The following is a 288,358-nucleotide window of genomic DNA, read 5'->3' on the forward strand; positions in this document are numbered from 1 at the left end:
ACATGAAAAACAAATCCCAGTTCCGGCTTTTAAGGGGTTCTTAGTGAGAGCATCTGTGGTCTTACTTAGCTGCAGATGAAAGAGACTTAAAATAACAATGAGTTATTTTCATAACAATGAACTTACAGGATGCTGTCTTCTCTCTATTGTTAACTCATCCCAGAACTCTCACTTCACAAACTGAAGTAACTGCTTCAGATTTATCCACTCACAAATACCTTCTGGGCTGCTTATATCACAAAGACTTTTCTTCCATTTTAAGTGGGTGATACATTAAATAAATACAATAAGGCTCTACAGGGAAACATCTTCAAGAATTATGAATGGTGACATGTGCTGTGCTGCTTTTGTCCCCTGTAGGTGTGGAAGAGCACTCACTTGACAACTCTCCTATACTGGATGACAGATCGGCACTTTACTCTGGAGTTCACAAGAAGCAATTCTACTTCGACAGCTCCTGTGAAAAGCAGCCAGAGGACGACTTGGAGTCACTTACTACTTCCCCCTCATCCAGCAGTCTTGATACGTGGGGAGCCAACCGGAAGCTGGTGAAGACCTTCAGCAAGACTGATAGCCGTGGCCTTATCAAGCCTCCCAAGAAACTCGGGACATTTTTCTCTTACCCAGAAGAGGAGAAGACTCAGAAAGTTTGCCGCTCCTTGACAGATGGGGAAATGAAGAAGAGCCTCGGCTCGCTGAGCCATGGGGTAAGTACAGAAAGCATTTGCTTTTATGACAGCAACAGGCACAAGCACCATCTTCTGGTGTCCCTGGAGGAGATTCAAAGTGTAAGGAAGCAGATCCGATTGAAGAAAATGGATACTAACTATTCCTGTTCCAGAGCTTTTCTTTACCAGCGCCCTGCTAGGAAAGGAGCATCTCCTGCAACTTGCGACCTACAATTACTGCGACACAAAATGAAAGGGGGTGGAGGTTGTGGCTTCCCAAACAGAAGGCTACGAGGGCGCACTTCTGTCAGCGAGTTCAATATTACCTATGTGGTGGAGAGAAGCCTGTACAGTCACCTCAACTTCTCACAGCTGGTGCGTCCCGTTACTGACAGGACCCTGAGCAAGGCCGACAAGCAGGACCTGAGGAGATGCCTGCTGGAGGAGGATGAGGAGGCCAAGAGGAAGTGGGCTGCCACAGTGGATCGCTGTACTAAAAGGGTTCTCTTGAGAATCCACCAAAAGTCTGTGAGTCAAAGAGTTGCCGTGAAGGTGGTCTTCCAGTTTCTGTGAGGTTGCAGTCAACACTTGCTGCTTTATACTTTTAACTAAAATTCTGGGCTTCTGCTTTCCTTGCCATTAGAAAGTCTTAAGCATTGTAATTCAACTATGAGGGATGAGTCTGATATAATCCCGTCAGAGAAGAGTTTTGTTGAGTCCGCTGTTTCCATGTGTACAGAATAACTTGATGAGAGAGAGCAAATATGACAAAATGCTGCTTTTTAAATTCACCTAGTGCAGAAATTGACATCACTGGTGAACAGAAGAGCTTTGAGATGCTATAAACTTGTTCTTTGTGATGCTCTGGGAGTTGGTAATCTCTTAAAGGGACCTGAGAGAAGAACAACATTCTCAGAGGACTAGAGCGTCCTTAGTCAACTGTGCTCTTTCCTGCTGTCATTGCCACATATTGGCCCTCTCCTTCTCAGTTTGCATCTCATCAATTCACCCACCAGCTCTCTATTCTCCATTACACACACAGCTGCAGAAAGACAGGGAGTCTTACATTATCCAGACACTGCCCAGCTGCTTGCTGCACACCACCAGCAGAACTGCCCCTTCTGTTCTCTCCCTGGCCACTGCTCCTTCTTTCTAGCATGGAGTGAAGGTGGCATCTTCCCTCAGAGCATTGTGGAAAGGGAACAAGGGGTGGCCAGTAAAGGAAATTATGCTGTGCAATGGGAAATTAAGTGATTTGAGCACTCCAGAGAGATCCAAAGCTGCTTCCTGACTATACACAACCCAGTTTAGACAGTTCCTTTAACCATGATGCTGAGTTTCCTAGGAATTTGCTTTTGGGGCCAGCCTGATCTCCAAAGCTGAGCCAGTTAAGTCTGTTGTCCAGTTGACAATGTAGATACGTTCCCTACTTCAGTGGGTGGAAACAGCAGTGCACCCATAATGTTAAGCAGGATATTCCAGTGAACAATACAGAAGAAACAGCTTTTCCTCTTGAACTACAGATTTGATTTTGAGAGGTCTGCTTCATTTTGTCAGGTGTGAGGTATTCTCGATATAAGAGTCACAGCCTTGGTCTCATTGAATAACCTGTGGGAGGTGACAAAGCCTTCATTGTTCACTTTTTGCTCTTCAGCCACAAAATATATGGGTGTTTTTCTACCCAATATCATGAACATTCTCTCTTGGCAGCTTCAGTATTTCTTCTGCATTGACTGCCCTGGCACTCACAGGGTTCTGTTTATTTTCACAATGTACTCAGGAGTCATTGTTTTCCCATAAGGATATTACAATGATAAGGCAAACCTTACTCATCCTTCTGTGGGCTGAACAATAGGGGGGTATCTCAAGCAAAAGAGATGCTTGCATGTGCTAGAGAAGGCCCATAATTAAAAATACCCTCTACTGTCTTTGTAAATACAGATGACAGAAACAAGACTCTCAGTTCTTATAATCGGCAGTCTCACTATAGTAATTTCATTACGAAAACCATCTGGACTGACTTTTATTTATTAACAGAGATACAATCAGAGAAGAAATGGATAGTGTTTTGTTGTTGAGGAACTCCTCAGTCAACTGCTCCTCCAGCCTCATTTGAATGGGATAAATGGTGGAGGCATGCTGCTCTTACTTGCTTTTTCAACATACTTCTTCCTGAAACTGCAAAAAGCTGGCAAGCTTCAACTAATGCTATTCCTTCTTAGAAGCACTTAATGTTTGTTTGCTGCAACCTCAGGGAAATTGCAATGCCTATGTATTCAGTGGAATTGGTCACTCTGTCTTGCCTTGCCATTCATTTTTGTCATTTATATTTGTTTCAGTGACCTGGACATGCATGAAATTTTCGAATCGCATCAGTTTTTCTTTTCTCCCAAAAAAACCAGTACTTTTGATTGCATGACCATTCCATTGAATATCCCTCTCCTCATCCACAGACCTTCTGTTTGGTACAGTATTGCCAGGGTCGCTACTGGAATCCGAAGGTGGAAATTAAATGTTAAATGTAAGGGGAGGTCCATACTGAAACAATAAGCATCCTTAATATGGTGCATTTATTCAGAAGCTTTTAACCAACAGACATTTTGCACTCTGAGAAGACTGCTTTAGGAGGAGCTCTGTCTGGTTTGACAGACAAGTTTGCTCAGAGCAGTTCCAGATGTCCTCTCTTAGTTGCTGGGCTTACCATACACTGTAGGATTAATTAAATGGACTCTTTAGAGAAGGATGATATTACTCATAGCTAAACGTGCTGTGCTTTAAAAACTGCTCTGATTACTTGTGGTTGATCTCCAATGCTTTCCAAAAACAATTTTTAAAAGCTGTGCCATAGTCACATTGCCTTCTGGAAAAAAACACTTTAAAATATTCTACGTCACAGCACTCTTCTTAATGTGTGGGGCCTAGACAAAGCTGGCTTTGAGTTCTACTAGAGTTGTGGTGGGTACAAAAACTGGCGTCCAAGCACTGTAGGTACACAGCACCCAACAACTAGAAAAGATAACTTTTAAAAGGCTATTAATATGTATGCTGATTGGTGGTGAACAGGGCAGGAAGAATGTTTACTCTGATAGAACTAACTGATATATATATCAGTTTATATCAGAATGGTTTATAAAGTGGCACAGTTTGTAGAGCTTGCTTCTTCCTAATGGTGTTGAATCAGACTGGTAGTTCTCAGGTGGTTGGTCTTCACCTCCTCCCAAGCACACACTCAGGGTACTAATTGGGCAATCCTTCGTAGGGCTGATCTGATGCTTACCTGAGTCCGAAGGTGTCTTGGGGTAGTTCAGGCCCTAAGAATTTATGGTTTGCAAGTGGCTGATCTTCTGCCTCCTGTTTATCTCAACTCTAACGCTGAAGAGAATACTTAAAATAGACATCTGCCTGTCTCACAACCCACACTCAGAGCTCAGAGTTGAGGTTGTGCAAGTAAATCGCAACTGCCATACCTCGGTTTCCCTGGATTGCCCTGTGAGACTTCTGGCAGGGCCAGGTACTTGAGTACTGTGCAGCTGGTTGGTCAGCGGCCAAATAAAACGTCAAAGGTTTTACCTTTTGGATTGCAAAGCAAAAACTGTATTCTCTCTGAGCCCCCTAAGTGTCTGGTCTTTTTTCAGGTGATACTGAAGCTTTAGTAGAAATTCATCTGCCAGAGTTAAACAGTGCTTGGCTGTGGGAATGCAACTGTACTGCGTTTGCTTGCCCTCTGCTCTTGGGAGGGAAGCAGTGTCATAGTGCCGATTTCCTTTTTTTATTCAGGCTGATTATGATAAACTGCATCTGTGCATTCAGACAAAACTGAGTCACTTCACTAGGTGATTGTGGCACTTCAAACATAGCGTACTTTCTCCCAAAAGTAGCAGAGCTGCCACGTATCACCAGAGGTGTGATGGTAAATACCTGATCTGGAATCAGGGCTTGCTGAATGTCTGTGGACACAGTGTGTATGGATAGTTGGGCTGGGTTTTCCCTCCCCTTACCAAGGGCTTGCCCTACAAGGCCTGTAGCATTTCCCTGTGTGTCGGTGGAAATGGAGCCTATGCAGCTATTCCCAGAAGGTAGGTTATTCAATGCTTTAGAAGATCGGTGGTTCTCTGTTTCAGTGCTACTGTGGACTTATTTATGAAGGCAGATGGGAGTGCTGAGGTGGAGTTGCCAGCACCCTGGAAACCTTGATGCATAAGATCAACAGTTTCCTTAGACCAAAAAGTCTTTTTTTATTATAAAGAGTAGGCAATAGATGACTCAACAGCAGCAGATCTTAGGCCAAGGAGTTGTCTCTGGAAAAGACAAATTACTCAAATTGCTTTATAACAATATCTTGATTTATAATCTCCCATCCTTTTCTTTGTTTGTTTCCATTTTTGCAGACATTTATGTTTTTACTGGCGTTCTCCAAATCACAGATGCTTTGAGTGAACTACTCACTGTGATAGAACTGTATCCATTTTTTTTTTTTTTTTTTTTTTTGCAGAGAACCTGTAGCTTTGGAGGATTTGACTTGACAAATCGTTCCCTTCATATTGGAAACAGTTCTGACCAAATGGTGAGTTTAAGACAAAAAGGCACAGACTTTAAATAGCATAAAATGAAATGCGCAATGGAGTTAAATAGACTGAAGTGTAATTTAGGTCTGTAATAACAGTCTGGAAATCCAAGAAAGCAGAGTATCTTTGTTAACCACAAACTTCCTTAGCTTTGAGAATAACATACCCACCCATATCCATGTGTGTATAAGTATTTATATACCGTATGTGTAATGACGCAGGTACAAGTGATCAAAGCACAGATCTGGGGGCACATCTATGGGCTTTTCTTATGTCTGACTTCCTCAGAGCATCACCCCAGGCAAAACTTGTGGTTACTATACTTTCTTGGTAAAAATATTTACTATTTGAAATGATGAGGCAAAATTTCATTTGCTGAAGATCTCCAAGTTGTTTGGGTGGAAGCCATTATGTAAGAGATTTATTATTTGTTTTCCCACTGTATCTAAGAGCTCTGGAGTTGACCAGAATCCCATTGTCCTGGGTGCTGTGCAATTGATCTCAGAGCGCTTTGTGTTAAAAAACAAACAAACAAACAAACAAAAAACATCTCCCCTGAGAATTTATTCCATTTTATATTATTCCTGTTGATCCCAGTGTTACTGAGCCAAAAATAACAGAAGAAAAATGAGCCAGAACATTATATCAAATGAAATTACTAACATATTTTTTCCTTTTGCCCATATATGTTTTTCTTTTCTGTTTCAACATTGGATCTGATAACTTCTCTGTTCACTTAAATGAAGTATGAATTGTGAAACTTTTTATATGCCAGTATTATATTTATTTTTTTTTTCTGTTGGCTGGGTATTTGGGAGTTATTTTTGGTTTTCCAATTACTTTTTTAACGTCATAAATTATAAATTGGCCCAAACTGTGGGCTGTTCTTTTATTCATCAATTTTTAACTTAGCAAAAAAGTTAACTTCCAAACTTAGTGTTTATCTTTAAACATAGATACTTTGACATCTTTTGTTCAGATTGGTTCTGCTATAAGAAAGTCTGAAATCTCAATACTACATTTTTTCCGTACTAGCATTAGTAGTGGGAGAGATGCAGTATACCAGAATAATGTATGCAGATCAAATTTTTTTTCTTGAAGCCATTTACGTCCATTGACTGGAAGGTTTTTTTCCAAAAAGATAAGTAAAGAGCTATCCTTAATTTCTGCTGAAAGACCAAAAGTTACCAAAGAAGTAATCACAAACAACTTGTAAAGGAAAAAATATAGATTTATCAGAAATGATGTATCAGCTGAATTTCAGATAAACTTTTTGGGAGAACATTAGTAAAGTAGCAAACATACATAAATTTAGGGGGAAAAAATCATGCAGAATATAGTCTACACTTATTTTAGTGTTTGTTATCTTGTGTGCCTACATTGTCTTGAGAAGGATTATTGACCCAAGTCAGAGATCAAATTCAGTATTCAGTCTGTTTGGCCAAACAGATTTTGGTCTTTTTTACGTTGTGATTTGCCAGTGCTGGTAGTAGCTCTAATAGAGCTGCCTTGCTGTGGTGCCTGACAGAGTGTGGAACAAAAGACCGTGTTTAACACGTTTAACATGCTGCCTGGAAGGTCGAATAAGGGCTGAGTCATAGAAGTAACTTTGGCAAAATGTCAGTTGATCCATGTTTGTTCTTTGTATGTGCTTGTGGCATAAGTGCTAGGTATCTTAAGCTGATTTAGAAAAGGTTAAATGTGTTCAAAGCAGCTGGCCTTTGTCATCTACTATATATGAACCAGCTAATTTAGTTCAGCAGTGCCCTGTTATGTGTCTTAAGAATAGCTGTGCAAGTGTAAGCTTCTACCATGGTTGATGGATTTAGTAGCTTTTTGTGTTTTTTTTATAAACAATCCACAGTAAAACCACAGAAACGGTCATCAAGAAAGGTTAACTGCCTGTCTGAAAATAAAAAGTAAATTTGGGTAGCCAAATGTAGGTATCCATATATATATACACAGAGAGAGAGTTATATATTTGGCTAGAATCTCAGAGGTAGCTTTACTTCTGTTAGCATGAGCCACAATTACTGTTGCATGGATGTCAGGAGGGCTTATCCTGAAACCATGAAGTTTTCAATCAGGTCAAATACTTACCTGAAACTCAAAGGGATAAAGGCATCCTAACAGACCCCAACACAACTACACACGGTACCTGCAGAAAAGATTACAAATCAGGCCTTGGGAGTAAAGCTACAGTGGACGCTACAGTGATTTGCACAAGGTCTCAACAGTGAATTTAAAGCTGTAAATAGGACACCATGCTGCCATCCTGTGTCTGCCTGGATAGCTCTGCAATGACTGCTGACTTGAGGAAAAAAAATGGCTCTTGTATTCTATAGGCTTAAACGGTGTTTTATTTTGCAGGGCAAAGAAGGAGACTTTGTTTATAAAGAAGTGATCAAATCACCCTCTGCCTCCCGTATCTCTCTGGGCAAAAAGGTGAAGTCTGTAAAAGAAACCATGAAGAAAAGGATGTCTAAAAAATACAGCAGCTCTCTGTCTGAGCAGGTATGTAAAGTCTGCAATGGAATCCACTTAATAGTGTAGAAGTGTAATACAGATTCCCATGCTTCAAGGCACATCTGAAGACATTTCTGACAAGACTGTGGCATGATGTGACTTATTCCTATGTTCTTATAAAGTTCCTCACTGTGAAATGGCTTCCCATAGATACCAGACCATGAAAATGCATTTTCAGGTTTTCATTCAAGTAGCTCATCAGCAGAAGCCTATGGCTGATGGCATTACACATCTCGCTCTATATTTCCATTTCTTTATCTATCATCATTATTTATTAAGGGAACTGGTCTGTGACACAGGGTCGCAGTAATATATTTAATCTGCAGTTTACACCTTAGTTTAAATTCCCAGTATAACTTCATGTACCACGGTTCCTCTCAGCTATTACAGATCTTTTCTCTATCATAGCGTGCCCTCTGCAGCAGCCCATTAAAACAGATGCACAATGTAGTCAGAAAAGGGCATCCCACAGAAGATTTTCCTATTATTCTTTCATTACAGATTTTTTATAGCTTGTTCTTAAAGGCGAACCTGAAGTAGGCTGGTTGTAAATTAGGCTTTGAATTTCAGTGGCCTAGGAACAATTGCTGTCTTTTTCCCTTTTGGTGTACTTTGGGCTCGGGCTTCTTGCTGTGGTGGAGTGTCAAAAATTCTTTGGCGTTTGTTTAAAACCAATCTTGCCACTTGGAATGTGTAAGAGCAGAGCGAGCTGGCGGGAGAGCCGAGCTCTCCCTGGCTCACATCGCCCTCGGGTGGCCTCGGGCCGGCCGCCGGCTGGCTGGGGTGCGCCCAGCCAGGGAAACGGGCATGGGAAGCCTTTTGGTATTAATGCAGAGTGTACTGCCTGTGAAAGGAGCAGTTCGTAACATCCAGTATAACAATCCCAAACTACAGAATGTGGAGACGGCAGAGAGGAAGAGATGTGACTAGTTTTATGCAGTGCTTTACAACATTAGAAACCCTTTCCAGTAACGCTGTTAGCCATATTTATTCATAACCAGGGGCAGTGCTACAGTTATAATTTTAATTTAAAATTAAAACATTTTAAGCTCTAACATGATTTAATATTGGTAAGATTCTTTGCTGTGCGACTGGCCTTAAAGTGCCGCTCTGCAAAGTCTGCCTAAGAAAGGGACACTTTGAGAAACTGGTTTACTGTGCGTTAGCAATACTCCTGCTCTCTAGCTCTCTCCAAGATTGACTTGACCTCTGAAGTCATATGCTGGGATTACTTTTTTTTCTGATGATTCTGCAGCATGCAAAATAATAGCTTTCATCTGAAAGTTTTATGACCACACATCTCCACAAAAACTCTTCTTGTATGCAAGCTACAGTTCTTCGGTTTTCAAACTTTTTGGCACAGTCATTTTAGAATATTTGTACCTTCCTGCCATCATGACTCAAACTACATGCCAGTATCTCTTTCTTCATTGAAAAAAAACCCAAGCAAAAGCTATTCTGGCCACAAGTATCTGCTGCTTTGCTTTAACTGATTCACAGAGGCTGACAGAATTTCAATTTAGGAAAGACCCTTTTTGATTTCCTGTAATGCTAGTCTGAAGGAAAAGAGAAATTGCCTTACCTATTGCATGTGGAGCAAAATCTTTTTATATTTATGCATTTATGTTTATGAGTATTTATACTATGCACAGGCTGCATTTTCTGGTTAATTCTTTTTTGTTGTTGTGCAAGGTAAATAAGCAAAAATATCAACAATTCACTGGGAAAAAAAGAACATTGCTGTGTGTCTTACTTGAATTGTCTGATTTGTTTGTGTTCATCTTTGTACAAAATAGTGACTCAGAAAGCTGAATTTGGCATTTGCTGTTTTTCAAGTATTGCTGGCAAAAATATCACGTGTCATTAAAACCTTGAATTGGGAGTTTTGTGTAATGTTTCTTTTTACTTACAATGTTAGCTTTTTCAGACTGGACTGTTTGCTCCTGTCCCCACTACCATGCCTAACAAAGTGGGGCTTCTGCCACAGCTGAGTACCACTAAATAAGTAAATAAACATAGAAGGTTTCATCCTTCTGGTAAAGAGCAGGAAAAGAGAATCTCTTTCCTTGGAGATGAACGAGCAGGTCCTGTCAGTGCCTGTGTTTGTTTACTAAACTCATATGGTTCAATCCCTTTCAGGAGTCCAGCCCTGGGATCATGCCGGGTTCTCCGCAGTCGCCGCCACCAGACACTGACTCCCTGGACAAACCCAAGCTGAAAGCTGGTGGCTCAGTAGAGAGCCTGAGGAGTTCCTTAAGTGGTCAGAGCTCAATGAGTAAGTTCAGTTGTAATTGTGATGCTCCATTTCTGTGGCTTCAGGGAGCAGAGACCTCCACAGTAAGCAGAATTAGAGAAAGTCAAAGCAGAAGCAGTGGTTAAAAAGTAGAAGGGCTGATGGGTTAGTCATTAAGGGTTTACAAAGAACTGTAAGGTCTTTGGTGCAGAGGCAGATCTTTTTTGCTTTTTGTTTATAGAGTGCCCTGAAAAAGTGAAATCCTGCTTTCTGACTGGGTTTGCTGGGTCTTGCTACTATAATATAAATGATTGGAGTGAGAATTGCAATCCTTGGCCAGTAGTACACAGGCTCATCTTTACACTAGATTTCTCCTGGGGACTCCTGATAGGCTTCCCACCCTCCCCCCAGAGACACCATAAGGTTCTCTTATGAACTAGTTAGAGTAGTATTATTTAAAACCTCTCTGGTTAAGATTGTCTCTACACAGAGCAGAGCTTAAGTGAGACACAGATGGTGTGAACTTGCTTCACTATTAATTACTGACCAACAGAAACCAAGAACTTACTGGGGAAATAAACTGAAGAAAAAGCTCCATTTCTAAGTAACTGAAAGTGTGTTCTGAAAATCACTTGCTTTTTTGCTTTATTCCCCCCTCCGCCCCCCCCCCCCCAATACAAAGTGTTGCCATAAAACTGAATTTCTGGGCATAAGGGAGATTCTACAACCCTCATGCAGGGTTCAGAGCTTATTTTCCTCACAGGACTATGCTTTTCAGGGGCAAAACTCCCAGAAAGATGACATCTGCTGTGATGTACCATAGATGAGACAATAGTTAAACAGTTTCGCCGATAAATATTGAGGAGCTGAATTGGGGAAAACAGGAGTGCAAAGTAGATAATTATCCTGTCACATGTGTATGTAAGAAATAGCAGCATTTAAGGACTTGTAACTTTGATTACCATGGTTTGTAGAAAGAAGACACATTTTCTGTCTTGCCTCTGTTTCTGAACTTTCTTCACAAAGAGATTCTTTTTTGTCAACTGATACTATGTCTCTCACACAGGTGGTCAGACCGTAAGCACAACAGATTCCTCAACCAGCAACAGGGAGAGCGTTAAATCAGAAGACGGTGATGATGAAGAGCCTCCTTACAGAGGACCTTTTTGTGGAAGAGCCAGGGTTCACACTGATTTTACTCCAAGTCCTTATGATACGGACTCTCTGAAGCTCAAGGTACCAGTTTTATCTGTTTTTAAGGGATTAAACATTTATTTTGGCAAAATTCTTAATTGAGAGCTCTTTGCAAGAGCTTTAAAATTCTTAGCCTTTTAATGAGTTTACATTTGTTTTTTGAAGCCCTTTAACCTATCTTATTCTGGCACATTTAAGATTTGCTTGAATTATAGCAAAATATTGTAGAACATAAGTAAGTATTAGTATTTCTCCACATCCAAGGAAAGATGCTTGCGTCTTTTGTTTCTGGAAAAATAAAAATGTGCCACAAATTCCTTTCCATTTTGCAAGGATTTTGTTTTAAAGATTGGAAAAATACTTTGTCTGCCACAGTGAATTAGTCCATCAATGGAAAAATTTTCAAAATCCTTGGAAGAAATGTGGATGTGCCTGCACATAGTGTCTCTTAAAGCCATTTCAGTTAATACAACTTGTTTTGAGCTAATACTGAATTGCTTTGCTAACTGTGCGTTGTCACCCCCCTTTAATCTTTCTGGGTATCAGCGTTTATTATTTTTAGTTGTGCTGTATTTGATTCGAACTATCCGACTCCTTAGATTCATTACTTGAAATTCTGACAGCAGCTAATTCCTATTAAAGCAAATGTACATGAGGTAATCTCTTTGAGGATACAGAAACAGGTGTGAATCCATTTCTTAGTTGTAGTTGGGAGCACATTAGGAAGAGCACTAGTGCTGCGCAGTTTCTTCTGCGTATGACTCCTTTCCTCAGGAGTTGTGATGTGAGATTGTGCCCATATATAGTGGGTATGTTCTTACTTGCCCCAGTTTCAGATAGCTGCATAGCTTAGAGACGTCTGTACAAAACGGCAGTGCTGCACTGCTGGGGTGTAAGCAGGTTTGTGAATCTGGGCAGTTGGGGTCCATTTCAGGTTCTTTTGTTGACTTGCTCTGTGGTCTTAGGCATGTCACTTAATTTCCTTTTCTTCCATTTGTAAAACAAGTATCATCAGATGTTTTTGCAAGAGCTGTAGTTAACCTTTTGAAAACTAAAGAGTGTTGTCCATTCTGTGTATATGAAAATCAAAGGGACTGCTTGAGTATCCATCAGAAATCATGCCTAAATAGCTTTATTGTTTCTTTGGTCTGCAGAAAGGTGACATCATTGATATAATCAGCAAACCCCCCATGGGCACTTGGATGGGCCTGCTGAACAACAAAGTTGGCACTTTCAAATTTATCTATGTGGATGTGTTAAATGAAGAGGAAGAGAAGCCGAAGCGGCCTACCAGGAGACGCCGGAAAAGCAGACCACCCCAGCCCAAGTCAGTTGAGGATCTCTTGGATCGCATCAACTTAAAGGTCCAGATTCTCTCTTTCTCTTTACACTTCAGTTTTGCTTGTGAGAAGGGGGCCGCACCTTTGGAGTTGTTTGTTTTTAAAGCTGCACACCAGATCCGTAATCCTAAGGATCATGACATCACTTAGCAGAATCATGTCTTAGCTGCAGAGGGAAAATAGCTGAGGCCAGGGAGAAGTGCCTGTCAGGTTTGATGAAGAGCTGTGGGCTGCAAGTTTGTATGCACTCTGAGACTGTAAATCGTTGTATAGTATGGCTGCTAGCTAGCACACTGCAAAAGCAAGGAAAAAGTGTAAAATAACAACAGTTACCTTGTCTTAAAAGATGAAGGCTTTTTCCATATTTCTGTTCAGAAGAGCTAGAGGTAAACTGGTGAGGCTGTCATTCACCCTTTGTACTTCTGGCTTCATACAGAGCCATGCCATATTGTGTATCCGGGTAGCATGCTACCCAGATCATTTTATACAGTGCATTCCAAACACAGCAATGTGTGCAGCATTCTAGCTACACACATTCTAGCACAGCTACCTCCCTGAACTCTGAGCAGTCTTTATGCAAGCCATAATCCTATAATTTTGCTGGTTTACACTGGTTTGTATTTGTGAAACTACTGCTTTTTTTTGAAGATTGTGAAAATCTCTTCTAGTATCTTTATTGACGAAAGAAGTTGAATAAATATTTTGTCTTATAGTGGTTTTTTTTTCTTCTTCTTCCTTTTTTCTCCCCTTTTATGCAGGAGCACATGCCCACTTTTCTGTTCAATGGTTATGAAGATCTGGATACCTTTAAGCTTCTAGAAGAAGAAGATTTAGATGAACTGAACATCCGAGATCCTGAACACAGAGCTGTTCTCCTCACAGCAGTGGAACTTCTACAGGAGTATGACAGTATGTGGGATTTTTGAAGTTTTCAGTTTTAACTAGAGCTCTGCCAAGAACGTTGTGAACCCCTTAAATCAGAAAAATGGTTCCAGGATTTTGATCTTTTTTTTTTCCTAATCTAGTTATTTCCAGGGTAATCCTGTGTAACAAAATGTAGATTTTTGAGGAGTGACTTAAGACTTGCATTTGTTCTGCCAGAATTCTTTTGTTCATGTAAGCCCTGCTACCCAATTTACTCAAGCAATGTCAAATGTACAACACACACTCTTTAGAATAGTGATATCTGGGAATAAATCCTAAGATAACCTACTCAAAATAAGAAGTTGAGTCATGGAGAATAGGATAGAAGAAACTTCTGGACTACAGGGAAGAGACTGAGGTTATCAAGGATAAGAAAAAGATCAAAGCCCAGAGGGCTGTGGAGAAGGGTAATGTGAATTAATTTTTTCTGTTATTGTACCTGCACATGTATATGATTCTTGGACTGTGAATTGCAGGATTGTACTAGTAGCTTCAGGTTGTACAAATGACAACACAGTGATTTGTAAAGGGAGAAGATATGTCAGTCAAGCGCAAAGAGTGAAAGGCAGTGACTGAATAAGGTGCAGCAGTGCAATTCTGCCCATCGTACAGATGGTCCTAGGCAAGGGGTTGCAAAGATGAGGGAAAGCAGAGCAAGCCATGGCAGTCAAATTCGATGGTGTCTTTGCCACACAGGAGGAAGCGGGACTGCACCATCTGCACGGTAGTCATGGTAGAGCCATGGCAGAGTAGAATCATTTGAATAGCAAATGTCACTTGAGACAGGAATTTAGATGTGCTCAATACCTAGTTGCAGCAACCTAAGACAGTACTGAATTTCCCCCTCATCCCTAAGTGTCAGCAGAAGTTTAGTGTCCCACTGAGCAGAATCAGCGGAATGGATTGTGTGAGGGCTTTCTCAGCTGCTTCTCTGCAAAATGTTTTAGCTTACACTGCCATAGCAGCAATTTGAACAGCTGCTTATTAAGTGGGCAATGCTTAGTTCTGTTACGGGGAGATGTGTGGTTAGTATCTGTAGACAGTACTGTGTGGCCTGAGTTTTCACTGACACATAGCTTTCTTGTTCGTTGCATTTCCCAAAAGGGCATCCACACTTTCTCCACCCTCCTCTACCCCCCAGTAAAACTGCAGTTGCACTTACATCAGAGTAGCTTTTCATCACCTAATGTGAGCTTCTCTTCATTAGTTGCAGACCTATTTAGAATGCTCGTTTCCCTGAAGTAACAATTGTTTTTTTAGGGCCCTTCAATTTTAGTTTGAAGACTTGAAGAACTCTGTGATGTGGTGGTTGGAAAGTATAAATTCCAGCTCCAAGTCAGGGTGATGAGGAGAAAGAGAAGTGGGGATCAGACAGCTGGAACCTGGGAGGGGCAACAGCAGTTAGTTCCACCCCATAATTACCTTTCATGTGCTGAGAATAGGAATAGCTGTTTCTGACATTTTATTGCAGGGGGGGAAAAAAACCCTCAACATAAACTGTATCCTTACATCATGAAGTTAGTTTTCTGTATCTTCAGCTCTAGATTTAGTTTCTTTACAAAATAAGATTTCTGACCAAACATTCTGGCTAAATTCCTGGAATCCAGCCTATATTGCCTGGGTGGACCACACTTGAGCATTGGCTCTTTGCAAAGACCAAGGAAGGAAGGAATTTTTACCACTGGTCTCTCCCTTGTTGCTTCCCCTTTCTTAGGGGACAGTATCTAACTTTGCCAGACCCACTCCTGATCCTTCCTCTTGGTCCCTTCTGGAAAGTAGGTCAGGGTTAGGATTTTATTCTGCTTCACTTGATTTGGTTCTTTTCAGTGCTTTTTGTTTTGGGTGTTGGGGTTTTTTTCAGTCTTAGAAAGAACTTTGACACCATCCTTTTAAATACATTTCCATGGCTGTAAGTTGCAGGACTTGGCCCCAAGGCAGCTAAGGCGCACATGCAGTCCATTCTGCTTTCATTATGTACCACACTGCTCCCTCACACTCGTGCTGAAGCTGTTGCTTAATCCTTTACCAAACAGGATGAATGTTTCCAAAATTTGTGATAGCTGTTCCTAATGCTCACTCTTTTCTAAAACAGTGATCTGTACAATTAATGCAACAGAAAAGATCACAGAATCATAAAATTGTTTAGGTCAGAAAAGACCTTTAAGATTATCAAGTCCAACCGTCAACCTAGCACTGCCAAGTCCACCACTAAACCATGTCCCTAAGTGCCACATCTGCAGGTCTTTTAAATGCCTCCGGGGATGGTGACTCAACCACTTCCCTGGGCAGCCTGTTCCAATGCTTGACCAGCCTTTCAGTGAAGACATTTTTCCTAGCATCCAATCTAAACCTCCCCTGGTGCAATTGGAGGCCATTTCCTCTTGTCCTGTCACTTGTTACTAGGGAGAAGAGACTGTTGTCCTGCTGTGCTACAACCTACTTTCACGTGGTTGTAGAGACTGATAAGGTCCCTCCCTGAGCCTCCTTTTCTTCAGGCTAAACACCCCGAGTTCCCTCAGCCACTCCCCATCAGACTTGTGCTCCAGACCCTTCCCCAGCTCCGTTGCCCGTCTCTGGACACACAAGATAGTGGTGTTGGAAATGCAAGGTTGAGAAGTTGAGCCAGATTTTCTGTTTGCCTGTTTTTCACTGTATTCTCACATCCTCTAGGTAACAGCGACCAGTCAGGATCTCAGGAGAAACTTCTCATTGAAGGCCAAGGCCTAACCGGATGCTCTCCTCGGGATTCTGGCTGCTATGAAAGCAGTGAAAACCTGGAGAATGGTAATGGTGACAGCAATGACCCCTATAATCCCTGCAGCCTTTTTTCAGTAGATGGCTTCATTTACTTCCTGCTCCTATTCCTAGCTAACACAAGCTACTTCACACTTGATTTTCTCCTTTGCTCTGAATGCCTCTTTCCCTCTTGGCTTGAGCCATTGGTTTTCATTGCTACTGTTACTATTTATTTATTTGCATTGCTAGGAAACTGATCACATTTCACAAATCATCTTTCTTTTGTTATCCTAAGGCAGCAGCCCCCCTCACTGCCGTTGCCTGCCTTCTCCGCTCCCTATCATATTCTCATGCAACTGTGCCTCATGAGGTTTGCACGACTTACATTCTGACAGCCAGTGTCTAAGGGACCATTGGCAATAGAGAAGTTGCTGAACTCCTTTGAGATTAGGAGGATTTCTTCTAAACCCATTAAAAAAATTGTTTAGAAAAAATGTTCTCTGTTTTAGGCCATATTTTAGTGTTTGTTTAGGTTGCATGTTGCATTCTGCTCTGATCAGACACCAGCTGCAGAGAATTAGGACATTTTAGTGTATGAACACTAGCAAGTTAAATTAATGGAGAAGTTGGCAAGGAAATAAACTATGAAAAAAAAGTTTAAGATACCAATTCACAATTTACCTTGTGTTGGTACAATTACCAATACAAGTTACCTTGTCTTGAATCAGTGAAAGGTGATACACGGAAAAATTACCAAGGCAGATGAGTAGAGATTGCTCACTCTGTTCTGAAGAAATCAAGTGGTTGTGCTGAGCATGCTTTACTTGAGGAGTGGTGTAAACTTGTCATTAGGGATGAAATAATAAAACAGATGAAATTGGTTTGAGTTTGGTATTATCACTCCAAGCATTTGATCCGTGGCCTAGCCTCAGACTACCCAGTTTCATCACATCCAGCATAAACAGGGAGCCAAGAACAGAATAAATAGAGATACCGTATGCCCCTTTGTAGTGGCTGTTTTTCCAATTTAAAATATAAGCTAAAGATTATTCTCTTAGTATATGCATTTTCTGTCAGTCTGCCACTCAGAAGTAACCATTTATTGAAGAAAATTGCAATTTGCTTTGAAGCCGAATGCCTGAAATCAGCAATAGACTAGTTTCCTGAAAGTGGAGAGAATCTTTTTCTTGAATATGATGAATCCCTATACAGTAGGCATACTGGAATATAATCATAGCCAAATATATGGCATATGTGACGATATAGTAACTTTCTTTCCTTTTTATCTCTATGTGCCATCATAATGATAGCTGTAACACTGAGGTTAAATTGCTGCCTGTACATTTTCCTTATTTTAACAATATAATGAAATCTTTAGAAAGCAATTGTCATTGCCTATCTGCTTAGATACTTACTATTACATTTAAACCAATATTTCTGAGTTTTGCAGAATGTGAAGTACCAGTGATGATTTTTATATTGCTTTTTATGTATGCGTTGCTGCATTTTGCATCATTTTTGCTCACAAAGGCATTTAGTGCTTGGTTTGAAAACCATTATAAAAAGAACATTTGGCATGGGATTCATTCAGAGATTTTTTCAAGGCTGATTAATCTGAAATGTGCTCCACCTTCTTTGCAAAGTTCATGGACCATAGTTGTTTATATGCATATTGTTTTAAAAATACATTGGTTTCTTATCTGTTAAAATAAGGAAAATAATCTGTGTAGTATAAACATCTTAATGTGCAGATCAGCAATAATAAACTGCATTTCATAAAGGGGAAATGCATTCTGAGAAGATCTTGGTCTTCAGATTTTATGGGGAATGGTTATACATAATATTTTGATGACTAGTGTAGTGTCCTGTTTTGGGCTATTGTTGGACCTTTTGGCATCAGTTCAAGATTTCAGAGCCACTCTTACATTTTGGCTAGAACATGGTTTGCTATGTACTATGGCAGTGGTACAGACGTGTCTTTTATAGGTACTTCTTAAGGTGCGACCGCAGAAATATTTGGGTGTTCTCATAGGTATCCACAATGTACTTACAGCAGCATTGTGATTTTATTCTAATTTACAGAGAGCAAGGATCATACAAGTTTGTGACCTATTCAGTGTTAGACAGGAAGAATGTTAAGAGCAGAAAGCAACTATCCATGGTCAGACCATTAGGCCATATAGTCCAGTCCTCTCAGTCTGAAACAAGGCAGAGGAGGGCAAGCTCTCCTTCAGACTTCTGACAATGGTACAGTTATTGGCCTTGTTTTGTGTGCAAGCATTGCCTGTCTGAGACACATATGGAAACCATATTGGAAATCTAGTTCTCACAGGACTGGCAAAAGCACGTAGCTAGAGAACAGTATAGGAACTGAGCAAGCATGTTTGGTGCTTCCCAGGGTGCTATGGGGAATGAGTCATTGAAGGACTTAAAAAACTGAGTACTGTTTCCTGTCATTCATCCATTTGCCTGAAAGTGTTTCTCTTTATGAACATCCCTGGTCTTCCTTAGAACCTCCATACCTAATGGTGTGTATAGATCTCTGTCATACTCCTTCCCAAGTCATCTCTTTTCTAGTCTGAGAAGGCCCATTAATTATTTCTTATAGGTCATTTGTGCCCCTAATCATGCCTGGCTTCTTTGAACCTTTTCTTGTTGTGCTGTGTAGCTTTTTTGAGGAGAAGGGGGTGCGCATTGCACATGCAAGGCACAGAGCTGAAGAAGCAGACAAACCATGGCTTTATCAGGTGGGATAAGGATGTGATCTGATCTGTTCAGAAACTGAAGCCCGGATTTCCTTAGTGCCAAATACGCATCCTAAGCACATAAAAGGAAGCAACAGAACAGGTGGCCACATTGCCAAATGTATTATGCGTTTCTACTAGTTTGTGATCAGTAAAAAGAGCAATAACGCTACAATTGTCTACCACGCCATCATCTTTGTTGTGTCAGCAGAGCTGTTTGAAATGCACACAAAATATAGCCACAGAAAGCAGTGCCAAAATGGAGTTAATACAACCTGGGATCTGGACAGGCCACCGAATGTGTTCTGCGTCTGATTTTGAGTAATTAAATTTCTGAAGATGATCTTCCATACAGAGAAAAGTACCAAGAGAAACACTGAAAATTTGTTGTTGTAGCACAGGTGCCTCTGGAAATATTCCCCCAGATAATTCCTTTCTTCTGAGCCAAATGATGACAGGGAAGTGAGAAGTTCCTTCTCTGTATTCTAATAACAAGAAATATCATGAGAGGTGAGCAGCGCTTTGTTTAACAAAAACTGCACCATAACATTAAACAAAGCAGTTGAAGTATGCCTGTAGCTTGACCCGAACCTGGAAACAATAAAAACTTTTCATTTTTTTTGTGTAAGGACCACCTTTGTTATCTTAGTTTTCACACAGACACCTGTGTCCTTCTGTACACATTTAAAGCAGATGCCACTGCAGTTGACGGCACTATGAAAGGCATTAGACTGCTTAACTGTACCAGAGATTCATAAGAATGAATTATTATCAAAAATGTTAACATTAAAAATGTGTTTTAAACTTTACTAACTCTACACTTTTACCCTTCCTCTTTTTTTTTTTTTTTTTTTCTGAGATAGGGAGGGAATGTTACAGTTGTGGACATTGTTTATATAGCTCTCCACTTCATCAAAACAACATAAAATGTATTTAAAAGTCTGTTTTCAGGAAATACTACCTTCCTTTCTTAATGTCTCAGAAGCATAATCAAGTTACATGTGGCAGTCAAGAGGAGGGAGGGAATAGCTAGAAAAAGAGAAATCACAGCTGCCCTCCTGGTATTGATCTTGAATTAAATCTGTGTAAGAGAAATGACATTCTGAACCCATCCTTTACACAAAACAATGGCATTGAACTCAGCACTTTTTAAAAAGCATTTTGAAGCAGACCAAGATTGCGTGTTCAGTTATATATTTTATAAACTAAATGTTTTGAACTTCCATTCTCTCCACATTTGTATTTTGATGCAAAACAGGGCTGGAACGAACTGAAGATTTGATTGTACTTCCCCAAAACTTTTCTCTTCTTCCTTCTCCTAGTCCCCATTTCTTCTTCTTTCCAGTCCCAGACTACTGGCTTTACATAGGCCTATCCCATTTCTGAAGAAGTGAAGTGTTGTTTACTAGATACTGAAGCCATGAGGGTAAGAGCTTATGTTGCACAGTAGTGGCATTTCTCACAGCTTCTCTTTCAGTGCTGAGGTTCCTGAATGTGCTTCCTAAAACCAGTACATCCCCTGATCAATATTTCAGATGGAAAAGAAGGTACATGGATTTTGTTATGTGAGCTGTGACAGCAAGCCCCAGACAATGTGGGTGAATTATTGCACAAGTCAGAGATGTACTAGCAAAAAATATGAATAATGAAAAGAGAACGCTCCTTTCCATACTTATTGCATATTAACATTAGTGCCTGAAGGCACTAAAGAAATGAATGTAACATTTCTTACACGTGTCTTTTTAATGTGGTTTTAAGTTATTTTCAGAAGGCAGTGGCCTAGCTCCATGGAAAGGTGCAGACAGAGAAGTCTTTCTGCTACTTCTCTGAGCTACCTGCACTCAGGGTTGTAGCAAGGGAGCCAACTTAATGCGTGATGTGTCTTTATTAGTGTTTTGGGGAAACGGTAATATTTAGCTTGAGTTGAACTGTGAACCATACAGCTTCTGAGAAAGGAGTTCCTGTGTGCTTGTGTTCATCCTTGTAGGCACACCTTGATTTTAGATAGAATAACCTTGGCTGGCATATCAGTAAATGCAACCAGCTTTGTTGAGGTGCATGTTTTCCTTATTTCTCTTTAAATGTAACCTTCATTTTCTTTGCTAGATTTCTGAATACTTAGGTTTTTAAACTCCTTATGCAGACAAAGAGGCAAGAGAAAGAGAGAAAGCAAGCTATTTCTTTTTTAGGTCAAACAGATTCTTTCATTCATTCTCAAAGCAAGCAATGTATATTATTTAAAAGCCGAGTATTGAGCGTCTTTCAGGATAAAGCTTTGAAGGCAAGCTGTATGAGACGAAAGCACCTGTAGCTTAAAAGTACACCAGATTAATTTAGTTGCAAGGAAGTTAGCAAAACTTCTCAGATCTCTGAAAGGTACTGGTCCTTTAATTGGCAGCTATTGATAGCTGGTTATTACAGACTTTGATACCATTTAGCCAGATCTGTTGGTTTGGGATTTTTGTTTTTTGGGGTTTTTTCGCCATTGGAAAAATAAAATTTCAGGCTTTATCCATCTATCCTGATTTTAGAAAGCCTACTGTACGTAGGGGAAAGTATCCCTGTCACCCTGAAAAAAATAACTGTTCAGGATGTGCTGTCATTCTGGGAGGTCATCTGCTTGAGACAAATTTACTTCTGTCTTGTTAAAAAGATAATTTACAAAAATCTATCCAGTATTTGAGAAATGACCTTGTATTTCATACTAATGAATAGTCTAATGAGCTCAGTCCCTTTGATAAGGATTTGTTAAGCAAATTTGGTGGACTTCACTGTTTAAAATCAGTGGTGCATATCATAAAAATACAAAGTAAAGCTTGCAAAGACCATGTAGTTCATATTGATTCATATCATCTCGTCTTAAGTGATTATAATAAAATACCACATCTGTAAGACCTTACAGTTTGATAGAACACCATGACATGAGAGTAACACTCCGATTAGTCACACTTGAAAAGGCCTTTTGAAACACTTCTCCATCTCATAGTATAAGACTTTCTCCACAAAACTCTGCTGTCCCCAAGAGTAACTACAAAAGGACTGGTGCAAAACCATCTTACAACACTTCTTTGCACTCTGGTTTGCCATTACAAATAGTTTGCTGTCATTTAAGAGATTAAATAAGACTATCGGCATGCTTTGTAATGAAAATTAATAAACAGGATCTTTTTTTTTTAAAAAAAAAAAAAGCTTTCCTGAGCAATCTTGTAAACTTCATTAGAAGGTGAACATAATTATTGATATACTAAAAAAATTAGAAGAGTAGAAAAAACAGTAGATCTTTTGAGTTATTTCTGTCAAACAAGTTCTTACAATGTGTATAGGTTATCAGTTCTAACTGTAGGGTATTTCTACATTGAAAAGGGTTTACGTGAGCTAAACCCCAAATCTCTGCAAATCACAGAGTAGGAAGGATATTAAGTATGTGAAATGTATTTTCCTTACGTGGTCACATCTACTAGTTCTTCGTGAAGCTCACAAATTCATATGCTTAAAATGGCACTGAGCTGTACATTTAGCATTAACAAGATAGGAGTAAATCATTTTATTTCAAAGGCATTTATAAGTGATCCATTATGTACACTGCACATTGATTGATTGATCGATTTTTTTATGGTGGATTGTGATTTATTTGCTTCTAGGTAAAACTCGAAGGACCTGTCTTCTGCCCTCAAAATCGGCCAGTGAGCATAGCTTTAAGGACTTCAGCAGAAACCAGCTATCAAATTATCCTACACTTCCACTGACCAAGCCAATAGAAACTCTACAGCAAGGGGAAAAAGAAAGCCGGTTCAGCTGCGCGCATCGTGCTCTGAAGAGCTCTGTCCAGCCTCCAGCTGTTACGGGTCTGAAGAAGAACCGTAGAAGTTTACCGGTTGCTGTCTGTCGGAGCTATGAAACTCTGGATGGCCCCCAGGGTGTAGATAGCTGGCCAAGATCTCACTCGCTGGATGATCTCCAGGGAGAATCCAATACTAACCTACAGGATGTTAGCAAGGAAGTGGGTTCTTTTCCTCAGGATTCACTGGATATAGCGAAAAAGGCACCCGGCTCTGCACTGCTGCCCCAGTCTCATGGAAGCAGCTGTACGGTAGATGACTTGATGGCTAAACAGGGTAAAGGAGCTGCTACTTCTCAGAAGGGAAGAGCAAAGGAATTGGACTGCTCTGTAAGGGAGACTGCAGGTGGAAAGCCTGCTCCGTTCCCCCCGAAATACTGTGAAGCTCAGCCTGCCTTAGTGACACATCCTGCAACAAGGACGCCTCTGGAAATACAGAGTAAAGGTTTTCATGACCTTGCACGGGCTGATTATGCTCCAGTCCTCAAGGGAGGTCTAGAAGCTGAGCAAAAAGGCACAAATGAGGCAAGAATGCAACCAAAAAATCCTTCTCAGCCACCACCTGTCCCTGCCAAAAAATGCCGAGAACGCCTTTCTAATGGGTTATATCATCCTCCCACGACCACAAGTGGGAACTACTCAAGTCTAGAAGCACCATGTTTGCCAGTAAAAAAGGCCACTTCATCCACTCCCATTGATTGTCATGCAGTACCTGCCCATAGGACATCTTCTGAACAGGAGCCCAGTACGCCTCCTAGCCCACTGCCGCCCTGGCTGTCAGAGCTCCCAGAGACTGCTAGTGTTCAGCAGCATGTGATAAAGCTAGGTCCTGCTTCGGCAAGAAAAGTCTCTTGTAGCAGAGGAATGGATCTGGAAATGGTAATAGAAAACAAGTTGCAGTCTGAAGACATTGATCTTACTGAAGAACCATACTCTGACAAGGTAAGTGGAGGACATTGTTTAAACGTTTTTATTCTACTAGCATTCCAAGGGATAGTGTTTCATCTACTGTATCTGTTCTATTTTTGTGATTAACCACCTAGATAAACAATAAATCATTGGGACATTAGACATCCTATAACTATGTTTGTCTTTACTATCACACCTTACACCTAATGTAACTCAGGGCGGGGCAGGGGGAACAGATGGACGGACCGAGAAATCTCAGACTTACTCTGAACTTTCATCTTTTCAGGCCGCTGCTACCTTGGTGGCACTGGGCATGGAAATGTCTCTTTCTCTCCTGGTGTGGGGAATTATTGATGAAAAAGGAAGTCAGGATTAGATTTTGTGCTTCCAAGAAAGTCTGAATTGGTAGCATAGTAATTAGGAAATCTTTTTGGGAAGGAAGGAGTCCTAAGGTCCAGTCCTTCCTTTAGGGACTGCTTTTTCAGTTTTCGTGGAATCTTGAGGAAAGCTCCTTATTACTCCCATCCCGCATCTCTCTCTGTTTGCATGGATCGGTCTGTATTGATACGCTTCTTTCATCTGTTCTCTCTCCTTTTTGTCTGGCTGTGAACACAGCATGGTCGCTGTGGCATTCCTGAGGCTTTGGTACAGAGGTACTCTGAAGACTTGGACCAGCCTGAAAAGGATGTTGCCACAAACATGGACCAAATCCGGGTAAAGCAACTGAGGAAGCAGCATCGCATGGCAGTGAGTATTTTCATAAAGCAAATTTTCTTATCTATGAGCAGACTTTTAAAAAGACTGACTACTGGTGAAGGGAGATACCTGCGAAGTCCTGGGACAAATGTGCTCCCTGTGTTCACCCAGCAGGTACAACATATGTGGGGGTACTACAGGAGCAGGAGGTACATTCCCTTGTCCCAAAGGAGGACAGTTATTAGTTGAACAGAGAGCAGATAACCCTCCCTCTTGACTGTATAATAGCCTTAAAAGTCTAAGCAGACTGCAAGCAGTGGTAACAGAGACTTGCTCGCTAAGGGTGGCATGTATTGAAATCTGAAAGGTTTTACAGTCCTTTTTCATTTCTTAAACTATACTGTTGTCCGCTCCTCCTTAGGAAATGCAGGAGGGGGAAACAGTCAAAGCTTTTATGGTTTTTTATAAGACAACTTGGTCTGTCTGAGGAGGTAATAGGCAAAATTAGCGTGTTCTTGCCTTTCTGAGAAATAAAATGGAACACCCTGGACAGTCTTGTCACTGGGTATTTTTTACTGATCTCAGACTAACTCAGAATGGCCCGTGATCGTTGCCCAAGCAGCTGGATATTGCCCACTGCATCTGCATTGCCAAAATTGTTGCTGTTGCTCCTATGCCAAGTGATCTTAGCCTTACAACCCACACTGCTTTCATACTGACAAATGTGACATGAGAGAAGTTGAAACATCTGCTATGAAATTCTGCCAGTTAGGAAGAAAAAATGAAATAAGATTTATAAGACTTGCTGTAAAACAAGCAGTAACATTTAACATTAAGGGTTCTTTTTTTTTTTTTTTTTCTTCTTTACTGTACAGATTCCAAGTGGAGGGCTCACTGAAATTTGCCGAAAACCTGTATCCCCAGGACTTATCACCTCTGTATCTGACTGGCTGATTTCCATTGGTCTACCTATGTATTCCAGCCTGCTCACAGAAGCAGGATTCAACACACTGAGCAAAGTGCCTTCTCTGTCACAAACTTGCCTTCAAGAAGCTGGCATCACAGAGGAAAGGCACATAAGCAAGCTCCTGGCAGCAGCAAGACTCTTCAAACCTCTTGATCCAGAGGCAATTTAATGTGCTCCATAATGTAGCATTGCCTGATCGAGAATCCATTGCTTCTTCCTGCACCAATATTGGTCTAATTACTTCACATAGCTAAAGGGATCAAGGAAGTGGCTCCCAAGGACAGGCAGGTATCTTCTTCAAAGGATATGAAATGTTTCTATTGCTGTCTTTGGCAACTGAAGAAGAGAAGCAACCACCAGGTAACACAGATGTGGTACTTCCCTCCCCCTTCACTCCCATAGAATATTCTTATTTCATAAAGTGCATGGGGTTGGCCTGAGAATCAGACAGCTTCACAGAATTAAGGGACCCTTGCACATTTTCCTCAAGTTTGTGAAAGTAATACTACTAATAAGCCCTGTTTCTATGGAGAACTCTTTAGGTTGGGGGTTTTATGTACATCTAAGTTCCAGGTACCTGGAGACAGTCCTAAAGACCAGGCACAAGCCAAGGTGCAAATTCCAGTAGAAGCTGTTTGGCAAATGCCTTTAGTTTACTTTAGCAGTCTAAACCTAAACACAACCCCCTTCCCAGTCATCTTCGCTGTTGTTTCGTATAGGTTCCAATATGCCACAAAGCCTTTAGCTAGGCCAAAGTTAATGGACTGGAATTAGTTTCCAGTATGGTCCATCTCTGTCACTCCAATGCAACTAACCCACGGAGAGTTAGAGAGCTTCTTTTTATTTGTACAGAGCTGAGGTCATTTTTATAACTGCTTCCTAGCAATCAGCTTTTTATTTGCCTTAAAATAAGCTTTTAAACAGTTACCTAGTGTTCACTTACCTGTATTCATGTTTCCCAAATCTTCTTTCAACTTGTCGCCCTTAAGCTGCACTTAGGGTGATTTCCGGTTGAAGTAGCTTCTATAAAATGCCTCATTATAACACCTTCTGTGTTGTATAGATGCTTTTACAAATGCAGGGTTATGCTAGGTTTTGGTTGTCAGGCTAACTTCTTGTTCACTACAGTCTGCATTTACTGTTGTCACTAAACTGTTCCAAGATATACTGCCTTGTATATATGTAACTGCTTTTCATTTTAATCACATTCTGTGTACTGTGTTATATTGTCAATCATTATGCTGCAGCTTTGACTTGGTATCCTGACCATATCAATTCCAAACAGTGGGTTTCTGCAAATGAAAATTCACTTGTGGGAGATAAAATGCATCAAAAAAGCAAGTTGTGTCCCATAGAAATCATCAGATCCTGTAATTCCATTGCACAGAGGAAAAAAATCCTAGTACTTCATGAATTACACTGTGATTTTACAACAGTTGATATCCCTCATGACTGTCTTAATGTTACCTCTCACGGGGAGAGAGCATCGTTCTGGCATATGTGGTGAACCATTTTTCCATGATGTAATATTTTCCTGCCTAAATCCATGTTAAATGTTCCATTCGCATATGTGGCTAATGACAGATCTTATTTTTCTATATGGGTACACGTTTTATATACCAAATACAGATTATGATGAGTAGCACATAACTAGCTTCTTCTTTGGGGTCAATATATGGTGTGTCCTTCAGCTTCTTGTAGAGCAAACGCTCCGTGGAAGACAAAGCAAGCTTCCTCTGGCAGGTGAAGGGAGAGAGTAAAGAAATCTGGGCACAGGCCAGGATGTGTGGCTGTTTCCAGTATCAGTTCTGACATCAACTAACTGTAAAAAAACAGACAAGGCACTTCACTGTGTGGTGCCTCAGTTATCACAGCCTCATATTGAGATAATGACACTTTTTCCTGATAAAATGGTCTCACATTGATGAATGAAAAATTGTGGTTATTCCAGGATTCCTGACTACATATGGTCCTTTCATGATCATGTTTTAAGTCAGATGAACTATGCATTTTACTGCAGATGATAATTAATTTGGCTCCTGGTAGAACTGATAGGTGTTAGGTTTACTTTCCTCATTTCATATTTCACCACTGTCTACTGCATACCATCATGTGAAGGCAACTAATTCACTGGTGTAACTTGAAATTGTTCTCAAAGCTCTTCTGGATCTGTTTCTGTAACGTTCTCCTGGGTATGTGGATAATCAGCACGTTCTTATGTGGCAGCATCAGGAAATATACAGCATAGGTGTTTTGCACAGCTGGTAAAAATCTAAAAAAAAAAAAAAAGTGTAAAAAAAATCATGTCTTTTTAATAATGATGATTTGTCTGTTCTTTTTTGTAAGCCTCTCTGAGGCTTACATGGTGACTATCAGTAAGCAGGAGACGGAAAGAGTATTGAGACTTCCTGGGATTGCTGGCAGAGGCTAGAACTGAGTAGAAGTAAGTAGACAGCAGCTATATTTGAGCAAGGGAAAAGTCCAAGCTGACTATATGCAACAAAAAAGGAAACAAATTTCCTTATGTGGCAGGGAAGGCAAGTCACATAATAAAGTTCTCCCATATTAATTACTTTCCCCTCTCTTAATAACAGAAGGAGAATTATGGGAATAAACTGTACCTGTGTGCCAAACACTCTTTGTAAGGCCATAATTTTTAAACGATTCTGTAGCCCAGGGAAGCCAAATCACACCCATCAGGACTAGAGTGAGCAGTTTGAGATTGGTGTGTTTTAATCGTTGCTTTGTTGTTCGTTTCAGGACTGTACTCTGTGGTCTTACTTGAGTTACAATTTTAGTTTATATTTTAATCTGAAAAAGCCTTAAGCTTCTCTCAGTGTTTGAGCTTCCCAGCTGCAGTTTCAGTGACCTGTGGCGTTCCCCTAGCAGGTGAGCATTGCAGTGTGGGAGCCATAACCTCTTACATCTTCTTGCAACCATTCAGTGCTCTAAACAGAAGTTTGCTCATTAACTCTTGGGAAGCACAGAAGAAACCTGCTGCTGGAATCCTAACCTGCTCTGCTCAGGCTAACAATGTTAAGTATCTATCCATTGTACCATTGTAATTCAAACAGCTATTTAAGAATAGAAGCAGCAAGCCCAAAATATTACTGAATGCCATCGTAATCATAAGCTTCGATCAATAACCCTCTGTTACCACCCAGATGGCAAGGTTGCTCGTAGTTGCCTGTGCTCTCTTACGAGCCTGGCTTTCAATGCAAACTGGGAGCATGATCAGAAGCATTAAACATTGCGTTATTCAAACAGGTCATCATCTCTAAGAGCAGCAACAGTGGTCGATTCACCAAGTCACAGCTGTGCAGTTGTACTGTATTATTTTTAGAATAAATAATACTTTTGGTCCAAGATACTTTTATCTTTAATTGACACCCTCTGGGGAATCAAAACTGTCAAGCAAGTTATGTAACAACTAACAAAGTTGCACTTTCTGTATATGAAATCAATATTTAAATAACTTATTTTTCTCCATTTGCTGTTCTTAAATGATGTAAGTAGCTGTAATATACCAGTACTCAATTTGTCCTGCAGTTTGCTTCAACCCAAGAAAGCTGTGTATTGTAAAGAAAAAAAAAAGAAAAAACAAAATATGAATGTGTAAAGATTATTGTGCTGTTTCATTTAGCAAAAAAAAAAAAAAAAAGGTTGACAAAAGGGTTTTCCTGTGTATCAAAACCTGTCTATAATTATATGTCATACTGTTCATAGATAAACAGTAAATAAATTTTCTTTGGTCTCTCTTTTTTTGGTTGTTTTAAATTCAGCTAACGTCTTCTCTTTACTGGTAGCAGCATCCAGCTATTTAATCCCAGGCCCTCTCCCTCCAGTTTACCAAACCTGTAGTTCCTCACCTCGTAAGCACTCTCAACACATCTGCAGCAGGAGAAAAAAAAAGATTAAAATAAAATTTAAAAAAATAATTAAAAGCCCTGAAAATCCAGGACTAGGAAGGAGCCTTCAAAATGTGATTGCCTGGGATGTGAATCATCACTGTCTAAACATTTGCCTCTTATATCCCATGAATGTCCAGCTGCTGGGCTCAGGGAGATGTGTATGAGAGGTCTCCCTGTCGGGAGCTTTTCCATTTTGGAATGAAACAATTAAAAAATGGTGGAACCAGAGAAAGTATATAGAACACTCTGGAGTTGTAGTTAAAGCTCCTGCCTGCAAGATGGCATTTCAAACCTGGCTTTCAAGTGCAGCTCCTGCTTCACTGGGTTGGCAAGGTGCCTCGTTCTAGAGAGGGCGGGGTGACTCCTGAGCAGTCACGTAGTCTCTGCAGTCTGTAATGAGATGCCAGTGTCCAGGTTTTAGGGCAAAGGAACCTTAGGACATATCTCTTGGCATTCCTTCTAGCTCGCTTGAGCGACATCTTGCATGTGCGTTCCATTTGTTGGTCTAGTTAAGTTTGCTGCATAATTAATGGTATGCTTAGCTACCTAACAGAGTGCTGGCACATCCACACGGCAACAGTGCACCATAGCTGGAAGTTAATCCTTTGTGGATTTAGCCCTAAGTAACAAGGGTGGACTGTGCCTGCATTAGTTGTCATTAACCAGAAGCTTAACTCTGGAAATGGCATAAAGAGAAAGCAAACAAAAAAAATCTGTCCTTTGGGCTGGATCCAGACAGCTGACTTTTCGGTTCCTCTCAGGCAACAACACTTGCATCAGAACTGTACAACGTGGCAGAAAGTTCGTGGGAATGAGGTAGCGTGTCAGATGTGAACTTCTAATTTTTCTCCTCTATTAGTCTCTCTCGGTTCAGCTGAGGACCAGGCCACCTCTGTGCTCCCGCACCAGAGGGCACTGCTCTGCTGGCGAGGGGGAGGCCAGCCCCTGGGAACTGCCGCCGGCTCAGATGCAGGCTGTTTCCAAGAGTCTCTCAAGTAACAAAACAGAAATAAAAACAAAACAAACACTGTGGAACATGAAAAGCCAGAGCGCTTGCCTTTTCTGCAGCTGGAAGGCGTATTGCTTCCCTTCCAAGACTGCTGTGGTCCAGGATTGCTTTGGGAGCAGCTGAAACACAAAGCCCCTATCCATTGCTCTCAGCATTTTGCTAGTCTGATCCAAATGTGTGCTAACCACCCCGGCCACTGCCAAAAGCAAAAGCACCGCTCCACGACACATCCATACCTATCCTCATTCTAGAAGTTCTCCCTCCCCAGTGAAGTGTTTGCACAGAAAGAGACGTGGAAGAAACATGTTAAAATTCTTACTAATAATACTTACAAAAAAGAAACTTTTATGTCTGAGCAGGAGGTTCACACGTAAGCCCACGGAGACTAAAAAGCTATGAATGTAATGTTACATATACCACCATATACCTCATGAGACTACTTAAAGGTTAATCATTTAACATTCAGGAAGTAATATAAATCAAAAGTCTTATTAGCTCTTAAGCTTGCCCTTTTGCAGGTACTACAGTCTTTCATTACATGAACAGACATCGTTATTTTTTTCCCTTCAATTCTGCAACGCAGTTTGTTTATGCTGAACTTACCCCTGCACGACTGTACTTAGAGATGTAAGTGTACTGGCGATGTTCAAGCTCTGACCCCAGAACTCTGATACTACTGGGATTCTATGATTTCCAGTGGGTTTGGGTCTGGCTCCATGCAGGAAAAGAATCTTTACACACAAATAAAATATTCTACACACACACACAAAAAAAAAACCAACAACAACCGGCCACCCAAAAACTTATTTCTTAAAAACTTTTCAGGACATTTATGGAAATAGTACACTGTCACTGTCAAAAAGAGTGAGACTATAACAAAGCCGTAGGTCTTATTTCCAGTGAACCTTGTTGCTTAGGCTGCTGTGGCTGGAGTTCATAAGAACTCTAGATGCCTGAGGTCAAACATTGGGATTAATTGCTTCCAAGACTAGACAGGTTTGAGTAGGAGGGAAAAGTGAGTTGGGATTACAATTTTGCACTTCAAACAGCTTTTTTGTTTATTGAAACTGGCTTTTTAACTTCACCACCTCAGAGACAAGTACTGCCGCGTAGGCTTGGAGGTTCTAGACTTGACTCTTCCAAGGCAGATCGTATCCCAGGTAGGCAGGGCGCTTTGTGTCCCTGACAATTTCTACATTCATTACATTGGCATGTGCTACTCTGAACGTCCCACAACTTGTATTTCTCCATGTAGCCACAAAGTGCATATACAGCTGTGCAAGTTTATGAAAACAAGACTGTATTTACATCCACAAATCCTACCTTAAGGGACATACTTGAGAATTAAACTATCAATCTGCTACTATTTATTTTGCTTTTTGGCTCCACCGACTCCTGTGATACTGAATATATACTCACCAGGTACTAAAACTCTAAGTTATTTTTTTGTGTTTTACTGAAGCACAGGTAAGCTGTTACCTAATACTAGCATTCACTTTTAAAGTTCTGATTTAAGTGGCTTGCATTCAGTTAGCCAAACAACCCCCCCTCCACGAGTTCTCTGCCTCGAAGGGCGAAACTGAATTGCCTCTCATGAGTTCTATGTTAATTAAAATACACAATGCATTGTCACCTCAACCATACAATGAGCCATTCGTGTACACTACTAGCAGTGTTACAACAACCCGTCTTTCCCTCTGATGGCCATATGCCGGAGTCCCCACTGGAACTAGCTTGGTACCGAGACCTGAGGTGAGTTCAACTTCCAGATCTACTCAGGTCTTAGCAGTTCTACAAAGCCAAAAAAAAGAAAAGAATTGGCAATATTGTGGATCACCTACTACACTCTGAGGTGTGACCAATTTTATACGTTACAGTGGCTATCTGAAATCAAGATCTGTGATGCTGCTGAGTACATTGAAACTATAAGCAAACACTATATATCTTTTTGGGGTTTTTTAGCAGCACTGAATTACCTGCCATGCACAGGACCTGCTGCATGAGAAGGACCATATTTGCTGATGGTGACAAGCAGGGCTGCTCTCCTCCTGCCTGCCACTGCGATGCCTGCTCACCATTTCAGGTCTACTGCTGTTACACAGCGGCACAGGCTGCACTTGCTTATGAGCATCCTAGAAGGTGCTTTGGATTTGCAGCAGTGCAGTTTCTGAAGAGCAGAAGAATGGCTTAGATTAATGCAATTACACAGATAACTCCTTATGTGCTTAATAAAGTCATCTAATGAAAGGAGATGAGAGATGAGAGGCTGTCTCAATTCATTAAGCCTCTTCCCTTTGAGAGAGACTTCTTTTTAGCCCCTGAGGGCTGGATTTAGAATATGCCTTGGGACCAATTGCTGCCTTCTCAGTTTTCTACTCTGCAACCTGATGACAACGAGGGAGAGGGTTTCAGGCTGCTTTCTAATATATGTAAGAGTGTGAGTCAAAAATTTGCCTCTTGGCACATAGCAAAACCTCTGGAAGGTGCTCAAAAACTTACCTTTTTTTTTTTTTTTTTCCTTTTGTGTGTATTCTAGCAATTTGGTCAGTTGTGTCTTGCTTCAGGAATATGGGAGGCTTCTACTTGAGTCTGTGAGGATTCATGCGAGTTAACATTAAAGGCAATGGCCCACACTCCCACGCAATACCTGTCAGTGTGTAGAACTGCCTCCCCGGAACAGACAAGTGTCTACAACACAGGGTGATTAAGCTTGCAGGCAAAGCTTCCCAGCCATAGGTGTTTCATGCCCAGGAACACATAATACAAACACATTTGTCTGTGCTTGTCTGCATGGATAGCAGGGCAAGATTCAGCCTCACTCCTTGCATCTTTGCAAGTTGCACCCTCCTGCATCCTGCCGTCGCGTTAGTTGTTCAGCCTATGGAAATACCAAAGCTATGGTTTTGTCAAGTTCTGGTCCCCAGCTCATTATCTGGTGCTCATCTAGGTGTGCGCACAAACAAAAATGGCTCTGTGGTCCCTCGTGCAAGCAGCAGAGGTGTAAAGTGTCACAAGGAAAATGCAGCTAATGTAACACTCGTCAGGGCCTCACAAAAATCCCACGTTCAAATGGGAAACAGAGGTGGGAACACAAAACAGCCAGCTGGAGGCCCTCCAAGCTGCTGTTTCTGCTCTTTTTTCCAGGTGTGTCTACTTTGCTGAGTACTTGTGTAAAGTTCTGTGAAGTTGAGATGCTATTTGGTGAAGAGAAATGCAGTTCGGTCAGGTAACTGAGAGAAGCATCCAGGCCAGACGCACTTTTTAATTCTGAGTAGTGTTGTTTCTACTGGGAGCATTGGGTCCTGAGGCACAAGCAATGAGAGGTCCAGGAGAGCAAGGTGGTACAGTGGATAACAGCAAGATCCCACAGACACCATCTTCTTGATATAAGTAAATCTAGATAAATCCGATTTAAAGCAAACTGCAAAGATCTGTCAGGTTGCACCCTGAGGCTTGTACAAGGTTTGCACAGTGCCAGAGTAGGAAACATTTGTTTTCTGTTATTTCCAATATCACCCCTAATGGTGTTCCTTACCTCTGCATTGAGTCCCATGTGTGCTGTGGGAATGACATGTAAGGGCTGTGCCTCTCTTCTTCCTTCATGCCCTCTCAAGGTATGCCTGAGCCACCCAAGCACGACAATCCTTCTGAGCAGCCCAAGTGAAAAACTGGCTCCAGAGTATTCCTGGCATATCTTTGCTTGGGCTGCATTAGGGCACAGGAGGGAGGAAAACTGATCAACCAACTCATGGAACAGCTGTGACGGTAAGGAGGATAACTGGGAGAGAGAGGGGGGAAAGAAGGAAGGACTGGATGAAAAAACTAGTGGAAAGCTGATGAATGTCATAAAAACAAGAGCAGCATCTCTACCTTCTGGGAACACAGAGGTCTCACATTCTCAGATGTATATTTGGTGTCTATTAGACAAGGTTGTGCAGTGCATTTAATTAATTAGTTTAAGATGGTGTTTTTCAAATAGGAACTACCTAGAAATGTATTGAGAAATTTCTTCTTCAATTCTCTTTTATTTCTAAACACTTGTGGGAACTACATACTCTTATCCCCTGGAACAGGTGTCTACTGGACAAGGCAAGACGTCAGGCTCTCACTGTGGGCCACCGTTCTCTGTTTCTGTGTTATTCTGAGCAGGCTGTCACTAACTCCGAATCACAACAGTGTCTGATTCATCCTTTCTTACACAGCAGTGGAAACACAAAATAGTTTTCCCAGGCATATAATTTCTGCTCACTGGCTTCACTTAGAAGACAGCAGCTACAAGTTTGTCATCAGTAATGTATTAACTACCTCTAAAACCAAAGGGCTTTTTAAAAACCAAACAAACAAAATCCAAATGATAAAAGTACACAGAATCACAAACCCCACACTTGTTGCTACTGAGCCCATTAGCCAAAAAACAGATGAGCATCTCTGAACCACATTCACATAGAAACTCTGCCACTTGGTGCCATTATCTGCAACCCATGCAAACCTACAATTTGGTCCCAGGTCCCCTTCATTCCAAAGCGGAATCAAACAGTAATTGATGTTGGTACAGGGCTCTGAAAATGTAAACTGTTCTGCAAGTGTTGCTGCTTTCACCTCTGTAATGGAAAGGTCAAATATTTGACAAAAGGCCATTTTTGCCTATACCAATCCATACTTCTAGAAATCGCAGAGCTTCAAAACAAATGTATAAATGAAACTATGAAGAAAACTTATAAGGACTTAGAGATATGAGCAACATACAGTTGAGTTTGTATCGATTCACTGCCTTCACTTTGTCGCTTACTGACTTGTCACCCTTTTTCACAGAAGGACATGTCCTACATCTCTTTAGGTAACCTAGCTGGACTATGGCTGTCCCTGCCTGCAGCCCTGAGGCAGGACACAGCTGTGAGATGAGGAGCACTTCAGCCATCACTGCATCAGGCCACTCACAGCTGGTGCCAACCCCCCTGTTGGCACCATTCTGGTGCCCCTAAATCCATACCTCAGCCAGCTCCCTGCTCTGGAGGGTAATACCCAAACTCTGCTGAAGGTTCTGGTGACCTGTGGAATAGATGAATAGCTAGGCTATCAGCTGAGGCAAGGTCCACACCAAACCTGACATATTCTGCGGGTTTGAATTTACAGTGACAATCCCAGAAATGGCCCTGGAGCAATGTAAACAAGCCAAAGAGGCACAGATGTGTAAGACACACAGCCACGGTCTGGAGAGAAGGTCAAACAGAAGGGAGATAATTTGGGGACTTCTGTGCAATTTTTTCCTTAAACACAAGAAATGGATCTGCACCGCTCCAAGAGCAAGTAAAATTCCAAATGAGTAGACACCAAAATGTACGTTTTTACCTCCCAATTCTTCTAAAAGCATCAGTGTAAGAAACTGTCATCACTAAAACAACCAGCAGCCTTTAAAGACAGGCACTGCCATTTCCACACACTTTTCAAATCTTACTTGTTCTGGCATTGTCTCATGCTGGCCAGCAGTATAATAAAACACCAGTCAAATGGTTCACTTGGATAACATTCACCGTCCGAAGTTGCACTTAGAATATGTGACTAAAGCCCCCATACACGCAACTAAAGACAGAGACATCTCTTCACATTGGCCAAGTACTGCATTGCCATCTACTGGAGAATAAAGAAATAAAACCCAATAAACAGCTGCTGCATAGTAAGGGAACTTCTTCGCCTGCGCAGTTTTTGCTTTAACTTTCCCTGCTTCTACACAATTAATACAAGTCTGTGATGGCCTATAAAATTGTTTCTCTGTTACAGTAAACAACTTCTAGTCTTCACTATCTTCAAAGTTAGACCACATATACATAACTTTGAGAGTGAGGCACTTCAAAAAAAATTTTTAAATGTTTCTTCAAAATGAGTGCATAAGGTCCATTTAAAGCTGGAAGTACTAGATAAGCAGCCAGAAAAAAAATGTTGCCAAGGATAAAAGCTTTCTTAGTCCTGAACTTCTGTATATGTGTGACCCTCGTGGTCTAACAGTTTGTAAGAATGGCTACTGGATAGCTAAATAGTATTATTACTGAGAGATAAAATTACTGCTAGTAGAATTTATACCAAAGGCAAATTAAAATGAAATATCTAAAGCCTTCTCCCTCTATCTCATTTTGCCTGTATAATGAATCTGTGTATTTAGGCCTGCTAATACACAGTAATCTCTTGCTGCCTTCCAATTATTTTTTTTTTTAAGACCATGAAGTCAAATTTTCTTAGAAGATAGAGGGAAGAATTAAAATTCATGGTACAGCCTTAGCTCACCCTACCTAGTGCTCTACAACTGCCTCTGATGAACTGATCATGTTTCCTCCAGGATGCTCCTCCCAATTGCTGCAGAACCTGACTCCGCACTAAGAGACTGTCCAGGTGGCAGATTTAAAAGAGGAAAAAATGAAAAATCTATAGGACTGTAGACTGCATAACTGAGGAATTTTGGGGCAGATATCAAATAAAGTAGATATGTACAGCAACAGAAAGAATGGTTTTGTGGCTGTGTTAGGTGAGGCTGGTTTGAGTCATGCCTGTGATATAGAAAATACGAAAAAAACCATATACCTTGTTTAAAAAGACAGATTAAGATTATTGAAAGGTCGACTGTGTTTCAAGAAGAACACACTCCAGACACCACAGCTCTTCAGAATCCTTCTGCCCACTTGCACCTCTGCCTCTTCCCCATCTTTCTTTACATCTGTCCTGTGCCCGTCCTGTATTTTCATTCCTCCTCCTCCCCTCACCACCTCTCCTTGCTTACCTTGTCATTAGATCACCTGTTAAGGTGCTTGTCCAGCCTGTTCCTCTCTGCTGAACACCACAGCTATGAGCATTTCAATCAAGACAACTTAAGTCATTCGTTGCTGCCAAGGCTCGGCTGGTGCAGCAGGAGAAAGGCATTTTGGGGAACATCCCATTCAGGTCCTGCAGCCTTACGGCAAATCTGCTGAACAGATTTGCGTGGTGCACGGTGGCTGCAGCCAGCATTAAGACTCACTTTAAACTGGACCATTTTCAGCACAAAATAAAAAAATTCTTCACATCATTTAACTTAGTTCAGGTTACATTTTAGCAAGTAAATAAAAATCACAGCAGTGATGAAACCCAGAGTTTGCCAATAGCCATGATCCTAAAGCAATGAGGCAGCAAGTGCTCAATGACAAAAGAGGAATAAGTACAGTTGAGGGCTTATTGTTATTATTACATATTTTTCCTTAAATTTCTTTCTTAAATGGTTGAATTATTTTTCTTAGGGGAGAAAACAGGTCAGTCAGCAGAATAACCAGCGGAGTCCAGCCTCCCAGGGGTGAACACCAATGCTTATTAGAACAGTGGTTTTCACTCTAATGTGAGGGTTTCTTTTTCAGGAGAAAGTACATTTCTGCTAATCTTCTTTCCTTGAAAATAAAGCACGTTCTTGGTTTTATTCTCTGCCTCTCATACAGGGTATGCTGTATCTCTCTAAAGATACACCACACCATCTGACTGATCGTATTCCACTTTGTAGCAACCCTTAAGACAGAGGCAAATCTCAGTGCTAAGCACTGTATGACTGGGAGGGGGGAAAAAAATATATCACTTTGCTATTGGTACAGTTATCCTCCAGGCTCCAAGTCAGGAGATCAGTCTATTGGTTCAATTTTCTGTGCAGCAGTTTGGATATTTTTCCATCTTGATGGGACTGTATTTCTTGAAAACAAAGAGAAAAAGCCAAATAGGGTGGGGAGCTGGGGAATTTTCCAAGCAGAGCTCTGAGAGACAGTGTGCAAGAGAAAGCTCAGAAGTAATAGTGTAAGCCTTTTGTCCAATAAATTTTCTGAGTAGTATCAAAATTAAAAAGCTCTGCAGTTCGCTGTCATTCAATAACATTTCAGGTAGCTCTATGCCATGCCCTTTTATTTGCCTCTTGTAGCTCCTACAAGAACCAATACCACACGTTAGCCAGCCACGCACCCCCCCCAGTCCCACCAACTCTGCCATCCAGGTGCCACCACAACCCCCTCCCAGCCAGGTGTCCAGGCGAGGGGTGTGCCAGAGCCAGCACCTCTTCCCCTGCCCACTGGTGTTGGTGGCTCAGAGCCCTGTCAGCTGCCTGATGCAAAACTGGGGAAAGTCCGGTGTCTGCTTGAACACTTCCCTGTCTAGAAATCTAGACATTGGATCTAGAAATCTGGACTTAACAGCAAATTATCACCATCTTGCTGCCAGTGGCTACTTTGTCTGAAAATGAGCATTCATGTTCCCATTGCCTCATCCTGAGTCAGCTCATACCCCTGCTGTGGTACAGATAGCCAAGCAATTAGCCTGGATAGCCAGCTATGTCTTGTAGAAACCAAAGCCTTTTGCAGAGGGAGTGGGAGAATGAGAAGGCTGTGAACTGTTTTTTGCAAAATCCTTTAACCTTATTCAGACGCTACAGGCAAGCTTACACGTTATTTCTTTTAAGTTTTGTTACTTTCCCTTTACAACAACAAAACATAGTGATACTCTGCAATACACTTCCCTGGGCGGCCCTGAGCTAAGGCACTTCTGCCCATCTTGATTCATCAAAATGATAAACCAACCTATTGCTGGCCCTGGTGCCATAATGAAGTCTAGCATATAGCTTGATATAATCACCCAAGCGTGGCTCTGTGTATATACTTATTTATTCTGTACAACCCTTGGCTTTAGCGGTGTGTCTTGAGGACAAAAAAGGCAGACTTTTCCAAGCCAAACACAGGACTTCCCTGTACGCTGTCCTCTTCTAATTCTTCCAGGAGAGCTCCAATGACCCTAGCGATTTTCTTTCATGCTACTGTTATTACGCTCTCCTTCAGTACTTTCCCTTCACGGGATCAATCCTATTTCAGCCTCCACTCTTCCCACCCCAATGATTGCCCCTCTTCTTCCCCCTTTCGTAGCACTAGTCCTACCAAGCAGTCCAACCACGTGCTGTTGAAGGGGCACCTCTTTAGCGTGGCACGTGTTTTGGGCAAACCTCACTCTGTCCTAGGGCAAGTCTCGGAGTGCCTTGGCACAATTGGAAGTGTCCAAGAGGACACTTCTGGACTTGCTGTAAGGCAGACGTGGGTCCCAGCAAAGCAGGGGGGACTGTTCTTTCAGTGCAGTTATCCGAGACAGTAATATTTAATTGAATAACTTTCCTCCTAACTTCATAGCTCCGGAGTTTATGTGTTTACCTGCATCTTGCCCACCAGATGTCATTAAGGTCACTACTGTCTCAGAAAACCGCATTGGAATTATGCACAGTACAGCATGAGGACAGGCATGTTCGGTGCAGCACAGCTTTCAGATGAAGAGAGACTAAATAACTCTGAGGTCTGAAGGGAGAGACTGAGGCAGGATAGTATGAAAGGCAGTGAAATGGTGATGGTGAGGGAAAATGTGAATGGAGAACAGTTTGCTCAGGGTCTTCACAACGCAGTGAACCACTGATACTAAATCAGCAAAAGGAAATAATTGTTCATGACCACATAGTTATATTGTGGCATTTCTTATAGCAAGCTGCTTCAGAGACCACAAGAATTAAGGAATTGGAGAAATTGTGGAATATAGCTTCATTTATGGCTGCTAAAGGGATTATGGTGTGAATGTCAGCTTTACATCGGGACACACTTAAACCACAGACAGCTGGGAGAGTGTAAAGGGGAAAAGGTCTCATACTCTTCCCACAAACATAATTCAGGATGCTTCTGAAGGAAAGATACCAAGTTGAATAGACCCTTAGTCTGACCTAACACAGCTTTCCTATGTTAACGCATTTGGGAGGCTTACTGGTAGACTGGAAGGTGCAGCTTGTGCTTTCCTCCTTGTATCTCATTTTTCCATAGTCCAGACTAGCGGTAACAACATGGATTTAGCTACAGTTGTCAAATATGAGATTGCTTTTCTTTTGGCTAAGAACAATCTGCAGTACCTCAGACCCCACTTTAATTGTCCAGAAGCCTGTGAGAAGTGAAATGAGAGTAAAGGACATTTCCATTAAAAACAGCGCAGCTCACTACTGTGTTACTCCATAGGACTTCTCAAACTTCAACTGATGCCAACAGCAGCAGCTGAGGAATGATCTCTCCTGGCTGACGCTCCATTTTCATATACAATTTATGAAGCTTAGTGTTAATAAATGACCTTAAACAGATGCTGCTTTTCTCCTTTTCCATGTGATAATGAAGCTTGTGACAAAGCTAGAAGTACCTGATGAGAAGGAAAGGTAGCAGAAGTGTTTTCCTTGCAAGGGTGGCCACGGGAATGCTTTGGTGAATTAAGCAGCTGTGCAGCAGGTGACACAAACGTGACTCAGACTTTTTGCTCTCCTGTCCTTCCCTTCCAGCTTTCTACTAACACCTCGTGAAGCAGCAAGCAGAGAAACTATCCATCCCATTCAGTGCAGACAAATTGCAGACATCTACTTTCTCACTGTTATTCCAATTACTAATTTTTCAGGGCCAAGGTGACTGCACAAATCAGAGAAGCAACTGCGGCAGCCACCACCAGACCTCCAGCGCCTATCTCTGGGAGAGGCTGGGGCTGCCATGGCTGCAGCGGGGGTGCCTGGCAGAGTTTTTTTGTTTACTTAACCTAAGTTGTCACACACTTGCTAAACAGAATGCATAGTTCTATTGCTTACAATGCCCAAAATAAATGTAAATGAGTTTGGCATTAGCACCTGAGCTTTACAAAACCATTTCTATCACTAAATACACCATGATGAAAATTATTTATTTTGGCAACAGATGTTCCAGTATATACTGTGAACTTCAGTGACAAAAAGTGTAAAGACATAACAAGAAGCAGTAAAGCATGCATGGGAGGTGGAGCTTAGATAAGTCGCCTGGGTCATTAATGGAAAATTATCCAAAGTGCCAAGCTACATGTTAGAATGCATACAGTATGTATGTATTCTATATTGGACTAAGCAATGTCCTTTCTAACTAAAAAAGCTGCTAATTACAAAAGTGTGCTAGACCCCTACGCTGGCTTTTTATTTGCATATGTCATTGATTTTTATATGTTTTTTAAGGTCTGTCTCAAGTTTTAAATGGCAATGGGAGAAACATTCAGCCACAATAAACCAGAAAGATTATTTTCAGAAAAGATCTAAACATAAACCAGCCAACAGGCAGCAATCACATCAATTCTATTTCTCATCTTACTCCATAGATTTTCTTGAATTGTTTTCCTTAAAGCTAGCACACTGCTACTTATCCTGAACCCTTATCTGCTTTTCCTCTGGGAGAAAAACAAATTCAACAATTAACATTTGTGTTGATTTTACTGAAAGTTTCCTGAAGCTGGCTTTGAATATGGCTTTACTCCTGTACAAAGTACAAAACTCCACAACCTCAGTGGTATTCACCTTAGTTTGACCCAAATGAAATATATTCTGCAGATGTTTTGCCTTTTTACCAGGGCATGTTTAATCAAAAATATATCTGAGTAGGTTTATTTTCAAATATTAGACATGGTGATCTGGATTTGCATTGCAATATTGCTCCATAATCTCTCTTTATCTAGATACAGCAGTGCTGGGGATGAAGGACTTCTTCCTAGGGGACCAGAATATGTGTCTTTCCCTGAGCTGGGAGTCTGTTTCTGCATCTCTTTCAGAGTGTATAAAGCATTTACTCAGGTAAAGGGAAGAGAGGACTGGCCTTCAGCAAATGCTGGATCATGTGGGAGCCCCAAGTGAGTTTTTGCAGCATTTACAACGTAGAACTGGTGGCCAAGAAAAGTAAAGATGTACACTTGCAAACATCGATCTGAAAATATCATGATTGGTGGTTTAGTCTCTGTATTTAGGCTCAGGTACCCCACATGATAAAGACTGGGGACTAAATCTCTTGTTCGGTTTGCTATACTGTATGGTATCTTGCGTATGTCATTAACTTGTGAATATGGTTCCCAAAACCCTATTATATACAGCACACAAATACAAGCATTACAGAAACGATGCATTAGATGCACAAATTGAGTAACGTGCAGAGATTTCATAGCTGAGTTCTACCCTGTGAAATCTGGGCAACAGGTCATGACAACACCATTTTATATATATATATATATATATATATACACACGTTGATCTATATATTCAAAAAATCATAAATTTCCAGAGGGATTGAGTATGGTATCAAGACGAAAAGTCAGTAGGATCATAACAGACAGTTCCTTACTTCTAGAAGAGTATGTCAACACTCTAAAGACCAAATTCCTGTGGTTTTACATATTTAAGTTACAGATGGCATCATTTCCTGCAACTGTCCCACTAACACTGCACTGCTCAGCTTTGGAGATGCCCTTGGCAAGAGTCCTGGGCAAAAAGGTTACCAGCACAACACAGAGACTTGGGAACCTGACACAAAGGCAACCCAGTAGCTCAGGTCAGGACTCAGCTAGGAGCCGAGTCTACTACACCCAGCAAGGAGCCACACCAGAGCCAAAAAGCTTGCCCAGTGCTCTGGAACAGCACAGCACAGAGCAATGTGAGCAGCTCTGCACCCCAGCCACGGGGCCAGGCTAAGCACCAGCTGCCCACTCGTGGGGCTCATCACCTGCAGTTCAGTGCCAGCCATTCTCCTAACAAAGCCTCCTGGATATCTGCCTGTGCAAAATGCTTTCACTATTATCCATGCTTTTGCATCATGCCAGTCTCTTTTACTCTGGGTGGGGCAGAGGAGGCTGTGTACTATGTAGGCATAGTACATATAATGTAAATATGTACTATGTATGTAATAATATATACATAGTATTTCATATTTGACCACTGTAGCTAAATCCGTGTTGTTACCACTCGTCTGGACTATGGAAAAAATGAGTACAAAATAATGTAAATGTGCACAAACACAGCATCTTGCATTCTTCCATCAGGCCCTAGTGGAAGAAGAGGACCATCAAGCACACCAGAAATCACCTAATTATTCAAATGGCTACGGACTAACTCCTAGATGTTACAGGAGTCTGTCCTCCTTGGTGGTTTTGTTTGTTTAAGTTCAATTTAGTAACAAACAAAAAAAAACAACCCCAAAACACCACCAAGCATGAGTCCTATAGTAAGGTTCAATAAATTCCAAGCAAAATCACGTACATTTCATATTTTAGTACTGGAAGAACATTGTATGTCTTCTGTATTCTTGTGAAAGCATTTTTTCACAATACAGAAAATTAATAAAATATTATTTCATAGAAGTAACTAAATGAAAGCTGTTGTGTTTTGGCATGTTTTCTGTGTATGTGCTTGTCTGAAATCTTCAGTGAGTGATATAGAAAATTCACTAATTCTGTTCCACATTCCATAAAAAGAGGTGCTTGAAATGTCATCAGCTTCATGAAACATGATGATAAGTGACAGATGAATGATCTCGTGGGTTGCCAGTAGAAGATTACACTTTCCTGAAGTGGGAAAGAAACCTTGGATACTTTTGGCTTTTTTGACCAGATTAAATTCTGAACAAATCTCTTAGAGTGGAAAGCAAGGGGAGAAGAGAACATTGTTTTTACAGTTATTTACTCAACATGTCCATATGGGAGAAGAGACTTAAAAAAAAAAAAAACCAAAAAAAAAAAACCAAACTAAAAACCAAACACCCTACACACCACAAAACAAGAAAATCTGCTTTCCTTTCTATTTTTAAAGAACTATCTTCTTAAAACATGTTGAATAGGTTCCCAGCACTAAGGCTGTTGAGCATGTCCTGAAGAGTGCTGGCAGGCAGGATGGGGTGCATGGTACTTACAGTAAGAGAGGGGGAGTATCACTAGAGCAGCAGAAGTGCTGTCTATCCAGGTATTTGGCAGCACTTGTGAGGCTTCACTGTTCGTGGGGGTAGCATCTGTGAGTGCTGGCAGAAGTTGAAGTTGGATGGAGGTTCCTCACCAGGGGACTGTACCCATCTCCAGAGAGCATTCTGGCTCTACCAGCCTGTTCCTTTGATATTCTAGACCAGGTCTCGTCAAACAGCATATTCTGGTTTTAAGCAGACCTTGATAGATGCTTTTGTGAAAAGGTAAACAGATGGCATTGGAGGAGTGTATTTGATGGAGAGCTTTGGAGATCCAGTGTTGCAGAGGGGAACAGAGAGAACATGCAGCACTGATACTTCATCTTCTGCATATCATCACTGATACTTCTGCAGAGGAGAGCACTACACTTCCCCTCCTTATGTCCCAGCCTCTTGTTTCAGCAAAAGTGGTGTTCAAGCACATCACTGAACAGGCAATACAAACGGCATGTTTACTGTACTAGCCCCAAAGCCATCCCACCAAAAATCAAGCTGTTGCAGGGCAGGAAAAGCAGGATGAAGATTAGTCTCTCTAGTCCCTTTGCTCTCACAGAATTCATGCAGCCACCTGCTACCAGGTAGATATTACCCTCCAACACATGTAGGAGCAATAATTCCCACAGGTAACTCATCATCATCTGCTTACAAGTGCTGTCACTTCTAGGCAGTGACTTAGAGAAATGATGCTCTGGTAAATCTTCCTAAGATAAGGGATGGTAGAAATGACAGCCACCAATAGCTCAGGCTAGGCTGAAGTCAATGGTCTCATGCTCCCTGGAGCTACAACAGCCATAAAACAAAACCAAAGAGTAGTATAGCCCTCACCCATGTTGTGACACAAGTCTCCTCCTCCCCTTTGAAAGCATCCTCCCTCCAATTACACAGCACAGAAAGAAATAACTGCTGGCAGTCGATGGGAACTAAACCTCTTCTCCCCTGTGCTGTTGGCAAGGGTAAGCGAGAGGCTAGTCCCCCACATCTCACAGCTGCATGCCTTTTCCTAATTAGAAGGCATTACGTTTTATTCAGTGGTGTGAACTATCCTGGTCTCCTTTGCCTTGTGCCATAGCTGCAAAAATTATTATTTTTATTGTAAGCACAACCCTGTTTACTGGCATTTAAGTGAACCAGAAACAATATATGTATGTTCCTTAGACCTGTGATAAAGCTTCAGTTGCTTCTTAACCTCCAAATAAAAATGAAATAACTTCCTACAGGTTCAGCATGGTGCAAAAAGTGCTCTTGCATCACCACAGATCATCTTGAACTCTTACACCTTGAAGCTGTAGTGATTGATAAATGACACCTTCCTTCCTAAGGGAGGAGGGAATGGTTTGGTTTATAGCTTAAAGATGATAATGTGGTCATTAATCACACAGTAATTCTTCACATTGGCTTTGCCCCTTATAAACAATTTGTGACAACACTCTGATGGCTTGTACTAGGCAGATTTCACCCACTCCAATAAAAGACCTCACCCCTTTAAAAGCATAACTGCACTGACATTGATTTAATAAATGAAACATCTGCCAACTTTTTTCCTCTTTAAAGTTGACTGCTTGAAAATAGATGGGCACTTACTCAGCAGAATAGTTTCTTACTATTCTGCTAAGTGAAAGCACAGATCAAACCGGTTCAAAACAAGAACATTTATGCGTGTTTGTAATGCAGGGAAAATCACCTTGTGTTGCAAAGCACTGAAACCTACTGTTAGTATATGCAGAGTCACACATACACATATGAGAGAGAAAAACTCCCACCAAAGGGAAAAAACAGATCTAGAAGATAGAAACTTAGTAGGAGAGAGCACAGACAAGAGGAGGAGGTCATTTAAGGAATTACACAAGTGAAATAAAACAGGTTGCAAAGGGAGAGAAAAACTTGCTGAGCTCTCCACCACTGCTTGGACAACCAGAAAGAGTTAAATTGCAATGAAGTCTTTTAGCTTTAGCTGAGCGATAATCCACTAGCTTAAGGAGTCAAAGGACAGGGTGGGAAAGAAACATATAAAAATAAAAAAGGGAGAAAAAGGGAACAATCCATCTGGAGACCCAAGCTGAAAACTCCCCCACAGGGAGGAAGGCTAGCAATCTGTTGCCCCTTGCAGCACATTTTGCATCAAGCACATCAAGACAATAACGACCCATGCACTCCCTCAGCTCCTGACAAAACTTTGCTTCCCAACAAAACACAATTTCATTTTTTCAAGGGCAAAATACAGAAGTTTCCCCAAGAAATACAACTGAACACGGAAAACCATCACTCCTGAAGCCACAGCAGTTGATGAACACCCAGGGAACATTTGGTTTGGGAAAGAAGGTTTAGCACGACCCAGTTAGAGTCACACCATGCACTGGCCCCCCTCAGGGTACGCACACTGCCTCGAGCAGAGACCCCATCCTGCACTGGGTGAGGCTGTGGGTTTGAATACTCATGAAAGGTCTTACCTTTGCAAAAGCAGCTCAGAGACCCCTCCCTACTTCAGACAGAGCCTCTGAATTCCCTGCAAGGAAGAGCTAATCAACACTTATCAGACGAGCCACTCTCCTCCCCCCCACCTTTTTTTTTTTTTTTTTTTAATTCTCTTTGTTTTTTTTTTACCCAAACCCAGCCTAGCTACAGGTGTGGCTACACTTGTGCCCCTCTGCTTGGCTCCTGGGGCTTGCTCCAGTCTTCACCCTTTCTGCTCCATGCTCCCACACCCAGCGCGGCCCTGGCATTCCCCAGAGACGTTTCAGCGCCTCCCCAGCCCAGGCGTTTCCTGCAGATAGGCCCCAGCAGCTCTCCCCGGGAGCCCGCCGCCGCGCAGGCCCAGGGGCTCTGGAAAGCTGTGAGGAATTCGTCTTCTGAGATGACCTCCAATTATAAGTTTATGAAACCACATTGAAAAAAAAATAAAAATAGAGTCCCTTAATTTACCCACGCAAGCCATTTCTCCCCTCCTGTAGGACTTTGCAGTTCATGTCACATAACTGCACTGTCCCTCCTGAGAAGCACATTGGCGAGACAGCCAAGAGCGTTGGGAGGAAGCAAGCCTGCCTCGTCACAGGCGGAACAGCAACCTCTTCCATTAACTACTGATAAGCATGCACAGCCTCTCCCCATGGCTTTCAGGGTATTCAGCACAACCTCAGGTGATTTCTGGAATGTTTCAGCTGACCAGCAGGTTGAATAATTTCAGCTCGTAAGTCAAAAAAGATGTTTTGTAAGGCTGCCAGCCCCGCACGCCCTGTCTGGGCTGTGAAAGACAAGCTGTGTTCTTCCTGGCACCGATGGCCTCGTCCATAATCCCGGCCCAGCGCGATGCCTCGCAGGCGCAGTTAAGGTGCAGCTGAAGTCTATGAGGGATGATTTGTGACCCAGGTGCAGTTTAAGCACTGGCAGCTAGAAAAAACATCTTTTTTTTTTTTTTTTCATTTTTAAATGAGCAGATCTGAGGTTTGAGTGACTGAGAACCAATAAACATAGATGTGTGTGGCTTTTTTTACAGAGTATCTTTTCAGAGTAGAGCTGGAGTTGGAGCTCTTAACCTCAAAAGCTGGGATGGAGCCATACCATATATGTTTATGTGGCAGCACAGGAAGAAAGGTTATCATGTTTTAGTTAGCTAAAAGAAGTTTAGTCTGAAACATTAACTTTCTGCTAAAACTAAGCTTCCACTCCCTTCCCTCCCCTTTGGTTGTAAAGCACTTTCACACCATAAAATTGAATTTTGCAAACACAGCTGCTTGCCCTGACTCCGTGGCCAGAGTAAAACTGAGCAAAGATGAATCTGGAGAAATTTAAATTTTGCCTTTCTTCCTATTGAAAATTTTGCTGGATAATCTACCAGCATCCTAACTGACCCACAGAGCCAGGGTCTGCCTGTGGCCATCTGCTTGTTCTGCTCACTCTCTGCGTTACCAGAGGCATCGTTTTCACATTCATCTCCCTTGGCTCATGGGGATCACTGGCAATGCTGCTCTGGGAACTGCATGTCTCTGACAGCAAATCCACGAATGTCTTTTATCTGTACACAAATGTCTTCCTCCCTAGCTATTTACAGAATCCCAAGAAGCATTAATCAGGAAGTTTCAAATAGTAAAGTATTTCCAGCTAAAAGCAGCCTTCCCCTCAGGGGTAACTATTCTGACTTTGAGAGCATCAACCTGCAAGCTCAGTGTTGGAGTGAGCACAAATAACCCGCTAGCACATTTAGATCATCTTTGTCATCCTTAAAACTCAGTGTCACAGGATCTTTTCAGAATACATTGTAAAATTTTACCCAGATCTTGTGAGCTAAAGATTATTAAAAAAGAGATCTGATTCTTGTGGTAGTTCATACTTGTTACAGTTCAACTGTTTTGGGCTATCAAGTTTCTGTTTTTTTCTGGATGTCTTTCAAACTCCATAGGGTATGAATTTCCATAATATCAGGTATCATATAATCAATTTGATGTATTCCATCCTTATTTCTGACTTGTCTGTTACAGTTTTACAGATTATTTGGTGCAAAATTCCTTCTAGCTTTTCCCTTCTTTCTGAATCCGCCATGCAGGAGTAATCCAGCTGATGAGAGGAGTTGAAGGCAAGTTGTGTTATGGTTCCTTATGTGCAAATTCTTGCATCAGCTCAGCTTCAACAAGTGATGTCCTGAAAGCTGAAGAGTGCAGGACTCCAAGACATAAATATGTTGTTCAGACAGCAATGAGCGAGTTATCACTGCTACGGAACAAAGTTTGTCTGGCTTCTGTCCTGACACTGGCAATTTGAGCAATAATTTCCTCCCCAGATGCTGTGCAGTTTGAAAGAGTTTGGCTCAAGAGGTTAAAAAAATAATGGTCTGGCAGTAAACAGCTTTATAGAAGTATTATTTGGAGACTTACTTTAACTTGTGCAATGCTTTGTCTACAGTAATGGGAATTGCAGCAAGTAACGGTATTAGATACACAATATGTACTTTAAAATGATCTACCTGAAAGAGACAGCCCTGGTGGACTTTAAAAACTTTCTCTTAGGACACAACTTCTTCAGCTTCTTTTTTTTTTTTTATCCTGCTTGAATCAGTGGGTAACATGAGTTGAACACCCACAAGACTTTGGGAAAACTTGAATCTGGGTCTAAATGTCAAGTTTTGGTTCTGTTCTACAGATCTGTGAATTTATCTGCCTATAAAGAAATCTCACAGCTAATAAATAAAAGGAAGAAATGTTTAATGATCCTCAAAGCAATAAATAGCAACCAGTTCCACTTCCTTCTTTCCCATCAAATCCAGCCACTATATAAGAACCGGTTTCTTTAAAGTCAATCAGTAAGAGGCAGACTTTTCCCCCGTGAAGATGAACCATTACTCAGCCTGTGCATCATGATATTTAGCCTAACACTTGGCCCTAGCCACTCTGTGTTTCAGAGGCGACAGTGGGGGGATGAAGCATTCTTCAGCTCCTCGAGGGGTCCAGATCACTGAAAAGGTCAAACAAACAAAGTTAAAATAACCACGAGACTTGCTGCCCAGCCAGCACTTTGGGTCCAAGATCAGTGGTACTGCTGCTCGGTGACTAATGCAATTAAATCAGCTCTCGGTCCCGTACCGCAGAAACAAATCTTATAGCGTTGTGTACAGCTGCCAGATGGATTGCTCAAGCTTGGAAAGCTCCCTCATGCGCACATACTTAATCACGACAGGCCCTATTCGTGGAAAAACATGGCACTGAGGGAGGGATTTTTAGCCACTTTCCTGTAGAAAACAATGTCAGGGAGCAGACTCCAGCGCACAGGCTGCGGGTAGTGAACGTGGGCTTTGTGGGTCACAGAGGGCTGTCTGTTTGTTGGGAACAGCAGTAAAGCAGAGCCCAGAGGAGCATGGGCTGGGAGAACTTGCTGGAGAATGGGCCAGCAGGCTCTGTGGGGTGGCCACTGGTGCCGTGGCCTTTTGCATTCTTTTCTATTAAACCTTCTATGTAGGAAGGAGGCAGCCTGCAGAGAAAGTGTTGGAAACTTATTTCAAAGGCAAGTTATAGATTATTGAGGAGAGACCCAGTAAAATCTGGGATGAATGATCTGTCCCAAAGCCAAAAGAATTTGAAGGGAAAAGCTTAACCACTTGGAAGAAAATGACAGATGATTTTGTCAGCTTGAATCAAGCAGAAGAGTGAAACCCAATTTCCTGGGAATTCATGAAAAGAGGTATTTCAAAAAAAGAAATAAAGTAAGGATGCTGTATCCAGATGGTCAAAATCACACAGTGGAAAACTGTCTTCAGCAGGTGGAGATTGCCAGCCTTTTTAAGTGGTGATGTCAAGTCTCATCAGCTAAAGAACTGCAGATGCGAGCAGTAGCTGGGCAGGAGGCACCAGAAAAAGGTGTAATCACTGTGTTTCTCCAGTAACTCACTGGATGCCATTTCGCTCTCAGGATAGAGCACATGCTCTGCCTCAGTGCTGAAAGGTGCTGTTTTGAGTGAAATGGTAAAACCGAGTTGCTGACCTCCACAGCAATTCAAGAGAGATCACTGCTATTTTTGCATAATATATCACTAAGAGTGATGATTTCCAGCCGGCTTCTCTTTTTTTTGGTTGTTTCCTTGCCTTTTTTTTTTTTTAACTTACATTTCCAGGAAGACAGAGCATCTTGGAAGTTTTGAAAACAATAATATAGATGTAAATGTTGGCACTGAAACTCTGAACTGAAGAGGACAACAGAACTCGCTCAGAAAATCCTGGCTAGAGCTCCTTCAGGTTCTGGATGACCTCTGCAGAAAACTGCATGTGATGCTGCAACTCTTCTGGGATGAAGCGTTAGGAGCCTGGCAGTCAAGGAAGAGGGACTAGTGGCCACAAAAGCGTGATTGCTGCTGGTTTAAAATTCCAGGTTGAAACTTTTCACTTCTGCACTCTCTCCTTCATCTCCCATCTGGTCCTCTCTTGTATTAATGTTTTTTCATGTAAATCATAAACATTTACCTAGCATTCTACATTCGTAATTCTGGGTCAACAACAACAACAAAATTTTATGCTTGCTTTTGTCTGCCTAGATTGTTGATGTGAAGACTGAAGTACTCTGGATGCGAGTTTTGGTTTGGTGGCCTTTTCTGCTCTTTTCATGGTCAAAGTCTGCTTCCTCTCTACTGTGCATGCCACCATAATTTGGGAAGGAGAAGCCCAACCGAGCCATGGGGGAGCAATGGGTTAGGAGCTATTTTGACTGATATTGACTGTATTAAAAACCATGGACACGCTGATTCACACAAAGTACTGAATAAATAATAATTCACCTTTAAAAAAAATCTTTCATTTTGGGATAGGTGAATTAATTTTCAGCTCCTGACTCTAGATTTTTTTTTTCTAGGTGGCCTTGAAAAACTGTTGAGCTCATCACAAATATACAGAAAAGAATAATTTATGAACGTATTTTTGTGAGATTTACTTCTGTTCAAAAATACCAAGTACAGTTTGATTGTACAATCAAGCTGATTCAGTGGAACATAAACATATTCTTGTCTTTAAGTATATTTTCTGTATTAGCTAACTTTCTACTAAAATGATCAGCAGTAAAACAGTTAATGTTTCAGTTAACAAGATTTCGGAGTCAGTACTGTATTGGGATGAACAGGTCATACCAATTGAAAATTATTCTTTGGATTATCTTTGGTCTTTTGAAGATAAGTCTGCATCAGTTCTGTTTGATTCATGTCTTCAAGGATTTCTTCACAGCCATGACTCTGAGGAATGTAATTTTATTTTAAATGGGATGTGAGACTTCAGAGTACCAGCTTGATAACAAATTTAATAATGACAAAGTCGTGTGAATACCACACAAGAAATTTCAGAAGCACAGGAATTTCAATGGAACATGCCCTTCTTCCCTCCATCTTCTAGCTGTCTCCCTGTCATACTTAAGTTCAGGTTCGTATTTGTCTACATAGGAGGCAGTAAGCTAATGTCAGCTATCATCTCTCAACTCCTCCTGCCTGTTTATTTCCACCTCTGCAAAATATTTATTGCTGTTTCTTATATTCTTATGTCCTGAGGGATACAGCTTTTGTTTACATTTTAACGGAATTAAATAGCAGGATGGGTTTGCACAAGCCTTACAGGCATGCTCCTGCTTGGTCTGCTCAGGTATTAATTAAAGCTGCTTGTGAGGGACTTGAAAATCAAAGTTTTGTAAGCAAAGGTTTATGTTTCTGGTAGAACAGAAAGTGTTTTACGTCACATAATGAGAGAAAATGTAAAATTTTGGGACCATTCACCCAGCTGAGTTATTTCCCTGCGGTAATAAATGTATTTTGCATCTCTCTACTCTTGATGTGATTCAGAATTCTGTGTGTTTAACTACAACAAGGCATTGATACAACCTAATCATTTGGCAGAAGGTTTGCCAGTTTAAAGTCTGTTCACCTGTCCCTAAATCTACTGCCAAGCAATTAATTTCTCATTTGTAGTTAGATTTATGAAACGATGTAGTGGTCTTAGCACTGCAACACTCGTTTTACAGATGAGCATGTCCCTTCCACGCAAGGTGCAGGAGACAAGTGTTGAGTCCTCCTCTTGTCTCAAACAATTTAAACTTAGATCTGCCACTTTTCTGCAAAGCTCTCTCCTTCAGAGGCTGCTGGTCTCTGTTCCTGGGCCCAGGGTTCTTCAAGTATCTATGTAAAGTGGAGCACCTTTAAAGAGGGCCAGCATGGGACTGCCTGCCCCTGCCCAGTAGGTCCCTGGGTAAGACACTCACCCATGGGTGAGTGGCAGCTAGGCCCTCATGTCCCTTCTTCTCTGTGCGCTGAACAGGCTGATAGAAATTGTCAGTGAAAACAAAACATCTTTGCATGTCTACCTGGCATCTGAGAGCTCCAAGGAATTTATTGTCATTTGACTTCTGCGGTGAGAAATTGGGTACTTATTACAATCCAGTTTAAAGTGCACCCACAAACTGTGCATACTGTGACATACTTTTCCCCTGAGAGGATTACATGTGTGAAATTGTATTTACAATTAAATAACTCTTCTTAGCTGCTTCTGTATGTCAGTACTGCTAAATAAACTGTGGCAGGAAGCAATACATGGCCAAGTGGTGCAAGATGCATCCTGTTGGTCCTCCTGGTGCCTGGCTCCAGGCTCCAGGCTCCATACATCCTGCACGGTCCTCTGCCCTGCACCTCCCTGGGGCCTCATCTGCTGCCCTGAGACCTTAGGAGGTGACAGTTACATTTTTGGGAGTTTTGGATTTGAGCTTTTTTTCCATTTCAGAGCATCTGGAGCAATCTGGGCTGCATTACAGCCCATAGTATTGATGGTTTTACAGCATGAAACTGAGGTTATCATCACATGTCATGGTGTTGTGTCGGAAACACTGTCGTACAAAACCTGCTGGAATAATGTCAGAAAACTGTGCAGGTGGAGGAAGCCAAACATGAGGCAGCTGTGTCCATATTGCCCTTTGGGAACAATCTGCGGAGTGAAAAATTTCCCGAACTGCACCCACACACCTCCTGAAGAAGGTTATCAGGTGTAGCCCACAACAGGGAGCTTGCTAGCAACTGAGCAATATACCTCATCCGAGCTGCGGTGCTAATGCTCGCTGCATGGCCATTTATTTTTTAATTTAGCTGTAGGGGTGTGCTCAATGAATCTCAGTGGGGGCCAGGAGCTACAATTTCTGTCCTTAGAGAGGTAGACTATAATAAGGGAAAACAGACTGCAGGAGGTTTTTCTTCCCAGCTTATGTAAAGGCTGTCTATTTGAACCATAGGATGCTATTGGCTTGGGAAAAGAGAAACAGAGGTGACTTGCAACTTTTTTAAAATATGTACATTTAATATGGCTTTAATGGTCAACAGGAATAAAATACATCTGGGGAACATCTGTCTCTGAAAAAAAATAAAACCAAAGCAAACTGAGACTAGGGCAGGACGTAAAGAAGGATTAGGAGGAAAACATACATTAAAATATGTAAACATACATCAAACATAATGTAACCATACATTAAAAATAAACCTTTTATTTCAGCTCTTACATTGTCATTTAGGTCTGGGCCATATTTTCAAAAGCATTTAAAAAAACTAATCTAATAACCTTTCATAGATAATTAAGCTCCTAAATCACTCAGATATCGCAGAAAGTAACACTCCCCTCCCATTCTCTAATTAACTAAATAACTTCCTTAGAAAAGAACAGCTTAAGTTAAAGGCTTGCATAGTCTGTCATTTGTTGTAGGGAATAAGAAAGATTCCCCAAGAAGACAGAACTATGATTAATAACCCTGTATCTATAAGAGAAAGAATCTATACTTTTTTTTTTTCATTTCAGGGAAAATGCTATTGGAAGATTATTGGTTGGTGTCCTACTTGATTTCAAAGGTAACTCTCATAATTAGGACTCTCACTTCATTGCTTTGCCATTCCCATCATCTGTGAAAATGAGAAGTCTGGGTCCCAGAGAGCAGGCTTCAATGGCGAAAGGTAGAACTGCTTGCCTTGGTAAGAGGTCATCAAACCACAGTGCTGCCCCTGCTTTTCAGCACTGCACATAAGAAAGGTACCTATGAAAAGGGTATTAAACACTGAAAAGTCAGGGGCAGCAACAGCAGGGAGGAAATTTTAGCTTGGGGAAAAGGTGATTTAGAAGTATGGTAATGACAATCCTCAGAAATGCTACAGGCCACCAGAAAAAAAAAAAAAAGCCAAAACCAAGACTGTTTTCCTTGGCCTCTGTGAATAGGACAAAAAGTAATGACTTCAAACACATCAAGTGAGATGTAGCTGAGACATCACTGATCAGAACAGCAAAGGACTGGAATTGTGTGTCCTGTGACATGGTGGGCCCTTTGTTGTCAGAGGTTTTAAGAACCTCTCTTTGGATGTTTAAGTACAAACGTCTGTTGAGGTAGTCTAGGCAAAGCTGGCATAGCCAGTTCTACCTTGGGAAAGCTGAATGTGCTAAATGACCTACCAAGGTCCCTTGTGGACCTACTTCCATCAGTCTACTACTCTTGAAACAAAACCAAACCCATCACTCTTTAGCTACTATATAGTATTACACTTGTAAAAAAAAATAAAATCTTTTTTTCATTTTCTAATGCTGTTTTCGGCATCACAGAAGGTGTAAGGATCCTCCTGCTGTAAGGCTTCTGAGCAATGGTTTAGCCAAATGTTGTCTAGGTGCATAATTTCTACCCCTTCCCACCCTCTACATAGTCCTAGAAAATTGCTTTGCATTTGAGGGGAGGGAAAAAAATGATGCTACATCTTCACCACAGTGGTTTGAAGAGAGAGGTGTTTTACATGAGGAAAAACATGCCTTCCTTTTTGGAAAGTGTTTTTCATGTTTATGATCTTGGCTGCAAAAGCAGAAAGTGAATGATATATAGCTGTACCCATTGCATACAGGGTTTTTTTCACTGAAGGTAATGGCAGAAACCACAACTACACAGCCTTTTTCTGCTATGTCCTTCAGATTCCATAATTGGATGGGATTGTTCCTGGAGTCAGTCCACACCACTTTCAAGCTTATTCAAAGGGGTGAAAACTTTTCCTACTTCTGTAATTAAAGCCTCTTGGCCTTTCATGTTAAAGTCTATAGCAGAGAAGTTTTTAAAGTAATGAGATAGGTATCTGTTCAGTAAAAACATGTGCATGTGTTTTTTGCAATCTATTTAGTTCTTGATACCTGAAGACACTCAGGAATGAGCCTTGCTGAATCACAACTACAATGCTGTTAGACTTTGCTGGTTTATAATTATGGTGCTGAGAAGTGTAATGCTGCCTGGCAAAATTTGAGTACCTCCCAAGTGTAGACAACAATATGAAAATGCACAGTACAGAGAATAGGAGCTTTATTTCCTTCTAATCTACTTATATACCTCCAGTCTGTACTCTTTTCTCTTTCTGGTCCTGCTATGCTTACTGCAGGCTGCCTGGTCCAGCTAACTCAGTCACTGTTAACCACTGGTGACTTTCAACTCATCATTCAGCACATCTCCCCTGCAATACTGTGCCTTCTTAATTTCAGTGTCCTTTATTGTCCTCTTTGATTCTTTCTCATTTCAGATCATTTTATATTAAGATCAAAGCTTTTAAATGTCCTCTCTATCTATCTTAGTCCATACCATATTGTATGTCAACTGCATGAGGTTCAACAAGCTGAGTGCCGGGTCCTGCACCTGGGTCACACCAGCCCCACACAGCGCTACAGGCTGGGGCAGAGCGGCTGGAAAGGGCCTGGTGGGAAAGGGCCTGGGGGTGCTGGGTGACAGCCATGAACATGAGCCAGCAGTGTGCCCAGGTGGCCAAGGCGGCCAACGGCGTCCTGGCTGGTGTCAGAAGCAGTGTGGCCAGCAGGACGAGGGCAGTGATCGCCCCCCTGTACCCGGCACCAGTGAGGCCGCACCTGGAACCCTGTGTTCAGGTTGGGGCCCTCACTGCAAGGCAGACACTGAGGTGCTGGAGCGTGTCCAGAGACGGGCAACAGAGCTGGGGAAGGGTCTGGAGCACAAGTCTGATGGGGAGCGGCTGAGGGAGCTGAGGGTGTTTAAGTCTGGACAAGAGGAGGCTCAGGGCACCTTGTTACTCTCTACATCTACCTGAAAGGAGGCTGTAGCATGGCAGGGGTCAGTCTCTACTCCCGAGTAACAAGTTAACAGGACAAGAGGAAACAGCCTCAACTTGTGCCAGGGTATGTATAGATTGGACATTAGGAAAAACTTCACTGGAAGGGTGGTCAAGCATTGGAACAGGCTGCCCAGGGAGATGGTGGAATCACCATCCCTGGAGGTATTTAAAAAACACAGATGTGGTGCTTAGCAACATGGTTTAGTGATGGATTTGGCAGTCCTGGGTTAATGGTTGGACTTGTTCTCAAAGGTCTTTTCCAACCTAAGTGATTCTATGGTTCTATGATTCTATATCCACAGCTTGCTTCCATCCCTTGTAATGTCTATTCCTTAGTATGTGCACATACAGACACCCTTTTTACTTTTGTTATTGTTGCTGGTTTTCAATTACACCTTTTCTTGCTCAAGTTATTTGTTAATACATATCATATTGAGTCACTTCCTCACAGTTATACTCTCCAGAGGTTTAGATTTCAGGCTTCAGCAGGATCAGAAACTCCACAATGAAGGCAAAAGGACACTTCAAAAAGGACTAACCCAGATTTTGGTCACAGAAAGGCATATATCTCCCAAACAGTATGCTTGGAAGGTGTGACCAGGAAAGATGAACAGCATCATGCACGAGAGCAATGACCAGAGTTAGAACTAGCAATGAAGCTTGTGAGATGACCGAACCGTACTCCACCTGAGCATTTCATTAGGACTGCTGAGCACCCATGGGACCCTGGGTCTTCATGTGGAGCTCTGGCCCACCCAAAGGGAAGTCTCTTGGGGCACAGTCCTGCTTGCCCTATGACTAGAATTAAAAGTTAAAAAAATTAGTATTTTGTTTCAACGATTTCATTTTTTTGCCTCCTTTCAAAAAGTTATTTCTTTCCTTATCTCCCACTAGCTTGTATTTCCAAAGGGACAAAAATGGTCTTAACTCCATAGTTAATGCCTCCTTCTGTGTTCATTTTAAGCTGTGATCAGAGAAGGACAGAGAAATAAATATTAACAAAACTGAGATGCAAAATAAGTGCCAGGAGCAGTTTAAGCTGAATGAATGGGTAGGCAGAGTAGGTTACCGTGAATTAGTAATGTTTACATATAGCCTGGTTTGTAGTACGAGGGAGAGGTTCAACTCAGAGGTAACACCCAGATGTCAGGGCTGAGAGACTGTCAGAATGGCTAAATACACAACGAAGAAAATAGAAAAAGAACACGTAGAGGAAGGTTGAACTAAAGATCCATGAAGTGCAAGGGAGATGGGCTGCAACATTAGTTTGGACAGGAGATGGATCTGAAGTGAATCTGCAAGACAACAAACCGACGATAACTGCATTTCTGCTCTTAGCTCGTATCGCCTAGAAATAAGGTGTGGAGGGAAAAGAGAATGATAGTGCCCACAGAAAGCTGGGGAAGACAGCAAGGCTTCTCTGGAGGAGTGGGCAGGAGGGAGAGGAAGGAATCAAAGTCAGTTGTGAGAGCTGGGGAGGACCTGGCTTCAGGCAGTCAGCAGTGCCCACAGCACCTGCCTGATGGCTGCGGAAGTTCTGCACCCAGCTTTGTATTAGGGAGATGGGCATCTGAAACCTTGACCACAGCAGCCTGCTTGTTGTGTAAGAACCTAGGTTTTCTAAACTTTTAACAGAACATTTATTGTTTCCAAATTACTTCTAAAACCCACAGTAAAAGTGCTATGTCAGCTAAGTATTACATTTTAATCTGCATCCCTGACTAATGTACAAGTTTTGCTTATCATCTATCAATTTATTCATTTTTCCTACGTTCAGAAACCTTTTACATAATAGGCATATCTGTAACATCAAAACAGCAAAGGAATTGTACTCCTGTAAATTGATATATCTTTAATCAGCTAGATTATATTAAACTAAGTATGCATTATCTGAAAGGGAGAATTTATACACTAAAAGGGGATAAACAAGCAACCTTTTTGCACTGGAGATGGAACTAGAATGAAATGCATAATATTTATATGTCCATCATGTATAAAATCGCTCTGCTTCCAAAACACTAACTCTGCAACTTGAGTTAGAAAAATCCATCCATTCAACAACATGAAAATTATTATACGCTGAACAGATGACATAAAAAGCTATTGTCTTTTTCTCTTACTTTTTTTCTTCTACTATTAAGAATAGTAAGTAAGAAAAACTTGTTATGCAAGATAAGTTATTCAACAAGCTAGTTATAATTCATATGGAAAGAGAATATTGATTTCTTTTGGAAAGGCTGAAATGAAAAGATATAAAGCATCCTTTTGTCTGACAGGTTTCAGGGGCTAACTACTTCAACCACATTCTCAAATGGAAACTGCTCTTCTGAAAAGAGAAATATCTTGATAACCAGACTGCAAGACCATGACACATTTATCTAAGTAATAAAATTCCTCTCATGGAAATGACAATGGATAGAATATGGGAACATTTATAATGGGCAGAATGATCCATTGGAAGAAAATAATAGATGCAAGTTTCAGTCTAACTTCTTTTTTTTCCATGGAAAAATCAATGACCTATGGTGTATAGTAAATTAGTTAATTATGTAAGATGTCAAACCCTGCAAATGATGTAAGATTTGATTTTACAAATCAGTTCTGCCTGTGAGAAGTTTTGCAATAGTAAGTACTAGTGATTAAAATGTCAGCATGAGGGACTGCTGCAGATTCTACCACTGCAATAGAATGTAATAACTACATGCCTGGAAAGTCCACAAAATAACAAATACAAAGTTCAAATTATTTTAAAAAGTGGTTTCGACAGAAAATTAAAAAGCAGCACTAAGGCACAGCAAGGTGGTCTCCATATGTGGCCCTTTTTTAATCAGAACATACTTTACAGCTGCCTTTGCAGCACATTTACCACCCTGCCAGCCAGAGGACCCATGTTTGGGGACAGTATCAGATTGTCTGTGTCTGGCTTTTGCAAAAATTACACATATTCTGGACATGATGCATTTGCAATTTCTTAAAATACTCTCCTATGCTCAGTTATTTGCATTCTTCATTTCCCAGCCAGCCAAATCCCAACAGGACTTGACAGTTTCAATGACAGCAGTTTCTTCTCACTTTCTAGCTCATAACATTAAGAAAACACAACAGAGTTCCTATAGGCTTTACCTTACTTCTTAATATACCACTTGCTTTCAATATAAGATCCAGTCCTTCGTTTCTGACAAGTCTAGTGCTACTGTTTTTAAGTGCAAAACGAACGTGTTGCATCTCTCGGTAGGCACAGCTCAAAACTGAACCCTGCAGTGGCGGTTTAGTTTTATTTGCTAAGCAACATCTTCTTTAAAAGATAAAGTGACATTATGTGTGTATTTCACATGTTACCAAAATGTGGATTATTGAAAAATAGTAGCAATGGAAATTTTTTTGGGGGGGGATCTGAATTTGGAATTTTCTCTATCGTGTATTTTTTTTCATTCTCTTCCTATTTAGCATCTCCTTCTTATAGTTTGCTTTCATTCAACTGGAACTGCATCTGCTTGCAAGAATACAGCTTATCCTGTTCTGTTGTTTTTACAGGTGTGTTCTGCACCCTTCAAGACTTCTGGTATTTTTTGCATTTTAACTTTCTCAGAAACTTCTTTGAAGCGTTGCTGTCCCTGAAGCAACTTCTTTAACAATTCCTTCTAGCTGGATGCACTGCCAAAGCAGGTATGTGATTATTTCTTGCAGAGACTATGTTACAAAGCATGCTCAAAGTGCAAAGATCTGGTAGCTTCTCCAAAGCAAAGAACTGAGTTGTACACAGTATTTTCAGGTTCCCATCTCAGCTTCTCACCACAGACATCCCCAAAGCATTAACATGTTTTCATATACGCTTAGTAAAGGACAGCTAGAGTTTAAATCAGGAGACACTGGACAAACTTTGGCAATTCTCACCTTGCTATCATCAGCTAATCCTTGCCTCTCTGTAAGTTAGCATGCAGTGCTGCAGGAGGGAGTAGATTTCTACTCACAGTAGAAATCACACTATGAGTAATATCCCTTGAAAAACATAAGACAATGATGTAAATGTTATAAAATGTTTCACAGTCTCTCTGCCAAACTTCTTTGGGATCTTCCAGCCATGCTTTAATTTACCAAAGTCTCAAGCTATGCAGAAAAACAACACGTGGGGTACTCATGTGCCTTCACCAATCCCCATTTAATAAGTCCCACCATTAAGCAATGTTATATCCAGCCTCTTCTGAAATTGTATTGATTTGTTTGCTTCTCAGAGTTTTCCCAGCTGTAAAACTCCTCTAAAGTGACTACCATCACCCCCGCCTAGTTTTGGTTGCCTAGTTATAGGTTTGCTGTAGCAAACCTATTCCATCTAATGGATGGAAAAGACCTTTAAAGCAGAGCCAGGGGATGAGAAGTAGAGGCATCTTAGGGGTTGCAAGCAGTGTGGGGAATGATTTGGATTTTCATTTTGCCACCTTTCAGTTATCAAACAAAACCTATTGGAAGGAACATCCGTCTGGTTGGGATATAGGAAATATGTGGGACTGTCTTCAGGTGAGTTGTGACTCTGCCCCAACAGCAAACGGGTTCCCTGAGGAAAGGGAAAGACTTGGGAAAGCAGCCTATAAAGCTCATAAGCCAGGTTTCTATAGACTTGTAGGAAGGGCATATCCTTTCAAATATTTGCAAATAAAGCAAAGATCTGGAGGCTTACACTATGCAGGCATTTGGCACCTCATTTCTGCAGAGGCTGGAAAGAAATTTACATAAGAAGATTAATTAATCAATTGTGCCACCCAAGATTTTGGCTTTCTGTATACCATCAGACAGGTATGGCTATTAGGAGAGGAAAGTATGTTGTCTTTTTACAACCTGAGGGCAACAGGAGTCCTGACTTTCAGTATGCCAGGCAATAAAGCACAGTTTCAGAAGGCAAAACGTACAGGAGCAGAGAGGGAGACTGTAAGCTGGAAATATTGCAGAAAGGACTTTTAAAGAGCACGGAGACCACCAGACCAAGTCTCTCATTTAACTGACGCATGCTGTAGATGGCACACTAAACTCATGCACTGATTCCTCAGTATTCCTGCTTTTAGGTATAGAAGAAGCGATACATAAATAATAAAACTTACAGCTTACCGTGTCAACACTATGGGAAATATTTGGGCTTGTAGTTCTTGTGTATCCGAACCACACGGAAAACGGATTTAGACTTTTGTGTCCACAAGCTCAGAGAAGTTGTAATGTCTCAGCTATAATATGAGTTGCAATTACAAGAACCTCAGCTGCCTATGAGTATTAGAAAATTCAATTGGTAATTAATAGGAAATAAAACTCTCTTACTCATCTTATATTCCCTTAAGAATTCAAAGAACACAAGTGAAAAGCCTTTTTCAAAAGAAAAATTAGAGTGAGATGCAAAAGGGATATAGAAGAGAATGTATCCTCTGTAATAAGAGATTAATGTTTGTTATTAGTTTAATGAAGGGGCCCCAGAAACCTGCTGCAGCCCCCCATTAGTCTAACAATTAGTCCATTGTACACACATATATAATACAGTGTCACTTGTCCTTGTGGGGGATCATGTCTGGGATAAGTCTAAAGGCTAAAAATGAAGCAAATTCCTAACTTCTGAAGCTTAGATTTGAAGTATCAGGAATTTACAAAAGAAAAACAACTTTTGATGTCCCTATTTTTCTAAAATAATATCACTACAGCAAACTTTCTCCTTTGGTTTTGGCTGAGGATTTGGTCTAATCATGATTTATTTCCATCTAATATTTATGTTACTGGTTAAAAGGAGAAGAATTTTCAAAACACTGGTGTTCAGTTTTGCACATACCTCCCCTGGCTTCAGCAAACATACTATATTTGTGAAGACAGAGACATTTTAGCCATTTGTGTGAGCAATACATGCAGTAATGAAGAGTGGGAAAATTTTAGCTTTCTATCTTGAGAAGAGTTAGAGGTACAAGTCTGTTATTTGGAAGGGAAGCTTGAATGAAGATAAAAAGTGCAGTTTATCCTGTAGCTGTTATGATCCATAACCATATAGATGTTGGTGGTGCAGCACTCAAGTGAATAACAAATATAGTAATTATTAAAATATCCTTTTGGGGTGAACTTCAGCTCTTGCAGAGACCAACAAGCCAACCAAATTTCTGAATTCAGCAGGAGAATCACACTTTCGACCATGTATCATAATTTCTTCCACAGCACTTGCATTTCATACATTTGCAGCAGAGTGCTGTAGTTTTTTCCTGACCTGGGATCAGACACAGATGATTGCAGGAGGAATAATTCTTCATCATGCTGTGCTTGGCACAAGGAACATAGGCTGAGGTCCAGAAGAGTGTAGATGCAACTGGTGCAGTGTGCAGATTTTGGAGCAATAGCTTTGTCCTGCCACCCTTCTCTTGTTATCTGTCCTAAAGGCAAGAGGGATTTACACACCACAACACCTCTGTATGTATTTGGGGGTTTCCATTATGCAATTCAGGGTGAGATTTCCTACCCAGCTGCACATCTGTCATCTCCCATCCTTCGACCAACATAAGAATCCACAAATGTAAGAGGTCTGTAACTCATCTGGGGGTGTAAGCAGGGACTGTCATACACAGTCCTTGCAACAGTCTTCTGTCCATGGATAAATGTGGTTGTGAAATAAAAAGGCAAGGCTGGGGAGAAAGCAATATGACCTTTCTTTTACGGTAAATTACAAACATTTTTCATAAAGTTGCAAACGTATGCTGTCTGAATATGAAAAGGCAACAACATATTAAGCAGATCTTCAAAAGACACAGTGTACTGTTTTCTTAAATGCAAATGTCATATGGTTAGGCCTGCTTGTGTTACTTTGAGATAAATGAAAGGGGGGAAAAGGGTGACATCTTTTGAAAGAGCCTTCCACAAGGGCAATAGGAGCTGCCTTTACAAGGTGTGATGCTAAAGTCTGGCTTAGCTCAATCAGCAGTGCACACACACAGTCCCACTGAAACAGCTAAGGTTGCTGCAGCAAGGGGCAGGGAAGTAAAATATAACAGAGACAAAATAATATCAGCAGCAACAATAGAGTCAATTTTTATTTCACCAAGCAACAGAAATCAGAGCAGTTGATCATAATTGTTGCTCTAGTTTTTAAATTCCAGTCTCTAAATCAGGAGATTACTCAGTTGAAGGCACAGTATAATGAGAATATATGCTTTCTTTTTCCACAAGAATTGGAAAAAGTATGATCTAAGACTGACAATCCCAGCATCTGGGAGTGCTTAAAGCAATTCATAGTTTTGCTCCAGTCACATGGCTCTGGACAAAGACTGCAGAAAAATCAAATTGGTCCAGAGGATGCCTTGATGTTGAGAAAAACTCAAGAAATTGAGCAAGGAGCCTTTGATTTATTTGCCTTAATTCATTATAAAAGAATGATATTCTTTCTCCTCTTGCAAATGCTTGGCTTGGCTAACGTAGCATTCATGACTACGTTAATTGCATTGCATCTTTTAATGTTCATTTTATAGATTTTATTGCTTTACTTTAGAGGTCCTAAATAATTGATTTATTAGTCTACTTTTTCAATAGGCATTTTTGTAGGCATTATCTTCCAGACGTATTTTGTATAGGTTTAAAAGAAATGCTTACTGCATTCCAAAATACTGTTGCCAAAGAATCTAATTTAAAACTGGGGGAAATAATTTATGATATGCAGATCTACTCACTGCTTTGTATATTTCACATTTTAACAAGAACATGAAACTGCAAGAGTAACAAGAATGAGCTATTTACATGAGAGATATTCTTAACGAATTTAAAAAATTAAAAGTTCCGTATCTCCCAGTTATTCTGCAAGCTGACACTGAATAAAACTCCCCATCTGATTGCACAGAATCAAAATGAATTTTTACATACAACTTAAAAACTTTCAGGTTTGTATGTGCATGTGGCAGGGAAAGTATAGGAAGCCAAGGTTATATATGGAACTGTCTGGGAAATGAGTCAAAGCTAAGTTAGAAAAAGAACTCTCTGAGCTGTTGCAATAAGCTGCCTGAACTAGTGTAAGTCAGCATTTTACACCTATAGCTACTTCATATATGTGTGTGTGAATAATTGTATACAGGACAGTGTCTTCACCTTTGGTGCACCACTCTCTTCCAGTCCTGGCAGAATTATCAGGTATTATTCCAGAAGTCTGCATATTACTCCGTTGGTTTGAGGTTTTTAGATTTTGACCTTCCATTTCAGTTCTCAGTGATATATCACCACTCTACAGTTAAACATTTGCTGATAAAACTCAGTACCTGAAAGGCCAAGTTACCTATTCAGCAAAGGCAAACAGTTCTGAAGGACATTCCCTCCACTGTAGCTCACAAGTAAAGTTTGTATCATCTGAAATACGATGTATTTCTGCTTTGGGGTTGGAAGCAGTAGGGCATTGCTAGCTGAAGGAAGAGCAAAGGCAGTTTCATGCAGCACGCGCTGTGCGGCCACCACTCATGTAGGAGGTTAGAAGATGAGGTGACCTTATTTACAAACATTACAATAAACTTAATCTTACGAGTTGGTCCCTTCTTTGTACATTGCATTTTCCAAAACTTAATCTAACATATGTAATGACATACCTGTGGCAGACTATGCAAAAGCAGCCAACGCATAACTCTGGTTTTGGTGAATACCACTTTACCAAGTGAAGGAACCATGCTAAAGAGCTTGACATTTGCTGGCTTTTTGATATGTGAACAAACAGTTTTTCTGAAATACTTTGATTACATGCAATCTGTCTATGAATAATTCAGTAAAGCAACTTTCAGCTTGGGAATCATTTCATATATAAAGTCTGAGATGAACTGAAAAAACACAGGGCAAAATTTACTAAGGGATTTAGACCACCAGTTGTTCAGAGAGCTGCCTTCGAAAATCTCACCCAGAATCTGAGACTAAGCATTAAATGCATCATATCAGGTGCTGTTTTCCCCACCCCACTAGGGAAGAATTTTCTTCTTCTCCCCTGTAAAAGTACAAGTCACCTCTCCATCTTGCATGTCACACTAGGTGTAGGCTCTTCTCTGTTTCCATTTGGTGCACTGTAGAGGAATGAAGGCAGTGGGTTGATTGGCATGGATAACATGCAGCTGTGGCCTTGCCTCAGAGGCAGTGGGTTGATTGACATGGATGATGTGCAGCTGTAGCTCGTTCCACTAAGTGGTTAAATAGCCCTGAGGATTGTGGGAGAGGAGTAGTGTGGTCTGGCCTCTGGAGGAAGATGATGCAGCACAGACAGTAGAATCTGACCTATGGTAAAAGCCTTATTGCAGCCTTCTGGTTTGTTTGTGCTGCCACAGTGCACCACTCTTTCAGGCCCTTATATGAACCTGCTTCCCATTTCTTTCTTTAACTTCTTTTCACTTTGACCTTTTACCTTCCTTCTCCCTTACCTTCCCCAACCCCTTGCCTCCAAACCCCTAAAACCAAATGCCAAACCAGTCGGAAAGCCTTCTCACACTGGTTGGAGCCCTCACCTGTGGGAAAGAGAGACCTCATTTGTATGTCTGCCTTATTTTGCAAAACAGCAGTGATGGTGTTACTATTAGGAGCTAGAATATTAATTTCAGGAGTAGTTTCAGCAGTGTGGATTGTGGTTTCATATAGACTAGATGGCTGTTTTATCCTCCCACAGTGCTTCCACCTGCGATACCAACGCACCTCAGTGCGTTAGCTTATTTCTCTCCCAGGTTCTCCCCTGTGCTACCAAATGTGGCATACTATGAAGAGCTGTAAAATGTCTCTGAGGCGGGCTGAGGCAAACCAGTGCCAGGATGGCTCCCTGCCCACCCTGGCTAATCCTGCTGACAGCTCTGTGCTAACCTGGCTCTGCTGCTCCCAGGTATTGCAATGGTGTAGTTCTACGTGGGGTCACATGCAGGCACCAGCTACGTTGGAGGTAACTGCGTGTTTCTAACATATTTTTGCATTTCCTGGATTTAGATATAAGTGCCTAACTATCTACTTTAATTAGTGCCTAATTAGCACCAGTATTGTATTTTCCCCATGTGACTGTCTGCATCTTTACATGTCTAAATCTGTTCAGTACATTGTATGGTGTTACTCTGTTAACTGTCTAAACAAATGTAGCTTTTAATGGGTCTGTTGCGTGAAAACTCCTGTTTACAAATTGAAACTTCTGCCCTTCTATTAGTAGTTTCTGCAGGCAAATGCAGGAATTAGACTGTTATTGGAAAATCAATACAAGAAGAACAGAAAGTAAAAGGAAACTCAGTTGGGGAGTTCTGAGTGGATATTTATGAGAGGAAAGGATTGATCATCAAGACTATACATTATACAACATTCTCTTGTACCTCTAGCTTCAACTGCCTCTCCTGAATGATACGCATACTGATTAAAAAGGAAAGCATCCTGGGTGAATTCTCATTTCCCATTTTCTGTGAAAATTAAGCAAACAAAAACGGTGGTATCGGGAGTTTGGATAGGCCTGTAAGTAGCCCTTCGCTGGAGATAGCCAGCAATGCCAAGGTATTAATATAAATTCCTTTAGATAAATCCATCACACTCCAAGTGCAGTCAACAGAACATACTCATGTAATTCCCGTACTATTTCAATTACAAATTATAAATACCTCTTCTGAAGTGAACTTGCTCCATCAGAGTGTCGCTAAGTTGTATCCATCAGGTACACAAGCTCATTTCCTTGTTTTCAGATATTCGCTGTCATATTTTTCTCAGAACCTGCCACAAAGGACAGAAATGAATACAACCAGCCAGCACAGGGCTGCAATTCCAGTTCAGTCAAGGCAGATGAAACTTGCAAGCATTCTATAAGCATGAAATTAAAGGGTATGGTGCGCCCTTATTGCATCCCCATCAAATTATCAACTATTGCTGAATAAAGCAAAATAAAGCCTGCACAGTTGCCATCAATTACTCTGTTATGCTCTGAACCCTTTCTGAATCACAGAGAGTGCTGGTGGAATTTAAAGCTGTAATCTTTCATGGGTGCTTCTCAGATGACATTATATTGTTATTCTTTTATACCAGTGAACCTTTACTCAGTGAAACTTTGCATCTAAATTTCCTCTGTCCTTACTGTCTTATGAAAATTAGGTCCCAGGCTGTATCTTATCCCTTTCTAGTTATTTATACCTTTGCAAACTGCCTATTCTGAAATATCCCAGCTGGGGAATTTTGCTTAATGAGAATTTATTTAGATAATTTATTTAAAAAATTTCAACAAAAAATGTTCAGATGTTTCTAAGAATAAGGGACAGATGTTTTGCCTATGTTTCAAAGAAAATCCTATCACTGCAAAAATGGAAAATCATAGTACATCTGTTCCTTGGAGCATTGGTTTTTGATTTTTAGGCGTATGGTTTTTGCTGTTCCCGTGGAAGACTAGAGACCTCTCTGTAGCCTCAGCTAATGTGCGCTCAGTAACAGAGAGCTGCAGCACCCCAGTAGCCTGGTGCAGCCATTCACAAGATACTAGTGATGTAGGCTCATAATCATGAGGGCACAGTCCATTTGGCAAGACGCTATGTTACGTCCAGGCTGGCTGAGTAGCAGAACTGACTAGCCAGTGGGTAACCCATGCTGATGTGTCCAAATGAGCCTCCCTGTTGAGTACTGCCAGCCACACAGCCTCCACATATGTTCTTTATCTCTCTCATTGAACTTGTTTCTGAATCCATGAATTTGGAGTGACAAATCAGCTCAGGAATCTTTAGCACAGCACCAATGTGGACCCACTTGGAAATTTTTGGCAGCTATCTTCTCCACTCCTTTGATTGTATGGAGCGTCCTCTTCCAGGACTGGGGAAATGCGATATCCTTCTTGCTGGAACCGTTGCAGCTGGGAAGCGGGTTCAGTCTGAGCAAAAGCTGGACCTGGACTGGAAGAGGTCATGGAAGGAAACAAGATTTGGACAAAGATCCTGGAGCTGAGACTAGATCTAGGAGAGGAGGAAAAAGAAGAGTGGGACAAGGTCAAGGCAGGCAGAGGATAAGGACTGCTGCAGTGAATATTGCTTTGAAAATGATTGATTCTGTGTCTGCTAGCACCAGAGCACTCCTATACGATGTCAGGCGGATTACTTGAACTACAGGTGGCCACTCAGTGCTCTTATTATGCTTGGTGTTGAGTTTGAGAGCCTGGGGTCTGATTTGCAGGAGTAGTTAGCATTCACAGCTGTGTCTGAAGTCAAAGGGAGCTATGCTTCGAACATACAAAGTGCTGCATAATGCTAACTATTTCACCAAGGCAAACCCCTGTCATCTCAAGGCTGGCAACCAAAATTAATAGACACATTTAACCTTAATCTCTCTGTGTCTCATTTCCCAATCAGTAAAATGGTGATATGAGCTACATCTTATGAAAGTAATTCATAAGCATTCATCATATGCTCAAAGTACTGTAACAATGAATGCTGTAGAAAAGCCTGCTATAACATTAATAATTCCACATTACAAGTAGGATTTAAATAGCTTTAAACAAAGCCTGAGGACATATGTTGAACAAGGAGATTAAAAATAAATTCACATATTCAGTGAACAGTGTCTGTCCTATACACGGTACAAGGCAATGGTCCTCTGAGCAAACCAGTATCATCACACAACGAAAGGCTAAGTTGTAAGTCATACGTTCCACAGGTCAAAACAAGTTTCTCCGAAAAAATCTTACCTTTGGATTATCCCAAAGTGTCGACACTTGGCTTTTCAACTGTAATATTCCTTTAATGTGAGGTTTGTGTTTTGGATTCTTAGGGTATTTTTGTGTGAGTGGGAATGTACGAAGTTAAGGGTGTAAGTATGTTTAATTGCTTTATGCTATGCATGAAAATCATACTGTTTTCATTATATGAGTAACAGGGGAATTAAAAATAGGGAAACAATTGCACTGTATCAAGCCATAGCACAAAGCAAACAGCGTTTATGTTCCTGCTCGTTACTCTCATTTGATTTAGGCATTCTAAATGATAGTATAACATAGGTGTGATAGTTCATGTAAGTGAAAGTAACTAATTTTACAGCTAACTTATCCATTTAAGTATATATTCCAGCAACAAAGATTTCCATGTCTTCTTCCTCCCAAGATAATTTTTTATCTGTTGGTGCTTAGAAACATGGCAAGAACTCTCTCAACAGCACAGTCTTCCCACTTAAATTTTACTCAATTGATTGGTCTGTTTTCTCATTTTATTTTTTTTTAAATCTCTTCCTAGAGATCAAAGACATTCTTTGCAACCAGAAAAATAAAGATTTATTGATTCATCTTACAGGTGGTGTCTGTCTTCTCATCAAAGGCTCCATTTTTCTCAAACATTCAGTGTAAGTCCTTACTTGCTTCTCATCTGCAGCAGCAACTAGTACTGCTAAACAAATCTGCAGTCTGGTCATTCAAACAAGCCAGTAGATATGGAAGTATTCAAAAGAATATAAAACAATTTAAAATGTCCATGGAAGCAGCACACGTTAAGTAAGCCCCCAATACTCCGTAAGTGTTTCAAAGCAGCATTCATGAGAATTAAGAAGTAGTAGTTTAACTGTGCAACTAGAGTTATGACTTTTATCTGGTGAAAATAGTTGGATATTTATGTTTAAAGTGAGCTGCAGTCCTAAAGATTTACCTTTTTCTCTCTCTTTCTTTTTTCCTTCCCCCCCCCCCTTTTTTTCCCCTGAACACTAGCGCAAAGAGGACTCACTTTTTGCATCATATTACTTTTCTCTTTTTCAAAAATGAAGTGTCATTCCTAACTTTGTCTTTGCTACAGGTTTTGTGTAAATTTGGGAAGGTTCTGTGCAGTGATGTCATAGAACTGTGTAACTAAAACTGGTAGATTCCTCACCAAACTATCTAAGGTGGTCTGCCGTCTTAGCCAGTATGAGGATATTTTTTATCAGGGAATGCAATGGAATTGATTATTTATTGTCAGATTCTGGGTTCATGCTCTTGTCCATACCAGCAAGATTAATTTCCATATTTCAGCAGATGCCCTTTGCTGCTGGATGCAAGCAACAAAACAAAGCCAGTACTGTAGGTAAGATTCAGGCATTTACCCAAGCATAAGTGGCAAAACCATCTGAATGCAGTCTCCTGAGCAAAATTTCCAGCTGCAAGTGCGCAAAGATTATGAGTCAGGCCCCCTACATCAGGATGTATTTTTTAAGCCTAAAAAGGAAAAGGGTGATTGCCTTTTAATTTCTGACCTGGCGAGTTGCACTTGGGTCATGATTTCCTACTTTTCTCCCAAACCACAGTGGACAGAACTTGCTGTTGCTTAGAAATGAAGAGTCTCGTGTGATCCTGTGAGCAGGATCCTGGGGAAGCCGTCCTGCTGCTTCCAGCCAGGTCCATCACACGGAACGATGAAGTGGCAGCAGCACCCCAAGCCCTCCTCCCTCCACTGCTGTGCTGGCAATGCAGCTGCATGAGGGAATGAAATGGATTTCTACATCAGACAATGCCCAAGGACAAGAATAGCTCCAAATAAGCCATCAGGACATATTGGGGACATATGTTTTATAAAGAGGATGAAGCTATTAAGAGCTCAGTGCTGAGCGAGCGCTGCTCACCCTATGCATGGTGGGAAGTGGTTCTCTAGGAAAAATAGCATTATCAAGTAATTAGAGGCTATATCATACACCATATGTACAAGGGGGTCAAACTAAGGTTGCATGAGCAATTTTAATTTTGTAATTTCTGTGCTTGCCTAAAGCCATATCCCCAGCAGACAACTGCCCCGCTTCAACCGTCCCGGCAAAGCTACAATGAGAAGAGCAGTCCCCCTCTGCCCCCACGGACGATGCTGCACGACTATAAAGGTGCCGGACCTTAATGCCGTGTCATTTGCCCAAGCCACCATAGCTACCACCCCTGCAAGGCCAGCTCGGTGGCCCTCGTGGGCGAGTGGCCCGGCGAGACCCCGGGCCCGCCCGAGCGGGAGCGGCGCGGCAGGGGGCCGGGGCGCAGTGCAGGGCCCGCCCGCTGCTCCCCGCCGGCCCGGCTGCGAGGGTAGGGCCCTGCGGCCGGGGATAGCGAGGCGCCCCGCGGCAGGACAGCGGGGCGGCGGGGGCGGGCCGGGGCAGGTGGGTCGGGGCGGCCGGGGCGGGCCGGGCCCCGCCGCAGTCAGGCCGGTGGGGCGGCGGCGGCGCCCGCAGGGGTCGCTCGCGCGGAGGCAACGGGCGCGTCGCGGGGAGCGGAGGCCGAGGCGGGCCGGGCCGGGCCGGGCCCGGGGCGGGCTGGGGTGGGCGGCGCGGCCGGGGGCGGCGGGGCCGGGCGGCACGCACAAGTCGGCCGCGAGTCGCAGGCGGCCGGCGGCGGAGCGCTGGCTGTAACTTGACACCGGAGCGAGAGGCCGAGTGGAGAGAGGGAGCGAGAGCGGCGGCGGAGGAGGAGAGGAGCCCCAGGGAGCGGGATGGTGACCACCTCCTTCCCCTCCCCTTAGCGGCACTCCGCAGCAGCGACCGCCGCCGCCGCAGCGCCGGGGACTCTCGCCTGCCGCGGGCAGCCGGCGATGGGTACGGGACGGGTCCCCTGAGCTCCCGGGAACTTTCCCCGCCGCGGGCAGCCGGAGCCGAACAGGCGGATGGAGGATGCGCTTTCCCCGGCGGGCTGCGTGACCCGGAGGCGGCGAAGGGGAGGATGAAGAAGAAGCAGCAGCACGGTGGCGGGGACTGCCCGGCGCCCCGGCCCCCCGCGGCGGCGGGAGGGGGCCCGGGCCCGGGCCAGGGCGGGGGCTGGAAGAGGCGGCGGCCCCTCTCGCTGCTGCCCTTCCTCTCGCTGCGCGACTACGGCTTCTGCATGGCCGCCCTGCTGCTCTTCTGCCTGGGCTCCCTCTTCTACCAGCTCAACGGGGGGCCCCCGCACTTTCTGCTGGACCTGCGGCACTATCTGGGTAAGGGCGGCTGGCGGCGGCGGGGACTTGTTGCGGCTCCTCCTCGCCCCCCGCGGCTGCTGGGCTGGGGCCTCCCTCCGGCGGCGGGGGAGGGTGGTCGGCCGCGGAGCCCGCCGGCTTCCCGGGCGGCGGGAGCGAGATGGGGGGCGGCGGGAGGGACGGTGAGGGCTGACCCCGGGGTGGGAAGGGCCGGCGGCGCCCTGGGAGCGGGGTGCGCCCTCTCAGAAGTTAAATTAGGGGAGGGGTAGAGCCCCCTTGAGACCCGTCCTCGGAGCCAAGGAACCTGTGGCCGGGGGGGCTCTTTGTCTGCCCGGTGGCTGTCGCGGAGCGCGGCAGCCCGCCGGCTGCCTCTGCCGTCAGGTCGGCGTGAGGCGCGGCGGAGGCAGCGCTCGCTGCCCGCGGGTCGCGCCGGGGCTCGGCCGTTGCAGCCCGGCCAGCGCCTCCCCGCCCCGCTCAGGTGCGGGCCGGGCCCCGGAGGGGAGGAGCGGCGTTACGGGTGGCTCGGCAGAAGATCCTGCTGGAAAAACAACCAACAGCCAACCCCAAAACCCCAGACGCATGTGCTGTGTGAGCCAAGCATCACCCGTGTGCGGCCGACGCGCTCCTGGAGAGACAGGCGTGCTGGCAGCGCCGGGGCAGCAGCGCTCCGGGCGGGCTCCGGTGCTTTGCCGCAGGAGGTGTCCCGGTGCCGCGGTGCGAGCCCTGCGCTGCGGTCTGCAGGCGACATCCTCATGCTGACCGCGAGTTTGCACGTGGGTTTTGCGTTGTGCCCCGTTTCCACGTCGCTTCCCTGCAGAACTGAGAAGTTGAAAAAACCAGAGTGTGTGGTGCGGTGGTGTAAGTACCACAGGCTGGCAGGGCTAGTTCAAATAGGGAACAAAACCTGAGGGTATCTCTGTGCAGGAGGATTACTGCGGAGTAATTCCCAGTGTGAGTTTTTACCACATTAGCTGATCTGTGTTACTTGTCTGTGAAGGTGAGCCTTTGGCGGTACAGGCTGTAGAAGGGCAAGCCGTAAGAGATGGTGTTAGGTTGCAAACAAAAATACAGTACTTGTGTTTCAGAAAAATAAGCTGAAAATCCTTACCTGTGTGTACATATTTTATGCACATCTTGGGAATACAAGTGTGCCTGTGTTGCTTTTCTTTAAGGGAAAACTATCCTGTGTCTTAACTGATGAGGGGGTATGGAGAGGACACAGACAAGCTCTTCTGGGAGGTGGACGGCAGTAGGACAAGGGGCAACAGGCAATAAGTTGCAACGAGGGAAATACCAGTGAGATATTAGGGAAAAGAATTCCAGTGTGAGAGTGGTCAGATGTTGAAACAGGCTACCTAGAGAGGTTGAGATGTCCTTGCAGATATTCAGAACAGAGCTGGACAAGGCCCCAAGCAACCCAAGTCAATTTGTCCCTGTTTTGTTAGAGTAGCACCAGGTGAACAGAAGTCACTTACAGTTCATACTATGCTGTGATTCCACTGTAACTGGAGAAAAAAAAAATCAGTGAAAATTCATGTGAAAGCAGGAGAAGAAACACTTTGAGTATTACTTACCAAACACAACAGAGTGTTGCCTTTTTGGCTTGAGTTTTAATGACTTTTTTTCTTTTCTTCCTTTAATGTGGCAATTAGGAAGAAATTCGTTCACTGGAGAGGAAACAGACAGATTTTCCACCAAGGCAGAAGCAGATTTTGCTTAAAATTGACTTTTTAATGGGATCGAACACAGATCTCTAGTTTTCAGAGGGAAGCTGATAACTAATTTTCTAAATTTTTATCTTCATCAAGGATGACTGTTGTTTGGCTTGTGTGGGAACAGACTGCGAGAGAGACAGGATTACACAGCTTCTCACTTAGTGGCCTCCTGACTGTTTCTGAGGGATCCAGGAAATAAAACTAGGATCTACTACCCTAACCACGCTGGCCAGTAGTTGTGTGGCTGCTGGAAAATCTTCTGAGACTTGAAGATGAAAGGCTTGGAAACCACTGCATTTTGGTGAATGGGTCATGATAATTTTTGTGAGGTGCTCGGCAAGTGCAGAAAAGCCTTTATTGTGAATGTCGGAATGTGAGGAGTCTTTGGGGAAGGAGTGCAGTCTTATTTGAAAATGGTTTGGGGTTTCTTTGAAGTGTCGGATTCTCTCAGGAGAAGGTAGACATCTGTTAATATCTACCTGTTAATGAACTTCTGCACTCATTAGATCAATTAGTATAGGAATATCCTCTCTGTGCCTGGGTGTCCTGGTTTTGTCTGGGATAGTTAAATTTTTTTCTTAGTGGCTGGTGAAGTACTGTGTTCTGGACTTTGCCTGAGAGCAATGTTGATGGCACACTGATATTTTTAGTTGTTGCTGGGTAATGCTTATACTAAGTCAAGGACTTTTTCTGTTTCTTGGGCCTTCCAGTGAGAGGGCTGGAGGGGCACAAGAAGCTGGGAGGGGACACAGCCAGGACCGCTGACCCAAACTAGCCAGAGGGATATTCCATACCATGGGATGTCATGCTCGGTATAGAAACTGGGGGTGGGGGTGGTGGCTGGGACTGGCTGATCCCTGCTCAGGGACTGGCTGGGCATTGCTGAGTGGGTGGTGGGAAATTGTATTTTGCATCGCTTGTTTTCTTTTCTCCCTTCCCTTGGGATTTCATTCCTCTCCCCTTCTCCCTCCTTTTCATTCTAACTTAGTGGTTTTTGATTTTATTTTAATTATTAAATTGTTCTTATCTCAACCCTTGAGTTCTACATTCCTTTCCGATTCTTTTCCCCATCCCTTGGGGGGTGGGGGAGTGAGCGAGCAGCTGTGTGGTACTTAGTTACTGGCTGGGTAAAAGCACAGCACTGGGTCACCTGGGATGCTGGGGAGACAAGGACTTAATCTAACATCCTGCAGCAGGCCAGTGGTTGAGAGGGAAGCAGAGACCTTGTGGTTGGAGTCCTAGTACGCACTAAGCAAACTGCGCTGCTGCCTCCGCAGAGAAGCGGAACATACTTTGGATGCTAAGGTGCCTGTTTGCATGCTACTACTTAAAGTAATTTTACACTTCCTTGGTATACAGTTTTACTTGGGTTTTCAAAGTTGATCCATGTGGATGACATTGCTAAAGATTTTAATTAATTTTCTTTTTGTACTGAGTGTAGATTTTGCAAGAGTGGTGCATACTCCTTGAGCTATCCAGCTGGTAAGGTCTGCAGATTATGAACAGGTTTTTTGTAACCCGTAGTCTCATTGTCTTCCAGGGAACTAACAGAACTGCTTGGAGATGAATAGGTCTTAGACATCCAGTCCTGCTAACTAGCAAAGCCCTACATATGTTTGTTTTATACAATGGTTGGGCTAGTCAAGTCTCATGCCGTTAAAAAAAAATTATCAAACTTTCCCCCTGAAGCCACAGATCCAGTGTACAAGCAACTCTTACCTTCCAGTCCTTCCAACCCACAATTTATGGTGTTAAAATTGAAATCCCCCCCAAAAAAACAACCATGTTTGCAGTAAGTAAATTTTGCAGTCACCCTTATTGCATTTTAATCTACAAGAACCAAGAAGAGCTAGCCTAAAAGGAGAAGTGATTTCTCTGTTTAACCGCTTTGTAGCCTCCGCAGTGTGGAAAGGGGTCATCTCGACTGACTTTGGGTTTTTTATTTACATTGGAGGTTTCGGTGTGTTGCTTGTGGTTAGTTATGTTACTCTGGAGGGCATGCTTGGATTTTTTTTTACCTCAGGACTTGAAAGGATGTTCCTAAGTAACAACAGAAAACTTCAGTAGCGATCAGAATAGAAGTCACACCTGCATCAGGCAGGTGTGTGCATGAAAGATCAAGGCAGCATGAAAACACTGGGGTTGGAGAACTCATTTTATTCTTAAGGCCTGCATCATACCCTGTAGAGGAGGAGGAGGTGGTGGTGTAGGTTTCTTTTCAGAGGAATTAAGTGTAAAGATTTGCTAGTTCTATGAAGTTTTATTTGATGGAGGTGGGGGATGAGTATATTTTCAGAATATTCAGAGTATTAGTAAATTCTTTTTCTTCCAGAGCAGCTTCTCTGATGTCTTGTCTGCATGCATCTCGCTTTTTGTATGATAGCTATACTGATCAGGGAGAATCTCGGAAAAACATTATGGTAGTTTGTATGGGAGAAGGTATACAGTATTTCCACTTTGCATCACCATCTCTTCTCATTTATAGGAGTCATATGGAGCAAATGAGAGCAGAGTAGTAGATAGGAGACTGTGCTTCATTATTTATCCCATTCTGACTTCAAGCTTATAATAGTTCAGAGGACGTAAAGGGCTGCAGAAAGCTCATGGTTTCTGCTGTCTATTCTGGCTCTGGTTTATGATAACACAGCACAAGTTTCACACTGTAGTTATCCCAGCAGGATGGATCTAGAGCCCTGGTTTTCATCATGTAATCGGTGGGGGCATGGACATTAGTGGGTTCTTTCTAAAGGATCTGTGGAAGATACTTAAAAGCACATCTGTTGGCAGTAGGCTTAAATTTGCTGTATGGGGGTGCACACCAGTCCTGAACCATCTACGAGCTCCAAAATACAAGAAAGTATAAAAACTGCCAGGCTTTCCAGTAATAAACTGGAGTATTGGGATTTGCACAAATGAGGTCTTGCTTGTTGATTCTGCCAAGGTAATCCTGGCTCACTAATCAAAAACCAACTCCAGCAGTGGGAGGAAGTGAGAAGAGTCTTCCCTTAGATGAGTAAGACAGAAATCGTAAATCTTGAACAGCTCAGTGGCTTTTGGGGAATGCACTGGGGACTATATTCCCCTGCAACTGTGATGGTTTTGCATTACTTTATTCTTCCCTGCTTTGGCTTGTAACATACACATGCTTCAAAATACAGAAATGAGTATTTCCAAGGGCTGGTATCAACCCTCTAATGGCCAATAAAAAAAACACCACCAAACGCAAAAACTTTTGATCTTCAGTATTTGCAGTGCAAACTTGTTGTTTCTTTAATTGACATGAACATTTTCCCCGTTGAACTCCCCAGGAGCCAGCCAACAAGTGCACTGATTTGATTGCATGTGGAAGTTGCCTCTGCAGTGGCTTCCTATGCAAGACAAAAGACTTAAGTGGCCAGTTGTGCTCCTCAAACAATCTCTAAATTGCTCCCTACTCTTACTCTTTCTGCCACTGGAAGCTCTCGGGTATTTTGTCCAGATGTGCTCTGTAGGCTTAAAGTTGGCACAACAGTTACGTTTATTTTGGACACGTGGGGGAATATAACCATAATTTTGTCAAACAGAAGAAGCAGAAAGAAATCTGAGTGGGGGCGTTTGTAACAAAAAATCTTCAAAATACATAAAACTAAACACAAAGTGAAACTTTTCTTAATTGAGGTAGTATGAATTTGCTTTATTTTGGTAGGATGTTTTGGGATTGTGTGTGTGTGGGTTTATGTTTTGTGTTTGTTTTTTGTGGGTTTTTTTTCTGAAGTGTCTGGCTTTTTCCTGTTAATATGTTAAGAGAGGGACAAAAAAGAAAAACTGACTTTTTTCTTCTTTTGATCCAAAGCAAACAATAAAAGTGACTGAGAGTGTTACGCATATAAATTTTATTCCTAAACTGTAGAAAGAGGGGACAGACAACAGCTGGGTGGTTTTTTTGGGGGGTGTGTGTGATTTGGCATTTTTATTCTGATAATACTGCATTGATATTTAAAATGATGGCAAGCACAGAATTCTTCAGGACAAGCTTTTCTAAACAATAAAAGCACCTAGCATGCTGCTTTTTTATGGCCAAAAAGGATTGTCTCATCCAGTTTTGTTTTGCACATGGATCATGAATTGTTTACAGTTTTGAAGGCCCTTCAGGTGTGTGAGTAGGAGAAACACCTAAGGAAAGACAGTCAGGTCTATGAATGAGGTTTACTGAACGGTGACACAATGCCTGCTTCTGAAATGAATATGCTTTTAACAAGGCCCTTATTATGTACTTATTGATAGTTCTTTTCTTACTGTTTTCACGAATGCATAGTGTTTTTAAAAGAGCTCTTCCATACTTCAAAGCATTTTGATTTTTCTCTGGCTTTTTGGTGGATTGTTTAATTCTGTTGCTCTTGGTTTTAAAGTCATTAACATTGTAAGGAACTGAAAGGTCACCTTAGAAGCTGCTTCCTAAAGCCTTGAAAAGATAGTCTGAACCTAAATGACAAGTCTGTAGCGATATATCTTTTCTGAGCTCTTTGGGCTTCCACATTTTGCTGTTTTGAATGTGTTACATATCTTTTAGATTTAGTATGTTTGGACTTCCACTTATGTTGCTAAGGTTTCAAGTTATAAGTGAGTTTTTTTGGAAGACAAAAGATGTGTCTCATCTCCAAGAAGCTTTTGTTAAAAGGCGGCATGACTTGCTCATCACTCCCAGCTTGTCTGGTGGTAAGTTTAACAAAGCTCTACCTAATGCATGATGCTGTCAAGGAATACTGTGCGGAGAACCAGAATATACCTTGTTTTATTACTGACTCAAGCCTTTTCCTTTCAAAAAGATGAAGTGGTCACTGGGCTGCGTTAACCTGACTGGTCATAAAACACTGTGTACAGTCATAGCAAAAAATGTTTAAGACTGTGTGAATGTGTTGTGATGATATTCTAAGTATATTTGGAAAATTGGACAGTATTTGTTTTTTCTGCTTTCAATATCTGACTCTGGGAATCAGGTATTGCATATATGCAGCGTTTATGTGTACTTTTTCTGTTTCATATTGTCAGCTTTGACAAGGGATTTAAAGGATTAATCCAGTTCCTGATGAGAGGGAATATTACTACAGCTTTTTCAAAAATGTGATTGGTTTTGGTTTACTTTCAAGTTATATGACAGTGCGGTATATAAACCTGTGAGAGAGCAAGTCTGCTGATTAAATGGAGTGCTCCACTTGGGCTTGGGGGAGATGAGGGAGGCTTCAGTTGCTTGCCCTGACAGACTTAATGTGACATTGAACAAGTTGTGTTTTAATTCTGTCTGCATTTAGTCCCCTTTTGTCCAAAGGACATTTTGAAGATAAATGTCTAACAGGATGTGATATTCTCGGATATGATAGTGGTCATAGCCATAGAAATACTTAAACGAAAAAGACACTTGGAATAAATCCTTTTGTCATGGAGGGATTTTGGCCACATCAAAGAGATGAGGCAAATCGTGTTGGAGGGAGAGCTCCTGTGGAGGCTGAGGCAAAGTCCAGCTACTGCCAGCAAAGTGGTCCAGCTACTTTTCTTTCAAGGGTATCGCCACTGTTCATTAACACAGTCTCTGTGTAGTTCTACTTCAGGAGTTACTGCTTGGTTTCCAGTGTCTTTCCAATTATAATTGGTTTCCAGAGTCTCACCAAAGGGTTTATATGTGTCCTGATACGGAAGACTTAATTTCCAGGAGAATGTAACTGCATTACTTATCTCTTGTTTCCAGTGGTTCTGCTCAGACTTGGTTTGCAAAAATGGAAGTAAAAGTACAGTTTCTTGAAGCTTCGTTCACCTGAAATGAATGGCAAGCACTTTGTGCTCTATCAGAGAATACTTGGCCAAAATGAATCATGGCTGTCATGGGAGGAAAAAAGTGGTTGGTGCAGTGGTTCTCATATTTTCAGATGAAATTGGGGAGGAGGAAGATGGCTTTTGCTTAGGGTTTGACAAAGAACAATAAGCATTGAAGGCTGCCAGAAAGGGAGACTTTAGCAAAAGTAACTTGTCCAAACACTTCAACGCTTAATGCTCTGTGGGGAAAATAGAAAATGACTAATTTTTTTTTCCCCTCTTTAAGTCTAGTAAAGGATCTGAGGTTACTATCTGTGCTAGCTCTACTGCACAAATTGCTGGTAAAACTATTTTGAAATCAGTAATTCATGTTGAAATCAGCAATGACGGTAAGTGGAAGTTTTTCACTCGTTATTTAAGTATAGCTCTATATTGTCAAAATCTGTAGAACATGGGATGAAGGTATAACAGAGGGACTTGATTTTGATGTGATTTTTGGTGGGAACACTGTGAAATGGTTGAACAAGTCGAATATGATCCTAGGACTGTTCTGACACAAAAGCTTGAAACAGTAAATATGATGGGATAGGAAGAATCTCATATTTTTCTGGTATCCTTTTCTATTCCCTGTGTCCAGCTGGTAATTGATTCTTCCCCCACCCCCCCCCGCCCCCCATCCTCTTCTTCTGATCCCATCGTTTAAATCAATGTATTAATAACAAGAGAGTATCTGATGTTTCTTGTGTCTAGCAAGAAACTGCAATTACTGAAATTGTTTGATTGTGTTTTGTATTATAATCACCCCTTTTTTTGGAGATAGAAGCTTGGCCAAAATTTTTCTGGGTTGTTTTAGTCTCATGTGAAAGTACTTGCACATCGTTAGCTTCTAGCTTCTGTAACCCACTCAAGAAGAGCACTGCTTGTTATTTTGGTCTTGTAGCTGTGCTTCTGTGCAAATAAAAGTTTGCAGGTGAGATCTAAGACTTTGTGTTCATGTTGGGCTGGACAAAAAGGTCTGTTTATAGGTTGGGTTTTTTTGGAAGTGGTGACTTTGCACCTGCTGCTGACCCCCTGCGAGCAGTGTTTTAAATCGCAGCGCTGTGAAAGGAAGCCTTGTGTGCTTCCGCTGGTGCGAGTGCAGCCAAGGGGGTGAATAGCCAGTCTGTCTGCTCATGTGAGTGTGTATGAACACACTTACCCAAATAAACTACTGCATTGTTACTCAGGGCAGTTTTTTTTTAAGGATGTGTTTACAGCCCTTTCTGACAGGATTGTCTTTCCTGAATAACTGGGTGGGTGGAAGAGGTCTCCCTACTCCCCTTCTGTGCTGTTGTGCTTTTGGAGCAGTAAATTTTGGATCCAGTCTTGCAAGAGTTTAGGGGCTGCTCATTCTTACCATGGGAGCAAGAAAAAGACAAGAATCCTTTTGAAATTGGTGAGAATCAGGTTCCTCTTTGGTTCTCGCTGTAAAGATTTATATCACTCTTAGCTATTTATCTGGATTTCTTGTCTTAGAACTGAGGGGAGAGAGCCCCTTCCAGGTCATTACAGTTCATGACAGACATATGATGCAAGTAGGATCAGCCCTTTATAGAGATGTCAGTTGTCTGTAGCCTGTTGCCATTAAGTTGGAAGGGAACACCAGGCTTGAGTACACTGCTGCTGCCTTTCCCTGAGCAGTAGGGGTGCTTGCCTGTAAGACCTAATCTGACCGGTACAGCAGTGGGTCAAAAACATAAGCTAAAACCTCGTGGTTGGGGTTTTTTTTATTGTTATTATTACTTTTTTAGCTTTCAAGTGAAAGCTGTGGAAAATGATGACACATGACTTTTCACCAAGGAAAGTTTCCCCATAGTTATTGGTGAGCAGGCAAGTAGATTTTCAAACGTAACTTATGTTTATATAATGAAGCATTTGTTTTTCTTTGTTTTAGAATCTGGGTTAGAGGATGTTTGGAGAGTGGAGGGGTGGATAGGAAGTGGAGAGCAAGTATTTGACTGCAATTTATTTTACTCTCTTGCTCTTTAGAGCTGCAGTGAAGAAAGCAGACCCTCTTGTGTGGAAAATAGATGTTTGGCTTTGTTTGTAAGCTTGGAAGCACAATGATTAGGTTTGTATTACAGTTTCTGAGTACTAATGCTTTAGAAGCAGGCATTTGGATGCTTGCCAAAGCTTGCTTCTTATCACACTTAATGATTCAGGGTAGAAATCATCAGGAGACTAGGATGGAGATCATGGAGCCCATGGCAGTATGAATAAAGAAGCAGTGCGTCTTTGCCTTATGTAAATAGTATGTTTTAGCACCCTTGAGAATGTTTATTGTAAAAACCTTTACTGGTCAAGGGGATGGTGGGTTCAGTTTAATACATCTGCCCCAGAGAGAGGATGCCAACATAACATTGTACTCATATAAGGTCACCAAACTGCTGGCAAGTGACAAATCTGTCATGAGATGAGCTACCAGTGGCTGGATTAAAAGCATCTAGTCAAGGGGATTTGACTTAATATTTCCCTCTTTTATTTTTTCAGTTTGGAAAGTCCTGGACATTTACAGAGGAGGAGGTGCTCCTTACAACCATCCTTGTAGTTAAACAATAAGTATTTCTAAATTCCTTACAACAGATTTGTAGAAAATAGGTGAATGTTTCATAGCTTTTGCCTCATTACTACTAGGGGCTATTCTCTGTTGTTGCTTGGCTTTTGATCAGAATGACAGGAGGAAACTGATCATCCCAAAGATTTTTACATCATGTTTCAGCCCAGAATTCAAAACTTGCTCTTGAAATCTAAATTCTGTTGATGTGTCTTTTTACCTTGTAAGGTCTCCTAAACTTTGGGAAGTCTTGTGCAGATTAGAACTTGCATTGTTTTTCTGAATAGATTTTGTGTTTTGTTTTTGTTTTTTTAATTGTCTATTTGGAATATGAAGTTGTACACTTTTGCTCCATGGCAGTGACTTGTGTTGAAATGGACACAAGACCTGAAGGGGTTGGGGCAGATGGGGAGATGAGGGGAAACCAAGCCTTATGGTGTTGTTTCAGAAAGTGTTTGAGAATTATCTCACATTTACCAGTTTTGGCTTCAATTTCAGATCACGCAGTAATTTTGTGAATGCCTACAGTAATTGATTGGTGGTGTTATGACTTTATCTCATAGCAATTGGCAGGAGATGGCATTAAGTATGGCCTTTTCTTTTGTTTGTTTGTACCAGAAAGGAGTTAAATGTGGTGCCAGTGTATTCTATTTCTTTGGTCTCGTTTTCTCTCTTCTGTTTTACTGCCTTCCAAGATGTGAGCACGTCCTTTTCCTTCCACTCCTTGTGTACTTACAGCTAGTTGCCTGGGCCTCTTGTTGATCTGTTCCTGTACAACACCAGGCCATGTTTAGCAGCTGGTGGTTTCCAAACCATGTCTTGCTGGTGATCCTGTTTCCTTCAGCCAGGTTCTATTTTCTCAGTGGCTTGCGTTATAAAGCAAATACTCCTGCCTCTTTTGTCTCACATGCGTCTAGAGAGGAGTAGTCGGAATCTGTGCATTGAAAATGAGAAGTAAAATTGGGGTCTAGAAGAAGTGTTCCACGAGTAGCCCATGTCTTTGCATTCTTAAAAGGTAAGGAAAAATGCTGATGAGGTACTTTGAAATACACAGCAAGAACTTGGAGCTGGGATGTTGATGGAGATGTTGATAGACCTCTCTCTGCTGTACAAGTTTGTAGAAAATGCATTCAGATTGGGAAGTACCGTGCCAAGAAGATACTTTTTAAAGTGGGAGCTAGTGGAGGGAAGAGGGGGAAAAACGGGTGTCTAGATGATTTGAGAAAGTTACACAAGATTTAGACTGTGTATGGCTTGTCTGTAAGGCCCTGACTCCTTCCTTCAGGGGTTCCCTGTGGAGTCGGCAGGGAGAGGCAGAGGTTTCTTGAAAGAGCAACTCAGACTACCTGTGCCTTTATAACAGCAGAGCACCTGACTCATGCACAGAGAAATGCTTGATGTTTGGTGGGAAGAACCTGGGTCATCATGGTATTTATTCTTAGAAACATTGGTTGATGACCAGTGGAAGGCTTCCAAAGAGGAGGAGATGGGAGAGGAGCCTGGAAGTTATGCTAGCAAGATTTTTAAATGAATAGGTCACTTCATGTCGGTGGGTCATGGAAACCTGAGTGCTTAGGATGCCTAAAAATAAAGATTCCATAAAGCACTGGAAAAATAGCACTGCAGGGAATATCTATCCCTGCCTGATGGGTGGATTTGATGCCGTGTTTATTTCTCCCTAAGTCTTACAGTTCCATGAAAAGGGTATGCAATAGCAGCTTTGATATAATCTGAAATGTTGCAGCAGATATTGTAAGGCAAAATCTGTGAAACTGCTGACTTCCCAGTTCCTTTCATGTCTGCAGCTGATTGTTCTTTCCTAGCAGAACCCCCCATACAAATGTACAGATTTCTTCTGTGTTGCCTGTTGGGAGATATCACAGTAAGTAAATTACAATGAATAACAAAATAGTGTGGCCTAAGCACTACCACCTGTCGTTGGTTGAGGGTTTTTTTGTTCCTTTTTTTCTTTTGGTGGTGTGTGTGGGCTGGTGTTTTTGTTTTTTTTTCCAGTTGTGTCATTTTAGTCATCACTGCATCTGTGCAACAGGCAAATAGACGTAGCTGTATATGTAAGTGAACAATAGCAAACATTTGCTACCATTAGGAACAGGCATGGAGGCAGGAGAAACTGACAGTTAGCTGCAATCTGAGGATGTGTGCCGCTTACTGGCTGAGGAAATGTCGAACCTAGGCAATTTGGGAGGGAAGAGAAATCTGATGTTGCATGAAAATCGAGGAGTAGCTGCTATAGATACTCATGCTCTGATTGTTGAGTATTTCCCAACCAATTTAATTTTTTGACAGAACTAACTGATTTTCAGGCACACTCACAGAATGGTTCAGCTTGGCAGGGACCTCTGGAGGTCATCTGGTCCCAACCCCTTGTGCTCAAGCAGGGCCACCTAGGGCTTGTTGCCCAGGACCATGTCCAGGTGGCTTTTGAATATCTCCAAGGGCAGAGACTCCACAAATTCCATGGGCAACCTGTGCCAGCACTCGGTCACCCTCACAGTAAAAAAGTGTTTCCTGATGTTCTCAGGGAACCTCCTGTGTTTCAGTTTGTGCCCATTGTTTCTGGACCTGTCACTAGGCACCACTGAGAAGAGCTTGGCTCTGCTACCTTCTCCCTTCAGGTATTAGTATCCACTGATAGGATTCCTCTGAGCCTTCTCTTCAGGCTGAACAGTCCCAGCTCTCTCAGCCTTTCCTCGTATGTGAGGTGCTCCAGTCCCTGCATCGTCTTTGTTACCCTTCACTGGAGTGTCTTTAGTATGTCCATGTCTCTTGTACCGAGGAGCCCAGAACTGGACACAGAGTACCCCAGGTGTGGCCTCACCTTCTGGACAAGGGAGCACGATTTGAGAATGTATGAGGGAAGCCCTTTGCAAAGTAGGGGCTTCATAGGGGATCTTTTTCAACACATATAAGTGGGAAAGAGGAATCTGGGTAGATGCCACGTACTTGCATATTGTCTTTTTATTGCACATTTGTTTCTTAAATCGCTTTTGAGCTGGTGGAAGTTGGTGTTATGAGCTGTATAATATTACCACTCTCTTGCATGTGAAGTAGCTGTTCTCGGAAGTGTGATTAAATGAAAGCTGAAGTAATAACTGCTTCTTTCTCTAACAGCGAGCTCTCTACATTGCCTCAGTAATAGCGAGCAAAACCAATCACTTAATTTCATCCATTCAATAATATTTTTCTGGGGAGTAGTCAGATTCAGTGAATTATTTAATCTTCTGATAAACAGCCTGACTCTAATAAGCCTGTTGCATTTCCTTACTCTAGTTTTGAATCTGATACTTGTCTCATCTAATCAATGAGGCAAAGTTTGGCAAAGCTCTGGGATTCTTTATAGCTCAGTGGTCATCTGTTTTTTGCACTCTGCTACATGGAAACAGCTGACAGTGTCAAGTTTTGTGGTTTTTTTTTTTTTTTTTTTTTCCCCTGGAACATTTTGGTTATGAATGTTAGGAGCTGAAAGATTTTTAAATAGCATGTAGTGTCTTTTGCCTTCTGACTCCAGCTCAAATACAGCTGAGGTTGACAGTAACTGGATTTTTTTGCTGTGCTGAGGTGTTCCGTGAGCTGTGTGCAGCGAGTTCCTTACCTAAATCCTTGTGATACCATTGCTGGCACTGCCACTCTCTTTCCTCTGCTGGCTCAAGGATATGGCACGTCAGGCCACCATGGGAGTGTATAGCAGCGGTGGAGGATCCAATGGGTTTTATCAGGTGGAGATCCCAGTGGGCTGGTGCGCTTTCCTCCCCCTTTTGTGCTGTGGTTCTGGGCTTGATGCTGTGATAAGTGCTGCCCTTGCTTAGTGCAACAGGGAAGTGAGATCTGGAAAGATGTGACTGAGGGTTGTAAAGCTTGTGGGGAGTACGGACCCAACTGTCCCCAAGGTAAGAGCTGTGCCCGTGTAGTGGATTTCTTTGTACTGTCCTGCTCCATAGTTAGAGATAAATTTATTCCTTACAAAAAAAGAGGCAAGCTTGGAATTTACTGCTTGGGTGTCATAGACCAAGAAATCTTTCCATCTTATGCAAAAGAAGCTGTTAAGCGTCTTACTCGCTTTTCTCTTATCTCTCTGTCACTACTGGCCGGAGAGTACAACTTTGGTTTTTAACCTCATACAGCGGTTTCCATCTAGCATGTCAGAGAGGAAGGTAATTGTTAACACTTTTTATCTATTTATTTATTTATTTATTTGAAGGGCACAGAGAGCCATGTACCTTGCTTGGTGTCATCTGGCTGATCAATAGTGGTGTCAAGAATAGGGCCGTGATTCCCTGTACTCTTAGGAGGTTAGAGGTTTGCACGGAAATTCTGATGGGGCTTCTGGAGCACAGGATGGTTCAGGGAGGTGTGAAACCAGGTCTGTTGAACTGTGGGCCATCTTTTACCCAGCAGAGCCTCCATCCAGCACAGGTATGCAAACTCACATTTTCTTGTCCGCAAGCAGGAACTTTTTAGGTTTTCCTTGCCCTGTTCCCATCGGCAGGGAAGCCTGCTACTGCAGAGCTGTACGTTGGGCTCAGGACTCTCAAAATGACAGGATAGCATGTAGGAGAGAGTGATAGGAGAGGAAAAAAGTGGGGTGAGTGAAGGACAGGTTGCTGGGTAAAACTTTCCCGATTTAAGCTAGAACAGCATACCTTTTAATGTATTCTGCTTAAAATGAACCTGCGAGAGACAGGAATAGTACTAGGGGAGCAGATAAATGATAAAAGGCATGTTAAGGAGCCTGTTCCCACTGAAAAGTATTTCTTGCTGCTTTCTGCAGCTGTCTTCAACACCCCTGTGGAATTTGCTCGCCAAAACCTCTACTGTGGGTGTAAAAAGTTGTGTTTGTGGCACAGGTAGATGTTAGAACAGCTGCTTTATGTAGCCAGCACAGCTTAAAAGCTGCATAATCAGCTTCAGAAATGTTTCCATAACTTATTTATTCTGAAGACAGAAATATTTTTAATACAAAGGCCCTCATAATTTGAGGGAGTGGATGAGAGGCTCATGCAAATTTTATCCATCTATTGGACCCTCTGGCTATTTTTGGCTAAAACTTTACACCCACAGATTACCTTAATTCTGAGATAACAATTGCATTGTATGATGAAAAATGACCACAGAACTTGTTTTCTCATTCTAACAGAATCTATCATGTCACAAACACAAAAAATTATGAAACTTTAAGGTAGATCAGTTGAATGGTTTATGCTCTAGCTCTTGGCTCTTGCAGCATGATTGTGTTTTGGCTCACAAAGTATGAACATTTTCTGTTTTCCAGCAGAGTACTCTGGATCCTCATTCAAGCTTGTAATTTTATTTCTGTAAGAAATAAATGTGGTAGTCTTAGACTATTCCTTTGTGAATATGGTCAACATCAAAGAAAGTAAGAAACCCACAGTGATTCAATATATAGTTAAGTCTGAGTTAAAAATGACAGGTTTAGCTATTCAGTCATAATATGGCCCTGGTTAAAAATATTTCCTTACTCATACTCCATAAATAACATCATAAGTATGGCTTACACTTTTTTTCTCTGAACACCCATGCTTCACTTCTGTTCTAGACTGTTTGTGCTCCTGATCTCTGACTACACTGGGTCCTGCTCACTAGCCAGGCTTCTCTCATATTTTCAGTAAATCTTTTTTATTTGCTTTAGTGGCATACTGGTGCAGGGAATAGTTCATGGATTGCAGAACCAAGGACTTAGTTCCTGATGCCACATGACTAACATTCTTAGTACAAACCCGTATATAGCATTTGGTCGTACTGCATAGAGGCTTCTAATACTGTGCCAGTTACACCTGTGGTTTGGTAAATGCTGCTGCTCAACTGGAAAGAAAGTTGGAGGAAGGAACAAGGAAGAGGAAAATTGTAAGCATTCTTTCTTTCCTTCCTTCACTATGTTTTTGGACACTTAAAACAAAGTGATGTTAGCACTAATGTGAGACTTAATGTGTTCCTGCAGCTGTACCTCTTTGTGAACCACAAAGAACAGTTTATAGAAAGTATAAACTTGTGAAACGTTCTTTTGTGTGCTTTTGAACGCATTGCCATTCCTTTGACCAAAAAAAAAAAAAAAAATTGCTTTGCCAGCCTAAAAAGACTAGAAACAAAAGGAGTTTAGAATTTGGGAAGTTTGTATTAGGCAACTAAAAAGTCAGAGTTTGCATTAATGGTTCTTATGTGAGTCTTACCAGGTTCAGTCTGTCTGTGACACAAAAGTTAGGTTCCTGCTGAGAATTACAGTTCAGTAGGGCCTGATATTTATTTTCTTTAACTAGAAATAACATAGAGTGTGTGACCAAAGTAGGTTTATTATACTGGCATATATTGAAATGTCTTAGAATTTACGTTTCATTATTTAATATTATTTTATTTATGCAACTCTATCTTCAGTTTGTTTTATTTGGAGTTCGGTCTGTAGTGCCATATTTTCTTTTTTGGGAGAAAGGTCTGCTAGATTTGTTTCTTCAGTAGTAATTTTTTTCCTGCATGCTTTTGAGCGTAGAGGTGGTGCAAAGCTTAGATGCTGGATTACATGACTCTTTCCAGAATAGAAATGAGATATAATCTGCTTCTGGAAAAAACCAAGATCAATAATACGTGTGTGTGAGTATATGTATGAAAATAGAAATTGTATTCTTGATTACACACAGTTTAATTGACGCGAAAAGGATGCTGCTGCTCTGCACAACATAAAGCTGAAGCACGTATAATAATATATTGTTTAAACCAGCGCTTTCTGCTTTGCCTTGCTACTTGCCAGTATTTGTGTCCATCCTCTGAGGCAGAAACAAATAAGGAATGAATATAAAGAATTTAAACACTTAACTGTTGGATGTCCTTTATCCATGAGGTCCAGGTGACAAATGTTTGATGTTGTTTCTCCTACGTCTCTGGTAATAGATAGCTGGTATTAAGCAAGAACTGAAGTAGTGAGTTTTGTGTATAAGAAGGGTTAAATAATAGAGTAGATTGATCCCAAATATTCTCTGTATTTGTCTGTTTCATACAAATTCTTCTCAAGATGAAAATGGCCAGGGTGTCTGTGAACGTAGATACCAATGTGCCTGCGAAGAAATTGTTCTGAGGTGAAGTAACTTTGGATGCTCCCCTGCTGGAATTCGGGAGGTTAGCAACGAGTGTGTCTTGCCTCTGTAAAAAGTTGCCTTATACTTCAAACTTCTTAAGTATTTTCAGAAGTTACTGCACATGAACTCACTGATGACCTTCTGATAAGATCTGTATTGAATTCTTCCTAGGGAGGAGTATGAGAAACTGTTTGAGCATGCAGGGATGGAGTTAGGAAAGCCAAGACGCACCTGCAGTTGAACCTAGTGAAGGACATGAAGGGGAACAAGAAGGGCTCCTACGGGCATATCAGCAGCAAAAAGAAGAGCAGGGAAAATGAGGGCCTGCTGCTGAATGGGGACAGAAAAGACTGAAGTACTTGAAGCTGTCTTCACCTTAGCCTTTACTGGTGAGATTTGCCTTCAGGAATCCCAGTCAAGGAAGACTTGCTCTTGGATGTGGAAGACCCGGTTAGGGAGCACTGAACTAAACTGGACATACATGAGTCTGTGGGCCTGTGGGGCATGATGGGATGTACCCACGAGTGAGGAGCGAGCTGGCCAGTGTTGCTGCGAGGCTGCTCCCAGTTGTGTTTTGAAAGGTTGTGGTGACTGGGGGAGGTTCCTGAGGGCTGGGGGAAGCAAAAGTAAATCCTACCTCTAATACAAGTAAGTCAGCCTCACCTTGATCTGTGTGGTGGAGCAAATATTCCTGCAAACCATTTCCAAACATATAAAGGACAAGAAGGTGATTTGGAATAGTCACCTTTTATTTATGAAGGGGAAATCATGCCTGACCAACCTGATGGCTTTCTGGAGAGAGATGGGCCTGTCAGTGGATGAGGGGAGAGCAGTGAACGTTGCTTGTCTCACCGATGGCAAGGCTCTTGACTCTTGTCTCCCCTGGCATCCTGACAGACAAACTGATGAAGTGTGGACAGCGAGACTGACTGGTGGTGTTCACCAGCATGAAGTCCAAATAGAGACATTCACTAGCGGTGTATCCCCAGATCACCAGTGGGGCCAGCAACATATTCATTAATGACCTGGATGGTGGGAAAAGGGTGCACCTTCAGCACGTGCAAGTGAGGTCTGGGCTTAGTGGAGTGAGTCCAGTGTAGGGCTGCTGAGAGATCATGGGACTGGAACATGTGTCACGTGAGGAGGGGCTGAGAGAGCTGGGACTGTTCAGCCTGGAGAAGAACTTAAAACGTGTACAAATACCTTACAGGAGAAGTAGATTGAGCCAGGCTGTTCCCAGTAATACCCAGTGACAAGACAAGAGGCAGTGGCCACAGACTGAAATACAGGAAATTCCATTTAAACATCAGGAAACGCTTTCTTAATGTGAGGGTGATTGAACACTGGCACAGGTTGCCTCGAGATACTTGAAACCCATCCCTGAGCACTCTGCTACAGCTGCCCCGCTCTGAGTAGAGGTCCAGAGTGCGTGAGAGGTTCTGCCGAGGTGCCTCCCTGCCCCACTGTGCCACGGGACTGTGCTCCTGGAGTCTAGTGGTGTCCTGACTGTCCTTCCAGAAACTTGGTCAGGAGTAGGAGTGACGAGTCAGCTTCAGAGGAAGCGGAGAAGATGCTTCCTCTCTGGTGCTAGAAAATGAGAGGATGTAGAAAAAGCATTCATCATACTGCTCTGTATGTCTTGCTGTAGGTGAGATTTTGTAAATTTAAGACTGAACACTGAGAAGAGTTCATGTAGCCGATGTTCACTGTTGGTATCACTGTACTTTTTGTGGAGCTGTTTAGACTGTAACGTATGCGTGCATTAAGGAAGATGGACACATGATAGACATGTTGCTGACTAGTGACAGGTTTAGAAACAGAGCTTGGATCCTAGCATTAGCCTTAGCCTAAAGGAGGCTGGTATGTCAAAATTGCATGTCACGTTCATGAATCACTTTTAAGACTTGAAAATTTTTTTCAGGACTCTGGAAAAATATTTTCTAGGAATTGATTGATTCAACATGGAAGAATGTAATTTTTGTGTTGCAAAGGGGAGGATAGACCACTGCTAAGTACTTTAGACGCTGAATCTTTCTTACTCTTTTGAGCTGGAAGGTGGATATGCTGCTGCAAACTTTTTGATCATGATGTTCCTTGCATAGGTTTCTTCTAGTAGCTGTATGAAATGTGTCATCTTGCATCATGTCATTCTCAAAGAAGGGTATAGCGAGTGATTAAAGAGAGAAGTAGTGACTTGGTAATAAACTTGGGTTTTACACACAGTTAAATATCCAGTTGGACTTCAGCCTAGGAATCGAAATAACATAATTTAGACCAACAATTTACTGTAGCAGGAAACATTTAGATGTACTGTTTGATTAGCTTCTGTATATACTCTACAAAATCAAGTTTTTCAAAAAAAGAGTTAGATAATGTGTGTCTGAGTGAGGGAGAAAGAGAATTGATAAGAAATCCAAGAGAGGATGTATATGATCATGTTGGGAAGGGAATGGTCCCTAGTGATTTCAGTTATCGTTTACTACTTTTAGTGCAATCAATTTTTTCTGCTTCTTACTTTGTATGTTTTTCCCCTTGGGTCAGTAGGAGAGCAATTTCTTAGAACGGGGAAGTAGTACAATAAATCCATTGTGCCTCTAGGATGTATTAACTTCAAAAGATACGATGCTTCAGTTGCCTAGCTCAAGTCAGACAGAATGTAGCCTGCTTGTTTTTGTTTCTCTGACTCCAGTGTGATTCTATCTCTCAAAGGCATGGTCTAATTCTTTCAAGTGAAAAATATTGAAGCAGATTTGTTTCAATGAAATTGATACATCTGGCAAGTTGGATCGAATTCAGATGTCTGTGCCAAGGATGGGAGTCTTGACATTTAAAGGAGACAAAAGAAAACAAAGAATTTTTTCCATTATAGTGTGATTTTAAAGAAGTTATAGCAAGCTTAGGTTAAAATTACATGTGAATTGAGAGCAGAATTGCTATTATGTTAATTTATTTATTGAGATGAGCAGTAATATTCTGAGATTTTCCTTCATACATGTGACATTCATATTTGGCACTGGTAAGCATTCATATCTGAAGGAATTTTTCTTGGGTTTTTGCGTACTTTTTCTGTTTCCTGGAGTGAAGGGAGAGCAATTTGAGTACTGTTGCATCTCTTTTCCTACAGTCCCCCTGTAATTGCTTGTGTTAACTAGATGTAGTAAACTGATGAAGCGATTCTGAGGAAATTTTAGAGGAAACCTTTAAAGTGTCAAGACTTAAAGGAGTGGTGCTGTTTCATCAGGGCAAGCACTGATATCTTTGCAGAGATTCAACAGATGCAGTGATATTGCAAGCTGATGAATTCATTTGAATAATTAAAATGATAGAGTTCAGCTGTATAATTGCATTTAGTTGGCTTGTCTTTTTTTTTTTTGCCCACTTTTTCCCTCATTTGTCTTAATAGATGTAGGTGTCTTTCTTGCGATGTTATCCATTTAAACAGATAACAAGTACTTTCGTCTTTTAAAAGGCTTTGCTTTCTCTTTTTAGTCTCTGCAGCTCTGCCCAGTGGGTTGCCTACTGATTGTCTAAAACACTCAATATCTGCATGAGAGTAGCAGGAAAAGGACAAACCAGCTAACGGTGACTTCTCAACCTTTGAACGTGGAGTCTGCTAGTGAATCACCATTGGGTGAGAGATGAAGGACACTTCTGAAAAAAACTAACACCTCAAAACTAGGAAACAAAGGAAAATAGAAAGGATTAAATACCTAAAAGATGACTTGTGACCTTTGTGGAAGGGTCCCTCTCCGTTAAAATTTTTACTCAAGTACAAGAGAGCAGTGGTTCTCAGATTCTCAGGCCTGTGTAATTGTCCCTTAAAATCTGCAAACGCTTTGTTGCTCTGGAAGTGGGAACGTGTCCTGTTAGTTGCAGGCTGTGCAAAAGATCCCTGTGGTGGTTGGCTTGTTCAAGAAAGAAATGAAGAGCTGTTCTGCTGTGTCGCTATCCCTTCAGCTGACTCTGATGTAGACTGGGCTCAGTGATGTTGTTGGACACTAGCACCCAGGCTGCAAGCACAAGCCAGGCGAGAGGGAGGGGGGACTGTGGTACTGCACCACTGCCCAGTAGTCATTTAAAGCTGATCATTCTCAGCTCTGAGAAATGAACAGTGACAATCAAGAGAGTTGGGAATATGGATAAGCATTGATACTGTCAAATGAATATTAAATCCTTCTGTATTATGGTAGACTCGTATGCCGTTTCTACAAAGCTACACTTTGTTGCTCTGTGGAACTGTACATGGTGTTGCAAGGAATAGGGAATTTCCTTGGAGTAATCTTTGGGTAACAGTGGTTTTGCAGCCCTTTGTGAGATGGCAGCTTTATGATATGCTGGCAGTGAGCATTCTCCCATCCACTGTGTTTGCACTTCCAGCCTACCTTTTCTTAGAAGGGCAGGAGTGTAAGGAATAGTGCAAAGAATCTTCTTAAGTTACGCTGGAAATTAAAATTTGTCACCTTAAAATACATACAGTACCTTACACTGTGACTTAAGTTTTACTGTCTGGAAAAATGATTATATAATTTCTTGTCCTTACATGTAGGAGATTCTTATTTTTTTAATTTTTTTTAAATTTTTTTTTGTAAAGTTGTGTCCCAGTTGGATTGTAATTTCCTTACAGACTGAAGGAAGAAGTTTTGAAGTTAAAAATCTAAATAATCAGGGCAAGGTTGTAGAAACAGTGCCTATCAGAAACAAACACTGGAAAACTCAGCACAGATATCTTAAAAAGAATGTTTGAGAACAGAAAGAGGAAACTGTCTAGGAGGTGAATGTTCATTATTATTAAATACAAAGTAAACATAAAATGCAGATAGACAAGATTTTACAAAGAAGGAACCTTTTATAGCTATAGGTAGGAATTAGAATCACTTGTGTTTTAAGCTTATTTCTGTCAGTGTGCTGTTCTCTGCACCACATGAACAAGTGTCTTGAAACAACCAGGAATCGGGTGGTATTCCAGAAAGTTAACAGTAGCTTAAGCTTCAAGAAAGAATCTTTAAGATTGCAGGGATTTCTGAATATCACTTTTGCTGTTCTCTTGAAGAAAGAATTTGGATCTTCATTTGTATCTGGCTTTCTGAAAGTGAATATGGTATATGGTGTATACATATATGATCTATACATTTTAAAATATATTGTCATCACATAGCTGACATTTACTATTAACAGTTAAGAAACCCCCATGATCTAAAGAGAACAAATAACCACTGCTTACTGTTGGACTTGCATCAAAATCCTCTCTTTTTCAGAAAAACACAGCCGGCTGTATCTGCCAGCTAACGTACAAACAGAACCGAGAGAAGGAACAGCTGCACTCTGAAAAATAGCATAGCTCAAAGGCAGCAGCGCCCGCCTTGGCTCCTCTGGTATTTCAGGCTAGAATTATATATTTTGGGGTAGTTTTACATATGTAAGTAAGCTTTTCTAGGTGATCTGTAGGGTTAAAGATTTCTCAACTGATTAAAAAAAAGTAATGATATGTTGGTTTCAAGAGTAACTTTATCCTGTTTTTTCTTACCTCTGTGCTTCTAGTGTTTCTTACACATTTCTGTGACAGTCAGTGTTTCTGGGATAGGGATCTAGGTCCAGTACTCTGCAATCAGCATCTCTGAAGCTACTTGGTGAGTTTGTGTGGGCCAAAAAAGCCTTATGCTTGGTTCACCTGGATTATGAGAAATATCATCTAGAAATAGATGGCAGTGGCCTAATAAAATACTTCTGCTTGGTGGGCTTCTGCATTGCGGGAAGTGTGACCTCTTTGTTAAGGAGCAAATGGTGTGTGTCATGTTTCGGTTAAGACTGCAGCTGAATCTGCATGTGGCAGACACAAAATAACAGAGGAAGTTGTGACTAAAATTAGGGAAATTATCAGAAAAAAGTTAAGTAGTGAGTATGAAGAGTGAAGTGTGAAGGTGTGCATTCACCCAACTTTTTGTGCATCGTCAAGTGCCAAATATCACTCTATCTCACTGAAGGGTACTTAGAGCTTGTTGTATGGAAGCTTTTTACAAACAAGAAGCTCTTGACTAACCGTCTTCTAGCGAATATAAATTCAATATTGGTGTGAAGTTGTGGCTTCCAATGACTATTTTAAGTGACTCGCAAGTTTTTATATTAGTATTATGTCCATCAGTTATTACTGAGAACGGACAGCTTTTTGTCTCCATTGCTGTTGTGTGTTTTGTTCCAGATGCCACAGGATACAGTATCTTATTTTTGAACTCCACAAAAGTAAGCGTAATGCTTTATTTTCTCCAAGCCAAAAGAGCATTTACTTCCTGTTTATTATGTTTTAGCCAGTGTGCTGTATTTTAGAAAGAGTGTAACACTGGCATTTTCTAGGTAGCATGAACATAATTTGTCATGCAGGGTGTCTTAATTTCCAAAGATGTAACTTGTTTCTGGGTTCATGGTACAAAGTTCTGGCTTAGTGAAGGAGTGGGGTTTACTCCTCCCAGCAGCATATGGTGTTTTTGTTTTGCATAAAACCTGGCAATTTTCAAGGGCAAGACAATTGCAACTTGTTTGCTGTTTTTAGAAATTTGGGAGCTGCTGTTGCCAAGCATACGAAATAATGCTTTACATTGGTTTGCAACAGGGACACTAACATGCAGCCAGGAACTCTGTGCTCCTTCACTGATGCCTTGCTCCTGGAAAGCTTGTCCTCACTGGGAAGATGGCAGGCAGAATCTGTCCCATGCCCTGCTGCCCGTCACTTTACCTGGCCCTGGGGCAACCTCTGGTCAGACTAGTGGCCCTTATCACCAGGTGTAGTTTTGAACACAGTTTGTCTGATGTACTAACATAAATGTTCCCTAATAGGTGGAGAAATGGTGCTAACATGACCCTTGGTAACAAATCTTTTAAAGGACATGGCAAAACAGGCATCAGAGTTTAGTAATGGCTTCTGTGAACATTATGACACATTAATATACTTAATTGAAAGTGTATTTCAATTAATAGTGTCCTATGTGGGTTTTGTGGGGTCACATTAGGTAGTTTGGGACAAAATGAATACTCAGAGTAAACTTAGTTAACACCATCTTTGGTGGTTGCAATAACATTGGTTTTGCAGCATCTTGGTTTAGGAAGACGGGGAAGAAGACAATTATGGAAGGCAAACTATTTGTTTTAGTTTTATAGCTTATGAGATTTATTCCATAAATACAGAAGATACGTTTCTCTGAAGAAGAAAGGTGAGTCACTCCTTGCTTTTTTGTGGTGTTGTTTTTTGTTGGTTGGTTGGTTCTGGTGGTTTTTTTTTTTAATTTTAGTCGCTGGGAGTGGGTGGGTGGAAGAGCCTGACACTTCGTGGCCACTTCAGTTTTCTGTGAAAAGCATTTAAAAATATTGTAATGGAAAATGTGGTGGTGTCAGCAGCACACCAGCAAGGTTGAAGAGAAGAGAAAGAGAACATTGGTAGTAGCAAAATAAAACCTTGAAGGTTTTTCAGGAATTGCAGTATTTTAGCTTTATCCATATTTCAGTTTACAGGTGTGTTTTTTTTCCTGTTGCTTCAGAGTTCTGGACCCATAGTAATTTGTGCATTTTTTCTGTATTTGGGTTTTAGCATGCACTCAGTCGGTTTCTTTTGACATTCTGGAAGTCTGATGGGTCCAGGGATAGGCACATCTTTGACAAATTAGAAAGCTCTTTAGTTTTGTGAAATTATATCAAGAATGCAATACAGATTTTTTGTATTAAAGCTTCTAGTAATACTGAACAGCTGGAAAAAATTACCAATGTTTAAAAACCAAAATAAACAGAGCAGATACAGGGGAATATTTTTCTGGACATGCTGTAGCCATGTCTTCTGTAATTTGCAGGCTATGTCCTGGTCATGTTGGCTGGTGAATGTCTCCTGTAGAGCTGGAAGTGGAGTGACAGGCATGAAGGAAAGCCAGCTTCCCTTGCGGGGTACACCAGGGGGTGCATGTTGGGCTGAGAAGGTTGCCCTGCCAGAGCTGTGACTTTCTGCTAGTGCCAATGACTTGGGAACAGTATAGTCAGTATTAGCTGTTAAAATATTGAATTACGTTAGCTGAGTAATACTAGTTGGATGCTGAATCGTCTGTGCTGGCCATCGCAGAATGACAGGAGATGCCTTTCTAGGCTGTGTGTAGCTCTTAGGCTGTTGAATACTGCCATTCAGCACTGAAACCAGCTTGAAGGTTGCGGGACTCAACACACAAAGGCTTTGTGGCTTACTGACCAGAATGTGTTCACGTAGTCTTACCAACAGGGGATGTAAACTACGCGGAGAATCCTTGCCTTCCTCCCAAAAGCATGAACCCCACCTCTGCAAGGTTCCCAGTCTGCTGTGGGCTCTGACTGCGAGGCTAGATGGCCAGCCGTTACCTCTCACCATGGCGCTGACTGCATTTGGACCAGTACTCCATAGCTCTCAGTTAGCTTTTTTTTTTGGGGGTGTGGGGTGTTAGAATAAGTTGTCGTGTATTGCAGTGAACCTAGAAGCTGTGGACAAAGCTGGGGCGGGGCGAGGTGTGGAGGCTGAAGAGGGTGCCCTTCTTTGCCACACCTGGACGCCTGCACTGGTCCTGAAACACACCCGTAGGTGTGTGTCCTCTCTTCCCATCCAGAGTCATGGAGTTACCAGTGGTGAACTGATAAACCGAACAAATTCAGTGGTTTACTTTGTGAGATAAGGAGATAAACTGTATATTGACTAAATTAAGAATATGTAAACTATATTTACTTACGTTCATCCTTAACTTTGTCTTTTGATTTAGATGTGAATGTTGGGAGGCTGCGTTTGCAAATTTTCTAAACAGTTAATCTCCTGCCTGTCAAAAGGGACACTCTGGCCTTGATTATGATACCAGATCCCATCTGTCCTAGCTGGTTTCATCATGTTGATTCAAATTGTGTTAACACTTGAATGGGAAAGCAAATGTTTGATAGTTTGTTTTGTGTGATGATAATAAAACTGGGAATTTGAAATTCAAGAGATTAGTTACATTAAATGACTGAGGCTATTCTGCAGATCTTGGAGAATGACATTTACAAAATCTGGAGATGATTAACTGAATTAGATTTTGGAGATGCTTTTTAGATCTGTTGAAAACTTCTTGATTTGAACACTGCCAAGTTCCCTGCGAGTGCTGTCTTTGTCTTTTGAACTTCACAGATGTCAGACATTTCTTCAGTGCATTATATGGAAGCATTGAAAATAATTCTCATCAAGTGGTAGTTTTATGGAGGTGTTTGTAGCATTAAAGCTAAGAGTGATAACACTGTTCTGTCGTGTGCATCTTCTCCAGATGCCAAGAACCTTTGCAGTACTGTGGTTAAGATGTTTTGTTTCAATTTTTTCCTGTACGTTAGAGCTGTTGATATTTTGGGAATTTTTGTGGCAACAGTTCAGCAGAGGGAAGCATTATTAGAGGCTTGAGATGGGGGAGGGAACCCACATTCTATATATGCCTCTTCTACTGGATATATTTGGTACGTTGTTTAAAATAGCTTACCTTTATTTTCCCTTTTGATAAGCATATGGGCTAAGCTGTTTGTTTTTGAATAGTAAGCCACACTGGTGGTTCTGGATGTGTAATTACTGGAAAGACTCCGAACATAATCAAACCTACTCTTTTGGCGTTGTCTGAGTTGGACTGAAAAAAGGCAGCTTTTAATAGCACATATCAGCAAACCTGCCTGTTTAGAAGTTGTTGACTTTGTCTCTTAGACTTGAATTTTAAAATTTAACTGAAACTTCAAGATGATGTGGCATAATTTGCTGAAAACATGAGGGTAGTGGGTTTTTTTCTGTCTGTTAGCTCTTGTGTTGTCAAGGGTGGAAAGTTGCAAATAAGTCCAAAAAAAAAATCTGATGCTGAGCCACTTCGAAATTTGATTTGCATGTTCAGCAGCGTAAATGAAGTGCTGTGTTTGAAGAGACATTCCACTCCCCTTGTGAGGGTGCTGACCATCAGCAACAGAGTGCAGAAGCCACCTTTTACCAGAAGTCTGCAGTGAAGAAATTCAGTTCCCTTTTGAGTGTTTGTGGATTAAGCCTAATTGTTAGAAATGGTCTAGTTTGTAATGTGTTCTTATTACAAGTGATTTTTTAAATTTTTTTTTAATGCGGATCACCATACAAAGTTTTCTACAGATCAAAAAGAATAAAGAGGAAGTGCAAGTTAAAAAAGAGAAAAAATTGGTGGTAAATGTTTTGGAAGTATCTGAAGTAGATTTTGTTGAAATGGTTAGTGTCTCTAGCTCTTAGATAGCTGTGGCTCCATAGTGCATATTGTACCAGCTGATGCCCCTGTGTGTTGAATGAGCTGTAAGGTGAAGCACTGGTACTGCGAGGGATGACCTTGTGCTGAATCCATGCTCTGTCTGTTCAGACATATTGCTGGAGCAGTAATCTGTGAACACAAGTGGCAACAGCACTAGTATTGAAACTTTTGGGTGCAGGTCAGACTCCTACAGTCAGCAGAGGTAACAGCTCCCCCCTCCGTAGCAAATATTTTTTTTCAAACATGGATCACTAATTTTTTAGATGTCTGAGCTTGCAGATAGGTTTGAAACTGCAAGGGATGTTTTTAAGATAACGTACTGAGGCATCCTTAAAGATCCAGCTCTAGGAACGTGAGCTGAGGGCTGAGCACCGTTCTTGGGTATCCTGCTTCGGTGCACCTTCTCCTCCATGTTCTCTCTGCCTCCAGGATAGCTTTGAAAGCCTACCTCCTTAAACTTTGGAGAGTTCCTGATCCCAGTTTGCATACTCTAGTGACAGCATGAGATTATGGAGGGTGTTGCAGGGTGTGGGTGTTGCCCAGTAGCTGAAATCCCTGCCCTTGGATTTTCTTCTAAGAATATGCATAAATCCATAAACAAATAAAGATTACAGGTTTGTTCATAAATGCTGCATTCAAGGACGTTTTTATGAATGCCAATTTACTGGGGAAAAAATAACCAATAGTATTAGTTGGGTTGTCAGGCTGCCAGACTTCAAGGAGAAAATTGCAAAATGCTACCTGAAGGAATCTTGTGCTCTTTCCTTCCTCTTGAGCAGAGCTAGAGAGTTGTGAGCTATGTAACACAGAAATCAAAGCTAGGAATATGGGAGGGAAGGACCCTACAATCCAATCCCCTGCTAATGTAACAACTACCTCCTATAATCCATTTAAAAACATTTTAAAACTAGTTAAGTTTGTTTACTTTTCCATTCCTTTTGTGAAAGCTTGTAACCAAACAGCACTGCTCTGATGTTTAGAGTATTCCTCTCGTTTCCAGCTGAAACTTTTCACTCTGGCATCTTAATTAATCTCTGTTCTTGTGCCACAGTCTTTCTGTCGTTTAAATAGCTCTTGTTCTTCTGAGCTTGTAAAAGCTAACGTAGCAATTCCATGTAAAGAAAACCAACACTTTTGAGTGTCTGGCAGGACTCCCTTCTTTCCTTTGATGGTGCTAGTAACACTTCTTGCACCTGTTACAGGATGAGTTACTCTTTCTGGAACAAAATGGACAAGAATGGTACATGGTATTTTATTTACAGTTTCATGCAAGATGTTGTTCAGTGGTGTTACTACTTCCCTTCCTCCACGGGGCATAAATTTCCTGATGTGAACTATGCTCCTGTTTGGCTTTCTTAGCATTCATTATAATCTTTTTATAGATATGAACATGTTAATCAATATGCATTGTTTCCATGTGAAAAGCTCCTGTCCTATTAGGGAAGGTTCCTCAGGGTGTCATCTTGTACTGTTTAGTTTCACATAATTTCTGTTTCCTGATCCTCAGCATCACCACAGTTCTCCATAGACCAAGCTGTAATTCTCTTCTGCTGACAGTTCCTTCCAGTTTTGTGTTGCCAGGAAGCTTCATTATAGCTGTCCTAACCTTTGTCCCCAAGCAATTACCAAAATTATGCCATTCGGATTATAGACTGCAGCATGTCCAAAGTAAGGTTTATGCAACTTTTGGTTCTTATTATACAGTTCAAAAACTTCTTTTCCATCTTTCTCGGGCAGAAATGATTTAAGTTCAGAGCAGAGGGCTGGATTCTGTTGTGTTTTGGTTTGGTGTTGATTTGGAGTCATTATGTGAAACTGTAACAATTCTGCATTTCTTCAAGTATTAGACTGAGATCAAACAAGCCCTTCCCTCTGAATTTGATATTTCAGTTCCTTGTAACTTCAAATGTGTTTGTAAACTGAGAACGCGCAATTGGAAATTACGGAAGTCTGAGAGGGATGGTAGCAGGGAGCACTGAAGAACTGTTACTTTCCCCCTTTATTTCGTGTATGTTCTGCCCTGTACCTGAAGATACTGTGTGGCAGCTTGGGTGTAAGCCCAGTGCATTCCTCCCACAACCAGAGCAGAGCTTGCCAGAGACCAAATTCAAGATAAAAGGGGGAGGTTCCTGCATGGGTGACTGCTCTGACTGGATCTTAAAAAGACTTGTCAACTTATTAGTTACTTACTTCTTGGGTAGTAGCATGAAATACTTGGAAGTTCCCAACATTGTTATTTTGTACTGGAAAAATCTAATAAATCACTGAATTACAGGTATTTTTTTTTCTAATTTGATTTTTAAAAATATTAAAATTATATTTTTGACAAATCTCTGTTGAAGGGACCTTAGTTTTATAGTCCACAATCTTACAGGATCATGATAACGAATAAGATTGCTGGACTAACTTAATATAATTAATACTTTTCTGTCATGGCAGTTTCTATGTATGTAGTTTGGGTTTAGAGATGGGGTTGAAAGGTTTTGTACCATAGTGTGCTGAAAAGTTGTCATGGCAGTGTGGAGTAATTTCAACAGTTGCTATAAGACCTGTGAATGTATTGATTTATTTTATGAATAAATACAGCAAGTGAAATCTTAGCGTGTTAGGTGTAAGCTGCTTACCTTTCCCTTTCCATGTGTCAGATATAATGCATCAGACTCTGGATATTATTGGCTGCCTTCAGAAGACTTTCTTTTCAGAAAAACATACAGAGTCATTTATGAGAGATAGAAAAATATCTTTCTTTCCATGATTTAAAAATGAGGCGTACTTCCAACTGTTGACCTCTGTCTCTTCCTATATTTTTGTATGTCTGCTAAAGCAAATGAACCGTCACGATGAGGATAGATGTTTCTACCTTGTAAAACCTGTAAGAGCTGAGCTATTAAGCAAAAGGACTGCATATCTGCAAGAGAAATTTTGTGTTAGAGCTTTAACTTGTGGGTGGTCTGTTTTCCCTCTTGGAGTTTTCCAAGGTTGCCAAAGTACCCTGAGTGTTCTATTGCAAAGGAAAGCTTTCTGATGTTTTCTTGTGTGGGGAAATAGGCAGTGTTTCCCCCTGAATTTAGAGGTAGGGGGAGAACTAGGGTGAGTTTTGTGCTGGGGCAAGAAAGACTTGCAAACAGGTCCTGTGCGAGATTGGCCTAAATCACCCTAATCGAGGTGTAGCCTGGAGTGGCTGTATCAGCTTTTGTTCCTCCTGTTGAATTAAGCAATTGATAACATTGCAATGGGCTTGGAAATGTTACTTGTAAAGTAACATCTACTGTTTGAAAACCTTCTAAAATACCTGAAGTATATTGGTTTTGCTTTCCTGCAGCAATTGTTTCTCTCTCTTAAAAGACAAAAAGGTGGTCTAGGTGCTGAGGAGTGCGCAAAGTGTTTTGAAATACCTAAGCAATCTGCTCAGTGCTGCTGAAACTGAGCTGTGGGTTTGTCCGGTCAGTGTCATAGTCCTGAACAGGCGGTTAGAGCAGCCGGTGGTGTCTTAGCTGATGCAGGGAGTTTTGTTAGGAAGTCAGGGTTTTTGTCGGGAAGCCATTTTGAAAGTAGTAGTAGCTTACGTGAACGATTGGTATTTCTGATGTGATCATGGATACATAGGAAAACAAATGTCACCCAAATGTGTTTTGGAAGGTACAGAATTCTTTGTGAGAACCTAATTGCAATGGGACCTGTGCATACATCCAGTGTGATGGATAGCACTTGGTGTGTTTACCCTCTGGAAATCCAGTCCTCATTTGCCAGGAGTTCCAGTGAGTGGGTTCCCACTTCAGTTCTGTACTTTCCTCCTCCCTCATGAGGGCTGGAGTGGATTTGGGTTTTGTTTTAGTCTGATGCCTTGGGTTTTGATTATTTTTGCCTTCATGTTCTGCTGCTGCAGTGTAGTGGAACCCCATGCCAGGACTCCCTCTAAAGAGGCTGAGGCAGAGTAAAGCCGGTCGACAAAGCAGAGAGAGCATAGTGTGTATTATTACCATGGGCACCTTACTCTTACTGGTTGTCGTCTTAACTGTTGCTGTGCACGGATGGCCATCGAGCACCTGCTTCGAACAGAATGGGTGGCGGATTGAGATTCAAAGTGGAATAGAAATCAGAGGCACATTCTGCCATGCGGTGAGCTTCCTTAGTGCTGGTGAGTTTTGATGACACTCCTGGGCAAATGTATTTCTGTGAAAAATGGCTTAATATGTATAATATGTCGTTGCCCTTGTTAAGCAATGCAGGAGAGGCCAGCCATCTTCTATCTGAAATTCTTAATTTTATTCTAGCCTGAAACTGATAGAGCTAAACAAGCTGTTAAAAATGACAGTGTCATTTTGAAGTTGCGTTGAAGTAGAATTCCACTAACTTTCACGATACTTCTCTAAGTTCAGAGCTGAGGGGAGTAAAGGCGCTACAGTTCCTCCCTAAGTAACCCCACTGACACTTTTATCACTTGGTACAGCACTGAACGGCAAGGGAGCTTCTTGCCTCTTCCCCTAACCTTATGAACAATATCATTTATTTCCAAATAATGTGTCTTTGCTTTATAATACAGTAGGAAATTTGGTTAATGCTTTAGAGGTTAACAGTTCATCCTTTTTGATAGGCCTGAAATTGGCCTGTTAAGAATTAAGATGCAGTAGGATATCAAGAAATTGAACAGTGGCAGTCCTTTCTCAGGGAGCGTCATGAGGAAGCATTGCTCAAAATGTGTGGTATGGTTCACGGAAAACAGTAACTGGCAAAATACTTAGTCTAGAGACTTCTTCTTCTGCTAAGTCAGTAGAAACAAATGAAGAGCCCTATATTTTTCCCTTGGTTTTGCTTAGAGGGTTTAATGGGGAGTGATATCAACTGATTGTGTTACGTATCAGAACTTCAGGAATACGAGACAGGAGATGGCTCCACAACCTAAACCCTAAGAACCAGGGAGAGTCACTGTTCTACTAATTAACCAATTGGTAGGGCAGACAGAGGAAAACGGTGGGGTTTTTTGATTGCATTTAGTTTCATATCCCAACGCAGAAGTTAGAAGGCCAAACTGAAGAAGGTTGCAGAGCAAACAACTCCATCTATATGCATCTTTTAGGGTGCATCTGAATCAAAACCTGTTGCTATCTTTAATGCTTAAGGTTAACAAAAATGACTGAAATAGTAGGAAATTCAGGATAAGATCTGCTGGTTTTTAGATTTTGTGTTGTCATGTGTATGCCATATAACTCTGATGATTGGATACATCTCAAACCCAACACGTATGGATTTTGAGGAATTGCCAAGATAGACTTCCTTATGGCGTGGTGACTGACACTGCAGTTTTAGCTCACTAGTTCTGTGAGATCAGGATTTCTTATAAGCTCTGCATGTGTACTCAGTATTTGTCTTCTCCAGGATCTCAGATATCTTGTTTTATTTGCTCTGCAGCTTGTCTGTAACCCCATTATTTAGCCCACAGGGTCATTAGGGTGCTATACTGAATGGCATTTCCTGGCTTGCTCTCATGAAGCATGTGCACGCCTCAGTAAGACTTAAGCCATCTACCACTGGTAGCTCTTTATGATGAGGTAAACAAGTACTTTATCTCTCAGGTAGTCATTAATTGCTATTACTTGTGTATTTGTTAAGAGAAGACTTGCTTTTTGCGTATGTCAGGTGTTACTTCCTGAAAGCCTGCAGCACAGCGCAAAGGTTTGATGTGGGAAATGCCGGTCAAAATGCCCAAAGCTCTTTTAGTTTCCAAGCAACTGGAAATGGGACCTTGCGACAGGAGGTGAGTGCTGCCGTTGGTAGCAGGCATAGCCATCACATCCGTCCCCAGCTGCCATTGCTGCAGGGCTGAGAGAGACCAACCAAAGGGCACGTGCCAGCTTCCTCTGCTCAGACAGAAGTGGTGGTAGGAGGCCACCACACCTGTAGGTACGTGGAGATAGATGTCAGTGCCTGGTGACAGCAGGCATTCCCTGCATATCGGACCAGGGCAGCAGGAGCGTGTCGCCGGACAAGGCCATCATGTGGCAGTGGAGCATGCCCCGGTACGCTCTGGCTCTGTAGTGTTTGAGCCCAGGTTTCTGGCCCACCATCAGGCTCTTTCTGTTTCCAGGCAAGGTTTGCTATCTGCACCACCCACTGTGGGTCACAGAAGTATCCACAGTTCCATGCTTTTGTGTTGTCATCGGTGCATATTTTGTCAAAATCTAGAAATTAGTATGTTTAAGTATTTTCTTGCTTTCCGCTAGCTTTATGGCTAGTTCTGATGATGTTCATCGTTTATTACAAGAGGAATTTGTCAACATGAGGGTGGTTCAGCAGATGCATGAAAAAAATGCTGTTTTGAAGAAAGAACTTCTAATGGAAATGGAATGTGAAAAAGAACTACCGGAGACCTCTGGAAAAAATGTTGTTCTTGTTTCTGGTACTAGCAGAGCTTCAGGATTTAAAGGTCTGCCAGCAGATCAGTGAGGAAATGGTGCTTGCAGGGGCATGTACTAACGTTTGGAGAGGTTTAGATGTGAAATTGCTAGTTCAGATTCACTTGATCAGTATTTAAGAATAATATGAAAGATAAAACCTATGATACTTAAATACAAAGGGGGAACTGAAAGACCTAAAAGCCTTCTAAAAACTATCTTTGTTTTTTATGTGTTGAAAGGGCAAATGCTAAGTATTTATATTTCTTGCATCATTTTAAAAGCTAAGCCCAGGCAAGGGCAGGAAGCACCTCTGCACTTCTGTGTACATCTGTGTAAATCACCATGATAGTGTTGGAAACTGCCCCTACTTACAGAGAGAAAAAAAAAGGGTGTGTGTGTGTGTAATTAAATACAAAAAATAAGGTTCATTGGGGTTTAGGATACTAGCCTTTTTGGCTATGTCCAGTCAAATGTTTCCTCCATAAGAAAGACAGACTCTTCAAAACCTGTGAAGATAAATTCTGCAGATAGATATAGATACATATATGAGGGGAAAGCATATCCAGTCCTCCTGTAAGACAGTGTTTTCATACAAAATATGCCCATATGATGACCAAAGATTATAACAGATTTTGTAAGAAATCACACTTTAACTTCTGCTGCTGTAGACTTTTTTTTTTTTTTAAATAGATGTGCTATTTCATCTCAGAAATACTTAATGACTGTGACTGACATGAGGTATAGTTCAATAGCTATTGACAAAATAGCAGTTTTAAACTATAGCTATTATTAACTTGCTACACAGATAACATTGCTGGTGTCTAGTTAGAATCAGTCGGTACCCGTTGTCTTTTTGACTAAAATATTTGATGTTAAGGACTATGTCTGTGACCAAATGGAAATTAGTCCCAACCCATGGGTCAAAGGCAGAATTTTTAAAGACTAGTCCTGAAAACGAGTTGGACAAGTAATGCTTGTAAACTCTATTTAATGAAGTGTTGTCCTGTTTAGCTTTTCTTGGCTATTACTGTTGCCAGTATCAAGTATAGTCATTTAAGGAATAAAACTTGTTTTGGTTGTTAAAATCTGAAAAATCTGCTCAGGCTTGAAGAGGTAGACTGGTGTTTTATATGCGTAAATATCTTAATTTTGGCCTAAACAGCAGTTATTACATTGCTAGTATAATGTTTGTGCCATCCAGATTTAGGATCTTTGCAAATACTTAAATACATAAAATTACTCAATTGCATAGGTCAGTATTCGAATTTAAGCTTATGTTCTATATAATTTCCTTTTTCTATGTGTCAACATGACCTTTAGACTGATGCTGTGGTAAAAAAGGAACGATTTGCTCCTGGTAACATGAGCAGGAGAACAGTGAGATGACATTTATCTCTGTGCATAGTATAGTTTTGAGCAGCCACATTTTTTAGAGGGAAAAAACAAACTGGAGAGTACTGGGGAGAAAAAAACGCAAAAATTGAGGGCTGTAAAAAATACCTTACAATGTAAAAGTTAATATGGGTTTAGCATGAAGAAAACTGGGCCATAATTTGATCACAGTGGTCAAGTACCTTTACAGAGAGAAAATACCAAGGAAATTACAGTACATGAGAAAGTCATAACAGGAAGCAATAGCTGGAAGCTGCAGTCAGATAAATTTGAGTTGGAAACGGCAGTGGTAATGCGATAATGTGGAGAACTGGGGACAACCATAAGACATGTGAAGAGAAAAATCTGTTGTGAAGAATCTGGCTGTAACAAGGTCAGTATCAGTAGCAAGTTCTTCATTGAAATTTGTATTCTGAGAAATATTTTGGCTTTCCTATACTGTTTTTGTAGTCGATATGGAAAAACCCCACATTTTTTAATTAAGGGAGGAGAAAAATGTTCTGGGAGGTAATAAAAAATGTAGGACAAACATTTCTTGTGGCAAGGACTCAGATGTCTTTTCTAAAAAAAAAAAAAAATTCTGCTAATTTCTTTGGCGAATGCTAGAGTTGTAATACTCAGCACTCCAAAAATAAGTCAGTATTTTACAACCTCATCATGGTGCCTTCATTTTGAAATAAGTGGCTGTTACAGTCTTTTTTTGGACTTGAGCTGTTTTGAGCAGTATCAACTGTTTCTGTCTTCAAAAATGGCAGCTCTGAAAGCAAGTGGACACTGTAAATACTTTGTAAATAGTCTCCAGGTGGGAGAACTGGGCAGTAATTAAGGGATAAAATTTTCTAACCTGTTGTACAGGACTGTGGTACAAGAATAACCTCTTCTGGGCTTTGGGAGGGGAGAGAAGGAAGATGCTTTCTGATTTCAGGGAAGAATAGAAACTTTATGCAGCATGTTTGGCCATGTTTGTTCACTCTGTGTGCTTTGCCCAGGGGTTAATCTCTGTGCTTGAGCTGAATACTTGTCCCTTTACAAACTATGGGTGCTGTGAGGCTTGGTGTCATGAACACCTGTGGGTAATAGCTTACTCATGACACAGCTTCGAACAAGTAACTTTTGTGGGAACCAGGGAGAGAATTGCTTCTGGGCTCTAACAGGCTTTGTCTCCAGCAGACCTACAAAGTTGTCATGGAAAGGAGTTCCCTGTGAGCTCCGGGAACGAGCTGTGTGAATTTTCACTGAGCAAGTTTTTCAACAAGAATGGTTTCCTAGCTGGTGTTTGTCCCACACGATCCCCCTTCAAGATCATCATCCCCTTTGACTGCGAAGGAGGAGGAAAGGTTGCGAGTGTAACATGACAGGAGATGCAGAGGCAAGGGAGGATACTTTACTGAGCCCAAACCTGATGGAGCCGGGCTGCGTTTTGCAGATACAGGCAGAGAGAGGAATCGGTCTTGAGGAGGAGGCAGTGAGAGGCAGGGATGCTGGCAGAGGTGCTGTGGAGCACGTCCAGCAAGTGAGGGCTGCTTTTGGCCATGCCAGCCAGCCAGGTCTTGGAGCTGACAGTGGCAGTGAAGTGGGACTGTCCCAGGAGTGGAGCCAAGTGACCAGCGAAATAATCATAGCTATTCCTGGGAAACTTTTGTACATGCCAGGAGAAAGCTTTCCTTGTGCTTTTCTTGGATCTCTGTCTTGAGCTTTTTGTAGAAAACAGCAAGAGGGTTAGCATCAGATTAAATTTGGAGTTTGACCTCCTGAAAAAGTGAAGTTGGAAATCAAAAAGCAAAGCATCTGAGTTCTTGTGGTTTAAGAGCAGATGCCCACTTTAATATTATGTACATCCCCCAAACACTACATATTTCCAAACAATTCTAAACCAGTGCCCCATACCAACATCACTGTTGCTGCCTTGTTTCTGTATTGACCTTGCAATACTTGGGCTCTCTTCAAATGGATGGCAGTATGTTTTGAACAACAGGACTGAAAATGCTGAGTGATGATTTGTTTGTCTTATATTCCTTAGTGTAGTATAGCAGAAAAAGTAAATGTAGGAGACTAGCCCTCTGTCGTAACTGAATAATCCCAGCTGCTGCTCTCCAGTATTACGGTTAATCCTAGGCTTTCACATGTCAGGAGTAACCTGCATTGCTCAGCATTACCAGCGTTAGCTGTGAGCTCGTAATCTGCATGAGGACTAGAAGAGTGCTTTTGCTTGGGTTCACCACCAGAATGTCACTAAACCAGCCAATTTTATATATAGAATGGTTTTAGAAAAACAAACATGCTTGTTCTTATCAATGTGTTAAGTCAGATGTGATAGGTAACAATTTGGAAAGGAATGTTTTGTCATTTGAAACTGTGTGACCTGAGGCAAAGAAATTATTTTTCTGAACTCTAGAGATGACAGTTGCTTCTCACACAAACACCCCAAAAGAAATGATCTAGTGTCTCTTATCTAGTGTCTCTTTGTGGCTTTACATGGGAGCGTTAATGGTGTTCTGTTGTAGTATTTGATCATCTCATTCGAATGCACATGCTTTGGTTACAGAGAACATGGACTAGTTTCTCAAATTTTGCATCTATTTTGAAACTGACATTTGCTGCTTTGGAGAAAAAGTAATTCCTTAAAACTGGAGTTGGGTTTACCATGCCTGATAGGTATTGTGATATTGTTGTGTGGTTTTCATATTTTTATTGTGGAATTTGTGACGTATTTACAATTTCACAGAGGACTCGCAGGTCACAAGATGCACATCCCCACCCTTCTAATAACCCAGCCTTTTATTCCCATAAAGCTAGAGATCTAACAGGATGACCGGTTTATTAATCCATGGAAACTTGCCATGTTAAAGCTGGAGGAAAGATAGGCATAAATGCCTGCTTTTAAATAGTGGGACACTACAAAGGAGGCTGGATTTAGTTATTTTTTATTGGTCGGTATAGAGACAACAAAAGAAGCTAATGGGCTCAAGCTGTGCTAAGAAAAGTATTCACGTGGACAGTGCTGGAAGGCTCCTTGCTCTCACCTCTGCTTGCTGAGATCTGTACTTCTGTCTCAACTCTTAGTTTTGAACAAATACTTCTGGAAAACTAGGTGGATCTGGTATAAACAAACCTTTTGGTATATTTTTGTCAGATATTAGAAAGGAGAATGGTGATACTTTTTTATAAGAAAAGAATAGTCATGGCTCCTGTGCAAGGCACGGCGGCCTGAGACACCTCTGTACATACAGCCTCTGGAAGAGGAAGGATCTCACGATGCAGCATATTATATAGCACGTCAGACAGGGTAGCGCCCCTATAAGAGGCTGGGAGAAGAGTCTGTTGTGATCTGTTAACAAACTAATCAGTGTCTGAAGATGCCTAAAACTGATGTTTTATGTATATTGAATGGCTTGACTATATCAGCAGCTGAAATCCACACCCCCTCCCCAAACTGCTTCTCTCTTTCATTGGTAGTAGCAGCCTGCCTCCATTTGAATATATTTTAGCAAGACTACTTCGTCTTCCTCCCGTGGTCTGTGTCTAATACTGCTGCGTGTGTTTGTTGGTGTGCAGGATTTCATGATTTCCAGTGCATGTTCTTGCAGACCTAATAGACCCCTCTGCTCCTCGGTGTTTGGTAACAGTGGCGCTCTGTCCCGGGCAGGATTTGGATCATGGCAGGTTTTGAGGGGGCAGTTGTATAAGTTTGGGTGGTCATTCACACCCCTTAAAGGAAAGCAAAGGAAGTTTCCTGTAGGTCAGGTCCAGCCTAGAGGTTGCCTATGAGACATACTTCGAATAAAAGTTGGAAGGTTGACACCAGGGCTTTGCTTCCAGAGAAACCTAAATTGTCATGAGTGACAGAAAGAAGTTACTATTTCTGTGTTATTGCATCGGAACTTTCTGTGTATCAATCTCTGCATATCAGGTGCAAAACAGTATCTGGAAATATTATGCAAAAGAAGAACTTTTAATTACATGCATTTTTCAAGTTTACTGATTTGTTTGAGTGGCCTTTATATTACCAGGAACGAAAAGAACCTTAATCTGTCTTCTGAAGTCATTAAAATAAGACAGTTGGGAACAAATTAGCACATCATCTATATGCTCAAAACTTTGAAGATAAACAGCTACTGAATTTCAGAATATATGAATTATTAATGGCATGACTGTTGCACATCTCACTGCAGTATTTCAATGTGATCACATTCCATGTTTATTTTGCAGCTTTTCCTAAGGAGCTATTCAAAACTTGGGTTATGCTTTTATTGTCCCGTGATCCTGACATTGAGCAATAATTAGTTCACATAGTTAAATTTTCGGTACTTAAAAATAACAGAACAAAACCACTAAAAAAAAAATAATGCAACCCCCCAAACAAAACTTCTGTTAATTGAATTCAGATGTCTTGTCTGGAGAACATTCAATTAAACACAAAAATAGGATACTGTTCGGTTCAGCAGAAAGGGTTGGGTTTTTTTTTTTTGCTTTAATTTCTTTGTTTCTAGTTGTATAATTGTGTTTCTTATGTGTACTGAAAACTGCCTGGATAGTGCAGTATCAAGCTTTTGTCTGAATCTATTGTCTTGCTTTCCTTTTTTCTGCTCAGTAAAAAAACAAGTTGTTTTTCCAGCTGTGATTTCTACGTCTACCTTGAGAGTCTGTTTTGAAAAAGATATTCACTGTTTTTACGGTCTTTATAAGTTGTAAGACTTTAGAAGCAAAGTGCTCAAAATAAAAATTCACTTTAACCTTGTTTCTAACGTGACGATGCAGAAATGATCACATGAAAATAATGGCTTGGCTAGGGGAAGAAGGTGGGCGAAAGTGGGTGTGTTTAGTTGTAATAGTGCTGTGTGCAGCTACAGACATCTGATAGTTAAAATATCGGTGGTGTTTCCCTCATTTTCATGAAAATGAGTCACTTTCTTAATTAGTTGTTCTGTTGTCAACCTGGGAGGGTAACGAGAGCAGGAGATCTCCTGTGCCCACCCAGGCAGTCACTGGGCGGGCAGCGTTCTGTGCCATCAGGACCACTGCCAAGGACCAGGGAAGGAAAACCAGGAGACGGCGTATATTGAAAGGGTCAGTGATAGATGCCAACGAGCCAAGCAGAGAAACTGAAGAGTAGGTGCAGTACTCTGTTGCATCAGAGATGCAGAGAGGCAGGCTGCCCTTGTCTTCATCAGGTGTCAGTGTCAGACTGGTCCCAAATGAGGCAGAAGGTGGCAGGGTGGGAGAGGAAGGCCTCCCGCCAGCAGCACCAGTGCCTGCTGTGGACCAGCGTTCATTCTTGCCTGTACAGCAGGCGCTCCGGTGGGCAGCTCAGGTCAATGTGCTTGCAGGTGAGATTTGCAAACTGAGCGTTCCTAGTCTTCTGGACACTGAAAGGAAAATGTTTCGGTCAGCTTTCTGGAAGCTTTATAGTGCACAAACGACACCAGCTGTGGTTTGGGCAGGATGCTTGTCTGCCCTGTGCATGGGGAGACTGTTTTATGGGCTGCTCTGTAACTCCAGCAGCCACATGTGGGTATGTGTGTTGTATGCTTGCTAACGCTCTTCTGTGGCATGTGTACCTTGGCCTGTCCCACTAGCAAGAGGGCTTGTTGCCCTGAAGAGCCTTCCTCAAGACTAATTACTGCTGTGGCTGCCTATGTGGCCACAGCAAACTTACCATGGCCGCAGTTCTGGGATTTGCTGTAGGGCTGCATTGCCTCCGTGTGAGGCAGGGATTGCTGCCGTCTGCCCACAGGCGTGGGGAGCTTTAGGGTTTTCATGGTGGCCTTGCACAAGAGTCCCTCGTGGCCAGGCTTGCAAAATGCTGCTGTGGGGCTGCCAGCCGGGGCCCTGCGGGGTTCAGCTCGTGCAGGAGCCTGCAGGGAAGCTCTAACAGCCCCTTGGGAGAAGAGCGTGGTGGCTCAGCCCAGCTGGGGATTTCAGCCTCTGTGTGGAGCAGAGTAGCAGCTGAAGTGCTGACAGGACCGTAGGGCTGAATCGATGCCCACCTGGCCCAAGTGGTACACTTGCCATGACCTGCGGCAAGAGGCTGTCAGGAGGTTTAGTTTGGTTTGTATTGCAAGCGCTTGAGCGAAAGCTGTCATCATTAAATATTGCGTGGTTGTGATTGTGGTTCAGGGCGCTTTTTTTGTTGTTATTGCATTAAAATGGCATTCCTAACACTTTAAGAAGGTACAGGATTGTCATGGTTAAAGTGTTCGTAGGAAATGTAAACATATGATGGAGTATACTTGAAGAGCAATTTAGCTGGCCTTCTGTTCAATTTGGCAAAATCTCAAATAGCATTGAGTGGTCGGGAGTTATTCATCTGTTGCTTGGAATGTTTCATCTGTCTGTACTCTTTTTTCCCTGTTGTTTCTGATCAGGTGGGTGACCAAACCGGGAGGAGTTTAGGAAGAAGCGGATCAGCAGCAGTAGCATAGTTGTCCTGCTGTTTGGTACTAGATGTTCTCACCATACTAGAAGTAGTATTTTATTTTTTTAAAGTATTTTACAGAATGGGGATTTCTGCTAAAGTAAAAGCAAGAGATGAAATGGAAATGTGAATGTACTTCAGTTTTTCTAAAAGCAGTGGTAGGAAGAGAAAGCAAACAGTTTCAGTTTCCATAGAAACAAAGAAAAAAAATAATTTCTCAAAACGTCTTGTAATTCCTGTTTCTCCTTTCTTGCTTTAATACTTAATCAGAAGTCTCCAAAGTAATCAGCTTATCAGAGGGTCCTAATTCCAAAATGCATGGTTTCGATTCAGAGCTACTAGAAATGAAAATACAGTAAAGAATTGTATCTCTATGAATGATTTCATACATGCCACATTATAGTTTTGGAGCATGCAAAGTTGCACTTGCTGATTTGTCATAAATTAATTCAAGCTGAAAAACACCATCGTGTTTAGTGTCACAAAGTTTGCTATCACCCATAAAAACATTACTGTTCAAGTGCTTTACACAAGGTATGGAGAAGCCAGAGGGCAACTGCTGCACACTGGGAGCAACACTCTTGCTGCAGTGGTTCAGTGCTCAGAGGTTGTGCTGAAAGCCACTTATGGAGTGGGTGGTGCGACACTTCCCAGTCCTGCTCAGAAGCAAAAGTGGCACTGCTGAGGTACAGCTTGGGTCCAGCTGCTGCAGCTGGGTGAGGCAGAGGGAGGCTGCTGCCAGCGCATCAGCCTGGGCACTGCAGGGTGACACCAGCAGCTCGATGATGCAGGTGCCACATTTGTGCCCAGTTAGAGCTCAGGGCAGGTTTGCAGAAGGCAGAGATGACCATGTGTGGGTTGTTGTGATGCTGTCTTGCTGTGGTGAGGATGCTGCTGGTTTGGAATAGGGTCTGGTCGCTGGATGCGATCTTGTGTCATTTAGGGTGTACTAGAGTGCAACACTGCAATTACAATCAGAAACCTGACGATGTTGTATGGAAGCAAATTTTCTTTGCTTCATTTAACCTGCACTTTCCATTAGCACATATTCTTTATTGATAAGAATAGTAGTAATTAGTATAAAATTTTCCCATATAAAATGGTGCTAAGCTGTAATGGCATATGTACACGTTCAGGAAGGTGTCTCAAGGATCAGTACTCTGGTTTCGTGCAATGTCTGCTTTAACGCTTAGAAAGTGGAGAGTGCAGTTTTGATTATATTTGCAGATGATTCTGAAGTAAAGATATTGTAAAAAACAGTAGAGGCAGAGATATATTTAAGAACAATCTAAAAAATTAAGTTGACAGTAAATAATAGATCAGTCATGGGAAAATATGGAACTGACATAATTGCAGAAAAATAGTTAAAATGTCAAAATTGCACAATGTTCTGAAGTACTAAATAGCATACTAACAACGGAAGTCAAGTCAAAAACAGGTTGTGTGCCAGATTGCAAAGAAATGAAAAAGACTATAATTTCAGCTGTGTGAAAATTGTTATGTTAGACGTGAAGATATTCTTCCATTTGTAATGGCAGATATTTTCTAATCACTGAAGACATCATAACTGGGTTTCTGACATTTCTGTGCTGCCTTTTATGAGTTTCCTGAAAAGTTGAGCTGCATTCACTTACTTCTGTACTGAAAACAAATTTTGAAACTAAAGTGCCGGTTTCTCTGTGATAGTTTTAACAGAAACCATAGCTTGGCCAGGATATTGGTCAGCAGCTGGGAGGAGTAAAACTGCTTTCCCTTTTGTGATCTTTGGGTGACTCAATTATTCCTAGATCTTGGTTATACTATGAAATCACATTTCCCAATCTACCCTAACTACTTCTGACATATGTTACTGTCCTATCCTGTCTGGGCAAAGCCATTGCTGACTAGATAGAGTAACATAAACACGTTAAAGTTCTTGAAGCTTCAGAGTCACTTTTTATTGGGGTGTTGTGCACTTATGGGTGGATGCACGCATGCTTTGGAAAGGGTGCCTTGCCTGTCTGGTATTTTTGTATTAATATTGTCGGAATATTGCACAGAAAGTGAAGAATCAGAAACGTCCACTGTATAACAGCTCGGGTCTGTGCAGAAAATCACTCTTTCCTTTAGAGGAGAAACTATTCTGCATAACCAAAACTTAAGTTGCTGGAAGTTTCCACTATTTCAGCACTGGCTTCCAGCAGAAATTATTTTAGAAGTTCATTTGGGTTCTCATGACCCAAGTATCTGTTCTATAATAGAACGGCTGAGAAATTAATGTCAAGAACCCTTAGGTAAATGGTGGTTTTGTTTTGTCTTTTTGTTAGTGGCTTTTTTTCTGGTTTTCTTCTGGTTTGTGGCTAGAACACCATTATCTAATGTGATGATATAACCTATTTGCTTCTTGTGCATCATCTGCCTTAGCTCCAGCAATGGTGCTAATCTCATTCAATGTATTAGATTGGCTCTGTTGAATCCACAAGTTGGAGAAACAACTACAGAAGTCCACAAATGCTTTCACAACTGTTCAGCTTACTACTATTTGTTTTCCTTTTCGCTTTTGGTAAAAGAGGAGAGGTATCCACCTGATGCTGTAATGTTTTGCTCCACATTCCTTGGGACTCACCTGCACTGCCCTTTTTCTGTGTTAGCTCCCACAGTAACTTTGAAAGTGTTTACATTCAAACCTGTCCAAATTACATGTCCAGAGAAGAACAACAAAACTGGTGAAGGCTCTAGAGCACAAGTCTTACGAGGAGCAGCTGAGGGAACTGGAATGTTTAGCCTGGAGAAAAAGAGGCTCAGGGGTGACCTTGTCACTCTCTACAACTACCTGGAAGGAGGTTGTAGTGAGGTGGTTATCAGTCTTTTCTCCCAACAAGTGATAGGATGAGAGGAAACAGCCTCAAGTTGTGCCAGGGGAGGTTTAGGTTGGATATTAGGAAAAATTTCTTCACCAAGAGTGTTGTCAATCATTGCAGCAGGCTGCCCAAGGAAGCAGTTGAGTCAGCGTCCCTGGAGATATTTAAAAGATGTGTAGACATGACATTTAGGGACATGGTTTAGTGGTGGACTTGGCAGCGTTAGGTTAACGGTTGGACTTGATGATCTTAAAGGTCTTTTCCAGTGTAAATGATTCTATGATTCTGTAGTCTAAGCCAAGGCTTGCAATTCCCAGGAGCAGTGGATGTTGGCAATTGTGAACAGTGTCTGTCAGACTCCGTAGATGTTTAACTTAAAAGAAGTGGTTCCACTGTTGCTGGTAGCACTCCCAGATTCAGCAGTGATGGTGGAAGAGGCTGGGGATGTGGCCCAACCCCCTGAAGCAAGGCTGGCATTTTGAAAGGGATCTGGGCTTTTCCCTGGGTCCGTGTACCTACAGCAGCCCAGCTGCCAGAGTGGCCCAGGAGGCTGCAGCGTAGGGCTGAGACTTTGCAATGTCAGTGATGAGGTGCTGATATTTGTGTTTCTGTTTGTTTGGTTTTTCTTCTCCTGGGGAATTCATAAGGAATGACTTCTGTTAGTTAATAGCTTTCAGTCGTGGTACTTAAAATTTGACTAAACATTCAGCAAGTGCCATGAGAATACATGGTGAAAATGTATCCTGTCATTCAGCTGTTATAAAAAGGGAGAATATGATCAAAGCTATGGGTTGTTGAGTGCTAGAAAGAAGGCGGCCCTGAAATTTTGCCCTCTTCGCCACCTTCAGTCAAGGATATGCTGAGCCTGCTGGCATCCTTCCCAGTCCAACCAGAAATATAGTGGCTTAATAGGACATGATAAATCAAGTGCAGAGTGGCTTTTCTTGCCATGGAGATTGTATGTAGAATAATCTATGATTCCATTAGAATATAGACACACTTCTAAAATAGCGGATGAGGGGGAAGGAGAGAAGCAACGAATACATCAAAACAAAAAAGGATGTATGAGGGCAAAGCTGTCCTTCCCAGTTCTGATGCCGAGTTTTAGGTTTTTTGGTTTTATTCTGGGATGTGTGTGTGTGTGTGTGCGCGCGCACTGTTTTCCTGCTGCGATTCATGTGCCAGGCCATTTGCTTTAAAAAGAAAACAAAAGCAACCTAACTACCCTAGTTTCCACTCAGGGTGGTATGTGGGAGTTTCTGTCTTGCTGTGAAGTTGTGTAGTTCTATATAAGCCTTGTATGCTGCCTGGGCAAAATCCTGTTCGTGCTCAGTCACTGCATGTTCCAGCTGATGGTACCATAATTATGCCTCTTCCTTTACGTCTCCATGAACTAAAATGGCAGCATATTTCAGGGTTTCTTAGGAGCTAAATGCAATGCTTGTTTGCGTCCCAAAGAAAGAATAAAAATTGTAAGAGGATGTTAAGTCCTGGACTTAATGAATAATAAACTCTTTGGGGTAATGGAAACTTGATGTGGTTTATTTGTCAGGTTAGTGAGTGCTGGGCCCTACATGAGCATGTCAGGAGGCTGTGTCTTATTTCCAAAGAGGTGCTAATCTGACAGCTCAATCCTGCAAGCGTTACTGGCATAAAATTTACTCCATCAGCTGCTCTCATGGCTTTCCAATAACTAGCATGCTAAAGGAACCTTTTGCAGGGCTTTTAGATCCGTTTACTTCTGTCAATGATTTGGATTTTATGATGACTCTGAAGAAGAATTGCTGTTAAGAGATGCTTGAGGTGACAGTTTTGCCTTACTTTAGGGAAGGATTGCGAAGAAGGGAGGAAAAATGCCTGGCATGGGAGTAGGAGCTCTGGGCCCAGTTGAGTCATTTGAAGCACTTTATTGCTTGTTCCTTGGCTGTGAACTCACATTTCAGCCTAAGTAAATACACTGGTGTCTTCTGAAATACGAATGTTGGCAATCCCAGTGCCACAGCATTTTGTCAAGGTTTCTATCCCAGTTTTACCTCCTTAGGGTCCCAGTTTTAGCTTCCTAATTTTCAGCAGTTTGGGCTGGTATATTTTCAGTGCCAGAAGTCTGTCTCAAGCCGATGTTTTGGGGTTTTTTTTCCCTTAACTATTTATTTTAAATTGAGTAAAAAATAATGTACTATTTTTAAGACAGCAGCTAGGGGAATTACATTGTTTCTTAGTGTTTGACAAAAATAAATTCTGGAGGGTTCTTGGTTGGTAAATAATGTAATACGGTGGAAGCTGCTGTGGGAAACGAGAAGAAAACAGTGAAGACCTCTTAAACAGCTTGTGTAAAGTTGCAGTGGCAGCAGAGAGGAGGTATTTTCACAGCTGTATTTTGTTTGGAGTTTGGGGAGCTGAGTAGCTTATGCTCTGGCTGACCATAGCATGAGAGCTGCTGATAGTGGATCCATAAGGATGTCAAGACCTGGAACAAAACGACTTGTGGTAGGAAGTCTGAGATGGATTTTTGAGGGCTAGAGAGGAAAGTAATGCCATGTCCTGACACATGTCCCAAAGTCCAGAGTGTTGTCAGGCCAATGATGCTGAAGCCCCGAGCAATGTGCTACAACCGTTGCCGGTTACATTCGTAGCAGGGTAGCAAATAGAGCGTGTCTGCTGCTGTGGCAGTGTGGTTCAGTCGCATGCACTTCTTTAAAGTGTGAAGGCTGCATTCAGATTGGGACAAATTTGGTGTTGGCGTTATACTGATTTTTGGGGGTGTTTGAAATAGAATCCCTTTCCTTCAGGAGCTCATTGGAGGAAGAATTCAATATTCATCAGACAGTACCCTTTATCTTTGGATCAGAGGTCAAGACAATTCACAGAAGTGTTAAATTCTCTGTAACTGTCGTCAGTGATGCAGGCACCATCCACGTAGTTGTCTGTCTGTCCTGATGATTTTTACACTGCAGACCATTGTTTCTGTGTTTGGAGACACTAGGCTTCTTAATTTTTAGGTACCTGGCTTCAGAAAAATCTGAGCTTACCTCTGAAAATGGCCTCTTTCAAGATGCAAGTTATCCAGTCTGTTAGGCGGCTTCAAAATATAAACTTTTTTAAAAAAAATAAATAAACCAACGCAAAACCAAAACCCATGAGCAGCAAATGCTTCAATATGGGGAATGGGATTTGGTTTTGTTTCCGTGGTGGTTGTGTGAACACATGTCCATTATACATCTCCTGGGTAAAGACTGCCAGTCATGCTTAATGGGGCTCACTTAGGAGAAGTGAGTTTTGCAGTATGTTGCTGGTTGGGGAACTCAATAATTTAACTTCAGAATTACTGTACTTAGAGAACCTCTGTTGTAAAGGGACAGAAATCCCATGGGAAGAAAGACAAAGCCATAAGAAAATGAATGAGTGAGATCCGGATGATCTTGTTAAGAATGTTTTTACTTAAGGAGACATACAGTGCGTAAGAGTAAACTGAGCAATAATTGTAAGTTAGTTAGTATTTAAGCTTCTAATACCAAAAAACCCCAGAACTCTATAAACTTCATAATAGGGAAGAAGATGGTACTTACGTCTTACATTTGTATAAGATGGTGGGGTTTTTTGTTCTTGCTTTCTTGGGTAGAAGAAAATGAGAAGAACCCATGTTTAGCAGTTAATGATGAACTTCTCGTAAAATCTTGTTAACAAGTGCTGTTGTTGGCAGTTAGATAACATTAAACAGTAGGCTGATTTAGCTCTAGAGGGTCCTCAGGCTTTCTTTTATGTAAAACAATAGATAGTTCTCTTGATTAGATTTCTCTAGGTAAATCTCCCTATCGTTATTGGTGACCAATTGTCATCTTTCTGAGAAACATAGAATCTAATACAGAATAAAGAATGAAGAATTGCATTTTTTCATGTATCTGATTGTTAATTTTCAGTATGCTGTAATTTCTTTACTCTGTATCTCAGCCAAGCTCAATGGAAACTTGTAGAAATGAAATACTGTCGCTGAAATGACCCTGTGAAATGTTTAGAATTGCACCACTCTGCCTGCTGTATGAGTAGAACAAAAAGCCTATTCTCACCTTTCAGCAAAAGTTTAGAAGTATTGCCATAAAGCTCTGGCATTAAAAAAAAGCATTATTACTCCTACAAAAAAAGACTGACAGGCATGTCTGAAAACAAACCTAGTAATGTAATGCAATGACACATTTAAGTTATACTGTCCCATAGTATACGCTGATACAAATACCTTTGTTTTAACTTTTTTGAACAATTTTTATTGGCTATAACTGTGTATTTATGTGTAGATAGAATTCTCTTAATGCATGTGTACACTGAGAAGCTGAATTTAGATAATGGCTACTATATTGCAATAGTCTACGTGGCACGGATGTTTTTGATATATTTTAAGATGTCTCTTGTAAGAAGCATGGTCTACAGGAGGGCTGGTGAGTGGCAATTAGAGATCTATTGAACTACCACATCTTAGTGGTGACATCCTGATGTGGTTCGCCAAGCTAAATAAAACACAGGAAAATGATATAAAAAGAAAGAGCATGCCTAGGTAATTGTTACCAGTAGTGAATGTTTGCATCTCAGAGTTCATAAGCACGGTCAAAGCACCCAAGAGCAGTCCTAAATAAGTGAGTCAAAATGCATTTCAGACCTTCTTAGTACTTTCATTGAGTTGAACTCCTCACCAGTTAAGTTAGTAGTATATATAGAATGTGTAAATCTTTCTGGGGCAGGTGGAGAGCATGAGAGAAATAATGCCAATTTGAAGACTTCTGCTGAGGTTGATGAAATTTTGGATGGCTTGTGTGCTTGTATGGCACTGCATACAGTGTCGTTACCTTTTTGACATAAGAGTATTAATGCAGAACTCGTTATTGCTGACATCTTTTGCGATGCTGTCTTAGTCATTGGAAAGCTTAAGGCTGGCAGAATTAATAAATAAGTCTGAAAACTCTTCAAATGTCTGCTGTCTTTCAAATGTTTTCACTCGGACTTCTGAAAATTGAAAGCATACTGAATGCTTGACAATTGTTGACCAGATCTTTTCTGTTTACAATCTGGGAAAACCCCTCAGTACATATTTGTATTTACTGCTGGATGTGTGCCTCTCAAACCTGTAAGCCTTGTGTATTCGTTGTGGGTCTTGAGCTTCATTAAAAAAGACAGCATTAGATTTCGAAGAACAAAAGTTTTTATAAAAATACATTCAATTATTTTTTCATAGGGCTTCCTACAGAATGTTTATGAATCAATCAAGAAATCAAGCACTTGTACAAAAATGGGTACGAATCTTGTTTAAGGTCATGAGAAAAGAGGCAGAAGGCAGGGAAAGTAGTCTTTCTAGAAATCACGATGCTTGTGCTGGCCACTTGCAGTGCATTGCAGAAGAAGAAAATTCTTTCAGAAGTATTGAGTTCTGTTATCCATTCAGTGTACTAAAATTACTTATTTTTCAGTAAAAGCTGAAATCTGAGGTAGAGGATATGTATTGCAAGTGGGTAGAAGGACAGGAATGGGGTTAATCCCATCCTTTTACAGTTGCAGGAGACAAGAGGGTGCTGAAACGGAAAGGCAGGTTTAAGCCCAGACCAATGCTCTATGGTTGCTAAACCTTGCCTCCTGTCTTTAAATATGCAATTTCTATATAGGAGTTCCTAAAATACAAAACCTTTGCACTGAGAAATATTTCCATCACTCAGATGCATCTGTGAGACGGGGATAGAAGTTAAATTGTCTTCATGAACAGGAGCCAGTAGCTGGATAGTGTGAAAATTGAGCAGTTTGGCCAAATTATTTATAGTAAGGGAAAATATTTCTATTAAATCATATTGAAGTCTAGAAAGCCATCTGAAACTTTAGTATTTTTTGTAATAGAGATTAATAAAACTTTATGCTAATGTGTCATAAAGAAGAAATAGCTCATTTAGGTACAGTATGTTCCTTATCTGACCTACTTACATATTCTGTTCTGCAGTTACAGGCTTCTAACAGACCTTGGCAAGAAATGCTGCTTCCAGTTTTCTGCCTGTTAAGCCTTTTGAGGATTAGAAGCTAGTAATGGTTAAACAATTTGTAATTATTTTTTTTAACTTTATCTTCAGAGAAGAAAGCAATAGAAGGATAGCCACTTCTTAGATGGCATGCTCTTGCTTTTCAAGATGTATGTAAGTATAGAGAAGATTTTTACATGATTTTGTCATGGCACACCAAAAAGAAAAGGTAGGAGGAAAAGGAGACAGACTTGTAAAAAGGCTCTTTTATTATTATCAGACGTATTTTTTGAAATCAGATGGGAAGATAATGTGAACTGTGAAGAAAGTGGAAAACCATACAGACATACAGCTCAGTCCTGCAGGCTACCTCATATGGGAGTCCATTATCCTAAATGCAGCAGCCTCTGTAAAGAAGTGTGACAAAATCATAGCAACTGTATGACTTGACAGATGCTGTGAAAAACATGTGCAAGCAAAACTCATTTGGCTTTATCATGATAAAAATATGACTAATTCTTTAGCACTGTATGTGACCAATTGTCTGTGAAGCGTGTGCGTTTCTTCTCCACTCAAAAGGTTGCCTCTGAGGTCAGACCACAGACCTAGGCAGCTTCTGGGAAATGTGCCTCCAGGGACAGGAACTTCAAACCAAACGCCCAACAAACAACACATTCTGGATAGCATTTGCAGCGTAGTACTTAATAATACTAATAGTAGTAATAAAAGTCTTCCTTGAATAACTGGTGACTTGCCAGCTGGATGTTTTCCAAAATGTGCTCGCTGACTTGCTGTTTTCCAAGATTTCCTGTGCAGGAGGAAAAAAGAGAGGTGTATCTGAAAATATCTACATGAAAGCAGTGGACAAGAATAAAGCTTGCAAGTTGGGTTAAGTTTAAATAATAAAATCCTTGTCTCTGGAAAACTGTCATGCAAAAGACAGAGCTGATGTCTGGTATTGATGTAATGGGAAACTCATGAGACTGGTATCATCTGAGAAGGTGTCTGGTCAGACACAGATTCCCTGCAGTTTGCAGCCTGAATGGTAGAGCAAAGTGAGCCTAAGGGACCTCACACGCGGCAGGGTCTTCATGGAAGCTTCAGCACTATGTCCTCTGTCCAGCCCTCAGCCTCACCTTTAAATGACCATCACTTTGGTGGGGAGAGCTTTGTGGAGAGAAGGTTTGTCTATGGAATTACACATGCGAAGCACAGGACTGCAGAGGGAGGTGCAGTGGAAAGCATGTGCGTTGAAAGGGGAAGTGTCATGGCCCTGCTGCCATCTTTTGTCCCACAGCGTTTCTTCCTATGTGCCTTGTGTTCTGTAGGATAGAGGTAAAAAAGTTTTCTCTGATGAAGGTAAATGGCCTGCAAATATTCTCGCACCTATCTATCACTCAGGAGGAAAAGGGGGAAACAGTAACCCTAAGCCTTCTGAAGTGTCTTCATGTGACAGTCATTTAAAACAGACTTCTTGCCAAGCTAGTGAAACTCTCGCTGAACGTTCAGCTGGAGTAGAAAGATCTTCCCGAAAAGTTTTCACAGAGCGCTCAAAGAGGTCCAAAGGCAAGAAGTGGTATTCACCTCCCATCATCTCTCCCTATGCTCTTTTCCTGCAATTTCCCCTTTGTTTCAGTTCTGCTCTTCTGATGATGTCGCCTGTATCGGAGTTAAAAATTTTATGCCTTTTTTTACTGAATTGCATCTTGTGTTTTCAGACTATTTCTTTAACTTGTAAGTATCTTTCTCTGTTTGCCCTGGAGTTTCAGCAGATGTCAAATCCCTTTGTTTGGTATTGTTACCAATTTTAATACTAGTGCTCTTTAATGCATTTTTTCAAGTCATGAATGAGACTATTGAGTGACAGGACTCAGAACACCCAGGGGAAGTTTACTTGACTAAAAAAAAAAAAAAAATCATTAAAAAGAAATAGGTCTGGAATAGGAGCTAGTTTAATTTGCCTGTTGGTTCTAAAGCAGCATGGCAACACCTGGGTTGTTCTTGGCAGATGCCTGCCTAATCTGCCCTTGAGATCTGCAGTAGTGGCCAGTCCTCATACCCCTGACGTACTGCAACATTTTTCTGTTTCCAGTTTAAGAGTGTTGGGTTTTGTTATCTACTTTCTGAGTACTCTCTGATCCTTTTTGTGTTCAGCCATAGTAATTTGACAGTTTCCACTATTCTTTTTATGTTAACCAGTTAGGAAATCAAGTAGGAGACCAGTCTTTATGGTTTCAGTGAGTGGCAGTTTATCTGTCAAACTGTGAGCTCTTCCCAAATTGCCCCTTAAATTTTGAACAGCTTAGTTTGTAGTTGCCTAGGTTTAAGTATTGCTTGATCACACATTTTGGGAGAATATTTCCCAGGAATACCCCAGAAGGCACCAAGAAACATAGTAGTGTGTATTTATAGAACTGACTGCATTTTTGTTAAGGTAAATCTTGCTAAGGAAATTAAAAAAAGAATACAAGTCATTACAAAATATCTGGCACCTTTGTGACAAAAATTAGTAACAAAAATCTTTGGTGAGGGAAGAAGACCCCGTATTTAATCAGTGTCCACTTGCTATGTGATACCAGAAAGCAGAATTTGAGAACCAGCTGAAAAGTTGAGTGAAGGTGAATAACAGCTTAATGGGGCTTTGAAGTGCATTTAGTAAAGAGTTACCTGGCTGCAGAGGTAGATTGCAGTCTGTGTGCTCATAGTGAAAAAACAAAATAGTTTGGCTTAATAGCACTTTTTGTAGGGAGGAAGGGGGAGGGTCATCGGGTATTTTCTGTGCTGTCTTGTTAGAGAACTGCATATCTGCTTTTCCTTTGAGTGCAGGAAAATACCTGTTGGGGCTGGTTTTATTACTTGATTCACTTCCTGACCCTCCCCCCACCCCCAGTAGTAATAAAGCAGTTTATTGACCAAAAAAAAACAAAAAACAAACGATAAAATGAAACACCTGTCTGTACATTTGAAATGCTTGTTACTTTTCTGTGTAAGGTGTGTTGAAATAAGGCTTAACCACACAATTTGCAGAGGATCTCTGATTTTGGAGTAGCTTTGCCTTCTGGAATCTCCTGTCTTTGCAGAAGGATAGCCATGCCTAACCCGCACCTTCCCTGTCCTGCCCGCACCGCTCTGCCGCACGTGCTGAAACCAGGAGGGCAGCAAGCAGCGTCTCGCCGGGGTAACTGGGCAGGCGATGTGCCGCTGTCAGGAGCAGCAAGGATGGCTGAACCTGCAAAGAGCTGACAAGGGCAAGGAGGAAGGATCTCAGAGGAGTGGAAGGGGGCTGAGAACTAGCGATGCAGAGGATAAGGCTGCTGTTTGTAGGTAGGTTGGACTGGGGCCAGTATATACTAGGCAGTGAAGACTTCTGGGTGCTAAAGGCCAGTACAAGAAAAAAATTGGTGTCAGCTGGTCTTGGAAGACTTCCGAAGCAAGGATAAGATGCAGGTGTCTGGTAATCAGGGGTTAGGAAAAGTCTCCCAGCATGGAGCAAGAGTCACAGAGCAAAATATTCAACTGCTTGATATGTATGTGTATAGGACAAACACACAATGTGGGTGCTTGTAGTAGGAAGATTATGAACTTTCTGATGTCAGACCATCTAGGTATCTCTTTGTGAGTTTGTAAAAAGGAAGATTTTTCTCCTTATTTGGGAGTGGTTTTAGCCAAGTTTTCATTATCAAATGTTCAGATTCTATTTCATCTAACCAAAGTTTCTGAACATTCACTAAAATGGATCTTTCATCTCTTACTTGTAGAGTTATAGGCTGGAAACTCTGTCATTAGAGGGTAGAAGCAAAAGCAGAAAGCACCAGGAGTGTCGCCAATAAACCCAATGTCTGCAATATTTTCATTTTATTGCTTGCTGTAGATCACATAATTTGGAGAGGTGGGTCATATCAGAACCTTGATTTTTTTTTTTTTTTTTTTTATTTGGACTAAACCACTGAAAGTTTTTAACTTTTTGTTTATGAATTACAATGATAAATTTCAGTATGCTTGAGTGTAACCAATAATGTGGACGTTTCTCCTAAGAAAGTGGTTTATGGAACAAGTTAACACTCTAGTCTTCAGTGTATTAAAATGCAAGTGTATAAATATATGAACACTAATAGATTTGGACAAACTGATAAGTATACAGAAAGTCAGTATTCTTAAATATTTGTTTTCATAGAAGTATTTTTCTTCATTTAGAATCTTTCTGTAACGTGTATTCTGTACTGGTTTAGAACCTACTGTTATACAAATCCTCCGTATCTGTATTTCAGTACTACTTTTATATGTATTACATATGCAGGATTGCCAGTAAGTTTTCAAAAACTGTACTTGTGTGCCAGTTTTTCTCCTAATTGTGTTAGAAGTATGAAACTGGTAGATAAACAAATCTGAGTTGTATCTTCCTGAAGTTTCCAGGGTTCAGTTCAGTGGGTAATAAAGCCAAATAGGTATTTTTGTCATGTTCCAGTTTCTTTGCTTCATTGCGTGCAGTGATGTAGAGTGAATTTAATGTACAGGTTTGGTGTTGGGGTTTTTGGTATTTATGATTTAAACAATGAGGAATAACCAAAATGTTTTGAAAGGCAAGAAAGGAAGCAGAAAAATCCATTTTGGAATATTTTTTTAAAAAACAATGCTTGCTTCATGTTTTTTTCATGGTCAAATTAAAATTTTGACAGGATGTTAGTTTTGCACAGAGGAAACCAGTTGTAGGTACAGAGCCTTTTACATATGAGGGAAGAAATTGCAGTAAATCACTTTTTATTCCAGTACAGACTGGTTAGTGGGGTTTTGCTGTGTTTTGCTATGTTTAATCTTCTCTGCACACGTCTGAAAAAGTTCCCTCTGTTAAAGCTGGTGTGGCCATGCTGACCTGAGCAGTAGCAGGGGTTTTCTTTTAGGTTGGGTTTGAGCTGGGCAACATCATTCTGCTAAGCTGCTGGTTTTCACATTGTAGTTCCTAGCCCCCTTCCTGTCTTTGGACCACAAAGGGCTCCATGACATGATGACTAAGAACATATTATTTCAGATGTGCAAAAATCTGTGAAATGTCTAAGGATGTCCACTCCTCCGCTGGGAGGAAAAAACCATAAAGGTGAAAAAAAAAATAGGAAGAGAGACACCTATAAAATGCAGGAGGCTGAGAATAAACTGCAGAAACCACCCCCAATCTATTGGTTCTGACAGTCCTGTCCGGCCTTGGTATGTGCTACCAGCTGTGGGCATCTTATTTGAGTTAAAGGTTCTAGTGGTGGAGCCTCCACGGTGTTTTCTGTAGTGGGAAATTTTTCATGGTGGAAAGAAGAGAGCGAGGAGATTGCATAGAACAAAATAACTGGCACTGGGAAGCTATGAACTGATTTTTATTGTAGATGGCTTTCTGGTTTCTTGCTTAAATAATTTCTTGTCTGGAAGCTGAGCAAAACTGATCCTCTTCTGGTGACTCACTGGCACTTTTGTTCATTTGAAAGCACAGTTCTTAATGATTAGGGGTGCTTGGTGCGGGAGTCATTCTTCAAAGCCCTGACTTCCAGACCAGAAGACTCATCAGACAACTATTAAAACTGTTGATTTCCTTTAGATGTCAGATGATCTACGGGATGGTGTGCCAGTAGAGGTTGTATCGGCGCCTGGAAGTTTGAGACTGTGACCAAATGAAGAGAACAAAGCAGGATTTTCACAAGACACATTAAATTTGGCAGTAGCTAGATCTCAGCTCCCTTAAACTGCTGCTTGTGATTCCCACCAAGGGAAAACCCTGCTCCAGGAAAATAGTCAAAACTCCACATTTTCCATGTTGACTTCCTCCCTTCATGTCTACTCAGTTCTTTCCACGTGATACCTGAATTGTTTAAATGGAGTGATCCTGTTTTTGTTGCTATCAAAGGATCTTCAGTTTATACGCAAGCCCATTTACCACCTCTTCCCGTACTCACTGGTCATTTTTTTGGAAAGGCATTTTCCAGGATGGCAGTTATTCTTGTTTTCTGTGGTTCTGAAACCGGACACAGTAATATTTGTCGTTAATCCTGGTGACTGACCATCTTTCTCTGTGTAAGCTTGGCTGGCTTCAAGCAAAACCCCCACACTTCAGTGATTCCAAGAAAAAAGGAACATATCCACAAGGTTTCCCCAAAGATTTTGCATACAGCTGATTCATTTAACCTCAAAGACAATAAATTATGGACAAATTTGGACTGCTTCCACATATTCACCATTTTCTGTAATAAAGCTGAATTATTTTCTTTTTCTTTTTTTTCCAACAGAGGCTGGAGGAAACTGTTCGGTCAGCTCAAGTGCGCTGTTGAGGGTGTTTGTGGAATGCATAATACTGTTGTTTTGAGACTTGATTATTCTGTTTGACTTGTTTCTAATGCCTTACACTTTCATGGCCTTACTGTAAGGCAGAATATACTACAAGGGAGAAAATTTCATGCTTAAAGAATAAATACTTCTCTCTAGGAAGAAAATAATATCTGGAAGCGTCTTGTCAGGCGACAACAATGTCTTTAGTAAAGTTTTTAAAAATTACTTCAGAGAATTTATTTAATAATATTTTAAGAATAATAATTTTTAAAAATTAAAAATAATTTAATGACATAGGTTGCTCTGGGGCAGTGGGCTAGATTTTTAATGAGGGGAGAAGACCTAATCTATAGCTTTATCATATCCACCAAAGAAAGACTCTTCCTTGTGGCACTTAATGATGTCAAACACATGTTGTCTGTGCTAGAGCATATAAAAGCTGTTTAGTAATGTTCTCCATCTTAGATAAGCTTGTTGTGTTGATGCAGTTACAGTAAACACTTGAGCTTATAAACAGTGGTTTCAGTGTTTGTGGTATTTGCTCCTAAGCCCCTGATTTTTACTGTGCAACTCTTCTTTTTGTACTACTTTGTCGCCTGTTAGGGGACAATAGTTCATAGATTGGCTTTACCTTGGTATTTCTCTGTTGTTGCAATATTTATAATGCTGGATTTTTCTTTTGTTTTTAAACCAGCCTAGTTGGATATGTGTTCTCTGGAAAGTGGCCTTATGTGTGAAAGAGGCACCCTGTCTTAAGTTCATAAAATTTGTAAATACCCAATTTGGGAGTCATGCTTAATAAGTTTCTCATGGCTCTTATTGTGTTAGAAAGTCATCATCTTCCCTGCATGTTTTCTGCAGAAATATTCTGACCTAAAGTGCGCATTTTTCAGGATACTTCTGAATGCATTAAGGCTCCTGTAGTGTGGCCCCTGTTTTGCAAGCACAATGAAAGCCCGATTCTATGATATGATGATCAGTGAGAGCATGTGCAGGGCTTCATGAGATTAAGGAACTGGCTGGTATACCCCAGAGCTGCCCACTCTACTCCATCGCAGCTGGATTTGTTGAGTTATTTTAGTGCCTTTTACTTAGGGTATGGTACGAATCATACAATAGAAGGTTTCACTTTTATTCTTGAAAAAAAAATACTCGTTTTAAACTTGAACCCAGAAGTATTCAGACTATTGGATTGATGTGGCATGCTGTGGATGCCGACATCGACTCTGGTTCATATGCCTGAGGAGCAGAAGTAGGAGGCGATCTGGCAGGAGAAGAGAGCTAGCTCAGCACATGGCATGTGGGGCAGTGTAAGGGGATGGGGAATGTCTGCAGCTTTCCTTCCTCTGCTGTTGGTTTGTAAGTTATTCTGACTAGGTTTCAGGTCGCTACTCTTAATTTCCTTGATCACTTTTGTCTGTCTAGCAATTAGTTTGTATCCCTCCTAGTTGCTTCTGGATTTGAGCAAGTAACTGCTGTGAAGACCTTTATAAAACAGGCTAAAATTGCACTATTGTCTTTCAAGTGGGTACAGTAGTAACTAGACTGTGCTGTAAAAAACTAACATTTTGAGAACAGAAATAAAACCTAGAGGATGCATTTTCAAAGCCAGGAATATTTTGATGTTAATAATTAAAAAATTTATTGGCTTCTTAATTTTAAAGAAAATCTCAAAAAGGTTTCTGTAATACAACTCAGACACTTTTGACACTGCTTTATAAGGTACTCTAAACTATGACTAATGATCATTTCTCAAGAGAATGTGGTAATTCAAATCCTCTACAGCAAAACGGTTTGTGATAGGTGATTGCTAAATATATAACTAGTATATGTGTAGTTTATATTCCTTTTTATTTAGGTAAGCATAAACTGCCTATGTTTTGCGGAGATGAGAAAAAATACATGACTATTAACGTATCCTTCTTAATACCAATTATAAAATTCAAAGTTTTATTATTCCAGTTTTTATTATATTTATTATTTATTTATTTATATAATATTTATTATATAAAACCCAGTAGTTTTTATATAATGTTTATGGCATTTCTGATGTGTTAACTTGTTAGACAACAAAAATGCTTTTTTAGCAAACATCACTTAAGCATGCTAAAGCATGGAACAAAATGAAACAATTTTCCTGACACAATGAGAAGACCATAAGAGCTATTTTTATCAACGACAGTGTTGGTCTTTCAGCTTGCGTGATTACAAAGAGCAGTAAGTTGCTATGAACTGTGTAGCAACAGCCTGATCCTACAGGAAAGTTAAATCCCAAATGAGTGTGAAAGGAGAGGCACTAACAGAGCTTTCCTTGCTCCCCTCCCAGGTGTAACTCTGGGATTTCCTGAAATGCTTGTTTTTAAGTCCATCTCACTCTGTATGGCGTAGCTACTTTATTGGAAAGCCATATATAACTCTGTTAGCAGTCTAGGAACTGAATTACTTCCCTGGCAATTAGAATTGTATCAGAGGAATGGATAAATAGAAATTATCCTGAATATGGAGAATCAGCTGTATTATCCATGGCATTAAATTAATCAACTGGGTTGTTCAGAGGATGGGTATTTGTGTCAAATGTATAGAAAGATGAGCTTCTGGCATGGTTTAGAAGGTGACCGATGATTTCAGATGACCATCGAAAAGTTACCGTTCAGGCTTTTGTAGTTGTGCAAAATTGCAAGATCAGGGTGGGTACATCTGTAAAAGAATGAATTTGAGGTATTGGAACTTAACTTTAGATGAGTTGGAAGACTTGACACAAGTTGCCATAGCTTCATAACCTATGCTAGAAAAGCAGAGAAAAAAACAGAAAGCAAAATACTTCTGCAAACAAATCCTGACTTTTTATTGTACATGGAAATTTATCACACTCACTCACACACAAAATTCTCCTTACTGCCTCCTGGATCCAGAAATCCATGGGGTTTGTGGTACTCCGAAAAACAACATGACCCAGTGTCCTTTTGGCCAGGTTGACAAGAGAAGAGCTCTTTGGTGCCAAATGGTTTTATTCCCACTAGCCTGTGTTGCCCTGGAGGCAGTATCTGCTGCCCATGCAACATCCCAGGAACAGAGATGGTCATGAGTGGGTCATGCTTTTTACAGTCTTTCTCCATGTGACTTTTGGATATCTAGTAGGCACTTGTAAAAATGATTTTCGTACTCAGTACTGATGTAAGATTAGAGCAGAGGTGGCTTTGCTGTCTTTGGTAGGAGGATGACTGAGAGGAGAGGCATCTGTTGCCCGAGGGGAACTTTCAGACTTGCTGCAAGGTTTCATCTTCTGCTGGGACATGTTGGGAAAGCTCCTGATTAATCCTTCAGAAGAAGGGTTCAGGAAGGACAGCTACAGGGAAGACAGCCTATGGGTGTATGTGGGAGGGTGTATTTTATGTGTGTGTTTGTATTGCAAAAAAAAGTCTGAAATTGTTGCCTTTTTTATTGTAGCTAACTAAGAAGGGAGGATTTAGAAGCTTTTTTTTTTTTTTCTTTTTTGAACCTTTTCATCTGAATTAATGAAGCGTCTTGAAAGAGCAGGTGTAATTACATCAGAATACAACTCCCATTCAATCAATACTGTTTGGGAACAAAAAAAGTAGCTTGGAGGTTGGGGAAAATCCATCTTAGAAGAGGGATATGTGAATACTTGTCAACTCCATCAGACCAAAATCTAATTAAGGGCTTTGATACTTTATTATTTAAGGAATCTTTTCAAGGTTAACTGTGCTTAAAATGTGCAAGGATGCAACCAACAGTTTTTGTCATGCAAATAATTGAAGGCTGTGATTACTTAATTAAAGCTGCCTTGGCCCATTTAGATTTTTGCTAAAGTGACAATGTGCATCTAATCTTTTATCACAAATGTAGCCAAAACAAATTAGTTTTGTTTTTCTCTTGTTAATCAAAAATTAAAGCAGAGGATATTTGTTTTCCTTGAATTATTTAAAACCACAGAACCAGTGGGATAGAGATACACTGGTTCCACGAATTGGCAAGTTTTGAAGTTGCATTGGATGACTTTTGTTTTATCTTCATCCTTCTTCTTTTTGTAGGAAATTCCACTTACTTGGATGACCATGGACCACCCCCTCAAAAGGTGAGCTGCTGTTATTTTGCGTTTGCTTTCTTCTTGCTTTTTTTTGGTTTAAATTTTTAACTAATAGTATGTTTACTTATGTGCAAAGCAACTCTGATGAGTTTACATCAACAGCACTTTGCCTTTCCAACTCTTGTTCCCCACAGTGTTTTCAGGCATTTTTAAGTAACTTGGGTTAAATCTCTGGGTGATTAAACTAATGGAATTTTTGTCATTGAGTCAAGGGGAGGCAGGATTTCAGTGATGTTTTGTCTGTCAGTGTATTCGTGCAAAAGCAAGACACTGCCTTTGGAGCTAATAAGGCCAGTGAAGATGGCCCTTTTGCTGGCAGCAGTTCCTAGAACATGGACTCTGCTGCAGGTGCAATGCTTTCAAGCAAAGCAATAAGATCTATTTAATGAATGTGCGTAATGAGTCCTTTTATAGGGATGGGATACACTGTTCTCATCATGTGTGACTGTGCAGCATCAACCTTTCCCTCACTATCATCATGGTACCTCATGATGTTTTCAGTGAGGACCAGCATTGTGATGGTTTCTTCAAGAGGAAGAAGTGGAAGCAGGCATTTAGGGTCTGTTTGTTGTTTTGGGGTTGGGGTTTTTGGGGGGTTTTTTTGTTGTTTTTTTTTACTCTGTGTTGGTTTATTCTCTAAAACACAGTTTGGTACTGTCTTGTGTCTGTCTTCCCAGACAAGAAGGCTGCTTTATAGTAGCCATTTAAAAAGAAAAAAAAAAGAAAAGAAAAAAGAGGAAGACAACAGTTCTCTTGTGACTGTCTTAATTTCTCCAGACTCACTTCATTTCTGTAGGTACAGTGTAGTATCTTACTAAGGTATTTGGGTAGAACTAACTGCAGTTTTGAAGTCTGTGCTGTGCAGTTGCAACACTTGAAGGTGCAGCTTTTCTGAAAGTTTCCTTTCCAAATCATGCAGAATTCTCACTGTTACTTGTAAAACACCAAAGCAGAAAGGGAGGCAGAGATATTGTGATTATGTATATAATAATAATTAGTCATAGACTAATTTATATAATATAGCCTATGGCTTTCTTTAATAAAAAACTTTTCAAGTAGTATTGTTTTAATGAAACTTAGATGCCTGAACACTTTTGAAGGCCCTGTTGTTATTAAAGTAGAAATTTTACCTGTTTCAAGAAATTCCTAAGAAAGGGCCAAGATTCCATGGTCGCTTCTAGCCAAAAAGTGGAGCCTGCTGATGAAAAGGTCCCTTTTTCCTCAGTAGTGCAAGATTGCCACCAGGCTGATATAGGTGAGCTAGAGCAGTTACCTGAAAACGGGTCTGTATTCTAATCTAGTTTCCAGACATATTGTTTCACTGATGTGTCCCATGGTGAATGCTAGTGCAGCAGGTGGGAGTGGGTAGTTAGAAATGGGGTGGAGGTGAAGAGCCACTATGTGTGATGGTCCTCGCTCATCTTTGTTCAAACTGACCATGAAATCACATCCTGAGCCACCAGTCCTCGCGTTTAAATGTTCTGTCACACGTGTGTATCAGTGTGTTGAAACAGTTGGCTTTTGATCAGCAGAAGGAGGGTAATGTGGAAAGCAATTCAGTTTAGCTTAGTTACCAGTAAGAGCAAGCTACAGTAATCTGGGTTTCCTCACCTTTTTGCTGCAAAGTCTGTGTGCACAAGACCTGTAATTTTTACTTGACGTGGATATTTGTTATGCTCCTAAAGTTCAGACGACTCACTTAAAGGAACGATGTATGTCTGATTTTCATCCCCTCAACACAAATTACTCACTTTTTCTGAATGCATAGTTACAAAAACAAATTGATGTAGACAAGTGGCAGAATCAACCTAAGTTCATCATTACTAACTGTGGTGGGACAGGGGGAAATCTAAGGCTAAACAAGTGTTTCACACCTAAAATTTCTTCAGTACCCTCTTCTGCTCTTAAAAGATTTTTTTTTCCTTTGGGTACTCTGTGCTTCTCCTGCCCAGAAGTATTAACAGCTTGCATGGAGTAAAGCATTATATTTGTCAGGTCTTCATAGTGAACACTCAGCTCAGAAGACTAAAGCAATGCTTGTGTTGGACCTGTATTTTTCATGCTTGTGTTGGCATTAGCTAGGAATGCCTAGCTGTGCCAATAGGGAAAAGGCTGTAATCTAGATAAGAGTTTTTAACCTTGAAAACTTTCTTCAGATTTTGGTCCTTTTACTTCAGGAATTTTGTGTTACCATTAAATGGTGCTGTGGATGGGAACTATACTCCAGTGGGCAATAGCAGCTGGACAGGTTTACCCAACCCAGACACTTTCCTGTTTACATTATGAAAATTTCTTTTTCCTATCTAAATACTTTATTTTGAGGTGTGTTCACAGCTTCATCCAGCTGCATCTCAGCTGTCTGTAAAAAGGCCAGCTGATTAGATACCTGATTGGTTGTGATCAGCTACTTAGTAAAGTTTTGGGGCTTCCTCTATAATCATCCTCACTTCTGAAAGCTTGGTGAGTAGCTCAGTGCAATGACAGGTGTGACTTCTGTAAGTTACAGGTATTGTGCTTTTTGAAGTACTCAACTGTGTTTACAAACATTGATAAAAGATGAATGCACACGTTTTGATCATCCCTTGCACAACATATGGGCAAGCCATCTTGTTCTTGAGTGGATTTTTTTGTTTTGATTTTCATTCTTCTAATCAAAACACAAGCAGAGATTTGTAAATGAGCAGATAATTCTTGGTATTTCCTTAGGGTCATGTATTGCACAAAGATGCTCTTGCTTCGTAAATCTAATGCATTGCATTAATAGTTATGTGCAGTTTTTTACCTTGCTGCAGCCTCAGCTCTGAACTGTGAACTCTGCCTGTTTGAGTGAAAATAAATTCACTGTAATTGTCATTGTCTTTCAGGTAGCCTCTATTCATGTGACTAGATAGATAACTTTACATTTAAACTAATAGATGGTTAAGGTCAATAATTGGTTTTATTTGGCATATAAAAAGATGCCAGAAGGAATTAATCATTTTAAGCGTTGGATTCAGATTTCATTAAAAATAGTATTTTCAGTTGTGATCCTCACAAAGTACAGATGATACGATGCACCTTTCTTCAGTAGCATGTTGCTTCAGTCTTTACTACCAAGGCCAGCCATCAGGAATCCCAGACCCTGGTGGCAAGAGGAGAAGTCTGAAGAAATGAAGACTTTCCCTTGGTCAAGGAGGATCGAGTTAGAGATCACTTAGGCCAGGGGTTCTCAAACTTTTTAGACAGGGGGCCAGCGCACAGATGAAGTGGCAGGAGGTCATCTGCGGCTGCTTGGTTCCAACCCCCCCAACCCCCAGCCGGGGGTTTCTGTAAATACCAGGGGCCGGATTGAGAACCCTGGGGGGCCGTATCCAGCCCATGGGCCGTAGTTTGAGGACCCCTGACTTAGGCAAACCTGATACTTTCAAATCCATGGGGCTTGATGGGATTCACCGCATAGTGCTGAGGGAGCTGGCAGATGTTATTGCGAAGCCACTCTCCATCATCTTTGAAAGGTCATGGAGGACAGGAGAGGTGCCTGAGGACTGCACAAAAGCCAATGTCACTCCATCTTCAAAAAGGACAAGAAGAAGGAGGACCCAGGAAACTACAGGCCAGTCAGCCTCATCTCCAGCCCTGGAAAGGTGATGGAACAGCTCATCCTGGAGGTCATCTCAAAGCATGTGGAGGAAAAGAAGGTTATCAGGAGTAGTCAACATGGATTCACCAAGGGGAAATCGTGCCTGACCAACCTAATAGCCTACTATGATGCAGCGACTGGCTGGGTAGGTGAGGAGAGAGCGGAGGCTGTTGTGTGCCTTGACCTCAGCAAGGCTTTTGGCACTGTCTGCCATAACACCCTCAGAGGGAAGCCCAGGCAGTGTGGGTTGGATGAGTGGACAGCGAGGTGGGTTGAGAACTGGCTGAACGGCAGAGCTCAGAGGGCTGTGACCAGCGGCGCGGTCAGGCTGGAGGCCTGTGGCCAGCGGTGTGGCCCAGGGGTCAGTGCTGGGTCCAGTCCTGTCCAGCTTATCCACCAGTGCCCTGGGTGCAGGGCCAGAGCGCACCCTCCGCAAGGCTGCTGGTGGGACAGACCTGGCAGGAGCGGCTGATACAGCAGAGGCTGCGCGGCCCTTCAGCGAGACCTGGGCAGGCTGGAGAGCGGGGCAGAGAGGAGCCTGATGCAGTTCAACAGGGGCGAGTGTGGGGTCCTGCAGCTGGGGAGGAACAGCCCCCTGCACCAGTACAGGCTGGGGCTGACCTGCTGGAGGGCAGCTCTGTGCAGAAGGACCTGGGAGCCCTGGTGGACAGCAAGTTGCCCACGAGCCAGCACTGTGCCCTGGTGGCCAAGGCCAGTGGGATCCTGGGGGGCGTGAGGAGCAGCATGGCCAGCAGGCCGAGGGAGGTGATCCTCCCCCTCTGCTCTGCCCCGGGGAGGCCCCATCTGGAGTGCTGTGTCCGGTGCTGGGCTGCCCAGTTCAAGAGAGACAGGGAGCTACTGGAGAGGGTCCAGCAGAGGGTCCAGAGGTGGTGAGGGGGCTGGAGCATCTCCCTTGTGAGGAAAGGCTGAGAGAGCTGGGCCTGTTCAGCCTGGAGAAGAGAAGGCTGAGAGGGATCTTATCGATGCGTACAGATCTCTGAAGGACAGGTGTCAAGGGAATGGGCCAGGCTCTTTTCTGTGGTGCCCAGAAACAGGACAAAGGGCAATGAGCACAAACTGGAACACAGGAATTTCCATCTGAATCTGCAGAAAAACTTCATTCCTTTGAGGGTGAGAGATCACTGGCACAGGCTGCCCAGCGAGGCTGTGGAGTCTCCTTCTGTGGAGACATTCCAAACCCACCTGAACATGATCCTGTGCAACCTGCTGTAGGAGAACCTGCTTTAGCAGGGGGTTGGACTGCATGATCTTTAGAGGTCCCTTCCAACCTGGACCATTCTGTGATTCTGTGTAATGCACAGATGAAAAAGTCCTCCATTTTTTTTCTTTCAATCCTGGCAGTCACTTACCCTGGAAAGCATACTTGTGCCCCGCTGTATTCAGCTGCGGTCAGTCCTGCGTGGCACTGATACGTGAAGCTCTTCCAGCATTTTCCTAATGCCTGCTGTATTGATCAGAGGGAATTACAGCATGCCCTGAATGAAATGAAAGCACGAGAGGGTAATTTGGTAGATTTGGGAAGTAAGTTTTAGAGCCAAATGGAGTGTAATTAATGCGTCTCCTTAAAAACACTTAAAAAGTAGGAACTGAGATAATGAACAACAATCCATTGCACAGGGTTGAAATGACTGATAGCTAATATCGGTGCTATGGAGTTAGCTGTAATGGAAGGCCACCAACAGGTGATACACATTGGACTGTAGCTGTTTTGCAGAGTACATTCCAGTGTTTTTTTTGGAAATTGTATCAGTTTTGGCTTTTCATCATGGCTTGGTGCCAGAACTTTGGGTTTTTTAAATACTATGTGGGTTTTTTCTGCAGTGGAAGGACTGAAAATAGCACTTGTTCTCTGAACAAGGAATAGCATCATGACATTTCAGGAGATCAGGGTACTGGGCTGCTTTTTTTTCAAATAAAGGTGGCAGTAGCAATTTTCTCAGTGCAAGTAGAGAAGGAAAGCTTTGCCCACTGCTGTACATGGACGTTGCTGTGTGGTTCTGGTTCTCTCTTTAAGGCCAGCTGAGCAAGCTTTTCAAGTCTTCCCCCAATAAAGGTTTACTTGACTGTTAAAAGATTAGCGTTCGTTGCCCCTGCCAGTGATATAGAGGTTACCATGCCAGTGATATGAAGGTAGTGTGTCTGCCATAGGCCCTTCTTCTTTGGTCCTTAGGCACCAAGGACAAGGACTTGACCGAAGATTGACTAATCCTAGATTTTCATGAGTTCTAAGACACAGATCTGTGCATGCTTCTCTGCAGATAGATGAAACCTCCAGTAACCATAGCACACCTCTGGTCTTGCTGGTGTGACAGACAAAAAAGGTGTATAGTTTATCCAAACTGAACCTCCTGTCTGTCATAAAAAATGACTCTTCAAGTTAAAGCACTTGAATTTCCTAGTTCAAATCTGTATCTCACTACCTCCTGCGGGTTTTTCTTATACACGTCTGAAAATATCAATTTTAAAGTTTTTGCAAAGGTGATTTCTTTATTCTTTCTCTGTACATTGAAGTTTAACTGATGGCTGTAGATGCTGCTAGCCTGTTTTTAAAAAACACATGTGAAATTGATGTTCATTAGTGACTGATGGTGTTCGGTTGATATATTTAATGTCTGAGCATTTCAGCAAATAAAAACAGATGTATTTTGTACCAGTATTTGGGCAAGCTATTTCCTTAGCAAAAATTCCTGAGGTTTTTACCTCCATCCAAGATGGTGAAGCTGACCTGTGAGAACAAATGATGAGATCTTTATCAAACCTACTGTTGTTACTGATTGAAAGCTTTTCCCCTGAGAACTTGGCATGAGAATCAGGATACGTCTTTCTTGTGGTGCAGCTGATATATACGTGTAAAGCAGCTGTGCACATCAATGACAGATACATTACATTCAAGTGGTCTGTTCTTTTCTTGATGTTTTTCCCATGGGATGTCTGTCATGGACCCAGTGTCTTTTGGCAGCTGCTTAGGTGTCAGCACAGCCCTATGCTTAGCACATGTGTGACAGTGCTTCAAAGCTTTACATGAATACGAAAATGGATGTGGATCAGGATAAGGTCAAAATGAAAAGAAATGAAATGCATACACACAATAAGTTTGATCTGATTTTATTGTTTTGAAGCCAGAAAGTAAATAAATACCCTTTTCACCGTTCTTCCAGTTCTCACCTAGTACTTACATGATAATTGTTCATGTCCTCCCTTGTGGGTTAAGACTATGGGAAAAGATGGCAGAATCCTTGAGTGGGCTTTGGTACATATGTAGTGTATCCAGTCCTTGTCCCCTGAGTTGTCAAGCAGTTAGGATTTTTTATACTTTATTATATTTGAATTTAAATCTTATTAAAAGTTGATGTTAGCATTGCCCCCATTATGTTGCGTTTTTATGTTAATCAAGTTTTTGTCAGCTTTATTTTTTTCTAGTTCTTTTGATAACAGTACTAAGATCACAGCCAAGAACGGTGCATTTTTCTTTTAGTTTTGATTTAGTTTTTTTTAAGTGGATACTTCCTTTTTCATTTTAACTTGTGTTTTAGTTCTAGTCATCTTTTTTGAGAACATGATTTTAGCCCTTCAGCGCTCTGCAGTCTAAAGTGGTTGATTTGTTAGGGATGAAGTGCTTGACTTTAGAAAAACACAACCAAAAACCAAGCAGGATTTCTTTCCTTTTAGGTACATACTTACTAGGGAATTTAAGAGCATGAATAGTAGTGTGTGTGTGTTTGAGGGAGTTGAAATTCTCTGTTTAGCTGTTCTAAAACAAATGGTGGATAATCTTTGAAGCAATCCATCCAGGGCAGGGTGGGAGGAGAATTCAATGATTAAAAAAGCCCTATCCAGCTTGTGAAATGAAGAGCTGTTAATGAGACGGTCATGCAGAGTGAAAGTTTTCAGCTAGCAAAAATTGTCAGAATTTAGAAACACTAAAGTAGAGTAACTTCCTGTGGTTATTAGACTAAATACCTGGCTGATAAAATCAAAATATTAGGAGAATTCAGTAAGTGCCATAACCACAAAGAACCCCTTCATAGTATGAAGTATTGTTTTACTGTATAACTGAGTTTTTGAGCATACTACAGTCAGTAAAATACTGTGATTTTAAAAAGCATAAAATGTTTCTCCACTTCCCTCAGTTTATTAAAGGGTGGTGTAAAATAATGGTAGAAATATTGGAATATTTTTTTTATGCTCTTTTAAAATCGTGTTCTTCCTTATAAATGACAGTATCTCTAGGGAAGAAAAATATTATTTTTCCAGAAGATTTCCCTCTTATCTATTATTTGTAATCAGTTGGAATCCTGCTGAAGCTACAGATGGTGATACAGCACGCTAATATTAGAGATATTGCCAAAAACTAGAATTGAATCTGTACTATTAAGTGTGAATTGGGTCATAAAAATATTCGAATAGTACTGGAGTACTAATTCCTGTTTGTTTTGTTCATATTAATTTATTGATCAAAATCTTCAGGACAAGAAATCATTTTACTCTGTGATTTACCAAAATAGAGAAGATGATTACTTATTTTTTTAATACTTCTGCAGTTTATATCATATCAGAAAGGTGTTGATACAGGGAGGCTGACTGATAGTTAATGGGCAATACAAAGAGACTTGGGAAATTAAAGCCAGATTGCCTGTCACAAGAAGATAAATCCATGAGGGGATACTGTGCATGCTGGCATCCTGCAAAAGTTTATACAACAGTGAACTGGCTTTTTACTAAGCCTGACATTTTCAGGCTTCTCTATTTTGAAAGACTTTGAGAGACAACAGGGATGTGGGCTTTGTGCATGACAGTAGTCTGTAGTTCTTGTCTGTCATTCAAGTATTTAATTTTTTTGATTTGTGCTTTAATTGTCAGGCTGTGTGCATAGTTAAAGGTGAACTTTGCTTGCCTCTGGCATTAACACAGAAGCCTACCCACTGCACTGTTACACAAAATACCAAAGTTCTGATGTCACCAATTTTGCAACCTGTAGGTTTGGTTCTAAATCACATATCGTAGCTAAAAAAGTACCCAAGGCATTAGCATCCCCACTTTTGAAGCTAGTAGAGCTCTGTGTTTTCACTGAAATTTAGGACATAATCCATTCTGATTTGATTTTTGTTTACCTGCAAAGCATCCATGAAGATTATTTCACAGCATGTGAATAGCTCTTACAGGTAACAGTTTTAATTTCCAGCTGTTCAATAGATTCCACTCTTCTTCCCCTTCTTTCCATGAATGGAAGGTATTAATAAACTAACATAGCATAAGAGAAGGTCATAGGTCATACCCACTCAATTGTGGCCACCTTCATTAACTTTTTATTAGGAAGTGCTGTATTATAATACTGAAATCCAATTACAGCTGGGTCTGGATAATCAAAACCTTCAGTGGAAAACAAAAAATCTGCAATTCTGGGTAGGGGTAGCATGACAGAGTATCTTGTGTAAGTGATAAACTGATTTGGTTGATGTTATACAACTGACTCACAAGGCTTAGCAATGCAACTTTACCATGAGTCTTTTACCACGAGTTGATGCTGTCCTTAAATCCTGAACTGTTACCATTGAACAGTTCTGGAAGAATCTCAGTTGACCTGAAAAAAAGAAAAAAAGAAAAAAAAAAGCTTGAAGAAAAAAACTTGAAAACCCAGAACCTGGGATGCTGTGAAGGCTTGCAAAACTGGGGGAAAAGAAAAAAAAAAAATAATTTGGTATTACTTTGAAAGCCTCATGATTTTAAAGACAAGCTATTGGGTCCTGGCCGTCTTCTACTCAGGCTTTACAAAACTATGAAGTATGATTTGGAAACAGTGAATAGTGGTGAAGTGCTCTAATAAGGGCTGTGAGCTTTAATCAAAACCAAGATTGTGAACTTGCTTATTAAGTGGTCAACAGTAGAGTCAAAACATCAACAAGATGTCTTGACTGGGCTTAAGGGGTCTGTGTGAGAGTGGGGTACTACGGTAATTCAGGGTCTGTGTGAGAGTGGGGGTACCGTGGTAATTCAGGGTGAAGGAGGAGTTTGGGCGAGGAACATAAGGATGGGCAGAGCAGCACCGAATAGGTATTTCTCAGGACAGCACCCCTGGCACCACCACGCCCTGGAGAAGCGTGGAGGCCTTTGCTGCTGGCACCGTTAGGGATTGTGAGTAGATGCAGGGAGAAGCTCCCTCCGTTGAAATGGAAAGGAATCCTGCCTTGGTCAGCAGGAATGGGGCTTTGTCCACTGTTGCCCCCACCATGTGACAGGATCCGCCTGTGACTCAGACGTGGACTCTAGTAGAGTCAGGGAAAGTATTTTGGGCCTTTGAGTAATTTTAGATTTAGACACTGGGATTTCTGAACTGGGTTGTTCTGGCTCTGCTGGAAGAGTTGGCCAGCAGCACGTTGTCCTTCCTCTAGGTCCTTCTTGGTGTTACTCCTTCCAGGTGGTGACATACTGTCATAAACTGGATTTGGATCTGTTACGTGCAGAACCTGTAACGGAAATTCAATCCCTTTGAGCTGCTCTGAGCATATGGAGTGAGAGCACCTTGGAGCCAGCTCATCAGTAATGAGTGTGTGGATTGCAATCCAGCAGAACTGGCCTGTTTTACAAATTAAAATCCAGTTATGGCTATACACAACCTTTATTTCATACTGCGATTGACTTATAAAGTGCAGTGCAAAAGACAAGCATGCTGGAGACATTAAAATAAAATATGAAACTACTGAAGGGAGCCCAAAGTAAAGGGCAGGAGGGCAAAGTGAAACATCGTATGACAGATCCTTGGCAACGGTGAAACTATGAGTTGTTGAACTACCTGCAGCCTAATAGATAGTCAACCACAATAGGTACAAAAGGGTTAAGCCTCAATGTGAAGAAAGACAAGTGCATACAGGGGAATAAATTATTTAGTCTACCACTCACCACTCTCAAATCCAATATTATTGGCTCCCAGAGTGAATTCGTGAATATTGCATTGGAAGGATAGAAACTACTGTAAGGTTGTTAGGTTACTTAAGGGAACACCAGTGCTGTGATGTATTATAAAAAGTTTTAAAACCTGGCTTAGCTATTTAATATCTCTCATTTTTTAAGTATCCAACATAAACATGTGGGTTGGATGTGATAGGATTTACCACTTAGAGAGAGAATAACTGTGCCAGTGTGTTCTGAGCACATCACAGAGTACAAAACCCTGGGCTCAGGAAGAAAAGCAGCAGGTTTAAACTTCACAGTTCTAAGATACATATACATATAGTACGAAGCTGCTCTGGAGTTAAAATCTGGCTTGCACAAGTTCTGCTGCTTAAGGGTTTTTTTGATATTACATGGAAAACCTTCCAGTGGAATACTGGGTAATGAAAGTGACACCAAAATTCTTAACCTACCCGAATTCATGCTAGTTCCCTCAATGAATACCAGTGTCAGTGAACTATGACCTTACATCATTTGTGTCCTCTCTCTTGCCTATCTTGATAGGTGCATACCAGTAAGAAGACTTTGACAATGTGATCAACTTTACAAGTAAGAGATGAAAATACTGCTTTTCACAGGAAAACTAATGAAGGTCTTCCTGTTCTTTTTCTGTTGTAATCTGCATACACTTATGTAGGGTAAAGAAGAAAAAGAGTGATGGCTTTATGTTCTGCACCCATCTCTATGACAGTAACAGTCCCAAATGCTTTGATTTTCTAAATGCCGTTCTTAGATGTATTTAAAAGGGGTGTCTGCAAGATGTGAAGGTTAACTGTTCCATTCTCTGACATTAAGGTGATAAGATACAGCACTATATGTAATTTTGGTCCCAGAAGCGGTGAACAAGTTGCAAACTGCAGAAGAAAGCAAGAAGAATGAAGAGGAGGTTGAAAAGCAATCTATGTGAAGAAAGGGTGAAAGGAAAAGATTTGGTTATCTAGCAGGTGTTGGTTGTACTCTCTCCCCAAGCAATCATCTGTTTGATAAGGTGATTCCCTCACACCTGCTTTATCCTTGAGAGGAGTCAGAGCTGCCATTACTTGCACCAGTGAGTGTTGCTGAGTGATGAGAGCCAAGAGTCCTGCTCGCACCTTCAGAGGCTGCCTAACATCAGTGGCCACCTGAAGCTGCTGAGTGAGGACAGCATCTGCTCTTTATCAACCTGCTTGACTCTTTGTATACGTGTGCTGGATTTGAATATTGCTTAACTTCACATACTTGAAATAAACCTAGTTCTGTGCTCTCTTTGGTGGGGAATCTTTTGCAGCAGATCACAGAATTAGAGGTTTTGCTCAGCTGTGAGCTGCTGTTGTAGGAAAGTAAATCAGGTGTAAGGTATAAAAAAAGAATGAAATGTGTTGACAAGGGTGCAGCTAAAACTTTGGAAACCTGATCTTAGACCTATTCTTTGTAATTTTCCTAGGATTCTATTGATATTATCATAGTCTCAATTTGCTGTATCTATAGCCATAGTCTCTTTTAATAGGATGTGATCTGAGACTTAACGGGGAGAGAATTCACTATGATTTGGAATGAACTCTTTTGATGTGTAAGGGTGTAGTACTTCACAGAAAAATTATTGGAAGTTTTGATATTGGCTATACAAATCTGTTTTGTGGGACACATCATTAGCTTTGGCAGACAGGTCATAGAAGTTTTTTTCTTCAGTCTTAATAGGTTGGAGGACTATGTCTACAACCAGTCTTCTTTTGCTGCTTGTGCTCCATGTGTATGTTTTCAATTTATTTTGATACTTAGGGATGTTGAATCATTAGAGAACACATTTTAACTTTTTCTTCCAAACAGGTCAGCAGCCAAACAGATGAAATGCATTGTTTGGGGCAGGGCAGGGGGGGGAAGTCATTCTTTTTCAATTAAATCAGTTGTTCAATGAAAATGCACGGGAAGAATCTTGTCTCTTCTTCTGCCTTATTTTCAGTGTTCCACTGCAGCTATATGGCTTTCAAACTTTGAAAACAAACAAACTTCACCCTTACCTTTTTTGTGGTTTCTACTGTATTTCAGTGACCCACAGAGGAGCTCATGCTGTCTGGTGTGCTTTAGAGTTGGTTAATTCCAAAAGTTTGTCTCTGTCCAGTGTCACTATTCTCTACAGGTGGATCTTGACGTAACTGGATTGTGTAGTTTAGCTGGGGAAGAAGGAAGCTAACTAGTAATTTGTGTTCTCCCTTTTTCATCTTTCAGTCATGTTTTCTGTTGACATCTCTTTGTGTTGGCAGTTCTTCATTGTAATTGCTTTAAAAGTGGGTAAGAATAAGTTGATATTTGTTTGGAATAAGATTTTGTGCAGCAATTCTTGAAGTTAGGTTTGGAATATGTTATCTCTTAGTGACTTTAAATCTAGAGTTTGTCTTTAAATGGGCCATGGCAGGCTTGTGGCAAACCTCAGTTAAAGAGAGGCATCCATTGGATCTAAGATGATCTCAAAGCTGGTGACTGAATTAGCTGATCTGTCTCCATGGAACCCACAATGTGAGAACAGGTATTCTCTGGAAATCATAGATCAGCTAAAAATGAAATGCATGATGAGTCACAAAATTCTGGAATTTGTTGCTATAGCAGGTTGTGTAAGAAATTCTTCAGGTAACAGGCAAGGATGTGCCTTCTAACATCCTATGTGCAATCTTTGGGGGCATTGGAGGACGAGAAGACACACTGGAGAGGAACAGACTGCTGACAGCAGTCAGGTTTGCAGATACCTAACAAGCATCCTCCATCACTCATGAGCCAAATGGGGTATTGCTTTGACCCAGTAAGCCATTTTTTAAGTTCTTAGAATTCTGTCTTAGTTGAACAGGAAAAAAAATTGAGAGGTTGTACTGAGAAGGTGTGATGCTATATAGAGATGTGTGATGTCAGCAAATGTTACATTGCTTTCATGATCTTAACCAGTTTTGTCTGTGTTGTCTTCATTCACTTGATAAACATGGAGCACTGTCTGACCACAGGTTAGTGTCTGTTCAGGAAGGAGAAGCCTGTTCTGACACCTACTTCTGGCCCCTCTCATGAGTGAGGGCAGGGCAGGGGTCACTTACATGCAGAAGTTGTGAAGGTAATGGATTGCTTTCTGGGAACATGTAAGGAGTTCTTTATCTGGGAAAATCGTACCTGGGCTGGGAAATTTTTGGTGAGTGAGCAAAAATATATACTGGATTTGGCTCAGTAAAAGTGGAATGATTTAGGCCTTTGGGTGGATCCCTAAATTGTTGAACTGCAAGTAATTATCCAGCCTCATTTTGTTTTTTTAAATGGTGCAAAAGTTTACCTGGAGACAAAGACACCAATGAAGATGGAAGCTGGGCTTTTGTCAAGGTATCTGAGAAATGGCTCCTCTTCTGAGACTGGCAGACCTACCCTGCAGAGCTGCTTGACAGTTGTCATCTGTAATGGAAATTCATTTTGGGTTAAACTTGCTTTTTCTTCTCCTTGATTTCATTCACAGTGGTTCTTGACATCATCTTTAACTGTGAAACAAAAACCAAAAAAACTCAGTTTGAACTGACAAGTAAAATGTTACATAACTTTCCAAACCCCTGGAGAGAGCTGTTGTAATTACACTGTGGGTTTTACTTTTTTATAGCTGTAAGTACTAATTTATGTAACTACAAAGTGAATTACATGTTTGAATTGTTTATATTATCTCTAGGCTTTGGTGCAGTGCTCAATAAAGTCACTCTAGTTTAAGTTGTGTATATTACATGACTGTCATGTTGCCAGAGCATCACCTCAGCAGTTAGTCAGTCTACATCACACATACCCTCATTGTAAAACAAAATGTAATCCAATTAGCATTTTGTAAACCTCCAGCTGCTGTTTTCCATCTTGCTTCTGCTAATACAATAGAAGCCTTCTTTTGAACTGCCTCCTCTGCCACCATCTCTTACATTGTCTGAATCTGTTGCGAGTATTGTGAGGGGGGAAAAGAAAGAAGTTCCTCTCTGAAAAAGTTTTAAATTTTTTGCATTTCCAGATCTGCCTGATACAAACTCAGGTTTCTGGAAGAAGTATTTCTTCTTCTAAGAAATTACTTAGCATTTTCTAAACCACAGAAAGCAGATTTGCAGCGTCTGAAGGGAACCGGTCACATTAAACAAATGCTTGCTTACATACAAAAGCCTGTGTACTGCATGGCTTTGTGTACCAGGCTCACCCTCTGGTGCATTTAGGTGTCCTAAGTAGAATGGTGACGTAAACAGGTGAAACATGAGCAGAACTTCAGCAGTGCACCCCTAAAGCTAGCACATTCAGCAGTGCTACAACTGAAGTTTTGATTACCTTTAATGACTGTGGTGTTCTGAAGTGAGCTTTGAGCTTTAGCATTTATCTTGAATCTTGTCCGATTTTACCAAAGTGTATTCAGATGTTTGCTGAATCAAGGCATTGATATATTGGCCTCCTTCAAGTTAAACAGTTGTGTGAAAATAATAGCCCTTTATTTCAGTTTTCTTTATCTGCAGTGAGTACTTGCTTATGGTTTCTTTTTGGTGGTTGCCATGGTTATCATCTGTGCACAGAACAGAATTGTGCTACGTAGGAAGGTGAGTTTCAGAAACAAAGGTGAGAACTGGCCAAACTTGGTAGCAGCTGTCATTTTTGTAGCTGGTAAAGTTGTTCGCACTTTAAAAAGGCCTGCTTTAATTTTATTACATTTTTAAAGAATGCTATTAATAAGATTCACTCAAAGTTGCTGGCTAATCAAGTGAGGGTTTTAATTAGAACTTCATTGTAATCTGGGTGCAGCAAAATTCCCCTTGAAATGAATGAAGTACCAATAAAGAAAAAATTTTCCTCCCTGTATTGCTAAATGCAGCTCTGCTGTGAAAATCAAAACTGTTAATTCTGAAGCATTTTAAAATGTTTCTGTAGCCCTTCAAACTCTCAGCATTTATCGCATTTCCAGGATGCTAGGCAAATATATGCTGTATGGGCTCTTGCTCTTTCACTAGCACTTGTCAGCATCTCCTTAGCATTTCTGTTGAAGACTTTCACATATTTGCACAGCAAAGTATGCCAAAAGTGTATGCCTGAGCAGAGAAGAAACTTCCATTCCACAAGTTACGTTGTTGTTGTGTGGGTAGTGCTGCAGGGCTGTGGCAAATATTGGTGCAGGCTTCTGTTATGCAAAGAAATGAAATAAAAAAGAGGGCAATCCAGAATATAAGCTGTAGCATAGAGATGTTAAATTCATCACCTTTGGAGTTCTCTAATCATTGAGGCTGGGATTTTGCATTTCGGAGGAAGCAAGGCTTCTGAAGGAAAGACTGATAAAGGAGTAAGGGGGCTAGGTTTCTCATAGGAAACTCTATAAATAAGAATTGGTGTTACGTGGGTTTTGGATGAGCCTTGGGAGGCCCATATTTACTTGCTGAATCAGGAGATGTGTTGTCCTGGAACTGGGAAAGCTTAACCAAGGCCGTGATCAGCAAATACCTATCCCTTCCCCATGTAACTTGGAGAATGACAGCATCCATGTTTATGTTGCAGTGAAGGATTTCTTAAACATTGCAGGCATTACAATAGTAATATTCTTTTGGTTGTGATAGCAAAATGCTAGAATGTTCCCATTATATGCAAGGGAATCCAGATATTTTTTTTTATTTTATTTTATTCGAGTTTGCAGTCCTCTGAAAGTAATCTGACGGGTTACTTGAGGAATCATTTTGCTTCTCTGATGAAGGTCTGTTAGCTGTTCAATTACCATGAGAAGTGCCAGAAGCCCATATGCCTCATCTGACTGCTTTTATGTTAGAAATCCTTCTGCTGGGAGAACATGATTGCATCAACAGCAGAAGTAACTATATGTTGAGACACACCATTGCTTTGGCACGTGAGCCCTTCCTTGCACTGAACACGTTGCATGGAATTTGGATGCAGGCCCAGCATCGGGAAATATTTTGTGCCGTCATGTTATTAGAAAAATGAGCTTTCTGTGAGTGCCATATATGCACCACTGTGGATGAGACTGTGAGCTCCTGACTGTTAGCCAGTTCAAAAGGCTTGACAGCAGATGCCTCTACCTATGTTATCAGATGCTGCTGCTGTATGCTATGCACCAAATGCTTGTCTAATGCAATAGTGTGACTTCAGAATGCCTTTTACTGAAAGAATAACCCATGGGCATCATCCAGGAACAAAACAAGGCTGCATCCAGTATGCTTCAAGACAGTAAACTACTACTCATTTGTTCCGGTTCCCTGGAGAGGAGAGCATGGCGCAAGTGTTAGCGTGGGCTGGAGACCTTCTGAATCGGCACATTGGCTGTGGCTGTTCTGTTTTGAGGTTTAATGAATGTTATCTGTATGGAGATGGAGGTGATCGTTCTGTGCCAGTTAGCCTCCAGGCCACCTGTGGCCCTGGCGTTGTTCCACAGGTAGATACCTAGCCAGTGGTGTGACCTGTTCTCTGAGTCTCTTTGGAAGATTCATGTTTATATTTGAAACTGAAAAAGTTGCTTAATTTTAGCTCTGTATAGCTGGTGGTTGTTTGGTTTTGTGTTTTGGGGTTTTTTTTCTTGTTATGCTGAACTTTTGCAGTTCAAGCATTCCTCTTGCATTATGTCAACTTCACTTTGAGTTGCCAAACTCTAGTGCAAATTCACTCCTCTTCATATTTTGTATGGGAGGTGATCAACTAAAGCTGATTGTTTGCATTGAGGTTACAAGTAGCAAGCTTAAGCCCATCATCATCTTCACTGGAAGACATCAGCAGTGGCTTAGTGTTTCTGCAGTAGCTATCATCTGTGCTGTTACTTTAAACCGGACCATGAGGGCGGTATCTCAGCTTGCCACCTCCTAAGCCAAGTGTTTGTATTCCAAAGAGCATCTAGCTTGCTGGTGGAAGTGAATGCTTCTGACCTGGGCAGGGGCCTAGTAATTCTCCTGCATGTATCTGTCAATGTATGGTCAAAACATGCTGTGATTCAGAGGTACACAGAAACAAAAATACCTATATACTGACTCCATATTTTTTTTTCAACCTGTATTTAGGTACTTCCTTTCCCCAGCCAGGTGGTCTACAACAGAGTTGGAAAGTGTGGGAGTCGAACTGTGGTCTTGCTTTTGAGAATTTTATCAGAGAAACATGGATTCAACCTGGTTACATCTGACATCCATAACAAAACAAGACTGACCAAAAATGAACAGGTAAGTTACTCCTTCTCATCTTGGATCCTGTTTTCTTATTATGTTTGTGAAACTGAGAAACCAAGGCATATGCTAGCGGAAATAATACTGAAAAGGTGTACTGCTACTTTGACCTGAGTAATCAGCCAGAATTCTTCATCCTCTAAGTGGCTTCAGTTAATAGGAGAAATGGATGGTGGAGCCAAGAGCAACATGAGGTGGAAGCTAACCAGAAAAACTAACTTCCAGTGAGGCAGTTCTTGAATTTAGTCAGCATAGCAATTAGTCCGGCAGTGAGGCAAGAAGGGTTAGTATGAGTGAGGTTAGGTGCTAACAGCTTCTGGAACCTGTATTAATGTATCTGCAGGGCACTGCCATTTATCATGTAAGCAGGCCAGTTTATTTGGACCTAGCTTGGGTCTCCTTAAGCAAAGCAGTAGTAAATAATAGCCAGCAGGGTGGGGTTTTTTGCTGTCTTAATTCACTTCTAGTAATCGCTTGCTTCAAAATGTTGTTTCCCAGGGCCATGCTAACCTGTGTTGCTATAATTTGACATGTCCTTGATTCTATCTCAGCTTCTTACTCAACTGCCTTTTTCATGTTATAGCACAACCCTCACTAAGGGAAATGAAAATACCACATGAAACCTCTTTACCCAGACACCCCTTTTCATGTTCCCTTGAAGTTGCAGAGGGCATTATTTTTGCAGCTTCGATTCCACAAAAGATCCAGTTGTTTAAATTCCCTCAGTTTTAGGGTAACTGTATGCCTTCCGTGAGTATCACTGCTCTTAGTTACTGATGCAAAAAGACTTAAGACTCCAAAGAGTATGGATATAGTTGGAAGCCACACACATTGACTAGAGCAGCTATTTTGATCTGCTGATCAGGTAAAGGCTGCAATACCTGCCTGCGTCACTCCTAGGAATAGCAACCTGTAAATCACAAAAGGATGTGTGTGATGATCAAAATACAGACATGGGACTGCCAGTGGCATCGTGCTGTGGTTAATGGAGATTATTAATTTGTAGCCTGTTTATGAGCATAGGCTTGTTACTTTAGGTATAGCAGTTTATTCCAAATGGAAATTTGGGAGCAGATCTTGTTCCTGCAGGTCCCACATTCCTCCCTTCCAAGGTGGCCATTGGGCTCCCACTGGCAGCTGGCTCATCTAACCCCACACAGCACTCAAGTTCAGCCTGAGGTGGGGACCAGGTGGCCAGGGCTGCCACACCAGCCCGCAGGCTTCTGTGCACAGCTGGGTGCAGCACTGCAGTAAAAGGCTGTGTGGGAGGACAGTGTCCCCCCACCGCCCCTGCTTGTGCCTAAGGAAAGCCCTGGGCTTCTGCAGCATCCCTCTGTGTATCCTACTAGCAGCCTCATGGAGCCTGGGGAGTTCGCAACATGGTCCCATCTCATTGTGGTCAAACTATCGTGTGCTACAGAGCCTGCCTGATTAGTTTTTCTGCTTAACTGTAGGATATAGGATAAGGGATTTCTGTGGGTATGACAGCCTTTGCATTTCATGTTGTTTAGGTTTTGTTTCAACTGAAACTCAATGAAAAACATATTGTTGATTGGGATATGCATCATGAAACCTAAAAATCTTTCAGGTATAAATAATCATCAGCTTTCACTCTCATCAGCAATTTTGCTTCAGTTGTGTTCTGCCTTTCTCTGGTAGGTGGATTGTCCTTTGTTAAATGTGACACAAGATCACATCTCAACAGTCTTCTGTGCTTTAGTCCAGTATGTGGAGATTCCAGAGAGGCCCAGACTTATTTTTGATGCAGCCAATACACAGAGGATAAATATCTGCATTACCTTTTGCACTCCAGAAGTTGTTTAACCAGTTACTAGACACTGGAGCACAGATGGTGCTGTATGTATCGCTACAGAGCTGATGATTTATTCTGTGTGTGTGTGTGTATATATGTATATATATATATATACACATACACACACATACTACTATAACTTAGACCATCACAGAATCATTTAAGTTGGAAAAGGCATGTAAGATCAAGTCCAGTTAACCTAACACTGCCAAGTCCACTACTAAACCATGTCCCTAAGTACCACATCTGCATGTCTTTTAAATGCCTCCAGGGATGGTGACTCAACCACTTCTTGGGCAGCCTGTTCCAATCCTTGACAACCATTTCAGTGAAGAATTTTTTTCTAATATCCAATCTAAATGTCCCCTGGCACAACTTGAGGCTATCTCCTCTTGTCCTGTCACTTGTTACTTGGGAGAAAAGACCCAACACCCACCTCACTACAACTTCTTTTCAGGCAGTAGTAGAGAATGATAAGGTCTCCTTGTTTTAATTTATGGCTTATTTATATGGTTACAATAGGTTGATAATGAGTACTTTTGCTGAAAAGTGCCTATGATTGCCAGGAAGCATGCCCGGAGACAGTAACTGTTGTGTTGTTCAGGGTATTTATAGTTGTCTTCTCATTTCTTATGGGCAGAATATGAAAAAATAAATTATTTCTCCCACCTTTGATGTGGTGTACACAAGAGGAAGTTAAGAGAATGGATGGTCTCAGGCTCCAGGCATTGGAATGACAGAAAAGAGAACTGGGCTGGGCTGTAGGCTCCCAGTGTGAGCATGGACTTCTCACACAAGATATGTCTCTCTCCCTTCAGTCATTTGTCCTGTGTTTAATTAAAGCCCTGATCCATCCAAGGCTTTTCTGTAAATATTTAGCTTATGCAGTCTGCTGTTGTTAAATAAAGGTAAGGACCTAGGTGTTCTTAATGACTGCAGGGATTGCACATAATAGAATCCATATTCTCATTGCATTTTCCAAGCTCCTTCCTGCTAAGAAATTTTTCCAAATTATGTGTGCCTGCCAGCAATTAGAAGTGCAACCTTTGAACATCTATGGGTATAAGGGAGTGAGTTCTGGAAATAGATGAGTTAACTTTGCCTTAGATTTACTATAATATTTTTAGTTAATTTAAATACAGAAAATAATACGTAATACCCATGTATACAAAGTCAGCCTAATTGATATGGCTTTAAAATGACACACAAACTGTTGCAAAATTAATTCTTCCCCTTCCCTGACCTCCTTCCCCAGCCCCATTTTTTTTTGCATTCAGAGAAGTAAAAATGAGTATGTTTATAGATACACAAATACCAGTCACATATGGGACTAATTGATAGTTTATCCTCATTTGGTTTCATTCTAGCACCCGTCCTTGTGGCCGTGCAGCCAGCTTTAATACACTAAAAATCCATCACTATTTTTTCTTAAACGCTTATAAAGACAGAAAATTGATCATAGCAGCTCGGGGAGCTGAAGAAGTTCTTGAAACCGTTCCAAGTTTTTGAGAGCTGAAAATGAAGATGTAGTCTCATTCCTGTGAGTTGTTTATAGAAATGAATACCAAGATGAAAGTGATATACCAAATACCTGTAGATACTTGTGCCTCCTGGACCCTACATGTCTTCAGTAGAGACTGAAAACAGTAGAAGAAAGTAAAGAACTCAGAAGATAGACAGACACAGAGATACTTATTTTTTTTCCTATTTGTATCAGTGTTAGTGTAGACCATAGTGTGATCCAGCTGACCTGACTTGAAGAATCCCAGTTGCCTCATCGTTTTTATACATTTTGACCTCGGATTCTTCCAGTGAAACAAAGCAGCTTTGGCTGATGATACACACAATTTTGGCTGATGTCTGGGTGGGCATTATTATCCGATTACTAATTTTTGTTCCCAGTAGAATTTACCTATTGCAAATCCTGAACCAAATGGGGCTGCTCTGAGCAGTCAGTGTGGGAGGCTGGCCATTTCCAAAAGAGGGAAAGAAGGTGTCCTCTCTCTCGCAAGCCTGAGTTGAGTTTTTGTGCAGGAACAATGCTGTGGCTGGAGCAAAGCCATCCACGTTTCTCCCCTTTCGGGGAGGGGCCCCATCCAGTCTCTCTCGGAGTCATTTCGCTGTGCCATCTGCTGGATTGTTATTTACAATGCAGCAGCAGCAGAGTACAAATACACGGATGATGCTGAGCCATTAGGGTTTGATTTCTTCAGCATGGCCAGCTGAAGAGATCCTACAGTGGTAGTGTAGGACAGTAGACTAAGGAAACCTCTTTCCCCTTGGGGGTATTGCCTCATGGTGTTCTTGCTCAGGACGGCTTGAAGATTCGGAAGTAGCTTGTGATTTATGGGATTGCCTCTGTTTGCAGAACTGGTTTTCTTTAAATGTCCTGTTCAAAAGTTAATGTAGAAAATGGATTTTGGAGAAAAAATGAGATTAAAAACTTAAGCAAGGAATCACTGTGGCAGAAAGATGTTATGCTAGGGAGCAAATCAGCATTTAGGCTAAAGACTGTTCCTTACAAGCAGCGGGTGTTTGAGGGGGAGAGGTGGAATGACAGCAAATGTGTGTTGACCACAGCACAGAGACCTTTGCAACTGCTTGCTGTGTTTCAGCATCTCTGCAGACTCCCCCCTTTCCTCAGGGAGCATAGTGCACCCAGTACTTTCGGTTCGCTTTTGCCCAGCAGTCAAGCTGACGTGGCTGGGCTGTGACATGGGCTCCACTGGTGGATGCGAGCACATGGGTGCAGGGTGTCACTGCCTGTCCCTCCCTGCACACTCTTTGTGTCCTGGCATTTCCCTCTCCCTGGATCCTTGTTTAGCAGCATTAACTCTCTAGTGGAATTATTCATTTCAAAAGCAAATTACTATCTTTCTCAGCACTGTTTCACTGAAACAGCCTAACTCCCACAGGAGAGCTCGGGGCAGCAGTGAGAAAGAGGAATGGCTCTTTATGGACCGTTATCCTAGTGGGCATGTGCTCCTTTCAGGATTCCTCAGAATACTCTACAGCTTATCCCACCAAACATGGATGTGATCTGGTTCATCTCTCTCCTTATGGTGTTTGCCAGGGTAGTTTATCTTCTGCTGCTTGTGCCTTTTCTTCTCTTCTCCAACTTATGTTGGTTCAAGACTATCTCCTAGGTCACCTGTGCTTGTATGTACCTCTCTCTCTCCTTCGTCACTCATCCCATCCAAAGGTACTTGCTTTCCTTAGCTCTCATCTTCTGCTCGCTGTTACTCTCTGTGGGTCCTCTACGCTGACCATCTTGTTAAAAAATAAAATATAATAAGCCTCAACAAAACAAACTAACAAAAAAGAAACAAACAAAAAACCCCACTAGAGATCTTACTCTTCTGGGAAACGTTGGAAGATTTTCTTTTTTTTTTTTTTTTTCCCCCCCTTTTAACAACATCTTAAGAGGGTCAGATCCCTAGGTATTCCTGAGCAATACGTTTGGCTTGTTAGACTGAAGTCAGTTCAGCATAGTGGGATCAGAGGGAGGCCTCTGGGAAATACGGCCACAATTTCATGTGGCCGTGAGCCATTACAGTTATTTATTTTTCCCTCCTGACATCTGTGTGTTGTTTCTGTTGAGTCTTACTTACCCTTTTGGCAGGATTTTTAAAGAATGTTTTTTGCTTGTTTGCTCATATGCATGTTGTAGCTTTATCCACATCTGCTTACAAGTCCAGTTGATCATTAAGTGTCTAAATATGAAGGTACTTTAAGTTGAAACAAAATTCTGTGTCTGCTTTGGAGTTAGCTATTATCATAGCTCAAGAGATTGGGTTTGATAGCAAGAGATTAAAAAAAGGCAAGAGCCAGATGCTGTCCTGCTCTCTTTGCTCCCGAGGCAGAAGTGCCTGTGCTAGTCTAACAGCAGTTTGACACAAGCCTGACACTGACATCAGGCGCAGTGCAGTGGGGAACGTAGTGGTGGTGTAATGTGAATGTGCCTGGCATTAGCAAATTGGTACCAGCCCCAGGGAGAGCTGAGGGGCCAGGGAGGCATGTGGTACTCTGTAACACTCACATGTACCCATACACACAGGTTTATCTAGCGGTATTACATTAAAGCTGCCTGTCTTTTTAAACTCAGTGGGATTACTTTGAATGGGTATACTAACTTTATGTCTCCATATTTATATTCTAATGATGTTTTCTCATTTATTCCAAAGTGGGATTAGAGTGGTGACTGTAGCGGCATGAATAGAGTTTTTATCCCATATTAATAACTTCCTTCTGCCATCTTCCTCCCTTCCTTCCTTCCTTCCTTCCTGCAGATAGAATAACGCAGGTAAAATGCCAATAAAGCTTCATACAGTTCTACATATTTCGCTTCTCCTGTAACTTGTCTGGTTAAAAAAAAAAAAAAAAAAGACGACAATTGAGACATCTGATACCCAGCCTCTAGAGTCTCCCCTTGTTTCATTCGCAAGATGAATGAATATAATTTTTTGGCAGAGTTACTAGTCCTAAAGAAATGTCAGCTTGTTTGGTTTGCTAGGAAAACCTTTATCTCTTCAGATCATTAAAAAAAAAATGCTCGATTACTTTGTGCCAATTACTGCAAAGTTTCCTGGACTTTCTAATTCCGGTCTGGGCAAGTTCTGCTCTTCAGGTTTATGAATTTTGTGCTCATAGCATTTATATTGTACTGAAGGAACTGTATAAAGTCCTGTTTGTACTTGAATCTAACAGTCCAGAGTCCATATATGACTAAAGCAGGGGGGCCATTTCCTTCCTGTCTCTTTTTTTTTTTTTTTTTTTTTTTTTTTTTTTTTTTGAAATCACACATCTTCTCTCTGTTTTCTCTTGGGGATTTTTTTCCTTTCATGTTGCTTTCTTTTGGCAGTCTCCTCTTCTTTATGTTCCATTCCATTGGGTTTACAGCCTTTCTCAGACCTAATAGACCTTAATATACAAGGTCTATACCTAATATGCCTTGATGCACTCCAACTAGTTTGACAGGAGAGGATCCATCCTGAGAAGATGGACAAACTGAACTGTTTGCTTCAGTGGTCATCATACATGTATGTGTATAAAATTATTGAAGGCAGAGGAAAAGTAGAGAAAAGCCTATTAGTATGTGTACTTTTTTATTCGGTCCTAGAATTTAAATGGCAATAGCTTGTGTTGTCTGAAAGAAGGCGGCAGGTTATGTGTCCTATGAAAAAAAACAGAATGAAAGATGGATGAGAAGCAGTAAAATGTGACACACAGTGTAAAAAAATGGCAAAATATCAGTATATTGAAACCAGAAAATAGAAGGGGAGGGAAAAAAGACAATTGCTGTCCCTTAAATGTAGTTTATTATTTGTTATGGCACGGACATAATTTTCTACCATGCTCTTCAGGCTTTTAACTTATCACATGCCAGTCCATGACCACGTGACAGGCTGGACCCCATGTTTACCCTTATTTTGCCTACATCAGCTGTAGCATTCAAGTTTTAAGAAATAGATTTTTTTAAAATTAATGTCTCCTTGATTATATTTAAATTTAGTACATGAAGTGATATGACTCAAACCAGAATATTTGGTTCACCTTCTCTTATCTCTTTTTTTTCCCCCCAAGTTTATGAATGTCTGTTACTTTCTGTATTACTTCCTACTACCCAGTTTGTAAAATCAATAAACCTATCATTTCAGTGTCTACAATATAGCCCACAATTGAGCACAGAACAGAAAATCTGAAAATAAACCTTAGGAAATTAATATTAAGGAAGCAAAAATAACCAGGACACATTGACTCTTTAGTGTGATGTTCCATCAGACACTCCATTAGACTAATTTCTTCTAGCTCATAGCTAAAGCTCAACTTATGCAACATAGATTTTCATATCCATGCTGCACAGTCTTCGATATATGCTGTTTACATTATTCCATTATAATGGTCTGCAAATTTAAATATTTTTTTTATTTTTTAAAATTAAAATTATGTGAATGTGCCTGAACTAGAACTTAACAACATCTTTTTAAAAATGCCCATTTAATTTGTACTCTTAATTTGCTGTAGTAGTAAAAGGAATGGCAAGTGCTGATCTCTGTATTTAAACAGGCAAATCAATCAGTGTTTTGGCAATGTTGGCAATTTTTGTTGTTATATGAAACTGGTCATGGACTCAGCTCCCACTTTCTGTCATAGTTTCAGACATTTTACATTTTGACATTCTGGTGAATCAACTAGTGTCATTTGCAAAGCTCTGGTGCAGATTTAGGCAGGGTTTAGATTTTTCCTTTAGTTTATGCCTTTCCTCAAACTGATAGCCACTTTTGAAAGTACATAAGCTCCATGATAGCAGAAGCATGTCTGCAGCTTAACCTTTCTTGCTTCAACACAAAATAGTAGTCGTGCCATGTTATTGACAGTGTTTAGGAGGGATAGTGGGGAAGGACTTTCTGAGTAATTCAGACTTGAAAATTACATCATCATGTGTTGTTTGAGAGTTGTGGTTGTCTCAAAATGTGCATTGATGTAACATGGAAAATAAGAAAATGATTTCTTAATTCTTTTTAGATGGAATTGATTAAAAACATAAGCACTGCTGAGCAGCCCTATTTATTCACTAGACATGTGCATTTCCTCAACTTCTCAAGGTAAGGCATTTTTTGAATCAAAAGTATTTTTCATTGTTTTCTAATACTATGTACTTTCCTTCCCCCTTTCTGGCACTGGAAGTCATGTTCAGAAGTTGGAGGTTTTTTTCCCGTGCTCTGTTTGCTATAGGACAGTTATGTACAGCACGTTTGTGAAAAGCCAGGATGCTGTTGCATGCCTTTGCCTCCAAGATGATCTTGATTTACAACTTTTCCAGCCAACGTGCATGAGATGGTAATTTGGGTCTTTAAACTGTGCACTTGTGTTTTAAAAGTGGCGGCACACTTGTGAATGTTTTATCTCTGTATAGCCAGATACTAATACAAGACTGAAAACTCTACTGAGTTCATTAATATTTTACCTTGAATGACTCTTCACCAATTTAACCAATTTAATTTTGTTCTGACAAAATAGTCCCCATTCCACAGGATATGGAAGTGTTTATAAACCATGCAAATGGATTATGCTCTGTATCATGGGAGTGCAGTCCCTTCTGACAGCTATTTAAAAGTATGTAGCAAGACTCTAGAGACATTTATGGTACAGAATGTGAAGAAAATTGCATTTGGATGAAACTTCTGAGGAATTTTTGGAAGGATGTGAATGAGTGATGCTAGTTAGCATTTAGCCAGGACACAGGGGTTAAAGCTGACTGCAGATGGTTATTGCCCAAGCTGTAAATTTAATTTGGAAATTATATTCAGGAACCATGCCATCCGTGCCGCTAGGTTGGACTCCTTATATTTAGATAAAATTTTTTCTGCAGATCTTTGCAAGAGCTTACCTAACTTCCCAGCATTTTGTTTATGTGGTGATGTCAGTGCACGTCCTTTGAATATATGGCTCTAGGCATAGGTAGAGAGTGTAGAAGGAAATTATAACACTTGAGGAGGGGGCTGTTGTTTAGTTTTGGATTTTTAGAAAACAAAATATTTTGAGCAGTTGGAAATTCACTTGATATATAATTTCACTATGGGCATAATTTCATCACATGAAAACAAGAAGAGTTAAACAAAATTCTGATCTTCTGTGTTTTCTGTCCTGATTCCATGAGAGTTCCGTTTCTAATTTATTATCTTTAAAGTATAAAACTCATTAGAATAGGATTTAACACCTTGGGTAAATGATCTCTTCTGTCTGATCAAACAAGTAGCCACACCTGAGGGTCAAAGGGATGTTTCTTGATTAAACTGATTTTTCAGAGATGGTATGCAACATTAGGTATGTGAGAAAAAGATGAACATGATTAACTCTTGCTCTTCCCAAGATACCATTTTCCATACATATGGTACATCCTAGCCACATAAGTAACATGTTGCTCCTGTTGTGTATCCATGAGATGAAATATCTACTTTTTTTTCAATACAAATTTCTGAAAATACATTAAAATTATATAAGATGTATAAAAGTATTTGCAGTATTTTGGCTGTTCCTTGCAAACCCGAAAAACATTTTTTCAGTTTATGTTGGTTTAACTGGTAGCTGTAGAATAGTGAAAAGTCTGATGAGTCTTTTAAATGAGACGTCATTGAAGTGCATCAACACTGCTTACTATTGGTTTAATATTTCCTACTGTTTTCTGATAAATTAATAGTTTTTGAGAGTTTTAGTCTTTAGTTTCAAAATTTGTTGGCAGTTACACCTAACAGTGAAGTACCATGTTGAATATTTTCTCTGTTCCTTAATTCTAGGGTGATTATTTTTTTTTAATTGATTTCATTAGGAACTGGAGTGTTAAGTATTGATTTTGCAGAAATTTCAAGAATGTTTTTAAGTACTCATTATAAATATTACAATATTGTGAAAGTGGTTTAGTTATGCTTGATTTTTTGTTTGGGTTTGTTTGGGGTTTTTTTGAAATTATTCATTTATAGACCATTTCTAGTGGATAGCTGAATTCAAATTATCTATGGAATACTGGTCTTCCCATTTGCTCCAGCTTTTCTGCCAGCTCAACATAAAAGCCACGCAATACCCCAGAAACCAAAGAGAATATGGGTCAAACTATCGATGTAGTATTTTCTGGCTGACAGACGGCAGCTTGCCATGAGCAGCCATCGCAGATGTTATCTTTGCTACTCTTTTGGTAAGCTCCAAGGTCACTGTTTGGATAAAAGGAACCTCTTGCACTTCTGTGCTTGCGTGCTGTCAAGATCTGTAGGGATTGGGTTAAGCCATTTAGAGTATGTCACCAAGGTGCTAGAGTAGCAGAGAAAATGTAAGCAGAATCATGCAAAGCAAGTCTGCTTTGCTTTCACTTAGAATCCTAGAAACACAGAATCATTTACATTGGAAAAGATCTCTAAGATCATCGAGTCCAACTGTTAACCTAACACTGCCAAGTCCCCCACTAAACCATGTCCCTAAGTGCCACATCTACACATCTTTTAAATGCCTCCAGGGATGGTGACTCAACCACTTCCCTGGGCAGCCTGTTCCAATGCTTGACAACCGTTTCGGTGGAGAAACTTTTCCCAATACCCAATCTAAACCTCCCCTGGCACAACTTGAGGCCATTTCTTCTCATCCTGTCACTTGTTACTTTGGAGAAGAGACCGACACCCACCTCACTACAGCCTCCTTCCAGGTAGATGTAGAGAGTAACAAGGTGCCCTGAGCCTCCTCTTGTCCAGACTTAAACACCCTCAGCTCCCTCAGCCGCTCCCCATCAGACTTGTGCTCCAGACCCTTCCCCAGCTCTGTTGCCCGTCTCTGGACACGCTCCAGCACCTCAGTGTCTGCCTTGCAGTGAGGGCCCCAACCTGAACACAGGGTTCCAGGTGCGGCCTCACCGGTGCCGGGTACAGGGGGGCGATCACTGCCCTCGTCCTGCTGGCCACACTGCTTCTGACACCAGCCAGGACGCCGTTGGCCGCCTTGGCCACCTGGGCACACTGCTGGCTCATGCTCATGGCTGTCACCCAGCACCCCCAGGCCCTTTCCCACCAGGCCCTTTCCAGCCGCTCTGCCCCAGCCTGTAGCGCTGTGTGGGGCTGGTGTGACCCAGGTGCAGGACCCGGCACTGAGCCCTGCTGAACCTCATGCAGTTGGCTGGGCCCATCCAGCCTGTCCAGGTCCCTCTGCAGAGCCCTCCGGCCCTCAAGCAGATCAACGCTCCCACCCAGCTTGTGTCATCTGCAAACTTAGTGAGGGTGCACTCCATCCCCTTGTCCAGATCATGGATAAAGATATCAGACAGAATTGGCCCCAGTACAGAGCCCTGGGGAACACCACTTGTGACCAGCCACCCGCTGGATGTAACTCCATTCACCACCACCCTTTGGGCTCAGCTGTCCAGCCAGTTTTTCACCCAGCACAGAGCACGCCCATCCAAGCCATGAGCAGCCAGTTTCTGCAGGAGAATGTGGTAGCAGACAGTGTCAGAGGCTTTACTAATGTCTGAGTGGACAAAATCCACAGCTTTTCTCTCATCTACTAAGTGGATCACCTTGTTATAGAAAGAGAACAGGTTCTTCAGGCAGGACCTGCCTTTCATAAACCTGTGCTGACCAGGCCTGGTCCCTTGGTTGTCCTGTACATGCTGTGTGGTGGCACTCAGGACAATCTGCTCCATAACCTTCCCTGGCACTGAGGACAGGACAGGCCTGTAGTTGCCCGGATCCTCCTTCCTGTCCTTCTTGTAATGGGCATCACATTTGCTAACTTCCAGTCCACCGGGACCTCCCCAGTTAGCCAGGACTGCAGATTAGTGATTGGAAGTGGCTTGGTGAGCACTTCTGCCAGCTCTCAGTACCCTTGTGTGGATCCCATCCAACCCCATGGACTTGTGTGTGTCTCAGTGCTGTAGCAGGTCACTGACCATTTCCCCTTGGATTATGGGGGCTTCATTCTGCTCCCTGTCTTCTAGCTCAGGGGGCTGGGCACCTGGAGAACAACTGATCTTACTATTAAAGACTGAGGCAAAGAAGGCATTAAGTACCTCAGCCTTTTCCTCATACCTGTTGGTGCTTATTGGTGCTTCTCAGCTTCCCAAACAGTAGTAAGAAAAATAAACTCCATTTTTGTTTAACATCACTGATGTGAATAGCAGCAATGACAGATTGCTTAGATTTCCCCGCTTTGCACCCTGCACCTGCTTATAATATAAACCTGTCAGCATTTAAACCTCTCAGATTATTCAGCAGAGCATCACAGCATTTACTTATAATTGTCTTGAACTGAAAAAAAAGGAAGCCTGTCGTCTTTCCAGAAAAAACTTTCTAGTGGAAGTGAGCTAAGCCTTTAGTGGTGAATTTGAGCACATGCATGTTTCTGGGGCACCATTAGTTTTGCTGAACAAATTTCGAAGAACTTGATAATCTCTTCCTGACCTGACTGCTTGCCAGGGCTGTTTTTCGCTTGGTTTTGAACAGTGTTTTAAGAGGCCCTGCTGGTTCAGCTGAGTAAATAAATCCTCATTTACTCTCCTTGTCTTCATCTTTTTAGTTCAATACTATCTTTTCTCAACTCAAAGTAGTGCAGAGGCAGACAAAAAGATAAATCTTAAAAGGATGCATTGAAGCAAATCTTAAGTGAATTTTCACAGACATTAATTAATTCATTGCAGCTTCAAACAAAAGATAAAAGTATAAGTTTCTTGCTTTTCTTTGATGTGATTGAATTTCTACGTAGCACTTGTTACAGGAACGGCTTTTATTTCCAGGGGTTTGCGGCTTGTGTTCCCAGTCCAGTGCACTAGGGCTAGCTTTAGGAGACAACCCAGTGCCTCGGGAGGGTGGCTACTCCATCCAGTCCATTTCAGGAACGTTTCTTTTAGAGAAGGTGGTGCTGTTTATTGATTATCCTTTACCTGTGATTCCTGGGTCAAGGCTTTTCATTATGGCTCTGTGGCTGTTGTGTCCTACTCATTTCACCCTAAATGCTGGACTGACCTCTCTATACCTGACTTCCTTCTTACAACCCTACTTGGAAACGTTCTTATACACAGAGGTAAGCATTTAGGTGCTTTTTGGTTTCATACTGGCTGTGGCTGCTGAGGCTAGCCCAGCATGGAATTTTCTTGCTCTTGATTGGAAAAGGAGTATATTTCTCAGAAGTCTTCCATGAAATAGTCATCCAGGCTATGTTTGAAGGCATTGTGTTACACCACCTCTGCCACCTCCTTAGGCACTTGGTTCCATTTGTCTGCCAACTTTACTGTCAAATTATTGTGGCTAATTTCTAACGTGAATTGCTCTGGCTTTTGCTCTTTATTGACTGAAATGCTTCTTTTGTTCCATGGTACTCTCAAGCCTCTTGCCAGCAGGTGTTTTCCTCATCCATTTAATAACCCTGTGACCCTTCTCTGAAACTTTTCCACTTGTTCCATAGTCTTTATTAAGTGCAAGCATCAAAACTGTGCTCTGGACCTGTATCAGCTTCACTAATGCTGTGCATGGTAGAATGCAGTCACTGTGCTTATACCTTCTAAAGGGCCACAGCAATCTGGACTTTCAGGGCAAGTTGTTTTTCTCGTGTGTTTCCTAGATCCTTTCCTGATCACTGTTTACCAGGCTGACATTTCCCATTCTGTAGAAATGGCCTTCATTATTCTTCAATGTGTTAACCAAGGGGAAAAAAAATTAATGACATGAAATCTGCAAAATTGCAGGCTGCTGTGCGACTGCAGTGGATGTTGTGAAGTAGAAAAATATGGAAAAGAAAATCTCCCTTGGTGTGTGTATTTGTACTCTTGGGGTGCATTGGTCTATGTTTAAAAAACCACACACACACACAAAAAAAAAAAAAAACCACACCAAAAAAAACTAAAAACTTTTTTTCTCACATACCTAAGGAGCTGTAGAAGTTGTCAGTCATAACCTGTGCTGTGGTCTGTAGTGCGCAGGGCAGAGACACCCACCTCCACTTGTGCATACTCAGGAATTTAGGAGGTTTGCCTCCATGGAGGGATGTGTGCCTGAAAAGGGCCTGTTGCAGGACCAGGATGACAGCCACCATTTATCTTTGTCATGTTCCAATTCCTTTTCAAAGTCAATGCTGCATGTATTTAAAAAGTGTGAGAGCCATTAAATTAGTGAAAATACTGATATTTTTTTTTCTCTTTCTGAGTTGAAGTTTATATATTAGTGTTGCTTGGAAAAGCATCCAAAATATTAATCAGAAGTGAATATTAAAGAATATCTCTACTCTAAGCTGGTAAAGATATATATGCTGATATATCTGCTGAGATTGCAGTTCTTGTTGGTAGATCCAAGCAGTACAGTGTTAAGAGTGCAGAAGCTGTGAAGAACTAGAATAACCTGCAGAGAGACAAAAAGCTATTTCAGGATAGCTGCAGGTTGTTTGCTGTGCTTTATCATAAATGCTGCTTGTCATCTATTTATTTAGCCTGAGAAAAAATGAAGCAGGAAGAATCCTGAAGCTGGAATAGCCCCGCTTGACCTCTTAGTAATCTTCTGCTGAATTAAGTAACTGTAACAGTCTTTGGGCAGCAACTCAAGGTCTTTGGTGTGTCAGAGATTTCAGAGAAGCAGAAAGAACGTTTGCAAGAATGCACAGGGGTTGGTGAGGCCACAATTTTGGGTCAGGGATGGGGATAATTGCACAATTCACGTTTAGGACATGGGAAGGCAGCTTTCCTCCCTCCGACACTGAACTGTTACGGTCCAAGCATGCACTTATGGACTCCGGTTCAGGCAGAGCTGGAAGCTTGGCTGCTCCCTCCTGTGGTGGGGTAAATGAATGTTACAGGGGAATGTGTAAAAACTTACAAACGTGCCTCTGTCAGTGACTGCTGCGTGACTTTTGCTTGTTTAAAGGCTGGCTGATTAGATCAGGGTAAAGTCATAGGAGGGAGAAGCATTAAAAAGACCACCCAAAGAGAGAAACAGGCTTTTTCATGTCTTACTGGAGCTATGATTTCTTTACTTTCTGCAGTAGTTACAGGCCGCTGGGGAGTGATCTCCTTTAAAATTTCCTATGATGTGGTAAGGAGATGCAGAGATAAAGCATGGAGTCAATTTAATCTTACATTTTAATTAGCCCTTGTATTTCAGTTTAGTATATCTTACTTGTTCAAAGCCAGGGTGAATTATTGCCCAGCATTAGTATGCGAGGAGTCATCCCTTCTGCGCTGTCAGGCTGCTGCCTTCTTCCGTTCAGCAGCAGTTTAATATCTGCAGCATGTATTTAGCATAGGTGTGCATGTGCTTGAGGGGAGGGGACAACACTTTTAGCATAATTTTCTAAGAAAATAAGACTCATACAACTGTTCCAGCTGCTCTGCGTATCTTCCCAGTTTCCCCCACACCTGATGGCTAAGTAATTTCTGAACCTTTTGGCCAGTTTCAAAGCGAATTTGGAAGGCCAGTAGAAGACTCAGAGACAGCCACACTGCTGCAGGTGCGTCTGCTGAAGGGAAAGCCAAGCAAAACAGTGCTGCTGGACCTTCTGCTGGGCCACAGCCAGCAGCCACCTCGCTGTGCCCTGCTTGGGATGCCAGCCCCAGCTCTGCCTCTTGCTCAGTTCATGAGAGGTTTTGGGGAGGAGAGAAACATCTGTTTTGTCTTTCTGCTTGGGAAGGTACTTGCTTTTTAGTCCCTGGAATAACATGAGAAATATTTTTGGGTTTCTGTTATTCATTAGCAGAGTTATTGTATAAAGTTCTTGTTTTTCTTGAAAAGTGGTTTTTTTTGGTAGACAGTCTGTTATCAGCTTTACTGATTTATTTATTTTTTTTATATTACTTTGTAAACAGACATAACGGCCAACACTACCTAATAAAAATGACTACATCAGACTGCTTAGCAGCAGACAGTGTCACCTGCAGCAGTACTTATCAGTTTGGACACTTTCCTTCAACTCTGACCTGAATTCTGAATTATGGGTAGCAGTGAATCACATGTTGTATGAAGACAGAGATAAACCAAGAGAGTTTCCCATCTGGATAAACCCAAAGCTAAACTTAGTTTCTGAGTATTGTTCATGGTTTTTTGTTACTCATCAGTTTTGTGTTTTTTTCTCATGCAGAAGCAGCTCTAAAAATTGCATTTTAACACAGCACTTTGTCATTACAGCATTCCTTGTTCTTGGGGTCTGTGAAATGTGTCTGTAGCCAACAAACAAAAAGGAGTTGAATCGGAAGGAATGAACTTGGTTATATGTTGTGTGATGAAGGAGCTGTGTGTTTGAAAGCCGGAGCACACTCTGCTGAGAGCATGGTGTTTGGAAGTCTTGCATTTTAGCTTGTTGATCATTTGTAAGGGTTGGATGATATATTCACCATTTTTTAAGGCAAATAAATATCTTGCTTTGCCATAAGTTAGCCTATGTATGTGTCTTTGGTCCATTGATTTGGCAATAGAATTTAACTTTTACATTTTTTAATAGACTGGTAAGAGGCTGATAAAATCAGGGTGATTCTGTGATGCTCTTTTCATTGACTTACAACAGTCATGGGATATTTTTCACAACACTCAGGTTCATTAATAACTTCAGTATTCTTGTTTCTCCCTTTTTCTGGAACCAGTAATACCACACAGAGCATAGATGCTTTGCAGAACATGCCTATTATGTGTGTTAACAGTGCTTCACTAGCTTTTGAAAACAGTGTGCTGGGCAAATGTGTGGAGCTAGCATAACAAGATGCTGAATGTCCATGACCCTTCCAGTGCAAATTCAGGCATACTTTGTGTGAACAGCAGTAGTTCAGGCAGCTTGTACTGATTCTGTACAGGTCAGCTGTGGGAAGGAATCGGGCTCTTCGAATTCATCCTTGAGTCAACAACTCCGAACAATGATCGCAGCCTAAGATTATCTACTGAAGTGGTTTCATGTTGAGGATTTTTTTCTCCTTTTAAAAAAAAACATACACACCTAGGAAATGTCATTAAAAACATGGTAACAAAAAATTATTACCCTCTTGGTAAGCTCTTAAAAGTAGGGAAATGTCAGCTAAACTTATGTGCACAGCCTTAACACTGTGTCTTTATGTGTGTTCATTATAATCCACACTTTTTACTAACACATCATGAAACTCTTTCTACCGTCATGTGAGGTCTGCCTTGTAAAGTACACATTTCATGAATGGCCACATGGTGCTGTAATCCCTCCTGCATATTTTTTCCTTTTTTTATACTACATTTTTTTTAATGATGTGAGTGTGTAATGATGTTTTTTAACTGTGACTTGATGGAAGGCTAAGCACAAATCTGCTATGCAGTTTGACCTTTGTATGGTCTAAGGGGTTTTTTTGGTGGTGGTGTTTTGTTTGTTTTTTTTTTTTTGTAAAAAACATTGCTCTGTGGTGAGTCCACAGATTTTTAGGTTATCTGATTTAAATTTTATTTCCCTAGATTTCCTGTGTTTTTTGCATAATAGACATTTTAGCTTTCATTCAGCTGGTAATAAAATATTTTCAGAATAGAGATGGTTGCTTGAAATTTAGTTACTTATGGTGGGATCAGGCATAATGCCTAAAGTATCCTTTTTTTTTTTTTTTTTTTTTTTTTTTTACTGTCGTTTTGGTTTCTGTGCTCACATCCACGCTATAGATAATGTTACCAGTTTGGGAGTAATTTAAGAAAGATGTTGATTACTCCAAAGGAGTCCAAAAGAGAGTATAGCAAATGATCAGATATATAAAAAATGTACCTATGAGGAAAGATTGAAAGGGCAGAGAAGAAAAAAATAGAGTAGATTGGGAAAGAGGTGACTATGATAACACTTTTGAATTTTATGTTAAAAAAGTTCTGCAGAGATAAAGGGACTGTACAGTTATTTATGAGTAATGATAGTAGATGTGATGGTCTTAAATTGCATCAAAACTCTAGATCAGACACCTAGGAAAAGGGTTGAACAACAAGGACAGCGAAGCAACAGAATAGATTGTGCTTAAGGGTTTTGGAGCTGATAGTGACAATTACATAGCTGATCCTGCCAGGCAAAAAGATGGATTGTGGAAGTCCCAGGTAATTAGTAGTCTTTCTCACCCTTGTGTAATGCACAATACAGACTTTTTAGGTTTGAACCTAAAACCTTCATATTTCAGGAAAGGAAATTCAAGTCTTGATTTGAAATCGTCAGTAATAGAGAATCTGCTGCCCTTGGTAAATTCTTCCGATACTAAACTGTTCTCTTGATTGTAAATTGGTTTTTTCCTCTTAATTTTTCTGAGAAATCCAATTGACTCTTTTTTTTCTTGAACTTCAGAGTACATTTGCCACTATGTAAAGCCTCCTTTTATCAAATGTTTCCCCTATGTGAGCTTTCATGTGTAATTTCTTACATGACATGGTGCAGTGACCTCTCAGCCTTCTCTGTATTTTTCCCCTTCTTATTTTCTTTTCAAGCTGAGTGTTCTCAGTTTCTTAACGTTTTTCCATTGCAGGGCATTTTTTTTTCATCCTCCTTGTGAGTCCGCAGTGAACTTTGTGCATTTTTCCTTAAAATGGACTCTCAGTTGTTACATCAATGCTGTGCCAGGTTTCTGCTCCTCTCTGCTGCTGCTTCTCGGAAAAAGGGAAACTAGGAATATTCTGGCCTGTAAGGTCTCACATGCTGCTAATAATCTGTGAAGGCATGCAAGTCCTTGCCAGAACTGTTCCTTCTCTGTGAGTGTCTTCTGCTTCTGGTTCTAGATGTTCTGGGTTTTACTTGCCATAATAGTGCGTGATGTTTGGTTATGTCTTGCTTGCTGTGTGGCTCAGTTGTCCCTTTATCAGCAAACCACTCCTTTCATTATTTTCTCCTTTTGCAACTTTGTTATCTGAAAATATCATCAGTAGATTTGCACTGATCTTCTGAGTCACAGATTATCATGCTGAACTGTGTAGATTCAAAGTCTCAAGCATGATGATATGCACAGATCCCTCTGGTTGATGGTGATTATGTAGAATTTCACATCTGGCAAAAAAAAGCAGCCATTTTTTCAATTCCAGTTACATTGATTTTTATATTCTATACATTGTATACATGATATGTACCACCAAGTTAAATGGGGGGGGGGGGGGGATGGTGTTTATAATTATTGATTATTATGATTATACTCAACTTACTGTATTTCAATTTCCATATGGTCATTGCAGCATTATCTTGAGTAGCTCTCTGTGACAGCCATTTCCACAGGACAGCTGGAATCACCTATGACACTTGGTAAATGTATTCATATGAGAGGTTTAATATGTGGTGCCGAGTGCGATGCAGCATCCTTCACGTTATAAACTTCCTAAGAAATTGAGCCCCAGCCTTTTATGTGAACTTACCTATCTCAGCTAAATCTGTGGTCTCATCCGGTTCTGAAGATGTATCTTTTCTACACACGTTTGTTGATTCAGTACGTTCCAAAAAGCCGTATCAGCTGTTCTCCTGTGTGTTGGAAATTTATTGTGGTAATTTGTAATTATTTTTTTGTTCCTCTGTATAATGTGCAACATTTGCATTTCTGAATTATAATTAAATATTAATCAGAGGTCCAGAGAGATACTGAGCCAGAGCTTTGGAAAGTCCTGATACAAGGTGTCTGGAATTAAGTGATTTTAAATAATGCAGAGTTTGACTATAGCTGCTGTTAGCGTTTTGTGGAGAATTACTCTTCTCTCTCTTGTTTCTAGCTGTAACTTTGTATTACATAAATGAAAACACAATTAGTATTTCCGGCTCAAGTGTTGCCTTTATGTGAGTTGGGGATGCTATACAGACCCAGGCAGGATTTGTATTAGTGTTGGTGTTGTTCACTATGAATTTATATATGTGAGTGCTTTGATATCCTCAGCGTAACGAAAGACGTAGCAAAAAAACCCTCATTGTTTAGCATGCATTAATGTAAAAGACTAAGAGATATATAGCATAAAGTATTCTGGGAGGTTTACAGGATAGTGAAATAGAGAACTATAAGGCTTTATAGTATGATCTTTCAGCTATTCGCTGGTCTGACGCAGTTTACTAAGCAATTCCCATGGGACTTAGTTGTGAGTTTTACAACATTACCCAGACACATCACTTCAGAAGCTGAAATTCCTACTATTGAAATCACAGCTCCTGAAAGGGTAATTAATGAGTGGAATGTTGCCAGTTTGCACTGTTGTGCTGTTAACCTTGAACCACTGGGCATTTTGGATCTCCACACATAACTCCCATTCGAGGCCAGGCCAGCCAAGCAAGCAGTTCAGAAACAAAAAGGTTTATCTCAACTCACTTTCCTTTTCTCCCCCTCTTAATTCCAAAGAAAAGCTGGAGAACGTGACCACAGCGTAGGGTGAAGGCACAAAAGCTGGAAGCAAAGCACCTCAGACAAAAGCAAGATAAACTCCTTGACTTTGGAGGCTGGCAATACTGCTGTAGTCCCAGACCTCAGCCCACTCCTCTGGGAGTCTTTGCAGCTCGTCCTTGAGGAGGGTCGCTGGAGCATCCCAGAGGTGCCTGGTGCCTTGTGGGCAGAACAGAGTTGCTTTGCCACAAGAGCATGCGAATCTGAGATGTTACAAGAACTTTCAAGATACCTTTTTCAGAAGAGAAAATTTGATGTAACTGCATCTTATTAGAGTCCTAAAAAGGGGAAAGCTGTACATTAGTGCTTTTACGTGACCTCTCCATGAAGCTGTGCTGCAGAGCAGGTAATGGAGGTGTAACATAATTGATAAGTAACACTTGCTGGGCAATTGTGCTCTCAGTGTGTGATTCCCAATTGTATGAAGCTGTACAAGGAAATTGTGCTTCCTTTATAGGAAGTACACAGTATGCCTGTCTCTGTTAGTATTAGATGACTGTCAGTTCTTGTTTGCTTCTATTATATTGAATTTCTAGCAAACAACTCATTTGTTTAAGGGGAGACATTATATATTAAAAGAGTAAGAAGCAGCCATATTTCTTACAGATAGGTTGGGAGTCGTCTTTTCCTTGAGATCTGTAGTTTGCCTGCAGGGATAAAGAAGCCTGCTTCTGCTTGTGCAGAGTTTTGTGATGAATGGAAAGGCAGCAGCCTCCTTAAGTGAAATGAAAAATAATAGGAGCTGAGAGATCATCCATTTTTAAGCCAAGCAAATCACTTTTGTTGCATTTTTAAATTATTTATTTTTTAAACTCATCTTATAGAGGGTTTGTAAATGGTTTTGAACAAAGATTTTGCTCACATAAATAATAAAATTAGAATTCATCAGGGGCGTTTTTCAAAGGGACAGACTTGCAGCATCTGGCATACTTCTCAGGCCTGTTATTTTCCAATTTTATTAAAAGGATGGGGGAATATGTTATTAATGAGCCTTAAGTATCACTGATTGAAGCCTGCAAATATTCTAGTTATTTTGATGAGGACTCCAAAAATATACCTGTCACAACAGAGCAGTTAAAACTAATGAGTTTAAATACTGTATATATTAAATAAATCAGGAGAAGCTAAGTACAGGAAGAGTACTGCAGAGGATCAGTGTATGCTTTTTCAGTGCTCCACTGGAGTGGTGGTGTTCTGGCTCGCTTTACTCAGTTGCAGCAATGTGCTGTCAGACATGGAAATGATCAGGTACCTTTAACATGGCAGGATCCAATCTAGATCCCACTCAGAGAAGGTAAGCCTTCTGCTCAGAAGGCCTAGAAAAATATGAGTGTCCCTTTTTGAATCCTTCACGATAGGTATTTGAGTATAAATAAGGTGATGTGCTCTATAATGAGAGCACAATATGTTATTGTTTGCAAGAGCACTTTTCATGTGGGTGGTGTTAATTTGAAGAGTTTCACTCTGGAGAGCTAAGTACTATTTAATATGTTGCAGTTGATAGGTACATAAAAATATGCAGAACATACTTGAACAAATGGAGCATTGATTTGCCCTTTATTTTTATTTCTTTCTAAATAGCTTAAGGTTATTGATTTTTTTAACCAGTATGATTTTTTTATGCTATGCAAGTACTGCTTAGCTTCCACAACAGGTCCTCAGTACGTTCCATAGAAACAAATGGTTGGAATTTGAAGTATTACAAACAATGTTCAGAAAAAATGCAGATTTGAATAACAGCCAGAACAGACTTAATTTTTCTAAAAATTCCCTGCTTGATGCCTGGTGGAGCAACTACAGCTGGTTGTATACCAGGCTGGTTATAGTGTACAAGAAATCAGAAATTTGAGCTGTCCTGTGTTTTGGGGGTGTACGGTTTCCATTTCAGAAATGAGAAGTTCCTCTGTAGCTCTTTGTGGAAGAATGGCCTTCCATCTCAGCTGCCTCTCAGGATGGACAGGCTTGTCTGTGCCTTTTCTCAGAGCTGTTGGTGCTGGATTTACAGTTCACGTGTTCAGGGACACGACCTTACTAGCAGAAGGACGGGCTCTGACACTTCTATGTTGGTTATGCAATCCGATCCCTCCTTTAACTTCAGAAAAGACAGTATGTATTGAATATTTCTATATAGACAACTAATAGCTGCCTGCTTTTCATTCTTTTCTCTTCTGAGGAGCACTTAGGCTTAGCATCCCTTATAAATCCTGAGGCAGGATATCCCTGCTCTGTTGCTTCACTGAGTCTTGTAATCATTCTGTCTCTATCTTAAGAGAACTTGCTGTTGTCATCACTTCTTACTGTCTTCACTGTCTCCTCTTTTCTTTGCTTTTCTCCACTCCCTTCTGTCTTCAGATTATTGCTGATATGTATGAAGCAGCAGGAAGGTGATGTGTTCAGCAATTTATGTGCAACCTATTCTTGCCAGCAATTTCACTTGAAACATTTAGTTTTCAGGGCTACCAGCCATGGCATTCACCAAAAACTTTCTATTTGAATAAATACTTTCAAAGCTTTATGCCCTCATTGACCGATGGTGTTTTAAGGAATGCCTTTTTTTTAATGTAGGTTTTATTTCTGTGTAAAGACAGCAGCAGAGACAAGCTCAGAGAGGAATGCAGGATACTGGATTCAGGATACTTCCCTTGCACACCCATGTCCCAACTGGGCTCTAGGTTAATCAGGAAGCAAGGATTATCTTGCTTTTTTAATTGGATTGTTTTAAAGTTTCATGTAGTCTGTGCAATTTCAAATTATGACAGCCATCCTGCAGCACTGAGGTCAATGAAATTACTGGTATGCATAGTTATTCATGAGACAAGCCTTTGCAGGCTGTCTTTATCAATCTGGGGGATCATGCAGAATAAAAATCAAGTTGAAACTGTATGGGATTTTTCTCTTGTCTTTTACTGGAATTCATATTTTTAAACAATTTTGCTGGGTTTTTAATATTTATGAGGAGCCCTGATCTTTTATTACATATATTCAATTATTCATCTGACTTAAAAGATGAAGAGGAGCCCAGAGGGCTTTTTTAATCTAAAGGGTGTCTTCAGTTTTCTCTCTTCTAATCTAATATTTTACATTTTATAGAAAAATATATAAATCATGACTCAGAAAATCATCAGAACAGTATTTAAGTACTTAAATATGGTTATGTACTCAGGCTCCAAAAAATAAAGGATAAGCTAGCGCTTAGCAAGAATTGTTCTCCTAAATTGGGGAAACAGAAGGGAGAAACGTAATTCATGTTCTTAGATCAGGCATATTCCAAGTGGAATTTATCCTGTGAATTTCTCAATCCAAAAAGGTTTTACTTTGTTCTTTATCCAACAGTGTTTGTAGTCCATAAGTCTGTTCTATAGCATAAATGTCCATTCTTCAATTTTGTCCGTGGAAGAGTGTAAGCAATTTCCTTTTTTTCATTCCAGTTAGACCTATTCTCCTGATGCTGTGTATTGATATAAAACATGCAGTCGATATTTTAACACTGTGTAAGTGCAGTATAATCACACACTTTCTTGAGCTCCTTTTTCCTCCTTTCTTCTTTTTGTACCCCACGTATTAAACTGTATATTTTTGTTGTTAATTACCAGGAGGCGGCATTCAGGAGGGTAAAGTCAAGCTGATGAGGTTGGTCTGGTTTATTTTCTCACCTCTAAATTGCAGGTACCTATGCTGTATCTTGCTTTTGTGCAGAGCCTGGTCACAGCTGGTTTACCCTTTCCTTTTCCTTGGACTTGTGTGTACCTAAAATTGATAATTACTTTCTTTTTTAGAAATAGGAACTTTCATACTGACTTTTTAAATAAAAAAATCTTCGTGAAGTGCAGTACAGGGTTAAGGCATTGCATAACCACAGCATAACCTCAAATCCAGCCAGTGGTGCAGGCTAGGGGTGAGGGGAGGAAGATATGCACAAGTTCCAGCAAATATAAATGGAAATACCATGCATATCTGTCAGCTCATCCAAAGGAAGCCTTTTGAAATAAGCTTGAATATTGCAAAATCCTTTGCACATTACTACACTTACTGTACAGGTGAACGTGATCCAAGGCTGCCTTATGGCAGTTAGTGTTAGGTGGTGCCTGCTCTGACGTGACTTCCAAGATGGGAAGCGTTGCAAAGAAGAAATGCGCTTCCTCATGGTCAGCTGCAGAAGGTTCTTCATCTGAAAACAGCAAGGAGAAAACTCAAGAAGCAGCACTATTGACACAGTAGCAGAAATGGTCTTAAACTGTTTGTATACACGTGTAGCTTAATGTGATACCATATTTACCGTTCATCCTAAAGAGATCTTGCATCCTTTTATGCAGTTTTGGTAACTAGTTGTAAGCTTCTCAGTTTCCCTCCTAACCTTGTAAAAGCTCTGAATAATCTCTGTAGAGAGACACCTGAAAACATTCAGGTAAAGGATGGATACATGTGCCTCTGTGGAACCTTCTGATGAGATTCACTCATTTTTCTTCCCACCAGGTTTGGAGGAGACCAGCCGGTGTACATCAATATTATTAGAGATCCTGTCAATCGATTTTTATCCAATTATTTTTTTCGACGTTTTGGAGACTGGAGAGGAGAACAGAATCACATGATCCGTACTCCCAGCATGAGGCAGGAGGAAAGATACCTGGTATGTTTAAATAAAGGCTCTGATTACCCATTTCCCAGCATAGTTACACAATGCCAATGTTAAAACTGGATGCTCGAAACGTGGGACACTAAGGCATCGTCTGGCTTGCATTTTTTCCTCTTTGTCCTGCCTCATCCTTAGTTTGGTCAGCTTTACTATGTGAGTGTTGCTGATGAATTCAGCGATCCAGTTTGATCTTGTATAAGCGGACCGCAAGTCCCGCATGCCACCGTTGAATTATGGTCCTTTCACTGAGTTGGGTTTGCACTGTATAGTGGTTAGGCATAATAATTCAGCCAATATTCTGTGAATATTAAGACAGATTTTTAGATGGAAACTATGGCTGTAACTGTGCAGCCTCAGAGGAAAATTGGGAAACAGCAGTTCAGTGAGCCCAAGCCTCTAATGTCCTTGCTGGTAAGTTGTGCATAGCGTTCTTTATACCGGGGCTCTGATGTCCATTCTTGGTTTGGTTTTGTTGCCTTTTTGGATTAAGGAGGTGGCAATAATGTTGGATGAGCTGTTCATAGTAAGTTCAAGTTTTGTGGAACTGCTGAACTGTTGTAATGCCTGTCAGCCTTTGTCACAGACCAAGGTTCTGTGGCAGTAGGCATTCTACAAGTGCTGAATGAGAAACACAGAGCCTAGGGAGGTGGTTGGATTGTTTGATATTGATCTCTTTACATGCACACAGACAGACAGCTCCCTAAGATGACCAGATGGTGGAATTAATACTTTCTCTGTAAGGAAGATCCAGTTTGATTAGACTCAGCCTTCATCCACACTTGAACCTGCAGAGGATTCAATGACACTATGGTGGCAGGACTGTTTGATGGTCTGCTATGAGATATTGGAGGCCAAACAACACCAAAACAAGAGAGGACTGTGGCTTTTGGAAAACAAAAGGAGAGGATGTTTGACAATGTTTTGGAGGAGCAGTAGAGTACAAGATGTGGTGTCGATGAGCTGTAGAGAACACAGCTCTGACTGACTGCCACACAACACATTTTAGTCCTGGCTGAGGTCAGATGGATCCAAGGAGGGCTGGGGTGGTTTTTTCCCCATATGACAAGGCTGTGCTGCTTTCTTTCGTACTTTACTACTGTTGCAAAACCCTGTGAACAGATAAGCTTATAAATTATGAATAATTGAAGGGCAGGGTGGATCAGTGTAACTGTGTATAGCCTTAAACTTAAATGACATCTGCTGTACAGATATAAAATCATTTCAGTAATGTTGCAAAGGGTTTCTCATTTGCTGTATGTCTAGAGATGCCAGAGAGGCCCCTGTATCAGCTGAGCAGGTTTTGAATTCCTGCTGTGCAGAGTTGAAAGGCAGTCCCAACAGCATTGTGTGCTGTGTGCGTGGACTTTTGTTTTCTCGTCTGCAAATGGGACAAGGGGGTTGCAGAAATGAATGCAGAGTGGGATTTTTACTACATTATTATTATGTTAGCACTGTCACGTTTCCTTTTTTGAAAATGTTAAAAATGAGCAGTACAGTCTGTACTTCACTCAGAGTGCGTCTACTTCTTATTTGAAGTGGAACATGCAGTGATTGGCATCTCTCACAACTGACTGACTCTGTAAAAGCTGGCATTAATGCAGTACCGCCTGTACAGTTTAAGATGTGATATGTACAGCCAGTGAAATTTTACTTCAAGCAGAACTGAAATGAGGAGATGTAATTACTCTTGTTTGTGTTGGTTTAAAAGCTAATAGAAAGAAATCACCTTGCATAATTTGTGTTGGGATGTTCTTTAAGAAATTAATTATTTATATGCACACACACACACACTTGGGTACATATACACAGATCAGTAGAAAAGCTGTAATGAAAAGGAAATAGAAAGTGGCCATCTGAGGCCAAGTAATCCTTTTGTTCAAAAGGTAGTTTGTCAGTCTGAGACACCATCAGCATCCTTTATAAAATTTATTTTTGCTTTTTTGTTTTGATTCTTCTCTGTTGGTAATTCATTATTAGAAACCTGGAAATGCTTTTGGAATCTGCCCTCCATCCCTCCTTGGCAGACTTTAGCTGTCATTTACACTACTCAAAAAGGCCAGTTGCCCCTGTCACAGTAATGTATAGGCCACTCGCCAGTGAAATTCATTTTAACAAAAGCCATTCATTCTGGATGTTAAGCATTTGTAAGAAATGTGCTATCCAACCAGGTAATATATTTCATGACTGTATTTTAATCTTTTCCTCAGTGGTGCAAGGAAATCTACTGGCATGAATTTTAAAACTCAGGTAATGGATTTTGTGGAATGGTAGTTTCAGAAGCCTGCTAAATCAATTGCCTGATCTAGTTGTGAAGAAAGTAAGCAGCTGGTTTTACCTCTGAGCATAAGCCAGAGTGGCCCTTTAGCACAGGAGTGATGGCTTGCCTGATTGCTGGCCTCATACCTTTTGCAATTCTTCCCTATTTTTTTTTTTTTTCAATTGAAAACTCACCATAAAGCAATGTTGTTTTTTTTTACAGAGAACTACTTGAAGCATAAGCTTAGAATTAGCTTACTAAATATTTTCTATATTGATCACAGAATTAAACCCAGGTCATTTGGGATGAGGTGTGTCTGACTGTGAGCAGATACATGAAAGTGGGGAGGAGGATTTGAGAAGCTTTTACTTTTCTTCTATCATGCCTTAAATCAACAACTAGGAAAACACAAGACTGCTGGTTGCTCCACAGCAGTGAGCTCATTCCTGAAGAGCCTGAGAAGCCTTGTATAGACAGCAGTTACAGACTTGTAAAATGGACTGGAGAAGCTGTAATCGTAACTCCTCTGTTTTACGAGGAGAGAAAGGTTTGCTTGGGTAAAGTTGCACATCTTTTGAAGAAACTGGGGTATTTAGGGTCTAATTGTGCTTTTATCAGCCATGATGTTTCTGGCTTCCCATCTCTTGGCTTGGAAGGTGCTGTGGGCAACTGGGAGACCTTTGCAGGCTGTCCTGGCATCTTGGTCAATAGCTGCCAACACTGACCTCCCTTGAAGAGCTGAGGGCAGCATGCATTCCATCTCAGAAACTGCAGTGTGAATGTGTGGGAGCTCAGCACCTTTATCAAGCAGGCTGTTGAGGGAGGAAAAGCATTTTAAGATCAGGTTTTGTGTCTGATGAACTCCTGCTTGGCCATCAGGCTGTGATATCCTTAATGGAGGCATTCCCTCCCCTCAATTCTGAACCTTAAGAAAAAAAAGGGATTAGAAAAAAACAACACCTTGAAGTCTTGTAGTACCTTGGGCACTGCTTTTTTAACTTTAAAAATCTGAACTGCTGACATTGCAAAGATCAGAAACGGAGACAGAAATTTCCGCTGTTCATTGATAATCTGAAATTTTCTCTGAATAGAGCTTCGGGCTTTGACTCTGTTCCAGAGAAAACAAGCATTCATTCAGGAGTCAGATAAATTGTTTTAAATGTTTTGGTAAATGTCTGTGTTTACCAAAATTTAATTGAAAGCCAGGGTAGAAAACAAGCCTTTTATTCATGAGTCAGATACAGCAGAGGCAGCTGCTGCAATGTAAGACTTTCCACCCAGATCAGCCAGCTCCATGCCCCGACCCACTGCTTTCTCTGCTCAAGTGAGTTACTGTCAGTCACCTAAAGAGATCACTTCCAAGCTTCCCCAAAATAAATAGTGGCCATGTGTTAGCCTGCAATATGGCAGAGGTAATGGTCTGAAACAGTGGTGAAAGCCTCAGGTCAAGTCTCAAGCACACTCATGTGAGAGTCGCCCTACGTTATGGTCCTGCAAGATGAGGTAAATTCACAAAAGTTAATTTAAATCCATTGTAATGAATGTGTTGCAGGTTGAACTAGAGTTCTTAGAGTAAATATGCTTCAATATAGCAAGTAACTTATCAGTACAGCTGTGGGTGCTTGGTGATACCTAGCAAAAGAAAAATGTGCACCAGGTGATATAGTTTAAGGCTTGAAAGTGCAGAAGGCAGGAAGCACTCCTGATGAAGAGAGGGACTACCATAAATATTTGAAAGCTTTGTATTAAAATTGTCCTTTCCAGAAGGTTTGTTAGTAACTACCTAGTATTTATTATGACTGCAGCCTGAGACATCAAATACAAAAGATATTTATGGAGGTTTTATCTTTCCTTAATACTTGCTAAAACTTTGATCTGAGACAGCTAAGGCTGGATGAGTGTGTGAAGCAGCATGGGCTGTGTATTGTTGCCTGGATGGCAGGAAATCTGGTTATATGCGATTCTGATCTCTGTTAGGCTCACAAGTAGTATGGCTTCTAACTCACTCAAGTTCAAGATCTAAACATCTTTGAGCTAATTTCTCAGAAGAGAGAGGTTTTATAATAAAAAGATCGTTCAGTACATTAAGAGCATGCTACCTTCCTATATGATGTTTCAGATTTTCATTATAATTACCAGTTCAGTTTACACTGCATCTCTGTAAGGCTCAGCATAGTCTTTCAGCTTCATCTCTGAAAATAAATACGCTTTTCTCAGCTAAAATTAAAAATATTCTAACAATACTCAGCCTCAGTTATGATAAAGATTACTCACGCAACTAATCCCATAAAGGGAGCATCTGTCTTTTTGTCTTTTAAATTATGCGTTAAAGTATTTGTTAAAAGTGTGTGAGGAGGGAAGTAAGATTCAAAGAATGTCAGGGAACTTTCAAGTCAGGTGTCGTACAACAGGGATCTCTCCCGTGGCAAAGATCAGCATTCTTGCTAAATATTTAAACCAAAGTTGTTTAGGTTATTCCGTAAAGTCCAAACAAAATAATAGAAAAAGCTGAACAGTTAAACTCCATATAACATTTTTTTGTATTCCTGAATTTTGAGAATTTCCTTTTATGACTACATTGTTTTTCATTAATATGTTTGCTAAATACATTTAACCAATTCAATTATTCATATCCCCAGATTTCTATCTACAATGAAAAATATTCTTTTACCAATTGTGTTGGTTTTCTGACAGCAGCTGGTTTTCTGAAAGCAGTTCCTGTCTTTATCAGGCTAATAGAAATATTTAACCATGGCTAATTGTATTGTGAATTGTCATCAGCAGTAACACACTGAGCTTTCTCCTTCATGACTTTAGATGTTTCTTGACGTTTCTAAGTCTGGCAGGGGCATGGCCTCCAGGAGACGCCATGGTATGGAAGCCATGCCTCTGCCTCCTGACTGTCACTCTCATGAGTGTGTTTCTGTTTAAAGAAAGGCAGTCAGAGAGTTGCTTTGCCTGCAGGTTTGGTGGAGGAAGGGATTAGAGGGTTCATTTCTATATGGGACTTTTCTGCTGAGGACCTCACAAGGGGCTACACATCTGTTGACTGAACCTTGGAACTTTTGGGGAGGGTCTGGTGAACTTGGTTAACATTGTTAAAATTGGAAATCTGAGGCATGCAGAGGTTAAAATGGTTTGCCTATGTCTACACAGTGCATACCAGATATTGGGGAGTTAAATATATAAATTAAAAAGTACATTTTTCAGTTACTGGGTTCTGAGCTGTAGTTAAGAGACTAAACATTTTATGCACTCTTGGTCTTTTCCCTAACTTACTCCCATTCATACAGTACTAATTTTGCTCCCTGTGTTATTGGTGCTGGGATGGTTTGAATTGGTCACTGGGTGTCCTGCAATGTGTCCTGAGCTGCGGCGCAGCTTTGCAGCTGTAGATGAGCTGTGAGGATCACACAGTAGCATCAATCTCTGTGGCTGGGACTGGGCTGTCAGGAGGGCACTGCTGAAGCACAGCCACCTGTCAGCTGACCCAATTAGAACAGTTTGCTGCTTCTTCCCTCTAATGAGTGCTTTTAATAGTCTCCAGCTGTTCCCTTTTACTGCATTAACTCTTCACAGCAAAATTTCTGGCCCATTTTTGTAATGCTTCATCTGCTGTATGCACTCCCTCATTCCCTCAGACTCTCCCATTTTGTATTAATAATTTATTGAACAACAAAGTTAATGATAATTCAGACCTCAGCTGGAGGAGGGACTGATTAAACAACTTATGAAATGTAATATTAAAGGAAATGTTTTCATGACTGACATTTACTTTTCAGTGACTGCAATTTATAAACTCAATATTTTTGAATGTTCCCCTGTGGAGTTTTCATTCCAAACATTGAATCTTTCTGCAATTATAGGAGAGCAAGAAAATGTGCCTTCCTAATCTGTTTTCATTTACTAGTCTGAGTCAATTGGACACAGTAAATAAGCAATATACTATTGGTCAAGATTGCAGCACTAAAATCTTCAATGTAATTTATAATAAATATTTACATTAATAGCAAAGGTTAAAAGATCTGGATTTTATTAATACCATGCTTTGCTTTTAATGATACCATTCTACATTGCGTTCCTTTTCACGGTGGTAGGATGCAAAATAACCACAATATTTTGCTTCAGAATGTTAAAACATGAGATATTTTTTCATGCAGTATTGTAATGGTCTGAAAACTTCTGGCTATTGCAAATGTTAAGAAAGTACACGAGAAGCCAAGTAAGCAGAAAAGTTCCAAGCACTAAGGGATCCACAATCTTATTTAAATTTATCATTGTTACAGGGTCTTACCACCATCAGTAAGCAATATATGGTATTTAAGACATTTGTGTATATATAGTAATTTATGTTTCTTTATTTAAGGACTTAGTGTATTAAGTTGAGAATGATGAATCTTCATTTTTATGGTGATCTTGCCAAGTTTGTTTTGCCTTTCTGAGCATGAACACAGGATAGCTCTTTATATTCTCTTTTGCATTCTTTTTTGGTTGTTATGTGTTGTGGTAGCTAGTTTTTTCAAGCTTCTCTATAGGAAGCTATTGTTTGTACAGTGGAAAATCCCAAATGCGGAACAAATAGTGTAATATATTGATGCTGGCCTTCTAAGGCCGTATAAACTGTATAAGAGAAGAAGGTATGTCTGTGTTATGGTTTTGGGAGATACATTTTCAGAGATTGAAACAGGAACAGAAAGGAACGTTCTTGTATAGCCCAGGGATAAAAGCCAGCCTTGCCTTCAGTGAAAGAGGAGGAGGGGGATAAATCCCTATTTCACATAGAAAACGAGTTCTCAGCGAACTGTTACCAGTCTGGAATGAGATCTTGTGTTGTGTGGTGGATGGTTTTACCATAGTATCAGCTTGGTTCTCAGTAGCAGTCAAAAAAAGGCAAATCAGAAGCAATAGAGAACAAAACAGAGAAACCTCATCGTATATAAATCTGTAGTGTGGCTGCATTTGACTTCCTTCATTTGACATTTGTGACTTCCCATTCTCAAAATGGATTTGGAAGAACTGCAATATACTCAGAAATGGGTAAGAGCAGCAGTGAAAGGATGGAATAATTTCCATACAAGGAACGACAAAGGTTAGGATTCTTCAGATGAGGAAGTAAACAAAGGGTAGGATATGAAAAGACAGAATTGCAGGAGGCGTGGGAAAGTTGTATCGAGGATGATTGCTTATGGGTTGTTTCAATGTGAGACCTAGAATATTCTAACTGGAATGGGCAGCTGCCAGATCCAAGAAAGAGCAGAAAGATGCGATGGTTTGGACAACATGTAATTAAGCTGTGGAAGTCTTTGCTGGACATTGTTGTGGATAGCAGTTTGTATGTATTCAAAAAGGAAACATTTATTTACAGAAGGGGTGGTCAAACACTGGAACAGGCTTCCTAGTGAGGTGTTTGATGCCCCAAGCCTGCCAGTGTTTGAGGCATTTATGGCCTTAACATACTTCGACTTTTGGTTAGGTGGGTGAACTAGATGATTGTTGTAGGTCCCTTCCAACTGAAATAATCTTATCTACTCTATTTTAGTCTATTTAAAAAGAGTAAATATGTAGCCCTCAAGGGCTATTAATTACCAAGGTAAGGTCTCTTCCTCAGAAAATCTCTGGTAAGCACATAGCCAGAGCCTCAGGGGTCCCCAGAAGCGGGCCCTGTACATACAGCAGATGTTCCTCATAGCCCATACTGATTTTCTGAAATTAGTGACTCTCTGGGTAACTCAGAAGCAAACTTTGTGGTGACATGCTTGCAAATAAATTCTACTACTAGGCAATTTATATAAGATAGTTACCATCATGGGCATCTCCAGTTGAACATATTGTATCTTGACTTTAAAGTGATTGAGTGTTCTTGGGTTTATGCCATAGTGGCTAAGGTTTTGTTATCTTACAGCTCTGCCAATCAATGAATCTTCAAACTGACACTGAAGCTTTTAATTGTTAACGCTGTCATGACTATTCTTGAATGTATCTTAAAAAGCTAAGGTACAAATACATTTAAAGTGTGACATGCATCCACAAGTTTACATTATGCATGGATAATAGTAAAGGTACCAAAACAGAAGATTTGAAAATCATGACAGTAGTGGGTTTAAACATTTTTTTCAGTGCCTTTTCTCCAGAAAGTAGAAGTCTCTTGGTTTTGATGTACAATAGTTCAGTATGGATGAGTTTTGGGTGTTTTGATGATTTTTCTAAGTCTCAATTTGAGTATTCAGTTTTCAGTTCTCATATATTTGTTAACGTGAAAACAGCAGGAAGACACGTCTGAGACAACACTTAAATATTTCCCAGTAAGTGATGACTTAGCAATAATTAGCTGGCAAATAACTATTGTAGGTGAATGGAAACAAGAGAATCTGTCTGTGATGTGAGTGTTATCTTCAGTGCATAGTCCAACATTTGGTGCATTGTGAAGCTGTAAAGTAGTCTTCAGTAGTCATCGAGTAAAATTAAATATTGTTTGATTTTTTTTTTGTTTAAAGTTGGAATAGAATGGCTTTTAGAACTGCAATGTTTTATCATCCAGAAGAAAAGAATGCCTCCAACTTCCATTTCTGTTCTTATAAATTTTAAAATTAATAATTCTAAAGTTACATTTTATGCGTGGCCTAGATAACAGAGATGTGGCATTGCCCAGCTAATAGTCATATATATATGTGTGTGTGCATATATTTAGAAGTCTGACTTTTTGAAATGTTTAGTACTGTATTCATGTTTAATTAAAAATATTTTGAAATCTTGTCTAACAAAATCATGGTAGCCTTTCCTAGAAAACCCTGCTAAATGCCCTCCTAAGTATACTCTTTGCTAGGAGCAGACCTGTTTCCTTTTCCTGGTTGCTTTATGCTCTAACCACTTTAAATGAAAACTTTTATTGGCAGTTTGATGGGGAAGGAAAATGCAGGACCTTTTAGTCCTCTTGATAGAGGAAGGGCAGAGAGGGGCAGCCCTCCCCTTACTGCCAATATATTGAACATATTCAGGCTCTGGCATGATAATGAAATTTCAAGCAGTCAGATATTCACTTCACTCTGTAGGTGTCAAAACCTGCAAGAACTGACAACCCATGAGAACAAAACTGAATTTATTAGCCCATTTTATTCCTGGTCTGTCATCCTCTTTCCTCTTTCCTTTTTGTGGTTTGTACATAAGTTTTCTGGCTGTCAGCTCTGCCAGTGAAGTGTAATAAACTGAAATCCCAATCTCTAAAATTTATTATCTAAAGCAAAGCTGAAGCTCTGAGGTAGTGGATGACTAGGAGAGTCCAGGGTGGTGGGATGAGAACTGCCTGCCCGTGGTGCATAGCTGACATCATGAGGGATAGCTGTGTTTTTATAAAAGCATCCAAGGCTGTCCTGGGCTTTAGGTGTTTGTCAGCAACAAAATATTTTCCTGTTGTGTAATTTTTTTGGTGGTGATGTGGACTCTTCTGTTGGCTGCAGAATGACTGGGTCACACTTGCAATCCGTGTATTTTTAAGGCTCTGAAAGAGTTTATGTTGAAACCACATGGAAGCAGAGGTGGCGTGTTGCAGAAAAAAAGGGACATTCAGTGCCCAGGCATATTTAAGACTTAGTTTGTCCTAGTTCTTCTGAAGTATCTAGGGTTTATTCTAGGCTACAGAGTAAAATCCAGTGCCTGGTCCTGGCCCCAGCTTGCATAGACCCTGGGGCCTGCTGGAGCACAGGGTGCTCCTTTCTGTTCAGCACCCAGGCTCATGCCCCTGGAGCCAGGATGCAAATCAGGTGCCTGAATGTCTCATGGGACACAGCTGAGGTGCATGTCCACGCTGGGGAGGTGGGAGGCACTTCCCAACCAGCCCACCTGGCAGAGCCTGGTGAGCTTCCACAGCTTCTTGCCTTGCTGCCTTTCCCAGCGACTGCACAGTGTCTCAGCTGCCTTCGCGTGCACCCTCCCAGCAGGTACTGGTGCTGAAGGGGCACTGTCCAGGTTTCTTTCAGATGCTAAAGCTGATATATTGTTGTTTGCCCAGGCTATAAATAGAACTACTACTGCCTGTGACCAGTAGGTCTTCTGCTAGCGCAACCTCTATCCAATACTGTCTGGACAATGTCAGACCATGGCTTTAAGGTTTGGCTTCTCTATAAAGAACAGCCTGGAGCACCATGGTAAAGATGCTAGCCTTGCTTAGTTTGATGGTGTAATCTTTCAAATTAGGTTATCATGTGAACTTAGGACCAGGAAGAACCAGAAGGAGCTAGAGGAGTGGATGGAGAAGAGGGGGAGCTGTTTAGTGGAAACAGGAGGACAAGTCTCAAATCCATGTCCTCAGTGCAGGGATCATAGTTTTTCCGAGGAGGGTGTTGCCTTTTTAGTTAAATAGAGGAAGGAAAAAAATAAATAGGCTACTTGAATTAAAAGGACTAATGACAACAATCACAGCAGGAACGTCTAATTCAACAATTAAAATCTTACCATGTGAGATTTGAGGGCTCTTGTAGCCACTATTCAGACTGGCTTGTCCACTCAGAGAAATACTTCTTACTTTAGAGTACACAGTCCTTACCCTGAGTATCACACTGGAAACTGTCAGGACAAGGGAGTGTTTCCCTGTGCGAGATACGCCTCTTTGTGCACTGCTGTGATCAGCCCTCTCTTTCTCTCTCACGAGTAGAGGACAGGCATGGGTATCTTTGCAGTGTCAGGTATCAGCATCCTGCTTTGTTCAGTGAAGACTATGTAGTGTTAGTGGTAAGTAACTGTAATAAAAAAATATTTATTCTAAGGGTCTTCTATTCACAAGTTTGTGAACACAATGTATTGCATGGTGAGTAGTGTCTCTTTTTTTCTTTTTATTTAAAAATGTCTGTAGTTCTTCACTGACTAAACACACACAAATAAAGGAAAGAACCCCTTTTACAATAGTGAAAATGAAACTAAATCCACACCTCTGTGCTTCTGTTTCAGTCTTATTACAGAATGAACGGATCTGAACTGGGGAATAGTTTTCCCAAAAAACAGGTGCTGACTGTCTAGTCTTGCTCTGTTTGCTTCAATATGCTCTTATGATGTAGAAACGTGCATTTGTGTTTCTACAAAACAACCAAATCCCACAGATTTGTGTTGGCAACTGGATTGGGATGTTCTCTCTGTTTGGCTCTGCTGGCCAAGTGCCTGGTTTGCTTTCCCACAGGAGTGCTCTTCAGGTGTCAGATATTCCAGAAATCATATTTGTCCATCTTGACATAAAGGGTATTGCTACAGATGTTTTTCTTTTTTGTTTTCTTAAGAGGTTTGGTTTGTTGGTGTTTTTTTTTTTTTTGCAAGAGTTTGATTTGTGTTATGGGGTTATCAGCATACCAATAGCTTCACATAAGTGAACTTTTTTATTATGAAGGGTCCAGACTCATATTAGGTGTCCTCCCTTCTCAGGTTTTGTTTTGTTGTGGTTTTTTTTTTTTCCTGAAGGGATATGAAAGGATGAGGGACTTCAGACAGTGCGGTGGTGGGCTGGCTTCTTTGCCAGACTGATAAGCAGTTGCAATCAAAAGAGCAATTGGCAAGTTTTACTGCATAGTAAAGTAGCTTTGAGCAGACTAATGGCTTCTGTACCCTGAGATGAGGATGGATTCAAACCACATGCTCTGAGATGTCTTGGCACCTTAATGAAATGAAAACCCAATAGAAATAAACCCAGGGATGCTGATGGTCACAGAGAGTCCTTCAGAAAGCTGTGCACAGCCCGATTCCCTCAGCCTTTTTGTGGTAGATTTTACTTTTAATTAAAAAGAAAAAATAAAAGCAGGTTTTTTTAACTTGGTGACATGATGTTGCCAGAAGAAAATGTGGGAGAACAGACTGTGATAAACTGCAAACCTGTATTTGTTTACATTGAGTTGGAGTTTGGGGCATTTGGACACTGTTTCCTTATAGCCAGTCAAGTAAGGAAGAGTTTTGCTGCTAGGAGCTTCAGGGTTTTGTCTTTCTTGTAATTCCACCTTATATAAAGAAAGATATAAGAGAAAAAAAGAAACATGCATCAGCTGTTTCAAATGCTCCTTCCCACCCCCCCTTAAGATGACTATGTAAAGTCAAATAACCGTATTCAAAAATACACTTGTCCCTCACCAGTTGGCTGATGATGTTGCATGGTCATGAGCTATCATGGGGGCAGTGGGGGCCTCTGTTGAATGAAAAGGCAATTCCATCTTTCAGAACAAGCAGTGGACCTTCCGTGGCAGCTGAGAACATAGGCTGCCTGTGAACAAGGTAGGGAAATTCTCCTTTGAAGTAAAAGTAATGCTCACTTTTTCTGACTTTTATTCTAAGTGTTCTTTTTTTCCTTGTTTTTCAAACAAGTAGTATTTTCAAAGCTCCTCTGTGCCTTGTAACTATAGTTGCTTTACATGAAATGAAAACCAAAACACGCGCGCGCACACACACACACACACAAAAAAAAATTAAAAAAAAAAAAACCAAAAACACAACAAAAAAAACAAACCAGTAAAGGGTGTTTAGCTGGTTATTTGTTGTTCCAGACTCTGGAAGATGGACTGCCGTTGTTTCAGCAAAGCTGCCTACTGCTTAGTGAATTACTGAAACACAGTCTAGTCAGGTTAACTTGAACACAACTTTTTCCTATGAACTCTGATCCAAGTGAAGCCAGCCTTCTGTTCATAACTGAGCTTGTCAAGAATAATTTCCTTTATCTTGGGGAAAAAAACAGTAACCAGTGGCAAATAGGAAACTTTCCCTTTTTTTAGAAATTAATTTGCTGGTTTGTTTAAAAGCAAAAAACAAAACTGAAGTGCTCATCAGTGGTTGAAGGAAAAAAAAAAACAAAAAAAAAATTCCCCGAAGAATGTAATCCAAAGAGATGATGTCTCTGATAAACAGGAAGAAAAAAAAGCAGATTTTACACTTTTCCTCTCTTTCTAGCAGAGTTATTAACCTCTGTGATTTCATCATTGATCTTGTTACTTGCTGTGCTTTTTAAAGCCACAGCACCTGAGATGAGGGGATTGAGAGTTTCTGGGTTTCCATGTGGGGAGGAGAGGCATGGTTTTATTTGTCATAGTTGTAGAAAGAAACTTCAGCAGATGACTCAAGTTTAAAAAATGGGAACATTAATTATGCCTCTGAACCTTGTAATTTTAGGAGTTTTTAAGTACTTGGAGTTGTCAATACAGTGATAGTCTTGTCAAACCAAAAAGTGAAATCGATATGTTTGTTCCATTTTGTGGCTGCTATTTAGAATGACAGTGCTAGGAATGATGCAAAGTATTAATCATTTTCCAGAAGAGCATTAGAGCTGTTCAGCAGGGGGAAAGATTATAACTAGGGAAATTAGATAGGGGCAGCAGAGCAGAAACCATCCCCAGCTGCAGCAGCAGGGAAGCCACACGCAGTAGCAGTGTGGTTTCTTCTCTGCTCTGCAGCTCCTTTTGCATTTCCACCCTGAGAGAGGGAGAGGTTCAAAGTCAGTTGACACCAGGCAGAAGGCTGATAAGAAGCAGAATTAGCACACAACTCGCACTTCTAGCTCTTTTCTCACCATTCAAGAGACTTGTGGTAAAGTGCCACCACAAATGTGATAGGTTGAGGGGACATAAAAGGTTCAGACCTTGCTGCTATGAGGAAACTGGTTATTTTTTCTTAAAAGTCAATACTGTGTTTTTAAGATTTGTCATCTAACTTTAAAAAAATGGGCAAAACCAAAGAAATACGTGACCTGTACTGTATGACGATCATCCTACATTTTCTCTTTTTTAATGAAGAGGTCAGCAGTGGGTTTCTTTTTCTGGGTTTTTTTTCTGAAAGTGTCCCTGGTATGACTGGGTTATTTCAGGTGCACATCACAATCTGTTGGATGCAATCCCTCTCCCTTTAGCATCAGTGAAAGGGAATTGTATCACTGGAATTCATGAGAGCAGATAGTCTAAGCTATAACTGATCAGTATGTTGAAGTAAAACTTGTAACATGTATTAGCTAGCGAGTGTTCATTTTCTTTAGTGAAAATTTTGCTACATCTGCAGATGAGAGCAGCTTTAATAATTAAAAGAAATACTGCTTTCCTGAAGCCTGCAATAATTTCTTTAGATTTATTGTGGCATATCTTCCCTTCTCCATGTATATACTCTTCTGTTTTGAAGATTTATATTGAAGAAAGTAAGCATTTTCTTCTCTATTTCTTGTCATGTGAAGTTCTGTAAAAATACATGCAAATGGAATGAATGATCTCTCTAGTTTGTTTTGCCTCTGTCTTGATGAGATGTATGAGAGCAATAATATTTAATGCTAATTGCCAGTGAAATTAATTTCCTTTTGGCTCGTGGATTCCTTCTCTGTTGACATCTTTAACATTCAGAACTCTGGTATTTTTTTAGTAAGCCTCTCTTAAACTTTTGTATTATAAAAACTGAAAACAGTGTAATGCCAGCTTCAAGATGTCATGGCACTTATAGAAGTTAAACACGTTTCCATTAGAATATGTGTTTTTGAGATTTGGGCTAAAAGCTGCTAGGCATCATTTCTGTGCATGCAGTCAAGCTTTAAAATCTGACCTGGGGAAGAAAATGTGAGAAAAATGAGAACTATAGAAACGCCTTGTTATTAAAATAGGCTTTCCTTGCATTGCAGCAATGAAGCAATATTCTGAACATGTATATCTCATGATATCCTGACGTGCGGAATTAGACTCTATAACTCGAAAGTTATAAAGTAGGTATGTTTATTGCGCGCAGATGCACGGGGGATCGCTCCTCCACAAGCGTGCATACCCGAAGTGACGAACCATCCCACATTTATACAATGAAACAAATGAATATTCAATTAGCGCCTATACATATTTGTTACCTAAACCCCGCTTCGTATGTTAATTAGCTTATCAGTCCGTTTCCTGGAATGTGGTGGTCTTGCAGGTTTGTAGGTGATTCATGTCCTTGTGACCATCCAATCTTCTCCAGCAAGGAGACTTAGCACTCCCTCCCTCTAGATAGCATTTGAATGTCTCTCATCTTCTCTCATTCTCTTTTAAATAGCCCCTTTTGTTAGAGAAAGAAGGGCAGGCGTCTCCCCTTTGTTAGAGGAAGAGGGGCAGGCGTCTCCTCAAAAACTGTAGTTGTCTCCTCAGAGCTGTGTGCCTATGTGACCAGACACCGCACCCATGACTAGTCACCATACCCACATTTCTGAGTAGACATATACAATCGCAGTCGGTGTTAAGCGTCCCCATTTCACACTATTTGTCCATATCAATCCCATCTGTGCAAATGACATTGTGTTGTATGTGAAGATGTGAACTTTCTATATTAAGCCCTTCTTGAGATACATGAGTACCATCCAGCCCAACTGGGCAGACAGTACAAGCTGGGGACAGACTGAAGAGTTGCTTCCCCTCAAGTGTCCTGCCAGCTTCTGATGTTCTTCAGCTGACCAATTTCCTGAGCCAGATGTTGCTTCCATATCTGTATTTAATAGCCCTTGATAGACCTTTCTTCAATGAATATATCTGTTTTTATTTTGTTTTTTTAATTATTCTTTCGGTGTATTTTTTTTTAAACCCAGTTGCACCTTTGTCATCTGGAGTATCCTGTTGCAAGAACCCATGCATTTACCAGCACTGAATTTCTTCCAGCATTTTATTGCCTAATCAGCATTGCAGGGTCCTTCTGTAACTCCTTGAGGTCAGATTTCATATCTACTTTAATTAATATTCCCTGAAAAATTTGCTACTTCACTGTTAACGGTTCTTTATTGTGCACCAGAGATGTCTCAGCAGAAATGCTGTGCGACCCTACTCAGTGTCTCATTTCACTAAGAAAACTAGCCATTTTATTCCTGTCCTTAGCTTCCTATCCTTTATCAGCCTCTCTGTTCTTTCTTTTTTTACCCTGAGAATTTAGGAACAAGGGACTGCATTATCACATCTTTAGTGACTAAATCAAAGAGCTATTGGAAGTTGGAGAAGCAAAATTTTCTCTGCTGACGCTGATTCTTCCCCTTGCTAGTTGTGTTCCTCATTATAGTGCCATCTAATACTAGCAGGTTCTGGCAATCTTCTGTTCGTTTTATCAATTTTTTCCTAAAGAGTCTTTGTTGCTTCAGTTCGAGACTGGTTTGTTCCTGACTTATGCTCTGTACGTCCCAGATCTGTTATGGTATTTTTCATTACATGATTTTTCATTCTGAGCAATCTGCAATGCATATCACTGCTCAGTTGTGAGTAGATCTTGAGCTCAATCCAGGACACACTCTTAGTATTGTGCTTGGCTGGACAGCGAGGCTTTTAACATTAATGGAGTGATGTATTAGAGAGGTGATGATCTACAGTGTTATACAATGATTTCTTCTGTATCTTCTCCAATTTGGTTTTCAAAAAATGTGTAGCACAAATTTTTCTGAGATCCAGCATTTCAAATCGAACAGAAGATGCTGGGTTAAAGGAGCCAGACACATGAAATTATTCTTTAATTCACTCCATGGCACGCTCTTGTTCAGATGAGAACTTATGTAAGGCACCAGCAGGGTCTTCTCTGCTTTACTTGGAGCTGAAAAAGCCCAAGTTAAAAAGTGTTCTGTTCTAGGATTTCTATGAAATTGAAGAGAGTCCAGAAGATGGTCTTAAAAAGGAAATACTGTAGGGAAATTTAAATCTTCAGATGAATAAAAATGTGCTGTGAAGCAGATGTCCTGCAGTTATTCCTTGTGTTCATCAAGATTAAGACAAAAAGGAGTTTCCTTAAATTACATTAAGGTATTTTCATATCAGATGCTAGTGAAGGTTTTCTGACAGTAGGAGCAGTAAAGCACTGATACGAATTAGAGCAGATATGAACATTTGTATGAACAGATTGGACAAATGGTAACCCTAGATTAGATAAACTTGGCCTCCTTTAGCAAAGGACGAACTATAACTCTTCTCAATGCCTTGAGTCTTCTACAGCAGACTTACTTGCTGGGACAGGAGCAGCCAGGACTATTATGCTACATTGTCAGGTGTGGTGGGACCATCCTATCATAAGAAACCTCTCCCACCAGCTGCATCTCTGTCCACTTCCAGCCCACTGCACTTCAGCCTTGTAGTCAGCTCCAGGCTGAGCCTGTCATTTGTCAGAGAATAACTTCATCTGTGCTCCAGAACTACCTTTTGTGAGCATTAAACCGCTGGATATATCTGTTGACTCGCTGCTTTTCTCACAGGCATCTCTCGGCTAGGTGCCAGCAGCGCTGCATTAGGGAAGGCTGAAGAGTCCTTGAGGTGGGGGGTACTTCCTGCTCAGCACTTGCAGAATTGAATGTATGCTGCCCCTAATTGACTTTATTAAGGGTCTTCACCCGAGCAGACTAATTTTCCAGGTTCTTTTGTGAAGAGGTGTTAGTAAACAGAATTGACAGGTGTACTGTCTCCCTGCTGTTGGTTGCCACTGGGATTCATGATGGCAGTATAATGGTCTGTATTTTTGGTCTTCCCTGGATCTGTGCCCTCTGTAACATGGTGATTATTTAATGCTTATGCACTTCTTCCAGCTGGCAGGCACTTCCCCTTTTTTTGGTATAATTTCTTTCTATTTTTTTCATATATTTCCTATACCGTACCAAGATGGTTCAAGGTGAAAAACACAAAAACAATGAAATAGAAAGATGTGAGAAAGTGCCTACTTAAAACTATGAAGTGATTCCATTCTAATTGTTAAAATTCGTCTTTGACAAATTACCAATATGATTTCTGATGACAGAGAAGACAGAAATATATCTGCCTATGTATTTTCTCAATGTTGTACATCGCTACAAGTTAGAAAATTGTGATCTGCAAATGTTTCACGTTTGTTACATCTAAATAGTAGCATTGTGGGCATAGTTCATCACCTCTGCTATGTTAATGCCAGAAAAAGTTTGTATATGAATGAATAATTTATGCCTCCACTAAATCAAAATGTAGACAGTTAGCAGAAGACACTGTTTGGTTAGCTGCTGCTTCACTTGCTAAAGTGCCAGGAAGAAGAGCTAAATACATTCTTGGAAGAAAAGCCAGGCAAATTAGCCTAGCCAAAAGAGTCTGTCAAAAAGAAAAAAAGTGGGAATTAAACTTGGCAGCCTATTTGCTTATGTGGTCTGAGGGAAAAAATGAAAAACACGTATTTTGCCAGAAAAAAGTGGAAAGTAAATTCAAAGAAACCCCAGAATTATTCTCTAGAAAAATGTATTTGGTTTGCATGGCAAGGTTTTTGGTAGCAGGGGGCTACAGGGGTGGCTGCTGTGAGAAGCTGCTAGAAGCTTCCCCCAGGCCTGATGGAGCCCATGCCAGCCGGCTCCACAACGGACCCACTGCTGGCCAAGGCTGAGCCCATCAGTGACAGTGGCAGCGCCTCTGGGGTAATGGATTTAAGGAGGGGGGAACGGGGGGAAGGGAAGTTGGGGAACCCTGTACAGTGGCATCTGGAGAGAGACATGGGAATATGTGAGAGCAACAGCCCTGCAGACACCAAAGTCATTGAAGAACGAGGGGGAAGAGGTGCTCCAGGTGCCAGAACAGAGACTCTCCTGCAGCCCGCGGTGAAGTCCAGGCTGAGGCAGGCTGTCCCCTCAGCCCCGGGAGCCCACGGCGGAGCAGATCCCCCCCGCAGCCCGTGGGGACCCCACGCCGGAGCAGGGGGATGCCTGCAGGAGGCTGTGACCCCGTGGGCAGCCCGCGCTGGAGCCGGCTCCTGGCAGGGCCTGTGGCCCCGCGGAGGGGTGAGCCCAGGCCGGGGCAGGGCTGCTGGCCGGGCTGTGACCCCGCGGGGACACACGCTGGGGCAGCCCGTTCCTGAAGGATGGCACCCTGTGGGAGGGACCCACGCTGGACATGGAGAACTGTAGACTGTGGGAAGCGCTCGTGTTGGAGAAGTTCATGGAGGACTGTCTCCCATGGGAAGGACCCCACACTGGAGCAGAGCAGAGTGTGAGGACCCTCACCCTGAGGGGGCAGGAGTAGCAGAGACAGTGTGTGATGAACTGACACCACCCCCATTCCCCATCCCCCTGTGCTGCCGGGAAGAGGTGGTCAAGAATTTGGGAGTAAAGTTAAGCCTGGAAAGAAGGGAGAGGTAGGGTGAAGGTGTTTTTAACATTTGCTTTTATTTCTCATTATCCTACTCTGATTGGTAATAAATTACATTAATTTTTTCCCCAGTTCAAGTCCGTTTTGCCCATGATGGTAATTGGTGAATGATCTCTCTCTCTCTCTCTCTCTCTCTCTGTCTCTCTCTCTCCTTATCTGAACCCACAAGCTTTTTGTCCAGCAGAGGAAGGGGGGTGATAGGGCGGCTTTGGTGAGACCAATGTAAAGACAGCACAAATTGAATCTGAGCAAGCCGTAGGCTGCTCCAGGCTAGCTGTAAAAATTTGAGTTTCCTCATTAGAGCACAGTTAAAAGAACACTTAACTGAACGAATCTTCATATCCTAACATCTGAAAATACTTCTGTCTTTTTCTCCAGACTTCTGTAATAGAATTTTCTCCTGAATAATTGTACTCTCACAGTACAGACTTTTTTAATTAAAGAAAAAATATCTCATACTATGAAACAAAATGCAGTTTCATTAACTTGCAGTAAATGTCCGGCCTGCCAATGTGGTTACTCAGGAAAAGTATCAAGCTTTGAGGAGAGAAACAGAAGATGTATATATTCATTATTAGGCTATCTGTGCTGATATTTAGGGTTGATCTCAAGTCATCAATAGTTGCCAAGGATTCTGTAAGCTTCCCATCTCCTCTCTCAAATGCAGCATTAATGTGCTACCCTGGAGCATGTGAAATAGAAATATTTAGTGTAAGTCTATAAGCTATCCTTGTACCCATAGGTGAAGAAGTTTAGCAGAAGACTGTGGGGAGTTACCATATTGCAGCTGCTCAGTGGTGCAGTGTTGTGTGCTTTGCATACCACAAAGAAATTGGACAGCAAGGAAGTAACCATACATGTTGTCTAAATTAAAGCCAATTTTTATCTGTGAGAACAACAGTTGTATTGCACCTAGGTAACAGCAGACTTATCTGCTCAAACCTTTAAGTTTGGATGCTGGTTTGGGTACAGAGGTAAGTTCAGTTTCAATCTAAACATGTTAATTGGTGAAAACTCATTCCCTGGAGATGAAACTGGAAAAAAAAATATTTCCAGGTTTTCCGAGGTTTTATCACAAGTACCAGAAATACTTTAAAATTTTATTTCTTGAAGTCAACTAAGTGCTTGCAGGCAGCCCCCACCATCCTTTCTCAGGATGGCTGCTGGACTTCGCCGTGCCTGGAGGGAAGGAGAGCTGTCCAACCTGTCTTCTCCATCCATCAGGCCTCTGAGCTGGAGACTTGGAAGAGGAGAGTGTAGCATTCCTGCTCATGAGAGAAAGTGCCATGCTAGAGAATGAACAAAAAAGCTTATTTTCCCTTCATTTTATTTAGATTAAACATTGGGGAACTGGAGGATTTTTCAGGTTTCTAAAGTGTGGGTTTTTTGAAAGAAAGATTTTTTCGAAGCAGAGACTTTTATGTTCCTCACCTTTAATTTATAGGGGTTTTTTTCTTACATGTTAACTGGCTTCAAGCTAACATGTTGGTGTGACTTGCTACCCAGACCAGTAGTGACAGAGAGGGAGCTTGCTCTCCAGGGGGACATAGCAGGGTCCAGTCCTCCCCGTTACCCTCATCGTTTCCCAGGGACTCTGGAGGATTTCTGCAAGATGTCAGGGTGGCCTTTGTAGCCCCTGGCTACTGACCACATGCTGCCACCACCGCTCCATCCCCAGGACTTCTGTTCACCTGCAGGAAAGCCAGTCATCCACAAGAGACACTTTATTGTAGCTTGTAGGTAAACACCCCCACATCTCAAAGTGAGTGACAATGATTTGCTGACAGAAGTGGTCATTGTAGGAAGCATCTGAAAAATCAGAAAAGAGGAGAAGGGAAGAGAGTCTGTTTCCAGATAATAAGTGAAAAATTATTTGGAGAGGAAAAAACCCAACACATTTATAAAGACCACATTGCTCTGTTTTACAGGACAGCTTCAGTTTTGAGCTAACCTTTAAATAAGATGGCTGGAGGACAGCAGCTTGAATCAAATGAGCTTGCTCTATGGGGTGCTTTTGCTTGTCCAATGTGGTGCTGCTAGGAGTCCCTGAAACTTTCTAAAGAATATTCTGGTATCTTCTGATCTGTGTATGCTGTTACATTGTCTCCTCTAGCAGTGCAGTGGGGCCTACAGAAGTGTGGGTGATGAGAGGGCTCTTCTCTTCATCCTCCAGTTGCTTTTTCCTGCTGCTTTTTATCAAATACATGATTTAGCTGAAGGCAAAGAGCAGTTTATTGAAGAAATGTTAATGAAGGTTTTCTGGGAATTAAAGAGATCAAGGACTTTTTTTTTATTATTTTTGAAGCATATTTCAGTATGTGGGGAGAATGAACTTGAGTATCTGCAAAGGTGTGAAACGTCTGTGCGGCCTTTCAAGAGCTGTACAAAAATGTTCAGAAGTGTATTTCTTCAAAAACAGACACGCCATGCAAGAAAGACTTGAAAGGAGTATTATCTGTGACTGAGAGCTAGTTTTAAAATGCAGACCTTGGCTCAGCTTTCAGACGTACTGTTTGTTGAAGGTAAAGTGACATACCGCTTGACATTTAAGCTGGAAAGCAATGGTTAAAGCCAACTAGAAGAGGTCGTCTTTGGGGAGCACGGGCCCAAGCTGTTTTGTGTCCCAGGCACTTCACTGTTCCATGCTCCAGTTTCCAAAATCCTGTCACAGGCTTCCATCTGCTGCAGCATCTGTCTTCACAGGGCAAACCTACATCTGTTGCATGGACCCACCAGAGGATTAGCCTTACGGGATGTCTCTCATAGCTGTAGTCTTCTCTTTCACAGCAATTGAGATCCTCATCAGGACAAAACGCGAGGCCCACCTCTGCTGTCTTGTCAGTAACTGTGCGAGACCTGCCAGGGAGCTAAAAAGAGAGGAGAAATCCTTGGCATCCATGGATTTCATGGTGCCACAGAAGACGATGCTGGGAACTTGGGTGGCTCTTGCAGCAGTGGCAGTATTTGGACATAGGAGGACAGTCAGTCTGGGGTGACACGACTATGCACTCTAGTGACTGTTTCCCAGTCATTGCAATGATCACATTGGCAAAATGACTGAAAGAAGTGAACGTGGCAACCAAAGTAATTAAGTATGGCCTGCATTGCTCCAAGGGGGACGTGCCCTGCACAGCTGGTGTGTGGTGGTGCCATGGTGGCATCCCAGCCTTTCCCACGTTATTCACTCTTACAGTAGAAGACCAGAAGGCAACAGAAGCAATAAAGAGGGTTTCTGCTGCTTTTTTAGCTGCTAGAGCCTGCCCAGGAGTGAAGGGGCAATCACAACTGGTGCAGGAGGGCATGTGGGGACAGGAACCCACATTTGGGTTAGCTGGATCATTCTGCCATCTCGTGGAGCTTCTCCCCATAGTGCCCACTGCTCACTCTGCAGCCTGCCGCTGGTGTCCTAATAGCATTGTCCAGCTTGCCCTCATATCCAGAGGACCATCATTCCACCCAGCAGCCCTCCCTGGAGGGACTTGGTACCACAGTGACACAGACTGGGAAACCTTTGGCTTCGGCTGTGTTGGCAGCGCTGGTCTGGGAGGCAATGCCCAGCACCTCTCCACCCCACAGCAGTCTGCTGCCAGTGCTGTTAGCATAGATGCACAAAACAGGTGCCAGATGCCTCCAGAATTTGAAAGCAGCAGCTCATCTTGCAGCTGTGTGGCTCAAGTTATTTGATTGAGATAGAATAGAAACAGTAAATATCACCTGATGAAGTAAAAACCTCTCTATTTAGGGTTAAAAATATGTTGCATTGTAGTTTATTTTCCATAAAAATATGTAAATAATTTGTGCTCCCTAAATAAGATTTAGTAAGTCATGTTATATTTATATTTGAAAACCTTCATGCCAACTATACTTTGACTTTCTAGTGTCTTTCTACAGCCTTACATAGTAGGAAGTTGTTCTTTGCCTTCTTTCATTTCATATTTACATTCATGAGCCCTTTTCTGAACCATCATGTTTACATCATCTTCCCCATCGCTCTGTGGCCTCCCAGAGCTCCCAAGCTGGGGTCAGAGAAAGTGGTGGATTTTTTTGTATTTTTTATTTTAGCATGGCTGTATTTAGTTCATATGATGCAACATTGTTCTTAGGATGTAACGGTCAGTTTGACCTCTTTACAAACACCAAGCAAGTATGTGAGAAAACATTTTACAAGTCACAAGGGAATTCTTGGGGGCTCTCAGCAGAGTAGAATAATTTTCCTTGGCTGGCAACAGTGAGGACTAGACTGCACCGCTGACTTTAGCAGCATATGAAGAACGGCCTTGTAGTGGGAGAGGTCACTATAGACTGGGCTCACTTACTGGTTTTCCATATAATTTTATTTCATTTCCTTTTATAGAGACTTGAAAGGTATTTATTTAGTTCGTTGCTTCCTCTGTAACCTTCAGGACACACCTGAACTTCACATCTGCAACCATCAGATCTAAGTAAGGAGTTATGCACCGTGGCTGGGCTGTAGGCAAGGTCTCCTGGTCTCACAGAAGTTGCAGTATCCCAAAAGGACAGGGCATGGAAAGGCAATGTGCATGTTGTATTTTTCATTTTGATTGTGAGAGACCAGTTTTTATGGCTTCCGATAGATCAGTGGATGATTAATGGGAAAACATTGGCAAGGTGTGTGTATTTGAGTTACAGTTCCTCATTTTAAATTATTAGGGATACTAAGAACTGATGTACATCTGTGGAAGACTCTGGTGTTTCTGTAATTTTTGGTTAAGATCCTGAGGATCAAGAAGTAGGGAATGCCTTGAAGCCCATGAATTACTTCCTTTTTGAAAAAACTTAAGTGTGCCTTGTGCTGGACCAAACAAAGTTCTTATTTCCCCCAGTACTCTTAGGATTTTGTATTAGGAGGGGAAAAAAAATCAAAATCTAATCTAAGGTCACATCTTTTTGTATATGGTACAGTATTTGCCATGAGTTAAAGACATTAAGTAAAGTGTTCATAATTCTACAAAAAATTTGAAGTTTTCTCTTTGTGATAGCATTAAAACTCCCAAAGGAATTTCAGAATTTAGAATTAGGAAATCAGGAATTAGAAATACTTCTAATCATGTGCTGACTTCCTCTTATGATATGTATGAACTCGCTATGACAAATAGAACAGTTCTTTTGTTATTAACTTAAAAAAATATAGTAAAAACACACCTTTGATGTATTTCTGATAGATCAATAGCCTGGCTCCTTGACAGATTAATAGATCAGGGCACGTTATGATTTTTATTTGAAAGGCAATTTTACAGAAGAAGGAAGTGGACATTACCAATTTACCATTTCAGCCGAAATTGTAACAGTAGAAAAACAAAGTACTATTAAAGAGAGATGGTTTCTGTTGTTACTTGCAGCCCCAGGCTGATTCCTGGGCATCCCTCTGCCTTATTGGAGACAGCAGCCCAGCGGGATGTGAGCAGCGTGGATTGTAACCAGGAGCTGAGGAATAAAACAAAATTCCTCTTTCTTTATTGTGGAGGGGTATGATCAAAGTAGCTGTGTGTGTTTCTTTCTGTATCTTTCCTGGCTGTGTGAGAATCGTTTTTTGACAAGGCTCCTCAGTGATTTAAATGAGCAAGGCTGTCATCTGTCACCTGACAATTTTTTGTCTCGCATAAAAACCTTTCTGCCCTGATAGATCTATGTCCTGCTGGGAAAACATGCTCTTACTAGGAAATGTGGCATTAATGTTGCTTAGGATAACAGAGTAACACTGCCTAGAATAATGTCATTGTACCTTAGCTTTCTGTGCTCAGAAAAAAAAAATCCAACAGAAATTCCTGTAAGTCCTGCTAGCAAATGAAGAGCAGCTTCCTGTAGGGGCGTTTAGGTTTTTTAATGACTAGCACACCTCAGGCCAACCTTTCTCACGGTTAAAAACTGTGATTTCACATTTCATGGAGCTGCATAATTGCCATCAAGTAAAAATCTCTGAGGGGATGGATGGTGGCTGGTGATTTATTTCACAGATTATGAATACAGTAAGATTGGAAAGGTGAGCAGGTACTGCAAATGCACCAGGACCCTTCAGCAGCTGTAATACGGGTCACAGCAGTGGTGGTAAACAGAGACTGGAAAGGGGCAACGCTTTTACCCTGAAGAAAACCTGGTGCTTCTGATGTCAGGAATGTGAAACATGTGCCACTGCATGGTGAAAAATTGTAGGTTTGTATGAAAACATATGTGGTCTTTATCTTAAACCCTGAGTCCATCAAAGAGGAAGGGGGAAGATGTTCCTCTCTCATCCTTCTCCACTCCTTCCACAAATCAAATTCAAAGGGAGTTGCCACTCAGTAGTTTAGATAAATGCAATCCTGCTGGATTCGGTGACCCTGCAGCAGTTTACCCTAAAAAAAGAGTACTAAAAAATCTCTTTTTGACTAAATATAAGCTGTTCACATGTTAAAGCTGCAGGATTTTCCACATGAATTTATGTTACTTTTATTGTATGGATGTTTCTCCGGCCATATTAATCAAATACTGTTCTCACAATGACAGGAAGATTCCTGTTACACTTTTGTGTTGGATGTCAATACTTTTCTCAAAGTATTTTCTGACTCACTGTATTCATTATTCTTGCAAAGAAACAGTATGTTGCTTTGTTGTGAGTTAATGCCGTTCACCTTTGTATGGGAGTGAGAAAAGAGGAATGGTTCTCGGCTGGGTGTTTACCTAATGATTTTCAAATCTTATGTAGGTGTTTCTACCTTTCAGTTAATCCATCAATCAAGGGCAAGCTAGCTTGGGCATAATTTAAAGTATTGTCAGGACAATATTTTGGATTTTTTAAAATCCAAGCAATGTATTATTTCACTGCAGGTCTCCGCAGGTTCTTACGGAAACTGAAAATACGTATCCCTGAAGACATCTCTGGTGGCGTCTATAGTAAAGGCACAATAAACCTTTAAAGATCCACAATTTTTAACTCATGTTAAAAAAAAAAACTGTTGGGATGATAGGAGGGACACATTGCCTGTGCCACCTTACTGTGCCACCAGTAGATTTCTTAGAGCATTGAGAATGCGGCGCTGGTTAGCTTCAGCTAAGAGCTTTGAATGTCAAAATTGAGGTCTTGACCATAAACCTTCTAGTATGTATTTAAGGCAAGCCCTTCTCAGAATGCTTGAATACACTGGAGGGAGCATTGGAGACTGGTTGTTTATATCCCAGCTGGCAATTCTTATGTTGTTTTCTTTGATGGTTCCTCACCATGTGATTTACTTCTCAGCCCAGGATCTTCTAATGTGCTTATAGAATCTCATTTACACAGTGTAAAAGAGGAGGAAACAGGAACATAATTTAAGGCTTACAAACCCAAATGTGACACTAATGAAGAGAGGCACGAGGGCTGAAGCTCTGGGAAGAGCTTACCTGTGCTGAGGTCTCAGGAGTGGATGCTGAGCTGAAGGCCTGTACCCGCCACCGCCCGGGAGAGCAGGGGATGCTCACCGTGTCTCCCGTGCTGCCCAGCACTCCGTTTGGTGGGGGACATGTTGCCCACTGAATTGTTCTCTGTCACGTTTTATTTACTTGGTGAAGTATAGATTTGATTAGTCATTGGTTTGATATATTGCGTTATAAAAATATGCATCTTTATATAAGAATGGTTTTGCAAAGATGAGATCATTTCCTCTTTGCTTATGTTGTCTTGCACTTTTTTTTTTTTCCCTCTGCACGTCTCTTTGGAGTCAGTGGGTCTGCTTGCGGAGTAAGGGTCTGTTAGACTAGATAAGGATAGTGGAATTCAGTCCCACTTGCAGGTACATTTATTATTGCACTAGAGTAAAGCTAGAAATGGAATTTGGTTCCTCAGGGTTCAGTAGCTATGCCTAGTCTTTGTAAAATTATAAATAGCTCCTAATTAGATGAACGATAAATCAGGAAAATGATAAATACTTTCTAATAAGTCCTTTTCTCAGTGGGAGTTTACACAATAGGCTTAATTCTGAACATCTTAGGAATGTACAAAATCGTAATCAAAAGTGATGTATGTTTTTAAATCAAGAGTAAGCTGTGCAAATTACAGCTTACATTTGTTCATTGCAGTCATTGAATGAAGCAGAATAAAAAATAATAATTCTTGTTTCAATTTAATTTGTTCTGGCTATTTCAGGTTTCCCCCAGGGTGTATTTAGAAGAGGGAAGAGTCTGAAAATAATCTCCTGAATATTTTAAATATAATTCATTATAAAAGTTTATCCATGTGACACACTACATTCAGTAGTCTTGATGTAATAATTGTGTTGTTTGCAGCAAGAAAAAAAAGTTTTTTGCATTCTAAGACAACATCACCTTTTTTTCTCCCCCCATCCCCCAAAACTTTCTGAGGATATTTAGAAGTAAATAAATTGATCAGCAAATGACTTTCAAGGTGTTTGATATAGCCTCAGCAAAATTATTTGACTCTGAGGTGGCTGTATAAAGTATGAGATAAAGAAAATATTTCTTAATATAGAGTCAAGAAAGTGCAGTATTCAGCCTCTTTATTTTTTATTGGTTTTTCTTTCCTCTCTTATAGGACATTAATGTATGTATCCTTGAAAACTACCCTGAATGTTCCAATCCCAGGTTATTTTACATCATACCTTATTTCTGTGGACAGCATCCAAGATGCAGGTAAATATGTACAAGGTATCCCAATTTGTTCAGCAATAGCTGTTGCCAACATTTTGTCAGAAAATGGTAATAAAGAGGCAACGATTACTTGAAGTGCAAGAGAAAAGCGCTGTACGGTACAACACAAGTACATAGTAGCGCTGTATGTGGTAACTATGTGCCTGTATTTTGCAGCAAGGAGGGTAATGCAAATATAGTGCTATTGTTTTTTCTTGATCTAATACTTGAATATTTCATCAAATCTGGATGTATTTATGTGGATTTTTTTTCTGTGTTGCCAGGGTGAGAATGGCAATGACCGTATGTGCTCGCTACTCATTTTACCTGCACTGTAATTTTGTAATACATGTTTTAGCTCTGCTCATATCAGGTCTATATATGAGGTATTGCAGGTTTATATGTCCATATAAGAAATAGTAAACAAGTTTAAAACTGTGTGAAGTACAGCCTTCTGTTGCTGTAATTGAGCTAGCTCATTTTTAGTATGTCTATTTACACCATTCTCATATTGCTGTATTACTGATACTGCATAGTAAATTTTTCTGCAATAATATGCGAATAATTTAAAATACCTTCTTGTTTTCAAATACTTTTGTGTTGTTGGTCACAGCATGTTCTTTATTAGGTTTGTTCAACTTTAAGGCATTCTATTTATTTGTTCTTACCACTTCTCCATAGTGGAACAACTGCACATGTTTTCAAAAATTTCTTTCAAAAGCCATACTTTTTTTGTAGCAGTAATAACAAGTGAAAATGTGTTCCTTGTTACATCTCAGTTTCGAAGTATCTTTGTTGTAAAATCCTGCATTAATTGTTTGGCATAAGTGAAGCTATGATTAAGAAACAAAACAGATTCATGGCCTCATTTTCATTACACGTTTTTTTTCTTAATATATTTTGGCCTGATTTGCAAATGCTTACGGTTGCACATTTAACTTGTGTGCATGAGTAATCCCATTAGCCGCAGTCACATACCTGAATAATTTCACAGCATATCTATGAGGTTCCCAAGCAGTATATTGCAGTACTGTTTTGTAGCTTGTTAAAGATCTGTCTCCTACCATGCCCTTGCACTTCCTTCAGCTACTTCTTAGTCTCACAAGGAGCTGCAAGACGAAGGCTCATAGGAGTTGTTAGGACACTCTGCTCTTCCAGAAAAGTGTACAGACAGTAGTAGGGAATGAAAAACCTGCTCCAAGTCTGCTCTAGTAGGAGTGTAAAGCAATGAGCTTTTCCACATGTTGTCAAAAGAACTTCTGACAAATGTTGCATAGCTTGCAATAGTTTAATGGGGTCAGAGAAGAGGTGTGATTTCCAGCCACACTTAGGTATCATGTGTGATGCAGATGTTCGTCATACCAGCTGGACCCTGTGAAAGAGTTGATTTCCTTTAGTTTGGGATACTGGGATTATACCCCTAATCAATATGAATGCTGACTGATGCTCCCAGGACATAACTGATATGAGTTAGTCTAAGGAATTTAGGATTCATATGCTTGTCTAACCAAATTGTGCTTCCAGGAAACTGTGAGAGAAGCATAAAGATGTACTGGTGTCCTGCCAGCTTTTCCCACTGGGGGAAAGGAGAGAATAACCTTTCTTCAAATTTCTTCAAAACCAGTATCAGTCAGAGCAAACAAATGTTAATCCTGTATCAGAGCCGCAGGGCCGTCAGGGGTGATGGCAGGGAAAGGGAAGCTCACAGAGACTTCGGCAGAAGTTAGAATGAAGGACAAGATGGGAAACAGGCTGGTAGCCTCCTGTGGGGTATTCACTGGGTAACAGCAGACAGTGGTTGCTCGCAGTAGTTCTGATGTGGTTCAGGGACACCTCCACCCCTTAGAACCCTTCATCACCCAGGGCAGTTGTTCCTCTCATGAGACAAGTTGTGTTTCCCAGTTGAAATACAGGAGTTCACAAGTTTGAGCTTATAAATAGCTTGGCAAAAGACAACTTCAGAACAGACGACTTCCACACAGTGATTAACCTGCCTTTAATGCAGTCATGTTGTTACATGCCAAACCGATCTAGGTGTTGTGCAGAAAAGCTCAGTAAGCCACTCAGGTTTGGTGGGGGCGGTTTATGTCCTGTTGGAAGTATAGCACTGAATATTTGTTGATTCACTTGTCTGCTTGTATTGAATGTATGAAGTAAATGCATATTCAAACTTCTCTTTTTTTCCCTCTTCTCCCTCTCTCCTTCCATTAATTTCATACAGGGAGCCTGGTGAATGGGCCCTTGAAAGAGCAAAACTGAACGTTAATGAAAATTTTCTGCTTGTGGGCATTCTGGAGGAGTTGGAGGATGTGCTGCTTTTATTAGAAAGATTCTTACCTCATTATTTCAAGGATGTGCTTAGCATCTACAAAAATCCAGGTAACTTTTTCCATTAAAAAGCTACTCTTACAGGAACTTTGGCAAAATCTGCACAGCCACTGAAAGGTAGGTGTTTATGTCTTGTTCGTTCAATGAAGATATTTATCTCCCTTTTAGGGAGCAGATTTGATTGATGGGGAAGGGTACATATTCTGTTTTTATTCTTAATGTTACCGCGTGGTTTTCATGCCTGGGCAAGCACTTGGTGTTCCAGTGATCTTGCCGCATGCCAGAAAGCTTCCTGTTTACCACTGGAGTGGCTTTTTCTTTTAGTGCTGTCGTAACTCAGCTCTCAAACAATACTGTCAAAATACTCTTCAAATGGTGTCAGCAATAAGTAAACCTTCAAGAAGTGGTTTGGGGAGCTGGACACTTTGGAGATTCTCTAGTTCCAGGATATATATTTTCTCTCAACCTTGACTAAGATTTGAAATTAAATGAACCTTCCATTAAACTGAGTTTAGGTAAAGTACAAATAAGAACATGTATTTACAGCACTTTTAAGTACAAAGCATGCTAAGGAAAAAGACTTAAGAGACTGCAGTAGAGAAATGAAAACAGAGAGCACTTAATCTACCCCTTAATTTGCACCCTACCGTCAGTCTGAAAGGGTTCTCTCTTCTCTGTATCAGTCTATCCCTCCCAAACCCATTTATTGCTAACTTCTTTAGAAGGCAGCCTTGTGTCCTATGCCTAAACCAAGAAATACGATGCTTCTGTGGGGCTGTGCATGTCATTCTGGCAGAACTGATTTCCTGCTTACATTTGGCTGGGCCATCAACATCGTATGAACCAGGGAGGGATACACCTTTCCTTCTTGCTTCGTGACCCACATTCATGTCAGTGTGACTTGCCTACAGCTGGTGAAGTGTGCGTTTTCTACAAAGTGTGTATTAAAAACCCTTGGATCAAAGATTGCATTTTGTTTGTAATGCAGCTGATGGCTGGCTTTTGACTGAGAGCATCTATCACACTAATCAGTCACTTCGGAGAAATTATGGGTTTCTGTCCGTAACTAGGAGTTATGGGTGACTGCACCAAACCCTGCTTCCAGGATTCATCTTTGAAAATTTTATATTTAGGAATTATGCTTACATTCCAGGGAAATTGTGGCATTCCTCCTCTGACATGACTTCACTGGGTCGTTATCTGCTATATCCAGCCATAGAGCTATTTTGCTCAATAACAGATGTAAGGAAAGCATGGTATGGTATTGACATGAGAGCAGTGCCCAGTTTAGAATCAGTTACTTCTCTTTTCTTTGTAAAGTAAAAAATAAGAGAACTTATGGTTGTGTTAGGTGGAAGTCTTCCTAAGAGTTTGCATAATTTAGTCTCCAAGATTTTCTCATGGAGATGTTAGATGAGAGGGAGGCAGGGTGTCAATAGAAGGATGCTGTCTTGGCAATGAGCAGACTTTTCTTTGGGAATTTATAGGACTTCCTCAGCTGTTCTGTGTACCATAGATTTTCACTTCTCTAACACTGGGGGAAGCTAACAAACAGCACGCAGCATCTCAATTTTCATCAAGGTTCCCTACAAATGGTCAGTTGTAAAATAAGCGATCTCCCAGAAGTTCCGCATAATCTTTCTCTTCTCTGTGTATATTCTAGTACCTGGGAGATTTGATCCTCTGTTTCAGGACCGTGGTTTCATCTTGGATTTCATATATAAAACTGGTCTTGTGTCATGTCTTTCCTTCAGTATTTCCCATGTGGGTTAAACTTCTGTTTTATTTTTCCCATTCAGTTATTGACAAGGAAGGGCAGAAAGGAAACAGTTTCCTTGTGTTAACTCTCTTCTCCACTTCTTCATACGTTTGGAGATTTTTCCAATCATAATTATTTTCAGGTTATTTCTGAGTTGGTGCTAATGCTTACAAAAACTTAACGGAATCAGCCAAAAAGAAGATAAAATCCAAGTACTGTGTAAGAAATCCTACATTGTTCTACTCAAGGCACCTTAGACCTGATCTGCAACACCCTCTGCTGTTGCATCATGAAGTACTGGGAAGAAGAGAGATTATTGTGCCCAGCTGTGTGGTGATCCCACAAAGCAGCAGATACTTGGGGCCAAAACCAACCTTTTGTTGCAACTAATACTTGCAGATTAAATCTATACAATTTACAGTTTTGTCTGCTGACCTGCTGCTCCACTCGAGATACTCTTACAGCAGTCTTTCCTCTTTTTGTGTAAAGTAGATAAAGCTTTGCCAGAACTTATCTTTTGTCAGTTGAAGATACTGAGATGGGAAAAACACAGTGAAGGACTGTGTGCAGAAAGGTGATTCGCTTCCAGGTCAGTGAACTTCTGCACCAGGGTCCACTGCAATAAGCAATTCTGGATTAGCCACAGTTCACAAACTGTATTTATAGAGCTGCTTTGAAGCAGAAAGTAACTGAAGGCAATTTCCATCCACTGATGCTTTAGTGGATTACGTAGATGAGAAAGCAGAGTAGGAAACTGGTGATTGCTGTCCCACCAACCTCATAATCTAAACCAAATTAAAAGCACCTACATCTTGCTATAGGGAACAAACTGCTGGATGTTATTAAACCCATAAAATCACATGCACATTTAAGATATGTCTGCAGGACTTTGGGAATAAACCCCTTCTTCTTCACAAAGTTGGGACTCTCCTCCTCCCTCATTACAGGTTCTTTGGGTGGTCACCAGATCACTACAGCTCCCATCCAATCAAAGTTGTTATTATTGAGAGCTTTCTGTATAGGTCGATACTAACAGAAGTCAGAATATCTGGAAACTTTTTCTCATCTCTTTTTCTTTTAACCATGCAAGCCATATTCAAGCTTCTTTGTTTTTTCTATATCTGTAGTGAAATTTCTCACCTGACACAGCATGTAACAACATTTATTAAGGAAGACTTGCTCAGCGTCCTCCTAGCTGGAAAACAAAAGACTGTAGCCTTTTTACCTTCAAAAATACTTTGCTGCTACTGTTCAGAAGCAAAAAGACAGTAAAACTGTGGCTGTTTTGATCAGATAAATAGTGAGTGTTTACATCAGAGAACAGAGAAATGTGAATACAGGTGTCTGTATATGTAAGGACACAGATAACTGCTTAATGCAATAGGACTTGAGTGTTTTGTTGGTGATGCTACTGATTCGTTTTACATAAGCTGGCAGAAAGAAACTGTGAAGAAAAGGTAAAATATAAAAAAATTAAGAGAGTGAAATGCAGTTGACTTGTTCAGACATTATCACTAACAGCTGGGTTTTGAGATTTTTTAATATATTTTCCTTGCCAGCTGCTGTGTATTTGTTCCGTACTGGCTCTTTTTTTTTCTTTTTGGTAGTGTCACATTTTGAAAAGCACGCCAGTTTTTCTCAAATTTTGTGAGTTTAAAAATGCTGATAGTTCTGTATGACAGGAAAGTTTAGTGTCAAAGGAGACTAGGAGGATAATTTTCTTCATTGCATTAACAAAAATGTTGCCTTCAGCTATTCCATATGCCAAATATTTTGACTTGTGCATTTTATAACAGTGAACAACAAAATGTGAAAGCTCTTTGTCATTCTAAAGTTTTCATTGGAACCAATCTGGTTTTATCTCATAGAATACTTTAGAGCTACAGGCTTCCTGCTTTTCTCCTTTTCCACTCTCCCTTGAAAATAAGTATTTTCTCTAATGTTAGTACCAAGTCAAGAATTGCAAAAGGACTCTTTTTCGATGTCTGTCTTGTCCAAAATGACTAACTGTTCCTGCCCTGACAGCTATAACTGCCTTTGACAAGGGATCAAAAGGAGTGGGGGTGGAGGGTGGCAGACAGATTGTGGAATAGATAGATGGATTGATAGATGGGTAGAATATTTAAAAAAATAAAGTATTACTAGAATTCTTTGCTAACACATTAAAATTTGCTTGAAGTTTTGTCTCTTTAGGTTTTTCCACAGCATTAGAGCAAATTGCAGAGCCCTAAGTTATCAACATTTTTAAGTATTCCTTAACTCTTTGAAAGGCCTGAAATAGTTATAGCATAACTTTACATGTAAAATCTCTCCTCCTTCTCAGGAGTACAACTGAAGGAAAAATAATTGGTCAGTCCTGTTCATTTTTCCTGGCTATAGCTCACTTCCGTAGCCTGGCTGGTAGCCAGAACACAGAGAATACTTGCACAATTTCTTTTGAAATGGGCACGTGTGGGTTTTTTTATCTTTGGTGGGTTTAAGAGGCAGAAAATGCACACTGTAAACAGCAAAACATAGAATTTTCTTCTGCCTTGTCAGCTTCTGTGGCATGGGGTAAAAGTTAACAGCATCTGGTGTAAAAGAATAAGTAATAAATTGGGTTTTATCACCTCAGAAATAGCCCATATCCTCTTGCCTTTCTGCAGGAGTTCATAAATTTTCTTGGCACCAGAAACCCTATAAAAACACTTCTTCCCAATACCAGAAAAAAAAAAAAATCTTTGTTTCCTGAAAGTTACATTTTGCGTCGATCTTACTCTAAAGCAAGAAGACTGACTTTAAGCTTTTCAAACAGTGCATTTTACTGAGTGCAATGAAATTACTCATGCTGTCAGCTGGAAGAAAATGTATTGTTCAGGTAAACTGTAAAATGTGCTTTTTCTGAAAATGCAACAAAAATGTGATTCTCCTTAGGAATCATGTTTACAGGGAATATTTTATACTGTGGTAGTAATATTATCCCGGGTAATATAAACCTGCTGATTTTTTAAATCCATTCTATTCATGAATGCTAGCGACACAGTCTTGACATTTTCTATTTATAAGCTTTCCCTTCTCTTTAAACCCAGTAAGGAGGGAGGTGCTGCCGTTTGTCCTTACTGCAAGGCTGAGGTCCTGTGAGGCAGATGATGAAGCCTTTTTTGGTAGAGTTAGGAAAATGGTGGGATCAGCCGCAGAAGTCTGTGCACCGTGCTGCAGACCACTCCTGTGCCGGGGCAGCGCTGACAGTGGGGCATGCCTTCACATCGTTCCTGTGCTAGAAGTGGAAAAAAGCACTTTCCCCCTCCATGTCAAAATAAAACTCTTTGCAAGTGGATAAGGCTAAGAGGGGCTTTCCTTTCTTTCTTTTCTTTTCTCTTCCAGGCCATCACTTTGTTAGCAGTGCTCCCTATAGTCTGATACCTTTAGTAACAAGTTCTTGTGGCAGCCTTTCTGCCAACCCTGTTCTTGGGCTTCTCTGGCAAGATGTGGATGCTGTGCATTTGGAAATGTTCAAGAACTGAGGGTCATTGCTGGAAAAGTTGCTGTGGTATGAAGAAAGCAAAGCGAGGGCTGGAAGATCCCACTGCTCTTTTTTTCCATCTGAGAAACTGGAATAGAGGATGTCTTTGCAGGCACAACCTCCAAGAGCAAAAACTCTGGGTAGGAAATTTTGAAAGAAGTCTGATAGAAGGAGGCAGTGCATTTTGTGCAGTGTCCTTAAATCATGATTCTTATATTCTGCCTTTGTTCAGCACAAAATGAAAGGAATGAAAAAAACAGGGTGAGTGATCTGCAGCTTCTAATACTCTGCCTGCTTCTCGTGAGCTGTACTTCCTGGAGAGAGTTGGGACTGGATGTGGAAAGGGAATATATTGGCTCATCTCTTGTGCACAAATGAACAACCCTTCTCTGTCCTACAAGCACCTGTATTCTTGATGCGCAAATAAAAGCTGCTTGGATTAGACTCTGTTTAAATGCTGAGATTTTTGTTTTGCATCACTTCTTTGCATCTGCTACTTGCTTAAAACAGAAATTGGGAAAACTTTGACCATGTTCAAATGCTCAAAAACTTCGGAGGCTCCAAATATGCAGTCTTTTCTTTTGCCTGTGTGCTTTCCCTAAATAATACTCTCAAGAGGAATCACTGTGTGAAAGTTTTCTACAGAAGAGGAAGATACTAAATTTTGTGTGGAGTTAAAACGTGAGGTTGGACTTAAATGTGTGACTTAAAAATTTTTGTCCAGAAGGTGGTGTAATCTCCCTGTTTGTTCAGGACCTTCAGGGGACTTGAACATCATGCCAGTGGTAATAGCACATGTGAATTTACATTCTGCCTGGGTGGCGTTCTCTTTTTTTTATCACCCAACATCCTGTTCTGAAAATAGAAAATAAAAATAGGAAATGTGAACAAACCATTCCTTTCTTCTCCCTCTGAAGTCTGAACTTTCAAAACTACATAGAACACTCTAAAACAATGTGTATGTTAAAGCGGGCGGTTCAAGCTCTATAAAGAGTGCTTAATTGCATTTTTCTTTCTTGTAAAACAAATTCCCAGTTCTCTGCTTGCAAGAGAGGCAGGGAAAGAGGAAAAGTCACAGTGCATATCCCCAAGGATGTTTGTTCCCAGTTAGGTTGATAGCATCTAGGACATTCTGCACAACTAATCTGCTCTCTGGTTTCTTTTGTAAACCTGAATGTAGTATCAAAAGTTGTAGATAAATTATTTAGCTCGTTAGCCATGAAAATACAAGGTTTGGAGAGCAGGGTCCAAAACAGACTGCCTGATCTGGGATGCCTTGAAGTTAGTGGATGCACCAGTCAGTGATAAGCACAAACAGTGGAAATATCCTTTCTTTTCCCAATTCCATAAAAGGAAAATATGATGTTTTCTATCTTTCAGAGGTTTCAAATCCCATTGTGAATAAAGTAAACAGTTTTAAGAATAGGAGCTCTTGCAAGGATTTGAGCACTTCTGGCTTTCTAATGACTGTGTTTTTCAAAAGATCCATTTTGGAAGATTTGTTTCAGAAGCTAAACTTCTCTGTGGCAAGTTCTGCAGCAAAGATTGGCAGCTTATAACAGCTGTGGTTCTTGTCCTGCTTAGGAGGGTGAAGCCACTCCAGGCTATGTGTGTGTTGCATGAGAGGCGTAACTGTGGCACCGAAAGACTCATCCAAGATAGTATCAGTGTCATTGCTAAAATACGAGCAACAGTAAAGGTGCAGCAAGAGTTTGGCATGGCTTTCCAGGCCCACATGGAGCTTGTGTGCATCCAGGCTCAACTCCACCATATTTACTGTTCCCTGCTAGTGTATACTTGTTAGCCTGGAGTTAGTTCGTATGTGCATGGTAATGCAGCAGAGCATTTGCCTATAAATACATCGTGGCCCAAAATGAATGGTACATTTTGAGACAAAAAGTGAGTTAGCTGACAGCCCGACATGACAGTGACGCTCACTGCAGATACATCTGCTCCCTGAGCTTACAGTGCAGGGAAGTACAATTTACAGGGCTATCTGCCAAACATACTACTGTGGCTCTGCTTTCTCCTAGAGTCGAGAGGAGTGGCTGACTTTGTAAGTACAGCAGCACCAACTTAAATCAGGTGAGAAACGGACATATTTCATATCGACAGGTTGGGATGGTGGGCATGGTTCATGAACTGGAGGAATGAGGAGGGCTGGTATTGATCCACACTACCCCTGCCAAGGGCTTCTGGCATCGGAGGAGGTTGGCCTCCTTCCAGGTCTCACCACTGAATACAGCATAGAATGATACGGTTTCTCTGCTTGCCAGTTGCCATGCAAATTTTTGAGTCCTTATTTTAGGCTTGGATTTTCACAGGAGTTGAATTTGTAAAGGCTCTGCTCAGAATGAGCTGTAGTGGAAGGTGAAGGCCATGTTCCCTTAAATCATCCTTTGAAAAACCTAGATGAAATGTTTCTCTTCTACTGAAGCTTCTGGACACATGAGCTCGTAGACTGGCTCTGACAGCCGACAATGTAGTGTAGAGATAGGCCAGTAAGACAGACTTACTGAATCTTCCCTTTCTTTGTGCTATAATACATGTTGTATGTGTATAGCTTGTGCTCTGCAGTCTGCTACCTTTTCCCTATTCCTCTCCACCACCTTTTTCTCATTGCTCTTTCCCGTCAGCTGGCAGGGTCTTTACCTGAAGCCAAGCACACTTTTTTACATGCTGTTGTCTGAGCTGCTCCGTCATAAGCAGTTTCCCCTCTCTGAACTTCCAACATAATGCATTTATACCTGTAGGGTTATGAAGGCTGAGACCACCTACGGCATCATCTTCATCTTGTAGTTCAATTCCAAAAGACTTCAGCCTCCAGATTTTACATTTCATCCCACATCTTCATGATGCTTGCATTGTTTCAATTTCCTTTTATTAGATCTATTGATGGGCAGTCTGTTTTTGGACTAAACCACACAGATGTAATTTCATACTTCATTGCTGTAAAAACAAAACTTATTTGTGGTCTAAATCCCAAGAGGCCAGTCAGCCAAACCCTTGCATCCCACATATCTAGAGTTCATCTGGATCTTTCTTTGTGTCAGGGTATCATTTTGAAGGGTTGGTGCTGGTATCCTCCAAGCAAATGTTATGTTTATCTAATGAGCATATCAGTCATTAAAGGTGTTATGGTTTATAACAGTGCTGCTGCTGTTCATCTGGGGTTGATTCCCTGATGCATCTTTTTAATGTTTCCTGTTCCTAGTATGACAAAAAACGCATGGACAAGCAGCTTTGCTAAAGGTCTAGCACAGAGGGAAAGCTGCATTCAGATACAGCATTAGTTGTATCTCATAAATAATCCAGGGTCACTGATGACAAAACACCACAAACATTTTAATGACAGACAATTAAAGCTTGCAATGACAGTTCATTCCTTCTTGACCAACTTATTAAATAAAATCATAATGCTATTTTAATCAGTATCATTCCGGCTAAACCTCTGTTAACTGCTTCTGCTTTAAAAATAGCATTTCAATAAAAATTATAACAGATTATGCAAACTGCTTCTTTGACCTCTGTTCAGGCAACAGAAGGCATAGAGGAGGAGGCAGACAGCCATTAAATCCCAGGTAATAAGCCTACTTCTGTTCCCAGCTGCAGTTCCAGTACATTTGCACAGGTCTTCATTTCACCTACATGGAAACTAGCAAGTTGCACAAGGTGTCTGAGGCTGGAATCTGAAAAAATTTTGTCAATCGTGGGACCAAAGCAACTGAGAATTTAGCTTGATTATCATTGTCTGTTTTCAGGGTTAGTGTTTGGGCAAAAGCATCTTTTAACTGAAAACCAAGCACATTTGGCATTGAAGACACAGGAGCAGTGTGAAGCAGATCACAGAGCTGACTATTCACTTTGCTTTTAGGAGCATAATAATATTTTCAGTCTTCAGAGAAAGCTATTGTATCTTTCCCTCAGACAAATTGTTAAGTCCTGCCCATTGTATCAGTGATAGAAGAGGCTACAGGTCAAACTGATTATTCTTATCCCTGAGGCATCTTGCAAGAGCAACGCGAGTACTGTGAGACAGTATCTTTGATGGTTCAGAAATGTTTTGAAAAATATTCAAGTTAAAGTAACTACAGAAAAGAGATGGAATTATAAAACCACTTTTACCTGTAATTTTTGTACACTAGAGACAAGCAGCCATTCCTAAGGAACTACTTGGGGGTTCACATAAACATTGCAATTTAAAATCAAGTTTTTACAGTGATACAAGTGAGCTGCTGTAAAATAATTAAATGCTGTAATAATTAAAATGAGAAAAACATGAAAGAGCATAAATTCTGACAAGTTAGGTGTGAAATTATAACAAGGCACTTTCTGGCATTCAGCTTGCTGAAGGCATTAAAGCTAATACCAAAAGGTTTTTTTCAACCACATCAGAACTTGGTGGCCCACCAGAGAGCTGGAAAGAGGGAGACAGTAGGTAGCTGGGAGGAGTGACAGGGAAGCATCCCCAGGGAAGCGACATCCCCAGAGTACATCTGTAAAGAGGCCAGTTTCTCCCAGAGAGCACAGTGCGTTGCACTCCAGGTCATCTTAAGACCACTAGTATTACTATTAGAAAAGAAGGGAAGGTATTACTAGAATAAATTCCAGCAAAGTGAAAAAGTTGGCCCTTGATTACAAAGTTATAAGAATTAAAATGAAGGAGATATATTAGCAATGTAGCTCTCAGCTGCTACACAGGAGTCCTTTTGGTATGTCTCCCAGCCGTCACTCCTGAGGGGGTAATGTGCTCACTTGAGCATAGCTTCACACCATGCCTGTGCTCCTTCCTCCGAGCCCATTTGCTTTACCTGCCTTGGAGGCAGTTTGTGGTGCTGAAGAGCCAACCCCTCGCTCTTCCAAGAGTGAGTCTTTCTTGGAGTTTATGCTCCCTACTTCCTTTCCCATTTGGAATTTCCCAGCCTTTTTGATCTGTCCCTCTTGAAAACTTGCTCTCCCAAGAAGCTACAGCAAGAGAAGAGGGTTTTGCTTAATACGGCTAGGAAGATTCCTTTTTTCTTCTTTTTCTCTGTTCTTGGAGTAGAATCACAGATTTACAGATGCAGTAAGAAACAGCATCCTCCCCTCTGCTGCTCATCTTCCCTGTCTCCTCCCTTTCTTCCAAATTGCATTCCCATTGTGTTCCTTAATTAGTATCTTTCCAGTTACGCTGCTTTTTTGATCTCCAACATTTGCACAGTTGTTACTGTGCTTTGTAAATCTCACCTTTTGAGCTGACTCATTCTGAATAACTTCAGTTACTTGCAGATGCCATCTATAATACAGGTAACAGATTTTCTGTTAGGGTGGCATATTTTTCTCCTCAGCTGTCTTTACTCCTTGGCAGCATCAGGAGTTCTGCTGCCAGAGCTAGTACTCACCAAGGATCTCTACTGAAACTGCCAACTCTGCGGTGTGTCCTGTCATTCAGTCAGCAGCTATATTGGAAGAATGGAAGGCAGTTAACATGGCTTCAAGCTTTTAAAGGGTTCCAATGGTCACCTGGACAGCAACGGATGAAATAATCCAATTTATGTACTGGTAGGGACTGTAATGAAGAATGGCATTAATGGACAGTTGGGAAAAGTCAGTATGGCATTTGTAGAGCCCCACAAATCAACTAGTTCCTTGAAGGAGTTGACAGGTACAGGTGTGATTTTCAGCAGGATCTCTGTCCCAAAGCTCTTAAAAGGTGTCAGGCTATGAGAAAGGATGTTCTCCCACAGGATTAAATTGGTTAAAGAGGTAGGCATTAATTGTTCCATAGTCTTCCCTTACTTTAAACAAGGAGGGGAGTCTTGCTCGGGGCTGTGCTCCAGCCTGGGATAAATGTTCTTTTAAAAAGATGAGACTGAGGTGAGAGAGGTCACTGTCTCTCGTGTGAGAGACATTCCATACCAGTAAGCAACAAGAGCAATGCTGAAGTGTTTTAGTAATTGTAACAAAGCAGTGTATTAAAATTCAGCTTGTGTGCAGTTGATAAGGTCTGTCCTCAGCACTCAGGACTGCAGCCTGCTGATGCTCTGGGTCCTGGTCTGTGTGCAGGTCGGTAGGAAGGTGCACAGATTTGTCAGATGGGTGCGTATTTTTTTATGCACAGGGAAGCAGTCCTCCACAGAAGAAATTCTTACGTGAAGCTAGATCAAGCCATGGCTGTTTTTTCCAGATGGCAGAAAATGATGACGCAGGATAGAAAAGCTAAATCCCAGCTAAATCTCAAGAGCAGCTGAAGGAAAGACGTTCACGTTTGAGGTGCTGCCCTAGCTGCAAAGCGAGGAGCTCATACAGCTGTGGTTCTGATCTACATTAAATCGTAGGTGATTCAGGAGCATCAGTACGTACTTGCTTTTGCTCCAATTTATCCATTCTCTTTCAAGTCCATGTTCTGGGTAGGCAAAAGGCATCAAGGATGACAGTGAAGCCAAACAAAGTAATTTTCTGTGGAAAGACCAGGCCTCATTTGCCAGCTAGACTTACCAGAAAAAAGAATGAAACTGTTGAGTTGGTCTCTGGTTTTCTAGCAGTGAGCAGCAGCTGTTTTGGTAGCAGTAGCAGCAGCTCATATAACAAATGTTTCATGATGAATGCAAACAAAAGCCAGCCCTGAAATTCCAGCTCCGCTATGTACGCATAAAATATAAAACCAGTTCAAAATAACATAATACTCAACTTAAGGGATTTTTCTCCCCCTCTAAATAAATTCCATATGAGCATTAGTGTTTAGTCTGCTTGGTTCTCCAGGGCTCACCCAGAAAACATTTTTATTATACAGGCTGAGGGCAAAAAGTGAGCATAAAAACAGACCAAGAAAAAAATACTTTTAAAAGAAGTGCACGTGCAAAGAGGTGTGTGGTTTGGGGGAAGGTTTTGAGAATACCAAACATGCTTACTGGATTGAAATTACTGCTGATGTTTGTGAGTTGGCTGAATTCACTTGCCTCCAAAATAGGTCTTGGAGGAATTCTTCATGCACCTCCATGCAATTTGGTTTCTGGAGATGGCTTGTGGTTTTAAAGACATCTACATGTGAGAAGACTGTTATGCCCTCTAGCATGAATGTCTTTCCAGATAGCTAGTGGGAGGATTTCTGGGGAATGCAAGCTGCTGATGAGTGCATACTCAGGGGAAATGAGGGTATTGGAGAGAAAGGAAAATATAATAATTGGAGACTCAGGAGAAAAAGAGCTATCCAGGGGGCAGTGCCTTAAATTGTTATCTTCCTCCAGTTGTTCAAGTTAAACAAGTAAAGCCAGCATTTACCCATCCCTCCCTGCTTTGCTGCTTGCTGAAAGAAGTCTGGAGCAGCATCTGTTGCCTGCCCACACAAGCACTCCCACTCTGTTCTCAGGCCCTGAAATACTCTCTCTTCACAATCAATTTTCTTTCCCCATGGCTTTCTTAGACTCCTCTGGTCAGACTTCTCTGCAACTATGGGTTTAAACAGCTCTGTGCATCCACCATTGGAAGAAACTTTATTTCTTGTGTTCTACCAGATCAGCGATAAAACAATATACCCTATTCCTGTGCCTGTTGCAGTGTGATTCCATCTAATACTTTTTGTGTAGTGAAAATCTTAAACCAGGTAATTGTAGCAGTCTGTCTTCTTCCATAGTGTTTCCTTCAATTGAGTTTTGGTGGGTCTGTGAAGTGGTGTTACTGTGTAATGCATTGCTGGCCTTAGGCTACGTGTGTGTACCTGTGAGGCGTTACGAGTATTACATCTTTGGTATTACAAAGCATGCAAATGCAGGGCTCAGAACAAAATCTGTATGCTCGTCTTGGTCTTTGCTCCTCTTGCTGCTTGTCTGCTTTGATGAATTACCAAACAAACAGCTACGCGATTTGATTTCTTGCTTTTTGTGGAGTGGAAGGGGTAAAAAGAGATGCATAAAGAGCACCGTTGAACCTAGCAAAAAAAAAAAAAAAAAACAGAGGAGAGAGGGGCTGGGTTTTTCTGTTGTTTACTTGTTTCTAGCCACAAAGAAGCACAACACAAGTTACTGGGAGAGCCCAGTGCCTGGTTGTGTTGGGCCTGTGTTGAGGGAAGATGTGGAGCACGCTGGCGTCGCTGCAGCAGAGTATCTGGTGTGTGCCTGCCTTGCAAGAAGCACATGTGTGCACAGTCTGGCCGGAGCCCCCGGTGCTTTGCAGAGCTGCACTCTCAGGGCTTGCGGGATGTTAGGAAGTTTGGAGGTTTACGGCTTGGGCAAGAGCATGTGCTTTTTCTGTTACATAAAATGAGAGTGCAGGGTTAATGTGTGGCTGATGTATAATATACATCTCCTGAAAGCTAGTGGAAATTGGATGTGACAGGAATGAGAGTGTAGCCAAAGCAAATTTATTTAAAATGTTGAATGAAAATATTCGTAGAAAACTCCGTTTTAACCTAAATACCACTAAATATTTTGCTGGACGTTGAAGTCTTATTTTTATTTTTTAAGTTTTTTTCCACTCTCCGCTGTCCCTGTAAGTGCTCTGCCAATTTCACAGTAGCTGTGACTGATCTTTGAAGGGTCTTCAGGCAGCTGACAAACCTGATTTACTTCACTGGGTATTGACACTACTTAATGTCAGATGCTTAAATTATGTACCAGGGAAACTGAACTCTCTGCATGATCAGTGAAGAGAAGTAAATGGCTGTTTATCTCTCGGGGGGATTGTTTGATGCCCTGAGTGGCTGCCTGGAGTTCAGCGGAGTATTTCTCACTCGTGCTCTGTACCAGTGTACAGTTGGGTAGAGATGGATGCTGCCAAGGAGCTGGTATGCAGTAATTGTTTGTAGGAGCAAGGATGAAGTATGCATATAAAACCAAAATTTATATCATGCCGCCTTAGTGCCCTCCTTGTCTATCCAACAGATAGATCTGTGCATCGAGTGCTATTTGAGCCAAGCTTTTGGTGGAATTTTGGGGGGCTTTTTTGTGGGCTTTGTTTGGAGCTTTTTTAGCACCCTTGGTAGTTTCTTCTCTTGCAGTGTTTCCGAGAGCAAAGTCTATGACCTAGTTCCCTGTGGGGCAGAGAAACGCAGGAGAAGCCCAGGACTTCCTTGCCAAGAGCAAAGAAGACAAATGAAGAGGAAGATCTGTTCTGGTAAACTCTGAAGAAACCTCTGCGTGGTGACCAAAGCAGCTGCTAGAACAGTGCTTAGCATGAATGAACTGCAGAAGGCAGGAAACCGGGAGAAGGAGTTGGATAGTAAAACTATGAAGGGTTCTTGAATAGGGTGAAGCATAGCAGGACCAGCTGGGGCGGGGATGATGGTCAAACCAACCTGCTCAGGTGTTCGGCAGCAAGGTAATTTCACCAGTTGCTTCCTCCATGTTCTCTCCAAGGTTTTTTGGATACAGCACATGAGATGCATCTCTGGTCTTGCGCTGTCCGCAGCTTCTGTTACAGTTGGAGGAGTCCTCAATCTGTTTTTCTGCACTGAATCCTAGTTCATAGGGACTAGCATCTGTCCAGTTTCACCATAAAGGTATCAGGTAATAGAGTTTTCCGCGTCTTCCTTAGGGTTATTATTTCAGGAATTGTTGATCTCTCAGGTGTGGAGGTTTTATTCCCCTCTAGATTCTTATCCTATCCATTCCCATTCTGAATTTACTTAAGTGATAAATTCAGTGGTAAATTTTGAGTGCTTGTGATGGCAATTAAAAGCCATTAAAAGACAGGGTATAATCTGGGAATCCTGGATGCCAAACAGCATTTTGAAGAGGTCATGATCTTCCCTGGTTACAGGTACTTGGTTTAGCCCATGATTTTGTGTGTTAAACCAATTGATTTTCTTCAATGGCCAGGTGAGGTGCTTAGTATGAAGGATGTACACTCATTTTGAGCACAATGAAACAGATTTCTCTTGTTAAGATTATTTTGTTTTGTTTGCAAATGACAAATTGTTCTTTCCAGTCAGCATTGTGAAAAAGGGTGAGATGAGTGCTGCTGGTGCCCAAGCCCTGGAAAGAAAGACATTATCCTGATAGATGTGTATATATATATGCACACACACATATATAAAAACATCCTGATATATATATACGTCTTGATATACCAAGAACAGCAAGAAGGGACTGCAAGCCCTTTTTGTAGTCAACAGTTTTCACCTCTTATTAGCAGAAAATAACAGGAACAAATTGCAGCTTGTACAGCTTTGCTGGTTTGGTGCAGATATGCCAATGCAGGTGGCTGATTGCAAGAAACCTCAGTCTGTCGTCTTATACTTCAGCAAACAGCTTACCAAAAATGTTAACCCAGTTCATCCAGAATTTTCACTAGCAGAAGAGCAGTGAAATTGCAAAGCACATTTATCTGTATAATGAAATTGAACATTTGCTTGGCATTGTCTTCTGCTGCTGGTAGAATATGGTCTGAGGTCCCTGGCAGGCTCCAATACTTTGCAGAACACATTATTTAGCCTATTTTAAGGGCAGACTCACCACTTAGCTAAAGGTTCTGCTTTGAATCGCTGAAAATTATTTTCCTTGGTGGATGTTTTTGCAAGCTACTTGTAGAAATCAATGGTTTGAGCTCCTGCTTAATTCAGCTATTCAGTTCACAGGCTGCTTCTGTTATCCTTCCAGACCACATCTTGGTGTACATCCCACTTGTGCTACAGGTTTTGTTTTTAACAGAAATAGAAAGTTAGCGCATAGACAACTTTGTATCTCATGTGCAGCAAGGGAAATTCTCCAAGTCCCAACACATCTTTTCATATTGTATACACATGTGTGAATAATTTTGTGAAGAAATGGCACATGATACGTTGGTATATTTTATTAGCAATTGGCAATGCCAGACCAACATTTTGATTTCAAAGTGATGGCAGAACTTACACAGATTGCCACTGAAATCAAAGGACAAATCTAGCACCACATCCCTGTTTCTAAGTCTTAGCAGACAGACTGGTTAATTGAAGGAAAAAGAGATACAACAAAAGTATTTTGATAAACAGATGTCACCCACTTTAAAGTGTGGAATCTCAGTTTAATCTTTCCCATGCTACATAAATAGTCCCTTCACTTCCTTCAGCCTTGTGGTTTTTCATCCTGCTGTTATTCAGACCAAATGAAGAAAAAAGAAAAAGAAAAAAAAAAAAGTAGTTATATTTATGAGGATTCTATATTTGCTCAGTTTAAGGGTTTTCATTTCTTCAATAAATGCTCTGGGAATATGCCAGAAATGCTGTCAACCACTGTGGCAAGCAGATGGATGAAGTTTCAGCTGAATGTGAGGTGCCCAGGTTACCATGTTTAGAAACTGTTGACTGTAGTCACTGGCCACATCAGAGTAGCCTGTGAGGAATGTATTTTTAAAGAGCTTGGAGTCAGAATTTCATATCTCTAGTACCCACAGTTTTACATGAGAATTTGGACTCCATCTAGATCTGTATATTTAGCACTAAGACAAAACCTGATTGCATGCATTGGTCTCCCAGCGAGTGCTGAGCCTAGGTCAGAACATGCACCTTAGGGCCCTTCTGCCATGTGTAAGTCCATATACACATCCAGCGCGATAGGTGTCCCTTCTACATATGCCAGGCCTCCCAGAGATTAATTTTTCATTTTTTGGACAGGCCTTTACAAAGCTCCCTTGATTATTTTTTTTTGCATTGTTTTCTGTTACTGTGGAAACCCTGAATATGTACCATTCTCTCAGATAGCTGCTTCATCATGTTTTTAATCATGTTTTCCACATAATTTTATTAAAATATTCTGGGGTTTTTAGAAAAAATAATATATTCAGTGGTGTCTGCAGATTTTAAAAAGCCGATCATTTATGGTTTCAGGATTTCTTTGAACCATTAGGCAGGAGTGAAATTTAAGCATATATTCTTCTGGTAAACTTAGCAAATGGAATAGTATTTCATAGATTCAGAATCAGGTTCATTGTTTTGAGGAATATCTGTTGAAATTGGGCACTGAAATGTTAACTCTTGGTTCTTAATGGTATTTTCTGTGTTACGTTACCAGGTAAGTTAAATTTACTTATAGGTTTCCCTCTTGCTTTTAGAATTAGACTATGAAGTTGAAAAAAAGTCTTGCGCTGAATTGCCTTTTTTGTTAAAGTAAAAGAAACAGTCTCAGTGTGTGCTTTGACACAACAGTTCAAATCTGTGGTAAAGGCACATAGGTTGTCATTTACTTCTGATTCTTAAATATGAAAAAAGTTAAAATTAGTTACATTGTATGGCTTTTTAACCACAAATTACAGCATTTTCCATTAATTGTTTGCAGCTCTAATCATACCATCTCAAAAAGCATCTGACAGAATTAGAAAAAGTGCAAAGCTGGGGTCAGGCCACCACAACAGGGTTTCTCTCTTTATCTTGATGAAATTCAGTGTTGCATGTTTTCTGAATAATGTCAGGGGCCTTTCTTTTGCCACTCCTGAAGATCACAATGTAAAAAATCATAATGTTCTTCAACAAAAGCCTGGTTTGTTGCAGGTTTAGTGCTCGTTTTAATATCCTCACTCCCTCCCAAAATTTGTTTTCTTGAAGAGCTCTTCCTAATTGCTATCGCATCCTTCCAGGTTTCTATCCCATTTTATCCTCCTTCAGAGGTATTAATGTTGATGTATGCCCATAAATACTGAAATGGAAAGAGGGAGGGTTTTGTGCAGTATAACCTGGAAGCATGGTAGTCATTATGCTAGGGCTAGTAGTGTCATTAAATCAAAACAATGCAGTTATCCTGGAAGCTTTGATACTAGCCAGTCTCTCTAATACTGGAATGAAACTACTAATTGAAACACTGCAGACATAAGACAATTTGCAGGACTAAGTGCAGGAGCAGTGGCTTTTCATACCCTGTAAATCTCCCATTCTGATCCAAGGGTGTTTTCACAGTACTCAGCTAATTCCTTTAATGTGCAATAGAGTAAAGGCTACTAAGAATATACTTCCTGTAAACAAGGTGATAGATGGCAGAACGATGTGCCTACATATCTCTTCCCTGTCAGCACGGTAATACTAAATGTGAGTTGAGTTAAAAAGGATCATTGACCAAACTCTTGTTTCCTCAACGGATTGCTTTTGGTGCTGACACATGAGCAAGAACGGTCAAGGTGTGCTGGAGCTGATCACAGAAGTCACTGAAGGCAGGTGAGGGAGGCTGGCTGCTGCTGGCTGGTGCAGATGCATGGGGTGCATTGGGAGGTCGTCTTCTGCAAAGATCTTGGTCTCATAAGTATGTGTCAGAAATGACATTTCCCCCTTGCTTCAGGAGGAAAATCTGCTGCCCGGAATACAAAGCAAGTACGTGCATGTGTAAATTTCAGTGGTGTTTGAACAGCATCTAAGCACCAAAAAATGTCCTGTACTCACTTATATTAACCTAAGCAGATTAAGATCACACTTCTCCTTGAATTGGGGCCTGCTTCTGAAAACTGTCAGGCATAAAAATAATTGCTGTGGGAAGCCTCCTGCCACAGCTCACTGAGACACAATCTTGTGACACAGCCTCTGAGGCAGTTCACCTCACCCAGGCACTTCAGTGCTCGGAGTCAAACAGGTCACGCCAGACCCAGGGATTTTCTTCTACCTTTTCAAGTCCTTTTCATCCCTTGCCTGTGGCTGTGCTGCTGCAGTGCTGAGGTTGGATGAAGAGCCGCTGCATCTCTGTATAACCTCTGCAACAGCATCTGCCTCTGAGGTTGCAGGGAGGCGCACAACCTCTCGACTTGCAGTGAACCCCACGTGTCCCAAGCTCCCCATCGCAAACCAGGGCTGCAGGCTCTGCTACAGCGACACCAGAAAGCCCAGGTGTGAATCCACCTTGGCTTGGGTTTAATGACTCTGTGGAAATGCAGCAGGAACCTCGGTCACTGTGAAGTCCTGAGAGAGCTAGATGTTTGACTTACCTATCTGTCGGACTCTTCAAGGTCTGCTTAGGTGCATAGAAATGTCTGCCTTTTTGTGAGTGAAGACGCTCACCCTTCACATGAGCTTGTTAGTGCAGGCATGGAAGGGTTGCCTGGGCCTTCCTGGAAGGAGGAAAGACACTTTCTTGTTTCTGTTTCATAGTAACTTTGAGAGGCATGAAGACCCTGGCCGCCTTAGGGCTTAGCCCTGTTGAGACATTATACTTTGTCTTCCAGCATGAGCAGTAGAGAATCAAGACATTCCCTCTCCAGGAAAAGCATGGGGTGAGAATTGCATTAGCCACACTAGAAGATTACTCTCCTCTCCCAGGACTTCCAGTTAATATAATTGCCCTTCTTTTTAGTTTTTTCTCTTGCTGAAACAAGCCTGCCTGTGTTAAACAACAGACCCTTTTCCTCGGTTTTGGCCAGAGGAGGAGGCCTTTGTCCCAATAGCCTGGCAGCTGGCCAAGGCAGTCGGGCTGTGGGCCAGGAGGGGGTGAACTTGAAAGGAACAGTGTGTTGTTTCTGCTCTGGTAGCATTCTTCCTTCTTCACCAGTGCCTCAGCCCCTGGCCGCCTTCAGTCGCTCATTATACACAAAAGAACCTAAGGGCAAAAAGAGAGAATTTTCTCTGGACTGCCTGTAACTTGCAATAATAAGAAATAAAGCCATTTCAAGGCTTTCAGTTGTCTCTGTGCAGACGGAGTTGGGAGAAAATCTTAGAACTGGCAAACTTTCTCACAAGGGAGAAGAGAACTTACAGGGGTTTTTTTCCTCCATTTTAATAGCAGCTTTTGTACAGTAATGTACATCATCCTGTCTACTGGAAGTGGTTTGTACCAGAACTGGTTTTACCTTGGCAGTGTATAAATTTTGTTATTGGCCGTTACTTTAGTCCTAGTTAGTATTTTTGCTTTTGTTTCTCATTTCAGTAGTTATTCTTATATAAAGGAGTAAGCAGTCATACGCATGCTCTAGGAAGACAGGAAGAGACAGCGCTTGGGGTTGATAATTATTTAAGGCTGTGTTCTCAAATTTCTTTTGAAAAAATGTAGTGTTACTTCACATTCCTGCAGGGACCGATACTGCAGAATGGTGACCACTAGTTTGGAGCAGCCAACAACTGGGAAAGGTAGCAAACTAGGTGTTCAGACATCTTCCAAAAATGACATTCACACTGAGGTACCGCAAAGACACTGACAAAAAGGTTTTCACAAGTGGAGCTTCCGACTTGGAAGCTGACACATGCAAGACATTTGGAACTTCATCTATGAAAGACTTGGATGGATCATTGTGTCATTCAACTTGGCTCCTTGTGTGCTACAGGCACCACACAGTTTCTCTTACTTCTGCAGAGATCAGTAACTGGAGTTGGTTAAGTTATCCAGTGTTGATGCAGAACTGTCAAGTGATAGCAATTCAACTCTTCTTTTTTTTGTCTTTTGTCTTTTGTTTTGTTCTAGTGATTAGTCACCTTCACCACTTTAAAAAGCTGTGCCTTATTTGCAGCCCGCGTTTCTCTGGTTTCTGCTTCCAACCCTTCAGTATCCATAGTTGTCTCACCATGAAAATATGCAGATTCTGTAAATAAGTCACCTCTCAATCTTCTTTTTTTTTTGGTAAGCTGACCAAAATGAACTTACCATCTTTCTCTGAAGTGTCCCTTCCAACCCCAGTGTTCATTCTGAGGCTGTTTTCATACCCTGTCTAATTTAGGATGTGGTTACAAAACTGGATACTCTGTGCCAGTGTTGCACTCATCAGTACTATATATGGAAATAAAGACACCTCCACCTCGCTCCATCCCTCTTACACGTCTCAAGAATGCTTCTTCCATCGCTTCCTTTCTGTGGACAAAAATCATAAATAGCAGTCTCCTGTGATTCAAAACACGAAGCAAGATGCCTGCTCTAGGTTCTCAAGTCCCTGGCTGTATCTCTGCAGATTTTCTGCGTAACATATCTGTGGTGAAGCTTTTCCTGCTCGTGAGCATGGCTGAAATCACTGCAACTTTCTCTTCTCTCTGTAAAAAAGTAATAATGCTAGTATCTGCGTAACCTACTATGCAACACTGTTCACAAGCAATGTGTAAGAACCTGTTTTCGAAGTCAGATCCAGATTTGACTGGATCTGTTCAATAATACTTGTACAGCTATAAAAGATACATTAGAAATTGCATACAAACTGTGACCATAGTAATTCTTTCGGCAACTCAAACTAGACAATCCTGGCATTTCCTCTGCAGATAACTTTGGTTTTGGCACCTCCAACTCTGTCTAGTTCAACTTAGAAGTTGCTTAACAGCAATAAAAGTACCTGACCACATTTTCATAAGAATCTGCCTTTTCGCTCTACCAATGTGGGTTAATTTTCAGCTTTTGTTTTTTTCCTTCTGCGTTAGCTTACCTTAGCTGGGAATGCAACATTAAAGTACACCAAGTAAAGGAGTCTCTTAGAAGATCCTGTTGAGATTTGCTACTTGATCACATGTAAGATACAGCATGTTTCCAGACTGAGGCAGCAGCAGAGGCAGTGTGTGGTACAGGAGGGTTGGCTGAGGTATCCCTTGCAGCTGGAAATCCACGTTGTTGGATCCACAGCTCGGAACTGGTAGGAGCAAAGGCATAACACTGTGAAGTTTCCAAGAGGAGAGCTGGACATTTAATGATAAATACTTACCGGCTGGAGAAGAGACCTCGGAGAGTGGTAGATGTTTACAGAGTATGGAGAAAGTTATATATTTGCTTTGCTGAGTGTGTTGTAAGGCAAGTGTTTCATAATAGTGATATAATTCCTTTAATAGCTGGAGTAGTATTTCAGAGCTCTATTGAACGCGTATCACTGTTACGTTGTCCAGTTGACAGCCAGACCAGTGCAGTGTTGACCTCTGCAATATATTCCCACAATATGTTACTTTCATACTGTAGGAAGATGTTTGTTTATTTTCAGCCTTATTGGCCCAAAGTACTTCTAACATGAGTACTTTGTGTGCTACAGTCCTAATATTATTCTTTTTTTTTTTTTCTTTCATGTTTCTTCCTTGTTCTGGTGTTGTGCCATACCTCCTTGGTGTTTACATCCTTGAGCATTAGTAGTTGTTTGATGATGTGTTTTTCAGATTATCTCTGTGAGATCTTCCTGTCTAATCTCTGTTTTGGCATCCCTCCATTTTTCTCTGCCAGGTTATCATTCTTTGAGCTCCCTGCATTTTGTCCATGTTAATGTTAATAATGGAATTATATGAGGTTAACAGTGACATTCTTCCCTCTGGTTTCCTTATTCATTGTAGTGTAAGAAAGAAGAAAGAGCATTGTTGTAACTGTCTCATCTAGTTCAGTCTCTGTCACTGGTGGCCATCATTTTGCAGCATCTGTGCTAATTACAGTCTGGTGTATTTGCTTCCAAGATTCCTGTTTGATAAATAGGACGTCTGATTTGCCTAGGATTGCAGTCTCTGGAGTTCTAGGTGTTTCCATGACCCCTGGAGTGCTGTCCTCTCGGAGGGTTCCGTATCTGACCTTTAGGGGACAGGTCATTGCTATGTGCCAGTGGGCTACAGTTCTCCTAATCCCTATTGTGCTTTCAATGTCATTCCATGTTATCAAAGTGGCACAATGATTTGAGACAGAAATGCTAAAAGAAAGAAAGCATTGCAAGTGAGCCTAGCATAACTGTCCTCCATATGCACAGAAGCGTATAATCTTTATCTACACATTGTTAAAACTTACACCTTATTTTGTTGATGTGAATAACTGAGAAGAGAGTAAACTAGCAAGTAAGGAGGTTAGTAACTGGGACTCACGGTGTTTCAGACAGACAAAGCAAGTAGGTGCTGTGGGACAAATTACCGCTTACTTTTTCATCAACTTTTGGTTTTAATACGCTCCTTCCCAGTCAGCAGCTGTAAGGTTTTCTTTACTGTCTGTGCTTTCCTTTAGCAAAGTGTGCCTAGGCGAGGCGCTCAGTCGTGCAGCCCAGCCACAGTGCACTGTCCCTTCTCCCACCTGGGACCTGCCCCAGGCTCAGCGCACTCCTAAGCAGTAGCAGCCCAGTGATTATTGGAAAGACGGTACGCAAGCCAAACACATCGACGTCTAATCTGTTCTCCCAAAACCATCCTTTCCCAGAAATCCTTCAAAAGCCTAGCTAGAAATTTCAAGTTTGGAAAGCAGATCATTTGTGCCAGAAAATTCTCTGCTGAGCTGCGGTTAGATATTCTGGGGGGAGAGCATTTCTAACATAGCCATCAGAACCCTGTTTTAGCACCGCAGCAACTGCTTGAATGGCATATCAAGCAGAGGCCCTCACCAATTCATACGTCACATCTAACCACAGTGACATACATTTACTTCCATTTAAAACTGCGGAGAAGTAGGTATGTGCTGCAGCTCAGCTGCATGCGATTGAAACGCAGGGCCTCCCCGCGTAGTTCCAGGAAATGAGTTTGCTGTATCTGTGACAGCCATCGTGTTCACACAGCCTTAGAGCAGCAGAACTCGGTGTGGGGTTTTTCCACTGCAAGCATTAGCTGGGCAAGGCCACGGTTACACTTGCCTGCAGCAGTCCTGCGCTGGCTCCACTGGGTCACCTCTCCCTGCCAGATCCCTGAGGGTCCTGGGCTCCCGGCAGTTTCATCCAGCAGCAGTGGAGCAGTGATGGGGAGCAAGCCTCTGCATCGCACCCACCAAAATGGCAGGGCACTGGAGAGAGCATCAGTCCAAAAATCTCTTTGAGGTGGAGAATGCCTTTAGGATCATTTTGTCTAAATATGGCAATCCAAGGGGTTTTGAGCCACAAAGTATAAAAACCACTTTTCCCTATGGTTTGGATTGCTGCAATGAGTAATGCTGGTTTCTTAGTTTGGAAAAAAAAAAAAAAATTGAGAGTGCAGAAAGTAATAGTAAATATTCATCACCTGGTAACCCAAAAGAATTTAATTTTATTCATCCATATCTGCGTACCAATTTAGTCTTAACTCAAGGCATGAGCAGGCAGCACTGGGAGGTTGGGTTACTGTATAGTGCGTTCTTTTTCGTAATTTAAAAGAATGCCAAAGCAAACACAGTTTAAAAAAAAATAACCCTAAAAAGTAAATGGTGTAGTTTGTTGCCCTCCATATGGTTAGCTGTCTCAAAGGTCATAAAACGGGGGTCCTTTGGTGGGACAGCTGGGTTTATGTAGCATATGCAGATTGTTATTTTGGCTTTAAGCCAGATCTACCTAATTTTTCCACTTTGCTTCTATGATGAGGAGAGGTGGTTAAGGTGACTTCAAGGGGCAGTTCTGTGATTTCATTCATATTCGTATTAAAGAGCCTTTTAAAAGTATTTAAGATTTTAAACCAGTCTAAATAAAATTCAAGTGCCAGAAAAGCAAAGTTCACTTGTTTTATCGAAAGGCTGAGCCTGCAGCCAGGCTCAGCCCCTGTTTGCACCATCTGACAACCAGCACCTCACAACTATTCATGCACTGCACTTGCAGATGATGATACTGTGAGGCAAACCAAGAGAAGCCAGAAAATCTACATTGCTCCTGTAGCCTTCCAGATTGTGGCTGCTTCTGTCTGTTTGTATGCATACATCTATAGATGTAGGTGTGTGCATAGAGCAAGAAATTGCACACATCCAGGAATACCCTGTGCCATGACTGCTGCAAATTCAGAGAAGTATATTTTGCTGCTTTCGGGCTGCCCACCGTGAGGCTGGCGTGCAGCACCTGGCTGCTTTGGCAGATGGGGTGCCAGCAGGCTGCTCCCTGCCTGGCACACCACCCCTCTGGCTGGTCCTGCCCCACACTGACCACCACCACCCCCAGGAAAACAGTCCAGTGCTTTTCACCTTGTCATCCTTGGCAGCGCTCCTGGGCTGAACACAAGTGCCTCTCTCTGCTGGGAGGAGCAGCCACCGAAGAGAGCTGGAGCTGTAAGAAGTGGCTTTTCCTGCTTAAAGTCCTGGAGGGATCATATAAGTAAAGAGCTTTTTCCAGCGACGTAAATGGAGTTTTCTGTAACAGAAATAACCTATGTAAAATAAAAATGAAGTTGGCAAGCAGTATAAAGGCTTAAGCTTAATAAGTGCAATATTTAGTAGTGTATATTTGCTGCTGAGTTTGTAAAGAAAACCAGACTGCAGAGCTGGCGGGAGCTACCAGCTAAGTGCCAGAAAGAGGAATGTCTTGAAGTGTTCAATAATCATAAGGGAGCGTTTGCCTTCTCACCGCGGACAGACTGAGTACAGTGTCCTTCCTGGAGCGTAGTCATCTAATACCCACCAACGGCAACTTGAACAACTGACTGGGAATCTTTAAAAAGATGAGACATTTCTTAGTCTATTCCAGTCTATGGGTATATAGAGAGAATAAGCTCTTGGGGAGCCCAAATATTTTCAGCAAAAATATTTCACACCCTTCACTAGCTACAGGTAGTGCTTTCTATGCTAATATCTATTTTAAATGCAAGCGTTTCATGATCCTTCCTCTGTACATTTCCTTAGCTAGACAGCACATTAAAGATTGCTTCTTTAATTCAGTTTTTTTATATTATAATCATTTTACTCCTATCTAAATAGAACTATGCAAATTGATAAACTGTGAATAGTCAGTAACTATAGAGCATACATCACCATACATCAGTGTAATTAACAAAGAACTCTCTATGAAGTTGTTGAATTACTTATATACATATGAGTAGAGACAAGACTTCAGTGTAAAGAATTATGAAGTTTGGTGTAAAAGCTCTATTTCATTACAGAACAGCATATTTTAATTGTTACCAGCTAATGAAAACCATTCTTTCTACGTTTCAAATTACCCTGCTGTAATTGGTAAGCAAAACTGAGAGGGAGAATACCTCTTTCAGATACAACTTTTTTCTCCTGTACCAGACGTGCGTGATGCAATGTAGTCAAATGAATATGAGAATGTCCAGCTCAGCAGCAGCACTTGCTGTCTCGTGTAGTATTATTAAAATGAATAGTTCTCGGTTGTTTTTCTTTAATTCCTTTACTCTGAAGTAGGAAAATGTGCGTCCATTGTCTGAAAATTAGTATCTGTTTATTTGTCTGGATATCATAAGCTATATGAACATTAATCTTTTAGAATTTATAGAAGGCAGTTCATGTTCGCATAGCTGTGCTCTGCCCTTCTGTTGTACTTTTCAAGTACAATCTTTACAATCAATGTAAAATCTTGCAAATACCAACTTTTTGTCTAAAGATCATTGCTGGTGTGTTTGCTAGCTGGACTTACTAATCTTTTATTACCTCTTGAAATAAATGGGTTTGCCTTTGCTTAAAATTCCTCTCTGCTCTAAAAACTTACTCTTCATTACTTCTTTTGGGTGAACATATTGCTTGTGGAATACTAGGAACCATCAATCCATTGCTTAGTCTTACCTGTAAGCGATTGTGAAGCCCTGTTTCTCTGTAGAGCTGCGAAGCATGTGTTTAGCTTTGCTGGCAAGTGCTTCAGAAGACCCCAGTTAGGACTGCTCATGTGAGCAAAACTCTGCCCTTGATAAAATCCTATTTTGATTTAGGATCTCCATCTGGAAGTAAGAGTGGTCACTGCCACTGGGACGCAATTAGAAACATGAAATGTTCTGTGTTGTCTGCTTCCTTCTTGTAAGGTTTTTCTTTGCTGTGCTTCATAGCCTGACCCTTTAGAATTCCTCCAACCTGAAGCAATGTCTGACAATAAGAATTAGGTTTCCATATCAAAATCCAGCTCTTCTTCACTGCAACAGTTCATGTATGTAGTCAAGTGGAATATAGGGATTTCTGTTTGGCATTTGAGGCAATGCAAAAAAAGGATATAAATACTAAGGAAAGAATGAGCAGCAGAAGCCAAGACATTATCCTGGAACAAAAACAAACAAACAAACCAGTTCTCATGCAGACCTTGCTGTTGTAGCAGAGAGCAAGGAAGTGAGGTAAGGACTGACAAAATTAAAATTAGTCTGTTGGCTTTATAGTCATGGAAAATGGCCTTCAGATGTCCCCTAGTCAAGTGGCTTCCCTCAGGAGAGAATCAATTGATCTGCTCTTAAAATCCTCCAGAGATACAGGTTTTGTAACTTGTGTGCTGTACTGCACTGCCTAACCATCCTTGGAATTAAACAGTTTTTTTACTATTGTCTAACTGGCATCTCCTTGCTTTTATGCAAGACGCTTCATCTTGCCATGTCTGGACCCAGGTGTACTCTGAGGCTATTACAGTCATGTCCATGGGCACCACGTTCTCTCAGAGTAACACCTAAGGCTTACTGGATTGGAGCCCTAGCTTTCAGCAAACTTGATTATAGAAGCTACTAGTTCATCAGTGTAACATTCATCACTACTTCTAAAGAAAGTTGCAGTTGTTAGGGGGGTTGCAGTGATGCTACAGGTCAGTACTTTCAGCTTTTTCTGTTCTCTTTTTCACAGCTGATTTTCAGTTACATTTCTGTCTTGGAGAAGAAGAAAATACTTAGGATGCTTTGACAGCCAGTTGCCATCTGGTAGAAAACAGCAAAATGATTGCCTTGAGTGTTTGCTTTATGCCTTGTTCAATGAAATACATTAATCTCTGGTGGTACAATAATCTGTTGAGAGAGGAGACAAAGAGGCAATTCAATATTTTTGTTAGTAGCTCTAATTTTTTATCAACAATAAAGGTGATTTTATTTCAGTTTACCAAAGCAAAAGTTGTAAAAAAGTCAGGTGAAGAAAAGCATACTAAAATCTTCCAATTCCAGGGCACAACAGGAAGATGAATCTATAATTAACAGGTATAACAGGATGAGAGAGTCAGCAGGCACAGTCAGTCTTGGGGTGTCATGCGGTGATGCCAACAATACTCCATTGTTAGCATGAGATGGATTCAGCTCGTTAAGTACCTGTTTAGATGTGAACAATAATAAAGCACAACTGGGACATGATGTAGTATGCCACATAGGAAATTATCGATTAGTTCAACTCAGCTGTGTGCTGGATATATACTTCACATGCATGAAGCAAAATTTCCGAAGCTAGGCAAGATTATGGGTAAGGCCATGCCTTAATCTTTTTTTTAAAAAAAAAAAAGAAAGTTTAGGTCTGATCTCATTAATGAGCACCCACCATGTTGCTTGTTTTTGGTGTTTCTTTACAGAACATAGGAAACTTGGCAATCTGACTGTGACAGTGAAAAAGACCGTCCCCTCTCCAGAAGCAATACAGATCCTCTACCAACGCATGAGATATGAATATGAGTTTTATTACTATGTCAAAGAACAGTTCCACCTGCTAAAGCGCAAGTTTGGACTGAAGTCTCCTATCAGGAAACCACGTCCCAGACCCGAGTTCTTTATTCCTTCTCCCCTGGAAACAGAGGAACCGATAGACGATGAGGAAGAAGATGACGAAAAGTGGCTAGAGGATATCTATAAAAGGTGATGGATGGAAGAGCTATCCTTTCTCTTCTGGTGACCCCTGCAGCTTTCTTAAGATTTTTTTAATTATTATTAAAAGTATTTCCTTAAGGAACTATGTTAATGCGCAGCAGCATTTGAAACGGAACAGAAGAAACCATTCCCACGTGCTGAGGCCATCAGGAGATACCTGGTTTTGCAGGTTTGATTCATTATACGGTGTTGACTCTATAGCGTCCTTGCTATAGCATAGTTCAAGAGAGAAGTATCTACTGTCTATCACAAAATAACTTTTGGAGTAAAAAATAGTCCTCTGGGAACCTGCAAAACATAGAAGAATAGATTAGACAGTCTTGAAAAGTAAATTTTACAGACTCTCATCTCTCTTTCTCCAGAAACAAGTGTTTATTGCATAACACTGTGGCACTAACTACGGCAGTGTGAACTACAGACGGTGAGCCATTTGGGAAAGGTGCCTCTCTCTGCCCAGAGCACACCAGTATCCTGCTGGTACTGTCAGAGCCATCGCCGTGTCTGTGCACATCCAAGGATAGCAGGCTCAGAAAGGGGCTCATAATGGCTTCTGAATTATCGGGTGTGGGAGGTGTGAGGCTGCTATTCTAGCAAATTAATATTAGTGGACTTAAGGCAAGTTATAGGAACAAGATGTTTGCGGTAAACCCTTCTAGAGTGGAAAAAGTTACCAGGTCAGTGAATGGCAACAACAGATGAAAAGTGCAAGGCAGGGTTACCTCAATGGTAAGAGTTTTGTTTATGCAGTTGAGTATGTTTCTATTAAACACTGAAGGAAAAAGTGCAGCATGCAGTTTTTATGTTCAGGAAGGTTGTTTTTAGATTTTTATTCTTATAGGTCACAAATCCAAAGAGATACAGAAAAAGTTACTCATTAAACTTCCATGATCGGGAACTCCTATGAAGCATGATCAGTATTTCTGCAATTGCAGAATTTAGTTGTTCACATCTGAAGCTGAATGCAGCTGCCCTACTAATGCAAACAGCAGACACCCGCTTCTAGCATGGCTAAAAGTAAAATTAACAATATGGACATACACGACTTCTTTAGTTGAAATATTTTTGAATGATTAAACAAAGAGAAGCAGGTATGCTCTGTGAAACCAAAGCTGATTCAGTGATGCATTGTTAAGAGAGTCACTGCGAAAGTTGCCCTTGTTAATCACTACATTCTCAGCAAACGCTAGAAAGGGGATGGGTGGAGGCTGGGAGGGGAAAGGAATAGCTCCAGCTCATGACATGGTGTGTCTGCAAGGTGTGTGTCCCCAGGGTTCCCTGTGACATGCAGGCTTGCCAGCTATTCAACAGCCTGCCGGGACTGGTGGTGCAGAAGTGACAGACCTGCAGGCAGCGATGGGCAGAGCTATTTGGCCATCTGCTCCATAGCAGATTAAGGGTGATCTGGGGGGTCTTGATGAGGCCTTGGCCTCTTGCACACCGTTGTTGCCAGAACAAGGTGGACTACTGGAGGATAATAGCAATTAATTCCTGTCCTAGAGCACAGGAAAGAAGCAAGGCCAAGGAGCTGCAGCTCCTTGCCAGGATGAGTCCCAGCAACACTTTAGCGGCAATGCACCTCTGTCCAACTCACGTCATTTCTCAAATACCTACTGGGCAATTTTTCTTCCTATTCTATGGCTGCCTCAGCAGTGTGTCTGCTGTCTGCAAGGTCATACTTCTGTTTGCAATAACAAGCAAAAGTTATTTTGTGATGGACAAGGCATATAAACTCGGACTAAGCTCGAATTTGCTTTCCAAGGGTTTGCTCTTCCACGAGCCTGCTGAGAGCCAGTAAACATTATGGCCCATCTTCATCACCAGTCAGTCTTTACTGTACCTACACGCAGAAAACAAAAATAAAGGAGTGCACTCATGTTAAGACAAGATGCTTGTAAATTACAGAAAATAATACATAGAAGATTCTGTTCTCGTTATTAACGTCCCAGGTTAGTGGTAGCAATGCGCTGCCACGAGGGATCATGTTAAAGAAAGCTGAAAATGGCACAGATAACAACTAACATATTAGCTAAAATATGAATCTGCTGCATTGTATATTTTAAGTGGTTTCTATGAAATTACATTGAAAGAGTAATGATTAGTTTACACACTGTGGAGTTGTTATATATTGGAAAGAAAACTAATATTCTCTCTTTCCTGAAGTTCTGTTTGAATCCTTTTTGCCAGTGTTGTAACAGAATAATCAGTCACTTAACACATTCACCCTTCCTGCAAGTTCACTGCCGCTTACCATAAAGTCTATTTTTATCTGTTTATTTAATGGTATCTTCAGCCATCACTACTTATAACCTAAATACAAAACCTGTTTAATGATTTACGCGCTAGGTTTTAATGTTGTATTTTTTGTAACAATCAACCTGGCCTCTCTTCCTTGAATGGTACTTCATACATTTATCTGCCACATAGCATCTAAGATTCCTGGTCCTATGGCCTGTTTGTCTATCATGAAATATATTTTACTTAATTGTTAAAAGGTACATTTTAAGCCGGTTAATCTTTGACTTATTTATTGAAACTTTTCAGCACATTCCAAATTCTAAGTTGCTCAGGAAGAAATTGATTTAAGTGGTTATATTTTGATCTGATGAATATTTCTTATTCCAAAAAGAAAATCATTGTTTGTAAGCCTTTAGCCCACGACAGCTTTGTAGGAAGTGCCATGCATGTGCTTGTAAATCTTTGTGGGGGGAAAAAGGCGGGTGCTTGACATGTATGAAAATAAGAAAACATATGTGTACATTAGCTTAGCTATAAATGAAAGCAACGTATGTTTTGGGATGAAATATTCCTTAACTTATTCACTACCATCTCCTGAAATATAAATAAGCCATATGACTCTTTATTTTTCAGTCCCGTGATGTTTAAAAATAAAACTTGTGCATTTCTTCCTAGCACCATAGCCCACTTGCTTACGCTAGTTTTCTTGCCTGGGTACAGTGGCTGTAGGTAAGAGGACGGAGTTGCACCTAGCAGAGCAGGGCTGGATATGGCACAGCTTATCACCTGCTACTCGTACTTGAGCAGCGAGGTGGGGGCAGGTTGTTCCTGGGTTATTCTATGTCCTGAACAGTCTGGAGGTGTGAGAGTCAAGTCAGAATTATTTTACTCACCTGAGATGTGCAGTAAGTACCCTGAAGTACCTTGTCTCGTGTGCTTTGTGGCTGCTAAGTAAAAAGAAGTTTTATCCAGGAGAAAAACAGCTTGGTCCCCATACGCTGCATTTTACTAGACGTGGTATTCGATGGCTGGGCATAAAAGCTCCAGCAGTCCAGAGTGATGCTGTAATGCAAGTGAAACATCAGTGCTTTAACACTAAAGAGGGAATCAGCCATTGTTAAAATGCAGGATTCTGGAAAAAAATAAATTTTAGTCTTAAGTTCCAAGTGACAGTGACAAATGGTGCGGGTTTTTGTTCCTGTTTAATTTACTTCTCTTCCACATAAACTGCGCTGATGATACAAGGCTAAGTCTGAGTATCTGAAGTGTTCTCTACTTAAATGTAGAGAAGTAGCTCGGCAGAACTGAAGGTATGTAAAATTGATGGTGTATTTGAAGCATTTCAGTTCCTTTGCAATTCTTTATCATTGAACCTTTGATGAATTGTTTGAATATTATAATATAGAATGGTATGTAGTATCATAAAGATACAAACAAAATCACAAATTTTAAACACTGGAGAACAGATCTGTGCATTCCAGACACTGAATTCTTCCTCCTTTCAATACTTGATGTAATAAAAATATTTCATGTAAAGTGGATTTTTTGGCTTACAAACTGCATGCCAACTTGGGTCCTCTTATCAAACAAAAAAACATAGTCCACCAAAGAATAAAACTCTACGTCATCTAAAAAAAATAAAGGTCTGTGATTCCCAGTTAAGGGTAATGGTTCTCTGATCTTTCCTTCCATTTTAAGAAAGGGAACATCTGTGACATTAGACCGTGGCCTAAAACAACACAGCAACATTTTTGAGAGCTGGAATACTGTAATACAATACCACAGCATTCCTTCTGTTTTATTTTTAAGGAATCGGCCTTTATTGCAGATTTCAGCAAACATGTAAAACACTGTTGATCAATCTGCTTGCATAAGCCAGGACCAGAGAAAAGAACTGAGCGTTGTTACATGTAGACCTCCGTACACAGACTCCACGGGAAAAACAAGAATGGTGTTACCAAGCCTTGGAAGTGCCTGTCCGGTGGTGTTAGGATCACCACGACCACTTTTTGCAGTCTGTCCCAAGAGAGTGTTTGCAAAGCCAGGCTCTGCTTAGGTGCCCACAGGTACGGTGTGAAGGGTGCTCGAGCGCAGTTCCGTGAGAAATGGCTATTGGAGGGCGAAAAAATCCCCTGCGACATGTTCAAGTGGATGGAAAGGATCTTATTTTGAAGGTCAGAAGTTAAATCTCAACCAGCATAAATCAGTTGCTGATGTCTCACAACTGAAAAACTGTCATACTTTTTTTTTCAGTTTGCCCAGAAGTGGAATTGCATGCCAAGCTACAGCGTGAAGGGAGTGTCAAAGCTCAGTTGTAAGCTTTAGAAAATAGGTGTGTGTAATGGAAGCACCGGCACACCGTAATAGTTGTGTCCCAGCACCAGCGTCTGATGCTGTCATACTGGAAGAGCCAGGAGGTGGAGTGGAAGGTTGTTCTGGGGATGGGGGAAGGGGGAAGGTTTTCTGCACGTACACATTGAGCCTTTCAGATATCGTAAGATGGTAAGATTTGACCAGCGGTATACTTGAATGTGTATTTTGAATATGACCATGGGGATTTCCTTTTCTCAGTATGTAAAGGAAGAGTGCAAGGCTTGTTTTGTGCTTAACTGGTTGTGGCTGAAGGGGTAAGTTAATAACACTGCTGTCAGCCAGGGCTGGTAGGAGTGTGCTTTATGCAAACCTTTGCTATCCTTCTGTTCCCTTCTTCAGATCCAATGGGCAAAAAGGCTGATGGCAAAGAATCCTACTACACCGCAGGGGAACTGATGCTGTGAACAGTAGAGATTAATGTGAATACATGGAGGCAATGCTGTTCAGCGTTAAGAATAATGGTCTGAACACTAGGATCATACAGAGCACCTAGCAGAAATGTTACACAAACTGCTCACTCTCTTTAGGGCTTTGGCTCATCTGCAAAACTTGAGTCCGTGCTTCAAAAACAAATGCTGCTTCACATTTGTGATTTGTATTAAGGTAGCAAATTTTTGTCTTTCTCTATACACTTCCAAATTGCCACTCTACCTCAAGAAACCTGGGAGAGTATAAGCACACAGCCTATACCTATGTCTGATGTGCAGGAGCTGATCAGACTTGATCCTTCAGCAAACCTCTCTCCAGGAGGAGTGCAAGTAACGACCTGAGTGAAATTAATCCATCTCGGTGCAGTGGATCTGCTAACAAGCAGAGTAATGTTTAGTTACTGTGCCACAAGTGAAAATATTCCTGGAGATTACCAGGCCAGGATGGTACAGGAGACTTTAGATCTCGGGGCTCACAGAAGTGCTGTCAGGTAGCAAAGGCCAATTGCATCTCCCAGTTTTGAATTCATGATCGTCTCCAGTTTGGGTGCAGGAAAGAAAGGAAGGTGGTTACGGCCCATGGCAGACACAAAAGACATCCAGGGTATGGCTTCACAAAGCACACAGGAGTTCCTCTTCTTGAAGTCTCTGATCTAGTTTGTGTGGTGGTGAGCTCAGGGAGGGGAAGTCAACTATAGTCTTTAGTCTGATTCCCCCAGAAAAAGATTCCCAAGATCATTCTGAAGAGATGTGCTAGATGAAGCAGCAATGAGGCACCTGTGCTTCACTGAAGAGCTGTGAGCTTTTTCCATCTTCATTTTTTCCATTTGTTGGTGTTTGAACAAACCATAGGCCGTATTTTGTGTATTTCCCAAGGTCAATCTGTGTAGGGTATTTCTTCACTAACTATCTTGTCTGAACATCTTGGAAAATTATTAATATCTTTATCCTTTTGATCCACAGTGGAGGTAAAGGAGTGCTGTTATCCCCATTTCATACACTGGGAATGGATACAGCAAGTGGGTAAGTGATATTCCCAAATGTCACACTGGAAGGTTGTGAAAAAACACTGATTATAATTTAGCCAAGTGTCTTAATCCTTGAACTTTCTTTCCTGCTTTAAAATCAGTCCTAGATTTTAGAAGGCAGAACAAGTACCATGGAAAATTTCAGTTACGTGGAGTTCTCTCCCCTTATCTTTTCTTTAAAACTGCAAACTTCTCGGGTAACTGCCTAAATACAAATGAATTTGTAGCCCTTGAGTGGACCATTTACGTCCTTTTGGGACAAAGATTAATTCCTAGTCTTATGTGTTTAGTTGCATGACAAACACCAGAAATGCCGTAGCTGTAAGGTAACTTTGTGGTTGGGAAAGGTGGTCCTGTAGCAGTAAGAACAGATAAGCAGATGGACGGGTATCTGAAGTCACATCTTGTAAATTAAGCTGTTCACAAGAGTATGGTCACGTTATCTCGTGCAATGTGTGGTGCTTGTAGCCTACCTGAAAAGTCATCAAACCTGTGTTCATGTATGTAGGCTAAGCTGTGTTTTCCTTTGGTTTTCCACAGTGCTTAGAAAACCAGAACATGAAGTGGTGCCTTACTGTTCAGCAGCCAACACCAACACAGAGTGAAAAGACAGTTCTCGCTCAGTTCACCAAGTAGTTGGTTTTGTCTGGCGTATCCATAAACCAGAAAGCTTCTCTGGCTGTCAGACAGGGCCATACGCCTCTCGGCTGAGAGATCTGGCGCTTTCCCCTCACCTCCTTGCGGTCCCTCCCTTACCCGGACAGCACACATTGCTAAAGCTTTTGCCTACGGCTTCTGGGGAGCATCTTGAGGAAGACTGAGCAAATGCAGACATAATCCAAACTCCTCAGTCCAAGTGTCTGTGCTTTGTGGAGGATCGAGAGCTGCTGAGCCTTGCTGTTGGCTTGGATACTGGGGGAAGGTTCTTGAGACCCACCTTGCGGGTGTCAGCTTCGTTCCTGCTTCAGATCTAGTTTCTGCTCTGGGTATTAGGGCGAGTCCCAGCCTGTCTCTGTTGAAGTAACTGAGGCTTAGCGATGCCAAATCCGTCCCCTTTGGCTTCGGGCCGGGAGGCTGAAATGCGCTGGCAGGTGAGCACATCAGGGTGCAAAGCAGTCTCTGCAGTGTCAGTCCTCCGACATGGCAGGGACGCTCGGTGTCAGCAGCAGCCCTGGAGGCCGGTGTCTGAGCGCAGCGAGGGGAACGAAGCTGGTTTCTCAGTTGTAGCTAGCTGGTGGGCACTTCTGCCAAATCTCCCTTGGACAAGTTTGTGCTGGTCCTGTCAGCACTTGCTGTGGGAAAAACCTTTCTTCCAAGCTGGCGAGGAGAGCCCGGCAGCGCCTCTTTTCCAAGGAAGCAGAGGGATCCAGGGCAGATGTCAGGGTGCAGGGGAGGGAGGGAGGCAGCCTCCCGCCTGCCCCGTGGGGGGCTGAGCTCCAGGCTGTTTCTCACCAGACCCAGGCGGGACCATGCTGATACAGCACAGTGTTGCTCCTTAGAGCATGAAAATCCAGCTCCTCACAAAGGGGTTTCTTGTCAGAAACTCTGCTGTGCAAACTCCCTGGAGTCTCCGCATAACTGTAGCTTTCCAGCAGGTTTTTCCCCAAAGAACAAGATTTGGCCCATCAGTGTTGGCTGGAAACTGAGCTTTCTAGTGATTTCACAATCCAGCTCTTGTCAGTCACGCCACTTGGGTCCATGCATGGGGCTCTTTGTGATAAACCTCACTGGAATTTGGAAAACGTTCAGCAAATTTGACCTCTACTTTGTCTTATAAATATCACAGTGTCAAGCAACATCACGCATGTCTTATCACTCCAAAACTGGGAGAAGGAGATGGAATTACAATGTGGTCAGCTCTGCTTTTCCAAAACAGTATCTTTTGAATCAAAGGAAGAAAGTTTTTGCTTCTCAGAAAGAAAAAGAGAACGTCCTCTTTTTGTCTGGGGGAAGGGGGCTTTTCTCCAACTTATTCTGATCCCTCATGGGCATGTACCAGTCACCCCAAAGGAGCCTAAAGCATTTTCATCTTTTGTAGGTAGAGCACCATGGCAGTCGGCTCCTGCAAGGAAGGTGAGATGAGACCCATCCCATTTCTCTGTTCTCACCGTGGGAAAGGGAACAGAGGCGTCGGCAAAACCTTGGCCAAGAACAGCTCTGACCAAAGTTAACAGCTCTGACTTCTCTGCAAAATAGATAGAAAAGTGCAAAACAGATAGCAAGGCTTACTGGAGCAATCCAGGGAAAACACATCTAGCCACAGGTCAGCATCTTCTAAGAAAGCTGCTGCTCCTTGCTAACATGAGGAAGGTCAGGCCCTGTCTTGCCTTAAAAAATGTATGTGGTCCCACAGCGTTTCCTCGCCGGCCTCCCTCGGGGCTGCTGCCCGGGCTGCGGAGCCGTGCCGGTGCTGTCACAGGCAGCAGAAGAGGACGCAGAGGCACGGCTGCCCTGGGAGCCCCGCACAGCTGGCGGCCCAGCTTGCTGCCGAATCGCTGTGTGGCCCAGCCTAATTGCTTAAAGCTTTCCTTCTCCCCTCGCCGCAAAGGCTGGAGTGTAGTATTTATCTACTCTGCAAAACTTTTATGAGAATTGGTACGGTTTTGTAGAATTCCTAAATAACAGGGATCACAATAGCTGCGGAGGAGCCAGACTTCACAGACCCGAACGCCTGCGCGGTTTGCCTTATTTATGCGCGGGCTCCGCAGGCAGGAATTGTGCTCCTCTGCCTCCCACCGATCCCAGCAGCAAGTGCCCCAGCCCGCTCAAAATCCAGCTGAGGTGCAACTGCCCGGCACACCCAGGCACTTCAGCCTCCACCTCCCTCCTCCTGTGTCAGTCCCAGGCTCAGAAAGGAGCCCGGGTGCCACTGGAAGGCGGCTGAATGTCACTCTCCAAACTACTCGGGGACTTCGTACTAGTTTATATTCCTCTGTAAATGCAAAGCAGTCACTGAGAACTTCCCTGGGGAAATTTTCCATGGGGAAAACCTTATTTTCCTGCCAGGTAGTGAGCTGGGAAGACTAACTGGAAACAGGACAGGTAGCCCTCACCTTCCCCAAAATATCCCTTCAGGTTTTGGCCAGCCCTTATGTTCTGTGAAGCCAGCAGTGTCCCATCTTATACTTGGAAGACTCCTGTTACAGACAATATTTAGGATCAAATAGTGATAGTAATGACAAACAGTAATGATAATAATATTTACCTTACAGTGTTAATGTTCACTGTACAGTGTACACTGTACAGCTGAACAGTAGATGCTGCAGTTGAAAACAACCAAAAATAAGCTTCATATGCAGAGGAAACCTTATGCAAGAGGGGGATGAGTAGAGGTTGGACTGCAGGAGCCTCTTGCTGAGGAGGCCTAGACTGCAGTGCCTGGTGCCTGGGCATAGCCAGCTTTTCCTTCTCCCCACCCCCTCCAGTGCATGCCAGTCATTTCAGTTTAGATGAAACAACCTTTTAGAAAAAAAACAGCAAGCCAAGCCAAGGCCAGGCATCCATTGCTTTCTCCAGCCTGTCCCTCCAAAAGCAGTTTGCTTTAGCTCAGTGAGTCAAAAGGTATTGCTGCCTTACTCATCATTGCCATTTGCATTGCTCAGGAGGAGAGCTGGCAGAGGAATGGTGTGGATGAGCCCTGAAGCTTGCACTGAGACTCAGTAGCTCATTCTCAGGGAAGCGCCGTGTTAGCTGTTGGGACTTCAGGCTTGGAGGCCGTCTAAATGGTGGTGGTTGTTATTTGCTCAGGGCCAATGGAGCCTGTGTGAAAGTGTCACCCTAAAGGGAATTGCAATCTGAAATAACCAAGTTATAACCCGGAGCAAAACCGGGCTGGCTCACGCAGCAGTGGCAAGTTCTCACTGTAGCACTGGTAGGTTTCTGCACTGCATAGGAACAGGAACATAAGCAGGTATATATGTGTAGCCTCAAAACACTAGCTGCAGCCCTGTGGAGTTCCACAGGGGTTTTAGATGTGAAAGGCAGAAGGATTTCCCTTGTCTAAAGTTTGGAGAGCAGAGCAGAGAAACCAGAAAAGAGGTGAAATGCATGGCAAGGTGTAAGGTCAGAACCCTGTACAAGGGGAGGCAAGGAAAGCTACTTCTGGTGCAGGCATTAAGCAGCTGGATATCCGTAAGGGAGCTGGCAGGAAAGCCAGTCGCAGCCCCTCTGGCTCCGCTCTCCCTGCCCCTGCTGCTGAGGACATGCTTCGTGAAAAGCCCACGCCTGATACAAGACAGGAGCACAGAGCAACAGCAAAAGAATTCAGCCTGGGTGCAGATGTAGCGAGGGGTCCAGGTGGAACTGTTTAATAACCCTGGAAGTCACAGGCTTTCAGGTGTTGGAGCCAATCTGAGGGGAGGCGAGCAGAGATGGGATCCTTTCTTCCTTCTGGTTCCCATCAGCGAAGGCCACTGCTGGTGCAGATTAACAAATCCTGCATGGTTTTAAAAGGAAGCAAGGCTGCTATAATATTGTTTCAAACTTTCTTCTAGCAACTGGCCAATATCAGCTCTTGTTAAAAGGTTTTCCTCACTTCTTAATCACAGCTTGGTGCCCTCTGCATGTCCAAAAAGAAATGCGAAAGGCAGGGGAGCTTCTGGGCTGACTCACTTTTGTCAGAGGAAGGGTTTTTCCTCTTGCTGCTGTGGTCCCTTGTTCCCACACCTCGTGGGTCGCCGCATTTCAATGCAGAGCCTGCGCTCCGCAAAAATGCGCTGCAGGCTTTCAAGGAATGCGCCTGTTTATATTACCTCTCCCCAGCCCAGCATCCTGTTTTGGGAAAAACAGCTTCTATGATGGGAAGCGGGGGAAAGCAGACAAATGATTCTTCGTGCAGGAGGCGAAGGTCTTCCTTTCCCCCGAAGCTTCTTTGCCCTTGGGGCCGCCGCCGCTCTGTTTTCCCGGAATTGCCGCCGGGAGGAAGCAGTGGATGAAGCCGGGAATGCCGCGGGCCCGGGGATGCGCGGTGCCCGCCGCCTGCCCAGCCGCAGCCCGGCGGGGTGGCAGCGCCCCAGCCCCGCGGGGCTCGCCGGGCGGCCGCTAGGGGGCGCCGCGGCCGCGCCATCGCCGCCCGGCCCCGGCCCCGGGCAGGGGGAGCGGCACCGGGGATGGCTCCCGGTCGCCAAACAACCCCGGGAACCCGCTGTGGGAGCCTTGAGGCGGCTGCGGCTCGGAGACGCTGGCTTCGCTGCCTCCCGTCTGCATCCGCCGGGCCCGGGTACAATGCGGCCCCCGCGGCAAGCCCGGGGCAGCCGGCGAGGAGGAGGAGGGGGAGGAGGGCTGGCCTGCGGGCAGAAGAAGGGAGCTGCCCGAGAGAGCCCGGTCGGAGCCAGGGCCGCCAAACTAACGGTCCTGGAAGGCAGCGAACGTCCAGGCACCGGGGAGAGCGAGAGATGCCAGGCGGGAGCCACGTGAGAAGCGGCAGGATGCTCCAAGAGGAACGCGCCTCTGGAGATCCCGCAGGGACAGCGCGCTCGGGCAGGGGCAGGGAGGAAGGTGCTGCAGGGATCACACGGATTGCTTTCAAGAGCCAGCCAAAGGAACGAGTATGTGAAAAGCCCTTCCAGGCTGGGGCTGTAACCGTCTTCGATGAGCAAAACCGTATTGCCACTGACTTTTGGCAGCGGGAAGAGTGAATTACACTTCTGCACGGATGGCACCTTTCTTCTGGCGACATCAAAGCCCAGGGAAGATGAATAGCCTCAACCTTATCGCTCTCTTGAGAGTTCATTCACTGTTACAATCCCAGCGTTGCCCACCACATTTACGTGGCTTCACCCAGCACCCAGTCTCACAGTTCAGGAGCGGGAGCCTGGGTGTCCTCCAAGCACCCCACTTTAAACAGGAGCCTTCCCCCCCACGCCTTCCCCCTTCCCATTGCCTCTCCCCCGGCAGCACCGCGTGGGGCACGGGCAATTATCATTAGGTGAACTCGCCTGTGGTTCCTTGTTCGCTATTTTGGTCCGGACAGAACATAGAACCTGGGACACGGGCACAGAGAGAGATTAGGTGGTTTAAATCTTGTGCCTCGGGCCCCTCTCCAAGGAAAAGCTGTTGCTAACTTACAGCTGTCTCGTGCTCTCTGTGGAATGAGAGGGAAGTCCATTCAGTCTGGTGAAAATAAACCCACCATCATAGCTGGCATTCTCGTTGGTAGTCTCAGTGCAGAGGCCAAGGATTTGAGGGCTGTGACACATGAGGCAGCTCGCTCCTAAAGAGCTTGATCTGGGTTGAAACGTGTCATCAGAAAAGCATGAGGCGCCTTGTGCTCCTGCTGTCAATACAGTACTTGCCCTCTTCACACGGACCAGCTTTCCTTTTCTGTCCTGCCAGTCTGGCACACGGCATGGGGACTCTGTACTGTACATTCACGTTAAAGGAGAAGGACACCCAGTTTCCTCTCACTGAGCCCAAGAGCTCAACCATCCATCCTGCAGCTGCCATTTTGCCATCACCATTTGTTCTTCTCCTGAATAAAAGTTTGTCCCCTATCCTGCCTGCTACCTGGCAGACACCCTGTCATCTCCTCTGCCTGTTCACTCTCCTCTCTTGTTCCCCAGCTTCTCCTGGCCGTGGAGCTGAGTGCCCATGCAGCACCTGGGTCCAGTGACATGCAGCTGGACAGACTGTCAAGTGGATGAGCAGTGAGAAATGGGCTGTTGCACGCACATTGTTCTGGTAACGGCCTGGTGAGGAACTGCAGGCACAACTGCACCACACTGCGCCCCAGGGAAAGCTGGGGGCAGCAGCCATGAGTTTTGTTGACCTGATGGCAGCTGTCAAGGGACCTGAGAAACTCCTCTTGGTTTTGCCAGCTCCACACCACGAGCTGTTTGAGCATCCTTTAGCAGACAGACTTCCACAAAAAAAAAGTGTTTCTTTTTTATGAAGCATTGTTGGCGAGAGGGCCACAAAAATAGTGCTCACATGTTTTATTGTCACTCTTCATATCACTTAAAATGAAGCTACTACAAGACATTGCAAAGGGGGATGTTAAACAGAGGAATTAAATCTTGTCAGAGAATTGTTTGGCTCACAGACTTGCCACAGGTGCAGCTCTAAGAATAAAGCAGTTGTCAGGAGCATGGCAGCAACGTAGCTGTGTACATGCTCTGCTGTTGTCAGCCTTCTCCTCCAGTTTAGGATCAAGAGCGAGTCTAGGGCTGTGCAAGAGGCTATCACAGGCAAGAAGTGTTGACTATAATAAGGCTATTTATCATATGATATGAGAAAGCAGAAGCTTTCATCATAGAGGCCTGGAGGTTTTTCTCTTTACTGTTTTATCAACAGGTCTGAGAGTTTATACAGGCTCTTCGTAAGGGGTGAAATCTCTGTTGAAGTGGGCTTCATAATCTTCCTGACTTAATTCATTTAATATGGTAAACATAAGTATACAGCAAATAGGCCAGAGCACCTCTCTGAGGTGAGAAGATACAGCGAGTGAGAGGGACAGACGTGGTGAGGGGGGTGGGGGGGGGGGTGGGGGGGGTGGGGGGGTGCACCACCAGCAGAGAACGAAACACAAAGCAAGGCCTTCTAGAAGAGTTGTCATCCGTCAACTGATTTGCCACCTTCCATCGCCACTGTAACAATCTCACTTTGCACAAGTTTTTTCTCATGGAGCCTAATCCAATAGCCACTGCCCCTGTGGGTGAAATTAAGGAGGTGAATCACCCTGGAGATGACTTATCCTTTCAAGGGAAAGAACAACTATTTTTTAAAAAAAAAAAAAAAAAAAAAGGCTGAAAAAAAAATCAATCTTTAGTCTCCAAGGTTTCCCAGGCAATTTTGGGTGGCCTGGTTTGATCTCACCCCACACCCCCACACCCCCTGTATTCACTGACATAGGTGTTTTCTTGATACAACTGCCACACACTCACTGTCAGTCCTCCTCAGGGCTGAGCGTGCTATGTGCTCATTCTCCAACTTAAGAAAAAAACCCAAACACACACACACACATAAAAGCTGGAAAAATGTAAGCAAAGGGTGCTCCAGTGAGGCTGTGTGGACAGATCCACAGCCTCTGCAGTGCCTGGCTCCTGCACACCTTCCTCTGAAGGCTATGGAAAGGGGTTTAAATTATATGCTGCCAAGAGAAGGGGAAGCCTGCAGCTGGTTTTAGTCCTGGGTTGAGAAAGTTAAAAGAATAAAAGAATTAGAGGCAGCTCTTTCACATAGGTGATTAGTGCAAAGGAATGTCAGATTCGGCAAAGAAAGTTTGCTTATCAAGCTGCAGATTTATTAAATGCGTTCCAGACTTGCATTGCTTCATTCAAGTTTAACAGGGCTGTAATACTTAATATGCCCTTTAGCAATTTAATACTCTCTTGTACAAATCATTGGAAAATTTAAAATAGAAAAATATGTCCAGGCTTAACTGTAAGAAGAAGGGAAACTCTACAAAAACAGAGGAGAAAGAATGCATTGGTAAAGCTGAATATTACTGAATATCTTACCACATGTATTATTCTGCTGAGTTATTAGTACATGCACTCTCATCTGCAGGCTAAAGGAGGAACTAGCAGTAATAACTTACAGAACAACAATTTTCAGCATCAGGGCTCAAAGACTGGCATCACATCATGCCCAGAAATTACTCCTCAGGAAACAGGTTTTATGCTTTCTTTTTTTGCCTTCAGAGAGCACAAATGCGGGGTTCTTCTTTAAGGAAATGAAAATCAGTTGTTGGTGCTGCTTGTAACAGACAGGAAATATTGCTGTCAAACATCATACAATTGCTTTTGCAACAAAAAGTGATGTAAACATTGAATTGGTACATCACTGAGACATTAAAGGCAATCTTTATGGGAGACAGAGAGGACAAGCCTGTAAAATGCCTCACTGCTGCATAATTACATGTGAATATAAACACACCCATATAAACACATTTCTGCATAAATATCTTGGGTCTAATACCCTGTGTAAGAAAGTTCCTTCGAGGCTCCATGTGCCCAAGGTCTGCAGGGATCTGCCCCAGTTTGGACAAGAGGGTCCTATTTAATATCGGACATTCACGTGGGAAAGAAAGGGCGGGCTTTATTTTGTGGCAGTCAGTTAGACTGCTTGACTTTTTGTTTTTTAAAGAAGCAGAGGCTCTTAAAGCAACTTTCCCAGCCAGTTAGCTACATTCTAAAAACATGATCCTGAATCTGTCATTGGCCTGCAGAGGGCTGGACCAGAAGGTACAAGGGTGCCTGTTGCATCCTACAAGGAGACATTCCCAGGACAGAACCGGAGTGCAGGAAAGGCAGTTACATACGTGACAAGTAATCTCGATCCAGGTGCTACTGATACAAAACTGTATATAGTACAACACTGTATATACTGGCCACTGCTAATGACACTGAATCATTCTGTCAATCCGTAATTGCTGCTGACCCAGACTCGCTGCCAGTAGCCAGCATGAGTCAATGATACACATAGATCACAGGGTCTTACAGAGGCTGGGAAGAGCCATTGCTCCCAGGGAAAAAACTTACTTGGAGCATAAAGGACAGCAAGATTAAAGATTTGCCAAAACTCATGAACTGAGTTTAGCAAGAGCTGGGACCAGAATCTCCCCTCTCCTGCCCTAGTCACACACTACCAGGCCCTGAGCCATTTTTAACAATTATCGTTGCCTTCTACTGGCAACCTCAGACTAACTCTTTCCATACTATTTAAGGGCTGCAGGGCTGGAAGTTACCTCCTGAATCACTGATCCCAGTCCCTCCTAATTGGAGGCAACCACATCATATGAGCCTAGTCAGAAATGCCTCAAAGTGAGCGGGTGGTGGGACGTGTGATGATTTCATCCTTCCAAATTCCAGAGGCAACACCCAAGCAGTTGTGGCAGTGATTGTCTCGTGCTCAGACATTACGGGAAGACTACAGTCGCCTGTTAACGAAAGGAATTTGTGCTGAAAGGTGTTTTGTTTTGCTTGTAATTTTCGTGACATAGCTATGGAAAGGCAAATGAGGTGGGATCTGGGTAGAGCAGCCACTCATATCTCCCACCGTGCTAAGCAGCAATGGCACCAAGTACCAAAAAGCAGCTTGCCAGCATCTGGGACCTTAGAAAGCCATACTAAAGCAGAAGCTGATAGAATATATCATATATCAGAAAGACCTGGTATATGGTGATGGGGCCTAATTTAGGCATGAATACATTAGCAATGTCTGCCTTTGAAAGGCACATACTTCATGGCCTCTGGGCTACACAGAATTTGTTTCCGGAGCAGGGGGACAGGGCCTTGATTCTCCTCCTCCATTAGCCTCTATCTTCCACTTCTCTATGTGGCAGCCTGTCTCCATGCCCGCAGGAACGACAGGAGAGGGGACCTGGGCAGTCAGTGGTTCTGTCTCTGAGGGGTGCAGGTCTTAGCGAGAATTATTATTTTTTTTTCTTTCTTGTCATCTGATCTACTTGGTGGCAGGGATGCCGTGTGGGATCAGCTGTCAGGTTTGCTGGGGAGCACACCCTGCAATGCACTTCTGCTACCAGTCCTTCCAGAGGCCACGAGCTAAGGAGCAGCATGGAAGCACCACAATATGCCTGAGGTGGGAATAGGTGACCACAAGAAAGAGAAAGGTAAGCAGAATTGCGTGGATTTTGAAGGTGAGATAGAGAAACAACTAAAACAAGAGGTATAGGGCTGTCACACTAGACCTTAGAGGCAGCTGGAGGTCTGGGTCACCTGGATGCTGCTTAAAAAGTGCTCTTGGACATAGACAGTATATGAGGGACTGAATATGGGCCAGAAGCACAGGAGGAAAAGGAATAGAAACAACTTTGGAAAGAAGGGCATGGATGCTTGCAGCAGCTAGAAAGCCAGAGCTCCTAGCAAGTGTTGGATTCACCTGGGCATGGCAAGGCCCAACAGCATCGTCCACCATGGCACAGCAGAAACAAGCAGCAGGAGTCTGGGGCTTCAGGCCTTCCACAGAATCAACCTTCTTGTGCTGGTGTCCAAAGAAGCTGCCAAAGTACAATGGCAAACAGCTATGTGTTAAAGAACAAAGGCCCCTTAAATATCAAATAGTGTTTTAACTTGCTCCAAAACGCAGGAATGAAACTGAGTTTCGTGTCACCACTGAATTGTGACAAGGTACCAACAAAACCTACTTTGGCGAAGCTGACATGTTTTCCATAGTTGATAGCCAAAAGCTACATAGGTTTATCTGTGACAACAAAGTGAGGGTAACAAACAGAAGAGATTCTGTTGTCAGGAGCAGGAAAGGGGAATCACATAGCTCAGATGTACTGAGGCAGACGATCCAAATAGTTCGGGGGGTGGGTGGGTGTGTAAGTCTCATCTTCAACAAACACCTAACAGAAGAACATACTAAAGCTGCTTTCTCAGGAAGAAGGAGGCAGATTACTTGTATGCATTGCCTGGATCTCATTCACATAGCATTGATACACTGCTAGTATTGCTGTAGCTCATGTAGGCATTTCACTTACATTTAAGTTTAAATTTAAAAGTAACTCTTGTGAGTCCTGTTATTTAAGTTACTATAAATTAATGTAGGCTAGGAGTCACGGTTTGGAATTTGGGGTGGGCAACAGGAGCAGTGCTGACCCTTGCAGGAAAACAGTGCAGTCCTGCACCTAATAGCTCAAGAGGTTGGTCATTCACAGCAAGTGGGACATAATTGATGGGTACAGAGAAATTCATCCCATTCCCAAGCAGTTAAAGCTGGCATTTGCTGCGAGGAGCTGCAGTGGTCAGAGGCTTGGGCATGCTCCATGCATCACGGTGTGCCCATGAGCAACCAACATGTTGTGAGCTTTCCTCTCTTTTCATAAGATACTGGCGTACCTGTGGGTGTTAAGGTCAGAGAGAACCTTTCAGGCCACCAAGAAGTACACAGAATGTTTTGTCCAATTCTGCTGGAGATTTATCTAGTTATTTCTACATGTGGTTGTGTGAAATTTCTTGGCAAAGTTCAGCTTTTAGGAAGGATATTATAGAATAACAATTGTGCTGCATCAGCAATGTGTGAAGAAATATTAAAAATAGATGTAAGTAGGAATGGCAGGTGTTGGTAGCATCAGTCTTTAAGTCAATTGCATGTAGTTTCCATAAAGTCCTTTCCTTATGAAAATCAGTGCAAAGAAAATATGATGACTTCTGCACCTACTCTGGAAACAAAGAGATCACTGTGCAGGACCTGAGGAAGAGACCTCCTCTGCTGAAAACAGTGCAGCATGCTGGTGGCTTCCACTGCTCTCCCCTGTGCCCTCAGCCTGCTGCTCTCCCTAGTGCAGGCGCAGTGGTGGAATAGCACTGCCTCTCACCTGAGCACTTCTCCACTTGCAGCTACAGTGTGCTTCAGGAGGCAGAAAGGTAAAATTCTGGCCTCATCAAAGTGATCCGTAATTACCCCTTCAGAAAAGGTAGGATTTTTGCCTAGTTAGAAGGAAGACACAAAGTCCTTCCTTGCAGCAGACTGCACACTTCAGGTGAGCCAGGAACCAGGATGTCAGCTCCTGCTGATCTTCCTTAACTTGCCATGTTTTCTCCCAAAGCTGATGACAAAGGTCATGGCATGATCACAGGCTTGGTTGGGGGTGAAAAGGAGGAATTAAAGAGAAAAATTTTCACATCAGAAACAATGTGACGTGTGCCCAGCTGGGGGAGTGATGGCTGGCAGTGGAGTGATGACACTAATGCATCTGGCAGGTCAGTTTGAAACCCCTAAGGTGCTGTGGTGAATGGCCAGCTTTTCCTAGTAGTTCATGTTGCTGCGTAGATAAATCAAAGCTACCTCTGCAGCTCAGAACATCAGCACTGATTGCAGGTTGGCAGACCCAGGTGTCTCTCTCAGGCTTCAGGTTCACAGGCACATCTCTCTGACAAGAACAGTAGGTTTGAAGCACTGCAGGCTTCTCCTTCCTCCCCGTGTCTCTCCAGGATGAACAGCTTGCTAGCACTGGGACAAGATGAGATTTCACCTGTTCCTGGGAAACTCTGGTCAGATGGTGGCACTTCACCTGACTGTGAAAAGGCCATTTGAGGTAAAGGTGGATTACAGCAGTCCAGCCCCCAAGGTGTTAGAGAGAGCAGACTTTCCAAATCTTTAACAGGGAATTCCTCACTACCATAAGGAAAATATTGAGCCTATATCTCGAAGGAAGTACTGGCAGTCCAGACAGATCTTCATTGTCACAATGGATCTATTACAGCTCTGGAAAAGGGTCTCCCCATCCAAATCAGAGACTCACTAAGCCTGCCCACTCTGAGACTACTGTCAGAGATAGCAGAAGGTGACCGTGGACTGCCAGTTTCCTAATGAATAGTTTCATTTATTACAGTATTTGAAATGTGAGATCCTGAGATAATGACTCAAGAGTTGCTCAAGAGGACAGCATGCAACCTCACTGAAAAGCCTCTTTCTGCTCTTTTGCTGGTAAGATGGCGAATAAATGTCTTCTGGAACGGGGCTCTGGTGCACATTGCCAAAATTCAGTTTGTGCATTTGTTCTTCTGAGGCAAAAATGTTGAGTGATGAAAACCAAATTGCCAGTGTCAGCTGGGTAAAACCGGTTAATATTCTGCAGCCTGGAATAAAGCTCCCATACCTGCATTCCTCCTAGGTGCAGCTCACTTAGGCATTTCAAATATCCATTGAGTGAATACTTTGGGGTTTGGAGGTCAGCAGTGGTTTAAACAGAAGTGCTCGGAGGCTAGTTTGCAGAACAAGCTCTTTGACTGGAGAAAATGAGATATAAAGCAGCACTTTTTCCTGGGGCACAAAAGAGAGAGGATAACTCAAGAGCTTGAACAGTTTGCCTTCTGTTAAAATACATGCAGCTCTGTTAGGTGGTTTAGTAGCCAGAGCTCAGCAGTGTGCTTGCAAGTGAGATCCCAAGAACAACAGCACATCTACAATTTACAGCAGCATAGAAGAGGTCTTCACCTATTGCACTGTGCTGGCAGCGGTGGTGCCACTGCTACAATGTAGACATAGCCAGTGACAGGATAACTGACACTGAACAGTACATTAGTTCTGTTAGAACTGTTAAGTCCTTTAGGAAATTTTTAACATTCTGAGCCTAAGCATAATGAAAGGGTGCTTCTTCAGTTTAGTGTTTTATATGAGAACTAATGATGTTTTATTAGCAGCATGTGGATGCATGCACATGTGAGTGCATGGATGTGTCCACTGAACATAAAGGTTTGACCTGGACAGTCCATATTTTGAGGTTGCTTTGGGTTAGACTACATACCCCATCTGAATACGAGGCGCTGTACCCATGGCTTTGTCTCTAGGACCACAAAACGTTTCCATTTAGGTGCTGCGTGTCAGTAGTTCCCCTTGATATTTCCAGCTGGCACTGACACAGTCATCTCTAGCTGCAAAGGCAGAGGAGATGTAGGCTAGATTAGCATCCTGTCCCACTGATATCTGCCCTTGGATTTTGCTGACATGGACAAGACCTCATTCCTCAAACGAGACCTTGTCCCTCAGACCAGTATACTCCCCAGCCTCCTGAGTTGAGTGCAGGCAAACCCGCTTGGTTTGTTGGTCTGTGCCATGCATTGGTCAAAATCCTTTCACATCTGCTTTTAACAATAAGCTACTTGAGATAGGTGGCAAAAAAATTGGAGAGGAGCAGACACTCACATTTGCAAAGCTCGCTGTTTTAGCTCAGAGGTAACAGTGAACTAACATGACTTGTGGGTTTCTTCTCTTTGTAAGGAGTTAGCTTCTGGGCATCTTTTTGATGGGACATTCAGATCCATCACAAACCATCCAGATAGATGTGTTTGCTACAGAACTTCTTCAAGGAAGGTAGGAGGAAGGTTGAGAGGATGCGGACAGCAGATTGCTGACCTACTCTTGCCTTGATCTGGTGTGTTTTTCTCTGCTGAAAATGAAAGCATTTCTCTTCTGGATGCCAGAACATTACAACCAAGGAGACAGTAACTACTGAGATGAGGACCACCATTATAAACTATCCAGAGGAAGGACCTAATGCTGCCAGGACACCTGCCTGTTTGTGACCATCACTTTCAGTAAGCAGCCTCTGGCCTGGCAGCTGAAGGAAGATGGAGACTCATTCATACCAGGGCCTGGCAGTCATCCGTGCTGCTCTGTGCAGTCCCTGGCATTACAAACTGTCCACATTTGTGCCAGCAGAAGCAGTCCCAGTCCCATGCTTTCTTGTACTAAAATCTTGAGAAGAGGAGGTCCACAACAGACAGGCTAAGGGGAATCAACATAGGTCAGGTAGACCAGGGGGTCTTTCCACAGGAAAGGTCCTCCTCAAAAGCCACAAGAAAGCTGTAGCAGCTGGATGAAACAGGTATCTTAGAGAACAAATGACAACTTTTAGCCTATGAACTTGACAGCCCAAGCTGATGTGAGGTACTATGAAAGGCACATGTCAGCTTTAACTAGTTCAGGGTTAGCAGGCTGAAACCCTACCTATCCATCTGCATGTTTCCACTCCAAGTTCCCTTGCACAGCACAGCAGCAAGGGGAGAGACACATTACTGACCAAACCCAGTGAAAATAAGAGCGTTTGGCCTGCAGTATACAGATGCTGGCTCCATTAAGCTCTCTCCCTGCTCTCTAAATTAGTTTTGAACTCACAAGAGGCTTGATAAGTGACACAGAAGTGGCAAGGGAAGTTGAAGAGTTTGAAAACAAAAGGAAATAATGCACAGTAAGTACCCCCCCTGCAAAGCTTGTCTGGCTTTTATCCTTGCCCCATCACTGCTAGAGCTACTCCAAGTGCTGCCTCCCTCTTTCAAATGATTAAACCCTGACCACGCTCAGGGAAGGAAAGTGTTGTTCAAACCATAAATAAAAATGCTAGTGTAATGGTAGGGTAAGCCAAACTGATTTTCAGCTCCCAGTTCATATGGGGCTGTACACTCAGTTGGACTCTGCAGCCAGTAGTTATCCACAAAAATTTACCTCAATTAGTACGTCTAGCTCCTTTCTCACTTCCCAGCGTACAACACTAGAAGTTGTTACCTCAGGTGTGGCTGCTGTATTGACAGCATCAGGCGCGCGCACACACACACACACACATGCATGCAGACCCCGGTGAGCCAGCTCAGTCTCCCTAGCCCTGCTTTGTAGCTGGGCTTCCTACTCAAGATGGGGTGCCAGGATTAACTCGGGTAAGAGTTAACCCTCCAACCCATGGCACAGCGATCTCCAGTTTATCAGAGACCTGGGACCACTGTGGAAGGTTGCAGCAAGGTTATGATGGGCAAACGTGGAATCAAATGAAAGGCTTTTGTTTCCTTAACTCATGGTCAGCCCTCCAATGATCCCTGGAAACGGGAGGGGGTAAATGCAGTTGCAGAAACTGAAGTATTTGCAATTTTGTCCTGAAGCAAGTTTGTAGCTTTGTGGTTTATTTTCAAGGGTAGGCATTACACTCACTGGGTTGAGCAAAAAGTATCTCTAGGTTTGAATCTGTCCTGTGGGATTAGAGTCACTGGATTTGGAGCCAACCAGCCTGTTATTTGGGGAGGGTGAGGAGGCGGCTGTGTCTGAACTGCCCACCCGATCTTGCCAACATTTCAGTGACCTTTCTCTAGAATGGAGAGCTGGAGTCCAGTGAGAGCACAAACATTGCTTTAGAGAGGAAAGAAGTGGAGGCAGCTTCTGATTTTGGCGGTGTAAGCCCACTTGTTTCAGGGATGCAGCAGCCTCAGACCTCACACCAGTGAGACTGAGCCTGGAATGTGGTTTCCCCTTCTCAGCGAAACCAAATTTGAGCCCTATCAATAAGTATCTAAGGAGATATGTATGTATGTATGTCTTTAATTGCTGGAGAGCTATGGCCTAGAATGCCAACGTGCTCAAGCACCCTGCTCCCGTAATCATTTAAAGTGCTGTGCATGCTGCTTGGATACCTCCTAACACTGTTTGCTAGATCAGATATCAAACAGGAATGTTAAACTTTGAAAGCGGGGCAGCAGTATGCCTTAGTAATTGCCCTTCTCACTGAATAATGGAAGCCCACTGGACAGGACAATGATTTGCTAGTACTACTTCTCCTGCCTTCCCCCTTCTCCATGTGCCATCTCAAGCAATTCAGTCAGTAATTTTTAATGGCTATATTTTATTGTGGCATACTTATCCTAGAGAACTAAAAAATTTATGCCTCTAGAAAGCTCATACTCTCATAGTTGTTGCTGGAATCCAAAATATTTTTCTACAATTGTTGTGTGAACATTTTTCTCATTCTCAGAGCCACAATGGTTTGTATTGCTGCTCTGACCCCTATTCCCTTTACTTCCATCAATAACAATAAATTGCTGAAAGTTAGAAACAGTCCTGGGCCTGGGGTCTGACCTGTGAGCTCTTCACTGCTATGATGCTTAGGACAGCTCGGACATGCCAGTAAACTCAGGTGTAACAGAGCAGTGTTTGGACTGGGGCCCCCCAGATGCTAATCAGATTGCAGAGGCTGCTACCAGAGAGCTGCTTCGTACCCCACAGACACTGCTGCTTGTGTTTCGTTTCTAGCTAGTCTAGGAAATTCATCGTATTTCATCTGCTCATTGGCTTTATGTTTGCTGAGTTGTCAAAATAGTATCAGGAAAAAAAATCTCACTGTGCACAACGGTTGAAAACCAACTTCTAACATCCAGCAAAACTTTTCCCTCCATTGCTCCAGGGACTCTATTTGCCTGCCAGCACCATTTTTAGCTCAGAAAAACCCAGTTAGCAGAGGAGGCAGACTAATACTCGTGGTCATCTGCAGCTGATCTCTCTGCTGAGCAGGTGGAGGTGTGTGTCCGTCCTGGTGTGGGTGGTACACCCTTTGCTCGCTCATGCACTAGTGCCTGCACCCCCTCGCCTGTAGGCATGGCTGCATGTGGTCTGCGCTATGTGCCCAACCTATGTTGCTCCCACCGCGTGCTGCTGAGTGGTGCTCCAGGCCAGCAGGCACTTGCTGTCTCCTCAAAGCTATTATCTCAGAATCTGAAAATAATAGCCCAGTAGGGCTTCTTGGACATGCCTGCCAGACTAAGCGACACATCTACTCCTGAGAATCATGAAAACTGCTGCTCTTTGTAACAGGGCAAATTTAGCCCCATCTGTGCTGCCAAGGGGACTTAAGGCCTTATTCACACAACTGCCACTCTTCTCAAGAGAGTGCAATAAAACCTCCAAGACTGGAATGGAAGCAATCAATGTTTGCCAAGTTCATGTGAGAAAGATCACTTTTTGTAGTGAGCCAAATAAGCCACTGGAGCAAGCTATCCAAAGAAAGTTTTCAGAAATAGCTGACTCCTGATGAAGCAGGTCAAATTGAACTATCTCTTTCAATTTGAAGTTATGGTGAAACACAGCAAAGCACTCAAATAACTCTTCTTTCACTGCAAACAAGATACATGACCACAGTCAGTCTTTCTGTTAGTATATGCCAGTTAAATCTCCCATCTCCTTAAAGCTTTCCCCTTGTTGCTTCTCTGATGGACATCATGACTACACTAATCTTGAAAAGAGATTTTTAGCATTTTTTTCCAAGTGATGACTGAATTGTGGGAAGCAAACTGTGTCAGAACCAACCTCTATGCTGGATAGATACACTTTTAACAACTTACTGAAAATGATAGATGTGCCCCAAATGGATCCTTTGAAAATTGTTACCAAGAGAAACTCAGTTCACGTTTTGCAAAGCAGTGACCCTTGCTGTGATCAAAACATAATCTTTTTACAGATACTTTGCTAATAAGAGTCAGTATTTTATCCTTACAGGGGAAGAAAACATATTTTTCACTCCTTTACAGTGCAAGTGTCTTTCCCTCCCTGTGAATGATAACTTGCAGGTGGACCATGTTCCCATGGGAATGGCTGGATTTGGCCCATGAACCAGGGGATTCGTAGGCGCTTTGGCATTCAGCCATGACAGACATGAGAGGAGGCAGATGTGGTGCTTGTGGGGCAGTCTCTCACCCACAGCGTGGGTCCCATCCATGTGCCCAGTGTGGGACTGTCTCTACAAGCATAGCCGGGGCTCGCCGCTCACCCACACAAGATGGAAATAAACAAGTCTGATACTGAAAGTGGTCACATACCTCCCTTTACAGGCAGCCTAGGTATAGCCATGTGCCCATTGGCATGTTTCTTTTCCATGCTTATCTTGGCCAGCAATAGTTTACATTCAGCTGAGGGACTGGCTGAATTAAAACACCATGCAAAAGTGTGCCTGTGTGCCTGCCCATTCTTTTCCCTCCTTATTCAGTGGGCCAAATTGTGGCCAAAGTGCAGCACGGTGAGGTCTTCTCACTAGGATCTTGCTAGGACGACCCTGTGCCTGGCATCTAGCTCAGCGATCACCTTCATGCGAAACGAGGAGAAAGCATCATCGTTCCCACATCAGCTTTGCTTTGGGATGTGATGAAGAGGTTTATATTGAGAAAAACGTATCAACACAGCTCAGAAACACTCATGGCACCAGGCTTCCCAGTGATGCTTATGCTTACTGCGCCTTCATAAATATTTTTAAAGAGCAGCCTGTGTCAATGGAAAACAGGTCCCTTGTATCAGGAGGCCCGGTCTCACTCATTTTCATGGAGCTACACATTCAGTCCAGTCACTAGTCAGAACAGCTCCGCAGAAAATACGGTATCACGTCAAAAAGTAATTTCCTGGTAACGTGGCATCTTCTTTGGCAAAAAACTTCCTAAAACAAATAAAAAAAAGCACAATAGATAGATTTCTCAATTCCAGGCTTGTTTTAGACTAGATCTGCCAGACAGCAAGCACTGTTGGTCCCACAATAAGTGACTTTCCCTTCCTTCCCTGTTCCTGCTCCAAGGCTGTGCACACACTCTATATGTGTTTACAGATACAGCTCTGTGATTACTTTGGAAGTGCAAAATACTTGGCGTAAAGGATTGTGACAGAGTTTCCTTGGCTCTGACAAGTCTCCTCAGTGCCTTCAGTTTTGGCTAGCCCAAAACAAAACCTTTGCTTCAAAATACCGTTCAGTTTTTCAGCAATAAAACAACCACCTCGGGTGGAGCTCTCTGGTGTCGCCTGACCATCCGCATGCTGCCTTCAGGATTTAGGAAGGAGCCTGGAAGAAGAATGAAAATGTACATCTGCAATTGGCATTGGGCTTCCTGGCTTTGATTCCTCCTTTGTGGAGTCCTGTCAACCAGCCTGTTGTCTGGGTGTGAGTGTTTGAGTGGTCTTCCCTGGCCATTTTAGTGTGAACTGGTAATCAGCAAGTGTGGGGGGGTGCAGTCCTCACCTTTGGAGATGACCTTGAACTGGAATATAAGGTTACTTGTTGCTTTGGGTTTGCTACAAGCTCTTTACTCTCAGCTACCTCATACCTGAAATGTACGTTTTGTGCTATCTCGCTTCCCTTTTCTACTACCTACCCATTCCTGCTTCTTCTAAATCCAGGTAAACCTGCATCAGGTGACTCACGCTTATGCTTGTTAGTGCGCTCAGGACTTTTGCAAGAGCTCCACACGATGTGTGCATGGCATTGGCGAAGGAAGGGTTCGGTATTAGAACATCAATTACAAGGGCCTGGCCCAGAACAGGAAATACAAGTCCTTTCCTTACATAAACATTTTCGGTTTGGATTGGCTGAATACCTGGCTATCAATTCTCTACGGGTTGGGATCCCTTAGGTTTATTTATCCAGTTATGTTCCTGTTTTCAAATTTAACAACTCCCAATCATCACCATGGTAGAAGAAAATATTGATATGCAAGGTACAGGAGACAATTTTATCTTCAATTTCAACAGAAACTAAGAAAAGTATTCAGCCAGAGGCATTGCTGAGCAGCTCTGCCTATTCACACAGAAAAATGGATGAACTGCACTTGTCATTTCTTGCCATCAAACAGCATTTTCTATTTCTTCTGCTTTCCAGAATGGGGAGCTAAAATTCAGACACAAGTAAACAGCAACTTTTTTTTAAACTCTCCCCATTCTAATTAGAATATTTTGTAACAGGGGGGGGAAATCAAAACCCTTACACACAGAGAAATTAAGGGAGGTATAATCAGAATACTGCATCCCATGTGGTGTCTAATTGCACCAGTATCAGAGATTTGTACACTGGAAGAAATACTGTCAACACTTAAAATGGTCTAAGCAATACTGCTTTGAGGTTTTAATAACACAGAGTGTCAAATAAACAGGGTTTGGAGTAAATGCAAGTATTGGTTAATTATGTATCATTAAGTAGAAAAGAGGCAGAGGCATTCCAGAGGTCAAAAAATGGTATATCACTTAAAATAGTGGAAACAGATTAGGGTTGAGAAGAGTGTCCATGAAGTTCACCGATTTGTCTGCCTCTCAGTTAACCTTACTCTGGCTGGCTGGCTCTACTTCTCCCATTTTGCTCTTGTTTCCAGCACCAGGCCACAGACAGAGACTTTAAGAGTGCTGGGGAGGAGCAGATATGACTAACTGCTTTATTCTTTAAAAAAAAAATCTGGAAAAGTGAGATTCCCTTTCAAGATAATCCTGGTCTGAAAAGCATTTCTAACAGAAGGGTATTGTGCCCATAGAGGTAAATTGTTTGGTTTTCTTTATACTACATAAAGATAATTAGTCACTGGACTGAAACTTGACAGTAGCCTGTCGGTAGCAGCATGACAGTCAGTAGGGGCAAATGGAAGACACTGCAGACAAGTCCTAGACATATTTTCGTAAAAACAGTTTCCTGGAACTGAGAGGAGTTGGGAGAAAAGAATTAGGTAGAAGTCTAAATAATTATTAACTTAGAGACAAATGTATTCAACAGTCATATAAAACTGATCTCATCATTTGGTAAAACCGAAGAGGGAAGGAAAGCTTGGGCTGAAGGGAAGTAAACTAGGACCAAAAGCTGAAGTAATTCACACAGTTGCAACACTCACTCTCATTCAAGTTTTCAAACTTTAGTGACACTCAGAGCACATAAAAAAGAAGTCTTAATTCCCTACTGAAGGAGGCAAATTCTTCTAGAGAATGACCAAGACACCAAAACTCCAGACCATACGAATATTTTAGTCTCTTAGAAAATCATCTCCAGTCATCAAGAGCAATATTCAAGTGAAATTAACTATGCATTAATAAAAAAAGAGAGAAAATGTTGGAGCTTTAGTAACATGGAAGATGTAAAAAGCAGCTGAAGACAGGTAAGTATGGTTTGGCCATATTTGTGTCACAAGCAACAAATTAGTAGTTCGACACCAGGAATACTCCAAGAGAGAAATGGCCCCTGGATAGGTAAAAATGATAAAATAATCAACGGTCATGTAGAAAAGATAGACTTAATCCATTCTTATATGTATTTGGAAGCCAGAAGACTAATGAGCATAAATGCCTTCTTTCCACTCATGAAAGAGAACTATATTAAACATCTCTGACACAGAATGAATATTTTGAAAATCACCAGACCTAGAAAACTTGCAGTCAAGAGACCTACAGAGATGATGGAGATGATCCTGGCCTAGAAATACTCATTTTTAGTGAATCTTGAAACACCAGAAGGACACCAGAACAATGCAGTGTTCAGCCAACGTCACAGTAGGTTACCAGCACACTTGAAAACACTGCAGCTTAGTTTGCCTGACAAGGGATCCTATGCAGCAGAAAAATGAATTGCTAGTGAAATTAGATGGGAACACAGTCACTAGAAGTCTACACTGGTTTACAACATAACATTCTTGTAAGAAACTAATGATATACAATGTCTGTGTGGTTTCTTCCAAAGGGATTAACACAGGGCTTGAAGCCACTCCAAAGAGTTCATTAGCTGGTTCCTTTCAGACAGCCATCCATATGCAGCAGGTTATTCAGTGCTGCTTAGATATGACCAGCCTGAACCCACAAGCAGTTAGATTGTAGTTTGACTGCAGCATCTCAGTCATCAGCTGGGGGTCACAGGTAAGACCAAAGCAGAATCAATCTTGCCACATTAGCACGGAACTGTTCAGGTTCAAAAGGCATGACTGATCTCTGCTATAAAAAAATGAAAACTTCACAAGGGCCCTTGAGGATTTGATCTTTCAGAGCCAAGTCAGATGATCAGTGTGACTTTGAGCATGTGAGCAAGAGACACCAGCAAAGCCACTAAGGGAGTGGGACCTCATTAGTGACTGGAATCCAGGTCAGCATCTAATAGCGACTGAAAAAGATCACCTCAGAGTAAAACCAGAAAATTTTTCTACCCCAATCTAGTTTGAGCAGGGATGTGCTTTTATCCCTGTGTACAGTATTAGGGAGACTGCTTCAATGCCCACAGTTTTAGAAGGTTGTTGAAATACTGGAGTGGGTGCAGAAAACAGCCACAAAAATTATGCAAGGTCTAGAGAAAAAGGCCACAGCAAAGACTTGGAGAACTCAGTCTGTTGAGTTTAAGAAAGACTTGTAAAAAATGAGAAATGACTCGATTACAGAGGATGTTTCCCTCCTGGCAGAAAATGTCATGGACTAAAGAGCTCTTAATCTAGCAGAGTAACGCACAACAAAAGCCAACAGCTGAAAGCGGAAGCCTGGCAAATTCAAATGAGAAAATAATCAGAAATGTTTAACAGTGAGAGTAAGCATTAAAATAAATTGCCAAAGAAAGTGGTCGGATCCTCATGTCAAGCTATCGTCACATCAAAGCTCCAGGCCTTTCTAAATTACGAGCTTCTGTTAGACAAGTTGTTGGGCTCCTTAAGAGAATGACTGTCCAAAATGCAATGGCCCATCCCAAGGACTGAAACTTAACTGGCGTTGGGAGGCTCAGACCAGATGGGTTATTGACCTCTCTAGCCATCATTTTGTGGGCCTAAGACGCTGGTACAGATTAGTTTAAATTTTTAAATTCTTATCTACCAGCCTTATTTGTCATCTCTCTTGTAAACAAAGACTTCCTGCAGCTTTCGTCTGTCTGGACTCTACGGGTGGGCAAAGAACTGTCTCTGCATCTCTGGAGATGCAAACCTTCTGCTGAGTAAATCTCTCCTTGTAGCTAAGTACCCTGCAATAGCAGGGGCTTTTCTTTTCTCAGACTTTTACATTTTTCCTGGAAAAAGGGCAGTTTCTCTCTATCCATCTTTCTTTCTCTCTTTCTCCATCTCAAGCCACAATTGCCAAGTCTCCTGGAAAATATTTTCTAGCTTCTGGAATGGATTATTATCCCTGCTCGGTGCAGATCTTCTGTACTGTATTTCTCTGGGTGGTTTTCAGAGCCTCTCGGGGCCCACTACTTCCCATGGTCTGGCAAAATCCCTGACCACCACTTGGGACCTTGGTTTGTTTATTTTAACATTTATAGTGCAAAAAAACCTGAAACCAATCGATGCCAACCATTGGTACAAAACAAAAAATTAATATAGACCAAACACATTTCTATCCACTAAAGAAAGATTTAGAATAAAGGCCTCACCCAGCATCAAATTAAATAAAGGCCAGAGTTAAAAGTTTTGTCTTGCGACACATTCTACCACTGTCCAAAATGCATGGCAAGAAGCAATAAATACTGGAGCCAAGGGCTTGAGGGGATGAGTTCTGCCTGGTCCCAGCAGCTCAGGCCCAGAGATAGACAGCAGGAGCATTCTGGTTCACTTCAACTACTGTAAAAATTTAAGAGCCCCAGGGCAGATACCAGCTCCTGTTGGAGAGGAAGGGCCTGACATGGTGTGCAGCTCTAGGAACACTGGTGTCTTAAATAAGCACACGTGGCACAAGCCTCAGAGGAGCCCTTGCCTCTCACCTTGGGCCATACTTTTCTGACAGTGCTGGTTTTTATTCTTCTCTGTGTAGGAGGTGGGCTGTGGGACTGACCAACTCCACAGTCTTTACTTTGATCTTTGCACCTCTCTCTGCAGTCTTCCCAGTTTGGGGGGCTTCTCTGCTCTGTTGCAAAACAGGACGTGAAGGAATTAAGTGTCACTGAGGCATCTGGGAAGAGCTGTCTTACACGTCTTCATGGCATGCACGCCCAGGTTGAAAATGGCGATCTGCCTCAGCTCCCTTTCCTCAGTCCCTGGTGTTGCTGCTGGCCCCAGTAGGGCTCCTGGGTTTCCAGCCCATAGTTCTTTGGCTCAGACAGTGCCAAAGCCATTGTTTTTTGTGCTAGAGCTATGTGGTTCCTGTGCCAGAATTATAAGTAAACCGTGAAAAAATATTAACATTTTTTTGTAGACTTATGCAACTTTTTCCATGAAGACCCTCAAAAATGGCAAAAGTCTTGCCTTGTCATTAACTGTAGGGAAGTGTGTGGTACATGTCTTTCTTCTTAAAGCAGCAGATATTTGTCTAGAAAGAGCATGGTTACAGACTAGAGATGATCTGAAGGACATCACATATACAACTCCCGCAAGAGACCTCTGCAAAGGCCTGGCTAAGCAGGTGGATATGAAATCTGCTTTCCTGGCAAACTTTGGTCTACAAACACAGCTGCTACGGCTCTTGAGCAGTCACAAAGCATGGTTACAATGTCAATTAGGTTGGGGGCAAAGTCCTACTTTTTGTAGGCCTAGGTTCCAACATGGCACCACATTTCACCAGGAGTGAAATTCATTCACATTTCACCTTTTCCGTCCTGGGGCAAGGACAATGGTCATCGCCAGCCAGGCATCTGTACTTTGGGGCCTGCTGGCTACACTGCTGCCTCTCACCAAGGGTCCCAGCAATGCTCCCTGTGCTCTCCAACCAGGAAACATGACTGTATATGAGATCCCAAACACTTTATAAAGTGCTTTCAGCCTTAACTTGCGTATCAGCACTTTGTAAAACACACGGGGATGGAAACACACATGCCAAATTCTTTGAGCAGTGAGACTGATTGGTGGTTCAAGGTTTGTCCTGAGGAAATGCTTGCTTTTCTAAAATAGTGGGCTGCTGTCACTTGTGTTTGAGCAGCCTTCACCGCTCAGGAGCTCAGGTATATCCAGATATTCACAGATGTATGTGAAATCTGCGTGGACCACCATGTGTTTTTGAGGTTGGTGGGTGGACATATGCCCATTACAGAGACTAGCTATACAGATGCTCAACAATTAAGCTGTTAGTGGACTCCTACATGCTTTTAAGGTACACAGGGCTCATGGAGTGCCTGCCAAGTTCCTCAAGTAGTAACAGTTCATGACACTCTTGAGATATCTGCCAGATGCCGACTCAGTGTTCTGAAGTTCCTATTTCAGGACATAATTTTAAAAATACTTCTAGCTCAGGATTTAGATGCCAAAAAGCATTTGTGTATGAATTGTAATGTAAACCATAAATGCAACAGGAAACATCAGAGCCTTCTCCTTTTGTAGATACGATGTGACTAAGGAGCATTAGGAAAATGTTCCTTTATTGGCAAGAAAACAAATACATTTTACTGTCCCATATGTGCAAAATGAAACAACCAATTAACATATATCTGGCAAAGAAAGAATATTTTTACCTTCCAGCATTGCCCACACATCCCAAATTGTATATTGATTGCAACATTTATGAGTATTGCACAAGGGGCAGATGGTGAACACTCTGCTAAGCACTGAGTTTGGCTGACAAGGAGGCACTGCAGTTTTAATAACAGAATCAGCAATTCAGCTCAGCCTGAATTTTCTCATGTTTCTGGAGCTCACACTGGGACTGCTCAGTAGCCTAGCAAAAGCTTTAACATAGTTGCTTTCACATCATCAACTGGCTGGCATAATCACTCTCATAGTACTAAAATAATTCTTACCCTTTCAGTAGATGCCAAAATTAATTGCAGTAGAAAAGCAGTCCCAAGAAGAGACACTTGTCTGCTTTGCCTAATGTAAGACCTACATTTGTAGTGTGTTTTAGTACAGTTGCACAAAGTGAGCGTGTGTGTATGTTGTATGTATGTTTTCAGCACATTGGCCCTTTGAAACAGACTTTTTTTTTTTCCCCCTCAATTAAGATTCAGGTGGGTATGAGGAAGTCTTAGAGCTAACAAGACGCTAGCCCTGTTTTTCCCAGTATGTTTTTAGAGGAAAATGCAAAAACAAATACAACAGCGTGAGCAAGAGAATGCAAGTCCCACCCCTGTGGTGAGCCATCCTCAGTGCATTTTTCAGCCTAGCCACACCAGCCTCTAGACCAGAATAAAGTACGTATTTGTTGTTTCTGGGATATTGTCACAGGCTCTTCATAACTGCTGAATAGATTCAAACATTCCATACCACCCTTTCCAGCCACCCCCATCTTCTTTATTAAGTTTGTGTATGTCGGGCCTCTGAGTACACTAATAAGCCTTAACGACCTTGATCAGCCTCCTCTGGGGCTCCCGCCCACACCCATGGGCCCAGAAGGGCCATTTATGCTGAGCCCATGGCTGGCAGTCCCTGCCTGAGCTGCACTGGAGGGGTCCTGCTCTCTGGCTTGGCTGCATCTCTGTTTCACTAGAGGCTGTGTTGGTCTAAAATTTAACCTGCAGATTAGCATCCTGGCTAGATCTCAGCCCAGCCTTGTTGTGGTGGACCTTCCCAGCTATCATTGGACCTGATGTTAATCTGACCTCCAGATGGAATTTCCAGCTTTACCTCAGACCTGTCTCATTGCCTTATATCTGGACTGTTGGCTGGTTCTGGATATTATCTTCAGGTTTGTCCTGCTCACCTCATTCAGATACTGTGGATGGTCTCTGGGGAGGTTGGGTCCTGCTGGCCCTGGGTTCCTATCACCTCTCAGCTCACCTTGCTTCAGGAAGCAGCTGGTCTGTGTGGTGCCATGGCAGTGGGACCTGCGTTTAGTTTATAGGAGCATAAAAATGGCCAAGAGCGTCTGAATGAGGGTCCCCAAGTGCAGCATCCTCATCACACTGTAGCTGGTAGGCAATGCTTGCAGAAGACTGTAAGTGGCCTATGCTGCCAAATACCATCAGCTGGTGCCTGAGGAACCTCGTGAGCTAAAGGTGATAACTTTATGCTAAAGCTTAAAGTCCAGGTATGCCAGTCCATGCTACTGTTGATGCTTATGGTCAACTTATGTCTGACACTTATGTGGGTTGGTGACCAACTCTGCCAGGATTCCTCGGACTTGCCACTGGTGGTAACCCAGGTCACCTGGGAAGGTCCCTGGTTTTCTCACATTGTCACTCAAACTTACTTCCCAGCTTGTGTCCACTGAAAACTGCTGGCCTTGAACAGAAATTGTCAGCAGCCGTCCCTTTCTATGGCCTTCTTGTTCCTTTTCACTGCGCTACTTCCTTCAAAGGCCCACTGCTGAATAAAAACCCCTTAGGAAGGGCAATTAACTTTAAATATATTTCTAGAGAGTTTCTGGTTTGCAAATGAGGTCCACCGTGTGGATAGTTCAGGGTGGACAATGCGGTGTGATGGGGTGGAGAATTTCAGCTTAGGTTGTTTGGGCTGGTTAAAAGTAGTATCAAGGCCAAGCCTCTGTATCGGTGTAGTTATACATTTAGGTCTTGCTTTGGAAATCAGTCCCTTTCTGAGATATTGAAGTGCCATAGGTGATAGCTTTGAATCCTTTCTACTCAAAGCTTTGGACCTCATAGAAGTAATCTCCAGACTCACGTAGCATGTTAGTACGCTCCACACTGACCAATAAAAGGCAAAAATAGGGATCTCTGGTTTCCCATGTATCTGCACCCCCTGTCTCTTATGGTCTTCACCTAAAAAAAATCCATCTTCTTGGTCTCTTAAGGTTTCCTCATAACAATATCCCTAGGCTTTTCTCATGCCACCAGAATAATGATTCCTTCCCTGGTTCCCTTAAGCCTCTGCTTCATCCCATGTCCTTGGCATTTTCCCTTATGGTGATAACTCCACTTCATCCTGCTCTTCAACTCAAATATTTCTTTGTGTTTTCAGCATCTACCATTTTTGCCTGGTAGATGAGCAAGAGGCTGTACGTGCAAGGACAAGGCATGCCTACAAAGCCACAGGTGATGGCTGGTTTCTACTTGTCTTTCCTTTGGGGAGGGCACTAGTTTGGGTGTCTCTTTTCCCCACTTCCTCATCCCTCCTGTATTTCTGTGAAATGTGAAATTAGTTTTTCAGAGCCTCCAGCTCTCAAACATGATTGAAACTGGCCACTGGGTTCAAGAGTACCTGAGGAAAAGGTTGATAGACAGATGGGCTTTGTATAAACCCTTGTTCCTCTGAACTCTTGCACTATTAAGTGAGGTTAAAGTGCACAGGGGTAGACTTATTTTGCCTCCTTCACTGTTTAGTTTGAATTGATCCAAGAACAACTGTAATAGTTTATTAAGTGTATTTAAAGAATATTTTAAGACAACAGCTTTCTACCTTCTGTTTTCAGAACTGCTGTGCAAGATCAGCATTTTACACTGGGTTGTGATAAGAAAGAGCTTTTGAACAGCCGTTACACTGCACAAATATGCAGGGAACTTCTCATCATTAATTTAGAACAGAGAGCATTTTGCAGTTCTGGAAGAAATACTAGTAAGTGTAACTTAAATGTACCTCTCCTTTTCTCTTTTCACTGTTTCCACACCAGCCTGATGTGTAACCAGATAGTTTTCCGAGACCTCTGTTAGTGAGCAGTTTAGTGTGCAGGCACCAATCCTAATATTATGGGAGCTTAGAGGCCTTTGAGTTCAGAACAAATTGGGTTTAAAAGCAATAGCAATTGCTAAAAGGTTCATATTACAATAATTGATTTGAAAGCTTACACTGTGAGCAATGCAGCAGGCAAGAGCCGATGATACAGATGAAGAATTTTGTGAGCTGCTGGGAGCAAAGCAGGTCCTGATAATTGCATTGACAGAGGTGGGTTGTGGGGGGCAGCTGACACCTCGTTAAAGTCATGGCTTTCAATCCACCCACGACTACCGTGGGACTTAAGAAGGATGCAGGATCAGCACCATCAGTCATGGGCTGGATGAGGGAAGAAGGTGAGCCTGGTTCTGTATATTTGGTAGAGCTCTGTACCGACTAACCTAAATGCTGCTGTGGTAAACGTAGGAGTAATTAACTGTAATAGGAAATGAAGAAATAAAAAAAAAAGGGGGGGTAGGGGAGAAGGGGGATCCCCAAGTATAAGGAACTCTAAAGAGATCTATCTGCAAGACCCTGAGAGAAGACACCGATGCCCAGACCCCCAGAGCTGTTTGGATGAGTCAGGTGGCTGAATAACTTTTAAGATCTTGGCCGCAGTTTGGGGAGACAGAAAAGGAGCTGACAGTCTACTAAGCTGCTTCTTGACAGACTGCTTTTCATCCTTTTTGAGAGGAAGCATGAAAAGGCTTAGCTGTCAGTATTTTTCAGGATGTTCCCGCTATTGGGAATTTCTCATGCATTTATTTACTCTATCGTAATATTTGCATTCTGGTTTACGTGTGGTATATGCTTTGGAAGTAACTTGAAATTCTAGAGGTTTCTTTGACTGGCTGCCTAAATACAGTGACATCTTGTTTGAAAGACTGAAGAAAAGATTAAAAGCATTTTGGCTGTAACTCCCTGCCATGGTCAAATTAAAACTTTGATTTCCTCAAACACAAACTCCTTGTTAGAACGACACTTCAGCAGCAATGGTTTATATCTGTACAACAGAACAGTTATTATTAGCTAAAGCCAAAACTTATTCAGTCAATCTGATTCTGGTTTGGGGATGTTATGGATGGCATGTAAAATGAAGTACTAATGACTGACAAAATAGCACAGCAATGAAATTCTATTCATAAATCCATGCTCACTAGTTTCCAAACCATTGTTAATGGCAACCTTTTTCTGGATGTTAACAAGGCAGGAATGGAAAGGCAGAAAAACAAAAAACACTAAACTAAACTTTAGTATGCACATTCATATACATACACACGTGTGTTTATTTTTACAAGTGAGATAATGCCATGTCCATTCTGAGTGTCGCTTTTCTGCTGTTCCAACTGTACAAAGGGTTCTTAAAGCAATTATAAAAAGATACAGAAAACGAAGGGAGGACCAAGGGAGTATATGACCCAAGAAAAGCATACAAATCATGTGGACACATGCTGTGTGGGCAGTTTGAGCTGGCTCACAGGCAGCACAAGATGAGCCTGGCTCACAGAGGATGCCACTTTGTGCTCTGTCCTCTGGCTTTAATATTCTACAGACATCCTGCTGGCCCTCAAATGGCTGTAAGGATGGTTTTGAAAGTGTAAGCTAAAGATAAGCAAGATAAAGGTGTCCACAGGCAGTCGGAGCAAGATCTTCAAAGATCTGAACTTTTGTCATTAATCTTAATGTCATGTTATTGCTTAAGTCAAGCAGCAATACATGGTTTAGTATTGTTAACTATTCCATTGCTGGGTGAAACTTGCAAGGAAAAAAAATAGAATGATGAGTAATAGGAGGATACACCCTAGTCACTCTCACTGGCATCTCACTTAGGCCTCACACCAGAATAGCATTTTTACTTGAACTTCATATTTGCATTATAAAGGATTGTCTTGAAACTATTTGCTGTTAAATGAGCTGATATTCTGACTGTTCTGCTGTTTACCTGACAACCTGCCTTTACATCACAATTTGACCCTACTGTGACCATGAGATGATAAAATTTAAGCTCCCAAGAAAAGAATGGAAGGCAGGGTGATAATACTGGACTTCATGAGAGCAGATTCCGTCTTCTTCAGGATACCGCAGCAGGCTGCCACAGAGCAGTGTGAAGGAGGTTCGCATTTGTTTGATCTTCAAGAAGTGTCTTCTTGGAGCACCAGAATGCTCCATTCCAGTGGGACGGAAATGAGCAGTCCTGGCAGGGGACTGGCTTGAGAACAGGGAACTCCCGACTGAAATCAAATGTATCCTTTGAGGTTTTCCATACTTAACTGGATGAAGCTTTGAACAACCTGAAAGTTATTGCTGCTTTGCACAGCAGAGGTGGCTTGGTCCAGAGGTTCCTTCCAACCTAAATTACACTGCTTTTTATGTTTATGCTGTGCCTTATTGGGTATGTACTACAAAGGTATATTCTTTTCAGTTAACAAATGGAAGACTGCTGGCCATTGTTTGCACTGGATATGCTACTGCCGATTAAAAAAGTTTATGACACTCAAATATGACAGCAATGAGCCCAGTACTCCATGTTTGCAAACCCAGGAATTGTATAGTGTATTGGGTAACAGTAATCATTTTTTTGCCTTTCTGTGCAAAAATGGTATTGCAAGACCCAGTCCCTTCCATTTTCTTTAACTGTTTGAACAAGCAATTTGATTCATCTGTTCATTCTTCCAATGACCTTTTTTCCTATGCAGCTTATTCTGATTCCCCACTGTAATACAATCAAGATGTAAATCACATATGACAACAAAGATCTGCCAGAATCGTGCAAGTAAATGCAGACAAAAAGTTGATGTGTACTTTGTACAGTGTTGTATCTTAGTTACTCCAAAAGTTATGAGATAGATTCCGTGTTCTGTTTCACTAAAGGAAGCAAGTGTCTCTTCCCCAAGTAAAAATAATGTGCAGATCTTTGAAGGCAGGACTTAAGTATATGTCACAATATTGCAGGGCAATTTGACAAAGCATGGCATTTCAAAATGCTTATTTTTTGTTACTCCCTACTGAAATGGGTGTGTTCTTCACAACCTATGCTGGTGTGATGGGACTCCAAACTGACTAAAATGTTGAGGCAGATCTGCCAAACTTTCTTCTTAAGTTGGGCACTCCCAAGACTGCAAAAGATCTTTTGAACTCAAACCCAAGTTTTATTTTAACAGAAACTAGATCCCATAGCTTTTAAAACAGATAAAACTTGGAGACAAAACAGAAATGAAAGCATTTGGAAACTGAATTCCTTCTGGCCTACTATGTCCTGGCAAGAAGGGTCCTTTTTTTCAGACTGCTTCTCCATTCAGCAGCTCAGGAGCTTTCAGTATTGCAACAAAAACTCCTCTGAAAAGATCTTGTTTGAAACTCTAGGGAATATCTTTCACCCCATCACTGAGACCTGGTGTGTCTGCTTTTCTGAACAGTTTGCTAGTCTCTGCTTTATGTGGGCTGGGTTGTCCTCACACCCTTAACATAGGTTCTTACACATTTTACTCAGTGATGAAGTATTTTAATTTGATTGCTATTTAATTGGATTCTTAGATTATACAGTATCTAAAAAAACTCACCAGAAAAATGAAAGAGGCTGATAAGAGGGGAACTATCTGGTGAGGATGGGGGAGAGACTGGAGGATATAAACTGATGAAGGAAGCTGATTTTAAGACCAGCTTGGCACTGAATGTATGTGGTGAAAGAACACCATGTAAAGAGAAGTCTCTGGCGAAGTTTTTAAGGTTTGTTTCTTTGTTGTTGTTGTTTTTTTCTTCAGCTGTAATGCTTAATACCATATAAATTGCACATGGCATGACTGCAAGAACCGTCCCATAGAGGACATTGCTGTGGTTGTCAGAGGACAGAATAATAAAGATCTTCAGAAAGGACTATAGGAGACAAGGTAAGAAAAGCTACAAGAGGAGGAGAAGCATCAAGCACTGACAGAAAAAGAAACTGAAATGGAAAGATCATTTTACTATATGATAAGATGTTTTGTAGTAATACTGCAAAGACCATGAGAAGTTTCAATCTATATTGTACATAGACCCTTCTAGAAAGGTAAGTTGTGTGTAGGAAAGAAACTATCTGGTAAATATCTGTTAACATAAGAAAGTAGCCTTGCTTACAGGCACATTTTCTTTTTAATGGAAAACTGCAAAAGGCATACAGATGTATTTCAAAGACTTAGCTCATCCAGTTTAATACCATGTAATGCCACTGGCTGTTATAAGGCAGTTCTAGCCCCCAGTTTTGGCTCTTACCTATTTTTAATCTGGAATTCTGAAACTAAACTATCAAAGAGTCTAACACTACATATTTAAAGCAATGGTTCCCAGATGGCAGGGAGAGAAAACTATATGAATACCTTTCTTTTCTTTTGCTTTTAAAAGTACGGTGTACATAGAAAACAGTGCAAATAGTTTGGTCGTTGCACTCTATGCCACAGGTACCCAAATGTGCAAAGGAGAATCTGGGCCCATCTCTGAGTCCACTAGCAATAACAGACCTGCAGCTGTACAGCTTGCCAGCAGAGATGCCACACCACCAGCGGCTGTGGTGGCAGGACAAAATCCTGGTCAGGCCAGGGAGGTGGTGGGTGCCTGGCAGCTTGTACCAGAAGGAAGATCTGTGTGTGAGGGGAAAGCATGGTACCCAGCCGCTAGTCCCAGCGGCAAGTTGGACTTGCAGAAAGGGCAGCGTCACGCAGCAAGTATGCGAGCAGGAAGCTCAGAGAGCTATTCCTTAACGAGTCTGCAGCGTGCCAGTCTTTAGATTGGCATGAGTCAACCATTTGGTTTTTAATCTCTTCCTCTGCATGCATAGTGACTATTCATAAGAGGATTACTATGAAGTGCCCTGAAACTAGATGGCATGTTTAGGATCTCATGGCTACATGAATAAAAGTCACAGGCAAGCTTGGATAGTGCAAGCAAGATGCAGCCTTGTTCACATTTTCCAAAAGGAAACTTAAAAGATCAAATACTCAGTGTAACACTCTTACATTTATCCAAACTCAAAATGCAGCATCAGCTCTAAAAGTCCACTTGTTGTTGCCAGCATGTAAGCGGAATACCTCACATGGGTGTCACCTCCTCAGAATCACCTTGTTCTTGCAGCTGCAGAAGTCAAGCAATGGGAACAGCTGATCACATCAGCTGAGAAAGTAGACAAGCCAGTATCTTCTGCAGATCTAATTTTTTTACTGTTCTAACATTAAAAAATTAGAACATTAAATTTTTTTTAATGTTCTAACAAGCATGTGCCTGTCTGGATTTACCCTGTGAGACAATATAATACTCAGATGTGTAACTACAGCGTTACTGCTTGCCAAAGAGTCTTGTAAAGCTGAAGTTTTATGTAGATCCAGGTACTTCAGGCTCACCTTCATCTCCAGAGCTCATTGTGCAATAGTCCAGTTAGTTACACACATATGCTCAGCAAAACAAGATCCCTTCCTCTGGGGATGAGGGGAACGGGGGCACAGCAGCTAACTACCAGCCTAAAGAAAGAGGAAAATGAGTCACAGTCATTAAATAGGTCACTTCCACTTTGCGTAAAAGTGCTCTTCTAGTAGTCAGGTTAACCTCTGAAATAAAGAACTGTCTGGGCTCAAGTTTCTTTCTGTGCTTGCTGTTTCCGCTCCAGATAAACAGTAAAAAGTAAGGAAAGAAAACCCTTTATAAAAGTTGGTGTTTTCAGCTAATGAATGTATGATTGTCGATTCTAGAGAAATTATTCTAACTCCTACTGACTGATCATGTGGTTTAGTTTTGTTTCATGCATCTGTGTAGCTTCTTTAACAAAAAAAAAAAAAAGCCCCAAACCAAACCTCTGTAGCAGCTGCATTGGCTTCTGCTAATATTTGCTTCCCTTACAGAAAAACCTAAGCAGTTCAGCAAAATTTGGAAACAGTTTCTTTATTTCAAATCATGTCTTCAAAACATTAGTTTCTGCTGGAAGACAGAACACAGGCTTATCTGTATGAGTGGGAGGTTGGAGCATTAGATCTTCTTTCAGGAAGACTCTGACCCCAAACAGAGGGTCAAAGCATTTTGGCCATCAAACCCCCCAAACAAGGGGGTTTGCAGCATTTAGAAGATTCAGAGATAACAATGTTTTTTCCAAGCAATTTTTCAAAGAAGAGGGAGGGGTATTATTACTGTTTTGTTGTAGCAGATCGTCTACTGTCTGGAGACACTCAGCTTACTGGAAAATTGATTGGGGTTCAGTTTTGAAAAGCGGGTGTTTCCTCTGCTTTTAGTTACCAAATTAGGTTTCCATAAGAAAAAAAATTCTCGTTTCCCATGTTCCTGTTGCTTCCCTGAAAACTCTGTGTCACAATGACTTACTGAATGTGAAGCAAGCTGCTTTTTTTCCCCTCCCCTTCCAGGGAACAGTGCTTTAGCACTGATTCTGGTAACCTGATACCACTTCATGTATTTTTGCTGGAATATGGAGCCTACATAAATTGCACCATAAGCAAATTTCTTTATAATGGAAGGATCGGGAAGCTGCAGCTTGGCAGGCCATTTCATTAGTGTGGCTTTTTTAAGGTGGATTTTCCAGATGCTTTTTAACACATGATATTGGAGGCTTTTGCAAAAGGTGTTAGGAATACGCAGTTGTCACTGTTTGTGGAGCATTACACCTGTAGACAAAATGCTGTACATTAAGAAAAGATCCTATCTGCCTGACAGATACCACTCTACAACTTGAAAAAAAACCTACTGCTGTTTTCCCTTGCCAATGTGCCTAATTCTTTATTATCAGTGTTAGATGAGCCCGTAGGCTCTTGCTGAAATCAAGTCTGATCTTTGCAGTCTCAAATACAGATGAAAATTTATTCACACACACACCCTTCCCACAGAGATGAACTCACAAAAAATCAACAGAGAGTAGTAAAATTTATGCATTCATTAAACCAGAACATCATTCCTTTCTGACTGGCACACAGTAGTCGATACAGGGACTCATTTAGATACAGGGTGGGCAGATGTGACTCTGCAGCGTGGCGTGATGCAGGCAGGGGCTCTTCCAGTGCTGGTCCTGAAAAGGAGCTGGAACAGAGCTTCAAGCATGAGAATTTCCTTCCAGCTGAGCAAAAGCTCTTATAGATTATGGCTAGCATGAGATCAACCAAACCAGCTGGATCCACTGCACGCAGAGTGCATCCCAGGACTCCCCTTCCATTTGAGCATGTTGCTGCCCCGCAGTAAGCTGAGCCTTCACTCCAGAAATCTGCATCTTACAATGTTGTATTGGAAGTAACGTTTATTAAAGGAGCCAGAGGGAGAATGAAATCTCCAGGTCATATATAGCAAGCCTAACTATGAGAGAAGCTCCCCAGGCTACCCTGCCAGTGGATATTTGGCTCTTGCAGGGCTTCACCTCGGAGGGAAAAGGAGAAGTAAAGCTTCAAGGCACCTTTACTTCCTTATTCCCCCTCGGGACACTGTCAACAAGGGTGCCAGATGAACCAGACAGGAGCTGATAATTAGGACCTAATGCCACAAACTCACCCAGGTGACAAGGCAGTGTGTAGGTGCAGCAGTCCTGGCTGCAGGTCCCCATGGCCACAGGCTGTGCTTCAGCTGGTGAGAGCCTTCCTGTCCTCTTGCTGCTGTGCAGAGACACTCCACACCCAGCACCTCCTGCACTGCGAGGGGCTGGCACTGTCTGTCCAACACGCTAGTGGCAGTGTGTCCTTTGCCTCAGGCCTTTCCAAGGTGCCACGCTGCTGATGCCTTTGCTAAGATTTCCTGACAGCTCTGAGAAAAAAACTCTCATAAGGCCAGGACTTATTCCTGCTATCAGCAGGGGCTGCCATCCCTTCCCACATTCAGACAACAGAGGAGGAAACCCTGGCCAGTGACTTTGACATGGGAAGCACTTTCCAGAGAGTTTAAAACTTGTGTTGTTTGCCTGACACAGGCTGAGGTACTGGGGAGAGCTCTCAACTATGCAGACCATGCAACCTCTGTCACCACATCATCCCAACGGGAGAGCTCCATTACAGCTCACTAAAGCTCCCAGACCATTCAGACTTGATCGTGTTGTCATTACAGTATTATCTGTCCCCAGGATGTTGCAGGGTAGTGCACCTTCCCCCAGCTCTTCCCCTCGCCGTGGTGCGCGAATGCACGTTGCGCACGGCTGAGCTGTTGGTCAGGCTGTGCCGCACGGGAATTTCTCCTGATAAGGAAAACCATCACGTTCTGCCCAGAAATGGAGCCTAGCCTTTCAGAAGGAAAGAAACAAGAAGATTCCCACTTTATTCCTTACACTGAAAAGAATGCTGCTCAGTGATCAGACTGAAGTAAACACAAGATAGGAGGAGGCTGGAATGCAGCTCTTGGCTTATCGGCTCCTGGACCCTGCCTCAGGAACCCTCTGTCATCTCATAACATTTATTACAGGATTACCAAGCATCAGAATGGCTTCTGGGTTTTGGGCTTCTGCTGCTAAATAACTTGTGTGATGATGAATGAGTACTTTAAACTTACAGCACGTTGCTTCGTTCTTCTCCAAAACTCTTAACAGGAATTTCACTGGGCTCCCTGGAAACTCAATGTTCATAAATCGCTTTAAGAGTCTTTCCTGAAAGGCTGTAAAGATACAAAACATATCTTTTCGTTATGCACAAATAACCTTAACTCCAGATTATAATTCCACAGCCAAGTAGTAAAGACTGGCTCAAATTCACACTGCTTGGGGCTTGCCTGCCCTGCAGCGGGGTGGCTGCATCCCTGCTGCACTGCTGCCCTTGCCCTGCGTTTCCTCTAGGTCCCGTGTAGCATAATTGTGACTGTGAAGCTTAGTTTTTCTTTTAGGGGTAGCTCTCTTGAGTTCACAGTCTCTCTAAAATAACCTGATCTCCTGATAAATTACCCAGTAAGGAAGTCCTTCAAAAACAGTCTCAGAGGCTCCCGTTAAAAGAAATGGTTACAAGAAACTAAGCTATGCATTGTCACATAATAATTATGATAATTAGGTCCTATCCCTTCATCTTACACTTTAACTATTCAAAAATGAGGGTATAACCTTAAAAAGCCCTTTTAAAAATATGTTTAGAATACGTGGCAACCTGGTTTCCCAAGGCAAAATACCATCTCTGCGGCTCGCTGACTGCTAAGGAGGAGCTGGTCTGTGCCTGCAGGAGGGATTTCCCCAAAACTCAGCTCCTGGGGATCCCAGCCCGCAGACGCTGACACTTGGCATACACCTCCAGCTCTGGAGGTTGTCCCAGGTCATCTCATCTTGCATGTATCCATAGCCACTAGTTCTGGGATTATGGTTTTTGTATTTCATTTGTATTTTCATAGTGTGTTACAGAGGGGGGGGTGTTTTTTGAAACAAATTTTCCAGATCGTGTTGATTTGTCTCCTAAATTCTTAAGTAGTGGCTGCTGAGATCACACTTTCCTCACAGATGCCTTACCCTCTACAAAGGCCAAAACTTAGATGTGAGGCAAGAGGCATAACTGAGGGGTGAGATGTGTCGTTTCACTGCAGCTGGGCAGAAAATGGTCAGGTGCTGCAAATGGGTGTTAGGGAAGCGGCACAGCTCTGAAGGGGTATGTGGCGAAGGAGCCAGGGGGGTAACACACCCGGCACAGAGATACAAGCTTATGCCAGGAAAGTCCTTCAGAGACCAATTCCTAACAATCCCTCAAACTTGAAGATCTGTTGCATTTGTTTTACAATAAACAAAGGAAATTAATTAGGAAGCAGTTTGCTTAGCTGAATTTTATTCTTTACTAGAATTTTACTTGTAATTTTGGTTGGGATTTTGGTTTTACTGCCTTGGTCTATGTCCTTTTGTTACAAATTCACTCTTGTTACAAATTTACTTCCGTAATTTCTTTTTTTTTGGTGTGCAGAGTTCTGAATAAGAGTTAAGTTATCCCATAGGGACACACAAAGAAAAGACAAGCTAGAATAAATCTAGGAAGAGAGCTTCCATACAAAACACGATACATCTAACAATGTATAACTGGCAACCGAAAATTGGTTATGGGGGGGTTTCTAAAGACCTTTCAAACAAGGCTTGGACACAAGCTGAAGTAGTCACCTAAGGATGCTTTGAGATTTATGTGCTGATGATAGCTTCCAGGGAAAGCATTCACACAGGGTGAAGTTCATGCCCACTAGTTCAACTGGTCAATTGCCAATGAATAAATTATCCTGTTCTTGTTTGACATTGCATGGAACAGATGTCCAACACTAAATTTTAAAAATGTGGGGAAAAAAAGCAGATCATCATGATATAGATCTCATAACTCTAAGATGATGCTAAAAATTGTACATTATTTGGCTATGATAACATGCCTAACTCTTACCTGTTTCTGATGGAAAACTGAGCAATGCTAATCAGAATGTTCTAGACATTTTCTGTCCTATCAATAAAATATAAGTACAGATATTCAAACAATAGGTTACTTCCCAGACAGAATAAAGAGCAAGGCATTCATAGTAGAGCTTGTAATATGCTGTGCAGTCTATGCTGCTACAAAACAAAACAATTCCTTCTGATTTGTGGATGGCAGTGAGAGATCAGCCTAACTTTGTTAGTGAGGGGAAGGTATGTTCATACAGTGTGAGAGATAATCAAAATAACAAGACACATGCGCATACATCAGAAATGCATGTAATATTTGTCTTTTCCCATTCCATGTATTCAGGATTAACTCTTTCATATACAGAGTGCACATATACAGAGATGGGGGTAAAGTGGCAGATGAAATTCAGCAATGAGAAATACAAACCAGGGGATGCAGGGAACAAGGAATTTTGCTACCTGTGCAGAATGCTGGGTACTGAATTACTTTGCTGTTGCTTAGGAAGGGGACCTTGGGGTCACCGTGGCTAATTCCTGAAAATGGTTGCATTAGAGCAGGGGTCCTCAAACTTTTTAAACAAGGAGCCAGCACACGGATGAAGTGGCAGGATGTCATCTGCGGCTGCTTGGTTCCAACCCCCCCAACCCCCGGCAGGGGTGTGTGTGTGTGTGTGTGTGTGTAAATACCGGGGGCCGGATTGAGGACCCTGGGGGGCCATATCCGGCCTGCGGGCCGTAGTTTGAGGACCCCTGCATTAGAGTCAGAGTCAAAAGGTCTCTAAGAAAGTAGAGTGAAATAGAAAACATCATTGTTACACTATGTAAATTTATTGTCCATCCACACTGTGATTACTGGTGGCATTCTGTTCCCCTGTCTCAGAAAGAGCTGGTTAAATGAGAGAAAGGTCAGGAAAGAGGGATGGGATGCTCAGAGGTATGGAATGGGAGGGGAAGCTAAAGAGGTTGCCATTTTTTAGCCTGAAAAAAAGAGATAATTATGAGGAGATATGATAGCTGTAAAACAAACAAGGCAGGGAAGAAGATACATAGGAAACACTTTTTTCATTATAGCTTATATCAGAAAAACTAGGTGTCATCTGAATGATCAGGCATCAGGTTTAAGTCAATACACACAGAGCACAAGTATGCTGTGGAATTCATTTCCACACGATGCCACGGCAGCCAAAAGAATAAATTAATTCATAAGAAATTATTGGACAATTTATAGGGATTAGATCAATCAAGGCCTGTTAGTGCAACAATCCAGATGGCATCTCCTGCTCCAGAAACCCCCTACCTACTGATTGCTGGAAGCTGGAAAGGTGCTACCTGTCCATACTACTTCTGCTCTGTCTCTAGTTGTCTGCAATGGTCCATGATAAGAAATAGGGTACTGGATTAGACCGACTGGTACAGATTCTCATACTGCCCCTGCGGGGGACCCTTGGGGGTCCAAGCTTGCACTGATTATGTGAGCTAAGTAACATTCCACAATGTAATCAGAAAGCAAACATTATTTATAAGAACTAAAGAATCAGCAGGCCTTAACATTGCACGAAGTTGACCAGAAGTGTCAGGAACAATAAAATAAACACAGAAGCAGAGGTCATGGTTTTTAAAGTCTTTAGAAATAATAGTAACCTCATTCAATCAACAGAAGAGTGATTCATTGGACACCTGTTTTCCTTACCAGGTTCTTTTTTTCCTTTGGGGATGCAGAACAAATACTAGAAACTAATCATTAGGGTCCTTAATTTACACCCAAATTACAATGACATTATTTATAACAAGGAAAAGTTATGGCACTGAAGGCGGGAATGTGAAACCTTTTAAAGCTGGTGATCTATTGCACTTCAGGAGCAAAAGCACCACTCTAACAGAGCCCAGGCTGGCTGCTGGGTGGCCCTCACAGGGTTTTGCTGCAAGAAAAGGTCCTCTGCAAAGACGACTGAGGCACTGAGTGAAAAAAACAGTAGCTTTTGTTTCAACGTAGCAAATCACTTCCTATTTCTACTTCAAGACAGATGAACTTTCAACAAATAAAACCCAGTTTGGGCTCTGTACACCCCTTGACAGCCATAGTGTGACTGGCAGATAATGTCTTTCCAGAAACTTTGCTTCAGAGCAAGGGCAGTGAATTCTGGCACCTGAGAGGGTCACATCATTTTTCTAAGGCCATAAAACAGTTAAGCTCATATAGGTATTTGTATGTATTTATACACATAGAAGACTACAGGCACACATACTTCTGTATTCAATATATTCAAATAGGTTGCAAATTTTTTAGCTGAAATTGTGCAATGGGATCTGTGACAATATTCAGAATTATTCATTTTTGAGGTTTCTTCAGCATTTCCATCATTTTTATTAAACATTTTTAGAGAGTCTTCTTTGAATTCCTATCAAATGTTTGCATTTGCCTTTTTTTGTTTCAGTAAATGGACACGTCTGTGGATTGAGTAAATTGGACTATGGCATTATAGAAACTTTTGTGTTTCTGTTGGTGAGTTTTCACTCTGGGGAAAAAAAAAGAGGCATTTTCTGCTGGAAAAGACTTCTCATATACAAATTTTTTACTAACTTTAATAAAAAGTCAAAGAAAAGAAAACATTCAAGTCTCTTGGTTCTTGCCAGCTCCTGCTGCTGCTATTTGTTTTTAGTTTATTCCTTTATTTTTGTTATTACCGACCATTTATTAGTACTGTAGTGGTGCCCAGAGATTCCCCACAATGCTCATAACTACACTTTGCAGCATGATTTACAGACAGATGAGTTGATACCATTTCTCCCACCAAGACTTTACACTCCCAGGATAGTCAACTGACCTGGAACCAGAAAGTGCCATAGAATAAATTAGTGTCCAGGCTTTACCCCAGAGTGTTGTGAGCAGACACAACCAGGGAGGATTTTGAACTGCAGGCAAAAAACAGTTTGGGGCACTCAGCTCTGCATGTTGTGGACACTGGTACATCCGTTCTTCTTAGAAGAGGAAGGGGCATTCCTCAGACAAAATAAAAACTTTTGTTCATCCTCCAGAAACAGCCAGTCACTGGATTCTGGAGAAGGCTGCAGGTCTTGGGGGTGTCAGCCGTTCCCCAGCAGCCCAGCTGGGCACACAGTTTGGGGCCTGGCAGCACGTGCTGAGTTTGGTGGCCACCCCACAGCATGTCACCCCCTTAGGGCCAGGGCCACGGCCAGGGCTGGTCAGATGAGGTACAGCCACCACGCTGGGAGCCTGGGTGCATTTCTTCCCTACTGAGGGTGTCAGTACAAGTCACCAAATGGGGAGCACAGGGCCCTCGATAAGGGAGAGGGCTCGAGAAGGCAAGAACTCCTCTGGGTTTGAAGCCTGAATGAAAAAAATGAAAGAGGAGTTAGATAACCAGTTACAGCAGTGGATAAAGTTTGGGAGGGTTTGGGAGGACTTTGAGGAGAGAAGCATGTGGCCTTGTACTATTTTAAAAGTGCAGAGGGATTGAGAGAGGACTGATGAAATTTAGCAAAAGGAGGGAAGATATCAGGTCCGCTGAGGCTGGGAAAAGGTATTTCCTCACCTACCAGCTCCTTCTGTGTTAGATAGTCTAGTCACTTGGAGGGAAAATAATCTCAGATAGCACACCAGAAATTAAATCCATGGGTTTTATAAATGCACAGAGGTTGGGAGGAAGGTATTAAGAGTCTGCAGGCACCCTCTATTAGAAGACAGTGGCCAAAAACGTTACAAAGCTGCCGCACGGAAGGACTGCAGGTGGAAACGTTCAGGATGAGTAACACAGAGGGGATCAATGGCTTTGCAGTAAAAGAAGCGCTGGGCAGACTGAGAGGGCTCAGCTGGCAGCACCTGAATCAACAAGGGGAGAAGCCAGCAGTAAGCCTAAAGTAGGAGAAAATGAAGGAATAAAGAAACTAAGGCTGCTAGGGCACTGGAGTGAGATGTGTCTGTTGGGATGTGGCAGGAGGGTAGACTCGCTAAGTCCGTCTGTCTCTTGCTATAAATAAAAGTAATTCCTTTGAAGCTAATGTCTCCGTTTGACATTCATTAGGTGAGGACAGCGAGGGGATGAAAGAAGATGATGATGATGCAAAAGACAGCCCTGGAACATAATCCATCTCTAAACCTGCTGGATAATGTCTGGCTTGGGCAGGGCCGTGCAGTCAGGGATAGCAACAGCGGGAGAATAACTCCGTGCCTGCCATGGTGGTGAGGCTGAAGGGAATGAAGTGAATTATTAGCTGTAGTTTTATGTCAACAATGGCATAGCATTAATCCTGTAACGAGCTAAACTGATAATAACTAGTAAGAACTGTTTATGGCTTATTCAACGTAAGTTAAGCCAACAATGAGTAAAAATGTAATCAGATATGCAATAAATGTTAATTAGCAAATTAGAGACATGGAGACAACCATTAGAAAACATGATTATAAATGTTTAAACAATGTAGTGGTTGCAGAGCAAGATGTAAGTTAAGTTAAATGGACAGTCTCAGTGACAGAGAAGATACATTTGACAGGTAGTAAAATCAGCAAGCAAAAACATATTTGGAGGGGACTCCGACAATAATACAGGGACTAGGAGAGCTGTATTGCATTGTCATATATCAGATGTTTTGTTTATAATATACCCATTATTTCAGCCTCTTTATGAGAGAAATGAAAAACAAAACATCCACGTTCAGTCCATGAAAGAAACCGTATCTGCAAAATTCACCAAGGCAAGTCTGAAAGAGCATGGAAAGTTGTCATGCTTTTTGACTCAACAATCTGGAGGTACTTCCCTTGGGAAGTACACATTATTTGCAACAGCTCTTAATTCCATATTAAGGATGAAATCCACGTAAGTTCAGCAACATACTGCAAGCCAGGGTAAATTGGTATGTTAAACCTACAGTTTGCTTACAGTGTTCCTATTAGCAGCCTCATACCATGAAAAATGTAATCTGTTGGAATACATTTTGTTATGGTGTGTTTCTTTTGGCTGTTGGAAATTGTCCTGTAAACCAGATCATGCCAATAAAGAAAGGCAGACTCTACCTGAAATATTGCTGTTGTCACATGATATTTGTGTTGCTGATAAACAGGAAAATGTTTGCTCAGCATTTTGTTGTAAGGCCATTGTGAAGCAATAAGTCGCTTCTGAAACGGAACTAAGTTACTGTAGCCTGTATTTTAAGGCTAAAATCTGAAAAATCATGTGGGATATAGGAGTCTTTTTGTTCTTTAAATGTGTTCACTCTCTTATCCCCTCCTGGCAGAGCCATACTCTGTGTGGGAGCTACAACGCTGAAGTCTGGAGCTTCCTACTTATCCGAGTCTTCTAGCTGGGGGGAGCTGTGCTCTCTCACCATCCGAGTCAGGTTCTCATGTGGCCCCTGCAAAGCTATTGTCTTTCTGCTTTCTCCCATACCCAAATATTTAATTCCTAGATTGTACACTCAAGGAGCATCAGTCAGGGTCTTCTTTAAAAACTCCGTTGGGAAAGGAGAAAGAGTTCTCTTCCTTCCATACAACAAAGAATATTCATCTTCTAGAATAAGCTCTTTCTGTGCATAATTTGGTTAAAAATAAAAATTAAAAAAAAAAATCCCTTGTGAAGACAGAATGAGTGAAGGATCCTGGTTTGAAAAATGCATTTTGTATCCTGGTTTTTTGGAAGGGATTTTTACTGCACTTTTTTCTGTTTGATTGTTTTGTTTTTGTTAGCAGAGAGGAATTCAAAGGAATGAAATTAAGCCTATGAACTAGTACCAGTAATCACATTAAACATGGGAGAATTGAACTAGCAATTTCCCCCAGCTGGAGGCAGTTTGTGAACTGCCAGGCGGTAAATCCACTGCCATCTACCACAGAAAGTACTGTTGCCTGGTTTCCCTTCCCTCTGCCTTGGGATTTGCTTTGCATTCAGCAGATTGTTTCAGATCCTTGCCTGCATTCAGTACGGAGGCCGCAGTCCAAGAGCAGCTGAGGGTTTCCTCCTTTGCAATCGCTGACCAGGGCCAGGCCTTTCAGTACTAAACATGCTTCAGGGGACAGGCACAAAGAAGTGATCAGGTGCTGGAGAGCCTCCTGTGTTGCTGAACTCAGAAAATAGGTCAGCTGTCCTTCAGCTGCCTCGAAAAAAAAAAAGGGGGGGGGGGGCGGGGGGAGGGGAATAAACTTGGTTTTCTTTCCTTCCTAACAACATTGTTCCAAAGACAGAGGGGTGGAAATATCCATCTCCTAAAAGCTGCACAGATACTGGTGTTCAGATTATTGGTTATCCTTTCCCCTGCTGCGTGCCCTCTGCTCCTTGAGGAGGGTCCCTTGTTGTGGGATGTGGGTGCCTGGGAGGGTCCCTTGTTGTGGGATGTGGGTGCCTTGGGGCAGGCGGGAAGGCTCCCAAGGCAGAGCTGCTCCAGTTAATCCCTTGGAGCACGATGGTGCCTGGGCACTGCACTGCCCTGCTCCTAGCGCCTTTCTAGGCCAAATCACAGCTCTGTAGAAAGAGGTCCTTTCTCTACCCTGGCTTTAATTTCCTTACTAATCCTGCAGACGGGGAGGAGGGGGGTGGGGGTGGGGGGTGTGTGCCTTTTCTTTTTTTCCCCCTCTGTACAAAGAAAAACCTCTATGAAAAAGGGGGCTTGTACTTGGCATGTAGCATAGTAACGTGAGCATAATAAACAAGAGTGGCTGTCCCCATAAATAATAAAAGGAATGTTTCTTCTCACATGGCAGCTTTTCAGAGGAGAAAAGGCAGGGAATAGGTAGTCCTGTTCTAATGCACACGTCGCAAACTCTAATCCCCGCTTCTGTTGTTTTCTTTGGCAAGCCACCAGCTAGTGAAGCAGGGGGTACCTCTCTGCTCTGCATTCCCTTGTAACTTTTATTCTGTTTCTTATCTCTTGTGCTTTGTGCCTTCTCTGTCTGTGTGTAGTTTTATATTCTCAGAACAACAGAGCCATGCTCTGCTGGCGGTGAACTTCGATTCGTAATACCAGCTCGGAGCTGAAAACAGACCATTCTCAGCTTAACGTCCTCCTGATTTATGTTACTGAAGCAAAGGTGATGAGCTCTTGATACAAGTGAATAACTGTATCATTGGAAAATGTTTCTGATGTTGTTTCAGCTGCTTATGTAAAAATGTTAAGCTTTCTCACCATTAGGGACATGATTTACTGGCACGTCAGAATTTCCCTTTTCTGGCCACTCAGTTCAAACTTTGAATACATTGTAGTTGGCTTCAGTCTTCGGAGCCATGTGTGAGCTACTGCAGTAGCTGAAAATGCATGCAAATTATCCTTTTATTCTGGCTGAGATTACAACA

At 41.7% G+C, this 288,358-nt stretch overlaps 2 protein-coding genes and 1 long non-coding RNA gene across 9 annotated transcripts in view; 2 read left to right on the plus strand and 1 right to left on the minus strand.

Moving 5' to 3' along the window:
• Positions 1–29,033, plus strand: part of SASH1 (SAM and SH3 domain containing 1) — a 568,418-nt gene extending 539,385 nt beyond the window's left edge. For all 7 annotated transcript variants that reach the window (XM_080388231.1, XM_080388232.1, XM_080388233.1 and 4 more), the window contains exons 10-20: positions 361–707; positions 5,161–5,232; positions 7,604–7,747; positions 9,899–10,034; positions 11,059–11,228; positions 12,341–12,550; positions 13,285–13,435; positions 16,121–16,234; positions 22,572–23,710; positions 24,293–24,424; positions 25,249–29,033. In XM_080388231.1, coding sequence (XP_080244357.1) covers positions 361–707; positions 5,161–5,232; positions 7,604–7,747; positions 9,899–10,034; positions 11,059–11,228; positions 12,341–12,550; positions 13,285–13,435; positions 16,121–16,234; positions 22,572–23,710; positions 24,293–24,424; positions 25,249–25,509 — 2,876 coding nt within the window. In that variant the 3' untranslated portion in view covers positions 25,510–29,033. The remainder of the gene's footprint in view (positions 1–360; positions 708–5,160; positions 5,233–7,603; positions 7,748–9,898; positions 10,035–11,058; positions 11,229–12,340; positions 12,551–13,284; positions 13,436–16,120; positions 16,235–22,571; positions 23,711–24,292; positions 24,425–25,248) is intronic.
• A 36,791-nt stretch (positions 29,034–65,824) lies between these two features.
• UST (uronyl 2-sulfotransferase) lies at positions 65,825–238,139 on the plus strand. The gene is made up of 8 exons (XM_080388252.1): positions 65,825–72,493; positions 133,320–133,363; positions 150,971–151,126; positions 159,468–159,547; positions 176,248–176,401; positions 204,264–204,361; positions 206,580–206,737; positions 234,931–238,139. Exons 1-8 carry the CDS (start codon positions 72,241–72,243, stop codon positions 235,212–235,214), a joined length of 1,227 nt encoding a protein of 408 aa, XP_080244378.1. The 5' UTR covers positions 65,825–72,240; the 3' UTR covers positions 235,215–238,139.
• Positions 224,051–234,921, minus strand: LOC308064205. Its single transcript, XR_013928290.1, has 2 exons — positions 233,196–234,921; positions 224,051–231,807 (listed from the first exon to the last, which is right to left on the minus strand). It is a non-coding gene; the product is annotated as an uncharacterized lncRNA (long non-coding RNA).
• Positions 238,140–288,358: the final 50,219 nt, after the last annotated feature.

Source organism: Falco punctatus (genome assembly GCF_963210335.1).
Source record: "Falco punctatus genome assembly, chromosome: 5".
Taxonomy (NCBI): Eukaryota; Metazoa; Chordata; class Aves; order Falconiformes; family Falconidae; genus Falco; species Falco punctatus.

Excerpts from the sequence above, each read along its gene's own strand:
- UST (XM_080388252.1), top strand. The coding sequence starts at position 72,241 with ATGAAGAAGAAGCAGCAGCACGGTGGCGGGGACTGCCCGGCGCCCCGG. Across the intron at positions 133,364-150,970 it reads ATGGACCACCCCCTCAAAAG|GTACTTCCTTTCCCCAGCCA; the intron begins GTGAGCTGCTGT and ends ACCTGTATTTAG. Across the intron at positions 151,127-159,467 it reads GACTGACCAAAAATGAACAG|ATGGAATTGATTAAAAACAT; the intron begins GTAAGTTACTCC and ends AATTCTTTTTAG.